The sequence below is a fragment of the Eublepharis macularius genome, chromosome 8 (genome assembly GCF_028583425.1).
Source record: "Eublepharis macularius isolate TG4126 chromosome 8, MPM_Emac_v1.0, whole genome shotgun sequence".
Classification (NCBI taxonomy): Eukaryota; Metazoa; Chordata; class Lepidosauria; order Squamata; family Eublepharidae; genus Eublepharis; species Eublepharis macularius.
Genome location: NC_072797.1, coordinates 43,483,909 through 43,743,878, shown reverse-complemented (window position 1 = coordinate 43,743,878; position 259,970 = coordinate 43,483,909). Strand labels below are relative to the sequence as shown.

Sequence of the window (259,970 nt, the reverse complement as noted above, 5' to 3'; positions counted from 1 at the left end):
ATTGTAATAACCACTTAACTTTTGAGCCGCAGTATAGATGTATTTTTAGGCAAGGTTCTCTGATGGCTTTAAAATTTAGAGAAGCTGTCAGAAGGGTACCTGAGAGCGCCCCCCCCCCCCCGCCACACACAGACGCTGGTGAGAGGCAAGGGGCCTCTTTGCTTTGGCATTACAGAGCAAAAGTAGGAGCAACGTTATTGGTATATTCTTTCATTGTGATTTGGTCTGGCTTTGTTAGTGCTCGAACCTCTTGAGAATACTTTTTAGATAGATCAATTATTTCATAATTGTGTCCTTTGAAGCGTTTCTCATTGCAATTTTAACTGTGTTCTTGTCCGGTGCTGTTCCGACTTCACATAGAGTGATCTGGGGTGGCAGTTTCAATCAGTTTTTACATCTTGACCCAAAAAATATGCTCACCACTTTCAAGTAGTCCTTCTGGTGTGACATCAAGGGATGTTTCCAAGTCATTGGGGTTTTCTCCAGACATGCAGTCAAAGTCTCCTAAACATTGTTCATTTGGAAAAATCAGTAACAATGTCAAAAAATTTTGAAACATGACATATTAGAATGGAATCCTAACCATAAGTAATCATTTCATCTTCACAATGTGTGGGCAGGTGGAAGCATGGCGTAAAACACACTTAACAGTTCATTATATATGGGCACCAGTCCAATAACGGTAATAAACCAAAGCTATGAGATTACCGTGCTGAATCAGGAATAAGGGAAATCCGCCAAATCCAAATTTTGGTGCTCTAAAAAGTGCTATGAATCCAGACAATTCCACCCCACATTAAGCTATGGGATTAGCAAGTGTGCCACTGAGAGGACGATTAACTTCCCCCTTCCACAATTTGAATTTTTTTTTGCCAAGCGGTGAAACGTGGCAACAATGGTCAGAGTTAAAACAATGAGCGGTACGGTTTTCCCCATCGTCACATATGCATCAAACAGAGAATTGACCTGTGTGCGGTCACGCACAATAATTAAAATGTTCTTGCGCTGGACTTTCAGGGGACCAAAATGTCCATCTCAGGTTTTAATCAGCCATGGCTGTTTAGCCCATGCATGCGGACATGAACAAACAATGAATCTGCCTCAAACGGAATGGGAACATCAGTCCATTGGCCTTGCCAGCCTCCCGGTAATAGCTGGAGATCTGCCAGAATTACAACTGATCTCCAGGCAGCCTAAATCAGTTCCCCTGGAGAAAATGGCTGCTTTGAAGTGTGAACTCCATGGAATTATACCCCAGATTTCCCTCCCATCCACAAACCCCACCATCTTCAGACTCCTCCACCAAAATCTCCAGGGATTTCCCAACCTGGACCTGGCAACCCTGCAGTCCATCAGGGTCGGTTTGGTCTCCCCAGGTAGGCAGCACCCCTCCAGGGTCTCAAGTGGGGTTGCCAGCTCTGGGCTGGGAAATTCGTGGAGATCTTAGAGTGGAGCCCGGGGAGGGAGAGATATAATGCAAGAGTCCACCCTCCTGTGAAGCCATTTTCTCTGTAGTCTGGACATCTGTTGTAATTCCAGGGGATCTCCAGGCCCCAACTGGAGGTTGGCCACCCCAGGCTCAGGTAGTGATTTTTCCTTGCATCACCAGAGTATTTTTCTCATTAGATGCTTGAGAATGAAGCTGGGAACTTAGGCATGCAAAGCAGGTGCTCTAGTACTAACCCACAGTCCATCCCCATGCTCTATGCTCTCACAAGATTGTGCCATATTGAGGGCCAGCTGGCAACCCACCCCTTCAAGAAGTAACAAGCATGCCAAAAATCAACTTGAGTATTGCACTTGACTGGAGCAAGATCACAAGGGGAGACAAACACCCTCAACTCCTGCCTGTAAGCCTCCCAGAGGCATCCGGCTGTCCCGCACCCCCAACCCCCCGGTGTGCAAGAAGCAGGGGTAATGCGCCCTTGGCATGATCCAGCAAGGCATTTCTTGCCCTGGCAAAAAGCATTATCCTTGGAACGCCTCCAAACCCTTTTCATCACAATAAAGACCTCTTGGTATACTCAGCAAATACGGCAATTGAATGAATGCAACGGCAGGGATCCAGCTGCACGCTTTGGGGCAGCGTGCACTTAGCAGACACCGGGACCCTGGGATATGTTGCAAGCTACTTTCATAACCCCTTTTTTCCCATTGAAGTAATCATGTCAGGATACAATATGGATTTTAATGTGCATGGCTGGATTTTAAACAGTAGTCATAACAACCCTCCCATGTTCTCTAACTGCTGCACTTACCGTCATGAGCAGGTGAAGACATCCTGATGTCAGTGGGATTGATGGTTTCCAACTCGTGTGAAAATAGCTCCTCTGATGACTCTATGAGCACCAAGGGTGCTGGGCTCACTTGACCCATTACCTGAAGAACCATGCTTCTGGCTAAACGTTTGGGATTCACACTTGCATCCCCTCTGAGAATGCTCTCTAGCTCCCTGTAGTAGGGGCAGGTGATGGGAGCATTTCCGGACCGGCTGTTATGTGCCACCACCTTCTTGTATTCGAGGCGCATGGTCTTCGTCTTGGATCTGCATTCAAGAGCCGATCGTCTGTGGCCCCTCGTTGCCATCTGTTCAGATATTCTCTCGAAATAGTCCAAGTTGCGATGTGTGTTCCTTAGGGCCACCTGGATTTTTTCCTCGCCCCAAAAGTGCAGAAGATCGATGATTTCCCGATGCCTCCACGAGATTCCTCATTTCACATGACTCATCCCACTGTGAGACATTTTTTTCGTGTCCGCGATAGACAAAGGACTGATTTTCGAGCTATACACTTCCCGCCTCACCAGAGCTGAAGTTCAAGCAGAATGGGTTGCATGAGGCGTCACCGCTGTAGGCACGCCCAATGTGAAAGCGAAAACTCCTGGCATGTTTCCATTTTTTTTAAAAAGGGAGGGGGGGATGGGGAATTTGCGCGCCAAAAACAACGTTCCAGGTTGTAACTTGAGCGACTGCCACATATATTTATATCGGTTAAAGAATAAGGGGTGGTCAAAAAGGGCACAGACATGGATACTTCATATTAGTTTTTTTAAATTCGCCAACGCTAAAGTGCTTTAATGGACCAAATGCCAGCTTGTTTGTAAATGCCTGCTCGGCGTTTTGCAATGCAAACATTGCAGCGACGTGATAATGCGCTATAACGCGATATCGATATAAGTTTGGTTTATTTAAAAAAAAATTATGGCGTTGCAAGCGGTTCTTAATCGCTCGGGAACACTCACACGGACACGGATTAAAACTACATTCAGAGTATGATTCCGTTAATAATTGGGAACTGAGCAAACGGAATAGAGATGGAATAAGGCGAGGAATGAGCGGGAGGTAGCGCTAATTTAGCGCGAAAATTGTGCCCGTGTGACGACGGCCCCAGTAATGTTCTTTATGAAAATAATGTGAGCTTCAGGAGGCTACAGTTTTTCCGAGTACATGTGACAGAGTTGTTGCTGTGCTTTTTAAAAAGTGGACTAAGAAGCCAAAACAGTCCTCCCGTCTCACATGCTCTCACCTGATAAAGGGTCTCACCACACGAAACAAAATACACTCGAATTACATTCAAATGCCCAGATACCCATGTAATTCGAGTGTATTTTGTCTCATGGTAAGACCCAAAGTCACAGATCTCACTAAAGGAGGTGGCAGTGTTCTCTCACTGGCTGCGCCACACCCAGCCTTACAGGACTAAGCTAGCTGCCACTGTGTCTGTGGCCCTCTCTGTAGGTCATACCCAGGACAGAGGGCAAAGCCCATCCTCCCCTTTGCCAAGCCAGCTGCTGCCATGCCCACACTGCATAAGACTGCACTGTTGGTCTTGCAGCCCAGGTGTGGTGGGGCCAGTGAGAAGAAACGGATGCACCTTCAGCTGGCTTCACCCTCCATCAGGGGTGGCTGTAGTGATCGCCCTCCCTCAGGGACATTTTAGCCTCCCTTGTTTTGTCTTACGAAGTACTGGGCTTCAGCACCACACATTACCATTTTCTTTCAGTGTGCCATTCCTAATCCTCCACCAGTCCCGAATAAGAGGTCGAGGGGGAGGGGTGGCAATCCTTGCCCGAGAGTCTTTCTCTTTGAGGCCGCTCCCCGCCCCTGAGATCTCTGGCATTGAATGTGTAGGCCTGGTGCGGGTGCTGAGGAGAGTTTGGCGATCTGTCTGGTGTACCGACCGCCTAGCGCACCAGCAGATGACCTGTCGCATCTGCTAGAGGTGATAGCAGGGTGGGCCTTGAAGTACTCCAGACTGATGGTGCTGGGGGACTTCAACATCCATGTCGACGATGCCTCCTCTGTGCAGGCTGTGGACCTGGTATCTTCCATGGCAGCACTGGGACTCTCCCGATTTGTGTCGACCCCTACACATCAAGCAGGCCACACACTAGATTTGATCTTTGGGATGGGGTTAAATGTGGATCTGGAAGGGGCTCCGTCCATAGGATAATTTTCCTAGCTCCATCACCAGTGTTTCTCAGGATGGGACGCAGGTTAGAAGGGCACCGAGCCATTCCATATCTCCGTGCCCTTCTCCACTGAGACCAGCTCCCACCATCATACCTCCCACGTTCCCAGAGGACTGGGATCCCTGACCCCATGCCAGCCCTCCTCCCTATGTCCACCATCATCCAACTTAACTCTCCATTCTCCACAACAACAACAAGTGAGCACAACAAGACGCAGTTTGAAAATTACTGCCTTTCATTCACTTCATGTCTTGGGTCTCTCTCCTCAAATAATACATGCTCATTAAAAGATTTAGGTTCCATATACACCATCAAATAACATTGGTGGAATCATGATTGTAGGTATTGCTGTTAACATAACATGCAGAATTTTTTGTAGCTAAAGGAGCATTGTATAGACAGCTTTTATGGAGACATGTCTGGACTAACAAACAGATATGGAGGCTCGCTCACTCTTTCCTTAACAGAATTAGGACAGAATCATTCTGCAGGTTATCAAAACTCTCCTATTACATCTATGACAATACATAGTTTGGTTGGTGTCAGTATGTGTCGGACAAGTGAGGGAAATCCACTGAGCCTTACACACAATTACATTATAAAAGGTTTCTACTAAATTGGAATGTTTGATTGTGCTAGTGCCCTCTCCCTGTTGTGACTGAACTGTCTTTTGTGAGGTGAAGATGACTTTTGTAACTTGCTTCCCCCCGCCCCAAATTATGCATGTAGCAACTGTTGACAATGTAGCAGCACTAAGTTACTGTAGTAGCAGGACATCTGGATCACAAGGGTGGATTGGCCACTGGGAGAAATTCCAGTGGGTTGGGTGGGGCCTCTCCTGAGCCCCACCCAGCTAGAGGTAGAGGACAATGAGATCAGGCAGACTGAAGACTGAATCATGGAACCTTCCTCATTCTTTAAGGAAAACAATACCTAGCTTCACAATAACCCCTTCTGCATGGGCCAATTTCAGCGGTTCAGTTCCCATACCGCAGTGTTTTTTTCATGACCATCTGCACCTGATTTGCTGCCATGAGTAGTCACTCTGGCTACTGTGCAGCTTTTCCACAGCTTTCCTGGGAGCGCTTATACCCCAATTTTTCTTTTAAAAAAATCTGTTTTCCAGTCAGCTGTTTTCCCATGCACACTCTTTATTCTTTCTTTTAATCTTCCAACCTCTTCTGCCCCTCCTCCCACTTCATTGTGACTGGCTACTGTTGTGTATCCAGCCACTCCCTTCCCCTCCTTTCTATTCCTCCCCTTTCCCATTTCCTCTCCCACTCTTTTTATTTTTTAATCCAGCGTAGGATTTATGCACTTGATGGGCTGAGAGGGAGAAATCCAGGAAATAGATTGATCCAGCATTCCAGCGATGCATCAATTCATTGCATGTGTAAAAAAAAAAAGGAACAAAGGAAAGGGCTGGTGCTATTCCATCGCCAATCACAGCATCAGTGATGAAAACGCCAGCACTCATTGATCTCGACGTATTTTGACACAGTACAGACTAAAAAGAATGGCACCTCACTGACCAAATATGAGAGGTGCAAAAGGGCCCAGACAAGCTGATTCCATGCTTAATTTCTGGGATAGTGAGGACGAAGTTATGTCCCCAGTACAGAAGGGGCTAATGTCATCCCCTAAATCAGGCAAAGTGAGATGGTGAAAGTGAACAGAGCTATCTTTCAGTTGGCTTTGCACACATGGTTCCCAGTGAAGGAACTCTCTGTATGCTATTGAGTTCTGGAAGCTCCTGGAATAATGTAGACAGGAAATTTTTGTACATGGGATTTGTAAACAGAAGCCTGCTTCTGTACACACATTACAATCTATAATAGCAAAGGCATTGGCTGATCAGACTTCCAAATAATTTTTATGCTGCTGAATTTTATAAAAATGTGCCTTCGTGACAGTTAAAAAGATTAGTATCACACATATATATTTAGTGTGGAGTTTTAAAGCCGTTAGGTTAATGTTATGCTATATTCTTCAAACATTTCTGGATGTTGTGGATGTGACCTTGTTATGACCCCTTCTTTCTCTAGGGTAGATTTGCCTTTAATCTTTCCCTTACACCCTCTGGGTAGATTGCTGCGACCAGGAATATTATATTCCAAGATATTTTATTTAAGTTTTCCTTTTTGTAACGTGCCTAAGCGTCAGGCCCCTTTGTGTTTCTATGTGGCCCTGAGGATAGGAATGGGATATAGCAATGACAGCTACGCTGGGATATAACAAAACAAAATAAACTTTTATTTTTTTAAGAAGCGTATCGGTTTCATAAAAGTAGTTCTCGGTTCTTAAAATTACTTCATTTAAACTCATTCACACAGATCTCTTCTAAGGCTTCACACACAGTTAGCCTCTTTCTCTGACTCAATATTTCTCACAGACGTGCTTAAAGTTACACAGGCAGCACACAGCTTGCCTGCTTTCCTCTGACTGTTCTTTTCTTTCTCTCTCTCACAAACTGCATTCACTCCACCCACACTCTCAGTCACCAACCAATCATATCACTCACTCATCCCTCTCTTTCACCCCCACTCTTCACCTATCTCACACCAAGCATTTAAAGATACATGCACGCATTTACTTGAAATCATTACAGACCTTTTTAAAGTTAGGAGCAAAATTGTCATCCTGTTGCCACCAATCACATGTGTAATCTGTCTGAGAACTTGTCAAAGATATTATTTTTCTGATCTTGAGCATACTGGACAATGGTGCAGGAGGAGCTTTTATTGACTTTCAGTTTAATTTTTAATAATAAGTTTTAATTCTAAAATCCAGAACAATCAGGTTATTTCTACTGAGCTATATTTTCTGAACATTGAAAATATCAAGAATAAAGATGAAACATTGCAATAATGTGTAGTACATTATTTACTGTTTAATTTACTTAGTCCCCCTTTCTCACTGAGACCCAAAGTGATGGATTACTCAATGTAAGTCAGTTCAGTTATAGGACTAGGAATTACAGCAGTCTTGAAGCATAGGATATTTGACTCTGTTAAACATGCAGAAAATGGTAATTACATGAGCATAAAAACAGGTCAATGAAAATAGAATACTGTGTACAGTGATAATACTTATATACTATACATAGTGGTACTATACAGAGCCACAGCCTTCAGTCTATAAGACCTGAGCCACAGCTATTAATGACAGACTTTTGGGAGGGTATTCATTCATAGCATTGCCATAAGATGGAAGCAACTTGATAACATATAACACACAAGTGATATAGTTCACATTCTCCCCCCCCCTTTTTTTTTTAATAAGAGTGCCTTGTTTGTTTTTTACATAGTTTGCGGAATAACAGAAGCATGGAAGCCTTCCTGACCACCTCACATTGGCTGTTCCACAAGGTAGAGGCCACAACAGAGAATGCATGTGTACAGACTGTTGTTGATGTTGCTTATTTGTAGTGTGGTGTAATATTTAGAAGTCCAGTTCATGTTTAATTATACCTATTTCAGGGTATCAACTGCAATATGAAACAAGTTATCTACTGTGTTAAGGACCACACAGAGATTCAGACATTTTGTCTTGTGGGAATGAACCCCTGAATTCAGCAGCATTTTTATTACTATCATGAACAGGAAACATTATCTATGGGAAACTCATCTGAAATTTTGCCTTTTTCTTCTGATGAAGAAAAACTCAAAACAGGATATAATACTATATTCCTGTTGGTTGGTCTCTGTTGTATTATCTGTTGTGCAATGGGATGTAAACAGCATATTTTATACCACCATATATGTAAATATACTTGTGTGAAAAATATGTGTCACTTGCAGCTTGTTCAGTTTGGTGTTAGTAATTTCCTTGTATATATGTAATATGTTTTGAATCAGTGCAATGATGAGCATTTTGTAATTTGTGTAAACATTCACTGTGTTCCTTGTTTTTTTATATCAGCATATTGATAACATCCAGTTTCAAAAACATGAATGATTTATCCTAAGAGTTTTACATACATATTGAGTAGCATGAGGGATAGGATTGCATCCTTAGGAACCCCACAGTACAAATCCAACACTGATGACAACTGGTCTCTGACAACTTTTGAGTGTGGTCTGTAAGGAATAATTTAAGCCAATTCAAAGCACACCCACCGATATCTACTTCTGCCTCTAAACATTTCAACAAAATGGCAACAATTTTAGAGATAACCAGGGCTTATTTTGAGGGGGAACGTGCAGGAACGCAGTTCCGGCAGTTTCCCAAAGAGGTCACATGTCAGGTGGCCCTGCCCACCTGACTCTTGGCCATTTTGGGCCCATTTCGTCCTGGATTGGGGCTGAAATGGCCCAGATCAGGCCTCTGATGGGTGGTGGATCACTCTCCTGTTCAGCAGCGGCCCAATCCTGACCATTTTGGGCCCCTTTTCGGCCATTTTCAGCCCCCCTTTTTGCCATTTTGGGCCCAATTTTGGTCCTGAATGGCCAGGATTGGGTCCAAAACAGCCAGGATAGGTGATGTCAGGGGGTGTGGCATATGCAAATCAGCTATGCTAATGAAACATTTTTGGTGGTGTCAAGGTGTGGCATATGCTAATGAGTTATGCTAATGGGTTATGCTAATGAGTTCCTCCAGCTCTTTCTACGAAATGACCCCTGGAGATAACAATCCCAACCATCCCAATTATTTAAAATATCCTGACTTCTGCTGAATCCTAAATTCAAGCCTTGTTAGTTGTTTTGATTTTCCAATTTTTTTTTTTACTGATAAAAATCACATAATTGAGTTCTGGCTTTAACATAGCTCATACTGAAGAAATGTAGTTTCAGGTGGCTAGTTGGCCTTTAAGGTGTTACTGGATCCGAATTTTGCTTTTCTACCACAGACCAACATAGCTACTCACTCCTTAAAAAACCAGACTCAAAGGGGTACCATCAGAGACCAGTTGTCATCAGTGGAGGATTTGTCCTGTGGGGTTCCTCAGAGTGCAATCCTATCCCCGATGTTACTCCATCGCTATGTAAAACCCTTATCAGAAAACACAGGTAATTTACTTTATTACTTTAGCAGTGAATCAGTAAAGCTGGATAACAATTTTGGTAAATAATTACAACAAAAATCCCATGAAATCCATTTTCATTGAAATGTATAGGCATAGATTCAGGTGAGGCTGACAAAAATCGGGGGGGATCTCTACCTCTCAGCTCCAGTGTGTCTTTCTAAAGGCTTCCAACTGAGCTTCTCTTCTCTTTGCTGGACAAAGCATTAATCTGTACATCTTTTTACTGTAATCTTTCCCTTGATCCTACTTTTTAAGATATTCAAAGAATTTAGTCTATGGATTAGTTTACCTAGCAAACAGATGCCAAGTAATTACCATAGTCACTGTCTTGTTTTCGGCTTTGGTTTATATAAGAAATACAAAACAATGAATTTCAGTGCAATGTACCATCAGGGAAAAATACGGGCATATAGTTTTCAGATCTGAAACTACAGTAGGTGAAGAAGAAGGCTTGAATAACAGCAGCCCAGATTTATCATCACCCTCCCATATTATTTTAATTAGGAAAGTACTAAGAACATAACATTAAATTAACAGGAGTCAGGGGGCAGTAATAATACAGACTGGATACTTTACATCTCAGTGTAAGGTTCAATAAGTATCTGCTAATGATTTGCTGCCTTTTTGGAATAGGTTTCTCTAATGTAAATATATGTGCAAAAATAAATTCCGAACAAAAACTGACAAGATCAGAATTGATAAAGACTCCCTGTGACATCAAAACTTACAGTTACTGCCTCACTATTCATTATTTTTGGCTGTTCTGTAATGATTAAACTTGAACCATTGTCATTTTATGATATTATCAGTTCAACAAAAATGTTTTTGAATGCTTTTGTTATATTAATGTAATAGAATAAACTAATTTATTGCAGATTATATTAATATAGGTACATTAATGTATCTTAGCTTTAATTCTGCCATTTGTGAATAGAGAATATTTGTATGTATACTATCAAATTTCCAGTCCAGTTTATAATTGCTACAACTGATCAAAGAGGTTGTCCCACTAGCACCATTATCCTAAAAATATACATAGCAATACAATGACAAGTACCAGTTGAGTCAGAGCAGGAAGGTAATTAGGTCAGGTTTATCTAATTATGTTGTAAGTTAATTATATTTACATTCTGTCAAATATTAGGAAATTAGGTTTGCTGATTAAATTGGTTTAGTAGTAGACAAAGTGTCTTATGAATGTTATGTAGAATATGAAGCTAGTTATAGCAAGTTAGAACACTCAATTTACTGGGAATTTCCCTCATCTCTTAAGAAGGTAAAAGTTTTCCCCCAATTCTGGGCACATGGAACAAATTCATAGTTGAAGGCAGCCCAGAAATATCTCTTGTCATTTCTGTTGAAGGTAGATTATACCAGTTAGGGACTTGGTGGGGGGAGGGGAAATAAAATTAGGAAATTTCCCCCCACCACCCAAATTTTCCTCTCCAGGGGTTTGAACTGGCCAATTCTGCCCTCTCTCGCCCCTTTTGAACTAACTAGACAGTTCAAGGGCAATGGGAATGCTTAATGGTCATCAGATTGTGTTTTAATTTTTTTAGGAGAGATTTCCCCCCCAGTTTTCAAGCCAATATTTCCCCTCAAGTACGCAGAAACTGCAATCTTGTCTGCAGGTGCATTAGTTTTGTTGGCTTTGTGATAAGTATTTGATGAGCATGAAGTTTGCATTTAGATTGAACAAATTGCAGACTGGTGGAAATCATGAGATAATGATGCATAAATGACTTGGAAAATGCCAGCTGCCCCCCCCCCAAGACTCCAGTCTCCCCTTCCAGCAGAAGATGAGCTTTAATGGGCTTGAACAATTTAATTTCCCCACCTGTCTCTTCCCCTCCACCCTTTAAATGATTCTCATTCTGTGCCTTGTGGAACATGCTCAGCCAATATTCGGGTTTGGGGGGTTAATTTACAAAGTAATGCTTCTTGTACATTGTACATGCTGATTAATATCCTGAAAATATAGTTACTTGAATGGTTTAATTCTGCTGGCATGAATCAATTTACTCTTAAGTAAAGTAATAACAATGGAGAAAATTAGCCATCTGAATATCAAAACAAGTGACATTTTTAGTTGAATGCAGGGGTTCATTCTTTCAATACCTGACAATAATAAGTTTTGAATGTAGTTAAGTAATGGAAAATGAGCATGTTTGAGGTTCTGACACTCATTATAGGTGCCTATAAGCACTTAAAATTATGAAAGGTCAAAAACCATGAGAAAATTGATTTCTGAGGGTATAAGAAGTTACGATTTTGAATACAAGATTTTTAAAAAACATTTGTAATAAAATTGATCTACAGTTGTAAGTGGAATAAATAAGAATATTGCGTGATGACAACTGCTGAAGATGAAATCACCCCCCAAAAAGGCACCCATGCGTTGGCTCTGCCTAGGGACAGTATTTGAAACAATTGTGTTTGGAAAATTGAAATGCATTTTTGGCTGATTAAAATGCTTTCTTTGAGAACAAAACTAAGCTTGCTCTTTTTACCGCTGGTCTGTGCTATCGTGTGTGGAAGGTCCTACTATTCAAAAGCAAAGTAAAAAAAACTCACTAGGTATTTTCACTGGACTTTTAATTACACTGGAGCAAAAATTCAACATAGTTTTAAGACATTATTTTAGTATGTTGCAAGTTGTTGCTGATACAACATAAGCATTTATTTATTTCATGGACTGGTCCTATGCTGTTTTGCACAAAAAAGGGAGCCAGCATGGTGTAGTGGTTAGATCAGCCTAGTGTTGTGAGCTAGTCCAGTAGTGTGGTTAAAGTCTGTTCCAAAGTCAGTGCCAAGTCAAGAGTTGTCTATGGTCCAGTCCGAGGGCAGTCCAAATAGCAAAGTCAGAAGGTCCAAAGGTCAGTTACCAGCAAGTTCAAGGGCTCGACACAGGCAGAGTCAGGGCACTGTCCAAAGGTTTGATGAAGTGGTTATAGCACTAACAGGATTCTGACCTGTTACTTGCACACCCTGACGACTGGTTTTATAGCCCTGTGTTTGAAGGGCCTTGTTAGCAGCCAGCTGCTTGGGCACGATCTCGCAACTATTTGCCACTTTCATCAGCAAGCAGTTGGTGTTGGGTTAGGAGACGTGAACTGTGTTGTCTCTCCTGTAGCTCCACCCGTCTTCTCTGTCTGCAGCACTCAAAGGGTGTGAGTGATCCTGGCAGTTTGGAAGAAATTGGCTAAGCTTCACCTTTTGTCTCAGAACCTGGCGTTGGCTCTGCCCCAGCTGCTGGTTGTGAACTCTGAGCAGCTGGCAGCTCCTCTTCTTCTGAGTCCTGGCTGGCTACACAGGGCTGCTCTTCTCCTGTCCTCGATATCACTGAGCCCAGACTGATCCATGACACTTAGGATCTGGGAGACCTGGGTTTGAATCCTTGTTCTCCCACGGAAGCTTTCTGGTAATCTTGGCCCAGTCACACACACACACTCAGTCTAGCCTACCTCACTGGGTTGTCATGATGAGGATAAAATGGAGGAGAGGGAAATTTTGTAAGCCACATTTGGTCCCCATTGGGGAGAAAGGTATGGTATAAATGAAGATGGATGGATGGAATGGGAAGGAGGAGGTAGTATTCAGAAATGTTTGTATTCTAATATCTCAGCAAAATTAAGCGGTAGTTCTACCACTTGTGGTACTGACTTGAGGTTTATAACCTGGGGCAGCAAGTACCTTTCCTTGGCTTCCAACATTTGCCGATCTTTAATTGTATTTAGCTACTCATAAGCTTGAGTTACTTGTTTTTCATCAACTCTCTGAGATCCTTGGAAGAAGGGAACCAAAAATATGCTTTCAAGGTAAATATTTTAGTAAAGAATGCCTAGGAAATTATTAGGTCACCCAACAGATGAGAATGATTAAGGAAAAGCCTGAAGTGCAGGTAAAAAGTTTCAAGACAATGGTGCAACTCTTAGAGTCGCTGAATAGATCCACGTATAATTATAAGGATGCATCATACTCTTTAATTACTTGTTTTTGAACATTGAACCATGGATATGTTGATGTGCCTGATGAAATAATTAATTTGTTCTTTATGAGAATATTCAGCACTACATAAATATTTACTATATAAATATTTGCTGTTAACAAGTTGTGAAGAAGTAAGGGTGTTAATGTGAATGCATATAAGTGACTTTATATACATATCAGATTGGTCATAGATCCAGAGGAGTTAGCCATGTTAGTCTGTAGTAGGAAAATCAAAAAGAGTCCAGTAGCACCTTTAAGACTAACCAATTTTATTGTAGCATAAGCTTTCGAGAATCACAGTTCTCTTCGTCAGATGCATGGAGGGCCAAAAGAAACTGGTCAGATATAGAGGAGGAGAGGGGAGGGTGGAGTAGATGCAAACAACTCCTTCTGATATGGAGATGCAAACAGCTCCTTCTGATATGGAGATCAGTTTGCTTCTGTAAAGGTTCAGAGGAGTTAGCCATGTTAGTCTGTAGTAGCAAAATCAAAAAGAGTCCGGTAGCACCTCCAAGACCAACCAATTCCACTGCAGCACAAGCCTTTGAGAATCACAGCTCTCCCCGCCAGATGTTTCTGATGAAGAGAACTGTGATCCCTGAAAGCCCACGCCAGGTGCCACTGGACTCCTCTTGATCTTGCTTCTGTAAAGGAAATCAGTTACCTGTGATAATGAGAGAACGATTCATAGTCCCTATTCAGTCCCAGCTTGACACAGTCAAACTTACATATGAATTCCAATTCAGCAGCTTCCCGGTGGATTTTGTTTTTGAAAGGTTTCTGTTGAACTACAGTGACCTTTAAGTCTTTGATGGAATGTCCTGGTAGATTGAAGTGTTCTCCCACTGGTTTCTGGACGTTGCCATTTCTAATGTCAGATTTGTGTCCATTTATTCTTTTGCGTAGAGGTTGGCTGGTTTGTCCAATGTACAGAGCAGAAGGACATTGTTGGCACATGAGGGCATATATCACATTGGAGGAAGAGCAGCTGTAAGAGCCAGAGACAGTGTAGTTGATGCCATTGGGTCCTGTAATTGTATTCCCTGGGTAGATATAAGGGCAGAGCTGGCATCTGGGTCTGTTGCAGGGCCTGGTACCTGTGCTGGTGACTCTGCTAGCCAATTCATGATTGTAAGTGAGAAGTTGTTTAAGATTGGGGGGGCTGTCTGTAGGCAAGGAAAAGTCCTCCACCCAGGGCTTCTGAGAGAGAGGTATCATTTTCCAGGATGGGTTGTAGCTCACTGATGATACGTTGGATGGGTTTGAGCTGGGAACTATAGGTGACAACCAGTGGTGTTCTGTTGTTAGTTCCTTTAGGTTTGTCCTGGAGCAGACTTCTTTCTGGGTACTAGTCTGGCCCTGTTGATTTGTTTCCTCACTTCATTTGGTGGGTACTGTAGCCCCAAAAATGCTTGTTGTAAATCTCTTAAGTGGGAGTCTCGATCAAGAGCATTGGAGCAGATACGGTTGTAATGTAAGGCTTGGCTGTAGACAATAGACCGGGTCGTATGTTTAGGGTGGTAGCTGGAGGAATATAGATATGAGTATCGGTCTGTGGGTTTCCGGTATAAGGTGGTATTTATCCGTCTATTATGTAGTTGTACAGTGGTGTCCAGGAAGTGTACCTGTTGTGTAGAGTGGTCCAGGCTCAGGTTGATAGTAGGGTGAAAGTTGCTGAAGTCCTGATCAAATCTCTCAAGGGCTTCCTTCCCATGGGTCCAAATGATGAAGATGTCATTCAGGAATCTTAAGTATAGTAGTGGTTCCAGTGGATGGGAGCTGAGGAAGCGTTGCTCCAAGTCCGCCATGAATATGTTAGCATATTGTGGTGCCATGTGTGTGCCCATGGCTGTGCCATTAACCTGTAGATATAAGCTGTCACCAAATTCGAAGTAATTATGAGTGAGTACGAAGTGACAAAGTTCAGTGGCGAGGTGTGCTGTGGTTTTGTCTGGGATAATATTCCTTATGGCTTGCAGTCCATCTGCATGTGGGATATTGGTGTACAAAGCCTCCACATCCATGGTTGCTAGGATGGTGTCATCTGGTAGGTTGTCAATGGACTGTATTTTCCTGAGGACGTCAGTGGTGTCCCGTAAATAGCTGAGTGTGCTGGTGGCATAGGGTCTGAGGATAGAGTCCATGTATCCTGAGACACCTACTGTGATAGTGCCTCTTCCTGAAACAATGGGGCGTCCCGGGTTACCTGGTTTATGGATTTTGGGTAGTAGGTAGAATCTTCCTGGTCGTGGTTCCTGGGATGCGTCCGTATGGATGCATTCTTGTATGTCCACGCAAAAGAATAAATGGACACAAATCTGACATTAGAAATGGCAACGTCCAGAAACCAGTGAGAGAACACTTCAATCTACCAGGACATTCCATCAAAGACTTAAAGGTCACTATAGTTCAACAGAAACCTTTCAAAAACAAAATCCACCGGGAAGCTGCTGAATTGGAATTCATATGTAAATTTGACTGTGTCAAGCTGGGACTGAATAGGGACTATGAATGGTTCTCTCATTATCACAGGTAACTGATTTCCTTTACAGAAGCAAGATCAAGAGGAGTCCAGTGGCACCTGGCGTGGGCTTTCAGGGATCACAGTTCTCTTTGTCAGAAACATCTGGCGGGGAGAGCTGTGATTCTCAAAGGCTTGTGCTGCAGTGGAATTGGTTGGTCTTGGAGGTGTAGTTGATGCCATTGGGTCCTGTAATTGTATTCCTTGGACTTTTCCTTGCCTACAGACAGCCCCCCAATCTTAAACAACTTCTCACTTACAATCATGAATTGGCTAGCAGAGTCACCAGCACAGGTACCAGGCCCTGCAACAGACCCAGATGCCAGCTCTGCCCTTATATCTACCCAGGGAATACAATTACAGGACCCAATGGCATCAACTACACTGTCTCTGGCTCTTACAGCTGCTCTTCCTCCAATGTGATATATGCCCTCATGTGCCAACAATGTCCTTCTGCTCTGTACATTGGACAAACCAGCCAACCTCTACGCAAAAGAATAAATGGACACAAATCTGACATTAGAAATGGCAACGTCCAGAAACCAGTGGGAGAACACTTCAATCTACCAGGACATTCCATCAAAGACTTAAAGGTCACTGTAGTTCAACAGAAACCTTTCAAAAACAAAATCCACCGGGAAGCTGCTGAATTGGAATTCATATGTAAGTTTGACTGTGTCAAGCTGGGACTGAATAGGGACTATGAATCGTTCTCTCATTATCACAGGTAACTGATTTCCTTTACAGAAGCAAGATCAAGAGGAGTCCAGTGGCACCTGGCATGGGCTTTCAGGGATCACAGTTCTCTTCATCAGAAGCATCTGGCGGGGAGAGCTGTGATTCTCAAAGGCTTGTGCTGCAGTGGAATTGGTTGGTCTTGCAGGTGCTACTGGACTCTTTTTGATTTTGCTACTACAGACTAACATGGCTAACTCCTCTGAACCTTTACAGAAGCAAACTGATCTCCATATCAGAAGGAGCTGTTTGCATCTCCATATCAGAAGGAGTTGTTTGCATCTACTCCACCCTCCCCTCTCCTCCTCTATATCTGACCAGTTTCTTTTGGCCCTCCATGCATCTGACGAAGAGAACTGTGATTCTCGAAAGCTTATGCTACAATAAAATTGGTTAGTCTTAAAGGTGCTACTGGACTCTTTTTGATATCAGATTGGGGGCAAGATATTGCTTTTATCTGAACAGAAAACATGCCAATATCTTACCATGGTATCTTACCAAGGTTACACCATTAGAAACCAGATTTTTGTCTAAGAGTAACAGGATTGAGCAAGATGTAGATGTTGCAGAGTTGGTGGAATCACCTATAAGGCACTAGATATATGTGCATTATTTATGGTTATCTTAGAGTGTTTATGGATATGGTGGTAACACTCTAGACCACAGCAATCACTTGAAGAAGTTGAAGCATAAATTTAATGTCTAACACTAATATGGAAACACTTCCTCACCACCACTGAAGGACAACTAGGTGTGATGAGTAGGGAAAATGAAAGGAACTGACTAGAAGAAAGAACAGAGGAAAACGTGTGATAGATGTTTAATCTCTCTTCACCATGTCAACAATTTAGCCTTTATCCCTCATCTTTGATTTCTCTAAATATATTGTACATGATAAAATTCCTGAATAAAACAGTAAAAAAAACTTACCTGTAAAAACTTTGACCAAAAAAAACACACCCACAACTGTCTTTAAGCAATAGCAGGGATCTGCTGCAGGCAATCACACGTATCATTCCTGTAGTATAATTGGGCATTTCTTCTACCTAGAATGCAACTTCATAAAAGTATCTGGATATCTTCCATTCAAACAAATCCTTTTTTAGTGTCTTAGTGAGCGAAATGCAGTGAGTGGCCGTAGCTGATACAGTCTGAAGGTAATAAGATATCAGTGCCTTCAGTCTGACTCAGAATGGAGTTTTGTTAACAAAAAGGGCCTACAATTAGTTATCTGCCTCAAATGCTGGGGAAGGAGCAGTCTCAGCATAGCTGCCTTCCTTTACCTTTCTTGACCTTATTGGGCTGTACTTATCCGGTTTATTTCAGTGAACAGAGCTAAGACGCTAGTGCAGTAATAGCCTTACATAGAGGAAATGTCAGCCATGACAATTCCTGTATGGACTTACTCAAGGCCAAGAAAAAAGAGGAAGGTGGATGGTTTTCACAATTCATAAAGATGCTACAGATATTTGTAAAGAACATCAGGAGCTGTCCGCTCTTATATCTAAAAGATAAGGATTATTAGTTCTAGGTGAATATGGGCTTAGACTGGAGTAACTCTGCTTAGGATTGCACTTTGTTAAAAATATTGTGAACCTATAGAGTCTTAGGTACGTTCCAATCTTTCTACAATAGTTTGAGCAGTGACTGAAAGTTCTGTCATGGTAAGTATGATTCTAAATAAGTAGCTAGTCTTAAGGAAATAGACTGCCAAACATGAGCATTGTAAATGTCTCATCTCATATAATACAATTCTTTTACTATGGGTAACATCTAAAATCTATTTTGCAAGGTACTTAAGTATTACATACATTTACTTGGGGTAAACCATGTTTACCTCTGTGCAACTTCCAGGTTACCTTTAGGATGTAGTGATTTGCCTTATAGATTTGACACGTAGGCCACTGTCGCAATGGCTTGTCAACATTCACCCCAAGGGCGATGAAAGTAGAGTTTGTTCCAGTTTGCCAGCGATGGCTCAAACGTCTGCTCTGTCCTATCTCTAAAAGACCTGAGTTTATGATCTGGGGAAAGTTGCATTTGTTTAGAGGGAAAATTTGAACACCTCCCCACACCTTCTGATTGGCACAAGGTCAAATTATGATTTACCCTCCTTCCCAGAACATTCTTGACATTGAGGATGGAAAGGAGAGAGTGGAGCAGCAGCAACTGCACATTTTTGCCAATTCCATGAGGACTGTCTGACCTGCCTCTATGCAGAGGAATAATCACCAGATAAGTCTTTTTATTTCTGTATAACTCAACCCCACTTTCCCCTATTTCTCTTTTGAATCCTTTAAAATAGGATCCTTTTAAATAGGATCTTTGAGAGAAACATGCTTCCCTGTCCCTATCCAATATGCCATCTGCTCCATTCACTTACCAAGGTCTCTTAAACAAGAAAAAAGTGCCTTGCCTCACAGCGAAGGGGAAGCTGTCACATTCTCTTCCGAAGCAGGAAAGGGATGCCTGCTTGTCATACACACATGCACACTCACAAACGTAACTTATCCAACACATCTGAAACAGCACAGTTGTGTCACATAAAAAATACTCCAGGTTGCAGCAGAAACTACTGAAGTGAAGCTGGATCCAAGCTTGCTGTGTAGTGTGTATGAAGGCCCATTACCTTTACACATGCACAATGGGATCCAAACTCTGCATTCCATTACCTCTCCTATGTGCTGAACAGATGAGATGACGGGAAACATAGAAATGTAGAGCTGGAGGCCAAGGGTCATCTAGTCCAACCTCTTGTACAGTGTAAGAAATTCACTGCTATCCCACACCTATCAATGTAAGTAATGGCATTTTCACAGATGTTCTCCTCTGGAAGGAGTAACTCATGAGTTCTGCTAGAATTAAAACCTCTTATGGTTCTGGTTAGAAGAGAAACTCTTAAATTAGTTGGAGAGAAGGAAGAATCAGAGTTACGGTACAATTTGTTTGCAGAGTATCCAAAGTAAAGCACCAACTTTTTTGGCAGCTCCTGTGCAACTGACAACAAGCAAACAACAGTTTATATTTTGCAGAGAGATGACAGAGAAAACATAATTTGCTTAACCCCTCCCCTTCAAAAAAAAAAGCTGCTGTTAAAGAAAAAAATGGTACTCTGACAGGCAAGGGATCTTTGGGCATAGGACTGTATAGTCACAAAATCATGTTCAAATGAGGATCTTTACCATTTAAGACAGTAGAGAAAATCCTGCCAGATGTGTAACAACTGCCAAATGAACCTGGCAAGGTAAGAGCAGGGTGAGGAACTGTTCTGGTTTGCTCTGTGCCTTTAATAGTAGTGTGAGCTGAAGTATTCTGCAGGTGAAGCTTTTCTCAGCAAAAGCTTTTTCCAGTAAAAATCCCGGTTGCTGTTAAAAAACTGGAGACCTGTACCTCAGTTACTCATGTTATTTAAACATGAATAATTTAATGTAAACAATCAGGTAAATATAAATTGCATCCAATACTAAATTATGCCAAGAATGTTGTCTCAGTATTGTCAAAAACAGCATTGCAGCTTACTGGGAAAGAAGAATGCTCTCATCTCTGAATGTAGCTTTGTTTTTCAGTGCTCAGAATGAGGTAACCGTAGTCTAAACAAGAGTGCTGGCTCCTTCCCCAACATACTACTATTCAAATTATATGCTTTCATCTTGAAATTTTACTTGGCTGCACATAAACCGAATAGTCCTGTTAAACAGAATAGATATTTTATAATGGATGCAGTACTGTATCACCGCTGTTCGTACACTTTTTTAAAAAAATCCACCATATTTGAATGTGCTCTGTATACCTTTGAGCTGCTCTTGTTAACTAGGTAAGTGCCCAGTTTCTTTTTAATTCACTTTTATTACATTCTGAACATAATGTTAAGACACAAAGGAGACTAAATACATGAAAGGCAAGGAGGGCTCTATTGTGATGTTTCTTCACATTAAAATGTCTTTGATAATGTTCAAGAATGTAATGTCTGTAAGAAATGTTTTAAAAACTTCTAACATTAATTTATTCTCACAGCTTTTAGTAAGCAGTCCTAAGCAGGTCTACTCAGAATCCTACTTGAATCTATTCAGTGAAAAATGACCTTGGGATTGGACTGTCAGACCCCTTGTAGCTGGTTTTAGCTGTTCTGCTTGTTGTTTTGAGGCTGTGGATTTAGAGGCTCTTTTTATGTTGTGTGTAAGGTCTTGTTTGTTTTACATTTTCTATTTTTACTCAAGGTTTTGGTTTTAGTGTGGTGCTATAAGTCAACTCATGAATATATTTATATAGTAGTGGCATGCAAATTTATAAATAAACTAAAACTTTTGTTTTAATTACTGCCTTTCATTTCCTACTTCATCACTATGCAACAATGCATGTATATCAATTAAAATATTCTGGATTATTTGCAAATTGCACGTATTAATTCAATACAATACAATCCATTTTACTTGATATTGGTTCTTATGGTAATTTTGCTAGAAACTGGATATTCTACAGATGTTAACAGTTGGGGTATGTCACTGTGTGGCAATATAAAAGAGACAAGTTGTCGGTGATATCTTGATGTAATAAATGCTGTTTGGGTTTTTGGGGTGAGGGGAGCATTAGTTTACTCCACTCTGTCCAAACTCTTAGAAATAACTGGCTCACTGTTAATTCCATGTTCACAGAAGAACTTTGATACTTATTGTTCTCTAAATAATAATAATAATAACAACAACAACAACATTCAATTTATATACTGCCCTGCAGGATGACTTAACACCCAATCAGAGCTGTTTACAAAGTATGTTATTATTATCCTCACAACAAAACACCCTGTGAGGTGGGTGGAGCTGAGAGCCAAGCTACAAGTGACAAATGACAAATGACACTTGCCTAGCAAGTGAACAGACTCACGTGTATTCCTCCCTGTTCACTTGCCATTCACTTGCTCTACACTTGATCAAGTGGAGAGTAAGTGAATGGCAAGTGAACAGGGCGGAATACATGTGAGTCTGTTCACTTGCTAGGCAAGTGTCATTTGTTACTTGTAGCTTGGCTCTGAGAGACCTAGAGGCTGTGACTGACCCAAGGTCACCCAGCTGGCTTCAAGTGGAGGAGTGGGGAATCAAACCCGGTTCTCCATATTAGAGTCCCATGCTCTTAACCACTACACCAAAATGCAGACTATTCAATCTATAGATTATATAGGAGCACTTTAACTGATAATTGCACGTATTAACTGATAATTATATCTAAGCACTTCCTTTCCTTCTTTCCTTGGTCCCATTAATAATTATATTGCTCTTCATTATAAAACTGTCAGGTTCATCACATCAGTGCAGGAGTGTTCCATTCACACTCTTAGCACATACTATCATGTGGGAAGTGACCTAGAAAAAGCAGGTTCTGTTGGTCCAGAAGAATTATATACTAAAATCAGTCTGCTTTGATTCTATACTGCTCTTTGTCAACTTTGTGGGACAGCGACACAGGTAAGTAATTTAGTAGGCTATATCCTACCACTCTGTTCAGTTAAATATGGAAACATCCTCTGGTAGCTCTTCTGCAACAGGAAGGCTGCTTAATGGAGCAAAGTGGTAGGATACAACCCAGTATTTCCACTCACCTTTGGCAAATGGGCATTGAGTAGGGATGCCAGGCAGGTGGGCAGCATTTTAGGAACATAGCAAGGGTTGGAAGTAATGTAACATGATGTCATGCCTGGCTAGGGTTGCTACAAGTTGAGAAATTCCTGGAGATTTGAGGATGGAGACTGGAGGTGACAAGGTTTGGAGTGGAGAGGAAGCTCAGTGGGGTATAATGCCATGGAGTTCAATCTCTTCGGCAGCCATTTTGTAAAGGGGAACTTGTCTCTTTAAGATCAGTTATAATTCTAGGAGATCTCCAGGCCCCACCTGCAAGTTGGAAATGATACACCTGGCTGAGAAAACCCAGATATGACATCATAACATTGGGCAGCACTCTGGCCACCCTTGAACACTCCATAGTAAATATCATGGAGATTTTGGAGCCAGATGCAGGCTTAACTGGTCAGAGACCAAACCTTGTTGATGGCAGATCAGGCAGGTGAATCCTGGTGGGTTTTGTCGAATCAGACCAGGGGACAGATCCTAGTGGTGTAACAGTGAAGGTCAATGATTCATTCAACAGAATACTTTATTATAAATTGGCAGATAGAATAACTGATGATGATTAGCACTCCTAGATGCCAAGGCTTAGGCTGAGGTCAGTCAGGAGTGATGGAAGACCCTCTGTATGTGCTCTGAGAAGCTCTCTTCTCTGTTAGTACTTTGTGTTGAGGAGGTAAGTGGTGGAGAGGTTTAGAAGGGAGTTGTTGGTTCATTAACTCTCTTTGTTGGTTCATTAACATTTTATGTTATGAACACTTATTATATTAATTTAAAATGTTAATTGTTAATTGTTTAAAATGTTAATTTTTAACAATGTAAATATGCGTTTTTATATTCATGAACCTGACCTTATCCAAGAAACTGAAAGTTATAGTGAAAGTAATTTTTAAAAACTGAGTAGGAAAAAAAGTCCCCTTTTCTAGCGTGTCAGTTTGGTGTAGTGGTTAAGACAAGAGTAGCTGGACTCTAATCTGAAGAACTGGGTTTGATGTCTCACTTCTCCACTTGAAGTCAGCTAGGTGACCTTGGGTCAGTCACAGCTTCTTGGAGCTCTCACCCCACCCACCTCACAGGGTGATTGTTTGAGATTAATAATAACACACTTTGTAAACTGCTCTGAGTAGGTGTTAAGTTTTCCTGGAGGGTGGTATATAAGTGAATGTCTTATTATTTTCTCTTCTTCTACATTAATTCTTGAAGAACATCTGATTTTTCCAGAAGGGTCACCATCTCAATCTGCAAAAATCCAGTATCATTCAGAGACTCGCAAAAGTTATTCCAGTTTTCCTAAATCCGATCTATTTACAGTCGGATGCCTCTTTTCAATCAGATGCATAAAGTTTCTGTCTCAAAAGTGCCACTGGGCTCCTTTTTTATCTATCATCATTTTTTTCAGTCTGCATTGAACAAGTGAAGCACAGCCGGAGAAGAACTCTTCTGCAGCTTCCTGCATGCAGGTCCTTGTTGCTTTAAGCGAACTCTCTCCCTGTTTGTTCCCTCTGGGCGAGTTTCAAGTGAGCGGGTCTCACACCCAAGCACGGGGCTGGCGGAAGGCGCCTTGCCAATGGAGGGGCGCACTTTGCGCCTCCTACTGCGCACATTCCAAGCCGGCGCTCTCGTCCGCTCACTCCAGGCCGGGTCAGGCTGCATGTAAAGTCACCTCTCCCACCCCCTCCCTTTCCCCAGGTATGCAAGGCAGTGCGTATGCCCTGTGCCTGGGTGTGGCGTGTACGCCTGCTTGCTGGAGGAGGAGAAGAAAGAGATGCGATTCTTTAACAGCGATGAGAGAGGCTGAGCAGGTTGGGTGAAAACTTTCGGACCAGCTCCAAGGTAAATTTCTTTGGGAATGGGAATTCACGGGCTTGCTTCTCCCTGCAACCTCCAAACCCAAGCCAGCTGAATGAGGTTTGACCAGTTTTTAATGCCAGTATGATGATTTTATCTTGATTTATTAAAAGAAGTTCTTCAGTACTGGTGGTCTTATGGATTTTAATATGATTTGTCTACTGCTCAGTCCACTTCAGATGGAGCCTGTTCTCTATTAAGTGCTTAGGTTTTTCTCATCCTCACGAGTTTTCCTTTACCACTTTCAGAACTGGTTTTCGTTTCCTCTGGGCTATGCACTGTGAAAGTGTTTGGGAACAAAGCTCTGCTCCCTGGGTACTGATCTCAGAGGGCTTTAGCATCAGGTGGATAATTAGTATTCTTTAGTACTCAAAGATTTTACCAAAAAGCATCACCTATCTGTAAAAAGTGTGCTGCCATTGTGTAACTTAATTCAACGTTTCTTTAGCAAGTGCACATTCCAGGATCACTTACACAAGAAAGCAATTGCTTAAGGTGCATTAGTCAATAGGGAGCAACTGCTTTTATTTACAGTCTCTAGACTGGATTAAAATATGCGGCTTCCTCCTTCTCTGCTCCAGGCAGTAGTGGTAGTAGTCCCCTCCTTGTCCTTGGTGGTCATAATTCTCCTTATCTCTTTGCTGTCTCCGGTTTTTTAAAAAATAGCTCAACAGGCCCTATAGGCCCTATAGGGCTTTCTGAACTCTTGTGAGATTGCTTTCCCTCCCACGTGTTTCGCCACCATTTTACTTGCCCTAGCAACAGGTATCTAGAAATGGTAGCCAAATTCTCAAGAGACAAAAGTATGGTGCTGCACCCCAAACATATGCTGCCTGAGGTGATTGCTGCAGATATCTTTGTTTTTTGAGCCAACGCTGGATCCAATCAGCTGTGAGGAAAAAAAACACCCTTTTTTGATATCTGTAATTTGGACAGTTGGTACATTTGATCTGTCTTTAAGTCACTGTTTTTTTTTTTTTGGTTCTTAAGGTTTCTGTGTTAAGGGTCCTAACTAAGCAGTCAATGTTGAAAACTGTTTGAGAGCTTATTGGTTCTATCTGATTGCTGAGTACAACAGAGCAGAACTTCTAGTGAGTTGAAGGACTCTTGTGGGTACATCATCAAGTGCCACATATTGTAAATAATGTAGTAGAAAGCTATAGTTTGTCATCCAGGCCAAGAAAGATTGAAATTGGAAAAGGGGATCCTAAAGGCATAGTTTCCTTAAACCATTATTTAAATACACTTGCTATAGAACTAAATAATACTACAAGAAAGTCTGGCCTGCTTGAATAGATTGAAACCACAACTACTTGCAATGTATGATCCAACTGTAGATTTTTTCCCTTCTCTGATTGTTCCTTTTAATCTTTTTATTGCAAGACTATGGCAAACATGTTTCAATTCATAGTATGGGTATTGTTCAAGAGGTTATTTCTCACCGTGTATTCATTTGCAGCAAGATATTAAAAGGGCAACTTTGTTTGGAATACAGGGCAGTGATTAGTTTGAATATTTTTGTCAGGGCTTGTCGCCACCGCCGCTGGGCGGAGCCCCAGCTGGGCCAGCCCTGACGTCAGAGGGGTGCCAGGGATGCTGCAGGACCCTACTCTGTGGAAGGAGGGGTGGTATACATCACCTTGACTCCCTCTCAATCCACTCGCTGGCCTGCTCAACCTGGTCTGCTTACCCTCTGCGTCCTCCATCATCTCCTTCTCCCAGAACTCCAAGCCTCCACTCTCACACTGCTCTGTTCTCACTCCAAACCATCTCTCCTTACTCACACTCACCACCTCAGAGCTCTTCCCAGCCACCTTATTCATTTCATTTCCCCGCCCCGCCCTCCTTCTAGGCTTGTTCCCTCTCCTGACTTGGCCCAGCTGTGCCTTCCCTCAGGTGTTTCCCTCCTACCACTAATCCCTTCTTGGCTTCCTTGCCTTACTGGCAGGGTGGGGTTGAATGTGAGCCATCCCCAGCTGGGGTCTCCTTGGCCTTGCTCATGAGGAACTGCCCCAGCCGGCTGCTGTGCAGCTGAGCCTTCTTGGCCTTGCTCGCGAGGAATTGCCCTGGCCAGCTTCTGGGCTGCCTGCTTCTTGATGCTGGACGGGGCTACCCATCTCCTCCCCCAGAATGCCTGTGGCAGCTCCACCTGGAGGGTCTTGGCTCCTAGCAACTCCTGAGCCAGGCTACTGTTCTCTTGCCAGGGCATGGCTCTGGGCTGTAGTGGCTGCTTCTCCTCTTTGGCTGGTAAGGGCTCTGTTTGGGCTGTTGCTGGGTTCCTATTCCCCCTGTCTTGGCCCTTTTCCTCTAGCCTGTTTAGCCCCCTCTCTTCCCCCTGGAGGGTGGGACTAGCTGGCCTCTCCCTGCTCCCCCCAGCCTTCTGAGGCTTTGGCCTTTCGCCCCTTCCCCCTGGAGTAGGCAGGTTCTGGCTCTGTTTGCCAGTCAGAACGGTTGAACTGCTGTCTCCTGGCCGCCCCCCACCGCTGCCTGCCAGCAAGTCCGGGGGCTGGGCTGCTGACCCTGGACAATTTTAACAGTGCATAATAGACAGTCAAAGCTTAAGATCTTGATGCCAGCACATTGTTGGGACTGCTAGTTGGTATCCTATACTTTTTCTGCAGAGAGAGACTGTGCAGAGAGCATAGCAGGTGTATTGGAGCTCATAGTAACCTCACTGCAAGCCACCAATCATTGAGTGGCATGCTGCTGTGCTGACACCCCCATGACAAGCAGATGAATAAGGCCAACTGGTGCATGCTGATGTGGCTGTGTCCCTTTGACACTGGGTCACTGCCACCTATAGGCAGAACCAGTAAACTGCACTGTACTGGCTAGAGTGTTGGACTGGGATCCAGAACAGCTTTAAATCTCTATTTTGCCATGGAATCTTGGCAATATTACAATAGTTTCTGGAAAACAACTGGTCATCCTGTTACCTTTAACAAGTCCAAATTTCTTAGCATAAGGAGTATGAGGATTCCTTTGGGTTGGTCCTTCTGAAGGCCTAAGATAGGTTTACAACACACAAAATTTAGGGACTGTTTGTGAATGTGCAGTCATATTTTTGAGTTCATACCTATATAAAGGCTACAATTATACATTTTTTTATAAACCTGGACATTTAGGGATTCTAGTAGTATTTAGAGAACATGAGTAAATCCTGCAAGTTAATGATGTGCTCCAAAAATGCATATACAGATCTGCTTGTCTCCATTAGAATGAGCAGCTCATAGGAGAAATGTATGCTTCATGTCATTGCTTCTGCTGCCATATCTTGAAAAGCCTGTATTAGGTTGAAGGAGTATAAGACCAACTTGATTTTAATCGTTTGAAAAGCAAACTTATGATGGAAATCTGCAGAGTGGGAATTTTGGTACATTGTAAATATTTAATCTAGTCAGTGCTCTATAAATTACAAAAAAAAAAGAGGTGATCTTCCATCTTCAGCATCTATGATGATCGAAGGCTCTGCAGTCAAATGTCTTGTGTTGGGCGAAGAGTTTTAAGTTGTACTTTTAACTCTAGAAATGTACAGTTAGTCTTTAAATATTATTTCCATTGGGTATACTAAATATGTCTTATTAGATCAGAGGTTCACTGACACCTTAAAGACTAACACAATGTATTCTAACATCTGTTTTTGTTGCATTTGTTGTTGATGCATCTGAGGAAGTGAGCAGCGACTCACAAAGTCTCTTCTGGAATAAATTTTGTTAGTTTTGAAGGTGCCACTGGACTGCTGATTTATTTTGCTGTAGCAAACTAACGTGGCTTCGTTTATTGAATTAATGTCTTATTCAATTATATTTTTCATTATAGACACAAAGTCTTTCAACTTAACGGTCCACCATGTCATCCAGACCTTTTGAAAGTCCGCCACCTTATCGACCAGACGAATTGTAAATATCTACCTTTCTATTTTTCTTACCAGTTCAAACTATTGCAGATAAGTTGTGTACACTGTTAAGAGATATGGATTCATGTAGGTTTCAATGCCAGTAGAATAAACTGAAGCAGTGTCACTGCTGTTATTGTGCTGGATAGCATGGTCCTCAGACTGTGCATTCTTAAATGTGGAATTCTTTACTGGTTGTAAAGAAGCAGGCATCTTCTGGATCTTCAAACACAAGGTATTCATGGTGGGTTGGATCCAAAAGTTGTTACTTTAACAATGGAACTATCCTCCACAGCATGGAACCTTCCTTTAATAGAATGCACCTTTTCTGACAGAGAGTGGCTTCTTGTACTAGGAGAAGGCTACACAGTTAATGGATTGGAACCTTTGGAGCCAAACCTCTATTTGAGGTTGAAGGCATAGTGGTGCACAGGACTCTGCTCCACTGTTAAACATTCTTGAAGGATAGCTTATTCACTCTTCTTCCCTGCCCACTGCCTTCTCTGGCAAGGTATGCTTTGCATTGCTTCCCCCCGCCCCATGGTCCATTCCACCTGGAACAGCTCAAGGGTGCCTTCTTTGATACTCCAAGATCTCTGTAAAATTCTGAAAAGCATGAGGAAAGCTGCTAATCTTATTGGCATCTTAAAACTATTTTCTCAAGGATGTCCCTGTCTGCTGAAGGAATATTCTTAGGGCAGGAACTAAAGTTTCTGTTCTCTGATAATGGTGGAGTCTGCCCTCCTGGCATAAGTAGTGTGTTCTGTATATCCAGGAACACTCCACTGTCAGCAGAATGGAAACTTCAGATCCGTCCCAGTGCATGTTTGCCATTACCTGTGTTATTTCTTTAAAGACTCTTTGCATTACCTTTTTAAAATGCAATACCCTAACAAACAAATTGGCTTTTTAGAACTTCTGGGATGATTGCAATTTAGTGCCACACAGGGAGGCATATGAAAAAATATGCATGTACTTACCAAGGTACAGTTGTGTACCTTTTAAAAGCTTTAGAAGTAGTGAGTAGGAAGTCTCTCTCTCTACACCATGTGGTCAAAGGGAAAAGTTACCATTATTTCTTGTTCTAGAGATATGTTGATGTGTCATCTGCCTACATAAAGAGAGACATTTCTCCTTTTTCTGTTTCTTTCTAAGTGCATTCATACCCAGCCTTTTAGTCAGATAGCTTCCGAAAGCATTTTACAGTCCAAATTAAGTCAAACAGGAGTCTATTATCAGCTTAAAGACTAACAAAATTTATTCCATCATAGATGTTTTCTTTATGTTATTATATTTGTAAGGGATGTTTACTATGTCAGCTGTATCTCTGTATCTTCCTATTGTTTCTGCTTATCTTACTTTTGCTTCAGGTTTTAGGTCTGCCTACGTAACAGCACTTGGGAGTGTCTCATTCGGAATGAACTGGTTATTCTTTCTCAAGACTGTATCTTAAATTGGTCTTCTTTTTGTAACATCTCTCTCCCCCACCCATTCCGTTGTGTATATAAATCAGTTCACTTCCTGCGTATAATGAAGTGAGCTCTGACTTGCAAATGTTTATGCAGGAGTAATTTTGTTAGCCTTTAAAATGCCATTAGACTCCTGTCTTATTCTGCTGCTACAGTATAACATGGTTACTTATCTGGATTTCCTTCAAGCAAATGTTGTGTACACTGACTATAACTTTGGGTTCTATCAGAAGCAAGGAAGCTTTGGGGTCACTAGGATGACTGAAGTACTCACAGCAAGCTTCCTGTTGACCAAGCTGATTTTTATGTTCCCTGCTTTATGTTGATGTCTTCCCCCCACTGCCCATGTGCTTTATAATGTGTAGCTAAAGCACTGTCAAGTCACAGCCAACTTACGGCGACCCCATAGAGTTTTCAAGACAAGAGACAAATAGAGGTGCTTTGCCATTGCTTGCCTTTATGTAGCAACTCTGGACTTGCTTGGTGGTCCCCCATCCACATACCCTGCTTAGCTTTCAAGATTGTACAAGCTATCCTAGTGAGTGCATACTGTAAATTTTGTATTTTGTAGCAAATTACATAAAAATATAAAATCTCAAACATCATTTTTGAAAGATACTGTTATTTCATGATATTCTCTGTAAGAGGCAAATAACTGTTCATAGCTGATGGCAATGTTTTTGTCTTTGTAGCAAACCTTCACACTGTGCGCCAAATAATAATACATATGGTGGTGAATTCCATTCTCAGCCCATGTTCTCCCAGCCAGCATATTCCTACTATCCAGAAGAAGTTCAACACTTCTACAAATGGACATCTCCACCAGGAATAATCAAGATCATGTCAATTCTTATAACAGTAATGTGTGTTGGTGTCTTTGCATGTGTTGCCTCCACACTACCTTGGGACCTAGACGTGTATGGAAGTGCTCTGGGGACTGGTATGGGATACCCTAACTATGGTGGATCTGGTTTTGGAGATGGCTATGGTTATGGCTATGGCTATGGAAGTTATGGCTATGGCAGTGGTTATGGCAGTGCTTATGGCCTTGGAGGGAATTATATCGAACCACGTGCTGCAAAGGGTTTTATACTTGCAATGGCAGCTTTCTGCTTTATTGCTGGACTGGTGGTTTTCGTAACAAGTGTTGCCAAGAATAGCATGGCCAGGACAACAAAGTATTATCTCATAATCATCATAGGAAGTGTTCTCTTGATGTTCTTGACGTTCATTGCTACGATAGTATATGTACTGGCAGTCAACCCAACGGCACAGGCTTCAGGATCGGTGTTCTACAATCAAATTTATACTCTGTGCAGCCAATATTATGCTCCTACAAATGCTGCGATCTTTGTGAATCAATATTTGTATCACTATTGTGTAGTGGAACCTCAGGAGGTATGTATACACTTAATGTGATTCCTGAAGCATTCCCAAATGTAAAACCTCTAGTTGTATTCGAACCCTGGTCTGGCTTCTGTCAGATAACTATGCCAGAACAGCTAAAACTAGTAATAGAACAGAATTATTTGGCTGACTTGTACCAGTCACTGTTTGGTAGCGTTTTGTAAGCTTTTACAACAATGCAGTTATTCTCGCCTTTATGGTGGGGGGAAATGGGGGACGTGGGCAGATCTTAAATTTCACTTTCATGAATTATGCTTGAGAGCAAATTACTACAGTTTATCTCTAGACATAAATGAATTTAAATTATAAAGTGGAAACTCATATTTAAAGAGAACAGACTGCTGTGTGGACCTAGGAATCTTACCTGGATCCCTTTCCCAGTCAGAAATCTTCATCTCTTGCCTGTCTCCTCAGCATTCTGGTTAAGATTCTGAAATGCATTGCTGTGAAGTGGCTGGACTCTCAGTACTTCTAGCTGTTATATTAGGGCTTGGTTCAATAGGTTTGCTGACTGACTGTAAGCTTAGGATTCCAAACTGGTTTACTTTTTATTCAGGTACATAACTGTGCCACCTGAAGCAAAGGTGACACCTTTCTAAGTCCGTTGTCTTAAAAGGCTGTAACTCTGCTCAAGATTCCACTGCAAATTGCTTAAGAACTCATGCATATTTTTGGGGGGGGGGGCAGGGAAGGGGGGAATCTGCCAAAGAGAAAGAGATGAAAATGCCCCCTTTAGTGGTTCTTCTTTTTTATGATATGCAACATAGGTCTGAAAGTTGATGAAATACTGACCCTCTTTGTAGAACTTTATTTCAAAAGTAAAAGGACAGGAGCTAAGCGAGCAAGTGAACAGATTAAACACTCCTCCCCTTATTTACAGAGGTGTTGACTTTCCCTGAGATATTTGCAGGTTATTTCTTGTGTTGTTGTGAGGAACTTCTTTCTGAGTACAAGGAGCTCAGCTGTGTTTTTGAATGGTGCATAGGTGTACAAATTGTGGCTTTTGCCAGTAAAACAAATGTAAGTTGCCTTAGGGTGTCTTATTTTAAATACTTGAGTTCAGTTAATGGCTAATTGACACTGGAAGTTACATATGGCCCTTTAATTACTGAGAGAACACCTCACTCTCAGCCTTTAATGTGTTATCTCCCTCTGCCTTGTTAAAACTTGGATTTCTTGAAATTCAAATTGACAAGCTTTGGGATGTCTTGAGGAAATTGTCTATGTTGAAGAAATTTCTACCTGCACTAAAGTGCTGCTTGATTCCTATAGCACTTTGAGTATAAATACTTTACAAATTCAAGAGACTAAAACAGGAGTCCAGTGGCCCCTTAATCTTTTCAACAATTCTGTGAAGGATTATTATTAGTGAGAACTGCATATAGGAGACAGTTGCCAAAGTTCCTGCAGCTGAAGTAAGGTCTCAATTCTGATCCATTCACTGGCTCTTGTGCTTTTAGCTTGAGCAGTATAGGCCTGTCTAAGAATATTTTTTGTGTGTCTAGTGAATTTAAAATGGAATAAAACTTTTTGTTCCTTTCCTAGGCTATCGCTATTGTCTTAGGGTTCCTGATTGTCATAGCTTTTATCATAATAATATTCTTTGCGGTAAAGACACGCAATAAGATGAATCGCTATGGTAAAATAAATATTCTGTGGGATAACACAAAAGATTATGAAGAAGCTCCCAATGTAGAAGAATGGGTGAGTTAACATTTGTTTTTTTGAAATCATCTTACATTATGGTGTATTAAATCATAGTCTCTAAACAACTGAATTGATTATTCTGCAGTGATGTTGCACAAGTATAGTAGTCAATCCACTTCCTTAGAACTATATGTTGATGTAGCAATTGTTGGGATAATTTATGCTATGAGGCCAGGGCAGGTGCATTTTTCCAGCCTATATTGTGCCGTGCTTGTGCTAAGTAGATTATAGTTGAGTGGCATTAAGCAAAATTTCAGTTTGCACTCAGAACAAGCATGCAAGATCAGTTGTTTGCTATGAGCATAGTAGATTCTGGGCAGAGAGAGAGAGAGAGCCATAGGCAGTAGTTGAGTTAATTGTCTCTGGGTTTATGTTGCTGTCTATGCCTTTTGGGAACTTATTTTTAGTTTCTGCATCTCAGTCTTAAACATTCTCTCCTTGAGGTAACTGTGCTAATGTAAACATGAGCATCTACAAACCTTTTCCTCAAGTTTAAAAAGCTGCCCACCTTATTTAGCCTGAAGATGGTTATTTAACTAGTTAACTTCAAGATCTGAGTATGTTTTTGTGATGTGTTGTGTTGTTGTGTTTTTAACTGTGTGTATAGTATTCAGTGTACACTTTTTAAAAAATGATGGTGAATAAACTATCTCAGTGGCTCTTTGTTTGGTTATGCCTAAGTGGCTATCTTCAAGTATGTAGCTGGTATAGAAACTTGTTTAACTTCTGATACCTAAGTGGGCTTTGGGTGAAGAAATGAATTTTTTTAATACTTTGGGAGATATTTTTGTAGTTTACATTAGGAAGGGTTTGTAATTTTCTGTGTGATCAGTGTTTTCAGCATTATATCTTAGAATAGTTTCAAATATACCCAGCAAACTCACAGCAGCCTATGAAGCCTATGAAGCCTTTTGCTTTAGGAAGCGCCCACAGTCTTTTCAACTTTTGGCAAGTAGTTTTTAAACCAAAGTTACACAAGGTAGTATACACAGGAGGTTCAGGAGTTCCAGAATTCACTTCTCCCTTCAAGATTTGCTGAGGCAGTACACTGATGTCAACATATTCACTTGTGCTCATGACCATTTCATATATGAGCTAACTTAAAGTTGTCCACCGAATAGGAGTCTGCAGCCATTTGTTGCCCCTGACAAGTGTACCTCTATGATATTCTGCAGCTTTAATGGTTTTAGGTGTGTTTGTGTGTGTGTGTGTGGGGGGGGGGGAATAGTTGTGAATTTCCTGTGTTGTGCATTTCCTGAGTTGTTCATGGGGCTGGACTAGATGACGCTTGGGATCTGTGTTTCTAGGTTTCTGTGTTTCCAGGTCTGTGTTTCTAGGTTTCTGTTTTGAACTAGCAATTTCCAGCTGTGAATATTCTGGCTCTTCTTTTTTAAAGGAGAGTTTGTATGTAGTTTCAAAATACCCATAGAACAAGAGGATGACTTGCTACAGTTTTTATGGTTGCATGTTCAACAAAACAGCCCATGAACAATGTTTTCTATCATAATTATGTGTTCTTAATTGTTGCTGTATGCCAGCCCTCCAAGAATCCTACCCCCAAGCGAAGTTTAAATTTTATAGATGTTTATTTTATTCTGTAGTCACAAATACCCTGCCTTTCTCCTCAGTGCAGATTAGGGATGCCATTCCCCCACTGGGGCTGGGGGATTCCCCTGCCCCCCCTGCCCCTGCTTACCTGGCCAGAGGAGGGGGGGAGTGTGCCTTCCGTACATGCTCCCCTGCAGCACTGCAAACACCTGTGCACGGCTGCTGCCCGGATCGGGCCCATTTTGGCCTGGATTAGGGCTGCTGCAGAGTGTGGGAGCATTCCTGCCCTCCACAGTGGCCCAAAATGTGCCTGTTTCGGCCCAAATCGGGCTAATTTGGGGCCCGTTTTGGTGCAGATCGGGCCTGTTTTGAGCTGCTGCAGAGTGCGGGAGCACTTCACAGCGGCCTGAAATGTGCCCATTTTTGCCCGGATTGGGCCTGTTTCAGGCCACTGCAGAGCGCAGGAGCACTCCTGCACTCTGCAGCAGCTCAAAACGGGCCCAATCTGTACCAAAACAGGCCCAAAATAGCCCGATATGGGCTGAAATGGGTGCAATTTGGGCCCCTGTGGAGTGTGGGCACACACCCATGGGCTGCATGATGACATCACTTCCAGGAAGTGACATCATCACACTTGCAGGGCATGGGCGCGCACCCCCCACCAAAACAGGTAAGTGCCAGGCCCCAATCCCCCCCCCCCCAACCTAGGAGGTTGAGGGAGCCTGGCAACCCTAGTGCAGATCCAAAGTGGATTACATCATTCTGGTGTCCTCCACTTTATCCTCACAACAACTTTGTGAGGTAAGTTAGGCTGAGTTGTAGACAACTGCCCAGGGTCACCCAGCAAAGCTTCCATGGCAGGGTGTGGATTCGAACCTGTGTTCCAAGAGCCTAGCCAAACACTCTCACCACTTCAGAAACACACAGAGTAAAGTCATGCAAGTCCCTGCAATAGGGGAAATTCTTCTGCTTTTCTAGCTTAAATGATTTGTAGAACACAAGTTTTAGTGTATTCAGGAAAATCACAGCTGTCAGTGTTTAAAGTGAGTGAGAATGAGGGAAAGAAGCATGAGGAAGAAGGGGGTATGGTAAGGCTCACAAGAATATAGTGTCTGGGAACACAAGCTGATACAAAATGTAGTTGACTAATTGGAATCTGCGACAATTATAGCAAAGCAGTTCACTCTGCTGCAAAAATTAAGACTAAAGTTGCATCCCCAAATAATGTCCACTTTGGGGACTGTACAGTTGCATCCCAATTGTTCCCGGCACTCTTTCAATATCTATCACTGACACAGCACTTTCCAAATATCTGGTAAAAATGGGAGGTGTACGTAATTCTCTCATTCAAAATTTTTGTATTCGTATTCTTCATTGGGTCCTAGAAGAATGGGCAGGCATCTTCCCTTGGCACTATAGTCCAGTCAAAATAGCCAGCTAATGGGCAATGTTACATCATGGCACCTAACTTAGGAGGTTTTAAAAACACATATTAATAGACAATCCTAGTTGCTGGTGAGAGCAACGACAGGGATATAGAGGCTGAAGCTTCCCCCTATTTGTGGGTTTTCTGAGACATCTGTTTGTCCATTGTGGGGATGTTGGATTTGATGGACCTTTGGCCTGATCCTGCAGGGCTGCTCTTATAGTCTTGAGTAATATTGCTTCCTTGTGTCCCAATCTCCCCTTTGTTATGGGTCACGGATGGGGCTGTATATGTTTTGTCAGCTGTACTGTAGATGATTTGAGGAATCCTGATGTGTTCTTACTCCGTCTTTAGAATGGTATAATTAATTACCATTATATAGCTGGAGAGTGGAGGGAATGCTGCTATGTGGGACATTACTGCTCCGAGTATAAAATGGAATTATTTGAGTTAGAGTTCTAACAATGAAATGATTTCTTGGAGTGTCAGCTTCTGTTGCTGTGTCCTGGGAACCTACATTGACAAGTTGCACAAAGGCTGTGGAGAGATGTAGGCTATCAGAAACTCTATATCTAATCACTGGAGACCTTTAAGAATAGTGCCACATGGCGTAAACAGCGACAGAATTTCATTTTTTTAACCCTTCTCCTTCTCCCCCTTGGAAGATACTTCTGCAAATACTCATGTAAAGCTTGAAAAACCAGTTGTGCTTTTTCTTTTTTCCTGTCTGAACATCTTTTTAAGGTGAAGACACACAGGTATGTATTCAAAACTAGAACTCATAACACTGAAGATCAGGAGCCCTCTGTGTATAAAATGGTTCTTTGTTATGGTAATTACATCACTTTTGTATTCTTGATATTGATCTTGATCTATTTATGTCTTGTTTACAAACTACATCATGCTGTAAGTATGCTTTTGAGTTTTTGAGGAGGAGGGATTCATACTGACAAGTTACTGCTGCTAGTTGGGAAGGCTTTGCCCAATATCTTAGCTTTGAGTAGGTGTCCCTGTCCATATTGAACTTGTAGACTCTTTTGGAATTTTGAGAGAAGGTAGTGAGTGTTACCATAACATGGCTTCATGGGGATGCAGGCCAGTCTCAAAATGGCTGCCTTCACTGGTGCATTTCCTTTGTAAATCATTACACATTGCAGCAAACAATGCCTTCCTTATTTTCCTTCTCCCAAACTGGGGCCAAACACTCCACGCCACAGAGATTATCTCATAAAAATCATCTGTGTGGACTCCAGGAAACACATTACCCATGGGTGCCACATTCAAGAACACTTCAGCTTCAGTTGACTGCCAGAGGAACGTCCATACTAGGGCTGTCTCTCTGGACTCTTGAGCTGCAGTTGTCTGTCTATTACTTTCTAGGCAGGGATTAGACTGTGGCAATGGTTTGACTGACAGCTGTGTCTCATTTGAGTTTTGTTTCTGTTGCACTCATCATCTTCCCTTGCTTGTAAATTGTTAATCTTTGTGCCAGACATACACGCAGCTGTTAGGGCAGTCATTCTTTGCTGGACATTATTGTTGAAGATGTCTTGGAAACAACAGCCTACAGAGAATGCTTTCATCCTCTCCTGTTACCTAATTGCCTGTGGACCCAGTTCAAAGCTCTAAAAACTTGGGCCAGCCTTTACATGTATGCTTCTAGATATACAGAATGAAGAAGCTCATCTTTGTTTCCCAATTGTCAACAGCAGATAGTGTAGAGATTAGGCTGTTTGTGTGGCCGTGCCTTCTCTGTGGTGCGTGCTTCCCAGAGTGATCTCTCTGATTTCTTGTTGAAAAACAAAATATGGTGAAAACATGACCATTTTTTAGGGCATTTGTGTTGACTGATTTGGCTTGTGTTTGAGCTTTCTTAAGCTTTTAATTGGCTGATGTTGTGACGACTTTGTTGTTGGACCACAGAGTTTGTTTTTATTTCAGTAGCTTAATGTTGTTGAGGTTGTTTTTAATTGTGCTTAATGGTGTATGCTGTTTTACGGCAGCAATTAAATGCCAGAATGAAATAAATTGTATTTTCTTCTCTGTGCCTGTTGTGGGGGGTGGGGGGAGAAGCCTGAGAGAACTGATAAATACAAGTTACTGCAATATGGCTTTTATTGTATGTGTCTGTGTGGCATATCTTTTGGCTATGACTTTACATGAAGAGCTCTGAGATGACTGCCTATTCTCAAGTCTCTTCACATGGGAGAAGCCTGAGAAGCACCAGTATGGTACAGGGGCTAAAGTGTAGGACTCTGGTTCAGATCACTCATTGAAGAACTTTGGGCTGGCCTTTCTGTTTAGCCTAACCTTATGTGTTAGTTATGAGAGTAAAATAGAAAGGAGAACTATATATACTGTCTTAAGGATCATGGAAGAAAGAAAAGATAAAAATAGACTAAATAAATAAAATAATCGCCATGCAAAAACAGTAAGGAAACAGTTGCATGAATGTGACTTTGCCTCAAGTTTATACAAAGCTAGGGCTTATTTTGGTGTGGGCTTGCCATCCCCCCGCTGATGGCGGGAGATCCCTTGCCCCAACCCCTGCCTCTGCTCACCTGGCCAGCAAGGGGGAGAAGCATGGAGGGGGGGCATGTTTGTGAAGTGCATGTGTGCTTCCTCTTCGCCCTGGAAAATATTTTCTGGTGTGGCATGGAAGCAATTTTTGGGAGCAATTTTTAGTGAACTGTCTCTTAATGCAACCTGTAGCTTCCACATTGCATCAGAAAATGACATCATTTTCTGGCACAACAGGTCTGCACAGAAGCAGTAAGTACCAACTGCCCCCAACCCCCTCCCCCAGGTTAGGCCTCTGCGGTACCAGGCAACTCTGAAATGGTGGTATCCTGTTCTGTTCTACACATTTTAATGTAGTTTTGCACATTTTCCAGGTGAAAAATGTAAATGCAGAGCCTTCATCACCCATGCCAGTAAATGACTACCCTGACAGAGTTGCTAGTTCTATGGCTTACTCAACTTCTGATATTCCTGCGCATCGTGGCTATCCTGAAAATAACTACAGGTCTACTCCGTAAGTAAACTCTTCCTGTTTTTTCCTCTTGGTATGGATCTATCAGAAGACTAGTAATTTTTTATATTATAGATTGTTTTGTGCTGTAAATCAGTCTGAGGATTGTTAATGAAAACAGAGCAGAATTAAAATATTATATATTGTTGAGTGACTGGGAGTAGACTTTGGGATTATACTGTCCTTCCTTTTCAGATGGGGACAGCAGGGCACTAACCTCCTGTGCATGTGCGTAGAACATGCATGATCTCCCACACTCCCCCTTCGCAGAGGGATCCTGGTGCACGTTAAAACATGTGAGAGAAAACCCCTTTGGAGATGGTTTTTAACCAGCTTGTTTTCAGTATGCACGCTTGCACTGTGATTCCTTCTTTTGTCTCATTGGAAAATGAGCATGACAGAGGAGGGACAGCGACTCTTCCCTTCTCCATCGCACACATTTTCCAATGCAAGGAAGGAAAGAATCGCCGTGTGTGTGTGTGCGCGCTAAAGCCAAGCTGGGTTAAAATTGCCTCCAAAGGGGTGGTTTTCTCTCACCTCCATTTCCATGTGCACTAGGATTGCTCTGCAAAGGGGATCATGGGAGCACATGCTTCTCTCCAACCTTGTGCCCTGCCCCACCAGCAAAGTGAACAGGGCCAGGGGGCTGCAGGTGGGGGTAGGAGTACGGCAAGTTTGTTTTCAGACCATGCATTTGTTTTCAGATCACTTACAATGGTGTTTCTTACATCTTTTCATTTAATTTGGGCCAGTGTTTTAGACTGCCCTAGTTCACTCTATGACTTAGTACAGGCAAGAACAAAGAAAAGGGAAGTTATTAGTGAAGCTCCACAAAGGAAAATAATCTGATTTACTAAACTGTGCTCCTGTTTAAAACTGTGCTGCCTCCTTTTTCTGATGCCTATCATCAGGGCTCATTTGGAGGGGGAACGTGCTGGAACGGCGTTCTTGTAGATCTGAAAAAAGGTCAGGTGGGCCCCTCAGGCCCTGCCCACGTGATTCCTTTTTCTCCCCGCTGCCTCCTCTCCAAAGGAGGGTAAGCTGCTTTAAATTCCTTCTGCTTTATTTTCGTGAGTGAGTGAGTGAGTGCAAGCTGGGCTACTGGGGCTTCCGTGTCACATCAGGAATGACTTCATTAATGGTGCAACGCGAACTGGAGCATGTATGCATGAGGTGAGCACCCAATGGTGCACCCCCCTCCCCAAGATCTCTAGTCCCCTGCTTGGAGCCCTGGGGGACCTGTCACCCCCTAGAGTGCACAGTTCTGCCACCTGTTTCCAATTGTTTAACGACACTGGTGTTGTGTCTGCACTGGCTGTGGAGTGAGCGGAATAATTAGGATTTTTTAAAATCCAGCGTTTCCATAATAAATCTCATAAGTGGTTGGTTTCTTGATACAGAATTCATTTATCTTCCTCAAGGAAATGTGGGGTATTGTTTTTATTCTGAATGCTAAAGTGAACTTTCTATGGAGTGCAAATGTGTTCAAATTGTATAAAACATATAATAGCCTTACTGTCTTAAGCAGAGTTATACCCTTCTAAGCCTATTGACTTCTGTAGACTTAAGCTTTAAAACATCTTATTTCATCTTTAAGAAACAGCTTTTTAAAACTTAAGGTCATGTTCATTTTCTGAGTTTGGAGTGTGTTTGTGTTTTTGAAAGAGTGTCAGAATGAGAGTTAAAATCAGCTTAGATGCATTAGAAGGTAATGGGGTTGGAAACACACTAAATTTTCCATGCAAAGAAAGAACAATTTCTGCCAATTCCCCTTTCCTGCTGCAAGCCCCCCACCATGTTGTTCAAGTCCCCTATCCCCAGGAGCATGGCTTTGCGGAGATCAGCAGGTGGCAGTGGGACAGGACAGACAGGAAAATTCTGTGCTGTTGGTGGAAAACTTGTTCTGGATCTGACCCACAATACGCTTCAGATATGCATTTCAGGTTTCTGCCTTTGTGACAGTTGTCTAGCTTTATTTAGAAAGCTGGTTTACTATTCTTGGTTTTCCAGTGTCTTACTGGTTCATCAGGTTTTCCTTGAGTGTGATATCTTTCATTGTGCCCTACAGCTATATGGCTTGTGTTCAATAGGAGTTTTTCCTGTGTCTGTTTGGCTAGTAGAGGTGATAATCTGCAAGTATGTGGCTCTTACGTTTTGCCTACGGTCCTTTGTTACAGCTATTTTCTATACAAATCTAGAATGTGTTATAGTTTACCTGTTCTATGCTTTTAAGGCACATTATATAAAGATGTGCTGTAGTGAGGGGTTATCAACTACATACTTTGAGAGAGAGAGTAATATGCATCCCCTCCTGGTTACAAAATTTCAGTTTCTCAAGAATAATTAGGGCTTTTTTGCAGGTAAGATTTATGTGTTCGTAACACATTTTCTAGGTCCCTGTATTGAATGAAAAAACTAGAATATATATTCAGTTGAAAAATGGCTGTACCACATTAACAGAACTCCAGATTTTTGTAGTGACAACCAATATGTGCAGTCCTTTGAGTGTCTGATCAGAGAGTGTGGAACTAGGAAGATCTGGGGTCATCCAAGAAGCTTAATGGATGATATTGGGCCAGAAACTCTGGCTCAGTTTGCTCTAGCTAGGCAGTTCTGTAGCCAAGGAATGAGCAATGCTGGCATCAGGAAACAAGTCATGGTGTCTGCATTTGTATGTCACATACAACTATAGTTAACCACAGTTTAACTTGAAACCATGGGCCAACTTCAAACTATTTCAGATAACAGCTTGATGGACCTTGCTTGTTAGAATAGCCTAACAATAGTTAGTGTTTACTTGCTGGTTTCATTTTATATCTTAACTGAGCTTTTGTATCAGTCTAACCTCCCTCATAGGGTTTTGAGAGTAAAATGAACATTGTATGCTGCCTTGGAAGCAGAGTGGGATAAAAATATGACAACTGAAAATACGCTCTTATGAAAGGACCTTCAATCACCTGGGAGTAGATCTGACTTCAGAAAGATTTAACACTCTAGTCTTCTTGTTGAAACAAATCTTGCAAGTTAAAGATCATATTCAAAAGCAACTTCTTGAACTGTCCGTGGGTATGCTGGGTGGGGTGAGGAATTGAAGTGCAAATGGTGCCATACAACTTGTCCTGTGGACATTATTCCTAACCAATGCATGCAGGCATTTGTATGTCTTTCACGTAGCTTCATGTTGGGTAACCAGGCCAAGTTTCCTGATAAAGCCTGTAATTCTACATGAAAGCTCCTTCTCTGTTTACCAATATTAATGAAGGATAAGTGTATTGGTAACTTGGGTTGGATCCTATTATCCAGCAATAGAAACGCTTTCCTCTAAGGTGTCTTCCGCTCTTGTAAGTAGATGAGACAACTCCTTGCACAGAAAGAAAGTGGAATGGAGTCATAGGATCCAATCCTTTGTGTAATTGGGGCTTACAGATTTGTGTTGCAACTGTTCCTAAACCTTGGATAGCTGTATTTTAGACCTGTACTATTACGTGACCCCACACATTAAGTATTATAAATTTGTAGATGTAGAGGCAACCTGGCATCTGGGTTTCCTCCACTGCCAGTTTTCTGTTCAAGTATTTCTAGTATGCAAATACTTCCTGATCCTTATTTAATTCATCTTTGCAACAGTTCATAAAACTAGATCACCTTCATTTCCATTTTATTAGGAGGAAATCAAAATTGAGTAACTTCAAAATAATCATTTGACTAACTGATTGGAATTCCAAAATGTGAGTTTTGAGTCTGTCTAGTATTGCCTGCCATTGTATATTCTTCTGGGCTACCATTGCTTCAGTTTGTCAGATCCCACAGAGAAATTGCTGTGTGTTGATGCCTTTCTGAATGTGTAAGGGATACAAAATCCTTTCCTTTGGTCTTGTATTCTTCAGAGAAGGAACTCCACACCAACAAATTAAGAACCTTTATTTTCTCTTTTAATAAATGTTTTATGTACTGGTGATGGCTTGACATGAAACTAGAAACTGTTATTCTGATTTTGTAATAGGATGCCTGATCCCTTAATAAAACAGTCTCAGTATGCCAATACCAGCAATTACAATGGGTCAGCTAAGGATCCAGCACAAAAAAGACAAGCAGGAAGACAAAAAAGAATCAACACTGACAACTATGATGCTGATTATACCACTGGAGGGGAATCTTGTGATGAACTGGAAGAAGACTGGGACAGGTATGGCCATCTTCATAAAGCGGGGCATTGACACACTGATAATGTGCAATCTGGCTTATAAAATCAGGCCCTGGTTCTGCCTGCGGGTTGCCACTATGTGTAGCAGAAGTCTGTGAGAGGAAAGCATAAAAAGAGACCAGTAAGTATAGGCGTTGGGATCCAGGCCCCTACTAGCCTCATGCTTAGTTTCTCATTTAAAAGAGACTTGATCCAGAATGGCTTCCTATCCTGCTTGTTAACTGAAACCTAGTGCTGTGGTGATTAAAGGGGAAACACAGTTACAACTACTGAGCCAAAGTTATGTCTTTTTTTCATATAGGTTAGTATATGCAAATATAAACCAATTGATGGGACTGTGAATGCATTGCTAAGTCTATATCTGTTTTCTCTAATGTTACTTGCGTGAAAAAAATGCTCACAACAAGAAATCAAAACGCTGTGGATTGCACCCTACGACAGCATTCTGCAAAATGGTGGCTCTTTCCTCCAGCACAAGAAGCAAAATGGAATGGTAACCTCTAGCCCTAGAGAACTATAAAACAGATTTTTAAAAATCTAAAATAACATTCAATAGCATAATAAAATCAATCCTGAAACTGGTAATAAAATTTTAAAATACAGTAGACATAAAAGATGAAGAAGTAGTACTTGTTAGTTTCAGTTTATTATTATTATGATCCAGGATCAGAATTTAAGTTAGTAGTATACAATAACATAGTAGAGATACATTAATTACATATCTAGCATATCTAGGAATTGAATACAACAATATCCTTAAACATAAAAGGTGAGCCATATTCCCGACAACTCACCTCTTATCCTGGCGCAGGCACACTAAGGACCCTGTGGTGTGCCTGCGCAAGGAGAGTTGTTGGTGGCAGGCCTCTGAGGGGTTATGGAGCCAGCAGGGAAGGGCAACCATGCTGTGTTTTCCTGTCACCTCTACGGCCCCTCAGAGGCCTGCCCGCAGAGCAGGCAGGGAGGCGCAGTGCAGGGGAGCCCCCCACAGCCTTCCTGCCACCTCCGCAGCAGCTGTAGGACCATGGAGCCAGCAGGGACTGAGGTGCAGCATGGGGAGCCCTCCCCCCTACTCCATCTTCCCACCGCCTCTGTGAGGGCAACAGGGCCTTGGCCTTGCTGCTAGAGCCCATTGTATTTATTTTTACAACAGGCTCTGTTGCTAGTATTTAAATAAATAAAATTGTTACTTGTCATAAAATCAGCAGTCAGTAATAGAATCTACAGAATGAAGCAGCTTTGACGCTTGGAAGTTCATATCCTGAACATCTTATTGGTCTCAAATGTGCCACTGGACTCAGATCCCACTGTTCATTTTATATAAGCTGACTGAGAAACTCAGCTGTGTGTTAGAGATCTGTGACAGCTTGTTGCAATCAGTCAACATAGATGAAATTTGTATTGCTTACTAAACAAACTCTGGCAGTCCCTGCTCAGATGATTTACGAAAAGCAATAGCCTATGAAATGGAAAACGTATTTGTGGTTTTGGATAGCTACGTTCGTATACGAAAAGTACTAATTTTAACCTCTAGAAATGGCAATCTTCCTAAAGGAAAAGCCTAGCATTCTCAATATTTCTTTGTGGTGTCATAAATATATGTGCATAACTATACAGAGTAGTTACTCAATATAGAAACTGCAACAATCATGCACACCCATAATTAGATTGCTGAGCTGGCTTTCCAGTATCTTCTTATTCACTTATCTGAAACAATATCACCTGTACTAGTATTTCAAATATGTAACCACAGTAAGAAAGAACAGTGTGCCTGAGATACAATTGCAGACCATTTGATCAAATCAGATTATGTATAATATAAGAATCACTTAAAAAGCATACAGTGGTGCTGTATGCTAAGACAAAGTACAGTCTGAGAATAGAGCAGCACAGTATGTTGTTGAGACCATTTTGGGTGCTAACAGTATTCCCAGAGTTAAAAATACTCTGGCCATATTTTTTCATATTTTTGTATGTTTTGAGTTTGATCCAATGACCTTCTTCTATTAAGAAAGGGAATTTCTTTATGTTTTAAATGGAAAAAATGGCTGCACAAAAGTTGCAGTCACATTTCTTTACAGAAGACTCCTGTGGCTAGAGACTATGTGGTGTAGTGGTTGGACTAGGATCTGGGAGACACAGATTCAAATCCCCACTCTGCCACAAAGTGACTTTGGGCCAGTCATACATCCTCAGCCTAAGCTATCTCACAGGGTTGTTGTGAGAATAAAATGGAGGAGGGAATGATGTAAACTGCTTTGGGTCCCCTCTGGGGAGAAAAGTGGGATATAAATGAAATAAATAAATACTAGACATTGGAAAGTTTTGGTGGCAGAGGCTTGCATCTAAATTTTATACCTAAACAATGGCACAAACTGAGTGATGAATTTACCTACCAATTGAATTATATATTGTTTCTCTGTAAATCAGCAAAGTTCTGTCATTGTTTCCTTTATACAAAAATGATATTTTATATTACTCTTTATCCAGGGAATATCCAGCTGTATCATCAGACCATCAAAGACAAACATACAAACGAGACTTTGATGCAGGGCTGCAAGAATACAAACGCTCGCAAGCAGAGCTAGACGAGATCAGTAAAGAACTCTCTTGCCTTGATAAAGCATTGGATGACTACAGAGAAGACAGTGAGGAATATAAGGTAATTCTGTTGATTTCCTCTGGAACTATGAGGAATCTTGAATTCACAGGAAAAAATTGTGCTACTTACTGACCGTTGGTATGGCTGTGTTGTAGTATTAAATTCTGGTTTTAAAAAGCTAAGACTATGATTAAGACTATCACCTATTTTTAAAACCAGGCTTCTCCTGGCAAAAAAGATTAATTTCTGTAACTGAAAGTAAATGGCTACTTATTTTTCAGCTTTGCCTAACTGATTACTTAGCAAGTGAAAATCTATGAATCCATAATTAATTATAATGAATCCATTAAGGGCTGTGTACCCATCATTCCAATCTGATATGAAGAAAGGAGGAGCACACTTTTTCATCCAGAAAGTCCTTGGTACAATCTGTAGTGTCTCCACTTAAAAAAATTCTTAGCAGCAGAGAGAGGAAGACCTCTGGTTTGGACATCTGCTCATACACCGAAAAATAAATATCATTGGACAGACCAACATTCTGACTTGGGGTAGGATGACTGCTTGATATATTGAGAAGACTTGCTCTATGCAAATGTAAAATGAATTGCTGTAGGATGGAAAATTATGATGATTGATGTGATCCTTTTTGTCTATGCTTCTGTCCAAAAGTTTAAAATAAGGACTGAGGATCAGGAGCCTCATGATACTTTTTATTGTTGCCACTGAAGACAACAACAAGAAAAAAAGCATCTCAACTGCACTGATTTGTAAAATCTTCTCTTAGGCTATGTACTTGTGAGAAGTTCTATATTAATGAGGAAAGGATGCTGCACTTTGATATGACAAACCTGCAGTTATGAAGGAAGTGACATCATTGATGATGGAATTTCGTAATCTAGTGCAGTCAATAAGAAGGTTGAGTGGGAGTTAATGTAGAAAGTTAACAATGTAGAAAGTATTTGTTGCTGTTGTTGACCTCTGTTGAAGAAGCTGTAGGTGTCTAACTCCAAATATCAGTCCTCTTTCTTACCACGTATGATTGAGTCATTGTATATATCTGGGAATGGCCTCTCCAAATTTTATGCTGGTAATATAGCGGGTAGGGGATTTTCCCTACAGATCCCTGTAGCTGGGTTCTGCTTGTAGAGGGATACTCTGCCCATGTCAGCAGTCAGGTACAGAATCTGGCAGTTACTCCAGCTCTGCTGTTTAATTTTAACCAAATCACCCCTTCTTCTTGTCTCCAGACCTGGCAGTGGCTTTTTATAAAGTCTTCATAATTTAGCCTCACTTTGTGGAAAATCGCTTAGGAAGCTGTACCTTTAAATTTTCTGTTTTAACGGTTATCAGACCCAATGAAGGTATAGATCCCCAATGTAAATTGCTTCAGAGGGAAATGGAATGGATTTATACAATGAATTCACTTATGCCAAATGACTTGAACAGCAGCATTGAGTATTCTTGTTTCCTATGATTCTGTATGGTATACTTTATATGCCTGTTCTTTCCCTTTAATGAAATTGAATGCAAGTGTATAAAAGTTGATGATGTAAAATGTTTGGTATGGCAAATGTCCATCGAGAGCTACATGAACTGGAAATTGTTTTAGTGATTTATGTAAGTACATGGGGCAAGATTCTTTAATGGTACATTGATTCTTTGACAGTACATTAATTTTTTATGGTTGTTTTTAATATGTGTAATTTTTTTTAGTGATTGTTGTGGTCAAAATGAGCTTTTGAGAAAGTGTTTATCATGAAACAGGGTTATAATGCTGGCACACGCCCGTCAAGCTCCACCCCTTTGTGAATCTCAAATACAGCCATATTCGCGTTTTGAGCAAAAGCTTTATTGACTTTTCATACATCTTGGTCAGAAGGTGTACTTGCCAGCCTTCCTGTAGATACTCGACAACAGAAACACTCTTCTACATCTGCAAAAAGAAATATAAAGAAAATACAAGATTAAAAACTGTTTCAGGATTGTAAACTTACCTCACTTGACCTTTACCAGTGGTGTGATAGATTGTTGGACCTCTTCTGAATATATTTATTGTATGTAGTATGTACTGATTGTATTTATTGAATTATTGTGATCATTTGTATTATTGAGCACTTCTTGCACTTTATATAAAAATTGTAAAGATGTATATTTTGTAGTCCCTCTGATAGGCAGTGCCTTTCCCTTTTCGTCAAAATAGATTTTGGCAAGCGTGTGTTTGTCTAATATGAACCTTTTTTCCTGTCAGACTGCTGCTGAAGAATACAACAGATTGAAGGACATAAAAGCAGTAAGTTTGCTTAATGCTTGCTTGAAATGTAAATTTGACCAGGTATTTCCTCTGTGCCAGTAGTATGCCAACCTATAGTTTCCACTTTTTAGAAATACAACAGTTACTTATTTCAGTATCCCACCATTACATTATAGTCTTGACTTCCCAACATTTTAAAAACTTCTATTCTTTATCAGGTGATAATAACCCTTCTATAGGCATACACAATATGATTGGCCTAGGGCAGTTATGATTTTATAATTGCCCTAGGCATTTTGAGATAATCCCTAGACAGGAGATTTGTAGACCAATGTCTAACAACATTTACCTCAAGTACACCTTGACTCGTTCATTCAGAAAGAATGGACTGTGTCTAACTAAGATGCTAATGCCTTTTGGGATGTCTTGGAGTCCTTCCGTTGGAATGTACTTCACTCTTTTGGGCAGAATTAGTCGAATACCAGTTTAGTGGCACATGTAATTCCCTAAGTATTTAAGGCCAGTATTAGAGGACTAATAGGGTGCATTAGTGGTTAGAGTATTAATACTAGATGTGGGAAATGGCATCAAGTTTCTGTTTAACTGCCGAGCCTAATGGGTTGCTGTCCTTGGATGGGTGAGAATATAACAAGTAAAACTAACGAAGTCTCTGATCTTGGATATTCTGCAGGCACAGCAAGGGTCAGGAAAATGTCTCTCCCCCTACTTATCCTTTAGTATAGCAAATGTCAGTGACTCCAGAATGTTATATGTATAGTCAGGGCTTTTTTTCAGGGGGAATGCGGGGGAATGGAGTTCCAGAACCTCTTGAAAATGGTCACATGGCTGGTGGCCCCACCCCCTGATCTCCAGACAGAGGGGAGTTTAGATTGACCTCCGCGCCGCTGGAGCGGTGCAGAGGGCAATCTAAACTCCCCTCTGTCTGGCGATCAGGGGGCAGGGACACCAGCCATGTGACCGTTTTCTCTGAGGGCAACCCACTGAGTTCCACCACCTCTTTTCCCAGGAAAAAAAGCCCTGTGTATAGTACAAATTCTGCTCTTAATGCCTACAGAGATTGTGCTATGGCAGGGCTGTGTAATGTGACAGCGAATAATCTAACAGGTCCATCCACAATATGCCACTAATGACATACTTACTTTCCTCATCAGTTTCATCCCATCAATGTCTTTTCAAGTCATTACATTTTTTAAAGGCCTGAGAAAGAATAATGTTACTTTTGAAATTTCACTTTTTCTCCCATTATATTTGAGATCTGAAAGCTTGTTTGCATTGGCACATTTGGTAATTGATAGGCAGGCAGGGTAGCCTCTGTATAATATTTAGTCTGCATTCGGTAACTTTACTGCTGACACTGCATCACACTCACCGAAATAGTCCATGTGTGCGGCAGGCTCTGCGTTGGTGTATTTCTGCGTTGGTGTATTTCACCACAGCAGTCTCCAATAGTAAAGGCACAAATGGCTTTTACAACTGCTTTGAGGTTTGTTTCTTTAACAGTGGAAACTTCTATGGCAAGGGTAGCAAAGCTCGGGCCGTGTGGGTTACTTGTGCTTCTTTGGCATAAATGCTGATATGGATCCCTTTGACTAATACTTAACCTAGCATTCCCAATACTGAAGATGATTTCTTCCCCCTCCGTAGTAACTCTGCATTGCATTTTTTTTTCTATAGTCAGCAGACTATAAGAACCGAAAGGAGCACTGCAAGATGCTGAAGAGTAAGCTGTCACATATCAAAAGAATGGTCACTGACTATGATAGTCGAAAGTCATAACAAGAGGAAGGAAAAGAATGTTTGTTTTAGTATGTACATTTTCATAAAGCTGGGATGCAGTTGCTTTGAATCACAATTAATGGAAAAGAGCCTTTGTTTCTTTTCTTTTTTTTTACTTTTCAACTGCACACATTTGTGCCATGTTAATATGAAGCCTGAACTCTGTGGCATTGCATATATGAGGTATTTTGTACTTTTCACAGAGTCAAGGAATTTTGTTCTGAACATCTTTACTTCATGTTGGCCCGCAATATAATGGACATCTTTTTGAATTGTTTACTTTCCTTTTCTGTCATGACTTGTTCTCCATATCCCTTGACGTGTTGCAATGTGCCTTTGAAAAGCAGTTGAGAGAGACTGTACATTGTCTTCCAATTCTTTTTTTACTACGTGTGTGTGTGTGTGTGTTGTTGCATTGTATCTTTCCAAATGCCATTTACACTGAGGGCTTGGTGCTTTTTCTGAAATGGTAATTTTACATCTTGCTCAAGTTTTGAAAATATAACCCCTTTTTTTTTGAAACCAGGACATCTGTGAATGTCAAAGTAATAAGAATTATATTTTTGAATGGCATAAAGGTGATTTAAATTCTGCCAGTGTTGCTCATCCAGTAGTATATTACAATACTTGCTATGTGAAACTGTAAATATGTTTACTCTTTTTAAAGAAAATCTCAATTTGTATTTTTAGATTACATTTTTGTTGTACAGATGTAGTTCTCTTCTGATTAATCCCATTTTATGACCTGAGTGTCTTTTATGTGGATTGCTCTTGATGTTCTTGTGAGTTGTTATATTTGAATTATGCAAATGATCAAATACTAAACAAAGTCTAGAATACTCTTAAACAGGTTTGTCATGGCCCAAGAAGAATAGAAAACAAAGTAGATAAGGGCGTTCTTTAGAATAATGTTGATGTTTCCTTTAAATATAATGGTAGTTATTGAAAGCATAATGTCAAGAAAAAGAAAATGGACAGTAAAATTGGTGCTCAGACCAGTAAAATTGGTGCCTTTAGAGTTGCTAGGGTTAACCTAACCAGTTCATCATTATTGTAGTAGCCACCAGTGCTGGTAGCCTGGGACTTCCTTCCTTTCACTGATGTGATACAATAATGCTATCTTAATGCTAATGAACAAGCTTTATGCCCCCAGAGTGCTAGGAAGGCAGCAGCTCTTGATGTTAAGTGGATCTGCTGATGGTTCCACAGAGACTTTCCCAAGTAAAGGAGTGGACAATGCAATGCACCCAAATTCTACCATGTTATTCATGGAGGTGGGAACAATCTATTCTTGCCCAATTAAACAAAAGTTTTAAAATATAGAAATTTGGGTATTAGGAGAGTTTTAAATTGCCTATTTCTTAGTTAGCCTTATCCTGGTTGAAATATTATTGAAGAGCTGGTTACCAAGGCTTACTGTTTCTGAAATGTCTCAGCAGTCTCTTTTGATGAGCTAACCCTCATGTTGGACTACTTTAAAGGGAACTTGGACAAATTTGTAGAGGATAGCCTAATAGTTATTAGCTGTACCAGCTAAATAGAACATCCAAGTTCAGAGGAAGTGTGCTTCTGAATATCAATTGCTGGGGGGGAGGGATAGGGGAGGTTTTTTTTGTTAACGCACTGAAAGTGTTTGACCACTGATTGAAACAGGATGCTAGACAAGATGCATCATTAGTCTGATCCAATGGCCTGGTCTTTTCAATTTTTTATGTAAGCAGCAGTAGCCCTCCATTATTTCTGCTTCCAGCTCACATGGCATCCTGCTTAACAGCCCAGGAAATGGGCAGAAACTGAGCAGTAGCTCTCATAAATAAGAGTTTAAAGAGTGTTACATTGTTGTGGGAGAAGATGATCATCTCACATCCCAAGTGGACTTAGCTAATTACAGCATGTCAAAATGGGAAGTCATACTGGCCACATTTTCTATTTGTACAAAGAAGTACACAGATAAAGGGTGGGATGTGAATAAATGGGTCTAAAACGTGTTTGTTCAAGTTCAGTAAAGACTTACGCTTCTGTTAGTTATCCCTTGAAAGCAACCCATAATAAAAACGTAGGCGGTATGTTTATTTATACATACATACTGCATTTAACCTAACAGAAGAGAGCCTGGATGTAAACCTCCCCCCAAAGTTATACACAATTGTGTGTAACTTACATGCAAATTTAAAATGATCCACTCACCATTTTTATGACAATAATCCTTCCCTCCACCCCCTAAAAAAACACCTTTTTCAAGTAAACAGGTACAAATATGTCTTGATGAATGTCAGCAATGAAGACTTGTATGGTAGTGTAGCGAAGTTACCTTCACCATAATATTCATTCAAACATTAACAGAAAATTTTCTAGTGCAATTGGTACAGCAACTGCAGCCACAACAATGATGTATGCAAGTTCGAGCAGGAATTGTTGATTATTTATAGCGCAGGTTGTAGATCTACAGATTCTTTGCTTGTCTAAAAGTGTAATACAGCTGTAAAGCAATCTGAACCAGCAGCAATTCCCAGTGATGACAAATCCCTAGAGCTTGGCTCTTCAGGTCTTGTTTAAAGATATTTTCCACTGGCGAACAAAATTATTTCTCAAGAACATTATGCCGGTTGGCAAGGTTCTGGCAATTTGTCAAAACACTTTTCTGATCATATGTATCTACCATCTTTGCTTAAGGACAACTTTTTATTTTTCAATCGTGTATTAAGAACAAGTAAACATTGGGTTTGTCCTACATCCATGGGAGAAGTATTTTTTTAATAAACACAACAGCAATGCAAACATAGCCCTCACCCAGTTTCAAACTGAGTCAAGAGAAAACACTAATGGGTGTGAGCCATGAATGTACTCAGAGATTTCATGAATGTTGATTAACAAGCACCAGACACTGCTGCTGCTTAATAAACTACTGACTCAATAGGTGTTTCTGGGAGGAATATGGTGTTTGAAGGGCAGCATGATATCCTGAACTATGTAAACAAACAGAGTGTAAAACTCATCTTTAATTGCATGCCTTTGTAGGATGTGATAGCATACCATAACTGCAAATGTACTTGTTGCATATGTGCTGGGAAATGTGAAGGTAATCATGACATATTCATCATCCAGTACAATTTTGTTAAAATGGTGTGACCTAAATGGTAACAAGTGTATAATATGTAGTGAGGATTGCTTAATGTGTAATAAAAATTAAGCCATTATGGAATGATGGATTTGTAATCAGTATAGTTGTACTTCATTTCCATGGATTCTGTGCAGGCCTTGTGGAAGTTAATGGAAGTGGTACAGCAGCAGTTAGTTCTCTAAATATGTGGTTTCCAGATCACTTTCTTATGGGATCCCTCGGCATTTTGAATGTTGAGAGGAGGTGGTGCAGGGTTGTCAGATCCAGGCTGGGAAATTCCTGGAGATTTTGGGGGTGGAGCCTGGGGAGGGTAGAATTTGAAGAGGTGAGGACCTCAGTAGGGTATAATGCCATAGAGTTCACCTTCTAAGCAGCCATTTTCTCCAGGGGGCTGACCTTGGTTGCCTGGAGATCAATTGTACTCCAGCCACCACATGGAGGTTGGCAACTCTACCCAAATGGCTTCTACCATTTGGGTAGAATTGCCAACAAATGCAATACTTCCCTCCTCACTTTGCAAAAGAATTTCAGAAGGAAATAAAAAGAAATGAAGGAAAGCCAGAGAGAGGGATAAGGAGAAATAAGAGAGGAAGGAAAGCCCAAGGGAGTAGAGAGAGATTGGAGAGTAAAACAAAATGGAGAGAGCCAGTCCTCTTGATTTTCCACTGGCGGCTGCTGCTGCTTTTGCAGCGATGGAAAACCCTTTCCTTTGAACGAGGGCAGCCAATAATAAGCTGTGCCTTACAATGGCCCTTCTCATTTTCTGAAAAGCTTGGTGGGTGCCACATAGGGTTGCCAGTCCCTTGCTGGGGGTAGGGGATCCCCTGCTCCCACCTTCCATCCCCCACCCCCGCTTACCTGGTTGGCAGGGGGCACCTCCCAGGGCTTGCACCCGGGTGGCAGGGCACGTTCTGTAGTGGCCTGATTAGGCTGATTTGGCTCCCTTTGGAACACAGGAGCACTCCCAGGGTGGCACGTCGCCTGTGCAATGATGTCACTTCCCAGAAGTGACGACATCACACAGGCTGGGAGTGCACGCAAGGGTCATCAAAAGGTAGGTGTTGGGCCTCCCACCTCCCACCTGGGGGGTAGGGGGACCTGGCAACCCAAGCGCCACAGCACCCATGAGTGCCACCTCGGGGAACCCTGGAATATTGCATCTGATGTCATTAGGATAAAGAGCTTGAAGTTGGCAGGTTTCTAAACTGCATTTTATACTGAAGCACCACAGCATTTTATTATTGTGGCACTAAATGAGGCAACATTCGTCATTTATGTGAATCAAAGATACAATGTAATACTTTGACTGTTTACGGCATCCAGAGTCTAAAACCTTAGCTAAGAGAAAACTTCTTCTACATACCTATATTAGCTTGACATAAAGGTTGAATACAGTTCATTTACCACTACGTGGCAATGTACTCACCATGATGAGCATTTAACCACTTGGTAAACTGTTCATCTGTAATATCATGCCAACTGATAAAGCGCAAATTACTACATTTCTGCATTTGCACAGAAATCCAGATGACACTGGTGAGTAAACAAAACACTCCCCAACATTTAGAAGGACATGAGATGACTGTCTTAACAACAACAAAAATGTAGAGGTAGTTAATGGCTTGTATCCACAGGAATACTTGGTAGAGTCCACATGTTGTTGGAAATCCAGTGAGTGAATGATCATAACTGTACAATATCCATTGATAAGTGAATTCAGTTCTTGTGTGAGATACTTCTGTTCATGCAAGTGGGGAACGTACCTGAATTCTGCTGATCACTCACCCACACCCACCTGCAACATTTCATGTAACATCTCACTATTCCAGAGATTTTTGGCCCTTGGGAGTTGCTTCAGTAGTCACTGGGAAAGAAGACAGGAAAGCCCATTGTGTGAATGGAAGTTTATGTATCTTTCTCAGGGTCCATTTCCATCTACAGAACTATTCTGCCAAGGTATAGAAATGGAGATTTATCTGTTACTATATGTTTTGCCACAGCTGAACAGCATTATTCCCCTCTGCAGTTTCTCTCTCTTTCACACAATGTTATACCACTACAATAAACCTGACAAAACAGGTCCTTCAGCATTATTGTTACTCTCTTTTGTCATAAACTAGAGTAAAACTAGATGGTTAACCTGTAACTGTCAGTCAATAACCCTTTATGGAGCAATATTTTTTCTTGAGTACAGCATTTAGATTTGGTTTCTTTATATAGGATAAAGGCAGTTTGGCTTACAAGTAGCAAAAATGCTATTTCTTCCTGTGCTTAGTTTGGTGTATCCTGGCAGCTATGCAAACAAAAATTATTAGCATTTCCTGCATGGGCTTAGTAACTTGTAGCAAATTGACAGCTTGTAATAAAGGAGAATAAAGCAGAGGGGTTAGAATCCCTCCCCCCCCCAATCTGACTCATCACACGATGAGTCAGAAATTGCGCTAGAAAGATACTATACTTCCAGAAGTTTAGCGAATGTTTACCACAACGCCGGGACACGCCGGGATGTGTGGATTTGCCCCAGGATTTACTAATCCATTGGAAAGGGAATTTATATTTCAAATATTGTATAGTGGGAGAACTAAGGTAAATTGGGAAAATTTCAGACTTCTTCTGATTAATCTTAAACCCTGATATAGTACCATACTCAATTCTGAACAGCTTCCAAAGATGTTTCAGGCGAAATCATACACACAACCATATCATCTGCATATAGCACAATTTTATGCTCTTCCCCAATCCTTATTCCTTTAATACCTGCAGATTGGCAGATTGCTTCCGCCAAAGTTCTACTGCCAAAGTGAACAGTACTGGGGAAAGGGGGCATCCTTGATGGGTGCCTCGATAAGTGCTAAAAAATAGGAGAAAGGAACCCATCCATCTTTATTTGTGCTGTAGTGTTTGTATACAGGGTATTCATTGTTCTAATCAAGTTTTGACCACCTCCAATATATTCTAAGAGTGTCATAAAATATTGTTTTTCCACAGAACACAATGCTTTTTCCATATTTATGCTGAAAATGATTGAGCATATATTTGCCCTTTTACAGTAATCAATAATATTGAGCATTCTCCTAGTATTATCTGCTAGGTGCCTAGATGGTATAAAGCCAGTTTGGTCAGGGTTAACATATTTATGTATAATTCATTTTAATCGTGATGCAAGCACTGCCGTAAATTATCTTGTAATCATTATTTAAAAGGGCAATGGGTCTAAAAGAGGCGAGGTCTGTTGTATCTTTCCTGTCTTTGGGGATAGGTATTATAGAAGACAGAGTCCATGTTTTTGGCATTTCACCTCTAAACAACGAATGGTTACATGTGTTCGCAAGGGGAATTAGGAGTGCTGGCAAAAAGACCTTATAAAACTCATTAGGAAAGCCACCTACCCTTGGCACTGACTTATTCTTTAAAGAAATTACTACTACTTGAATTTCTTGAGCCGTTACCAATTGATCTAAGGAGGAGGCATCTTCCTCAGAAAACTGAGGAATAAGATGGTTAGAGCTGAAAAATTGGTAGATGGTTTGTAAATTAGGATGATTAGAGGAGTACAGTTTAGAATAAAAGGACACCATAATTTGCATTATATCTTTGGGGGAAGTCTTCAACCAACCTGCTGAATCCCTTAATCCATAAATAGTTTGAGATTTCTCCCCCCCCGCCCCCCCCCCCGTACTCTCCATTTAAGCAATTTCAAAGGGAACATTTCAAGTTGTTTGTTGAACAGCGTGGTGCAGCAAGAAATCCATTGTTCTTCCTCATCTGGATTCTGCTTTGAAAGTCATACTCATTTATATATGGACACATTTTAATATCTTCACCTGACTTACCACAGTTAAAAGGCTTGAGAGAAGCAAATTTTGGATTTCTGCTACCACAAGCCCATTAAAGAGAAAAAGGAGACCAGGTCCTGGCTTCAATATGTTCTCAGCCTGTTTATTGGGTAATTAAATAGCTCATTACAAAGGTACCCAACAAGTTATCATGTACTCTTCTGCAAAGGAAACTGTAACTGTACAAAAGCATCTGATTGCATAGTGTGATTGTCAAGAATTAATGAGGAACAAAAAATCCCACTTGTCCAGAAGGGTCTGCAGGACAGATTTAAATTGAGAAAACAATCAATGAGAGGGGGTGGAATGTTGGGCCAATGAGAGTTGGTGTCTCTTGGAAAAAGTGAGACAGAGAAGGATTTTGGGGCAGCAGAGATATTGCTGGCTTTTCCAAACCAATTCTTTTTCATTGAAACATTCCCTGTTTAACCCCAGTATAATGAGTTTAAAAATCATTCAGTAGAGTGTTCATTCTTGCAAATAAAGTCTGGATGTCTTAAAGTTGTTGGCTGAGGGAAAATATCACACATACACACAGGCCTCAAATGCTCTGGTCATGTTAAATAGGCCATGTACTTAACCTAATGGTGGCAACATATACATGGGAAAATAAACTGTAAGCACTCTTTCCCCAATAGCTATGAGTAGTAGCTGTGAGTGAGCAGAAGTAAACAGAGGGAACGGGCTGCCTGTCTGGTGGAGCCTTTGAGAGATTAAAGAGAGGACCCTGTGTATATTTGGGTCAGGGCTTTCTGCCTGATAATAGACAGGTAGACAGGTAGCGTATGGTGGCTGCCCTTTACTGCCAGGGAAGCCCCCAGACCTGTAAAGGGAAATTTATGTTAGGTTGCTTTCTGCAAACTAAGCAAGACTGAATTATCCAGGAGGGCTTTCTATTCAGGTTATAAGATTGTGTCATAAGAAATAGCTCAAAGAGATGCCTTGGTAAGGGATGGGGGCTCTAGACAAGGCTACTGGGTACTGTCTCCTGATGTAGATACACGCCTACTTGGTAGTAGCAGATGATCACCAGGTAGCTTACTTCTTCCTGCTGTTTGACAGGTAAAAGAGCAAACTGCTGGGAGTTTGCCTTTCAGCAGCAGGCACCTGGTAACTGTAGCTACAGTGCATCTAAATTCTTGCTAGTAAATCTTAATTCCTATGGGCAAAGAGACTAGTTCTCTACAGAGATCCTCTTTGAGTCTCAGAAAGGTGGACTCTAAACAAACTTGCCAGTATTCAGAATGTGGACATGTTTAAAGCATTGTGGTCAAACTCTTTCTCTGCTGAGGAATGTGTGTGTGTGCTCGTGCACATGCACACGTGAGCCATCACATCGCAATTGACTCATGGCTACCCCAGCAAGGGGCTTTCAAGACAAGTAAGATGCAGAAGTAGTTTGCCATTGTTTTTCTGTGCAGTCATCCTTGGTGGTTGCCTATTGAAGTACCAACCTTTCTTAGCTTCCCAGATCTGATGACACTGGACTACACCATGCTGTCTTCCCTCTTCTGTTAAGGAGACAAATTAATAATTTAGGATTTTCCTTGTTAGTATTCGGTGGCAGTGGCCACATGATGGTGGAATAAAATTCTGACACTAGAGTAGCCCTGGTATCTAATTAAAGAGCTGCTGTAACATAGTGGTTAAGTGGTCGGGTTGTGAATTAGCAAGCTCCTGGTTCGAATCCCACTACGGTTATCAGTTCAGCAGGTGGCCTTGGGTAAGCCACTCCTCTAAGCCCCAGCTGTATTGTGGGGATAATAATAATACTCACTTGTTCACAGCTGTGTAAGGCACTAATCTATCTAGAAGAGTGGGTAATAACAATAACAACAAAACAAAACGGAGGAATGTCCTTCCTTCCAATTAGAGATTTGTGCAATTCCGGTTACACCCAGCAGAGGGAAGTGGCAGTCAAAATATTACAGTATGATTAAGTTTAGGACCAGAAGAATGTGCCATTGAGTCCCAAACGGCTCATGGTGACCCATGACCCTGGCTGGTCCGGACAAGTGATGAGTAGAGGTGGTTTGCCATTGCCTTCATCCGCGTCTTCCTCGATGGTCTCCCATCGCAGCACAACCCTACTTAGCTCCCAAGGCTTGGGCCAAGCTGAGTTGTTCAGGCCACTTTAGGACCAAGAGCACCAAGCAGGAGACAAAGAAACCTCCTTCTAGGAATCTCCAGGGCTATTAGGGACAAGTAGATTGGATAGTGGCAGGAATATGGGAAGGAAGATTTTAGGGGTCTACCTTTCCGTGGGTCCAGCAACACTTCTAGAAGTGGCCCTTTTCTATCAAAGGGTTGTTGTCAGGATAAAATATGGGGGACCGGGTTGTCTACACCTCCCTGAGCTCCATGGAAAATGAGTGGGATAAAATTTATAAAGAAATAAATCCAGAGTAGTTAGCTGTGTTAGTCTGTAGTAGCAAAATCAAAAAGAGTCCAGTAGCACCTTTAAGACTAACCAATTTTATTGTAGCATAAGCTTTCGAGAATCACAGTTCTCTTCGTCAGATGCATCTGACGAAGAGAACTGTGATTCTCGAAAGCTTATGCTACAATAAAATTGATTAGTCTTAAAGGTGCTTCTGGACTCTTTTTGATAAAGAAATAAAAGAATTATTTTTTTCCTTTGCAGAATGGACAGCAATCTAAACCCGTTTGTTTGATTTAGACGGGAATAACAATGGGATTGTGCTGTAACACCGGAGATAAAGGTAACCGACAGGATCAAAAGTAGCGAGTAAATCTTGTGCGTACCAGACAATGCCATGTTCAAGCTTTGCAGCGGCGATTTTTGCCGCGTTTGCGCTATACTTTTTCAGGTTTTCTCCCGAATTTCAGACGAGGTATGGAACCAAACGCGGCAAAATTCGCCCGTACAAAAAAGGCCTGCTATTGCTGAACGTCAGCACGGTGTTTTTAATGCGGCTTTCCCCCAACCCCTTTCTTAGTGGAACGCTTCTTTTCGTGCTCGCGCCACTGTCGGAGGGTTTAAAGCGAACACCTCACCATAGAGAAAACCCTCCTAGCGGGAATCTGAAGCGTCTCCGCGATCTTGCTGAGCTCTATGGGAGTCCTTGCCGGGTTTCTTTCATCTTGCCCACCTCACTGTCGCGGAAAGACAAGAGGGGGCGACAAGATTCCCCCACCGCTCCGAGACGCCGCGCCCAGTTCCCGAGGCAGTTGACAGGCAGGAGTTGCTCTGAGGGTAAAAGGATTTCCTGCCTGCGAGCTCCTGTTCGTGGGACAGAGAACCTTCCCATTGCCTGACGTAGTCCTTTTCTTTAACTTGCAATTTTAGCTAAAGTAGTGTTGTGAGCTAGTAGGAGTTCGGTTTCTTCAAGAATTTTATCTGTAGACCCTCATCAAGCCGGTTTGTAATTTTCAGCTCTTGAACCGCGCCACAGCTACCCCCCAACCCCCAGCAATCTATTAATTTATTTTTATGACATTTTTAAAAAAGTTTTGTGGGCGATATATAATGTTTTACAAGTGCTCAGTATACATACATGTTGCTTGTTAATTGACTTATACTGCAGGAAAAGGCTTGTCAAAAACACAGCTTTCTAACTTGCTGGGTTCAGAGGGAAATGAGGCCAGTGATTTTTTTTTCTTTGAAAATCTTTGTACCCCGAAATTCTATCATTAATTTTCCAAAACTGGCACTGCAGATCTATATATTAGTTAGTGTTGCAGGAGGGGAATTAACTAGTATCCTCAAGTGATGGGACATGAGTTTATAAGATAGGCTTTAGCTGCCTCAGCACCCACCCCCTTTTTCACCTTCTGTAACTCTCCTGCACTACTAGTGCAGCAGGATGACCTCTTCATTTCTACAAGATTCCAATAGACCAGCACCTGCCAGGTATTGTTACAGTACAGTCCTCAGCAGAATTACAGCCTTATGGCCATTGAAGGTTTGAAGGCTGTCACTGTTCAGGATTGTGCCGTCACAGATATTCTGCATTGGTTATAGAAGGGAATAGCTTCTTTGCAGGGTCCAGTGAGACCTAATTTAAACATGATGTAGTAAGGCAAAACATCCCACCAATGCAATTTTGTATTTGCACAGCCATATGTTGTTTAAACTGTGCTGCTAATCAAGGAAAAAAACACTGTGCATTCTTGACTAGTGCACAACTCATATCCAGGCTAACCAAGTTTTTTCTAGGCAATGGAAATCCTGTGCAATGTAAATGCAAAGCCTTGTGTTGCCTTGCTGCATCATATTCAAACCAGACTACAGATATAGCCACTCAAAGGATCAAGCCTCAAGTTAGTGTGTTTGTTTTAGCTAATTATTTAAGTGTTGTTGTAAACTAAGCACAATTCTTACATTATGTCAGTGTCATAACCAGGAAGGTCTGTGCACAAAGACATGGATGACGAACCAGAACGAACCAAACGGTGGGAAGGTGGCTATGAAAGAACATGGTATGTTTGCCTTTACAACGTTCATTAAAATTGTTTTAAGTACTGCAGTCTGTGTATTGTGTGTGGTATATGTACATAATGCCACTGCATTTGCTTATAGGGAAGTACTTAAAGAAGATGAGTCTGGATCACTGAAGGCTACTATAGAAGATATTCTCTTTAAGGCCAAGAGGAAACGGTAGGCATTAAACCACATAATAGTCTTCTAAACAATTGAATGCGAGACAGGATATTCTGAAGTAAGCTGCATCCTAATGTAATTCTGCAAGGAATGGCCGAAAAGTTCTTTGTGTTCCAAAAATATGCTACTTAGACTGAAAATATTTTAGCCATCCCTTGTATGAAATTATAGCCAATCAAATGACTGCAGTAAGTCTGTGTCATTCATATATATAATATTACTTTAAAACTATAAAATGTAGTGATAGTAGTATGTAAGGTACTATGCAAAAAAAAATCTCAGTGAGATTTGAATATGTCTTGAGAAAAAGTATATGCCATAAATACATAGCATGGATATATATTTGTGTATGTCATTAAAGCTGGAGAAATGTAAATGTGCCATTTGTGAATTACTGTATTGATATGATAAATGATGTAAATGCGTGCCTCACACCTTAGTTTAAACTTGTTTTTATTCATTTATTAAAATGTTTATATTCTTTTCTGGAGTTTCAAGCTGGCTTATGTTTCTTAACTGAATGCATCACAATTTTAAACTGGCAGAATAAAACACCCAAGAAGCTCCTTCCCATACAATATACCTGCAATTTATACCCTGTAAAAAGCCATGGCAAATAAAATGGCCTCAGAACACCTCTTAAGCTTCCTGGGAGCTCCAGTGGAAAAGGCACAGGCTCTGGTTAGATCTGCAGTGCCAGTTTTGGGTGGTAGCCTGAGCATCATAGTTGAAGCATGGGATATATGGTAGGAGAGTGTCCTTTAGATATGTGGGTTCTAGGCAGTGAAGTGCTTTAAAGCTGTTAGCCAGAAACTTGAATTGGACACTGGCAGCCATTGTAGCTGTTTTATGATAGGCAAAATATGTTCCAGTCAGTTAGCCCCTGACAGTAATTGAGCTTCCATGTTCTGAATCAGCTAAAATTTCTAGATTGTCTTCAGTGGTAGCCCAACATAGAATACATTGTAATAGTCCAACCATGAGGTTGCAAAAGCATGGGTACATTGAATGGAAAGGTTTTTTGGTACCATGAATTAATTTAATTCTTACTCATCTGTTTCTGTCTTGATCAGAAATTAGTTTACCTCCCAAATTTTGGCTATGTGTTTCTATGTTAAATTTCCTTGTGGTTAATTTCTGAAGCTGATGTTAGCTTTGCAAATTGCAATGAAGTTGATGTTAGCTTTGCAAATTCAGTAATCACTAATTATGAACATAATTATTTCTTCTCCCAGAATCTTTGAACATCATGGACAAGTTCGACTTGGGATGGTAAGACTGCTTTCCCCAATTTGTTCTAAATTTTATGTAGCTGCCTTTAAACCTGCTTGCCCTGGGATGGTATAAGAGATGAAATAAGGCTGGTTCAGATGATATTAAGGACAATGATCAGACACCTTTTTTCCCCCCTGGGTTGCAGATGGTTATAAAAAGACTCAGCTACACCATCACTCAATACATTTCTTAGTTTTTGAGACAATATTTTCTTTGGACTATTATTTTTGTGTATAAAGGTATCATCTCTAAATCCATAAAATGATTTTGTTTTTTATATATATATAGATGCGCCATCTGTATATAGTGGTTGATGGATCAAGAACGATGGAAGACCAAGATTTAAAGCCAAACAGGCTAACTTGCACCTTAAAGGTATTTATGTTTTCAAAATGTATTCATCTTTCTTCACAATAGTTCTAAATCAGTACCAGTGGTAGGCAGACCACTGATATTTGAGTGATGCAGCTCAAGTTTTGAATCCCTGCTCAACCATGAAGTTTACTTTTAATTAAACACGGGGACTGGGATGTAATTTGGCAATTAAGCTTAAATTGCGTAATAACACTTGCTTATTAAAGTCAAAATTCTGTTTACATCCTATAAATCAATCACTTGCTTCAATCAATCTTACATTTTCCTAACATTTCCAGTGTGTGTGTATGTGTGCACGTGCATGCGCACGTGCTATCATGTCGCCTCTGACCTATGGTGACCCTATGAATGAATGACCTCCGAAATCATCCTATCGTTAACAGACTTGCTCAGATCTTGCAAACTGGAGTACGTGGCTTCTTTGATTGAGTCAAGCCATCTCGTTTTAGGTCTTCCTTTTTTCCTACTGCCTTCTGTTTTTCTTAGCATTATTGACTGTTCCAGAGAATCTTGTCTTCTCATAATGTGACCAACATTTCCTATATGTGCTTTTTAAATAGTAATGATTGAGCTTTAAAAACATATGTATGTTTTTGAAAGAATAGATGTAAAAATGGTTGTGAAGGTATTAATAAAGCTGTGTATCATAAAATAACTTCAGTACTCATTGTTCTAATTTAACACTTATATTTCTGTAGCTCTTGGAATATTTTGTTGAAGAATACTTTGACCAAAATCCTATTAGTCAGGTAGGTACACAAAGCTCCCAGAATCTGTTGGTTCTGGCTATAACCCATTTTTTCCTGAAAATGCTTCTTGTTTTTATATAAAATGACAAACAAAAACAAATGAAGCTGCCTAGTACTAGGACAGATCTAACAACAGCTCTTCCAGGTTTTCAGATAAAGGACTTTCCTTCTGCCTTAGTTCCTGCGAATTGAAATTGGGTTCATCTGCATGCAAAGCAAGAGCCCTTCTGGTGCATAATGGCCACTCTCTGAAACAGATTAAAATATGCAATCAAAGAACAAGCATCAGTGTAGTAGTGACTTGGAAGGAGATTATAAAGACAGAATTCAAGCAGATGTACTCTGTGGTAAGAAAATACCAGGGTCATCTCTGCAACTGGTATATACTATGCAATCTGCATATATATGCAAACCTTGTATAACTTACGTTGCTTCTGATGTCTCCAGGGAAGGGCAAAAGCTGTTGTGAAGTTTTTAATTGTTGGAATTCCTACTTTCCCCCACTTCTTGGACTTTTGATTTTGCCTGACATCCCTTTCTTCCAAGCCTGTCTTTGGAGCCATAAGAGAGATGAACTTGTCTTTTTACAAAATAAAAGCAGAGTCTTGAGTCCCTTGTGCTTGCAACATAAAACGAAATACTTCTGTAGCATGGTTATGGAAATATAACTACTAAATATTTTAAACATTTTCTTAGAAACTTCATATTTTTTACTCCATCTTGTGCCTAGCTGTAGCAGTTGGGGAAACATAGCTCTCATGAAAATGTTTGGTGAGCAGTGCCATCAGGCCGCTATACAGCTCTACTGCACCTGAGGTTAATATAATTTATTATCTGTTTTGCTGGTGCAGTCTTGGTTTATGTCTATGGGGTTAGCCATCTGCTCTTAAGAAGTCATGCTAGAGGCCATTGGTGGTATGAACTACTTTCTCCACCTTGCAACCCTGCTCATGCCAGGCTGGAGGGTAAGGCTACTTCCACACCAGCTGTTTGCTTATGGAATGGACATCATTCAGGTTTTTTGGAGAGACCAAATGATGCCGTTGCTCATCTATTACATTCTAGTGTTTTCCTTTTCAGCCTAACCTTCCCCACAGGGTTGTTGAGAGGATAAAATGGGGGGAGATGTACACCAGGCCTTGATAAAATTTTCATTGGCTCTAGGAACCAGCCCAAAAATTTAGGATCCAAATTAGTTTTTCAATCTTCAGGGTTTTGTATTTAATGAACAAATTTTCTAATAAGCACCAGCACTAAAACTAACCCTAACCTTTTCACACAATTTTATTAAACAATGACAAAAGATTTGTAATATATAAATGAATAAGAGGGTGATTCTTTACATATAAACAACAATAAGAACTTCATGCACATTTATTTTTTATGCCCCCCCCTCAATCTGATGCAAGATTTAGATTGGATCCAACCAGACTTTTTGCTCAATCTTAGTCAATTCTCTTTTACGGTTCCCATTTCATACGGCTTTTGTCCTTGCAGGGTCCTGTGAACTCCAACATGGCCTTTTGGGTAGGCAAAGGGAATCACTTCAACTCTCTTTCACCAGTGGAAAAGCTGGTTGGATCGAATAAAAGGAATCTCCCTCTGCGTGCTTTCAAACCAGTGATTCATTGATCCTATGCTGGACTTAATTTTTTTAAAAACAAGAAGGGGAGGTGGAAGGATGGAAAGAAGGGGAGGGGGAGTGGCTGAATAGACAAGAGTAGCCAGTCACAATGCAGGGGGCTGGTAGGGGGCAGGAGGGGGGGGAGAGGGTAGAACACCAGAAAAACAGAATACAGAAGATGCACAGGGAAACAGCCCATCACAAAGCCTTTTAAAAAAAAAAGTCGGGGTATAAGCGCTTCCAGGAAAGCTGCAGAAAAGCCGGAGTGACTACTTATGGCAGCAAATTGGGTCAGATGGTCATGAAAAAAATGCTGCAGTATGGGAATTGAACTGGTGAAATTGGCTAGTGCAGAAGGGGTTCTTATTATGCTATTAACTGCAGGCCTCTTTATTGCAGGTTGGCATTATTGTAACAAAGGGTAAAAGGGCTGAAAAACTGACGGAGCTGTCAGGTATGATAACTGCATTTCTTTCACACTGAGCAAAGATTAAGAACACCTCTTTCTGTGTGGACCATCATATACTTTTACCTTTTCCATCATTCTTTTGGTCTATGAATTTGCTCCTAAATGCACTTTTAAAACACAATTAACAATACATCAGTGACTTCTGGTTGTTTTGTGGATAATTAGAGTATGATCAGCATTTTTAGAAACAATTTTGTCCATAACTTTGTCTATCTTCGTTTGAATACGAACAAACTTGAGCTCTAGAAACATACTCTTTGTGGTCTATTTAAAAATGAACTGGAGGAAAACCTGTAGCTACTCATGGTATTTTTGAATGAAGCTATAGTTTGTCAAGAAAAGGCTGTGATCAACTCCAAGGACCCAGAATTCAATTTATAATACACGAAGTTAGCACAGAAGAAAATGGCAAATGATGGTGTTTTATTTACCAAATATAGGTGAAGGTATGTAAAACTATACAAATGTGGTAAAGGAGAACATCTGATTGGCTGGGGCAAAGGAGTGAGTGTGAAGGAAATTGATTTTTTGTGCTATTACTTGGTGTCTTAATCGTGTGTCTGCAGAAGAATGAATTAAATGATTTCTGAAATGGTTAAGACTTCATTGTTTGGTGGGAGGATAGGACAGAAGGAGAATTAAGTGGTGTGTGGGGTCATTTGGGTAAAGAACTGCAAGGAATGGATAGAGATGGAGTTTTTCCCTTATGTTAATTTTGTATATTCTAAGTCCAATTCTGAGCCCTTGAATTTGGATTGGAAACTTCTCTGTTGCTTTCCCTTTCTGTCACTGTTTTTGCATAAAACTAAAAATGTAATTTAGCCACTCTCAGTGTAATCCTAAATAGAGTTATTCCTTTCTAAGTCATTGAAGTTAGTGGGCTTAGAAGGAGATAACTATATTTAGTATTACACTGCTAAATATAGGCATTGGATAGGTTGTAAAAGTGAAATAACCATTTATGCATATGTATAATTTTTTGTGTTCCAGTAATATTTAATGTATCACCTTCTTATTTATCTTTGCCAAGATGTTTCTTTCTCCCTAAAAAAATATTCAAAAGGGTAACTGGCTTCGCCATAAAGCTAAAACCAACATATTGCTTACAGCAAACCATATTTGATGTCAGCCTGTTTTCATTTCAGAGTTTTTTGGATTAATTTATAGGGAATATATAATTTTTTCTTATAGGGAATCCAAGAAAACACACAGCTGCTCTGAAGAAAGCTGTAGACATGTCCTGTCTTGGAGAGCCATCGTTATATAATGCCCTAAATCTTGCCACACAGACGTTAAAGTGAGTATCTCTAGGCTACTTCAGCTTTGTACGAAAACAGAAATAGATGTTAACTCTACAATCATGCTATCGCTGATGTAGATGAAGAGTGTTATACTGAGCAGCAATATTTCATTTTAAAATGCCACATGTAAATGTTCCTGCAGGGTTGTTACTTTTGGGGTCTAACTGCATTTTCCCATCCTGTTCTCCTTTCAGGAGGTCAGAGTAGCTTACGATGTTTTCCATTCCTCAATATGTCCTCAGAACAACATTGCAGTGTAGGTTAGGCAGTAAGAGAGTAGCTGGCATTATGACTGAGTGGACTGGTGACCTGAACTCCCTTACCACAACACTATGTTGGATGTCAGGACTAGAGATGGGCACAATCCGCATTACGATCGGAAAAAACCCATGATAATGGCGATCGCGATCCGGCGGATCGTGATTGGCCACGGCCAACGATCCAGCTCTCAGGAGAGACCTGGATCAGGGCATTCGGGCTCGGATCGGGGATCCAGACACTCAGGCGCCAGCAATCTATTCCCCTGACAACGGAGCCAGGGGAATGCCTGAGTTCTGTCTGCCCTCCTTCTGTCGCCCTGGAAACCCAAATGGAAGCCCAGCTTTCCTTGATCAGCAGGGCTTCCTTCCAACCATGGAGCAGCAAAGCAGTCACAAGTTGGGAGAAGACACCCAGGGGAGGGAGGGGGAAGGGGGTGTTCTGTAGCCATGGGCACTCCAATCTCATCCCTGCAAACCCTGATAGGCAGCTCTGACGGCCAAACACAGACCTCCTGTGTTGCTGAATGGGACCTGAGGGGAGGCGGCTCATCTCCGCCTCCCCGTGCCCGCCAGGCCCGGCGGCCGCTGTCATCACCCACCTTCCCACATAATACCAGCGTGCCCTGCTTTGGCCTCCACGATCCATGATGCACGGCTTGGGAACGGGAGATGATCGGTGCAGGTCGTTAATTTGGGATCATCGTTGGCGCTGATCCACAATCCGCTGGATCGTTAAAATTTTTTGGATCATGCCCATCTCTAGTCAGGACTGTCCCACTAGGGTGTTTTTACCCACTAGATGTTTTTACCCTTCTGCTTTTGGCATTCCTTTCCTAGTGGAAATCTTCTCTAGCCATGGTTTCAAATGAGTAGCCATGTTGGTCTGTAATAGAAGAGCAAGATTCAGGAGACATACATGCACACCTTTCTCCTCTGGTTGTTTTTTAATGCTAAGAAAATATGAAGAACGCTAATCACGTATCTTCCATGTAATACGTCCCTTCGGCCGTTCTAGATTGATTTGTATCAAGCTGCAGAAATATTCTAGCAACTAATGTGTGCTGTACATATTTGGAAGAATGTGTAAGGTAGCATCCTTATGTTCTAAGATCATTTGTTTCCTCTTTTTTTGGTGTCTTCTGCCTTGGATCACTTGTAAACTATAATTTCAGCTTTTCTGAAGTTAAATAATATTGGGCTGCTAAAAGTGTCACAAAATGAGCACAGGCAGTTCCATGCTTTGTGCGTAGTCTCCTTTGTGTGCATCAGAATCCTGGAGAGTTTAAGTTTGCTGCCTTTTGCATAAGCAGGAATTAACCTTCATCTTGTCACTTTTTGTTAATTTAAAACCAGCAAGCCTCTGCCTTGGATTTGACTGTTCGGCGCCTGTTTTCATAACAAGTGTACATAAATGCTTTCTTACACTCCGCAGGCACATGCCAGGACATACAAGCAGAGAAGTTTTGGTAATATTCAGCAGTCTAACAACATGTGATCCATCTAATATATATGATCTAATTAAGGTACAGAAGTTAAAATATTTTGATCATCTAATAATTTTAAATGAATGTAAAGCTTTTCTTGACGAGATAAATAGAAAGACCTGCTTGGTTGGGGTGAATATTTGCTACAGAAGGGTTAGAAAGCTTTGCATGTTTTACAGCTCTTTAATCTCTTTAATCCCTGTGGCGCAGAGTGGTAAGCAGCAGTACTGCAGCTCAAGCTCTGCTTGCGACCTGAGTTCAATCCTGGCGGAAGCCGGGTTCAAGTAGCCAGCTCAAGGTTGACTCAGCCTTCCATCCTTCCGAGGTCGGTAAAATGAGTACCCAGTTTCCTGGGGGTAAAGTGTAGATGACTGGGGAAGGCAATGGCAAACCACCCCGTAAAAAGTCTGCCAAGAAAACATCGTGATGCGATGTTCCCCCCCATGGGTCAGTAATGACTTGGTGCTTGCACAGGGGACTACCTTTACCTTTTTAATCTCTCAGTGTATGTTTTCTTTCTTTCCTTTTATAGTGTTTAAAGGCAGTTAAAATCAGAGTGTCTGTCATAGGCCTTTCTGCTGAAGTTCGAGTTTGCACTGTACTTGCTCGGGAAACTGGTGGTATGTACGTGTATAATTATAAGAAAAGGAGGGATCAAGAGAACCACAAGCAAAACTCCTCAGTGGAAGAGCTTGCTTGTCTTTTTCTTTCACTGTTGCCCCCTCCCTCTCCAAAGGGCTCAGTCGTTTTCAGAAATGATACGGGGGGTGGGGGGGTGGGCGTGATGCAGGAGGTTGCAGCGGGAGTGAATGGGAAGTGCCTTCTGTTCTTGCAAGGCTGTTTCTGGATCCAGCTCAATAAATCTGCACATAAGCAAATGGGGCGATGATCATATGTAGGTTCTGGATTCCAGTGTTTACTGATGTTCTGTTTCTTGTTTCCCCGTGACTTCTAAATTTCTGATTGGAAGCCATATTGTAAAGCAGCTTAATTGTTTAATGATTTATGTCAGGTAATTGGTATGCTATTTAATTTGTTCTACTTGAAATGAAATCTAAACTTGGGGACATTGTTTTTAATTGTCTATGCAGTAAAAGTTAAACTTTCCTTATAGCCAGAATATTTAGACAATGGAAAACGGCGGTAGGGAACAGATGGTAACGTATCTTTATAAAATAAAATGAAGAAAAGAAACTGCCTAAATTGTTAAAATCAAAGGAAGTAATATATATTTTACACAAATAGTTCTGTTGAGGATCATCCAAATTATTCTTTACTTCAAAATCAAAAGCCTCTTCCTTTGCATGTTAACAAGAATTGCAATTGGTATATTACATATTGTAAATTGGCCTAGAAAACAAGTTTGCAGGTTACTGGCTAACGAACAATTTCATTAGCTCGTTTTCCCAAACATTACTAAATTAATAATTTATAACTTAAAAGAGGGGGGAAATCCACTTGGTTTTGTCAGATTTCCTAATTAGTCGCCTGAAGACAAGTGTGTGACTGTGTAAAAGGCTGCTTTCACTACACTTCTCAGCAGACCAAAACTTTCTATTCTTCCTTGTGTGGCAGGAACCTATCATGTAATTTTAGACGAAAGTCATTATAAGGAGCTCCTGATGCAGCATGTCAGTCCACCACCAGCATGTTCAAGTTCTGAAAGCTCCCTTATTCGAATGGGTAAGAAATGTATTTTCTTTTCTTTTTTCTTTTTTTTTTTTTTTACAATTCAAAACAGATTTATTGATTAAGGTTGGCTATGGGCATAGCAGGGATACAGTACAAAGGGAAACAACATTTGCTTATAACAAGTAGTTTGTACTGTTAAAGGGCTATGAGATCAGATTAATTTTCCTTTATAGTTATCAATGATTACCTGACTATTTTTAAACTGTATGACTGCAAATGTAATTTGAGTGTATGCAGAGTTTTACTACTGGGACAAGTTCCTTCCTGAGGCATATCAAAACTTCAAAACAGTTCGGATGATGTATTTTATTTTCCAAATATTTTGCATTTAAATGTTCCTGACAACATGGAGCAATCTAATCATGTGTCATGTGACAGACTTAAAAGAAAACAAAGCTGGAGGATTTTGCTTGTGGTTTGCGGTTGAAAGTAATTTGATATAATTGGTCTGTTATTACTATGCGTACTGAATATATCACAATTGACTTGCAGCACAGTTATTTAGAGCATTTGATTAAGATATTTACTGCAGATCACCTAGGATTACAATTTATATGTAACATGTATCCAATCTTCTTCATCTACATCAGTGATAGCCACTTAATGGTTCAGGAGTCAAATGCGGCTCTTTGATAGCCCACTTCTGACTGCATTCCCCTATGTCATACACAAGTTCCCAGAAGGATAAAAATGGGGTGATAGATGATCATTTGTAGGGATTAGTTTCCAGTATTTGCAGATGTCGTGTTTCTCATTTCCCTGTGACTTCTAAATTTTTTATTGCAAGCCATATTGCAAAGCAACTTAATTGTTTAATAACTTGTACCTTGATCGTTTGTACCTTGAAACACTCTCTGTTGGAGGGACTGGAGGGTGATTAAGTTGTAAATTTCCCTGAGCTGCAGGCCTTGTGCCACAGATGGAAGTAAAAAGCCCATCCTCTTTGGTGACTTCCCTCTCCTTCATTACAGCCCCTGCTCTCTGATCTCAGCACCCAGGCCATTGTCAGGAGGAGAGAAACCAGGCTGTAAAGAAAAAGAGTCCAGTAGCACCTTTAAGACTAACCAATTTTATTGTAGTATAAGCTTTCGAGAATCACAGTTCTCTTCGTCAGATGCATGGAGGGCCAAAAGAAACTGGTCAGATATAGAGGAGGAGAGGGGAGGGTGGGGTAGATGCAAACATCTCCTTCTGATATGGAGATCAGTTTGCTTCTGTATGTGGGATATTGGTGTATATCACAGTATATCACAGTAGGAGTCTCAGGATACATGGACTCTATCCTCAGGCCCTATGCCACCAGCTCACCCAGCTATTTACGGGACACCACTGACTTCCTCAGGAAAATACAGTCCATTGATAACCTACCAGATGACACCATCCTAGCAACCATGGATGTGGAGGCTTTATACACCAATATCCCACGTGCAGATGAACTGCAAGCCATAAGGAATATTATCCCGGACAAAACCACAGCACGCCTCGCCACTGAACTTTGTCACTTCGTACTCACTCACAATTACTTCGAATTTGGTGACAGCTTATATCTACAGGTTAATGGCACAGCCATGGGCACGCATGGCACCACAATACGCTAACATATTCATGGTGGACTTGGAGCAATGCTTCCTCAGCTCCCATCCACTGGAACCACTACTATACTTAAGATTCCTGGATGACATCTTCATCATTTGGATGGGAAGGAAGCCCTTGAGAGATTTCATCAGGACTTCAGCAACTTTCACCCTACTATCAACCTGAGCCTGGACCACTCTACACAACAGGTACACTTCCTGGACACCACTGTACAACTACATAATGGACGGATAAATACCACCTTATACCGGAAACCAACAGACCGATACTCATATCTACATGCCTCCAGCTACCACCCTAAACATACCACTCGGTCTATTGTCTACAGCCAAGCCTTACGTTACAACCGTATCTGCTCCAATGCTCTTGATCGAGACTCCCACTTAAGAGATTTACAACAAGCATTTTTGGGGCTACAGTACCCACCAAATGAAGTGAGGAAACAAATCAACAGGGCCAGACTAGTACCCAGAAACAGCCTGCTCCAGGACAAACCTAAAGGAACTAACAACAGAACACCACTGGTTGTCACCTATAGTTCCCAGCTCAAACCCATCCAACGTATCATCAGTGAGCTACAACCCATCCTGGAAAATGATACCTCTCTCTCAGAAGCCCTGGGTGGAAGACCTTTCCTTGCCTACAGACAGCCCCCCAACCTTAAACGACTTCTCACTCACAACCATGTATCGGCCAGCAGAGTCACCAGCACAGGTACCAGGCCCTGCAACAGACCCAGATGCCAGCTCTGCCCCTATATCTACCCAGGGAATACAATTACAGGACCCAATGGCATCAACTACACTGTCTCTGGCTCTTACAGCTGCTCATCCTCCAATCTGATATATGCCCTCATGTGCCAACAATGTCCTTCTGCTCTGTACATTGGACAAACCAGCCAACCTCTACGCAAAAGAATAAATGGACACAAATCTGACATTAGAAATGGAAACGTCCAAAAACCAGTGGGAGAACACTTCAATCTACCAGGACATTCCACCAAAGACTTAAAGGTCACTGTAGTTCAACAGAAACCTTTCAAAAACAAAATCCACCGGGAAGCTGCTGAATTGGAATTCATATGTAAGTTTGACTGTGTCAAGCTGTGACTGAATAGGGACTATGAATGGTTATCTCATTATCACAGGTAACTGATTTCCTTTACAGAGGCGGGGTCAGGGGGAGTCCAGTCGTACCTGGCGTGCGCTTTCGAGGATCACAGTTCTCTTTGTCAGATGCATCTGGCGGGGAGAGCTGTGGTTCTCGAAGGCTTGTGCTGCAGTGGAATTGGTTGGTCTTGGAGGTGCTGCTGGACTCTTTTTGATTTTGCTACTACAGACTAACATGGCTAACTCCTCTGAACCTTTACAGAAGCAAACTGATCTCCATATCAGAAGGAGCTGTTTGCATCTGCATATCAGAAGGAGATGTTTGCATCTACCCCACCCTCCCCTCTCCTCCTCTATATCTGACCAGTTTCTTTTGGCCCTCCATGCATCTTACGAAGAGAACTGTGATTTTCGAAAGCTTATGCTACAATAAAATTGGTTAGTCTTAAACTTGCTACTGGACTCTTTTTGATTTTGCTACTACAGACTAACACGGCTAACTCCTCTGGATCTCTGGCTGTAAAGAAGAGAATATAAAACCACTACCATCCTGCCAGCCCCCTGGGGTGGGTGGGGGGGGACCAGCTAGAGTGATGTAGTGATGGTTTTACTTTCTTTTGTAAGCAGCCAACATGCCCTCCTCTGGGTGCCTTGACAGTCTCACTCGCTTGCCTGTCCTGCTGTGCCTTATGCTGAGGAGAGAGCAGGAAGGCAGAGAGGGAAGCCGGCCACTCACTCCAGATCCCCAGGGTTCAGCATGGGTGGGGAGACGATGCTACGTGGCGAAGGAACTTTGATCATTTAAAGTTGTTATCATTATATATTTAATATTAACAGTTATATATTTGTACTTTTGGTGAGGGCATACAGTAGTCATGTGGCTCTTTGGGTTGATGGTAATACATATAAGCTAATTTTGGTCAATCTTAAGTCTGCTTTGATGTAATATAACTGCAATACATTTAAAACAAATAGGGCTCAGTTTCTGAAGATGCACTCCAGACCTTGGGTCGACTGTCATCAAGGAGTGAGCCAGAGAAGAGGCGTAAAAGCAGTGTGTATAAAAGCAGGGGGAGTACCAGTTGGCAGCTGGCTCTGCCCGTCCTCAGAAGAAAGATGCTGGATGGGTCAGAGAGCTCACTGGCCACAACAGAAACGACACCCTGAGACTTCTTCCATCACCATGAAACAGGCTTTCATGTTTTCCTTTCCCATTTGAATTAAGGACATATTTTCTGTTATACAAAGTGAGGAATAGCTTAGCCCAGAGTGCATGTTATCTATTGGGTTGGATCCTGTGGTAATTTCCATGGATGGAAAAAGTTTCCATCCTCACAACAGATTCTGTCACCTATCTTGTCCTGCTGTAGGCCAAAATCCTCTTGAATTGCTGATCCTGGGGTACAGGGGACCCATAGGAGCAGCATGAGGGATGAGTTGAAGGTCTGCAGTGAAGGAAGAGAGTTGAAAAAACATCCCCCTTTCCCTTCCATTAGTGGAAATCTGTTGCATCCAACTCAATAAAGAAAAGACTGTTGAATTACAAAGCACTAATGTATTGTTTACAGTTTTCTGAAAAGTTAAAGGATGTCAGTTATCATCTTGGTTCCTAGGATATTTCACTCCATGTTGCAGTATGTGAATGCAGACACAGAGGCACTGGGGAAAACCAGGCTTTGTAATAATTTGGTTTCTTTTCTTCTTCCTTAGGCTTTCCTCAGCACACTATTGCATCGCTTAGTGATCATGATGCAAAACCATCATTTAGCATGGCGTGAGTAAAATGTGTCCGTGGTAGATGGTACCTGAGCCATATTCACAAAAATACATGAGAGCATGTGTGTGCAGCCTAGTGTGTGTGCAGCCTAGGGTTGCCATTCCCCTGGTGGGGGTGGAGGCAGGGGCGGTGCCAGAGTTTCTGGTGCCCATGGCTGGGCACACGCGCACACCATGCTGCGTGATGACATCACGTGTGACGTTATCACACAGGGTGCGCTGTGAGCTGGCCCCATTGCTGCGGCGGGAGGCTGGGATGGCGCACGGCCCCTCCCATCTCTCCCACTCGGTTGCCCTGCGCTGCCCCAGACACCTGCTGCGCCCGGCCCGCGGCTGCTGCGCCCGGCTGGGGGCTTGTGCTGGCAGCGGCGGCAGCGTGGGGCAGGAGGGCTGGGAGGCTGCAGCAGCTGCAGCTTCTCATTCCTCCTGCTCAGCCCCCAGCGCCTCCTCCGGCGCCCCCTCCAGCTCCCCAGTGCTCACAGCAACCGCCTACCTGGCCTCAATGGGCGTGCCAGCCCTGGGTGGGGGATCCCGCCCACTGCCCCCCACCACTCACCTTTCCAGCAGAGGGGAAAGACCTCCAGGGCATGCTCCCAGAATGGTGCAATGACATCACTCCTGGGAGTGATGTTATCACACCGCACCAGTAGCACTCACATGCAAAGCATGCATGCGCTCCCAGGCGTGTGATGATGTCACTTCCTGGAAGTGACATCATCGCACAGGCCTAGGAGCGTATGTGCACTTGAAGAGGAAAAGGAAGGTAAATGCCGGTTTTGCCTCCCTCTTGCCAGGAGGGTAAGGGGACCTGGCAACCCTATGCACATCTTCCTTTGAAGTCTCTGGTTTAGCTGCTGTAGGAGTGGAAGAAGTGAGTTGATACTTGTTTAGCAGAACAGCTGTTTGTCTCTTCAGATGCAGTGGTGGAAACTTCTGTTTGTGCAGGCATTATCCCCCCACATGCCTACATTTTTGGTTGTTTGTTGCCTTGAATACTGCCTAAGTACTGCTCTTTCAAAATCATAAATCTGCAAATTATGTTTTAGAACTCAAGTGACTTTCCTTCTCATGTTGCTTCTCCAAGGCCCTGTGTTGCAATAGCAAACAGCTATGCATTCAGTACAGGTGCTGCCTAAGGACACCTGATGATATACCTCAGGTGACAGTTTTTGAGGGGCAGAACTCACCCTCCATCTAAGAGATGAAGGGAGAGAAGCAGCATCTGCTCCAAGTCCTCTTTAAAATCAGTTCAGCAATCTGTTTATAGTGCTTCTTAAACACTTGCAAATTTCTTTCCTTGTTCTAGAGTATGGCCATAATTCTGGTTGCCTAAGCAACTGGAATATTCACCAGGGTTGCCTCAGCCACCAGAATGATGGCCAAACCTTTATTTATTCAATCTCTTTAAAAATATCGATATCCCACTTTTCTTCCAATCAAAGGGACTCAAAGAGGCTTACATCATTAAAACTAGCTAAAATCTCATTCTTGCTAACCTGAATACAGGAACCGATAATAATCCTTAGTGGGATGATAGGAGCTGCCTTGTGGGCAGATAGGAGTGGAAATGGTTCTGCAGAAATAAACGTCCTAGATTGTGAAGGGCTTTAAAGATTAACACAAGCATCTTCAATTGAACACAGAAAAAATTGACACCCATTGTAGTGATTTTAACTGTCAGCAATCTAGCAGCCACATTCTGCAGCAATTGTAGCTTTCTTGTTACCTTCAAGGGCAGCCCCATGTAGAGCATTTTACCGTAGCCCAGTCTTGAGGTTACTGAACCATGGATCTTGCAAAAGGAAAGAATCTTATGAGTTCTCAGTGCCCTTTAAGGCATATGTAGCTCACTGGACTGATTTTAATGAAGCCTGGAGAAATGATAGGAGCGTTATCTGCTTGGGTGGAGGCAATGGTAGAAATGGAGGAGAGGTTGAGTGGCAGCAAAATGTATTGAACCAGTGCTGCATGCACTTGCTGTTCTGTACATGCTAAACATTTCTGTTTCACATTTTTTAGAAAACTGTGTTGTTCTTTATAGGCACCTGGAAAACAGTAGTGAACCAGGTCTTACTCTGGGAGGGTATTTCTGCCCCCAGTGCAGAGCCAAATACTGTGAGCTTCCTGTGGAATGCAAAGTTTGTGGTGAGTAAGAGTGTATTTAATTTACTCACTAACAGAAATACTTTTTAGAGTAGGAGCAGAAAAACAGGCCACGGAACTTGAGACTTTCAAGATTAGTGTATATGTGGGGAAAATATAAGTGAAATAAGGAACTGACATTGTGGGTATGATGCGAGCTTTCTTACATATTCAAAGATCTGTAGTTGATTGGGAATGGTCAGTACAGGTGAAAAACAGGGATCTGTCCATGTGATAGAGTATGTTACTTGTAATGCTACATGAGATTCAGCTCATTAGATGTCTTATGACTGGTCAGCTGTTGAAAAATTTCGCTGTGTAGTTGGTCAGATTTATTATGCTAAAAGTGGACAGTTTTTCATGCTGCAGTTTAAATTTACCAGGACAAAGTGACATCTCAGTTACTCTGCGGGGTACCTATTGGATCACCAGATATAATCAAAATATAGAGAAAATAAATACTTGCTTTCTCATTTTCAGTCTCCCTAAAGTTGCAGTTAAAGCAGTAATGAGTCTCAATCTGATTGGCAGCCATTAGTGTGGTATCTGCTACATATTTTTGGCTGACTATTCTCAAGACCCACTCTCGAGTTATGCCTCTTTAATGACCGAGGATGTATTTAAGAGTAAATGGAGGAAAGTAATAACCAATTAAATATATTGTTTGGGGTTCTCTGTTCCTGTGATTTAGAAAAGACTTGGGTACGAGTTAAACAAAGAACTGGCAGTATAATATATCTGTTTCCAAACTGGTTCAACAAATCTACAAAATAGAGCTAGGAACACACAAGGCTGATCTTTCTGCATCTAAGTGCCCCACTGAACTTGATGGCCTTAGGTTGCTAGGCAATAACAACTATATTTCTGAGCCTTCCAAGCCTTGGTTTCTGTAAAGCAAAGCCATGGTGGGGAGCAGGGAAGCAGGGAGGCCAAAATCGCTCTGAAAAAGTCCCGTCTCCGTCTCCATTGTGTCTCTGAAAGAGGAGAACTAGCTAGGGAATCAGGCCCAGTGGCAATGACTAGAGACTCACTACCCACACCACTTGGTATGACTCAGCCCCAGCGGCGGCCACTATGCAATTGGGCCAGATGTTTCCTGGAGAGAGGCTGCCAGGGGAAGAGAAGGAAGGAAATCTGAGGACAAGATAGATTGGCTGGTAGGTAGGAAAAAGAGAAGAAAGAGGTAAAACAGGAGAGGTTGTGGGGGCTGCTAGGGAAGAGAAAGAGGAAATAGTGGCGCAGGAGATGCAGGGGAAACTAAGATGTCCCTGCAAGGCCTTGGACGTCGCCATCTTGTAGATCATCAGATTATGTACTGTGGCACATACGTTCTTCTCCTGTAACTCTAAATCTAAATCTCTTGCCTATTTCAGAAAACTGCAGATTCTCGAAAGTGTTTCTGAGCCCCAAGTAGTGGAGAGCTTTTACATGACCATACTGCAGCATTTTATTATTTTACTATTTAACAATTTTTGTCCCTTTGGTGCTGAGAACTTAGACTGTAGCCCGTATGCTGTTCTTGATAGAGTTAGAGAGAAAATTATTTCCACTTTCTAAGCTGTTTTGCCAGGTCACATGGTGGAAGATGTGAATATCTTGCTGGGGATAATGTTGTTACTGCTAGAGTGGCCATGTTTATAAAAGAAGCCATAAGAAAATAATAAAAGCCTAGCTGAATCAAAACACTGTTCCATTCAGTCCAGCATCTTGTTTAATGCTGCAGCCAGCCAGTTGCCCTGGAAGATGAACGAACAGGGCGTTAGACACAGAGGCCTTCCCTTGATGTTACTCCCTAGCACTGGTATTCAGAGGTTTATTGCCTACTGTTAGGGAAGTTCCCATTAGTCACCATTTGAATGGATCCTGGAAGGAAAGTTGTGTTTGTCTAAATAATAGAAATGAATAACTAATTGTATTGCAGAACTGAATGCAGTCAGTTTTGAATACCTTTTATGGAGGACAGAGTTTTGAAGTGTTAGTTAGAGAGATTAATATGTAATCACTGTCTTCTTTTTTTTAAGTATCTTCATTTTTTAAAGTATCTTCATTATAATTTCCAGTTAACTTCTTCTTCTTCTTTTTTTTAGGTCTTACACTCGTATCTGCACCTCATCTCGCTCGATCTTACCATCATCTGTTCCCTTTGGATGCCTTTCAGGAAGTCCCAGTGGAACAGTATAACGGAGAACGGTACGCAATTTGTGCAAGTAATGTAAATTACAGCCCCCACCCCCCTCCAAAGTTGTAATTTCCTGAACGGATTAGTCCATCAGATCTGGGAAGTTAAGCAGAGTTTACCCTGGGTAGTACTTGGATGGAAGAGAAACAAAGAAGTTCAGGGTCTATGCAGAGGCAGGCAATGGCAGACCACCCCGGTTCATCTCCTGCCTTGAAAACCCTATGGACTAGTTGCCATAAGGTGGCTGGATCTTGATGGCACTTCACACACACAAGCTGTAATTCAGTAAATTGGTAGTTCCACTTAGTTTAATATTTCCAGCATGTAACTCGTTAACTGCTTGATCTGCATACTCAAGCAGGTTTTCTGGAGAGGCGGCATAGAAATTTTCTAAATAAATACTGACCATAATAACTTTGTCAACACATGACAGATAAGAGCAAACTTTTTTTGTCTCGACAGCTGCAAACACTAAATCATAAAACTGCTTTTGAAAATCTTGTGAAGAATATCAAACATTATCTCAAAATTGCTTTTAACAATCAAAATGGTTTGATACTTATTTTTGCTTCGGCAGAGATCGCAAGAAAGCACACGTGTACTGTTGTATCTTATGGACTGCTATAGTTTTCTGGTGGTCCTGTTAGGTTCATATACACATGTTGCTACTTGGAAAAGATGGGAAACTGTCATTTTATTTAAAACTAGCTTAAAAGTGTGGTATTTTTTGAAATAACAGCTTTTAAGTACCCACTACAATGAGCAAATTGGAGTCTGCTGTGATAAATCGGGTCCTTTGTAGAGAGACATGACTGAGACCATGCCTTCTGACCATAATCTGAGTAAGCAGTATCTGGAATGCTTATAGATCAAAGATTTTGATCCTTTATGTTTAGAGGGTACGTTCAGATGTCACAATAAATGTTTATAAACCATGGACTGATGAACCCCAAATAGTTGTGCAGTTCATATGCTACAACTAAAATCACCACTAGCTATATGTTTTAGTTTGCAATTGTAGTTTAGTGCCTGCCAACAAACCAGGGTTTATCATTCTTTTTGGCTGGCACTGAACTAAGATTGCGAACTAGAGCATATAGCTAGTGGTGTTTGTTGTAGCATTTGAATACACAACCAGCAGTTCACTGAGTACCACTGCCACTTGTAGCAGCCTGACCACAGAGTTTACAGTATACAAAGGAAGTTTTCCTTACAGGGAGGTACAGCTGTGCACCGAGAAAACTCATTACAATTTCTGATCCCGGCTAGGTGTCTGTGTGTGATTTTTACCATGATTGCTTATTACCAGGTAGGATATTACTGGTTCAGGAGTCAAATTGGTGTGCTTTTTCTTTGGAACCATTATTTTCAATGGAGAATCTATTTAAGGATCTGAAGCAGCTGTTTATAAAGTTAATGGCAAATTTGCACGGAACACAGTCTGCCCTCTAATCTAAAGACCTTCTTAGTTTCAAGCAAATTGAACAAAGGGATTGATTTTACAGACCCCTGAAATAGGTCCCTCTCTGTGCAGCCACACTTTTCTCTCTACAGATTCCTAAAATGGTGACAGCCTAGCAGGAGAGCTCTGGACACATATTGGCATTTTAAAAAACAACAACCAAACACCTGTCTCCTTTCATTCCATTTTCCTACTCTTACAGTAGCTAACAATAAAAATGTTTACTTTTCTTCTGAAAACTCTCCATTTGCTGTGCTTCCCTGTTGTGGTCTGTTTGTTCACCAGAGTAAGGAAGGAGATTGGCAGCTTTTCCATTATTCTCTGTGGGGAACTTTGGGGAAGCTGGAAGGCTGTTTTTCAGTCAACCAAATGACACCAAAAATGCAAGGGTGCAACTACTGTCTGATCTCTAAAGCCCACTAAAGACTACCCAAGTTTCAAGCAAATTGTACCACCTGTTCCAATTATGTGGCCTCTGGTTCCTCTAGGTTTTCTACTTTCAGAGGGAAATTCCTGCAAAGGAGGAGGGACGGAGAAGGCAGCTTTCTGCAGCTTGGGATTGGCAGGGAGTGCTCTCTGCCAATTTTTTTTTTTTTTGAGGTGGGGGTTTCATAATTCCCAAGCATCTTGGATTTGTGTTACCATTCCAGAAAATCAAACTAAAGATTTGAAACAGCAGTTTCCATGTATATCTTCCGCTTGGGAATTTCATTACGCACACCCAGACTGGGAGGCAGGAAAGAAGGCAGTAAGCAGACATGCCAGGTTCAGAAACAAAGTAGGATTTGTTATTTATATCCAATAAATAACCAGAATTTGAGTTCAGTGGCACGTTAGAGACCAACAAGATTTTCATGTTATGAGTTTTTGAGAAGGGTATTTATTTTATTTATTTTTTATTTGATTTGATTTATATTCTGCCCTCCCCACAGATGGGCTGAGGGCGGCTAACAACATTTAAAAAATACATTAAACATCACAAAACCATACAATCAATAATAATTTTTTAAAAAATCATTAAAATAGTCCAGGAGCAGGCTATTTAAACAAATATTGGGAGTCCGTATATGGGCATAGAAGATGGCTGAGGGCAGCCCCAGAAAAAGTGGTGGTCTTAGATGGAAGAAGGAGGACACCTGCTGGCACTCAGCCAAAGGCCCGGCAGAACATCTTCGTTTTACAGGCCCTGAAGAACTGTAACAGGTCCCACAGGGCCGGGATCTCCAGTGGGAAAGCATTCCACCAGGTCGGGGCCAGGGCAGAAAAAGCCCTGTTCCTGGTTGAGGCCAGACGGATGTCCTTTGGGCCGGGGACCACCAGGAGTTGCTTGTCTGCAGAGCACAACACCCTGCAGGGGACGTAATGGAAGAGGTGGTCCCGCAGGTATGCAGGTCCCAGTCTGTGAAGGGCTTTAAACACCAAGGTGAACACCTTGAACCGGATCCAGAACTTCACTGGGAGTCAGTGCAGCTGGCACAGCACAGGATGAATGTGCGCTCAGATTGGCGTTCCAGTAAGGACGCGTGCCACTGCATTCTGGACCAGCTGTAACTTCCGGGTCAGGCCCAAGGGTAGCCCAGCATAGAGTGAGTTGCAGTAGTCTAGCCTGGAGGTGACCATTGCATGGATTACTGTGGCCAGGTCCCGAGGCGAAAGAAAGAGTGCCAGTTGCCTGGCCTGTTGAAGATGAAAAAAGGCAGACCTGGCCCTCCATTTAAAGTGTGGCATCCAAGGTCACACCCAGGCTCCTCACTGTCAGCGAAGATTTCAATTGTACCCCGTCGAGGGCTGTGAGCCGGGTCCCCAGCTCGATCGCCCCACGACCCAGACACAGAACCTCCGTCTTCAGGGGATTCAATTTCAGGCGACTGATGTAACTATACCGTCACAGCCTCAAGACCCTTTGCCAAGGAATCCAGAGCGAGATCAGACTGGCCGTCCATCAGCAGATAGAGCTGAGTGTCATCCACATACTGGTGAAAACCCATCCCAAAGCTGCAGGCTAACCGGGTGAGGGGGCATATATAGATGTTAAATAGTATCGGGGAAAGAATCACCCGCTGAGGGACGCCACATACCAAAGAATGGCGAGCATATCCGAAGAACGGAATTTTGACTTTTTAAAATCTTACTGGTCTCTAAGGTGCCACTGGATTCAAATCCTGCTGTTCTATTGCAGACCAAAATGGCTACCTGCCTGAAACTAACCAGAATTTGTTGCACAAACAATGGTTTAAATACAGTATGTTTAAACACATGATAACTAAATGCAACCAGGGCATATAATTAGAAAGATCCCAGTTATTACCAATACAAAATAATACTTTAAAAAAAATTACTGCAAAGAGCCGGTTACTATGAATGGATTCCCAAAGAGTCAGATTCCTAGACATTTCTTCATGCTACTCCTCTTCAAAGGTGTCACTTGGCAAACTTGCTCCTTGTTTCTAGTATTTGAGAAGCCAGTTATGACTATCCAGTATCTTTCAACTGGAGTACCAACTGCTGTATAGATACTTAAACGTGCTTTAGTTGCCATAAACATGCCGTATGTATTTACTAGTCTTCCTAAAACAATTCCATAAACATTTTATCTTATATAGCTGTTGTCAAGGTTGTCAAGGAGAAATCAAAGATCAACATGTAAGTATTGAATACACAGCATACAAGTTGCATTGTATTTGTTTTCAATTAAAGCAGATAATATTGAGGAAACCTCTCTTTTGAAGAACATGCCAGTGGCCTGATTTATCTGTCAGTTTCTTAATGAAGCATCATTTGAGCTTGTCACTTTAGTCCAACAAGATTTCCAGAGTATAAGCAAAATAAGATAGAAGAGAGGAGAACTATGTAAGCCATCTTGGGTCCCCATTGGGCAGAAAGGGGGGGGGTATAAATCAAATAAATAAATTTGAGAGTCAAGCTCTCTTATGTAACAGCAGTATGCAAGTACGCAAATTGATGAACTGGCTGAAAGGAATATGATGAACAAAAAAAGTACCTCAGTTTTTCATCAGCTTTCAAAATTTAATGTCTTTTCATCTGCTTTTAAAATTAAATGTATAATGACACTTGGGCCTCGTTCACTCAAAGGTTTCAGTATGCTTAAGATAGCTCCACAACAGATAAAGAGTTGAAATTTGGTGCCGGCGTAAACACACACACTCTACTGACTAAGAGAGTGTGAACGTGGGACAATTTACGCCCAGTGATTCATACATACAGTGTGTTAGCTCAAAAGCTATCTTCCACTAGCAGAAGAGTTTTGTCAATTCTCGCCTCCTGCTGGAGTCCAGCCTCCTAGGAGCAGCATTTTGGTGGACTGCAGTAGAAAAGGGTAGGTGGAGAAGATCCACTCTGCCAGCAGAGTTCTGCCCTGAGTCTTTTGGATCCAACGCCATGTAGAATTTACCTGGTAATAGCAGCTGGACTTTCAGCTGAGAGTTCAGCCAACCTAGTCATGTAACAGAATGCGGGTTTCTGGGAGTTCTCCAATACTCTAATAAGGTAATAGAAGGAAGAGGGAATGCAGTGATAGCCAGGAGCATGTTTATGCTTGCATAATAGGAGCAATATTTAATGTACATGTACACACACTTTTTAAAAACTTGAGTTTGTCACATACTCTTTACTGCATGATCTTGTTTTCTATATAGTTATCAAATACTGCTTGATGCCAACCGCTACATACTACAGAGCTGCTAAATCAAATAATACTATGACGGCATCAAAGGCAAAGAAGAGAATCAGTGTTTAAAGTTCCTCAGTATAACTTAGTATTGTTCTGTGCTGGGATATAACACTTTTATATTTTAAATCTTTTCTCTCAGGTCTACATTTGTAATGTCTGCCGGAGCGTGTTTTGTGTGGAATGTGACCTTTTTACTCACGATACTCTGCACTGCTGTCCTGGTTGTATTCACAAGCATCCGGTTCCTCCTTGTCTATGATACCACCCATTGAGAGACTGTACTTGTTACATTCCTGTGCAAAGAGTCCACTTTATCTGCTCAGACAATGTCTTTGGCAACGTACGTTTAAACAGGAGGAAGAGCAGCTTGTGTAAATTAGTATTTTATTTTCACACCAACTCTGTAATATACATTCGCACACATTTATTTGATATTTGTAACATGTTTTTTAAAAGTATTTAATTTTCTTTGGGATTATTCTGAATAATGTGCCAAGTTTGTATTTCTGAAAATGATAAAATGGGAATCTGTACTAAAATCATGCCTTCTGTTTTCATGTTTGTTTTTAAAGATATTTCTTCAACAAGGCAAGGAGAGACTACAGTCCTTTGGTTTAAGTAAATCTATTGAAAATAGGGTGCAATTCCTCTTCTCAGCTCCTCTGGAGCTTTTATGGTGGAACAGTTCCTTATTCCCACTCTGCCTGCACTGAATGATGTCAGGTAGCCAAGAGACACACCCTCTTAGAAAACTGTTACGCTGTGTTGTATGTTTCACTGTTCACAGACTTAAAGCAGAATTTTTTAGGAAAAGTTGACTCAACTGCTCTTCATCTTCAGGCAAGAGATGGAAGTGCAGTCCATAATGCACATGATCAGCCTATTGTCCATAAGGCTGCAAGTTCTGTAAAGGATAATTTTATTAAACAGAAACACACCTATGTGATCTGAATTGGCAGACACAAGGAACACAGAGTTAAAATGCATTCTGTGACTAATTTTAATACTACACTGCATCCTTGAATAAGGAAGTAAGGCACCTTCCATTTATTTATGTATTTACATCATTTATACACCACAGGGTTGTTGTAAGGATAAAATGGAGAAGGAGGATGTAAACTGCTTTGGTCCCTGTTAGAGAGAACTCTAATGGGGACCAAAGCAGTTTACATCATTCTCCTCCATTTTATCCTTACAACAACCCTGTAAGTATATATGTGACTGGCTCAAGATCACCCAGTGAGCTTCCGTGGCAGAGTGGAGATTTGAACCTGGGTCTTCCAGAACTTAGTCCAATACTCTAACCACTGTGCAACACTGGCTGTCACTGGTTCAGATAATATCTGGAGACAGGACTGCTTTCTGCTCATCAGCTGTATCGCTTAAGAGTAAAACAGAGTGATGTGCACATACCTGCTTGCACAAATAGAGACATATATCAGCATATCTATTTCTCAGCATGGCCCCATCTGTATATACTTAAATTCAGAGATTGGGTCCATGAACAAACAAGACAGATCTTTTTACGAACCTGATAAAATAATAACCACTTATATACTACTCTTCTAGACAGATTAGTGCCCCACTCAGAGCAGTGAACAAAGTCAGTATTATTAGTACCTCCACAATACAACTAGGGAGCTGGGCTGAGAGGAGTGGCTTACCCAAGGCTATCTGCTGAGCTCATGTAGTAGTAGGATTCAAACCAACAGAGCGCTGATTTGCAGCCCAGCTGCTTAACCACTATGCTACAGCAGCTCTCAAAGCCCCAGGTTTGCATGAAAATCTGAAATCTAAAAATACTTATAATAATAATGCACTGTAGGTGTTAACCCCCACTAAAATGATAGAAACAGCACCAGTAGCTTTAAGAAATGGATACTGTTTCAGTGGCCATGGCTAGGCAACCACAACAATATTGCCAGCCTTCAAGCATCAGTTTCTGTCAGTAAAAGGCAGGGGGAAGGGACTTGGCCCTTTCCAAACTTGTTTTAATCTTTGAGGGAGGAGTCAGTGGGAACAGACCTGGAGGCAACCACTGAGTAATGATACAGTGTGACTTGCATGACCAGGCATGGCTGCTTGCTACTACTTAATAGCAGACATTCTCCCCAAAACTGTGGTGTAGTGGCTAGAGCCTCAGATTAGGATCAGGTTAAAATCCCCACTCTGCCATGCACGCTCTCTGGGTGACCTTGGCCTGGGGACGGACAGACGGATGGACACACGAGAAGCCTAACTTAATTGATACTTAGTTTGAAAAGTAACAAATCATAAATACTGCTGTGCTTCTAGGCCATCCTAGTATGACAAAACTATTTGTTTTGTTCCAAATTTCCAATGGTTGGAAAATATTTTTGCAGCAGTTAAGTTCATTCTTGATCACAGAAATATGCCTGATGGAAACATTTTCTGTCCCTTCCCCAAAACAGTAATTAACGTATGATATTTACACCAAAATCTTGAGGCTTTGAACCACCACAGAAGTTCAAAAATTGATATAATTTAGAGCAGATTATATAGAGCCCCGTGGTGCAGAGTGGTAAGATGCAGTACTGCAGCCCGAGCTCTGCTCACGACCTGAGTTCGATCCCAGCAGAAGCTGGGTTCAGGTAGCCGGCTCAAGGTTGACTCAGCCTTCCATCCTTCCGAAGTCAGTAAAATGAGAACGCAGTTTCCTAGGGGTAAAGTGTAGATGACTGGAGAAGGCAATGGCAAACCACCTCCTAAAAAGTCTGCTAAGAAAACGTTGTGGTGCGACGTCCCCCCATGGGTCAGTAATGACTCGGTGCTTGCACAGGGGACTACCTTTACCTTACCTACCAAGACACAAAGATACCTGCCTTATAAAGCCTATTAAATCCTTAGATAATATCAGGTTTTCTTAAATCATGTACTGCCTATCACAGGAATTTCCCAGAAAAAGCAATGCATTAATTTCCTCACAACGTTTGATGGCTAGTGTGGACTTTGCACAACATGCACTGAAAAGAAGTATGCTTGCGTCATGTAGATGCATACAGTATATGGCTTTGTAACAGGGAGAGGTTCAGTTTTTCTTATTTCCTGCTTCCTGTAAATAAGGAAGTTCTTTCTTAAGATGTTTGCTGAGGAAGTGGACAGACCATTATTTCATTCAAAGAGATCTTGCTTTGATGGGAAGCAGTTACCGGATTAAGAATCTTGCAACAGGTAAACCTAATTCCTGCAGTAACTCATATAGAATTATATTTAGTTTTGAGCATTGTAATTAGTATGCTCCTAGTCAATAGCATGGATTCTCAGTGATCAACAAAATTCTCAGCAACAAAAATAATTGTGGGCTAACCAGTCTGAGATCTATTCCATTTTAACAGCTGGTTACCTATATTACAAAAGTCTGACTTCTCATATTTATGCTGAACTGAGGGTACAGTAAAAACTATGCAGACAAATCTACTGAATCTAAAATGCCTTCTCTTCAAATGTTTTTGGGGTCTTTCCTAGACATTGTTTCTTATCTGCGTGCCTCAATATGCTTCAAGCTGCCAAAGCCATATTATCAGCATGCTCATCTGTTCCCACCCTCTTAACTGATCCTTTGGGAGTCTTGAAGCCATTGCTTATTTTCCTGCTTATTGATCTAGTGAACAAAGATCTCACAGATTAATGACAAGAAAAGTCTTGCTGCACTATAGAATCTTACGCTACAATACATTTCTCTTTGAGGTGCCACAGAGATTCTTTTTTATTTGCTGCAACAGGCATCAGAGAGCTGCCTCACTGCAATTTTCATTCATTTTAATTTGAGGATATGGATTCGGGACTAATTCAGAATAAGGGAAAATGCACTGTAATCTTGATTATTGACATATTCTCAGCCTAACCTGCCTCATAAAGCTGTAACGAGAATGCAAGGAAGAGAGGAGATTGATGTAAGTTTCTCTGAGACTTCACTGTGGAGAAAGGCAGAATATAAATGAAGACAATAACTAATAAATATAGCTGAAGATGAGGGGTAGATAAAAGGTGGATGGGAAGAAGAGAAGGAAGCAAGAAAAGGAGAGGATAAGGGGGCTATTGCAAGGAGGAAAAGAGGAGATACAAGAGCAAGTGAGGCCCTCTGTCAATCCTTGCAGGTTCCTCACTGGGTCTTGGTCTGCTGATAGCCACTGGGCAACTGGAATAGAGTATGTCTGGGGAGAGGTTGCCTGGGAAAAGAAGAAGGGAAAGGTGAAGCCAGGAGAGCAGATAAAGGTTGGTGGGTTGGAAGAAGAGAAGGAAACAAAAGGATAGAAGCTATGGGTCTTTCAGGGAAAGGAAAGAGGAAATCTTAAGAGAGCAGGAATGAGATGTCCCTCATATGTTCTTGCTGGTGCATTTATATTACTGAGGAAGTTCTTCTCGAAGACAGAGAATAGGGTACAGAGCACTAACATAGCAATAAGGAGCCTATGTAGATAGACTGCTGGACCAAGGAACATCTAGGTTAAGATCTATGCTTGGATGTAAAGCTTGTTGGACAACCATGGGGCACTTACTGTCCAACTAACTGTTACGAGTATAAAATGAGTTAATCTCATATATACTGTCTTGAACTTCATGAAGGAAATCTGGGACAGATATACACAGTGGCCTGGAAAACAAATTGAAACTAAACCCAGACAATATGGGAGCGATATTTGTTGGAAAAACACTGATCATGAAGGACATTGTACTTCCGACGTTTAATGGGGTCAGTTGACCCTGGCTGACTTAGTTAAGTGCATAGTGGTTATACTAGATGCAGCACTGCTGTTAGAGAAGCAAGTAAATGCAGCTGTAAAAGGGCCTTCACAACTCAAGACTAGCCTGGAAGATGGCCCTCTACTTTGATACAGCCAATCTGGCCACTTTTGTTCACGGCACAGTACCATGAAGACAGTAGTCTAGTAGACAGTAGTCTACTAGACAGTAGTCTAGTAATGCACTCTACATAGGTCTCCCCTCAAAGTCAATGTGGAGACTTCAGTTGGTGCAGAATACTGCAGCTCGTTTACTCTCAGGAGCTAGACAGAGCATGCATATCACTCCCATTCTGAAGTCAATCCACTGACTTTCCATCAGTTACTGGCTCAATTCAAGGTCATGACTATCACATTCAAAGCCCTCATGGCTTCAGACCCTCATATCTGTACAACCACCTCTCCCCCTATGTTGCACCATGGGTGGCTTCGCTCCTCATCTGGTCAGGGATTTACTGCAGATACCACCCTAAAGTTGGGCAAAATCAACAGCTGCCTGCACACATACTTTCTCTGTGGTAGCCCCCACCTTATGGAATGGCCTGCCTAAGGTGGTCAGGAAACTCCCCCCTCTTCTGCCTTTCCCCAAATGATGCAAAACTGAATTATTCCAGAGGGCTTTCTACCCAGATTACAGGACTGTGTCATAAATAGCTCATAGAGATGCCTTGGTAGGGACAGGGACTAAATGCTACACTATTAGGTACTGTCTGCTGATGTAGATATGCACCTTCTAGTGAGTTTTCATGCTGCTAAACATGCCATGGAAATTAGTTCTGTTTTGTTTCAGATAGATTTCAACTCTGTTCTCAACTTTATGCTTATTTAAAAATGTTCTGCTACCATTTCCTATTGCATTTGTTTCCCTGAACCTCCTAATGGTTTTTCATCATTGTACTTTGCTCAGTGTCCTAACTGTTGATTATATTGTACTCACACTGTTATGACCTGCCTTTGATCTCAGTGAGAAAGGTAGTCTACAAACAAACAAACAAACAAACAAACAAACAAACAAACAAACAAACAAACAAACAAACAAACAAACAAACAAACAAACAAACAAACAAACAAACAAACAAACAAACAAACAAACATTCCCTTGATTGGTTGGTTGGTTGATTAATGTTGACGTACCCACTTTTCAACCAGATTGGTTCCCAAAACAGCTTTCAAAAGCAGCTGCCAAGTCATACCTGTCACTTTGCATGCACAGTTCCATTGTTTTTTCCCCATACATAATAAAGGAAACTCGACCAAATACAGCAGCGTTAGTTGGTAGATGCGATGGATGTTAGTCCTCTACTCTAATCCATCCTTTCAGCTTCTGGTGGCTTCAGTAGTTGGGACCTATGATAACTTTGCCCAGTTATAAGAGCTTACCCTCTGGAAGTGTGCCCCAACAAAAATATTCTGGGCTGCACATACTCAAAAGAAAGAACAGATGTTATAATAAGTAATACATATTAACAGTATATGCAAGGTATATGCAGTATATGCAAGTGTTAATTTGCTATTTATCATCATGTTGCTCTGTTTTCCGTTTTGAACAGAATGGCTACCCAGGAGGCTGCTGCAGAAGATCCAAAAGACAGTAACATTTTTGAGCTGGATACTTCTTACTTAGAAGCTCACCACCCTAATGTGAATTTTGATTTTCGCAAGCTGGCAGAAGAAATGGAAGAGGAATATCGGCCAATCCGTGAACAATTAAGAAGGGGGTTTAGGTTTAATTCTGCCATGAGAAATGAAGCTCAGCGGCTGAAAACTTTCCTGTCGCAGCCTGGTAACTCTCGATCAGCATGGGCCCCATCAGAGATGGCAGCAGCTGGCTTCTACCATACTGGTGTTAAGACAGCAATACAGTGTTTCTGCTGTGGGTTAGTTGTATTGTCGAGAAGTATCACAAAAACCCCTTATGCCATACATAGAAAATATCAGCCAGATTGTGAATTCATTTTAGGAAAAGAGGTTGGCAGTATCTCCAGTTATGAGGTCCGTGTTCAGAATCCAGCTAAGAGCGCTACAGAAATAAAAAAGGATTACAAAAGTGTAGAGGTGAGACTGGAGTCCTTTGCTTGCTGGCCATCCTATGCCCAAGACGTGCAGCCTGCTCTGCTAGCTAATGCTGGATTTTTCTTCACAGGTAAACTATAGATTTTTTTTTCTATAGATTTTTTTTTCTGGTTTCTGGAAGAACTGCTTCTGGTAAAGTCCATCCTCATACCATTTAGCGTGGGAGAATTATATTTTAAAAAGTTAATTTGTATATACTGTGGTACATTATATATTACATAAATCTGATTATCTTCTCCATCCTGTCCATCTAGAAAAGGCTCATTGTGATGCCTGAAAGAAAAAATGCAAAGGGCACCACCCAACAAAATTAACAACAATGTTAATAATTGGTAATTTGCTACTATTTAATAGTACTGCAAAACAAAATGGGGAAAGTGGCTATCCTTACCCATCCTAAGGGTAGGTTAAGAGCTATTTTTGTGCTGGTACACACTGGGATGGTATACTGGCACCTTTTTGGCTGGTACCAATCAGGGAGTTTGGGGCTGTAATCCAGAGGTTGGTGGCAAAGGCAGCAAGAAGGTCAGAGGTCTACATGTGCCTACAGCAGCCAATCTAGTATCCTATTGCACCCAAGCCCACTGACAGCTGGGGATATGACTGGATGCAACAGCGGGTAAGTACTGGCAACTTTTAAAAATGAACAAACAAGCAAACACACTAGGTAGGTCCTGTGTACCTCTGAACTATGAAAATAATTCTGAGATAAACCTGAAAGCAAGCTGTGGTTTCCATTCTCCTTCTAGTTTCTCCAAACTTGCTTTTACGTCCCCATCTAACCTCCCACCAATGAGTGTCCAAAAAGTATAAACTGAATATTAATTCCAACTAGGGCTTTTTTTCAGCTGGAATGCAGTGGAACAGAGTTCCGGAACCTCTTGCCCCAGGTGCAAAATTGTTGTTTGGCACTGTGAAGAGATCCAGCATAAGTGGCTGCGCAGGGAGGGGAGGCTGGATCATTGTGAGGAACGGGTCTCCCCAACAGATACGAGGGACTTGCCTCGGCTGCCCTGGGGAGGGAATAGAGGCAGGGCTGGAGAAATTTTGCACCCCTCAGAATTTTGTGCTGAGGGCAAGAGTTTACAACTATTGTGATAAATATGATCCTACTGGGTAGTTCCTATGTCATTTAATACCACACACACACACAGACACACAAGGTAGAGGGTTCTGTCTCACGGTTGATGTAAGTCCAAAGTGCATGAAAATAATATTATTTCAAAGAAACCCATGTGTTTCTCCTTCGTTTCCCTCTTGAGAGTTCCACCACCTCTTTTCCCAGAAAAAAAGCTCTGATTCCAACTATTTGAAATATTTTGGCTGCATTTGCACAACTGCAAAAATCAAGTGAAGAAGAGAAACACTACAAAATTTGCAGTTGTGCCTTTTTTTGTTCGATTTGAATACATCATCAGGTATATAACTGAAAATAGCAGTTATATGAATGTTAATTTAAAAATCTCTCTTTGAGCCTCTCCACAAAGGGATTGTCCTTACATCACTGCCCATATTTTGTCTATCTGTTGAAGACATAGCAGGGTTGGTTAATGTTACAAATTCTCCAGATGTTAGTCTCTTGCCATGAAAACCTCACTAGGGGTGTTTTCACACTCGGTCTTTACAGCGCGTTCATTACCTGTTTCACATTCCATGTTTGTCTGCCTTTTACACTTCCAAGCTAGTCATGTGATGCAGCTCTGAGCTATGTTAGGTTTTTCCCACGGATGACGTCACGCATGACGTTATCACGGGAGCGCGCACCCCACCGCCGGCCCGATCGCTGCGGCAGGTGGCTCTGATGGCGCGCGGGTAGCACAGCTGGCACAGCCCGTCAAACTCCTCCTGCAGGCGAAGCAAAGGGCAAGGGCAGCTGACGGCCTCCTGGCCCCCCCAACACACACACACACACCCTTTACCTGCCCCGCGGTGTCGCAGAGCTGCAGCCTCAGCGGGGCTCCGTCCACCTCCACCACGGCTGGAAAAAAGAGAGACAGAGTTGGAAGGGGGCGGCGCGGGGCGGGAGGGATAGCAGAGCTCTGTGGCGTGCGCTCCCGCCCCCCCCCCCCCGCGCCTCCTCTGGTGCTCCCTCCGGCACCCCGCGCCTGAGGCCACCGCCTACCTGGCCTCAATGGGCGCGCCGGCCCTGCGTGTGCAAATGGCTTGCCTCTCTCAACCCCCTTCTTCCTTCCCTATCGTAAATTGATTTGCCAGAGCAGATTTAACCACACCTACCCTCATCAGCTCCCCTAATGCTTATTTCGGCTTTTTCCCCTAAAGGATGTTTGATGGCAGTGCACGGTGTGGTGCAGCATCCTCCATCTGGCCTGGCCTGGCCCGAGGGGGGGAAAGACAGGCACAGAGCGCGAGAGAGGCAGGAAACTCCATGGGTCTGTCCATCCTACATTCCCGAGGAACTGGGGCTTGGAGAGGCGGGCACCCACAGAGGGGGTGTGGTAGGCTCCGGCTATGCACTGCACATGGCACCGATGAGCAGAGCTGGGGTGGACAGCAGCAAGTGGCAGCTCAGCCGTGCCCATTGCTCACCTCATCCACTTCCTTACCGAGCGAGCAGAGCTGGGGTAGGCTCCTCTCTCTCCCCCCCTCCCGCTCCCCATCTGATTTTTTTTTACTGTTTTTGAAGTGAAGAAACGTTGCTGCGAGTGGCAGCTCAGCCGTGCCCATTGCTCACCTTGTCTGCTTCCTTATCGGGCGAGCAAAGCTGGGGCAGGCTCTTCCCCCCTCCCCTCTCAGCTCCCCATCTGAATTTCTTCTTTTCAGTATTTCTGAAGGGCAGCATCCTTGCAGCATTTTTAAAAAATTAATTTAATACCAAATAATAACAAAATCAACAGCTATAAATTTCGTACAAGGTAGACCACCCACAAGCCACTCCAAATACAATCCAAATACAAATAGACAATCTAAATACAATCAAAATAATCAACCGTCTACAGAAAAAAACCCAGCATTTTTAATTGATATACAAAATACATTAAGCACTTTAAAACAGAATTGTGGGCATTTAACAGTCCCCTGTGATAAGTGGTTGAGCGAGACACAAAGCAAGCAGAACAGCGGCTTCATGGAGAAGGGCGCTTTCCCCACCACAAACCAAGATTATTTTCTTACAAGCATGCAGTTCAGACCAGGCTAAATGGAGTGGCTCCCCCCTGCCACACACCCATTTCAGTCCTGTAGCCTTCCCTGAACTTGCTTTCTTTTCTGATTGCAGAGAACAGTAAAAAAAAAGCGGGTGGGGGGGGAGGAAGTCAGAGGTCATTCCGTGAATCGAGTTGGCAGTGGGGGTGAAAGCATGGGTTGGTGTTCACTGTAGCTGCTCTTGTGCTGTCTCCCTTGCAAGTAAAAATGCTCAAGCTGTAACCATTTCACAACAAAACTTGGCACTACTTTCAACTATTTGGGTTCGAAATGGAAGCACAGAGAGGGGGCAGGATTTCTTAGTGTTACCACGCATGCTCAAAAAGTGACGTGTATTCAGTAGCCTACAAACCTCGCAGAAGAACAAGTGCCTGATCTGGAGTATAAAATTCAGCAAAGAACGTGAGACCAAATTGGGAGGGCAGAGTGTAAAAAAGGGCAGTGCAAAGCCGCTGCCAGGCCGATAGGGGCAAAAGCTCAAATCCATCAGTTTTAACCTTGAATGTGAAAGGGGCCTCGGGGTCACCATAAGTCAACTCTGACATGAAGTATCTTTCCACCATCAATATGTTTAAGTAATTGCCTTAATTTACATACATTTGGGTGCACAGAATAGATTTTATTGTGCAAACAGGTTTCAGGAGTATTTCAAGCATGTGCTATTTCTTACATGTAGGTATAAAGGACACAGTTCAATGCTTTGCCTGCAATGGATGCTTGGGAAATTGGAAAGATGAGGATGATCCTTGGAAAGAGCACGCAAAGTGGTTTCCTGAGTGAGTGTTTGTTTATTTAGATATGTATACCCTGCTTTTCTCTGCAGTAGAGACCCAAAGCAGCTTACAACATCGTTCTACCCTCTTCCATCTTATCCTCACAACGTAACGATGAGCACACGGGCACCTAGCAAGCTTCCATAGCAGAGTGAAGATTCCCGTGGGTCTCCCAGATCCTAGACTGATGTTGTCATCGCTAAATAACGCTTACAGGATAATCCTATTGTCACAACCCGAATGTGGTTAAACATAAGCACAATTAAGAGATGCAGTAATAACAACAAAAATGAAAGCTTGGAATGCAGAAGATCATAGCAACAGATCATTATAATGTTATTGCTGTATAACACATTAACAATCACTGATGTTTTAAAAAGCCAGAAAATGCCATTCAATGATACGGAAAGGGGGATGCAGGGGAAATGGTGGTTGATGGATATTTTGTTAGCAAGAGACTGTCTCTTGCTACTGAATGCTCTGAGTGGATGCTCCTGTGTGGATGCTCCATTAGCAAGAGAATGTCTCTACCCTTCCAGTGGTGGTGATAAGAGAAGTGGAGAATTTTTTGCCAGGCAAAAATATAATTATTTATAAACGTCTGAAATATTATATTATTTATTATTTTATAGGTGTGAGTTCCTTCAAAAGGAGAAGTCCAGAGATGAAATTAAAGCATATATTCGAAATTACTGTGGATTTGTTGGCATTACGGTATTTTTCTATTGTCTTTATTTTATTGAACTGTTAGCATGTGTATATATCATTGCTAGATTTTCCAAACTTGCTCGGTTACTCATTAATCCTGAAAATGCTTCCAACTGAATCCCTAGATGTAAAATTAAAGGCATTTGATTTTGTATGATTGGAGGCAGCTGTTCAGGAATCTCATTGCTGCCTCTACAATCTGAATTCAGAGCAGGTGCTTAAGATTCTGACCAAGCTTTTATTCTAGAATGAGAAATCTTCAAAATGTGTGAATAAAATAATCAAAGAATTATCCATAAGATGGATAAAACTATCTTACTGGAATACAACATGTCCACGTGAATCATCTTAAAGAAGACTTTGACTAATTTATGAAATTGTACAGAGGTACTAGAGAGAAGGTTAGTCACTTTGCATACATGAATTGCACCGTTTGTATCCGCTACTTAGAACTGTATGTTCAGTATAGAGCTGAGTGCCTTTTGCTTCCCATTCTGTGCACAGAAATAGTGCAAGACAGTTAAATATTATGCATAAAAATGTTCTTTATTCTACTTGTACTTTTAATTCCACTGAAATATTGGCCATTGAAGGGAGAATACATCTGTCCAGGCAAAAATTACATAGCAACATCTCAGCTTTCATTATTGGGTGAAGGTGTAATTACTGGGAGAGATTTCAAACAGGTGCTGAAATCTAACCCACAAACTCTAGTTCCTCACCAGCCTGTTGTGATAGTGTTTGCCCTGTTTGCAACCTGCATTATCTGGCATAAATTTGTGTAACTGTTCAAGCTTGTGAATGGATATCTGAATCAGGTCTGTTCAGGACAACCGCTGCATCTGCTGTCTTAATCTGACACACACAAAGGGGTTGCCAAATGGGATGGCTGCATATGTAGTTAGCAGGAGGAAATACATTTACAGAGGCATCAATAGAAACCTGTACTAAGTTTAATTTTATGTCTTGATTAGGGAAAGTGTTTCTCAATATCCTTTGGGAATACATTGCCTCCTGACACAGGTATGTAGTGGAAATACAATTCAAGATGTAAAATGTGATTAAATTATTCTTATATGAGAAATAAGAGTCACCTCAGCTCCCATTTTCCTACAGTAGCTTCAGACACTCCCTGTAAAAGCTCTTCTGGAAGTCAGAGTCCCACTAAAGCAGCATTTATGTGACTTGAGAGGCATTACCCATAAGGTTCTCTCATGTTTGCTGAACTTCTTTGTGTGTATGCACAATTCTTTTTGGAACATGTCATAATTACTAATTGTTTTGTTGGCAATAGACAGATGATTTTCAGCACTGATTTGAAAAGTTAAACATTCTGCCTTTCAGGAGTGTGGCCTGTTCCAGGATGAAGTCAAATACAAAGTTCAACGCAAATTAAAATTATGTTCTCATATAACTTGATTCTATGCAGAGTTAGGTATGGATAAGCATATGCAGCCCCCAAAGACCTCCCAACAATCAGTGTTGTGGGTTGGGGAAATCTCATTAACAAAAGGCCATTGAGGGGGGTCTTCCACGAAGAAGGGAAATAGTGCAAAATCACTCCTACCCTTTCTACTAGAGATGGAGCCAGAATTGTGGAGCAAGCTGTCCACTAGTGATTTTACCTAAGCCCTCCTCTTCACTATTGCCCCCCCCTTCCCAGCACTGGATGTTGTCCATGCGGTTGCCTTGGTGGATACTTGGAAAAGGGATAGTGAAGAAAGATCTGCCTCCACAAAGACTTTCTGCTCACACTTCAATAATCCAACCCAATGGATTAGGTCTTCTCATAGTCTTTTAGCAGTGAATAAATAGTTATATAACGTAGAAGTTGTGTAATTGGGCTGTTAAACAACCTTTATTAATTGAATACTGGAATTCAAAATTTCTGAATAATGTACAGTCTTACATACTATTTTGATATAAATGAAGTGAATTTAAGCATCCTTCTTGAAAAGTTAGTTCAGTTGAAATGGTGCCAAAGTGGGTGGCAGAGATAAAAGGACATGTGAGTTATACTTTAAACTTTTACCCTCTCAAAATGTAACAGAAACAATCCCATGTCCCCTTTTAACATTGGAAGATAGAGATTAGTTTTCAATAACTCAGGCCCTTCTAACCTGCTGCGATGTTTTTGCTTGTAAAAGGAGACTCAGAACCTATTTTAAACATCTATGAGGATGAAGATGTGCGGCTAGACTCTTTTAAAACTTGGCCACAAGAAGCACAAGTTGATGCCACTTCTCTGGCTAAAGCAGGATTTTTCTACACAGGTCAGTCTCTTACCACTTTTAGGATTCTAGTTCTTCCTATATCCATGGATTTTAATGAGTTTTAAGCATGTTTGTGACTGATTGCCCAGTCTTCAAGTGACTTCCTCATCTGCTTCAATGGTTGGATCAGCTCTGAGTATACAACTTGCTGTGCATCCCAAACTGTCTCTTTGAATTGAACTCAGTTGAGAAGTGCTTGTGGACAGGGAATCTCTGTGAAGGTCTGCATCTGAAGTCTTGCAACATGTTGCAACACCTGAACAAATTTGGTCTCATAATCTTTTAGCAGTGAATAAATAGTTATATAACATAGAAGTTGTGTAATATTAAAAAATTCCAGTATTTTTATATCTGTCAGTCAAAGATTTATTTATTTATATGCATTTGCTTATGACAGAGATCTATAAATATTAGGTGTCCTTGTCCAGCATGTAAGAAACGATCTGCTTTCAATTGGTCTTATCTGTACAAACGGTCAATCCCTGGCATAAAACCAGTACTGTGTACTGTCTGTTGCAGTAACTTTGCTCCTACTAGATAGTTCTGCAGTGTATAATATGTCATGTCAACTTCCTTATGTTTTGTTTTCAAATTTCTGCAATCCTTACCCTATTGTATTGTTTATTGAATGTTCTAGTTGTTGATTGTATTGACCTGCACTGTATAATCTACCTTGAGTCCCAGTGAGAAAGGCAGACTATAAATAAATAAATAAATAAATCCCACCCACGAGAGTTTTGACCCCAAATCCAGAGAGCTTGCAGAATGGGGGAGAGATCTTATATGCATCACGCATATTACGCATTAATACACATTAATATGCATTAGTCTCTAGGGTTTCCTCTGCCAACTCCACGGGCATGAGGGATTTGATCTGCCCCCAGATGTTTCTTTCCACATTAAAGTTATCCTTGAGGGATCAGACTTCCTGTCTTGTATTATTTTGCATTATATAGTGATGCACTTCAATGATGTTAAAAGTTTTTCCTGTCTTATTGCTATAGTTTGCCATATATATCAACAGGCAGTCAGGAAGTTAACAAAATAACATTACTGTCCCTAAACAATGGAGGAGGTTTTCCTTCATTGTCTACAATCCCTCTCTAGCCTTTAAAAAGAGATACCCTCTAGCAAATTTGGAGCAAATTTTAATTTACACAGAAGGCTAGTGAGAGAGAGTTGGTTGGTGAGTTACCTGCTCTGAACTGTGTTTATACAGTTGATCAGGACTTTTTTTCTGGGAAAAGAGGTGGTGGAACTCAGTGGGTTGCCCTTGGAGAAACTGGTCACATGGCTGGTGGCCCCGCCCCCTGATCTCCAGACAGAGGGGAGTTTAGATTGCCCTCCGTGCCACGAGCGGCATGGAAGGCAATCTAAACTCCCCTCTGTCTGGAGATCAGGGGGCGGGGCCACCAGCCATGTGACCAGTTTCAAGAGGTGCTGGAACTCCGTTCCCCTGTGTTCCCCCTGAAAAAAAGCCCTGCAGTTGATCATTTATTACAAAGACTATGGTTCCTTCTTCACAACAATTCTTTTGCTTGTCTGTGAGCTAGTGTTGTATAGTATTTAAAGTGTCAGACTTCAAGGCCTGGGTTCAAAAGCCTATGCTGCTAGGAAACTCACTGGGTGACCTGTGATTATAAGGGGAAATACACATTATGAATTACCTGGGAATACTCAAGACGAGCAGGATTTTATGTATAGTCCTCAATTCACATACAGGCTGTTTTTGCTCAGCACATGTGAATGCTGCTTTCACTGGAGTTCCCTTTGTGAATTTGCATCTGCAAATGATTCTGGAGGGCCAAACACCAATTCAGCTCTATTTTCACTGCAAGAACAAGTACCGCTTTGCATCTCTTTAATGTGTGAGAAAGTGTCAAGATGTGAATTTCAATTAATGGATATGGGGGAAACTGGGATACTTTTAGCAGTTGAGGAGGAACTGATATTGAATGTATAAATGTATTCACACGCAGTAAATTGAAGTGTGACTGTGCAAGCGAGGATGAAATTAGGTTCACTTGAGTGTCCCTAGGTACTTAGTAATATCTATTTCCACCCTGTCTGAAAGAGTTCTTATGAGGGGTTAAAAGAGTACACTACCCTGAGGGCCAGAAGGACAGGAAACCCATTAAAAAACAAACTTTCTCTACAATAGTTGGAAACAAAAATATAGCTTTGGTGCCACATATTTAATATAGCGTGATTATACATTACAGTCCTACCATTAAAATCCTGCTGTGCTGTTATGTTCAAATCTTAAAGCAAGATGCTAAAATTGTATAAGCAGCAATAAACCCATTGCGGCAAGAGGATCCAACTATTTCTCCCAGCGACAACTAACTGATTGAAATAAATTTGTTTCCTGGCCAATTTCAGGCTGCTTGTCTCTATGGTAATTTCAAATAGTCCTAGTTTTTTTTAATAAGGGATCTGTCAGTCACCTTATTTTGCTATTGCACTCCAGCAGAACTGAAGTTTACAAACAAAAGGCCAAAAGGATTACAAGCTCATGCATCTTACCCTTACCCTACCTTCTGCTTCTCCCAAGAGATCAACAGCTTCCTAATACCAAGCTGTCTCCTGCCTACCTCCCCCCTTCCCCAAGACTGATATGAGTGTTGTAGGATTTGTTTTTCATTTCTGGAGGCAGATACTGAGTAAATGAGGGAAATAATATGCAGACAGGGTTCTGTTATGTCTGTAGCCATAGCCAGCAGGGCCTCACTGCTAGGAATAAGTGGAAATCAGTCAGGCTTCTCCCTCTTCTCCACTGCTGTTGCTGATCCTTTTATTCCACGCCCCCCCCCCTCCAGTTGTATCATTACTCCTGGTGATGAGCAAACGTTTGCAACAAATTGTAACATTGCTTGGAGTGATAGTGTTCCCACCCCCTTAAGATTGTAGGGCATTGGCAAAAACGGAAAACTTTTGACCACAAAAGGAAGACAAATCCACACACCCTTGGCACATCCTGGTGTTGCACAAAATGTTTGCTAAACACCTGGAAGTATAGTGTCTTTCTAGTGCGATTCAGAAATCACGCTAGAAAGACGCTATACTTCTGGGCATTTAGCGAACATTTAGCGCAATCCCGGGACGCACCAAGGGCGTGTGGATTTGCCCAAGGATGGACCTCAGCAGGATATATTGCTATACAGTCCACCCTGCAGAGCAATCATCTTCTCCAGGGGAAGTGAACTCTGTAATGTGGAAGCCAGTTATTATTCCAGGAGATCTACTGGCCCCACCTGGAAGCTGGCAACCTTAATTACATCCTAGTTAGAAAATACAATTACACAATGAGAATAACTATTATGCTATCGATTTCATCTTATTTATTTATATATATATATATATATTAATTTATAATATTTATATTTATTTATATTGTTTATATACAATATAAACCCTTCAAGTATCGTCAAGGTTGCTTCTGCATAGCATCATGCAGTGTAATTAAAAAGACCCAATTTAGCAGCCTAGAATGATAAAGACAACATTTTAACAAAAGCATTCTTTTCTTGCAGGGATGAAGGATGCCGTCCAGTGCTTTGCCTGTGCTGGACGTCTGGCGGAATGGGAGGCGGCTGATGACCCTTGGAAAGAGCATGCCAAACATTTTCCTGAGTAATAAGTTGCTGCTGGCACAGATAACAAAATTATAGTCCCGTCTCAGGGATGGTTGCTCTTGTCACTCCCCTCCCTAAAAGCCTCAATACTCTGAGTGCTGGCGACAAGGATCACCTACTGAACAGTCAGTAGAAGGGGACAGTGGCTGGGGCTCCTTTCCCTTCTTTTCGTACAAAATCACTGGCACCATTCGGTATTTGGTAGCCTGTGTGCAGTGAAAGATAGTACTTCTGGATAGATCCCCTTCCTTCCTTCCTTCCTTCCTTCCTTGGGCACTGGTGGCAAGGTAGATCTAAACAGAACCTTGTTTTTTCTTATGTATCTAATGTGCTAGATGAATATCTTAATATCAGTCAACAGTCATAAAGTTACATGGTGGCTACAAAATAATTAGTCTGTGCTTTCATTGGTTGGGATCCAGCCCAGTCTAGCCTCTTCTCAACAGATCTTGGAAGGTAAGCAGGATCTGCTCTGGTTAGTGCTTAAATGGGAGAATACCAAGGGAGTCTAGGGTTGCTGCACAAAGACAACCAACTCTGAAGGTCTCTTGCCTCGAAAACCCTACGCGGTTGCCATAAATTGGCTGCAATTTCATGGCAACCCCCTCTCCCAAGCTTAAAAATAGTACTTGTTATTGTTAAAAAGTTGTAGCAAGCTAAAAATTACTTGTGAAAGAAATTATCAAGTTCATATAGATAAGGTACTTTTTGTAATATTATTGCCAGTATCACAATGACTGGAACAAATTTTTCTGTAAAAATGATCTTTTCTAGTTATTGTTCTTTGCCTTAAAGAAAAATGTGACATCTTGACGGAGGCTATTTGAAGCAGATTATCAAGGGGGTTAAGTATTGCCTGGCCCGGGCCAATCGGATAAATCCTAACATTTTCTCAGGCAGTAGCAGGGAAACTACTGTAGGAATCTCAGAGGTCTGAGGGCACAGACATTTGATCAAGTACAATCAAAAAGAGTCCAGTAGCACCTTTAAGACTAACCAATTTTATTGTAGCATAAGCTTTCGAGAATCAAGTTCTCTTCGTCAGATGCATAGTACAGAAACTGGTCAAATATAGAAGAGGAGGGGAGGAGAGAGAAGATGCAGTTAGGGGGGAAAAGGGAGGGTGCAACCAAAACATTCCTTTGCTAGTAAATGATCCTCTGGATCATTTGATCAAGTGTGTGCAGGAGGAGCTGACACTGATAAGAATCCTGCCCACAACTCTTAAATAGTGAAATTGGATCCCACAGAAATTGGGAGGCTGTAAGCCTGGTATAACAAGTCACAAGCCAGCTCGCCTCTCTAATCTCGTGGATTCCTGCCACAGTTTCACTATTTTCAGTGTCATGTACTCAACCACTGCCTCCAGGTACTGATTCAAGGCAAAAACATGCTCTTTAGTAAATGAAACCTAGAACTGAGTATCACCAACATTCCCTGCTCCAAAACTTCAGAAATCTCCTCCTGTGGCTTCATATAAATTATATACAGGGCATGTAACAATTCATAGGTTTCTCCTAGAGTTATCCTCTGGGTCTGATGGAAAACAGGAAAGAAACAAACTGAGTGCCACCTTCCTGAGACCGGAGAATGTGACAGAATTTCATGCTTCAGAATCTCACCGTGTATGTGGCATGTCACAACCAATTAACAAAGTGCCCTAACATTATTTTTTTGCTCCTGATTGACATATTTTCTCTTCTGGAATTTATTATAGTTGTAAGCAATCAGACCCAGGCAGGTGCAGATCAGCAGAGCAGCCCTTGAAGCAATCAGAATCATTCTGTGACCAGGTAAAGGAAAGCTACAGTCTCTTATGCGAGTTTTCTCATAAGGTAAAATTACCTTGCCTTCACTGGGGAAGTAAATATCAATGGATATCACTTTCCAAATTCTGCATTCTAAATTCTGTGGACATTTTGGAAATGGTAGAAGTGTGACTGTTGCCTTTGAATAGAATGTGGAATTGTGAGTGACAATGTATTTCTGTGGGTGGCTCAGAAGTTTACATCATATCTACAGGACTATCTTTCTCCCTGAGTTCCACCATGGCAGCTTCGCTCATCCAAACAGGGCCATCTGCAGGTGCAACTTTTGCACATGGGCAAAATCAATAGCTTGCCCATACATTTGCATTCTCTGTGGTGGCCCCTCCCTATGGAATGGCGTACCTGAGAGGTCAGGAAAGCTCCCCACTTTCTACAAACTGCGCCAAACTGAATTATTCAGTAGGACTATCTTATGCAGCAATAGGGATATGATATAAGGAAATGGTTCAGAGAGATGCATTGGTACAGGGATAGGGACTGTAGACTATACTACTGGGTACTGTCTGTTACTGCAAGTATGATCCTACTATGTAGTTTCTGCATTGTTTAATGTTAGACTTAGAACTGTTACGCACTGTTTCAGCATTTCTTTAAGTCTGTGTTGGATTTCTGCAGGTTTTAAATCTTTGCAAATTTACATTTATACACACTATTACATTGTTTATTGAAATGACTTTAAAATTAACTGTACTGAGTCACACTGTGTAATCCACCTTGAGTCTCAGTGAGAAAGAAAATAATGTTAATAAAATTTTTAAAAATACATGGCAACTGATTCTAATTTATTTGCATTTTTTTTTAGCAAATTCATTGCAACAACAATTTGGAAAGGACAGCATCCCTCAATTCCTCAATGACTAGTAAGTGTCATACAAAATGTCATATGCTGTTAACATTTTTTTTCAAAATCAGAGATAAGTGATTTGTTTGGTTTTACATTTGACTAATGGCTTGATACTCTGACTTGGATGGCCCAGGCTATCCCAATCTCATCAGCTCTCAGAAGCTAAGCAGGTTTGGTCTGGGTTAGTACTTAGAAGAGAGACTTCCAAAGAAATCCAGGGGCACGGTGCAGAGGCAGGCAGTGGCAAATCACCTCTGTATGACTCTTGCCTTGAAAACCCTCTGGAGTTGCCATAAATTGGTTTTGACTTGATAGCACTTTGTCCGGGGGCAAGCACCCCAAGCACCCCGGACTTGCCACAGACCCCCTACCTGAGGACTGATGGCTCCCCGGCTGTGGGCACAGAGGAGGCAGCTCCAGCAGGCAGAGAATGAGGGGGAAAGGAGCCAGCCGGGGCAGCTGGCCAGGCATGCGCCACCCAGCCAAGGACAAGAAGCACACACGTCTACCTGGGATGCTGACACCAGGCCAGAGGAGCCAGAAGCACCCACTCACGCCACACATGGAACCAGCAGTGACATCCACCCCTGGGAGCAGGCCAGAACCCAGGAGGCCAGGACAGCACCCCGGGAACAGAGACAGAGGTGTCCTGCCAGCTCCATCCAGCAGGAGAGGATAGGAGAACAGGGAGGAACGAGAGGAGGGACACCTGAGGGCATCCCAGCTGGGCCACATCTGGCCCCACCCTGCAAGAAAGAATAGAAGAGCAGGGAGAGACTAGGATGAGAGAGGGAACACCTGAAGGCATCCCCAGCTGGAGGGCATCACAGAGGAGCTGCCCAGGGCTGGGAGGCTGCCCAGGGATAGGAGGGGGGAAAAAACTACAAAACCCACCAGAATTATAATTTTTAGTTTTAATTTATAAAAGTGCCAAAGTGCAATGCAAAAATGCAGTATCAGTGAAATAACTTAATAAATACATAAATAGGTGTTCAAAATACAAAAAGTGTGTCCATACATTATATACAAAATACAATAAATACAATCAACAATTCACAGTCCGAAATATAGGAGTAAAGTGCAAAGTTCTAGTGAGGTGGAAAGGCGCTGCTTGGTGGAGAGCCAACCGAGTGTCTTCTCATGAAGATTCACGTCCCAAAATAAACCCGTTATGGTGCCGACGGGGTTTAGCAAGCAATATTTCTATTTAACCCGTTTCGTGAGGCAAACTCACTTCATCATCAGGCATGAAGCAATTAGGACTGACTATGAAATTCTCAACAGTTCTATGCTCTGCTCTCCCACCGCTCCAAAGTTGGTCTGCGGACTATGTGAAGACGCTCGGTTGTCATGAGTGTCATGAGAAGACACTCGGTTGGCTCTCCACCAAGCAGCGCCTTTCCACCTCGCTAGAACTTTGCACTTTACTCCTATATTTCGGACTGTGAATTGTTGATTGCATTTATTGTATTTTGTATATAATGTATGGATGCACTTTTTGTATTTTAAACACCTATTTATGTATTTATTAAGTTATTTCACTGATATTGCATTTTTGCATTGCACTTTGGCACTTTTATAAATTAAAACTAAAAATTATAATTCTGGTGGGTTTTGTAGTTGTGACCTTTGGTCCACCGGATTTGCCCCCCTCTTTTGGTAGCTTGCAGGGATAGGAGGGAGCCTGGGAGGAAGGGAAGTGGGAAGAAGCCCTATAAAAGCAGACTCAGTAGAGAGGTTGTGGTGGGTTGTGTAGGAGTGGAGATGGAGAGGAGGAGAGTGGTGAAGAAGTGGAGAGTTTAGGAGAGAGTGTGAGCGGAGAGGAGGAGAGAAGGCTGAGGCTTAGAGGCACGGAGCTGAGGCTGTGTAGGATTTGGCAGGTAGAGCAGTCCCACGAGTGGTTGAGAGGGAGCGAGGGTGATGTATACCAGCATCCTCCCACAGAGCAGGAACCTGTGCCATCCCTGACCATGCCCAGGAGCCAAAGCTCAAATGCACTGGTGCCTGGCATAGCTGTGCCCATGCAAAAGCCTGGCACACTTTACATACACATCTTTAATCTGTAGTGTCTGGAGAATCACTCTCTGGACCATCATGGGCTGTTTTCACATCAAGTGTTTTCCACTTTTCAGTTTCCTATCCCCCGCCCCCCCCCCCCGCCCCATGTTTCCACATGATGTTGTTCTCTGTTCATCCCAGACCGTTAAAAGCTCGATCCCCCCTGCAAAAAAAATCTGTTTTATTTTAAGCCTGTTTCTGGACAGGCTTAAGGTGTTTCTGGACAGGATGCTAGCACCGCAAGCAGTTCCTTGTGTCTGAAGGGGAAACACTGCCGTGGAAGGACTTTAGTGAGAAAACTGGGTGTTAGAGGAAACAATGGTTTGGTCTAGGAGGGCTCTTCTTATGGTGTTGGACTGAGGAGCGGAATTGATCTCTGAGAAGGGACTAATTTATCAGAGACCAAATTAGTACCTGTGTGCTGCTTGTAGGCCTTCCAGTGGTACCTGAGTGACCACAGTGTGCAACAGGAGAACAATGTGAACAATTTGTCTGGTCCAGTTCAGCTGTTACGTTCTTATGAATAGTCCGCTGTACATTTCACATTTTCTTATAGTTTTTATTTATTGATTTATTTCATTTATACCCAACCATTTCCCCCAAAGTGGCTAACATCATTCTCCTCTCCTTTATCCCCACAACAACCCTGTGAGGTAGGTTTGGCTGAGAATGTGTGACTGGCCCAAGGTCACCCAGCAAACTTCTATGGCAGAGAGAGGATTCGAGCCTGGTTCTTTCAGACCCTAGTCTGACAGTGTAACTACTAAACCACGCTGGCTTTCAGTTACTTTACATATTTTCTTTTTTCACTACAGGCAACATAGATCTGAAAGCTGTGGCAGCTTATTAACCTTTGTATCTGTGGTGGAAAAGACACATCCAGTCATTAAAAAATCCATGCTTTTCTGAAACTGCCTTAAGACGTAGATGGGGCAGGGGCAATGACAAGCAAACCCTATTCCAACATGGGATACCATTAAATATGTGGAGATTCTGAAGCAGGCAGCTAAAAGAAGTTTGTTGTTATGAATAAAAAGTAGCATCACACTGGAATGAACTGAGGAAGTCTACAGTGCAAACCAGTGTAAGAGACTTGCATAAGAGCCAGTGTAATACAATGGTCAGTAGTACTCGTGAGACCTGAGCTTAGACCCCCACTCTCCTCTGAAGCTTCCTAGGTGACTTTGAGCCAGTCATTGACTCTCAGTTTAACCTGGATCATAGGGTTGCAATGAGAATAAAATGGAGGAAAGAAGATACATGTAAAGCACGCTGAGCCCTTGGAAGGAAGATGAACATAATAAAAACAGACAGACATCTCACTTCATTTTTTTCTGTTTATACAGATGTGGCCTATGAGGAATCTGAATGGCTTCAAAAACAGCTCTCAAAGGCATACAGTGATGTTAATTTCAGGAAAATGTTTTCATTTGGGGATACTACCCACTTTGCTATTGATCTGAAGACACTTTATGGAGACCTAGCCATTGTCTCCAAGAACATCCATAACCTGCCACTGCAGCAGCTTATATTGCCTGAAGTCCTTGAAAGCTTTCAGTCCGTCACAGTAATAGAAGGGGAAGCGGGGAGTGGGAAAACTGCGCTGCTGCGGAAGATCGCTCTCCTCTGGGCATCTGGATGCTGTCCTATCCTCAGCCGATTCAAGTTTGTTTTTTATCTCTCCTTGAACTCTAGAGGAAGGGATGAGAAACTAGCTGACATGATTTGCAATCACCTTGTGGGGCTTGAAGGGGCACTAACAGGAGATTCCCTGAAGAACCTATGCCAGCCTTTGACAAATCAGGTCCTCTTCCTCTTGGACGATTATGACGAAATGAATACAGTCCCCTCTGAAATTGAAGATCTGATTCAAAAGAACCACTTGAACAAACACTGCTTAGTTATTGCAGTTCGTACTAACAGGATTGGCAGTATCCGCCTGCATGCACACTTGATCTTCAGTATCGGAGAGTTCCCACTAACTAGCACCATCTACCTGTTAAGAAAACTCTTTTCACATAACATCCGTCTTGTAGAAGAGTTTTTCATTCAGATGATGCAAGAAGAAACTATACAATCTATTTTCAAGACTCCTCTTTTTGTTGTGGCTCTTGGTGCATATTGGACTCAATATCCTGTTAGCGATATGTTCACAGACATGATTATTTTAAAAGCCTACTTGCTGTATATTTCATTGAAATATCCACAAGAGCGCGAGTGTATGAAAGCCATGGTGTCCTTCTGTGGTGAACTTGCCTTACGAGGTCTCTTTAAGTCCTGCTTTGATTTCAGTGAAGAAGACCTTTTTGAAGTGGGAGTTAATGGAGACAAAGCTCTCTGGTTTGGCCTACTAAGCAAGTTCACTGCTCAAAGGCTCCGTCCACTCTATAAATTCTTCCACCTTTCCTTCCAAGAGTTTCTTGCAGGGCTAAGGCTGAGTGAGCTCCTGAGTTCAGACGTGCAGGAAAATGTGGAGAAAGGACAGCAGTACTTACAGCAAATCAACACGTTTGTGAAAATCAGCGGGCGATACAAGTATATTTTGGTGTATGCTTGCAGCAAGCCTTCTGGTGCAGTGCCAAAAATAATTTCCCACTTACTGAATTTACTCAGTTGCGAGGAGTCACTTGAAAGTCGATCTGAAAATGATGTTTATCTACAGCAAACTCCAAAACTTCAACTAATGCAACTGGAGCTTCTTTTAATTACCTTGAGATTACTCCCAGACTGGCGTCATTCAAAAACTACTGAAATTGTACTGAAACTTGCCACTGAACTTGCCTACCAGAGCAATATGGTTCCTGTATGCGCTCCCATGCTTTTAAAATTTCTTTCTGGGAAAGAATTTTCTTTAGGTTGGTTTGGTTCAAAGGGTGGATTCCTTAGTTGCTTCTTTCAAGACTATCCAGAGAGTTTGTTCTTACCTAGCAGATTTGTTGTCTCTTTTACTGGCAAAAGGGAACTAGCTGATCTGTCTCTAGCTGAAAGTTGTTATTCTAAATTGGGGGTTCCAGTTGTTGACGAGGAATATGCTCCTGCTTTTAAACTTTTCAGTGATGTTACAAAGCAGATCAAGGAGGATGAAGATGTTGCCAATAGTTTTAAGTCACTCATCCCCAGGTATCTTCCAGACTCCTTAGTCAAGCCTTTTGTTCATTTGAAAGATCATGAGAAAGTCCCATCTTTGAAATTTGAAGCCAGCAATGTAGAATCATTAAACGCTCATGACCTTCACAATTTAGTGATACTCTTCTCAGGTTTTAAATGTATTGAACTTAGGCTGCAGAATTGCCAGGGTCTGATGAAAACTATCCAGCCAGCTATTGAACAGAACCTGGGATCCTTTAAAGTTTGCAGCTTACACCATAACTTGAGTGTCATAGAAGAAAACCTGCTTCTTACAATGTCTTCCCTTGAGAGTCTTGAAATTAAAAAGATCACATCAGCACCAGGTATAGTAATGTGGTTTTTAAATTGCATTTACTTCTCTGTATATTGTCTTCCTATTTGTCTTTTGGGAAAATTACAATTTTGGATAGATTATTTAATCATGCATTGTTTCCTTTGTAAAAAAAATGGTATCTACTTTATCTGAAAAACTTAACCCATTCTAAGTTCTGTATAGTTTTTTTTTAATTGGAGCAGGTAATTCTGTTCAATTTGAAAGTTTGACACAGAATTTTAAGGCTTTTGCAGTGAAATCCTAAACTGAGTTACGCCTGTCTAAGCCCAGTGAAATAAATGGGTTTAGACTGGATTAATTCTGTTTAGGATTTCACTGCTGAAGTCTTTAATGTAGACTGTTTCCCCCTGCCATACATTATAAACCTATACATTGTTTAGAACATTTTAAACACTTTAATTAATAGTCAGTTCTGGGAACTACATATTATTTCAGGTATCTCTTCTCTGTTTAGAGAAATAAGTTGGCTTGTGGTAATGTTTATGCTCCATGTGTATTCAATGTCTATTACTTTTGGCTTACATTCTGATTTACACAGTTTTAAATTTAAAGAGCTTAAAAATCCTCAACAGCTAATAGAAATGTGTTTATAACAAAGAATCAATCATGGAAATATAAGGATTCCTTCATTTACATACTGGATCATAGACAGTAGAAGTAATTCATAATTTACCTTTGTATATTTCAGAAACTGTCTTTGCAAATTTGGACAAATTTATTTTCTTGAAGGAACTATCAGTGGATCTTTCTGATTGTCAGAACATATTTGATATAATTCCAGAAGGCTTCAAAAATCTGCATAGCATTGAGAAATTGCTACTCTACAATGTTAAATTTCAAAGTGGTTCTGCCAGATTAGGTAAAATGTATACGTATACCTTTTCAGCATCCCAATCCAGAGAAATCTAAATGCTTATCTTTGTGTTTAAACCTCACTTGCTTGAATGGTATTTAAGAATGCTTAATAGTCTTAAGATCACAACCATAGCTAAAGTTAGACCTGTTGAATTCAATAGTCATGATTTTCTATTTTTTTTAAAAAGAAACAATCTTACTATAATTCAATTCCAGCAAAACTAATTATAAATTTACTTGATCAAGGCACTTGTTCCTTTTGAAATTTGATGCCAGTCCTCCCCTCAGGCTACTTTTTACCTTTTTGGAATCTTGAATGAACAAAGCCCACTTTCTTTTACTAAGAACTAGAATTGATCCTTGATATGTCCCTGTGTGTTCAAGAAAATTATTCTTACTGTAGGTTTCATTCCAGTCCTTTAATGAAGTTTAATTCGGTAAGAAAGTGTACTGAATTATCTTTAATATTTGGTAGACAAAGCTATCATCATGTATAGTCCATTCACTTTGAGTTTACACAGCTTGTAATCTTCAATCTCTGTGCAAGAGAAGTAAGATGCTCTGTCTCTGTGTCAGCAGAGACAGATCATCTTATATCTCTTGAGATACGGGGGTCACTTAATTGTTACATGGTCTTCTCATATATTTCCTGTTACCACCACTCCTAACAAAGAATATGTAATTTTACAGAAATTCTAAAACTAAGTTCCTCATACAATCTGAAAATAAAGCAAATCTTGAAAATACACATGCTTGCAAATATGATTCAATTAATGTATTTGGAGTGTAAAATTGGATATTGAAGATATGTATTAGCAGGCTCACATAACATGGATATTTTCTTTTCCTCATTTGAAGTAAATCTACAGGTGGCATCAGTAATTGTAATATATTTTTACACATTGCAATACTTTTTTCCTTCTGCAGTTGAATTTATGTGGAACTCCCCAAACCTCTCTGTTTTTCATCTGCAACATTCAGACTTTTCTGAGTTTGGGGCTCTCATGGATGCCATTTCTCCTTGCAAAACGCTAACAGAAATAAGATTAACTGGATTGTCTTTTGGAGATAAAGACCTGTTTTCTCTTGGTAAGAAAGGTTTATTGAACTGATGTAAAAATGACACTAGATTATATTATTTATTGTTTGGTGGTGGGAAGTGCCAAGTCATTGCTGATTCATAGCAACTCCTGCTGGAGTTTTCAAGGCAACATACTCAGAGAGGTGGTTTGCCATTGCCTGCTTCTGCAATCTTGGTCTTTGAAGATCTCTGATCCAGTGACTAACCAAGGATGACCCTGCATAGCTTCCAAGATCTGATGAGATCAAGCTTGCCTGGGCTATCCAGGATAGGGTTATTTATTGTTTACCACATGTAAAATTAATACTTGATTAATTGTGGATTTAGCAACATCAAGCTTTTATTCTGACTCAAAACACCTCTAGCTTTCTGCATCGTTTTTTTCCCTACTTATGGTGCATTGTACTTGCAGTGTTAGAAGTATGAGATATGGAGAGTTCCTCCTTGCCGCAGGGTTTCACATCAGGCGAGCTTCCTTTTTTTTTACAAACAACATATGACATACAACACAAGTTAAAAAAGCCTCCAGCCTCTTACATTTAATGCTCTGTATCAGCTACATAAGCACACATTTGAAATACCTGGAGTTGCACTGGCACCCCAAAACTATGTTCACCTAGCATGTATGTTGCAGTTTCATTTTGCAGTGCAAAAATCACAGAGACCAGAGTAATCATCCAGTTTCAAAAGCTTCCTTGTGAAACCACCTGGATGGTTGTTGTGGGTTTTCCGGGCTGTATTGCCGTGGTCTTGGCATTGTAGTTCCTGACGTTTCGCCAGCAGCTGTGGCTGGCATCTTCACAGCTGCTGGCGAAACGTCAGGAACTACAATGCCAAGACCACGGCAATACAGCCCGGAAAACCCACAACAACCATCGTTCTCCGGCCGTGAAAGCCTTCGACAATACATTAAACCACCTGGAGTTTATAAAAATAGATGAAGTATAAATTTAAAAAAAACATTAAAAACTGAGCTATAAAACCCGCAGAAATTAATTGTAAAGATAATAATAAAGCTTCACTGTATCGAAGTTTTCAGCATTTTAAAGTCATCAAGAAATGTGTGTTTTGTCTTTGCTGTAGCTGCTGCCTTGCCAAATTTTGCTGCACTGAAGGTCCTGGATCTTGCAAGGCTAGAGTTCACTGATGAGGAAGCTTGTACAGCCTTCGGTATAGTTTACCATTTCTTTCCTTAGAAACATGAATAATATGTGTCTCTTGAGCCATGAATTCCAGTCTGCTTTGTTACCTGTGTGGACATGTACTCTAGACATGCAGAAGTCTGAATGTGGCCCATTTTGAACCACATTGATCTACAATGAAATAATATATGCATAAGGAAGAAAACTCTCCTTCTACCATCTCTACTTCGAAGAGGTTTGATTCAACATTTGGTTTAAGAAACATGCCTAGTGTGCACAATGGCTGTAAGGGGTCTTTGACAAAGTGAATAGGTGCCTCTGAAAGCTTGGAGGGAAGTTTGTAGAGTGAAAACAGAAATAGAGTGAAACAGAGTGAAAACAGAAAGCTTCTGTAGCCACACAATTGTGTCATGTTAAGACAGCCAGAAGTGCACACACCACAGGGACTTAAGTTTGGGGAAAATACCTTGCCTCTAGCTATAGGACAGGCTGCAGAGCCCGAAAACAAAAGATTATCCCGTGCCCCCAGGCTTGGAAAGAGGGAAGAGAACAAGGAGAAAACTGAAGTGTATCCCCTGTGTGGTTGAAGGGGAAGACTGGGTAGTTCAGGGTCCTGGGTAAAATTGTGGTAAGGTAGAAGAGGTTGTGGTTTGGGAGGGCAATTCAAATATTCTATATTAGATCATAGTAAGAAAAAAAATCTAAGACTGAAAAACCTTTCTTTGAGAGATGTTAATGCAAAAGGAGCTTTTGTAGGTAAAAGAATACTGATTAATCACTGAGAGGCCTTGTGTGACCTATGGACAGGAGCTGCAAGGCTGCATGCCCTCTGACCAGCCCAACCAGACGTAAGCATAGCTGGGCTGGAAGTGACGCGGCATTGCTAGCAGGATAGGGGCACAGTCCCAGCCCACGGCTGGCAGGAACTTGGGGGGTGAAGATACAGGGGAATGCTGGCATTGTGTACGCATTATACCACCACTTGTGGGAAAAAACAGGCGTGATGTCATGCCTCCTTAGGAATTGCCAGAAACTCTATGGAATCTGGATTGGTCTGAATTATAAATTATCTACTAACAGTTAACGTCCTCTCCTTTGCAGCGTTAGCATTAGGTTGCCTTGTGACGTTGGAGGAACTGGTTCTGCCTATTGGAGAAGGAGTAAGTCATGTGGCCAAAGCGATTGTCCAGCAGTGCATTCATATTCCAAATCTACAAAAACTGGAGTTTAATCAGTCTTTAAGTGATGAAGGCCTATTAGAAATAGGTGAGAGGTTTTTTTAAAAAAAATCCTAAGAAAAATACCTTGCCTAGTTAATTCTACCTTGAGTTTATGAGCTGTCTATAATTCATCTGCTGGTTCTGTCATGTTCTGTTAATAATCTTTTGCAGTTCGGAGCAAGTTGTATACGTAACAATTAAAGGATATCCCTTAAATGTATTAAGGAATCTTTAGGTGACTAGTTCAGCTGACCCAATACCCTGCACACACAAACAGCTTCCCACTTGCTGAATGCTATTGTGCTAGTCAATTTACAGGTGACTCGAGTTTGTATACATCAGCACTCCCTGGTCATGAAGTTCGTAACATGAACATATGCAGCCACGTTACAAGCTCCTCCTGTGTGCTGGTGGAATACTCAAGGACTTTTAATCAGAAGATGAATGGGAATTTTGTGTCTCCCAAACTCACACATACCCTTTTCTTCTTGTGGCCATAGTGTGGAGGTAAAAGCTGTACCAGCCCTCCCCCCGCCGCCCCCGCCATGTCTGCTTCTGCCTCCCATGGAATAACTATTGCTTCTGTTGAGAAACTTACATGCAGGCATGTAAGTAGTATGATTTTGCAAGCACAAATAAAACCAGCTCCATGGGGAAGTGAAAATGGTGAGGGCAAGAGGAATGCTAGATCTATTTCTACCCATGCAGCATGGTTGCAGAGAAAAGGGCTTGCAAGAGTCTGGGAGGCACAAAACTTCTGTTGAATATCTTTGTGTTATCCACCAACGAACATAAAGACTTGGTTAACAATTGAAATGGCCCTCAGTGAGGTAGAGCAGAAATTAGAGTTAACGAGTATCAACTGAAATGGGTTTCTTATGAAAATAACCTTGAGTTCTCAATTGTTAATTATTTTTTTTAAAAAGCTTAACTGCAATATACACTTGACTAATTTGAATATTATACAAAGGAATGTAGAAATATTCATTATTATTTTAAACTATTCATTTGAAATATTATATTTCTAGCAAATGTAGCAGTTCATGGAGGCTTCCAAAAGCTTGAATTTCTGCTGCTCCTGGCAAATCATACCACCACAGAGTCTGCTTGGAGAACCTTCTTCCAAATATTACCTGATATGCCAAAGTTACAGAAGGTGGACTTCTCTCGCATTTTCACACATCCCATCAAATGTGAAGCAGCAACAGTGAGGTCTTTTGTTCAAAGCGTCTCAAGGCAGCCCAGCCTCACGACCATAAGCATGATAGGATGGTTGTTTGATGAGGAAGACATAAAAATGTTTGATGTCATGAAAGAACACCACCCCCAGTCAAAAAGCTTAAACTTAACTTGGAAATTTATGCTGCCATTTTCACCAATTGTACAGGAGTAGAAAATAGGAAATGTGTAAACCTGGATAATAATATGTTTTACAAAAACAACCAAATATTTGATAGGCTTGTAAATTAAACCAGCATTTATAAATGACAGGAAAAATAAACAAGGAAACCTTGGAAATGAAATTCCAAGGTCCAAAGGTTTATTATGGTCACAAGACCAGCCAAGTAAAGTACAGATAAAAAGAGCAGTTTTTAAATACTTAAAATGGGTAAATACATAAAAGATAAAATCATATATATGTATATATATCTAACAGTAAAACTTCCCAGCAATTGACATTTTCCTTCGTCAAGTGATTCCGCTTTCTGAGTGCTATCACATAGAATTTTGCAACTGCGTAAGATACAGTTCTCTGGCTATCCTCTAAAAGATATACCCGAAGGGTTTCAGGACTAAAATCCATATACTACTCTAATGGTTTAAATCTATAGAGTAGTGGGATAATTAATTGTATCCTTTCTTCTTGACAGAATTCGCAGTGCAAAAGTATGTGTGTGGTATTTTCAACCACTTCATTTGAACAGGGACAACACTGCTGCTGCAAAGGCAGACGGGAGAATCTCCCATACAAAACTGCAGAGGGGGATGCATCAAATCGTGCTCTAGAGAAGACCCATCTACACCTTTTGTTTGTAATGTCCAAAAGATATGGGGATATGGTGTAACTCAGTCTTTTTTAAAAGCTCTTATAGCTTAGAGGAAGGATTGCCTCATCATTTTGGGACTCTGTATTAATCAATCTTTGGATGATTACAGCTTTTGCTTTGTTGAGTCCCATATCAAACAGGGCTACCGGGTCAAAGCCAATCAATTTAATTTTATCAGCTATCTTTGAGCACCATGTAGGATAAGGGTCAGAAGTTAACAACAAGGGAATTATACCCTTTGGCTCAAGATGAAATTCAACAAAGAGTGTCCATGAGAAAAATGAAGAGCCTATTTCGGGCACCCCCTTTGTTCTTTCCTGTTCCACATGCATGGAACATGATCAAAGGTTTCCAAGTTTGGGAAGCCTTTAGATCAAGCTCCAATTCACTGTGATGCAGGAGTATGGACAAATTGTAGGTTCAGGTGGGTAGCCAAAGCAAATCTCAAGTATAGGAGGCCTGTTAACCGGTTGAGCTGTAGTTGTTCTAAGTCAGCAGACTGTCTTTTTCTCAGAAAGTCTGTAGTCTCAGAAAGTCTCGCACACTGATGGCATAGGTTCTGAGAATGGAATCCATAGATCCAGACCTCCCAACTGTGATGGTGCCTATAGCCGAGACAATGGGATGTCGTAGGTGGCCAGGCTTGTGTATTTTGGGCAGAAAACAGGAAGAGCTTGGTCGAGGTTCCTATGGACTTGGGTTGCATTTTAACACATCAGATCAAATGCTAAGGAGCAACAGTGAGGTCTTTTGTTCAGTGCATCTCCAGGCTGCCCAGCCTCAAGACCATTAGCATGATAGGATGGCTGTTTGATGAGGACAACCTAAAAATGTTTGATATTATAAAAGAACAACACCCCAGGCATGAAGATGTCTAATATGGAAATGGGTATTGCCATTTTCATCTATTATAAAAGAACAGAAAGGAGAAAACGGTTGTGTAGAACAAAGGGGGAATTTGTGGAAATTTCCAATTTGGTCTGGCTCCAACCCCACATTACAGTAAACAATGTCCTGTTACATCAAAATCTAGGGTAGATTCCTCAGTGTGAAACCGCTACCACTACTACTGCTGAAGAAAACTCGCTTTTAGTAAGTTAATTTGTTGACAGAAAATTCAGTTTTAAGATGAATGATAAGTTACATAGATTGCTGCATGTTTTCTACTTCAATATGATATGATTGCTCCACAGAAGTAATGGAAGCACTCACCCTTCCATAATGAACCAAGGCAACTGCCATGATGGTGTTGATCACACCACTGAGCAAAACCTTGTTTATACTTTTAAGCAGTCAGGATTAAGCTAAATCAAAAAGCTCATGTTGATTCCATTATATCTTTCCAATATCTAAACTGTAAAAGAAACAAATGTTTTATAAACTAACAATACTGAAGTAAAATTTGAAAAAAAAGTTTATTGATGAGTATTTTTAAAACAAGTTCAGTAACATCACTGATAAGCAATTGATCTCTCTTCACTTGAACAGAGTTGTTCTAGCCTCATTCTTTGGACCACCGGGTAATCAATCACAAACACTGATAAAATCACTGACTGATATCACTGACAATACATGCACAATGATGTGAACTTGTCAAAAATATCTTTCTGGATGCGTATACGGATCATGGATCAATTCCAACCAGGATCCTAAAAATGATGAAGAAATAAATTATACTTTCTGTGGAGTCTTGAAGCTAACAGTAAATGGTTACATTCCATACAATTAGTTTCCCGCTGCTTTAGATAGGATAGACAGCAAATTGTCACTGCCAAGCTCAGAGGTGATTTTGTCATCATAGAGGATTGTCTTAAATCAGTGCAAGACTGGAACAGATGGACAGGAAGATGAATTAGTCTACAACCCTAGAAGTGGGACAATAGATGATAAAAGCAGTCTTGCTAGCAAAGTATCATTTGTGCGAAATGTATAAGTGATGCTTCTGAGTGTTATACAGCCAGCGATCTTCGTATCAGTGAACACTCTATCCTTGCTGAAGAACGTACATGTGGGACATCCCTCTCCATGGGAGAGATTTTTTACACCTAGTTTTTTAAAAAAGAACATACAGGTATGTTAAATCATTTTAAGTACATATGCCAGTGCTTATTAAATTCATACTCTGTCCAAGATGACCTATTTGTATCAGAAATAGGTGAAAATGATATTGAAAGCATAAAAGGCACTTCCTAGCATGTTACTTTTTAAAAACCTCTTGCAGCATCCTGAACTTATTTAGTTATGTTACTTTATTATCCTGGAGGCAATTGCTTGTCAATCTATGGAACTGATTTCATGGTGAAAATTCAGTCACATTGTTATTGCTCATTACAGAGAATAGTGACTTATTTAACGGTGAAAAAAATTCATCTTCAGTTCTAAGCCCACAAAGCAGCAAAAAATCAAACCTCGCCCACACTGTTTGCACAGCACATTTTCCATGGACTGCCAAGAAAGCATCATGCAAGATGGTTCTTCCCACTCCTCCCCTTGCATCCACAAGAAAAACTACGTCAATAGCCCATTACTTGTGCCAGCTTGTCCTCTACTAAAACAAAACCAATACTTACAAAAGCTACTTAGAGTTGGCATGTCTCCCCGATGTCGTTTCCATTCGGCCCTGTTTTAAGCCCTGTGCAATACAGGATATAGAATTGTTTGTATCTGACGAACAATTTGTATTATAGGCCAATGTATTATCAACAGGGAACAGAAATGACAGTAAAGTCTGATTATCTATACAGGGATCCCCGACATTTTTGAGCTTGTGAGCACCTTTGACTTCTGAGACAAGGTGGTTAGCACAACCACAAAGTGGCTGCCACAGGAGGCAGAGCCAACCACAAAAGAAACTCAAGTGCAGAGGAGAAGGGTAATTTGAAAAAATACACTGGGGAAAAAGGAGTGAGAGAGAATAAAACTTTAAAAACATACATACTTTCTAAAAGCACTTGGTGAGCACCAGGAAAAGTGCCAGCAGGCACCACAGCACCCTTAAATACCCCTGATCTATGCGTTCTTAAATCAGTGAGTAGGTTTTTGGTTAAGAGATTAATCATCGGGGGCTCCCTCTTGTAAGAGAACACTGGATCCAGGGTGGTTCCATGTTTTATGAAGGTTTAAACATGACCCCCAGCACTTCTACCAAAAGCAGGAGTGCCATGAGGGGAGTGACAGCACAGCTGTTTGTGATACTGGCCTGTCACAGAATACCCTTAGATCTCCACTACCAAAATGCATGAGTGTATGGCCACCTTGAGCAACGTGGAAAATTGGGATGTAAAAGTACAACTGCCTCTCCTCTCTCAAACTTCCCTGTGCATAAAGTAGCAGGAACTGAGTAGCTGACTATTGGAAACCTCAAGACTAAGATCCAATTTTAAAGATGTTCATTATTTTAAATATTCGCTAATGCAAATGTTCCCTCCAAAAAAGTCCAGACCAATGAAATATATCCCTAGTATCATGTTGGTTTTGCACACAGCACTTTTGGAGTTGTGTGTAGAGCTAAGAGCAGGTTGCAAAGGTTTTTCCGGTCACAAGCACTAGAGGTATCAGATGGGAAGAGGGTGGAGAAAAGTGTCCCTCAAAATGGGCAATCGAGCGTAGATGACTTTTCCACTGACACCCCCTGCCCTGCCAAGCAAGTGCGGGACTCGTCAGACTAGTTAGCGACAGTTTAAGTGACAATCAGGAGGCCACGACACGATAAAATGGAGTTTTGGTCAGCTAAGAGTCTCAATGTTACATCTTAGCAGTGCAACATTATTTATTTCTCCTATAACCAAAAACACTGGAAGAGAGGAGCGTGAGATCAAAGTTTCTTCCAGGTTGTGTGTTTGTGAAATAGGTCTGTAATAAAAAAAAACATGTATGGTCACAGACAGATTCATTCAACGGTATCTCAGTGGGTTAGAGTGTTAGGTTTTGTTTAGTCAAGGCAATATTGATTTAGTTTAAAACTTTTGTTTTAATTTTAAACTAATAAGAAAACGGTAGAACCCTTTTGATGGCACTTATTCTGTGGTTATTGTTTTGCTGACAGAAAATGCAGACACATATGAAGATGGATCTAACCCAAATGTAACTCTGCTAGGATTTGGAGCTTTGTTTTACATTTAAACTACACGTCACACTGTTCCACGGGTTGTCCAGGTTCCCAAGTTGATGAGTGACAGATGTAGCCCCCTGTTAGAAATGTCCCTGGTGTGAGAATTCTAAGATGACTTAAAGCGCTGGATTAAGGTATATCTAGGGCACTAAAGGAATGACACTTCATTTACAGACTAGATCTAAATGACCATCCCAACTGGCAGTTTTGGAAGCAATCTGTTTATCATAATGAAGAGGTGGTTATAGCTCATACTATTGCATTTTATGCCCTGACCTGAATGGCTTTGTCCTACTTGTTCTGTGCAAAATGGTTCCCCTATTCTTTCTGTGTAAAAGGCTTGTTTCAATGTTAATGAACACTCTACTCTTAGCTAGACACATATCTATCAGCCAAGGACATAACCATATTTAGGTAAAATAATATAGAGATATTACATGCAGTTTTGAAAAGCCCTCTTTCCAGTAACAGATAGTACCAAGGAAGGTGATAGCAAAGGCACAGAAAAGACTGCCCCTAATAATCCTGAGATATACCAATTGTATAGGAGAATTCTAGGAGAAAGAACCACCTCAGGAACTGATCACCCCTGCAGGACTTGGTAGGACAGCAACAGGTAAAAGTTTTAGCTGCAGCTTCTGCTCATTCACAGAATTTCCCAAAATCACTATCTCTGACAGTAGCCCTCCCAGCGGAGAGAAACTGCTGTCAGTCATCACAGAATTTGTAGCTTCTAATTGATGACACATCTGTAAAGATTTGATTTTAAATTTGTCTTTTTATTAATTAAGTTAATTAGCAGTACAAAAAGCTATTCTATGCAAGCTGTGTTAGTAACTTAAGTGGTTGAATAGGTATGCTGTATTTCAGGAAGGGGAAAAAAAAGACTTCTCTCTTACCAGATAGTAGCCAGTATGATAACCACTCATATACCATGCTATTAACATACTTCCCAATGCTTCATCATCTTCAGAAGAGTCTGGACTCAAAGGAGGTGGTGGTGGTATCAACTAAGAAAGAAGAGAGTTTGAGCTCATTTGGCTAGTTTCTTTCTTTAAATAGTTTCAAAAAACAGAAAAATTCTGAAATAAATACATCTTCCAGAATTACACTCTGCAAGCTGGTACAGTTCCTTTTAGTTGTTTAAAACCATTATGTCAAAGCAACAACTTTCAGAGCTAAAATCCTGAGACTGGACCAGTCCACCTGTGGAGATGAACTTAAATGGCTTCCAAGAAGAAACTGCCTCCTAAACTTCTTGTTGAGTGTTCACCTTGCAGGTACCTATGGAGAAGTTTGGAAGTAGAGATCCAAAGTTGACTCTCAGGTGCTATCAAGCTGAGTTTGTCTATTTGTTCTCCATCCCATCACCCAAGGTTCTCTATTCCAGCAAATCTGGAACACAAGGAAAAGCTTGGGTGGGGAGAACAGGAGAGATTGGTTTCTTTACCCTTCTGCCCCAAACTCTCATCTTGGGCTGCTGAGAAAAGGAGCAGACCACTCTCATTTTCTGTGGCCCAACCAGTTTCAGATGGTGGTGGGAGTGATAGGGAAGAAGCAGATCGCTCCATCCCCTGTCCCAGTTATTATCTTGGGCTGAAATGAACAGAAGATAATCACTCCTATTCTCTGCAGCCCACACACATCAGTTTTAGGAGGAAATTAAGGCTCCCATTGTTTTTTCCTCTCCACCCCAAACTGACAAACTGCAGCAGGGAAAAGGGGACACCCCCCACAGCCTTGCTGAGATGCAGCAAACTATACTATTCAAGCTGTGACATCAGAACTTGACTTATAGCTGATCCTTGCAATCAACGGAACAGGCTGCAAACAGCATCAATCAACTCGCAGCTTGACAGCCACTGATTAATAGAATGTGAGCCAAACCTAATGTCTTAGTATTCCTATTCTAGACTGCAGCTAGCTAATCATATCCATGGAATGTACCTCCCATATGTAGAAAATTAGCATGCCCATGATAAGCTAGACTAGAACTTTTACCTCTGCCTTGCTAGCTTTCTATAATAATGAATTTTTATATGCAGGGTCAATCAGGTATGCAAATACCTTCTTGCAGTCTGAAGCAGTGCAGGCCAAAAACAGGTTAGACATGCTGGCTTGGACCCAAATCCACCTCCCTCCACCTGCTGCAGCCCCAAAGCCCCCCTCCTCGGTACCGCTGCTCCCTCAGGAAGAGTACAAGAGAACAGTTGGAAGTCTGCAGTGGAATGGGGAAATCAGCAATAATTATTCCATTTCTATCTGAGGAAATCCTCCAAGGTATCCAACCCCTTGTCTACTGTTAGAAAGAAGTAGATAGAAGAAAATGCCTTTTATTGCCATACTTTTAACATGTTACTCACCGGTGGTCCTGATGGAAAGGGGGGAGGCCAGCCAGATAAGAAAGATGGAGGTCCAGTGAGCTTTGACCCAATCTACATTCAGGTTGATTAACATGCAACAAAAGAAGGGCTTGATTATATTCATGTTTATAAAACTAAGCAAGCTAACACACTGCATCTCCAGTAGAGGATTATGTCAAAGGATTTAAACATTTCATAGGATCATTCCAGAACCTGAATAAATATTGATTTCCAAAAGACATCAGGTTCTATGTTTAGCTTTTCAAAAATACATTCATTTTACATAAAACACAGGCATGTAGAACTGAGTAAGGTTTTCATCTCTCTACCTCAGTAAAATCCATTATTTCTAAAGCTGTAGCCCTTATCCTGGTAGTACAAGGCCATACATCAAGCCTTTGTAAGAAGTTACTAAAACAACTGATTACTGCCATGTAGTAAACAGATGGCTTTCCCTTACCCTTCCCAATCCCGGTGGTGGTGGTGGTGGTGGTGGCAAAGGTGGTAAGGGGAAGGGAGAATTCCATTGTGTTGACTTTGTACGATTGTGTTTATTTCCAGGTGACTGGAAGGATAGGTCACTTTCATCAGTTGAATACTGAGTCTCATTTGTGTTCTAAAAAGGTAATTTAAATTAGAAATTCAGCATAGATATTTTCAAGCTACACTTACAAGGTACAAATAAGAAATAATAATCAAGAAATATACTCTGGCCTTCCTGCATTCTGATTTTGTGACTTCACAGAATACTGCTTTTAAATGCAGCCACCAAAGGATTGCAATTAGCACCATAAGGACTGCCTTTCCATATATGAACCTGTGTGCGTATTTATACCCTCACAACAAACTCACAGCAAACTCTTCTGGCAGTGAACTCCATTTGCCAAGTATATGTTTCTCTGGCAAGATCTCATGCCTTTTCTCTGTTGCGGCTCTGGCAATATGGAATGGACTTCAAGAGGCATGGAAGGTATCCTCAGTGGCAGCCTTCCAGAGAAGGAATAAAGTGCTCCTCTTGGGTTGAGTTTTCTCAGATTGTTTATATTCATAATTTTGCCTGAAAGCAGGGGAACTTAATGGCTGTTTAAGGTGATGTTTTAAATCCTTTTTAAACTGATTGTTTCATTTTGTAGGGATTGCTAGTACTTGCAAGCTGCCTCAAGTGTAGGATAAGGCAACAGTATTAATTTTTTAAAACAAATAAAGGACAAAACCAAATTCAGCTCCCACTTACAGTGAAATCCTAAACAAAGTAACTCCAGTCTAAGCCCATTGATTTCAATGGGCTTAGACTGGAGTAACTCTTCTTAGGATTTCACTGTCAGGCAGGTACAGCTACACACATACTTAAACTGCATATTGTCCACCTCTGCTATTAATATACAGTAATTTTTAGTCTTACCTTCTCTGATCAGGGACTCAAAGCAGATGGAACAGCCTACCTGAAGAGGTCAGGAAAACTCCCACTCCTGGCTTTCTTCAAACTATGCAAAACTGAATTATTCAACAGGGCTTTTTACTCGGATAGGAAAGCTACACTGCAAAGAAGCAGTCTCAACAAGATACATCAGTAAAGGGATAGAGACTATAGACTTTACTATTACTGTCTGTTGCTATAAATATGATACTACTGGGTAGTTTCTATGTTGTTTAATATGTCAGGCTTAGAATTGCTTATGCTCTGTTTCAGCATTTCTTAAACTATTGGATTTCTGCTGGTTTTAAATCTTTGCAAATTTGCATTTATATCCCCTATTACATTGTTCATTGAAATGTCTTTGGAATTGACTGCACTAACTCACACTGTGTAATCTCCCTTGAGTCACAGTGAGAAAGGTAGACTATAAATAAGGTAAATAAATGTAATATCCTACTATATAAAAGGCAAGCCATACTGGCGACAACTCACTTTTTATCCCTCTGCAGGTGCACTCCCAGCCCTCCAGAAGCCTGGGAAGGACCGCTGCGGCAGCAGTGGCCTGGCCCTCTGGAGGCCTGGGAAGGCCCGTTGCGGTGGGCCTTCCTACTAGTACAATATATAAAAGTACTCATTTGAAACAGAATGAGAGTTGGCCAGCCAGTTATTGCTGCCCCAAGCAACAATCCAATCCTCATTTAAAGGCCCGCCTCAATAACTCAGCCTTGCATGATTTGTAGATTCTGCGCTGTCACCTCCCATTGTCACTACCACCAGGTAGGCCATTCCACAATGTAAGTGCTGCCACCAAAAAAGCTTGTGCACATAGCAAGGCTGATTTAACAAGCCTGTACAAGGGAACAGAGAGCAAACTGGTTGGATGAACACAACTGTCACAGACTGTTCATTCTGCAAGAGCTGTTAAAGTAAGAAGTTTCTCCCATTTCAGTAAAATGGGGATTTTATACTGGCTCTCACCTCCCCGGCACTTCTTTCCTCATTTGTTCCCTCAGCATCTATTGGTGGCAGCAGATCAGACAGATGTTGCTCTTCCCTATTTCCATATCCAGTATAAAGAACTACACACGTCCCTTTCTTCCAGTTAATTGAGGTAATAGTTGCTTGGTACACATTACCATCTTCAGACCAAACTGCACTGCATGCATCATTAACTCTCCACTGCATTGAAAGAAAAAAATTACACATGTAATGTTCTGAAACTAGTTGGCCTCCAATATTAACAAAACTTCTTTTATGCAAAAAGATTTTTTCTTCAAATAGACTGTGTCAGAAATAAGAATTCTGAACTAAGTAACAGAGTCTTGCTTAGAACAGAAACAACAAGTAAAGCAAAGGAACAACCTGCCAGAAGGTAGAACACAATATTAATATATGCTGGAACATATATTATTTATTTTTTCTGTTTTATTTTTATATATTATTTTCTTATATGAAAAGTGCAAAGTGCTGAAAGTGCAATCAAAGAACAATAAATATCATAAATACGATAAATACAAATTATTACAAAGGTCCTTATCAACAATAAATACACTACTTAGAACTACAACTGGATGCAATAATCCTATAAAGTACAATTTTTAAAATCCAACCGGTGAAGACACAATCCAAAGGAACTTATAAAGGTAAGTCACTATTTCCAAATCTTTGTTCACTGTTTTTTCTTCTTTTGCATGTAAATGGATATTGCTCAGACCACTAGGAAAACTTCCCAGGGATTCTCCAAGATGAGAAAATCTCATGAAAAATTCATAGCTGCAGATGGGCGGAACCTAACGGGCATTGCCAGCGTCTACTTTCTGTTTCGTGATCAAACTTTATCAAAGGCTCACAAATAACAGAACATCCAAACTTTCAACCAGCCAGTCCCATGTCACCAAGTTGGTGTGGTATGGAAAGAGGCTCCAGGACTCCTTTTGCCCAGCACTGTTCTTTCTGGATAAAAGGCCACTTTCAAGATTATGCAGTGCACTGGTCTTCTCTGTGTAAAAGGCACTCTTCAGTATAAAGGCCACTTGGCCCTTTCAGCCAAAGTGCATACATTTTATCAGGCTTTGAAGCCAAAAGACATGTCTATGTAAAATAATATAAGGTACAAGGGACATTGCATGCATAATTTTGACAAGACCCCGTCCTACCAGCACCAGGAATGTCAGGGAGAGGAGACAGCAAAGTCATAGTGAACTTAACCCAAATCTTGAGCTATGTAGGTGACCAGGAACATTCTGAGAGAGAAGGCCCTTGTTAGGAAAGCCCAGAGAGAATGGAGCTATCCACCATATGGATAATTCACACCAATAGTCGGTTAGGAGATGGGTAGCTGAAATTAGGGATATAAATTCTGGAACACAGCCCAGGAGAGGTAGGAGGGTGAAGAAATTGATAACGGTTCATCTCTGACTGCAATGCTAGCTGACATAGGTAAGATAGCTATACTGCGTTCAGTGTTGGTATGAAAGAACCCTGAAGTATAATCTCAGGGGGTGCATGGACTCTTTAAAGGTGCTGAATGAACTACGAATGTATTGTGTCATTAGCCACTGTTTTGTCTATGTGTAACCTCTGCACTGATTACTCAATAAATCCTGTCAGCACTTAAAACTTCTGTGGGTGCAGGCAGGCAGCCTGTTCAGCAAGAGAGGATAAGATTCCATTACCTAGGAACAGACCATGGGACTTGATCAACCTGGCAGAACTAGTAAGAGGCCTGAGTGACCTTTACTTGAAGAATATAAATTCTCCAATGCTGGGAGTCTTTGACAGCCGCTGGTTTTCCTAGCTAACAACTATTTGTGAGGTATACTATTTATGCTGTTTGTGGTATATTGTATTTATATTCTTTATATATATTAACATAAGAAATCTGCTTCCTTTGTAAGTCAAGACATGCTAGTTTTAAGAGCTCTCTGTTTAATGTCATGCTATTAAGTGACCTGTCATTTTTAAAATTTTTAAATCTGTTTAGAACTTTAATATTGTTCACTCTGATCTGACACAATTCTTCAAGTGTACCACCTGAAAACTGAATTAAATGTAGTTCCCTCTCCAGCAGCTCTGACAAATACATCATTTTGGTTAAAAAGGTAACATTCCCATTTCAAAAAAATGAAAAATGGAACAATATGGATGAGCTAACAGATAATCAAGACAGTGACATAACACAGGGCTTCTCAAAAACCAGGCTTTGCATTTCCTGTAAGATTTCAGATACAACATAACTGGAAAGAGAAATGAATGAAGATTTGGGTTCTTCTTTCCAAGTTTTGTATTTGGGAACAACTCCAACTTGGATAAACCGGGTCTTGCTTTCAGAATAAAAAAGAGAAATTGAGCTTTAAAATATATCACGATTCTGTGTTTTGTCTCAATTCCCCCCCCCCTCCAATGACCTGTTTCTGTGATGAAGCATTACTTTTCTTTCTACTCTTGTTCTTTTTGTTATTTTTTCTTTTTGTTCCAGCATTTTGCTCAGTTTTATCCAAAGGCTCTGAACAGTCACCATTCTTCAAAGCATTCTGTTAGAGAAAGTTAAAAAAGTGAATTATTTTTCAGTGGTTTGTTCCTTGAACCCATGTCACAGCAACCATTCAGTAAAGAAGTCGTATCATACCCAAGAGCATATGAAGGAAGGAATGGTTCACATTCGAAGTACTACTAGAAGATATTACTCCAGGTTAGTCAATGTCTTTGAGGTTCATAGTTAAGCTACACTGCTCGCATTCTTTGCTGTTTAGCCTTTTGAAGCAGACTAGAACAATACTTTTTAAAAAGCTGTTGTAGTGTTTTGTTCAAAGCTGCAAAGGCAAGCAGCAGTCCTTATGAACTTCTGAAAGTTTTGGCATGCAATTCTCAGGCATAGCTTTAGCAACCCTCCTCATCAGCTAACAGTGCAATCCTAAACAGAGTTACATTGATTTCAATGGGCTCAGACCAGTGTAACTCTTAGGATTGCTCTGTAAACGACAGACTGAGAAAAGCATCTTGATGTCCACTTACTGAAAAAGCTGCATGTCTTTCGGCTACTTCCCTATATTTATGAATGCATGCAAAGAAAAACATCACAAACAAACCTCGCTTTAATAATCCAGAATGTGAACTATGTGACAACAAAATTGTCATGTTTGAACTCTTGTCAGTTATAACATATTCTGTTAAAAATCTGAGTTAGCAATAGATAATTGAAGTCTTCATAAGCAATATACTTTAATCACATGCAAAATGCTGGTAATCTTCTCTGCATTGCATTTTGCGCACAGATAATGCACTAGAAAAGGATTCTCCAACCATGTGCAATCTCTACACCACCTCAGAAACTCAGATTAAACAGAATGGTCTGTATCCTATTACTGCCAGCGATCTTTACCAGGTTCTCATTTCCCTGTGGCCCCTTTTGACTTCCCAAAAGATCTGAAGGTTCACGAGCAACATAGATGAGGAATGATGGTAGTTGTGGGTTTTCCGGGCTGTATTGCCGTGGTCTTGGCATTGTAGTTCCTGACGTTTCGCCAGCAGCTGTGGCTGGCATCTTCAGAGGTGTAGCACCAAAAGACAGAGATCTCTCAGTGTCACTACACTGCTACACCTCTGAAGATGCCAGCCACAGCTGCTGGCGAAATGTCAGGAACTACAATGCCAAGACCACGGCAATACAGCCTGGAAAACCCACAACTACCGTCGTTCTCTGGCCGTGAAAGCCTTCGACAATACATAGATGAGGAACTCAGGGAATGAAGTAAGGACAGAAAAAAAACTTACTTTCATCCTCTTCTGCCAGCAAAACTTCAGCTCGATTGAATATCATTATATTGATATAATGTTTATGTTTTTGAATTCCCAACTTGCATTAAAAAAACCTTTAGCCCCTTTTCTTGCAGAGATATGCCTTTCCCTTTATATCTCCACAACAAAAGAGGGCAGGGACTTTTTTAAAAAAGTAAACTGTGAATTCAAACTACCTGATACACAGATTGTTAGAATAATATAACAATATTCAACTGCTGATAAAAACAAAATAGCCCCCAATGGCTGAGGGTGGGGGAGGAATAACTGCTGCAAGAACAGGGAGAGGGAAAATGGCTGCCATGAAGGTGGAACCAGGAAAGTCCATACTTTCCCACCTACACAGCAACCCTTCCAGGCTTTGCTGTGATCCTTCCCAAAACTTCATAGCAAAAGTAGGTTTGGGAAAGATCAGAGAAAAGCCAAGGGGAAACCTATGAGATTAATGAACATATCCTGATGTTATGGAGAAGCTGCAGGAAAAAAACCCACTTCCCAACAGCATTGATCCTAGGGCAAATAACCCATGTGGAAACAGCCCAGAAAACGCTGCATCTGTGATTTTTTTTTTTTGGCCTGTTATTCACATTATAACAGTGTTAGCCCTATCCCACCTTCCCTCCTTGAAATACATTCCAGAAGCAAGCTTAAACCTCTGGCAGATCCCATTTTGCACGGAGAACACCAAGATGTGCTTTACCTTAAAAGATGCAACAGCTTTGTCATATGCCTTTATAAGGGCAGTATCATCCCATATATCGGAATCATCACTCTGCAGAGAGATAACATCATAGAGAAGATTGTCCCACTTTTAAGATGTTTATTTAAAAAACTTCGAAAGGTATATCCAAATAACTGAAACAATATAGGAGCTCTCTTCACTTCTTCAATACACCGATAGCTCGTTAAGACACGTAACGTTATACAACGGTCTTGGTTCCAATCCCCCCCCCCTTCCCAATTTCCTTTTTCTGAACATTTAAGGACAGGGAAGAACCCTCGACAGCGATCTTCACGAAGGCAGAGGAAAGCCCCGCGGGCGGGCCTCACAAGCAGTCCTCCATACCTGCCCGGCCCCGCGCCTGAACAGCACCGCCTCATCCTCGCTTCGAGCAGCCATGAGGTTTTCCGGGCCCAATCTGCAGAGCAAGAAGGCGCTCACAATCACCAGGCCGCCAGCGTTGCCGCCGCCGCCATGGATACCTCATCAGCCAAGGCCTGGAGGGGAGGAGCTATCTCAGCACAGGCTTGTTCGCGCCGCTGGAGCAGAGACCGACTTACTGGCCACTACTGGCGAGGAGGCCTCGCTCGGCTTCTTCCTGGTCGCTTTACCGCCGCGTTGCCTTTTAGGCAGCCCCACAGCCTCTCACAGCGAAGCGCGCCACGTCAGGCATCTCCTTCAGAAGCTTCCCCTCCTTGGCGATCACCTCTACTCTGATGGCATCGATTTTAGATGACAGCTTTTACTCAGTATTTTTTTAGCCTTGCGACAGGGCTAGTTCTTGCGTGGGTGTGCACAGGCTTCCTAAGCGGGCATTGCCACAAGCGGCGCCTCAGCCTTTAAGACACCAGTCGCTTCTCTTTCGCGGAGCCTTTTAAAATGGAATTTTGAGAGGGGGGGGGGGGAGAGAGAGAAGCAACGTGCTGGGGATGCGTGTGTGCCCCACTCGTTACAGACATAGGTTTAACTCCAAAACTGGATCTAACTATGTATACTTTAACGCACAATATAAATCCATATGAACTATTTTACAATGTATGATAATAGCGCAATCGCTTGAATTGTCTTCTGTGCATGTAGGAAACAAAGTTAAAAATCATTCCATAAAGAATTATTTACTTTCTTCATCCTGAAATCATACTCTAGGGATTTTCCACCTTTACATTTTTTCGAATTAAACGAATATTGTGATTTACTAAAAAGGCTGCACGCATTACAGAGCAGCATTGGTGGATGAATGGCACTATACACGAAGCCCCATCTGCGTTTAGGACTGTGGTGTTTTCCGCTTTTGTAGCCTCGCAATAACATTATAAGGCAGATTAGTTATGCACTGTGTTAAGTAATTCATTTGCAAGGAAGAAATAAGCGTCGGCAGCACGCACAGAATGTTGAGGCTAAGGGATTAGTTCTTCCTCTTCTAGTCTCCAACTGTCAGAAAACACTCATGCAGAGGGCAGAGCTTACTAGTGGTGAAGTTGGGACATGGTCCTCCTACTCGGGGTACCGGACCGCCTCTTTCCCTATGGCCCCCTTCAGCAGCTTCGCTCATCTGAACCGAGTCTCCTGCAGGCGCTGCCCTGCACATAGATGAAATCAACAGCTGCCCCTACACGTGCATTCTCTGTGATCGCCTCTGCCCAATGGAACGGCCTGCCTGAGGAAATCAGCCCCCCCTCTCCTGGCTTTCTGCAAACGATACAAAACCGAATTATTCAAAAGGGCCTTTTACAGAGAGAGGAGGGCTGTATTATAGGGAGAGGATCTCAAAGCGATGCTTCGCTAACAAGTTAGGAGCCATAGACTTCACCACTATGCTGCTGTAAGTACTATCTGTTGTTTTAAGTATGTGCGCCTATATGCTACCTACTGCTTTATGACCCTACTGGGTAGTTGTATGTTGTCTAATGGAGCCCTAGAATTGCCTATATACTGTTTCAGCATTTCTTCAGCTCTGCGTTGGATTTTTGCTAATGTTTATTTCCTTGACGTTGACTGTACCAATCTCACATTATGTAATCCACCTTGAGTCTCAGCGAGAAAGGCAGACTACAAATGACATAATAAGAATAATAAATAGCCTAAGGAAACACTTCAGGCAGCTCAGCAACAGGAATAAGCAGACTGTAGGAGGGTGTTGGGGCCGGTTTTTCCTGGATAGACTTACCCTGTGTAGTGAGTGCTTATGCTTCCTATTTGATTAAGCCAACACACTGACTAAACAGGAAATCTGAACAGCAGACACGTCTTCACGACCACCATTATCAATGCATCTAATTCTCAACCCAGCCAAAGCTGAGGACACTTAAATCCAGAGATTGGCACTGTGAAGCGACAAAGCAGATCTTTCCACAAACCTGGAAAATGCCTCAAGTTTGCAGAAAAATCTCAAGTCATTAAAAATCAGCATTGGGGATATGAAACCTCCCCTAAACTATGAAAGGAGCACCTGAAGCTTTAAGAAATGTTCTTGGCAGTCATTGCTGGGCGACCACAAGAGTTTTGTTAGAATTCCAGGCTTGCTTTATGTCAAAAAAAGGGGAAGGGAGGAGGCAGAACTCTTTCTAAGGCTGTTTTGGCCTTCGAGAGAAAAATCATTGGGGCCAGGTGTGGCAGCAACTAGTAAAAGGGGAAGCTGAAGACATGGAGGCAGATAAATATCAGTTGAGTGATAGTGGGATAGAGGGAAAGAAGCAGGAAAGAGGGTGAGACTATGGGAGCTTTCAGGAAAGGGAAAGAGTGGGCGAGGGGAAAATAGGATACCAGCGTCTTTGCAGATCCTTGGCTTGTACAAGACTAAAAACAGACTACTACATGGGACAACCATAGGACAATGGCCCTTCCAGTTACTATGTTAACAAAGGCATTTATTTGCTGTAACATGGCCACCTTCCTGGAATCATTCACCAAAAATTACAGGAGTTTCAGTGACTATAGAAGGCAAGCTGCTTAGCCCAGCAGTTCTTTAATAGCTGAATTAAGGTCTTGAGACGCATCTTCAGAAGTTGAGATTCCAGACAATGAATAACAAGCCTCATTTATCTGTGATTTCTCTGTTGCATCATTTTTAAACTGAGTCTTTTTTCTTCTTCAGTGTATACTCCCACTCCTCTGTAATCCTGAAGTACTTAGACTTGTCCTAGAGCAGTATTTGGTCCAGTAGCACCTTAAAAACAAACTAGATTTCCAGAGTATGAGCTTTTGAGAGGGAGCTTTGACTCTTGAAAGCTCATTCCCTGGCAATCTAGTTGGACTTTAAGTTCTATGGAACCTGAATCTTGCTGTTCTACTACAGACCACATGGTCTGAAGTGTCCACATTAAACTAGACTTGTTTTATTTCCTTATATTTCCACTGATTCATTTTATACTTCAAAATTCACTGATAGAAAAGTTTTTCTACCATATTTGTAATCTGTCTTGAGTACTGGTGATAAAGGCAGACTATAAATAACCCCCCTCCCCAAGATGCACAATTCCTGATAATGTTCAACAGACGTCCTTAATAGCTGTTCAGAGAAATGCTCAAGCATGAACTTGGCTGTCTTGATTATTTTTGCGCCCGTAATTGGCAGGGGCTTTTTAATAAGCCCCACCCTTGTTCACATAAATCCCTGTTAAAACAGGCAATCCCTTTGCGCACTCTCTACAGCAGGCCAGTAAATAACAGAGCTCCACAGAGAAGGATAGGGTTTCTTCTCTAGGAGCAACCACTGATTGGCTTAGCATCAGCTGGAACAGAAGAGCACCTAAATATGTAAAGGGGCATGATCACAGGAAAGATGATAAAGCTTTGAATAACTTTGAAGAGACCCCCCCTTTAAGTTAATGAGAGAAAAAGGAAAACTCATAAGCTTCAGATAGAGAGGAATGGGCTAAAAATGGTGATGTGCAGCTGTTCTGTTCTAAAACTGAAGTATCCTTATAGTGCTGTTGATAAACTGGTGCCAGATTATTATGCAGCTTGTACTTAAGAACCTAGTTGTTTCCAATAGTAAACCAGTATATTATAAGCCCACCGTAAGTCTCCAGCTCATGTATTACCTCTTTTGAAATCAAACCCTATGCCTACCTTTTCAGAAGTAGATAATAGCAGAGCCTACCTCCCGTATTGCATAAGATCACACCCTTAGGGTGCCTACTAGGTTTTGACTTTTCACATAGCTGGGGCTTACTTTGCCCATATTTGCCAGATATTTTAACATACAAGGTATTTAGTGACATCTAGCCAGCACCTACTTCCAGCATGCGCCACTTATTATGCTTGTGGCAAAGAGAGCTGTAAGGGACTGATTTAGGGAAGGTTCTTTCCATACAGCTTAATTAATGGAACTGTATGCTAGGGTCACTGCCGCTCTGTTGATCCACAGCTATTCTCAGGGACTAGTATTCAATTGTAAAAGACATTCTCCTGCTTCCAAGAGGGGAGACATATCTGAATGTATCCACAAGGCTGACAAGCAGTCTCCATAGATAACACATGCAGCAACTTCAATCTACAGATAGAAAGGTGGTGCACAGAAGTAGACAAATATGAACAGGAGTGGACAGAAGACAGGGCCTCTCCTCAGCATGGAGGAGTCTGTCTCCAACACCACAGCTGCTCAGGACACGAGTAATCCCTGAAGGCTGCCTCTTTCTTGAGTGAAACAGGTCTTCAGATTCACAAGCCCAAGCAACTGGCTCTAAGCCTTCACTACTTGGGACAGGAAATTAAAGGACAGCGTAAGACGCTGTCGTGGAAGAGGAAGCAGCTGTTCCAGAGGTTGTTGGTGACAAAATAAAGTATAAGAGCAGCAGATACTCGAAACTGCCCAACAGCCACTTAGATCAGGTTTCTTACACTAAGAAGACACCTCCCAGCTATTTACCCTTACCAGTACTCCAATTTATGTGATTCTCTTTGAATACAGGACACTGCATGGGTGCATCTGTTGCTACCTACATGCTTTAACAATAAAAGCTGTGGAAAAAGAAAAAGAAACAGAAACAAACCGACAAAACAATGAAGAGGTTGGATCATCACCCACTCCTTCCAATGAGAGGTCAAAAATAGTCTGGATTTCACAGAATGATGAATTGTGTGGAGAGAAGATTACTTTCCATCACTTGAGTTCAGGATTACAAGGAACTGCTCCACAAGATTACAACTATACTATTGCAATAACAGGAAATATAGTCCAACTGAAATTTAGCTGAAGAACAAATCATCCCTGAAATGACAATGTTTATATTTTACTTTACAAATTACTGGAACTAACAGAATAAATTCTACATTTTAATACTCTTATTAAATTATTTAAACTGCATTCTTTCTACAGAATAGCAACCGCTATTCATAAACGTTTTGCTTTGAATGCTCTTGCCTGAAGGATCTTACAGTTGAGTACATTAAGTACGCTATAGCAGAACCGAATGTCTTTAATCAATTTGGTATCCTGTAACATACGCTCTTTGAACTACAGAACCCAGTAACAGTTTATCTTAACCTGCTTCACTCCCACATCTGCAAATACACTTCACAGAACTCTATTGTTTGGGACGAACAGAAAGGAACAAAGAATAACCATTTTTAATTCCATGCCAACAGACCTTCTGCCTCAGTAGTTAGGCACAAAAACAGAACAAGTAGTTCTACCTGAACTCAATTCAAAGGGGGGGGGGGGTGTACTAAAATTACAGAATTAAGAAACCTATTAAAGGATGCCATTCCTACAATCAACTAGCCTTAGTCAAAAGATAAAAGTTTAGATTTTCATTCATATCAGATTTTAATTGAAGTTTTTATACAATATGTTTAAGGAACCTTGTTCAGTGGTAACCAAAGAATGAGGAGTATTCAGGCTGCACACAATAGGGCTTTAAAACTGGTTGTGCTGATCCAAGAACTGTAGATTGTACCAAAATGTCAGCAACAATCAAAGCCCATTGCAGCTGTTTTGAGCACCCATTTCAAACTACACAGTACTTCATGCAACATTTTTATTGTAAAAATAATTTAGATTAACTTTACAGCTGACCTTTACAAATTGGAAAGCAAGTGCAGAGAACTGGGCTTTTAAAGTATGCTACCTTTGAATGTTAAAGGTCCCCAGTTTACCTGCATATTTGATAACTAGTACAGTTACACAAGCCATTTACTGAGCCAACATTGTAACAATGAAAACTGCAGTCAAGCTATTGCTACCGTTACTAATAGACATGCAAAGGGAATTGAGAGTCCAATTTTATTGGAACAGATCCTAGTAATTCAATTAAAGCCAAGTCAGCTGCAGCTGCACTATACTAACCAAAAATTCTAAAATAAATGCATACTGGACAAGTGAGCAAAGAGAAGATAAACATTAACCATTTAATGGGTGGCTACTTTTAGAAATATGTCTTTTTTAGGCCCTGTATTTCAAGATGCACTGCAGCATATTTGGGTCCTTTTGTAGCCAATAAACTATTTTGCTCCTCCCTGAAGAGACTTCTTCTCATCAGCTGCTTTCTGCTTTTGCTGCATGATTTCAGAATCTCTGTAAAAGAAAAGATCATGAGTGAATTTCTGTATATTTTTTATTTCTAACTTCTCCAGTGGAATCAATAGGCTAGAAATCTCAGGTTTTAAAGCCCAGTTTTTCCCTGAATCCAAACCTCCTTCCCTACTACTCAACAGTACCAAATCTATCAGATTGTAATTAGACAAATCTTGGACAATTTCTGTGTTTCCATTTTAAGCCCCCCCCCTACCCAATTCTGTTCAGTTTAGAGTCAAAGATTAGATCACAACCATTCAGTGTTGTTCTTGATTGTTACGCGTTAAGAGTGCAATCCTTGATTTCAATGGGCTTAGACTGGAGTAACTCTGTTTAGGACTGCACTGTAAGAGTCCGAACTCTGTGTTCCTTACCTCTGTTTCCTCTGAGAAGCAGACAAAGCATCCTCTTTTCTTTTTCCTTTGTTCTGTTCTTGAGTTTTCTTCATGTTCTTCTGGCGAGCAAGTTCACGCTGGTTCCCACCTAAAAGCGAACAATGGAAGGGTTATGTGCCAAGAACCTTACTTACAAGTACTTTAACATTATATTAGGGTCAAGGCTGCCCTATTCACTAGCTTCAGGACAGCAGGAGCTGCAGCCAATATCTGCATCTTCCCTAGAGAGACTTTTCAATTCATCAAAGGGAGAAAGGAATATTCCTGGGAACGAAGAGTCAGTCTGTTTTATGGCTTGATCCACAACTGCTTCTGGCATCTCACTTCCTTCCCTAGATCCCCAAACATAACTCATCACCCCACTGATAAAGACCCAAGAAACAGTGGTACCAGAACAGCTTAGGAACGCATAAGCACAGGACCCATGACACTTACGTCAGGGTGAGGGGAGATTCCATCCCTTTCCCACCCCTCCTTGTTCCTTCATCAAACTGGCTCATCAGCAAATGACTGCACACTGGTGCGTTTGCAGTCAGTAGGATGGAACTACATTATCTGCTCTTGTACAGAAACTCTTCTCCATTTGGGGCTTTTCTGGTACTGCCTCCTTTTTGGATTTTTCTGTAAATTGGGCATTCCCCAGGCTTACAGAAAGATCTCTCTTCTGAATACATGGCCACTGTATGTGTCACTGGATATAACAATGTCCTGATGATCCCTCTCTCCTTTGGTTATGAGACCCCCCCCCCCATTTTAACCTTGCTACTTGCAGTCCTTTTCCTTCATATACTCCCTCCTATAACCTAATGCTCCAGCTAGTGAATGTTAACTGCTGCAACACAGTTCAATTTATATCTCCATCTTCCACACACCTTTTCATCACTACTATATTCTGTGCACACCCACTGTACACTCTGAAACCCCTTCATGGTTCATCAAAATGATGCCTTCCATAAGACACACAAGTTTATAAATTCGTTAACAAAATATGTAATTGAACGCAGGTGGCCAGTCTATGCATTACACACACATTTTGCGAACAGAACTGCTCTGCTTCCTTCACTTGAATTCCTAAAATGCATCTTAATGCCAGTAATTCCCAATACTGAGAAATTCCAGCCACATATTTCCATTGCTCCAATAAAGTTTGAAACCAGAGCAATGACACATTGACTCTTAGATGTCACACAAAGCCAAGATATAAATAATTAACCTATGGGTTGTGTGATCAACTAAACACAATCATTCCATTAACTATGACTACCTAAGTATATAAAATCAGGATGTAAAACCATGGGCTGATTAGCTAGAATTAACTCTCAACTATGATTTTTGTGTGTGACCAGGTTTGTTTCAAGCCATTATGCTCACTGCTGTGCAGACCAGGATACCAATTTGGTCTATATGAGTGAAAGCAATCCAGAATTTTAATGACTGTGAGCCAAATCCTGGTTTCCTAAACTAACCATAGTTAAAATAAATCAAGCTGTTGTCTGAATTTAGCCACTGCCTCATGACTCACTTTACTTTCTTAAATTAATCTACAATCCACTTCAATATGGAAAAGGATTGGATCCACTGGATCCATTTCTGCAGAAGTAATTTCTGCCTATGGAGTGAAACTTTCTCCCCTGTCCCATGCCATCTGAAATACTATTCCTGGGGGACAAGGGACAGGAGCAACATTTCAGGCCTACAGTGGGACAGGGGAGAAAACTGCAGAATTGTTCCCTTCACAGAAATATTCCAGCAGAACCAATCCAAAGATTTTTGCTTCATAGAGAAAAATGCATTAGCCCACATTGATTCAATCAGTATTTCAGTCTAACCAGGTTATGTGACCAAGTTTGTGTGTACTCAGAATATCACTTAAAGAGAAAATGCTTGCCAAATAAATGCATTAAGACATCTTTTTGCCAGGCCTGCAAGACGGAGTTATTCCACCAGGCATATGGACAGTGCTAGGCAGAGCCCCCCTGGCCAGTTGATGATGGATTGGGCCCTCCCCACCACCAATACCCCCATTTAAAAATCTTTTACTGCAAAGATGCTCTGACAATTTAAATCTGGTCAGTAGAATTTTATGCTGCTATGTTGATGTTTATATATGTATTTTAATCTGTGTACATTTGGATGCTTTTAAGATTGTTAATTTATAATAACTGTTTTTTATATATTTTAATCTCTGTGTGTTTGTAATCCACCCTGAGCCTGCTGGAAATGTGGGGAAGACGGAATAAAAGTTGGGAATAAATAATTATACCTCATAAGCTCCAAACTGTTGTTTGCTCTGCAGCAACCATAGTCAGCACAAACTACTTAAAAAGGGTTAATAAAACAGCATCCATGTCCATACATTTTATTCATAGTTCCACACCTGATCTCAACTAGGAATCAACTTCAGTTACTTTAAAGTAGCTCCAGCTGATCTTTATATTAAACTGTCTTTCAAATAAGCCTGCAAAGATCACACTGCTGTCATCTACCTAGCATCTCAACAGAGCTAGTTACCAGTAGGATTTGTTAGAGAAGCAAACCAAGCTCTCCTATTTAAGCAGTCATATTGAACAACTTTTATTTCAGCTCAAATTACTGACAAGCAAAGCGATCCCCAAACCATTTCTAACTAGCACAGTCCAATCTTCAGCATAACGTGTGGAATGAAAATCCCATTTTCCCATGATCTACTCCAGTAGGTGTCAGAGACCCATTCACAATCCCTTATGCCACCAAAGTGCCCCATTGCCTTTGCTACGTTCACACAAAAAGTTCTTCTAAGAAGAGCCTACAGTACGATTCAAGTTCAATGGCACCTTAAAGGCCATAATATTCCCAGTGTATAAGTTTTCCAGTCTCAACACTCCCTTCATTGGCATTTGAAGGATGGAGCTTTGACTCTCATAAACTTATACTCTGGAAATCATGTTAACCTTTAAAGTGCCACTGGTCTCAAATCCTGCTGCTCTACTGCAGACCAACAGGGCTATCTACCCGAGAAATGCTAGCTTCGATAACAGCCCTTTTCAAGACTGGCTGGAACACAGACCTAGCAAAGGATATGACACAGCAGGACGAAGTGACACCAGCACCAAGGGCTTCCCAATGCCCTAGCCGGTATCGCAAAGAGATACGACAACAGAAGAAACCTAGGAGCTTCGCCTCTTTCACAGGGCCACCCTTTCACGCTTAGAGCCTGCGCGGATCGACTGGGAGGCAAGCCCCCTTTCAGAGCTACAATGGGCCTAGGTCACAGCCTCACCGACCACACGGCACGCCCCCCCCCCCCCCCGCGTACATGTTCCTTCCAAGAAGCGCCGAGGCGCGCCTATCCCGCACAGAGGAGCCTATTGTCTACTTTCGGCCCTCGCTCGGTAAGCGGCCCCTCCGCTAGGCAAGATTCAGCTTCTACCTCTACAATCGCCGCCCACTGAAGAGGCGGCGCGCACGACAGGGAGCAGCGGTGGCGGCGCCTCCCTCTGGCCGACAGCCACTGCCGGGCCTGACTGCTCCGAGCCGCGGCGGCGCTACTACCAACTGACCGACGACGGCTGCGAGCTTCAGCGGACCCAGGAAGGTGGGGAGGTCGACGAGCCGCGCGTCGAATACTCACGGGCCATGGCGAAACAATAACCCCAGCGGTAGCGGCAGCTGCAACCGTTACGCGCAAGCCACAGCAACTCTCCACCAAGAGCTCCAACTGCCAGAACCTTCTGCTTGCCCCGCCCGCCGTAGCGCGCATTATGTACGGGACCGTCTCTGTGACGTCATGACGCTCGGCGTTGCCTCCCAGGTTCCACCCGTCATGACGTCGGAGAGCTCTGGGCATGGTTCTGTTATCGTTCTTCATAGCAGACGGGGAGGTTCGTCGAGTTAAATCACTTGAGGCTGAAACATAAAAAACTATTACTGCAATGAAAACATTTTATTGTAGCTTCGGCTTTCTTGAGCCACTAGTCACTGATCTGTGGGCGAGGGATCTCGCCCACAAAAGGTGATGTGCAATCCTATGCAGAATTATTCCAGTGTAAGTCCATTGAAGACAATGAGTTTAGACTAGAGTAACTCTACATAGGATTGCACTGTAAGCGTCTTAAAACTCCACCCCCTTCCCGAATTTGTTATGCTGCCACATAATAAAACTGCACACGTGTCTACCGAGGAAACCCGCATACAACGAGGCTATATTTCTGACGTTGCCACGATGGCCTTTATTTATCATTCGAAGGCACAGCTGGTTTACTCAAGCTTATGTAAAAATAAACCCCACGGAGTTTAATGAAATTTACTTTATAGCAAAGTGTCAATCCATCGAGTCTATGTATTCTTACTTGGAAGAGAAATCGGACTTTTCATTCGAGAAATTCTTTTGGAACCAAGTTTGTCTATTTAACAGTTTTATAAAAAGTTAAACCACAATATAGATATCGACACATTTCCATTTTTGGTGTTTCCAGAATTTGGAGAACACAACTCAGATTCAACTTTTCAACAAAACAACAACAAAGCCATATACACACATCACATAAATCTTTACACCACCTCCTTAGTCCTATATCATGCAGCATAAAACCAGTAGTCTAACATACAGTTTCACATAACCACCAATCCGTTGTCCTGAAGGGCGAAACAAGGCATAGAGGCCTAGGCCTTTCCCCAGCTGCTGCCTTCCAGCATTAACATGCTTAGCATGCACCTGTCTTTATATATGGTAAGGCTTTCACATGGTATATAAACAGAAGACTAGAGGCACCTTACATATAGCATAAACTTCCATGGACTAGAACCCACTTTTTTAATGTAAGAGACATAAAAAAATAAACAGGCGGGCCAGAGGATCATGAATTAAAGGTGACATGTAAATGTGTACATTAAAATCTAATCAATAATAATGTACAGCTCTAATAAGTGGTGGTGGAGAGTGCTCTCAAGTCATAGCTGACTTATAGCGACCCCTGGTGGAGTTTTCATAGCAAGAGAGTAACAGGCAGTTTGCCATTGCCTGCCTCTGCAACCTTAATCTTCCTTAGAGGTTTCCCATCCAATTACTAACCAAGGCCGACCCTATTTAGCTTCTGAGAACTGACGAGATCAGGCTCACTTGGGCTATCCAGGTCTGAGAAGCCAGAAGACATGGGGAGTCCAAAACTATATGAGCAAAACTAGTGATCAGTCTCTGTATTTCTCTTCATCAGTTTTTCATTTTACGTAATTACAGTTACCCCTGTACTTCCTGCATTTCATAGCCTAGCGGAGCCCTATGCAAATCTACTCAGAAGCCAAACCCACAGAATTAAATCGGATTTATTCTCGAACAAAGTTGGTAAACTTGCTGCCTTCATTTTCTGCTGAAATAAGTAGGATTTCTGCATATACTTGATTTTAAGGACGGCGAGGCAAGGCTGTCAAGCACGAAGACCCCTTTACTTCCATGGGATATACAGAAAAAAGGGCGCACCTTCCCTTCAGAGTTCAGGGCACACTCAACCATAATACCTTCTTCCGCATGGCTGGCGAGCAGGGGACGTCGTGATCACGTGGGCCAGAACTCTCGCCACTGTTTTGTCGCGGAGTGATGACGGAAGAGGCGCTGTCTCGCCGCGGCTGACAGGCCCCAGAGGAAGGGCGGGGAATGGGGCTTGGGCCGTCGACATGAGGCGGCCTCGCCGGCCGGAGGAAAAAGGGGACGGTGGGCTTTAGCACGGCTCGGTGCCTCTCCCTGCGCCGCCATGTTCCGCCGCGCTCGGTTCTGCGTGAAGCCCAACGTGAGGCCGAGCGCGGCGAGTCGAGGTAGCAACGGCGGGGGAAACAGCTCAGGAGTCTCGACAGCGGCCCCGGAGGTTCAGCATGCCCCGGAAACCACCGCTGGCTCCTCTGAGGCGAGCTCGGATTCCCAGCTGGAAGCTGCCAAGGACCCCCTGCAAGGCTGTATCAGTGGCGGTGGCAGCAGGTGAGCTCGGCTTGTGGCTCTCGTCGCCGTTTATTTTCCTTCTCCGGTTTCAGATGGGAAGCGGAAAAGTCACGAGACGCGCTCTGCCTCTGTCGCCCTTGCGTTGACTTGCACGTTTCGTGGATTTACGTCGTTCTCCTTTCCACTGGGGGTTCCAGCGGTGAAGAATCAACAATATAAGTACACGCTCAAACTCTTGCAAGCAAGTGATCCCTATCCTAAGAGGCGACAAAGTTATCAAAGGATGTAGAAATGCATGCACGGACCAGTGCTGTGCTTGCTAACGCTCATAGGGATGCAAGAGGAGAGCTCTGCTGATCAGACCAAAGTCCAGCACCCCTTTTCTCACAGCGATTAACAAGATGTCTCTAATAGGCGTCCCCTTGCTGTTGTCCCTTGCAACTGGTGTTCATTGCGTCTGAAATAGAGATTTCATCAAGCCATAATGACCAATAGCTATTGATAAACTTGTTCTCCATGAATTTGTTTAGTTCTCTTTTAATCCATTTAACCTAGTGGTCATCTTTGTATTTTGTGGTAGAACTTAATTATGTACTGAATGTGTGTCTGACCCCAAGATCTCCTAGTTGATCACTGCCAGTTCAGGCTTCATCACTGTATATGGAAAGTTAAAAAGCTTTGCTGAGGTGTGCATTGTTTTAACACTTATTGGCTATTTTGTTGCTCATGTATTCATATATATATATATTCATATATAAATGTGCATTCATTTACCTGGAATACTGTGTGCAGTTCTGGAGGCCTCACTTCAAAAAGGATGTGGACAACATTGAGAGGGTGCAGAAGAGAGTGATGGGAACGATCAGGGGTCTGGATACTGAGCCCTATGAGGAAAGGCTGAGGGCCTTTATTTTGGATCTCTTTGTATTTTTGGAGGTTATTTTGGATCTCTTTGTAGTCTGATTAGGTTCAAAAATCTGAGTTACCATTCTTGAATAATTTGCTGTCATCTACAAAACCTTCAAGTTCATTGTTCACCCCACATTTCACATAATTTAGGAACAAGTTAAATAGCAATGGCCTCAGTACATCTTTAGGCACATCACTATTTGTTTCCTTTCATTGTGACAATTAGTTGGAACTCACCTTTGCATTCTAGTGTTCAACTATCTTCCTATCCCTTGACTACTCAGTTTAATTTGGAACCTTTGGTGAAAGACTTTGTTAGAAGCGTTTTGGAAGTTCAGGTATGTAATCATGTGAGGAAACAAATTTTTAAAAAAATTGTTAGAGGACTTGCCCAGCCCTAGGGTACATGTCTTTGTGACCCTGGGTCACCATGCAGATTAAAATTTACCGATGTATTGTCGAAGGCTTTCACGGCTGGAGAACGATGGTTGTTGTGGGTTTTCCGGGCTGTATTGCCGTGGTCTTGGCATTGTAGTTCCTGACGTTTTGCCAGCAGCTGTGGCTGGCATCTTCAGAGGTGTAGCACCAAAAGACAGAGATCTCTCAGTGTCACAGTGTGGAAAAGATGTTGGCAGGTCATTTGTATCTACTCAGGAGGGGTGGGGTTGAGCTGAGTCATCCTGTAAGAGTTTCCCAGGGTGTGGAATGCTAATGGCGGGAGGCTTCACTGTATCCTGAGGAGGTTCTTTTGCATATGGATTGGTGCTTGATGTGCTAATCTTCTCCCGCAGGGCTATTGTCGGGTGTAGAATGTTTTGTTAGCCTGGTGTTTTTCAGAACTGGAAACCATGCTCTGTTCATTCTTAAGGTTTCTTCTTTCCTGTTGAAGTTTTGCTTATGCTTGTGAATTTCAATGGCTTCCCTGTGCAGTCTGACAAAGTAGTTGGAAGTGTTGTCCAGTATTTTGGTGTCCTGGAATAAGATACTGTGCCCTGTTTGTGTTAGGCTATGTTCAGCCACTGCTGATTTTGCAGGTTGTCCAAGTCTGCAGTGTCTTTCATGTTCTTTTATTCTTGTCTGGATGCTACGCTTTGTGGTCCCGATGTACACTTGTCCACAGCTGCAGGGTATACGGTATACTCCTGCAGAGGTGAGGGGGTCTCTACTGTCTTTTGCTGATCGTAGCATCTGTTGTATTTTTTGGGTGGGTCTGAATACTGCTTGAAGGTTATGCTTTTTCATAAGCTTTCCCATCTGATCAGTAATTCCTTTGATATATGGCAAAAACACTTTTCCTGTAGGAGACTGTTTTTCCTTTGTTGTTTGATTCATCCTGGGTTTGATTGCTCTTCGGATTTCATTTCTGGAGTAGCCATTTGCCTGGAGTGCGTGGTTTAGATGATTAATTTCCTCATTGAGAAAGTGCGGCTCACGTATCCGTCTTGCACGATCCCCTAATGTTTTCATTATGCCTCTTTTCTGTCGGGGGTGGTGATTGGAGTTTTTGTGTAAGTACCGATCAGTGTGAGTTGGTTTCCTGTAGACCCTGTGACCTAACTGAAAGTTTGCTTTGCGGATGACCAAGGTATCCAGGAATGGGAGTTTTCCCTCGATTTCTTTCTCCATTGTGAATTGTATGTTCAGGTGGATGTTGTTGAGATGATTCAAAAACCCCATCAATTCTTCCTCCCCATGGCTCCAAATGATAAATGTATCATCCACAAACCGAAACCATACACTAGGTTTGTGGGGATTGAGTTTCAGAGAACTGATTTTGTTGATGAAATCTGCTGAATCTTTGATGTAAGACGAGGTTTTCCCGATGTGGTCCTGCAGGAGATCGGCCAGATGTCTAGCTAATTCATATGTTGGTGAACCAATGGCACTCACAATGGGTCGGAGTGGGACTGAATCCTTATGTATTTTAGGGAGTCCATATAGTCTAGGTGGCTGTGCTTCTGTCTTGCATAGTTTTCTGTGTGTGTCGGGATGTAGTGAGGAATTCTTGATCAGCGCATTTGTTAGCCTGGTGATTTTGCAGGCAGTAGAGACCCCCTCACCTCTGCAGGAGTATACCGTATACCCTGCAGCTGTGGACAAGTGTACATCGGGACCACAAAGCGTAGCATCCAGACAAGAATAAAAGAACATGAAAGACACTGCAGACTTGGACAACCTGCAAAATCAGCAGTGACTGAACATAGCCTAACACAAACAGGGCACAGTATCTTATTCCAGGACACCAAAATACTGGACAACACTTCCAACTACTTTGTCAGACTGCACAGGGAAGCCATTGAAATTCACAAGCATAAGCAAAACTTCAACAGGAAAGAAGAAACCTTAAGAATGAACAGAGCATGGTTTCCAGTTCTGAAAAACACCAGGCTAACAAAACATTCTACACCCGACAATAGCCCTGCGGGAGAAGATTAGCACATCAAGCACCAATCCATATGCAAAAGAACCTCCTCAGGATACAGTGAAGCCTCCCGCCATTAGCATTCCACACCCTGGGAAACTCTTACAGGATGACTCAGCTCAACCCCACCCCTCCTGAGTAGATACAAATGACCTGCCAACATCTTTTCCACACTGTGACACTGAGAGATCTCTGTCTTTTGGTGCTACACCTCTGAAGATGCCAGCCACAGCTGCTGGCGAAACGTCAGGAACTACAATGCCAAGACCACGGCAATACAGCCCGGAAAACCCACAACAACCAAAATTTACCGACATCAACAATTTCTCTTGAACGGGTTTGGACCATCTGTAAGAGTAAAACAGAGCTTGGTCATATTATAAAAATCATTTAAACTAGTTATATTATTGAAGTTATGCATGTGGCCTTTGAGAGACCACTTTGCAATAAAATATTTTTTTAAATTAAAAGTAATGGAATGGAGTGGCACATGGGGAGGGAACCAGTTTATGGAAGCTTGAATATTATCATGATAATGCTGGAGGTGTACTAATGAAAGTCTAATCTGGCTATAACCTGGCATCTGAAGGGCTTGATTAATGTTGAGTGCTTATTTCCTTTAGTTGACATGTCATAAATTTGTGTTGTGTTGTTTGGGCTTATCATTGTCCACCTAATTGTGCTGGTAGGCATGTTATCTGCAATCAGATTTCTGTTACTGCATTATGCAGATTAGAGTTTGTCATAGTATGCAGTGGCTTTTAGGATATGGATCACTAGCTTGCAATTTTTTGAGGGACTGAACACTAAATGATTTCTTGGCAACTTTGAATTTGTAGTCTAGTTTTTATTGATAGGGTGGGAAATGGAAAAGGTAAATGCTACATAGTTGCTTGCACGTACAGTTCAGGGCATTTCTATATTCTTTCAAACAACTGATATGTTATCACTTACATTTGAGAATAAATGTGTTGTCCTTGAAAATATGTAGGTGTAAACATTTTAATTGACTTCTCTAGAACTACGGAAGATACTTGTCAAGCAACAGTTGCAGGTGAATATTTTGTTAGGAGAGAAAGTGAAGGACTAGTGTGTAGCTGCAAGTGAAGAGATGGCTGCCTCTTTAGAAGTCTGTTTAATGTTTATTATTTTATTAGGGGTTGTTGTCATCAGTAATCATGTGAAAGTAATGGTGATGTTTGTCCTTGTGTGTCTTCTTATCTTCACCAAAGTATATAACATACTGGAAATCATTTGGAAAGATTTCCAGGGAATCAGACTCTTCCATAGCATAAAATATTGAGAAAGGTCTGAAATGCATTTTGTATTTGAAAAGGCATCTGGAAAAGGCACTCCACTTAGCAGAATACATTTTAAAAAAACCAGGCTGTCAACCTTGTACTTGATAGATGTAACTTGATAGGTGTATGGAAGGTTGTGCCAAATACCCAAGTAATAGTAGCAGTGTCCAAAGAAGTCCTATGGCTAATTGACAAAATAAAAATTAATAAATAACTGTATTTGGGTGGTATACACCCAAGAGTTCTTAATAAAATTTGTTGTTTCCCATTAACATCATCAGTCTTTGTGCCAAAAGATGGGAAAATAGCAAACAAGATAACATTTTTTTTTTAAAACGAATCCAGGAGAAACCCAGGAATTTATAGACTGGTTAGCTTAACATCTGCTCTGGGTAAATTGGTAGAAAGTATTACTGAAGAAAGAATTCTTAAACATAATGAGTCTTGCTGAAGAAAAATCAATATGGTTTCTTTGAATGGAAACCTTGCCTCATCAACCTGTTAGAAATCTTTTGTTAAGATGCCTCACCAAACGGGTCTGAGTAAACTTAATAGTCATCTATATGAGAATATGTCCTTTCAGAGACTAGTAACTTGTTTGAAAAGGGAAGGAGAGGATGAGAATAAATAGTTTTTGCCGTAGAAAAAAAGAGAAGGTTATGTTTTCCCAGGATCTGTGATGGGACTGGTGCTCTTTAATTAATTCATAAATTATCTGGATCAGGGAATGAACAGGAAAGGACTGAAATTTGTGGATGATGCCAAACTGTTAGAATACAAAAGAATTGTGGAGAGTTTCCAAAAGGACCCTGATGAGATGATTGAATAGACAATTTAAATAAATGGAAAATGAAATTAGAGACGTAAAATTTCCAGAAATTTCGAATCCACAGAAACCCCACCCCCTCCCCGGTGTTTCTTTTATTTTTTTGGGGGGGGCAGAAAATTTTGGAAATGGAAATATACAATATGTATTTGTTAAACAAACCTAAACTTCTTTTATTGATTTAACAATGTTAAACTTCATAACATTGAAAACATTGAACTCTTTAATATAGATATCATTACAGATGTTATAGCATATTGATTGTTGCCAAAATTAATTACATATAAAGAAGATCCTGAAAGAGTTGTGTGTATATATATACAGTATACATAGGGTTTATCATTAATGATGTAGATTATCTTCCATAAAAATTTTCATGCTGTACATTTCAGTAAAACATTGATTTCACTTAATCCAATTCTCCCAATATTCCAATTTTTCCATTGGAAAAATTGAAAAAGACATCAGGCTTTTTGTTGCTATACATTGGAATGAGTGAGATGCTTTTTAAGAAAAAGATTTTCTCATGCAAAAAGATAAAATGTTTAATAGTTCCCCTCTACCCATGCTCCTCCCAAATTACCCAGCAGGGTTGGATGCATGTCTTATGAAGTAAAGGCCAAAGCTGCTGGGATTTTAAATTTAGGAAAACAATGACTGAGCAGACATGGCAGAGGTCTACACAGTTAATACATGGTGTAGAGGAAGTAGATAGAAACTTTCTTTCCTGTCATAAATACTAGATCTCAGGGTAACTCTGTGTAAATGATTGGTATAGATTCAAGTCAGACAAAAGTTGGTGTATTTAGAAGGGAAATAGAAGCATTAATGGATGATGTGTCTGTTGTTGAAAATTAACTATGATGGCTCAATAGGAGGCTTCTTGGTTCAGAGGCAGAATACTGCTGATTGTCAGCAGTGAGGCATTTGTCAGCATTTGTTATAGTTATTATGAGTAAGCTATTGTTAGCTGCATTGATTGTAGGCTTTCCTGGGGCATCTATTGGAGGCAGGGTGCTGGACTTAATGAACTGTTTGTCTGATCCAGTATGGCTATTCCTGTGTTCACCAATTATCTCTAGAATCGTTTTGCAGTGCATTATATAAAGTGCTTGATACTAAAGGTTTGCTTTATAGACTTTTTTTTTAAAGGCTGAATTTTATATGAGGAACTGCAACAGGAAGCACGAAACTCTTAGGTATTTAGAAGGTGTAAAACTGAGCCATCCAAACTATGCCATATGCTGGAGTTCCATAATTGAAATGCCATATGTTTTGGTTGGCCCTAAAAATAGATGCCGGGACTCCTGATAGGAATCAGACCTGTGGCCTTGAGGAAGGCAATCATCTTCAGCTACTATTTTTCTGATAAAAAATCCTCCTTGGTAGGAAAAAAAGATAGATACCCATATTGTGCCTGTCTTTCCCCCATAGGAAACCTAAAATAGCTGTGGAGAACACTTTTGTGGGGAGAAACAGGACAGGGGCAGACTTAGTGCTGCAGTCACAATCATTATTAGCCCCTTCCCTCTTTTGGTTGCTTTTTAGGACAAATTGCACATCTAGAGTTCCATTCACAAAACGTTAATGTCACATATAGTTTGTGAGATGTGCAAGACTGGATCTTATGTGAGAGGGGTAGCAGTTCCATTTGTTATAGTTATTATGAGTAAGCTCTTTCACAAGCTTGCATCATTAGCATATACTATAGTAGTGGATGATGTATATTAAATCACTAATAGTAAAAACAGGGTTCAGAACTCTGTATATAAATTTGCATTCAACCAGATGTGAAGCCTCAACTTATTTTTGGGGATGATTTTGGTGCCTAAATAAAATGATCTTTTTTCAAAAATGAATTCCCTGATATGCTTTGTTTTGGGGCATTCATTTAATTTGCTGATCATAAATATAGTCTGTCTTTTTACAACAGGTTTATTTCATGACATGTATTTTATCACTCTGAATTTTCCAGAGATGAAAAAACCAGTAATCCAAGAGGTGATGGAGATTTTAGTAAACGCACAGACACCTCTTTACAGAGAAGAAAACGAATATCCACAATGCCCAATCTTGCTAAGCCAAGAGTTGCTCCTACATCTACGCCGTGTGTTATCAGTTCCGTGTCAAAATGTTCTCAAAAGCAGGCACCTCATTCTCCTCCTCCTCCCAGTAACTCTCCTGTTCAGAAGGAATCATCTTCATGTGAGAAGATCAATATTGAAAAATCTCTCATATTGCCTGAAAAGAAAACACCTCTTCCCCAAATACCACAATTTTCTCCGTTTAAAAAACTTATTAAAGAGACCAGTATGTCTGTGACATCTCATAAAAGTGATGAAGTCCAGCAGAACAGCATGTCCTCACCCCTCAAAGAGAGACCCACACAGGAAATACTGATTCAGGAAGAAATACAACAGCAAAAACCTGCTGCATCAAAGGAGAAAAATATACGCTCTGATCATGAAAAAATAATCAAAGCTAAGAAGCTGAGGCAGATGCTCAAGGAAGAATTAAGGAAAGAAAAGGTATAATTAATAATGTATTTCTGTAATGTTGTGAGGAAGCTGATGATGGGTCTTTTATAGTGTAGTGTGGCTCATGACACACTAATCCCATTCACCTACTAACATGCCTACTCTGTTGCCGTGGCTGGAATGATCCAAGTCCGATCCAAGTCCGTGTAGCCTGGTACTGAAGGCTCAATATGTAGTGCTGTAATACAGTGAAAACTATATTCATTTAGCACACATGAGGCCCCATGTTCAATGTGGGACAAGCATCTCCCAGAGGACAGTGATTAGCAGAAGTGGTGTGATATAGACTCACTCAGCAACCTGTGATTCCCTCAAACTCTATCCCTCCCCTTTGTTTTGGCTAGCATTCCATAGCCACGAGTGCCCTTTTTTGAGTGGCTGATGCTCATTGTCTCAGTAGGCTACATTATCTCTCTCCTCCCAACTTTACTTCAAGTAGGGTTAGCTGCCTTGCTGTTTAACTTTGCACCTCTGTCTCTGCACCCGCTGAGGGGATGCTTACAAAAAGTCAAGAAACAACAATAAGTAAGACAGCAGCTATTTAAGCGACTAGGGTTAGGGAAGCAGTATGAGGTGGCAGGATGGGGAGGACAATGAGAGGGGAAACAGAAGTAGCGTAGTTCTCTTCCAGTTTCCATGGCTCTACCACCTCCTTGCATGTTAGCACTCTCCTTACTGAAACAACGTTCACCAGTAGAGCATTCCCAGCCAGCAGGATTGAATCTGGTGTGATTATAGAGTGGGAAACATTCTGTTTTGTCAGAAATTGCTTCATAACTTTTAAAATTGCCATCAGTTGTTTAAAACAAATCTATAACAAAATATAAATAAATATTGGTTGTGTTTAGCAACAACGGAAATACAAATATCCAGTAATTGAAAAAACTGTGCCAGAAGACCGTTCAAAAATGATTATGAGAGACTTCATATATTATCTACCAGAAAACAATCCCATGAAGTAAGTATACATTTTTAATTTCAAAAGTAAATTGCTTTAATTAACTTACTAATTACATTAATATTCTGCCTTTCCTCCAAAGATATTAAGATGGTATACATGGCCACTTCAGTTTTTTTTAATCCCAAACAGCTCTGTAGGCTGAGTAAGCAATTGGCTTAAATAACTTAGTAAGTGTTGTGGCTGTCTGGGGATTTGGACTCAGGTCTCCTAGTCTAAGTACAGCACTCTGACCACTGTGCTATAGTACCAGTGATAGTAGTTGAAAAAATGTAGATAGAACATTAAACACGTGCGTGCACACAAAATAAAAGTTGTGGCTTGAACCCTAAGCACTGCAAGCAGATTCATGCTGTCCTTTCACCCAGGAGCACAGTGTAGGGTACATAGTTCTTTCCTCCCCGTTTTAGCTTCACAAAAATCTTCTGAGGTTGGTTGAGCTGAGAGAAAATAATTGTCCGAAGGTCATCCAGTGAATACCAGGGTGAGCAGGGATTTTGAACTGGATCTCCCCAGTCCTGAGATCAATTCTTTAACCACTGCCCCACACTTGCTCTGTTTTATTTCCAAGTTTATAGAAATGTTAGTATATCTAATCTTTTTACAGTTGTCTTAAATTGTGTTGGTGTTTGCAGATTTATAGAACAAACTTTACTAAGAATCCCTCCCCTAATCTGTGGACTGTCCCTCTGAGGTTACAGTTTATGCTCTGGTCATCTGTGCCTGATATCAGGGAATTTGAAATAATTGGATTTCTAGCCTTTGCCTGAGCTCATGAACCATTCATTCATAGTTGACTTAATCCATCTACCAGTGAACTAATCTTAATTACTTAATTAAGTAATTCAAACTTAATTTGAATATTTCAGGGAAACTGTTTTGTAGAAAGGGTTATAACTCACGCAAGTAGAGTAGACATTTTGTTATCAAACTGAGATAAAATGTTTGAAGGTTATTTTGAATACATGATTAATAAAAATGCTTAATATTGAATAGGTCTTCATTGGTGGAAGAGAAGAGATTGGAAAAGACTTCGGCCCAAGCAAAAGAGTAATCTTTATATTTTCTGTGGCAATGGAATTGGTTGCATGTCTATTTATTTACGTGTGTGTGTGTAATTCTAGTCTCTATTATTTTCTTTAGAATATGTATTGTGTAAGGTTTTGTGGCTGTTAATTGCCACAAAACATAGCATAACTTTGCTAGGTCTTATTTAGATGAAGTGCTGGCCAGCAATTAGATTAATTAAAGAGCCTGGAACAAGATACATATTCAGGTGATCTAAACTCTCCTTCTCTTTCTCTATTTTTTACTAAAATATTTATAAGCTGTCTTTCTCACAAAAACCCAAAGTGATATACAGTTAAAAATGCTATAAAGCACACAAAGCAATGACACGTAAAATTACAAAAGCAAACATACATTGACCAGCAACTCAGCTATCAAAAGCTCTTCTTCCATCTTTTTCTTTTCATATGCAGATTTCCTCACCACCTCCCCTTTGGTTATTGCTTATTTAACTGTAACCATGGCTAACTTCTGTGGTTAATGGCAGCAGGAAGAATTTGTGTGCAACATAAAGAGTGGCTAGGAGGGGTAGAGCAGAGAGCCTCTGATCTCATGGTCTGATCAATTAGCCACCATTAATAGTTGGCTGTTGTCACCTGTAAAGGGGATTTTGCTGATTTTTGCATTCTTTCAGCCATGAGTTAATAGAGTTTAAAAATCATTTCAGATAATGTTACTGGGTAGCTCCTTAAGAAGAACATGTATGGTAAGACTGTAGAGTGGTCTACACAAGCAGGAAAATGGTTAAAATGGACTGTACCATTTCAGATTTCGGTTAAGGGATTATGTTTTCCAAAGTTTCCTCCATACGAATAACTCCTTGTAAGTGGAAAAACTTACTGGGCACATTGTAAAAGGCTAGGATATAACTTTTCTTTCTGGTGTGCTAATTCTTAGCTTGAGGGTTAGTTTTTACATGCGGGAGAATCTAGCATTTGATGACACTCCCTCAGACTCTGAAGTGGGTCAGCTCATTCTTTCAATTCTTTCTGCTGCATGTGCAGTCTATGCTTGATAGAGGGAGCCTTAGAGAAGAAAATGTGTTTAGAAAAGAAAAGAGGTATCGGGAAATTTATGTAAACACTTCCATGAAGAATTACTTTCAAAAATTTCAGACCTGAAGAAAAAATTGTTACTGATCACGAAGATGAAAATGAGGAAGCCGAGGAAGAAGAGGAAGAAGAAGATGATGGCCCCCTTCTAGTTCCTCGAGTAAAGGTGGCAGAAGATGGCTCAATTATTCTAGATGAAGAAAGGTTAGTTTTCCTTTCAGTAGTTACTGAACATTAATTCATTATTGTCACCATGGAAAATAGAAGGTTTTGTTGTTCATTGAAACACTTTTAAAGCCTTAATTTCTGCATGTAATCTTGGTATCAGCACTGTTAAAAAATCATTTGTGTATTTGCTGTATCATTATTTCTTTGTCTTCTGTATGTCCTGATTTAGTTTAACTGTAGAAGTTTTAAGGACTAAAGGGCAATGTGTGGTGGAAGAAAATGACCCCATCTTTGAGCGTGGTTCTACAACAACTTATTCAAGTTTCAGGAAAAGCTATTATACCAAGCCATGGTCAGAAAAAGGTAGGTGCAATTTTAACACTGTGAGTGTAGAAGTACAGTGACTTCTTCTTTAGATTTGCCTTTTGAAGAACTAGAGTTGCCAGATGCTGGCTTAGTTTAAGGGAGACTCAGCCAAACAAAGTCAGGATAGTGTGGCAGGCGAATTCATTGCATCTGGTTCTTATTTTTACCCTGTAACCGAATCACTCAAAGTGAAAACATACATTATTCACTGTATGGTACGTGTAGCATAATGTAGTTGTAGGTGGCAGCATTATTTTTGGGAAGTATTTGATGTACTTACATAACGCAACCCCCCATCTATTTATACTGTTGTAGATGTACAAAGTTAACTAAGACTCCATTACAGCCACATACAATCAAATTATAGATTAACTATATGGTGTTAATATCTGAATGAGTTTCAACTATCATAATCAGCAGTTTTTTCCAACCACTTTGAATAATGGAATGTTATCAGTTGGATTTGAAAGTTGTTCTATTCTTTTTAAAATATGCAAGATAATGAGATAAACATTCTTATGAAATACAGTGTTTTATAATTAATGTATCATGTTTTGATAGTTTAATATATAAATCTATTGATCCTAGTATTCAAATTAAAGTATTAACTTCTATGTTCATTTTTGAAATTGTTGAATTTTTTTTTACACAGAAACTGAGATGTTCTTCTTAGCCATAAGCATGGTAGGGACTGACTTTTCAATGATTAGTCAGCTTTTTCCTCACAGAGCAAGAACAGAAATTAAGGTAAACATTTTAAAATTATAAATCACCAAAGGCATTTTCTCCTGCATTAGGAATCTCTAATATTTTATGCTATTCTATTAAATACATGACACAGATAATTTGAATTAAACATAGGCTATGTAGAGCTTATGTTGCAAAATTTCAGACCTGTTGGCCAAATCCATCCACAACTACCTTTTAAAAGGCCTCCTTCTTTTCTATTTTCTTATGAGTTGCCTTCCAGCCTGCTTTTGGTCAGACGTCTGCCTCATCTGCACAGACCATGTTAGCCAATGGTGTCTTTTTAAAGGAAGTCATGAGGACTTGTCCCAAGGACAAGGGCCTGTATGTTGTTTTTCTCTAGACACATTTACTTGATCTTTGCCTAAGCAATGAAAGAGTTTTCTCTCTGCTACTCAAGAAAGTGTAGAAATGGAAATTGGAATGTGTCACCATCTCCATTCTTTTCCCATTTCCAACAATAGATTCTTCCTTTTCATTTGTTTATAATTACTAAAACATTTTGTGCTCTACCTTTCTCCTTCAAGTGTCCTAAGCTGTCCCTTAAACTGCAGTAAACAGCCAAGCAGGATGCTGCCTTTAGAGTGGGAGGAATACTTATATTTGCAATAGTTTACTAGTTTTGAGCCATATCTGTCCTGTGAGCATGTATCAGAACTGTAACCCAAATAGGAGATCTCCTTAATTGGTTGGGGGAATTAGCATTAAGGAGGCGTGAGAGGGGGTAATTCGGAATCTCCACCAATGTTTATGGGGATTATGCCTTAGAGAACTCTCAAATAAATCAAGCAGATGTTCAACCAGAAAAAAAGAGAAATAAAAGGCAAATGTACAGAAAACCACACATAGCGCACATGCAAGGTTAACTAAGAAAATCAGGGAGGAAAGAAGGAGAAAGCAATTTAGGAGGGTTGATAATTACCAGATTTGAAGATCGAGAGCCATGAAGACAGGAGCAAAACAACTAGCATTTTACAGAGAAGAGGAGAAGAAGAGGCCCAAATAGATTTGGGGTGTGTGTGAACGGATCCAGAACACACAGCACATGGCCGGGGAGCCCAGTTTTAGGGTGAAATGCTCCCTGGAGCAAGCTGATATCTTTGCCTCCAAAACAATGACTTTATGGCTGTCTCCGGAGGTGGACAAAAGTTGAGAGAGGTTTGATAAGTTTATCTAGAGGGGACTTTTAAGTGTACAAAGGTGCTTGATGACCTGATAAGCACCAGTTGGGATAGCTACCAGGTTTGTTGGTCCAGGGTAAAGATTTTGAGTGAAGCGTTTGTTTAACTCTCTGGAGTGTAAGGCTTGTTTATCATCCACATAGGGCAGCTGTTTGTTAGATACAGTGACTTTATTTTGAATAAAAATAGATAAACCAATTCAGTATTGAGTTTTAAAATACGCTTGTAAGAAGTTTTAAGAGAAAGATGTTCTGTAACTTAGACTAAAATAAAATTTCATTTTCTTATTGAAAATTTGTAACAATGCACAACTTTCGATTTTCAGAATAAATTTAAACGGGAAGAAAAGGCCAATGGATGGAGAATAGATAAAGCATTCAGTAAGCATTGATCAATTTTATCCATTGTCCTAATTATTATCCTGCGGTTCTGCTTGCATTTTAGGGCCGAACCAGACGTGGCCATCATTTAAAAATGCTGTGAGGGCCCAATCCTGATTGAGTCCACAGTATCATGCTCTTGTTCCTCCCCTTTTAAAGTGCAAAAACAGCTGTGTGTGTGTGTGTTGGGGGGGGGTGGGACTTGATAAAGGCACAGGGAATGGGGGAAATGATGGCCTCAGTCCCTGCTGTGTAGGCCCATTCAAGACTTAAAAATGACAGTGTAATTCTCATGCTGGCCATGAGGACACTATCAAATCTAGTCTGGCTTTTAGGTCACTAATTGATTGTGGCATGAACTTTAATTTGCAAGAGTGTGTGGTATTAAAAAAAACTGTATAATTATTATTTGGACGATTTGTTTTTATATTACCTAAATATTCACATTGTTTTCTTGTTGGACAGAAGAAAAAAGGCCATTTGATTTTGATGTATTTGCAAAACTGCTTGAGAAAATCCTGGAAAATGAGAGAAGGAAAAATGCAAAATGTCAGCATGAAAAAGAAAAAACAGCTAATGAGAAAAAAGTCCCCAAGTCTCAGAAAAAGCAAAAAGGTATTTCTGAAAAATACAAAGAACTATTGCTAAGTAATAAATACAGCTCTTGATTATGAAATTTCCCACCCTTTGAGATCTGATGGCAGCTTTGTTAGTGTTCCTTCTCTATGGATTTTTAGTGAGCCTAAACTATTTTGCAAGGCAGTTGCTCTGCACTTCTGGAATTCTGTTCTGAAGGAGACTTGCTTAATACCTTTTTTAAGGGTAGAACATTTTTTTTTAATCTTCCAGGCATTTAGCAAGTTGAATGTTTAATTGCTGACGTTAGAATACTATTGATTTCTATGAGATTTTGGCTGCTTTGATAGTTTAATTGTTACGTTACAGTTTTTATTATACTTTTAATTTAACACCTTGATGATTTTTTAATTGAAATGTAGTATATAAATTCTTGAGCAAGGTAATCGAACCTGTGGTGACTGGGCAACTTCAGGGACTCCTGAATAAAGTAGCCAGTTTAGATCCATTCCAGTCTGGTTTCAGGCCTGGTTATGGGACTGAAATGGCCTTGGTCATCCTGGTGGATGATCTGTGCCAAGAGATAGAAAGGGGGTAATAAAACCCTGATAATTCTCCTGGACCTCTCAGTGGCTTTTGATCATAATATTCTTATGGACAGACTTTTATTGTTGGGAATGGAAGGCACTGTTCTGCAGTAGTTTTGGTCTTATTTCAATGGTAGGCTTCAGAATGTGGTGCTCGGGGACTACTGCTCGGCCCCTTAGTCTCTGGCCTGTGGTGTTTCACAAAGTTCCATTTTGTCCCCCATGCTTTTTAACATCTATGTGAAACTGCTGAGAAATATCATCTGGAAATTTGGGCTGACTTCCCACCAATATGTAGATGACACTCCACTCTCTCTCACACCTTCCAGCTGATCCCAAAGAAGCTCTGTATGGTTGGGGCAGGCATATCATAAGGACTGCCTCCTCCTATATGAACCTACCTGATCACTCTGATCAACGTCAGAAGCCCTGCTTTGGATGCCCCTACCATCTGAGGCTACATGGGCGGCAACCGAAGAAAGGGCCTTCTTTGGTGCTGAAATTTGGAACTCCCTTCCCAGGGAGATTAGTCTGTCTCCTGAATAGTTATTTTGGGCCAACATGTGAAGACTTCTTGTTTTGTTTGGCATTCCTTCACAAACACTTATTATCTCTCCTCCCTGTTTGTGTGCCTATATGCTTTATTTAATTGTTTTAAATATTTTATCTATTTGTATTTTAAGCGCTTTTCTAAGATTTCAAAGTATTCTCACTCCCTTGGGGACCCTGAGTTGGTGAAAAGGCAGTATAGAAATGTTTCAAATATACAAATAAGTACTTTACATAATATGGATGGAAATACCCTGCTCTCTGCAGGGTGGCTGGGTCAGGTGTTCTCTGGAGTAAGGCTGCAGGCTTGGCTGGGTAGACTTGGGTGTGTTGATTGGAGCTGAAGGCAGGGAGCTTGGAGCTCACAGCTTGTGACTAATGGACCAGTTGATCCAGAAGGCAGCCTTCTCAAGCCTCAGCCTAACTAGGCTGGATGTTGATCAGGCTCAGCTGGGAGGCATTGAAGTTCTTGAGGCTGTGCTGTGCTCTCACCAGGATCCTACAAAGAATTACTACTCTTAGCACTCAGCCTAGGATCTGCAGGGAGCTTGTGTATAGCCAGTCTGGCACTTTGCCTCCTTTGTGCTACCTCAGCCTGGGTCTTCCATCACTACTGTTCCCGTGGTGTGGGAGAGGGTCCTGGGGGGGCTACATGCCTGAGTTTGAGCCTTGCCTCAAGGCCTAGCAGCTAACTCCTGGGCTAGTGGCACAGTTTCTCTTGCATGCTCTAGTAGGCCTCTTCTGCTGCTAGCTCATACTCAGTAGGGGCCTCTGTAGTGCTGGGTCCTGTCTAGTTCTGCTGGTCCTCCTCAGCCACCAACATGGGCGCCTCCCATGAGGACTCTGAGTTGGAGTCATTGAGATGGTTGGAGGGGGTTGTGACAGAAAATCAAGGAATTTTGCATGCAGTCAGTGCTGGAGTAGTTTCGGAGTTGAGGAGCATACTGGCATACCAGGCATTTTGAGACTTTAATATGGAGAAAGAAGAATCCTATGTCTTAATAAGAAATTGTGAAGATTATTTTTAATTTACTTATTGAGAACTATCTGGATGCAGGTATATTTATGTTATATATTTTGATAGCCAAAGTTACCAATGGGCAACCCAGCCTTGGACAGGATGATCAGAATGCCAGAATTTCTGATGCAGAAATGGACTGTGGGACTGCAGAAAAGGAGAATGAGGAGTCCCTTAGCATCTTGGAACAGGTGGAAGGGCAGACAGTAGCTGAATCTGTGGGGACGAAAAAGAAAAGAAAAAAGAAAAAGAGGGACACTGAACAGGAAGCAGAGAACATTTCTGAAGGAAAAAACATTCTTTCAGAATCTGTGGAAAGTAAGACTCTAAGTCACATTAAATTCTGTGTTGTTTCACTGTTATGATATATTTTGATATTTCTGATTTTTTAAATTGACTGAACAGTATGTGGTATAAGTTAAATTGCAAATAGAGCATGAAGAATCACTGTTGCCATTGCACTGAAACTTGTTTGTGTGTTTATTTACTTTATAGCACTCCTTTCTTACAGAGTTGAATGGTGGATTACACAATGTAGAGCAGTGTAGTCAAATAGCATGAGATGTCCCATAAACAATGCTATAGGTCTAGGATTAAAAAATTTAGAAGTTTTTACTTCTAGGATTACAAAAATTAGAAGTGAAGAAGGGAACTTTGACTCTTGGAAAAAGTAGAAGTAATGCAATTAAAAAATCAGAGATATGTCAAACACTGCAGAAAATGGAATTACAAATCCTGCCCCTCACTGCCTCCCCATGACAATGGCAAGAACTAACTGGTTTTCATCACTAATAGACTGGTAATTCCCCATCACAATGCCTAACTTAACTATAGCTCCCCCTTTTATTCCTGTAAGTGAAGAGCACTCAATGTTTTTAGTTAAAGATAGTCTAATTCATGAGGAACTTAGTTTTCTTAAGCATTTCAGAAACTCAAAACATCGCCTAGTTTCTTTTGGGTTTCTATTATATCATTGCCACACAAGATAAATCTATATAGAAGAATTCTACTGAATTATTTTAAATGTAATTTTGTGTTTCATGTATCTTACTAGTTACTTTTGGTACATATTGCCGTAATAAAAGCATTTTTCTAAGAATACTGCAAGAAGTAATGAAAAATCCAGCTTACAATGAAATGTTTTAACCAACCATATATTGGCTGGCAGTTGGACGAATATTGATTGGTTTTCTTCCTCCTTCCCTTTAGCTTGCAGTATTATAAAATGAAACAAACTAAGAGATTTGCTCAAAGCATTGTCTTTTTCAAGAAATCTATTCCATAAAATTGGGTGGCTTAAACAGGCATTTGAACATCACTGATCACTTTGGACAGTTATGTCTTCATGTTGTTGTGATAGACCAGTTGAATTAATGTCTTTGTGAGATATGTAATGCTTGACCATTTGTTGTTAGGAAAAAGTTTATCATCTAATGTAGAGAATGATGGCATTGATGCAACTGGTGAACTAGAGATCTCTGGTGGTCAAATACTTGAAGAAACTCTTCTCCCAGTGGAAGAAGATCCACAGTGCTGCATACAGCTAAATGAAGGGACAGAAGAAGAAGACAGTCTGATGTCATCCAGGTACTAAGTTTTATATTGAAGCTTAATATAAGTTTTATATAGTCCTGTATAGAGCATTCCTAACCTTACAGTTTTCTTTGCTGCAACTACTTATTTTGCAATATGGTATAATCTCCATTACATTTGTGTCTTAAACTCATAAAGTGACTACATGATTAACACACTGTAATCCTAAACAGAATTACACACTTCTGAACCTATGGGTTGCAAGGGTGTAACTTTGCTTAGGACTGCTTAGTTAGCTCTGAATTCAGTTCTTGCTGGACTGCACTCCAACATGTTAGTGATGCTTTCCTTTGCATTTTCACTACTTAAAAAGGAAAGGAAGAACTGGAACATTTAAAACAGCTTGTTTTCACTTTAGGACTGCCAAAGCTTTAAGATGTGGGAATGAAACTCATAGGTAATCAACGAATAATTATGCATGTTGTGGTCCCAAGTAGAGAGCTGGTGATGATTCTTCTGCTGAAAGTGTTGAGCTTTAAATTTTGGTGTGAATCCCTGATCAAACATTGATTTTTCTGGGCAGCGCTAAGGAAATCTTACACCATCAGTATCTGTTTTTTCTGAAAAAAGAGAATAGAGACAAATCTCTTGCAATTGTTGTGATGGCAAATAAGGAGAGATTATAAAGTAATGTATGTTTAATTTCTCCATGTTATACTGAACTTGTTGCTCCTGTGTCTATTTGTGAGACAGCAAAATGGGGCCACCATAGAAAAGGCTCAAAAACGTTTCAGTCATGCAGAAGAATGTTATTGTAACATAAAAAGGCACACACATCCATTTCCCTCCTGATAGCTGAGCATGCCTCTGGAAGCTATGGGATATAAAGGGCAGTTTTATGTTAGTTGAAAGGACTAGGAAAGAAATTGGGATGTGTAATCTCCCCCCCCCCTCAAAAAACCCCCCAGGTGATCCAGATCTGGTTTTTAAAGATACCAAAATATTTGGTATCCCTGAAATCCAGGTAAGTTTCTTTGATCTGTGTAACAGAATCTCAGATTTATCCAGTCATTATTTCCTATGGGGAAAAGTGTCTGGGGAGGGGTGGAGCTAGGGCATTTTAAAAAGAAAATTCTGCCAAATTTGCAGGAAGCCTACTCCTGATTGTCCAGTAAAGACTTCCCAAATTTAAGATGTTTGGACCCCTGGGTCAGATTCTATGGGCCCCTGAACATGCTGTCCCCAGCCACTGTCTGTTATTTCCTATGGGGGAAACATTTCCAAGGCAAAGGGAAACCTTGAGAAAAGGCAAATCCTGACCAAAAGCCAGGCCAGTGCAAGTCTTAGTCGGTTGGAAGCAAAACCAACAAAGCCAAACCAAATTAAAGTGGAGCAAGGGAACCAATATCAAACCTGAGAATCCCAATGCCAAAGAGAATTCCAATGAAGCAAGGGGTGGGGGACAAGTCATGGGATTTAAAAGGTTGCCAGCTGTGGTGGATTGAAGGGGTCTTTTGGAGTCTGGGTGAGAGTGAAGAACCGGAATGGGATGGGAATCCTCTCTGCCTGCTGCCTCCTCCCTTGCCCTGCCAACCCTGCCCCACTCTTCTGCTGCAGTACGGAGCTTGGCTTGGCTCCTTACATCCTGCTGCCCTCTTGCTCGCTGCTTGTAGCAGCTGCCTTCTACAGCTGAATAATTTGGCCCAACAGAGACTGCCGACCTGGATAGGATCCAGATTGGCATAAATCTAGATATTTTTGCTGGTTCACATACCTGGATTGCAGACCCCCTAACTGGGAGGAGAGGGAAAAATTGGCCTTACTGAGCCTCTAACAGCTTTTGGTAAACTGGAGAGGAAGATTAGAGTCTGGAAATCCATCGACTCTGTTTTTCTGCCTTCATGCCAGCCTAGATGTTGTGAACTAGGGGTGTGCACTTTGGATTTCCAGTTCGGAAAAAAAACCCTGAACTGGGCTGGATTTGTAACGTTTCGGTATTTCTGAATCAGGGTCAGTACGATGGCGCTGATTTGGAAATACCGAATCAAAGCTACCCGAAGCAATTTGGATTGCTTTGGGAAGCTTCGGGGCCTTTTTAAAGGGCGCCCGCCCGCCCTCCCACCACCACCACACTTAACTGGTGGCAATGGAAGCAGCAGATGTCGAAGTGGCGGCGGAGGCAGCGGAGGCACCAGCTGCAGCCTTCCCTGCTGCACCGCTGGCTACCATGGAGGCTGAAGCGGCGGCGCAAGTAGTGCAGGCGCCGGCGTTTGCTACCGCCTTGCCGACCGCCGCGGACGCCGAAGCGGCAGTGTGGGCGGTGCAGGTGCCCGCATTTACTGCTGCTCTGCTGGCCTCTGCGGAGGTCGAAGCGGCGGTGCGGGTGGCAGAGCTGCCGGCTGCAGCCTTCCCTGCTGGCTGCAGCAGCGGCAGAGGCGCCTGCTCTGGCCTTCGTAAAAGGTAAGTGGGGTTTGGGTTGGGAGAAGGGGGGCTCAGGGGAGAGGTGGGGATCACTTCAGTATGCTCCGAATCATTAAGAAGCATACCAAACCGATTCTGATAACCCGAACACTAAGCTGCTTGCTGCTTCGGGTTTTAGGTTATTCCGAATCATTTTCCCTGCTGCACTCCCCTACTGTGAACTTTTAAAAGCAGTAACCACTTTGAAGATAAAAGAGCAGGGGAATTAATTTTGGTTGAAGAGAGCTTCCTCTGATCAACAGAGGATCAGAGGAAGCTGATCTTCTGTCCTTTCAACCACCTTTAGTGGTTAAGAGGACAGAGCACAGTATTCTGAGCTAACAGGGTGAAATTAGGGTCAAACAGAGTCTATAGTGAAGTAGGTATTTCCTTTCCCACTCTTCCATACATTGTGGGGATGAAAAAGTAAAAAATAATCCCCTGCAACTTTATATTGCTCAAATCCACAACTAGCTAAGCAACTTCCTGCTTCCATATCCCCCAAACTTTAGCAAACTTATGCTATAGCTGTGTATTGCTGAAGTTCAGAACTAGGTGGCCAGGAAACAATTCATGTAAACAATATTGTGATACAGTGCTTTTGGGGCAGATAGGCAGAGTTTCCTAATAGTTTATTCCTTCCTAACCTCATAGACCTGCAGTTTATTTTTTATGCATGCTAGTATGCATCTTCTGAGCACAAAGACGACAAGGGAAGAAATCTTATTCACAGTGTAGCTCCTACTGTGTAGCTTTGGGTAGATCAACTTGCAGAGCTATGTGAAAGAGAAAATGCGATGCTGTAATCCTGTATTAGCCCATGAAATAAAATAGGAATATAATACAATATCACCTGTTTTCATGTTTCCAGTATTCAAGATGGTGTTGAAGATGAGTCAGAGCTAAAAGTTTCAGAAGCTACTTCTGAGCATCTTGCCGGGCGGCTTTCAGAGTATTCAATTTCTTCAAGCTCAGATAAAGAAAGATTTGAAAGGACCCACCCAGAAACGGTAACAATGTTTGTGCACATTTCTAGCATATTGATTCTCCTTATTCCTGCAAGATATTGCATAATGCTTTAAGATGTGTTGAAGATTTGCATCCTGATCTAGTAAGAGCAAACGAGTACAAGCTTCTGCAAATGGATTGCCCTTGCTTTTGCACACAAAACAAGGTTGTGAGGGGGAGGCACTGTTCTTCTGCCATACATACATACCACCAAACAGGGGTCATTTCATAGAAAACGAACTGCAGGAACTCATTAGCATAACTCATTAGCATAACTTATTAGCATATGCCACACCTCTTGCCATCACCGGAAGTGTGTCATTGGCATAACTGATTTGCATATGCCACACCCCCAACATCACTGGGGAGAGGCTTTATCTCCTTCCAGAGTGCCCTTTTTCTCCCTCCAGAGGAATACAGATACCTATTCCTAGGGCCCTTCTGGAAGATAACAATCAACAGATAACAACCAACAGATATAAGTAAAAATCAAAAGATGACAATCAAAAAATAACCTCAGAGGAAAAAAGTCACTACACAGCGTAGTACACACTAAAGAACAACCCTGACCTTGCAGTGGCAAAGATCAAACTGAGGGAGAGGTCCCTTAAGTGGGTTTAGACTGCAGTAACTCTGCTTAAAATTGCACTGTAAGTCACTTAACTATACAATCTAAGTGGCCACCTTGTGCACTTGCTAGGCCAGCACAGAGCTTTCTAACACAGTTAAGGCCTCAACTGCATCTCCTGGGCAACTCAAGAAGGAAAACGGCACGCTAGGCAGATAACTGAAGCAGTAGAGCTGAGCCTCAGATGAAATGAATTTGAGATCTGTGGATATTTGTATTCTTGATCTGTGCATTGATTTTTTTCTCTCTTTATGCCACCCCCACACACTCACTCTTTCCCTCTCTCCCTCCAGTCCACATACTCTTTCTCTCTCTCTCTCTCTTTCTACCCCCCCCCACTCACTCACTCTCTCCCTCCAGTCCACACAAACACACTTTCTCTCTCTCTCTCTGTCCCACCCCCTCTCTCCCTCCAGTCCACACACACATACGCTATTTCTCTCTCTCTCTCTCTCTCTCTCTCTCCCACCCCCCACTCACTCACCCTCTCTCTCCCTTCAGTCCATACAGACTTTCTTTCCCCCCCCCCACTCACTCTCTCTTTCTCCCCCACCTCTCCCACACTCTCTCTCTAAGGTTTGCAAGGAAGAAGAGACCGGGCACTACTTGCGAAGGCTGTGGCAGCCAGCCCTGAGCTGGGACAAGCTGCGGGCATCGCTTGCCACCAGCCCTGAGCTGCGACAAGCGGCAGGCGTCGCTTGCGAGGGCTGATGCTGCGCAGCCTTCTAAGGCCGTGGCCGCCAGCCCTGAGCTGGGACAAGTGGTGGGCGCAAGGAAAAGGCTGTGCCGCCACCTTGACCAGCCTACAGGCTGGGAAGATGGGCCGCGCAGGGCCCCCCCTCCTGCATGGCCACCCTCCCCGCATGGCCACACCCACCCCAGGTTCCTACCAGGGAATCCAGGAGATGGTGATGGGGTGGTGGTGGTGGTGCTGCCACCGCCTGCTGCTAAAGACACTGGCAGCGGGGAGGAAAAGGAGTCACGTGGGTGGGGCTCAAACCCATGTGATCTCTTTTCAGATCTACCCGAACACCGTTCTGGCACATTCCCACCCAAAATGAGCCCTGCCACCAAATAGCTGATGTTATCTTTTCTATAACAACCTGTTTAGTTGAAGACTAGTTTTGAGAACCTCTTCCCTGCCACGTTCTAACAATTTAGTATTGTGGAAGACCATCTCAGCAGGTAGCATAAATTTGCAGCCTAGGCTGATGGCGCGGAGGATGGGAAGCGCTGGCGACAAACTGAGACCACACACTGGCTGGGTGAAAATAGGCCACAACTTTATTGCGAACAGCAGGTAAGGAGCGAAGGCAGTCATATGGATCGGATCCCCAAGCATCGGCTGGCCCGCCTGCCAGCCGATGAACCCTCCCCCCTCAGGCCCCAGCTGAGGGGGGGCACCCAAGGAGCGGCATTAAGGGGGAGATCATCTGGGTGTACACCCCTGCATGATTCCCCTGTCGCCTGGTGGTGAGTCCGCCTGGCAGCCCCCGAGCTGGGCATGCACCTCCGTGACTCACCCCCAAGATTCCTTATGGGAATCCCCTTACAGGAACCAGGGCGGAGGCCCTGATTCCCCCAAAAGAGATCCGATCCAATGACCAACCGCCAAAAGTTGTGACAAAGAAGAACACCATACAAGCAATGAAAGAAAGGGAGCGGTGGGTGGGATTCGCCGCCCGAGCCGAGTGATCTGAGGCCGGGCCGGGCCCTAAATAAATACCCAGCCGGCGGACCAGAGGGAAGACTGCCTCCCCGAGGTCCGCCGGCTGGCCCGGCCCCGCCCCCCCCGGCCGGCTGATTGGCCGGCCGGAATTCAAATTCTATTGGATGCTGGCTGCCCGGCAGAGACCGAGTCAGCCAGCATACCGGCCGCCGCGCCTGCCCTGCCCCCGCGCCTCCCGGCAGCAAACCAGGCTCCCGGTAAGTTGGGCGCCCGCGCTTGCAGCCTAGGCTGATGGCGCGGAGGATGGGAAGCGCTGGCGACAAACTGAGACCACACACTGGCTGGGTGAAAATAGGCCACAACTTTATTGCGAACAGCAGGTAAGGAGCGAAGGCAGTCATATGGATCGGATCCCCAAGCATCGGCTGGCCCGCCTGCCAGCCGATGAACCCTCCCCCCTCAGGCCCCAGCTGAGGGGGGGCACCCAAGGAGCGGCATTAAGGGGGAGATCATCTGGGTGTACACCCCTGCATGATTCCCCTGTCGCCTGGTGGTGAGTCCGCCTGGCAGCCCCCGAGCTGGGCATGCACCTCCGTGACTCACCCCCAAGATTCCTTATGGGAATCCCCTTACAGGAACCAGGGCGGAGGCCCTGATTCCCCCAAAAGAGATCCGATCCAATGACCAACCGCCACCAGAGCCCCCCCGGGGGCTCCCGCCAAAGCTCCTACCGCCGCAACCACTCCAGCAGACCATCCCTGAGGTCCTGCAGCCAAATGTCATGCCCCCAGCTGGACAGGTGCACCCCGTCTGGGCGGAACAATGCCTCCATGCGGAATGATATGTCTGAGTGCCGGATGAGCAGGCCCCCGGCAGCGGAGATGTAATGTCCCATGGCGCGGGCCACCCTTTGCCGGATTCCGTCCACCTTCTCGGGGTGGCGCGCAAAACGCCAGCAGTGCCTCTGGAGCAAGTCCGACCACAGGAAGGAAGTCCGAGGGAACAGCCCCCTTAGATAGTCCAGGTCACTGCACATCGCCCGTTTCAGCTCCGGAGCCTCCCGCCTGCCCAGGTCGTTTTCTCCCAGCTGGATGATCAAGGCGTCGGGTGGGCTCTCCCGGCGGGCCTGCCGCAACAAGGTGGGAACCAGCGCCTCCCACCGCATGCCCCGGGAGCCAATCCAGCGAATCTCGATGCGATCGCCCAACCCGAGGTGTCTTCCCCATCCTGAAGACGCCGCGTACTTTCCGGCCCAATGCACGATACTGTGGCCACAAATCCAAACAATCCTCCGGCACCCTGAAACATGAAGCATAAACAGACTCAATGAGCCAGAGCCCGGGCAGGGCGGATGTAAGTGCGGAAGGCCCGGGACCGCCAGCGGCCGAGCCGCTGGATGGCAGACGCGGGGAGCCCGAGGCCTGCCGCCACTGTGGCTGCGCCAATGCGGAAGGAATGGGATGCGAAGCTCGCTGACGGGAACCCAGCTGCCTGTAGGCATGCCCGCAGCAGGGCCGCGAACTGGTAGCGTGTAAACGGGGCGCCGCCCCTGTGCACCAGGAAGGGGCCGGGGAGGGGAGGCCGGACTGCTAGGTAAGACTGGACGGCCCTGACTGGACAGATAGCCTGCTCCCGAGAGGCCCGCAGGCTGACAGAGATCCCCCGGCCCCGTTGGTCGGTTTTTGATTGCCGGACCGAGATGGTGACCCTGCGCCTGGAAAGAACCACGTCCCCCGCTCCCAGGGCCCTGCCAGAGGCATCCTGGCGGGACCCTGCCACCAGTTCGCTGACCCTAAAGGCCCCGAAAAAGGCCAGGGTGAAGGCCACGTGTACAAGCCGTTCCTCGTACGAAGACCAGCAGATGTCTGGGAGCGCCTGCAAGATCGCCCGCAGGATGGGCAGGGTGATGGGCCTGCGCTGGTCAGGTGCCCGCGGGGAGACCCTGCCCCACCCCTCTATGGCCCTGCGAGCCTGGAAACCGTCACATGGATCGGGGAATCCTTCTGCCTTGCAGACGAAAGAGATTCCCGACAACTCGCGCCGCATAGTTCCTGGAGCGAAGCCAGATCCTCGCAGGTGGGCCAGGTAACGCAGCACCGTGGTCTTGGATGGCGGCCAGGGGTCCCGGTCTCCTTCCTTTCCGATGAAGGTGAGGAAGCGCGCCACTGCCTTGGCATAAGCCCGCAGAGTAGAGGGAGCCACTGAGCTGAGAATTCCCTGCGTCACTGTGTCTCGCCAATCCGCCACAGGTTCACCGGGAATGGGTCGGGAGTGCGTGCCGCTTGAGGGGCCAGCGAGAAGAACTTCTCCATCTGGAAGCGAGACAGCGCATCTGCCATGCTGTTATCCAAACCTGCTACGTGCCGGGCTGAAAATGAGATGTTAGCGGAAAGACAGCATAGAACAAAATGCCGGATGAGCCGCAGGACCCGCTCAGAGCGAGAGGACTGCTTGTTAATCACCCGGACAGACGCCTGGTTGTCGCACCAGAAGAGGACCCGTTTGTCCCTGAACTCCTCCCGCCAGATTGTAACAGCGACCAAGATGGGAAACAGCTCCAGGAAGGTGAGGTCCCTGAGGATCCCGGAGCTGGCCCAGGATGAGGGCCATCGCTGGGCGCACCACCTCCCTTTGAAGAAGACCCCAAACCCCAGGCTGCCCGCTGCATCCGACTGCACCTGCAAGTCGGAGCCTGGGGAGAGGGCACATTGCCACAGCGAGACCCCATTGTAATTGGAGAGGAACTCCCCCCAGACTCTGAGATCCTCCTTTATCCCCTTAGTGAGCTGAATGTGATGGTGCGGTGCCGATGCCCCTCTGCACGCCCTGGCCAGGCGAGCGCAGAAGGCCCGGCCCGGGGAAACCACTCGGCAGGCAAAGTTGAGATGCCCCATGATGGACTGGAGGTCCCTTAAGGTGCACTTCTCCCGAGGGAGAGTGGACTCAATGATGGCCCGCAGCCGAGCTAACTTGTCCTGGGGGAGGCGGGAAAGGCCTGCCTCGGAGTCGAGTTCAATCCCCAGGTAAGTGAGACGGGAGGTGGGGCCCTCCGTCTTTTCCGGCGCGAGTGGGACCCCCAGCTCCTCAGCCAAGTCCTGGAAGATCCTGAGCCGAATAGCACAAGTGTGACCACCAGGGGGCGCCATGATCAGGAAATCATCGAGGTAATGAGTAATGTGGGGGGAACCCATGCGATCCTTGGCGGCCCACTCCAGGAAGGTGCTGAATGCCTCAAAGGCGGCACAGGCAACGGAGCACCCCATGGGCATGGCCCTGTCCACGTACCATTGATCCCTGAACTTGAAACCCAGGAGGCAAAAGTCCTGAGGGTGAACTGGAAGTAGCCTGAAGGCGGATTGAACATCACACTTGGCCAGGAGGGCCCCCCGCCCGCAGGACTGGACGAGGCGGACCGCTTGGTCAAAGGAGGCATATCTAACTGAGCACAGCTCCTGGGGGATGCAATCATTGACTGAAGAACCACGCGGGTATGACAGGTGATGTATGAGTCTGAACTCTCCAGGGGCCTTCTTGGGGACGACCCCCAGAGGAGAAACCCTGAGGTTAGGTAACGGGGGGGAAGAGAAGGGGCCAGACACCCGACCAGCCCCCACCTCCTTGGCAATTTTGGCAGCGACCACCTCGGGCAACTCCTTTGCAGACTTAAGGTTGCCCGAGGAAGTGGCCACACGGGGGCCCGTGAAAGGAATACGGAAGCCTTTGGAGAAGCCTTCCATCAGGAAGGCAGCCGCCAGCCTGTTAGGGTATTGTTCCAGGAGGGGGCGGAGGGCCTGCAGGCGGATAGGTGTGTGAGCCAACCCTAACTCCGCGCAGCCAGGGCTACTTGCTGCTGCTGCTGGGCTGGTGACCGGCGGTGGAACTCGACCCCCCATCCCTATGGGCACCGCCATTGGAGGACCGGCCCCCCCGAAAGGGCGCCGTGGCCTGGGAACCTCGAGGGCATGCCTGCCGGGAGTGTGGGGCCCCACAAGACTCGCAACTGTGCTCATAGCGGCACTTGTGCCGCTGGCACTTGCCCTGGTTGAATTCCCAGCAAAGGCCGCGAGGCCTGTCCCGCCGGCTGAACCAGCGTCCCCCCCGGGCAGTCTCGGCCCGCCCTTTCATTTGTGGGCCCACCAGCCAGAGCCAGAGCTTCTGGCTGATGAGGTCCCACCTGGCCCTGGGGTTCTGAGAAGCCCTCTTCCGGAAGGCCTCATCGTAGTCCATAGCTGCCGCGTCCCCGGCCAGGGCCCGGGCCCGTAGGACGTTGCTCAAATGGTTGGACAAATGCCACCCCCGTTGCGGATACGCTATCTGCACCACCCCCATGTAGACAGTGAACCCCTCCATCCAGTTACTAAAGGTTCGTTCAGCTGTCTCCTTTTTTGGCACCTTTTTTTCCCGTTTGTTGGACGGGGGGCACCTCCCGTCCTCAGCCTCCGGCCTGAGGAGGGAGAAAACGTCTACGTAGAACCCGTTAAGGATTCTCCCCCGGGCCTTGCGAGATAGGTGAATCCCCGGGGGATCCTCTTCGTCCGTGAAGGACCTAGAGGAAGGGGGAGGTGTTTTGTCGTCCTCTGCTCCCCAAACCTCCCGGGAGTCCCCAGCGCCAGCTGCCCCCCTGCGCCGCAACGCCCAGCCTGGGAGCCCGGGGATGGCGGCCCCTGCATCCCAGTAGCCTGGCCCGCCACACTCATCTTCCAATGAGGACTCACCTGTGGATCCCTCGCTGTCTGAATCCTTCTGGCGCCGGCGGCTTCGGCTCGTCTTCCTGGGGGCCTTCCTTCTTTTGGTGGAGGGGCGCCGCCTGCGGCTGGAGCTCCTGGAACTGGAGCTTGATGACCTCTCACCTTGACGCCCTCTGGCAGGGCTGCTTCTCCTTCTCTTGCTGCGCCCGCTTGAGGGGACCTCGACAGGCCCTGGGGGATGTGCGGCTCCCCCAGGCCTGGAGTTCCCCAGGCTCTCCACCCTGGCTGAGAGCAACTCCAATGTGCGGCTGATACTCTGGAGGGAGGAGGCTGTGCTATCCTCAGCTGCCCTCCCTCCGTGCTCTGTGCCTTTCCTCTTGGGGGGAAGCCTGGGGCGGGCCTCCCTCGCCTGCCCCCTACCCCCTCTGGATACCGCGGTGTGGGGGAGCTCCGTGGAGGGGGAGGAACCCTTTGGGGGTGCCCGCTGCCGGCCTCTCCCGGTGTCGGGCTTCCTCCCCTGGCCCCCGGCCGTCTTCTTGGGTTTCCCGCCCCCGGGGCCCTTCTTGCCCTTGCTACCGGCGGCCCCCCTGGGGCTGGCCCTGGGGGGCAGTGGTGGGGACTTCCCCCCTCCCCGGGACTTCTTCCCCGGCCCTCCAGCCTGTCTGGATGGAGCCATGCCCCGGCCTGCAGTGCCTTCCGTTGGGGGAGGTTCCGCCGCTCCTTTGCCCTGGCTAACAGAGGGGCAGGGAGCAACAGGAGGCTGTCGAATGGCTGTGCGAGTCGCAGCCCACGGCCTTCCCTTCCTCGTCGGTTGTCTTCACCGCGGTGGGGCCTGGGCTCAGCTCTGCCCCGAGCCCCAACCACGGCGCTCCCACCTGCCCTGTGCTAACAGGAGGGGCAGGGAGCCTGGCCTGCGAGGCTGCAGGCCAGATGCTGACGAAGAGGAGAGCCAAGGGGCCCGAGAGCCGGGCGGCAGTTGAGCCGGGCGTCGAAAGGGGAGGCTCAGCTAAACCTCCCCAGCCCCAGCCTCCGTGCTGCCGGTCCCACGCTGCTCGCTTCCTCTCTCCGCCGTCTCGCTGCCGCTCGTCTCTCCTCGCTGCTCCTCTCTCTGTCGCCGCCCGAGCCGAGTGATCTGAGGCCGGGCCGGGCCCTAAATAAATACCCAGCCGGCGGACCAGAGGGAAGACTGCCTCCCCGAGGTCCGCCGGCTGGCCCGGCCCCGCCCCCCCGGCCGGCTGATTGGCCGGCCGGAATTCAAATTCTATTGGATGCTGGCTGCCCGGCAGAGACCGAGTCAGCCAGCATACCGGCCGCCGCGCCTGCCCTGCCCCCGCGCCTCCCGGCAGCAAACCAGGCTCCCGGTAAGTCGGGCGCCCACGCTTCTGAGTTAGTGTAATGTTTTTAAAGAAAAAGAGGCAGATTGGTGTACTGGTTGGGTCTGGACTTAGATTAGGATTTAACCCCACAGTCTGCCTTGAGGGCTACTGAGTGACTTTGGGCTAATCAGTGTCTCTCAGCCTAACATACCTTGTGGTGTTTTTGTAGAGATAAAATGCATTTAGGGAGGGGGAAAGGACCATGTATTTTGCTTTCAGTTCCTTAAGGCGAAAAACTGAAGAAATAAGTTATTAGAACTAAAACAGATGCAAAAGGCATATTATCAATTGCTTAGAATGTACAAGGGGTTGAACTTTGAAATGGTTTTTTTTGGAACAAATTATTAATCCAGGCAATACATGATTCCTCTGTCTTGCTTTTCTCAAAAGATAGGAAGAATAATGAATGGGTGTATTCCATAGTATCTTAAACAAGGCTCTCAAAAGGAATTGTTTACTTTGAACTTTAAGACTTGTTTCTTTCAATTTATTAAGCAGTGGTTAAGAGGTTGGGTTGCAAATCAGCACTCTGCTGGTTCAAATCCCACTACTGCCCTGAGCTCAGGAGGTGGCTTTGGGAAAGCCACTCCTATCAGCCCCAGCTCTCCAGCTGTATTGTGGGAATAGTAATAACATTGACTTTCTTCACTGTTCTGAGTGGAGCACTGATCTGTCTCAAAGTGCGGTTTAGAAGTGCAGTTATTATTATTATAAATTTATCAGATGTTTGTGAATCATGTATTTCCCCCTCTTTTTGTTGGAGCAGTTGGCTTTCTGTTGCTGTGTCATAAGAATAGCCGTGAAAGAAGTCAGGAGCTTTAGATAATATTGATGAGTTTCGTTTCCTTACAGAATGCAGTAGTTGAGTTAGATAAGCTGGATGAAGATCACACTGTGCTACCAGGTCACAATGATAAAACTGAATCAGCGTGAGTAGAATAGTTCTTCATTTATGTAACCAAATGCACTAAATATTAAGACCAAGGAAGCATCTACACGCTGATGGGTACTGTGCTATTGTTGCTCTGTAGCAATAATTTGTGCCTAGGTTTTCTTGTTCACACAGAAAAATCCAAGTGCAGTATTCAACAGTGTTTGGATCCTTTGAACCTTAGGTAAGACCCAAAGGTTCTATTCTGCTAGTGGCACAGCCTTTCTTTAAATCATGGAAGAGCAGTATTTGCCTCAGAGGAAAGTGCTACCATTAGTGGAACTGAACTGTTGGATTCTGCCCCCTGAAACTAGTTCTGTAACCTCAGAAAAGGTCTTCTTTAGCCTGTTCTCTCCCTTATGCTGCCTGGTAAGCTGTGATATGGCATTGGGAAAGGGTCAGGCAAAGTAAAAAATTCCAGTGGACTAGTGCAAGCCTTTTTTGTGAACTTAAAGCAGCTTATGGCTATATTTTCAAAACCTATTTTTATATGCAAAATTGATAATTGTGTTTATACATACTTAAATCAAACTATATACATAAAGAATACTAAGTTAAAAGCCTTCACACCTATCATGTTTATTCTGAGCATTGTTCTTTTATTATTGCCTTTAAAAATTATAATGACCAATCTCTAAAGTTTTGTACTGTTCTTGTTCGAGCAATGAGATTTCTTTTCTTCAAGGAAGTCTGATTGTTCTTTTTTGTGACTGCCTTCTTGAAGGATTTCCAGGTTCTTCCTTGAACTTCATTTGCTCTTTCTTTGTACATTAGGTTTTCAAACTTGCTAACACTTTCCTAGTTTACAGTTGTTTAGTATTGCAAGTCTTTGCAGCCTTCATTTCATTCAGACATCACGGCAAACTATTTTATAAACACTAGTTTGAGCAAGTTCCCATTACTCATTGTGATGCCTGAATGCAGGCAGCCTAACAAATCATTGTTTTCTTTTCTACTTGGTAAATTCTCAGTGATTAATACTTTGAACCAACATAGCAAATTACTGCCCTTTGATTTCAGCTGGCCAGAGATAGCAGTACAGGAAAGATATCCTCCCTGATGGGAGGCAAGAGAGGAGCCAAGAAATAGACAACCCTAGCTATATGCACAAACTGAGATCTGTTTCTTGGGTCTGGTAGGCTGATCAAAGTTTGTTGTATAAATGCAGTTTAAACAAGCAGTAGGGTTTTTTTGATGTACGAATGTATCTCTGTAATGCCGGAGACTGGAGAATGACTTTATCTTAATTGCCGTCTTCTCAGAACTCCTAGCTATACAAGGTGTTATGTTGGACATTAGTAAAACTGGGTATTGAAGTAGGTATCATAAGCTCTTGAAGGAAGCTATGTGGGAAATGTTCAGCACTAACCCATTTACTTTTCTTCAGAGATGTATATTTGATTGGATTGATAGCAGGCATTTTCTTCTGAGTGTTGAGAAGTGAGTGGGGGCTTTGTCTCCTCCTTGTCTGAGGGATATGATATTACACTAAATTTTTACACATCTTCAAAGAGCCCTCTTTTGAGTATGAGTCACTTCTGCCCATCTTTAACAAAGCTCCTAAAGTTGCAGATTTAAGTGCCTTCAAGCAACTGTGCTCTTCTTATTACATACCAAATGCGTTCACTAATGACCCCAGGTGACCTACTTAGGGATAGGTTGGGAAGCTCATGAACATCAGCCAGAAAGGAACTTCCTTCCTGCTACAGGTTTAATTAGCTATGTATGTTAACTGAAGTTCATCCGAAGCATTAATAATTGAGATTTCACTGAGTAGAAAAGGAAACAGTGGTATGTGAACTGATGAAATTAATAAAAGTATGGGAAGTACGATAAAAGTGTGATTCCCCTCTTCAAGAAATCTGCTTCCATATTTGCTTGTTTATGGCTCTTCCTTAGAAATATGAGATGGTTATATCTGCTTTTGGTCAGTGAACTTTTTAACATAGTCTGGGGGAGTCTTTTAGAACATTAGTTGTAATTTAATCTTTACAAGAGATCTCCTATTGTGGAGGACAATGATATGAGTAGACTGCTGAGATCAGAAAAATCAATGTATTTTGGGCTATGATTTTAATGGAATGGGCATGTTTTTGCTGAATGCATTTGATTGTGAAGACTAGACGTTTCATTGTGTTGGGGAGACAATATAAACACATCTAATTTATTTTCAGAGAAACTGAGAGAGCAGCTACTGAAAAGTTCACCATAAAAGGATCGCTGCAGAGCCTTAAACCAAACTTAACAGGAACCTCAGAAAAGTGTGAGCTTCCAGTTAATAATGCATTAGAGGACCAGCTTGCTCCTTCAGAACCTGTGGATGATGTAGAAAAGGTATAATGAAAGGCTTTTAAAGTGTCTGTTTTACATTGCCTCAAACCCTTTAATTTTATTGCCTTCTAGAACGCATTGATTTCAGTGATTAATTTTGCCTTTCAGAGCGCTCGAGAAATTGTTTGCATCATTGTAGACACTCTTATTAAAAAATTCTTCATGTGTCTTTCAATTAGGCTATTGTGGAAGATAAGACAGCTAAAGTAACTGGTTCTACCACAGAGGAGTTGGCAGAAAGATCAAACGATGATGTGGGCAGGGAATCCCAGTAAGTATATTGAAAATGGATTTTTCCTCATAACTGCCATTGTTTGACACACCACTACCTGGTATATGAAGTTACGCTGAAGGAAGCTGCTTCTGCAGGCACCTAAATAAGGTAGTCGCCAAATCAGACATTGCAGGAAACAATTATTAGTCTTTGCTTGGATAGGGAATGAAAGAAGTGGTGGTATTGTAATTTTTCAGAGAAAGACTTGCTTCATTCCCCAAGGCCTGTTAGCCATTGGAATTGATTGGGCAAAATCTCTCGTCAAGTAGAGAGTGACAGACATTGAAAGACAAATGGACCTACTCAGAGCACCAGGTTTCATCTCCTTCGCTAATGTCAGATATATCGCTGCTTCTGCAGCTTATCTTTTTTTTCTTGACTCCAAAAATTCCTGAAGGGCATTTACCTTAGCTAGAAGCTTGACTTTGCCATCTGCTGTTTTGGAAGGAAAGTTCAAAGCAACTCCTTACTCTCTCAGGCTTTGCTCCTGTCATTTAAGAGAAATTGATTCAATGGAGCATATTTTTTTCACTTGTCCACACCATAGGAGAATTCAATTAGAAACGGTTAGTCCACTAATAGAAAGGTTCCCTGGTAGATTGAACAAAATTAAACTTGACTGTCTCTTGTCTGGCAGGAATCATCAGACAACACACCAGGTAGCGAGATCTTGTGCCCAGGTCTATAAGTACCATAAATTGCATATGGCAGTCTGAACGTGCACTAACTCTGTAAATAATTAACTTATGGCATGTTTTACTTCTACTTTTGTATATCTATTTATTGCCTCCTTTTATATTTAATTCCATTTGAACTTTTAAACCGTTTTAATGTCCTGCTTATGCTGGTCGCAGACTGTAATCAGTAAACTTGGAACCTAGACTTGCTTCATAGGGAACCAAAGATTTTTTTTGATAAAAGAAAGGTAGGCATAAGCTCTAATCTTTTCAGAAACTGAGTGATAAGAAATTATTCTATCTAGTGAAAATGGCAGATATTTAATTTTAAAAAAATGAGACTGTTCAATAATTGCTGTTTTAGGAGTCATACATCTTAAAACGCTGTAGAACTTAAGAGTTTTTACTTCTTCCTGTTTCTTAGTTTATCATCTTTCCCCTCCCAAATCTCTTCTTATTTTTCCCATTCTAAATGGCAAATATTGTACGTTACTTGAAATACATATTTTGTTACAGACAGTTGGGATTTTAAAGTGTGAGTGTAAAATGGTTCTTTGTTTAGAGAAACTCAGAAAGCTCCTGAAGAAAAGATGGAAACAAGAGGCCGTCGACAGAGGCCTAAACCTAATATAAAAGCAGTTTGCAGAAAAGAAGCTCCTGTCCAAGGCAAATCAGAGTACCAAATGCTTTGTCTAGAGCCAGACAGAACAGCACAAAAGGTATTTAGTATTTATCTTTCTATATCTCACTTTTCTCTCCAGCGAGCGGCCCCATAACAGCTTACATTGTTCTCCCCTCCTCCATTTTATGTTCACAACCACCCTGTGAGGTGGATTAGGCTGAGAGAGAATGACTACCTCAAAGTCACCCAGTGAGCTTACATGGCAGAATGGGGATTCAAACATGAGTCTCTCAGATCCTGTCTTTATCATTTATTTTCCTGTATGAAGCAATTTACTAATTTGTATACAAGGTATTAAAAATTAATTTCTGTTGTAGCTTCCAAGCAGTTTGAAATCTATACGCAGTATATTTTGGGGATCTTCTCACTAATGTTCTTAAGAGATGTTGTCTCTTGTGTTATGTCCAGAATTTGTTCCTAAGATACTTGCAGTGTATGTGTCCTTCAGAAATGTAAATGTGCTTAGGCTTGCTTTGCAGAATTCTGCCTTCAGAGTGCAGATGTTCAGAGTTTTGAAATTATTGGTATGTATTGCAGATTCTAGGAAGAAAAGTCAATTTGGGGCAGAATGTGGGACATGTATGAGGAGGTTGCAGTGTACTATAGTAGTATCCCTGAAACCCCTTCCTTTTTGGTTTATCGGCTTTCACCAAGAGAGAAGAACTGCGGTTCTCAAAAGCTTATGCTACAATAAAGTTGGTTAGTCTTAAAGGTGCTACTGGACTCTTTACTATTTGACTTTCATCAGACGTTGTCTACATGTTTCCAAGCTTCAGAGCAGTTATAAATAGGGGTGAACCGTTCGATTCAGAATTCAGATTAAAATACTGAATTTGGTTGATTTGGTAAAATCTAGGTATTCTGAATCAAAAATCAAGTATCTTGAATTTTTACTGAATTTTCGGGAAAAAATGTGGTAAAATTTGGCCATTGTTTGTTTTGGGAAAATTACTCTGGGAGATACCTGACGGGCTGGAGGGTCATTTTTCAACCAAACTTCACCAAATTTGGGGGGAATCCACTCCTGACTGTTCTCTAAAGACCCCTCAAGTTTCATGAAAATTGGCCATCGGGAGCCAGTTTTATGGGTATCCAATAGAAGCAAACTAAAGCACAGGTGCTGGGTTCAGCCAGTTGGGAGTTACCACAGAACAGAACCAAGCAGTACCTAATCACAAACATAAGACATTCCCTTGCTTCAGTTAACTTATTTTAGCAGGGGGGGGCACACCCCTAGTTATAAGGTCAAAGGAAATATTCTTAGAATGCAAAATAAATTCCATAGCAGATTCTAGGCCCATGTAATGAACATTCGTATGCACTGGATATGCATAGCTTTGTCTGCAATGTACCTATATTTTTGATCACTGTGAAATTGCATCTGATTAATGTAATTGAAAAATTTTATCCTAGTTTATAACTTTGGTAGTTAATTCCTGTGTTTGTAAATTACGGTTGATAGTCATGGTTTGTTTTGCAGTGGAAAGGTACAGCGGTATACGTTTATTTCTGCTTAATTCTCAGAACATTGATCAGGAGGATTCGATTGATGCCTCCGCAGAGGAGACAACAGAAAAAGACTTCCAGGTTTTAGCTGCTGAATCTTTGTAAGTATGGCAAAAATCAAGGAAATGTGCTGACATCTGTTTTGTATGTTGTTGAAAATATGGTTGGATTGAGCTCTCTTCATGCACAAAAACCTTCTGTTTGTACAAGAAAGATCATACTTTCTAAGGGTTATTCCTCCCCTGCTGTTTCCCTGATCCCATTGCAGGAGCAGCTTTTCAGAGGATGAAGGAAGGGGAAGATGAGAAAGATTTTTCATCTTGCGCTTCTCTGGACCCCATACAATGTGAACAGGAAAGATTCTTGGTCTTGCAGAACATAGTAACTGCAAAATAGTTCAGTGGAGGAAGGTGGCAAGAAAGGATTGAATGATATTCCTGGTGTTTATCCGTCCCTTTCTCCAAGTGGTTTAGGGCAGCTTATGTTGTTCATTCTTCCTGGTTTTAGCTTCACAACAATCCTGCAAGGTAGATTAGGCTGAGAGAGGCTGACCAGATCAAGGTCATTCAGCAAGCTTTATGGGAGGGTAGGGATTTGAACTCATGTTTTCCAGATCCCATTGTGGCAATCAAGCCACTATATTACACTGTCTTTAGAAATTTTGTGTGTGTAAATGTTATTCACTTGGGATGAAATAAATTTTGAGCAAACAATACACTGTTTTATTTCTTTTGCATGTGTAAGGTTTCAGATCCCATAGATAATTATTTAATATTATATCTTTTTGCCTTTCTCCCTGCCAACGAATTAAAGAATTACAGACGTGCTGTAGAATTCAGACATGCGATCTAATGAAGAAAAATTAATAAGGAACCAAATTAAAACAGGCTTGCTTCCAAATCTATAAACAAATTATTTAACCCTACCACCATGAATATTTTTAAAAAGTTCAAATAATGCAAATGATAGGACTTACACAATTTAAACTGGTAAGATCAAAACATAGGAATTGACCCCCACTGTGGCAAAAACATTCTTTGTTGTTTGTAGTAGATGTTTGAAATAGGTTCCAGACCTAAGAAAGCTTTCCTGAGAATAAGCTCCATTGAATAAAATGAGACCTACTTTCAAGTAGACTTTACCACTGTTGTCTTCACCACTTAATGTTTAAAGCATATTATGGAATGAACTAATTTTGCATTGTTTAACACACACCTAATTCTTAAGAATAGCACATGATTTTAAAAATTAGTTATTCTTTCAGGACTTGTGAAAAATCCACTTTACAAAAAAACAGCAAACAGACTGTCCTAAGACCCACTCCATTAGCAAGAGGACGAGTGAAGAAACTAAAACCAAATTTAGGACCAGTTGGTAAAAGGCAGGCAGCACCACCAAGGAACTTGGGCGCAAGAGAAGAAAAGGCAACAGAAGCAGCTGTGGAAACCAAGACGACTCTAACCCAACATGAGTGCAGTGGGAGTGACCTTCTAACTATTCATACCTCTGTAAGTATACTGAGATGTAACTTTTCTCCTAATGGTGAACCAGCACAAGGGGTCTTGTGCCAGTAGGAAAGCCCCTTATGCTGAAGGGAAACATTACTATTAGTGAAAAAGTTCCATAGGATCTAATACACTGACCATAAAACTTTCTTGGTGTGCTTTGCACATTGGATCAATAACAGTACAATCCTAGGCTGTGTAAGTCTGCTCAGGATTGTGCAATTAGGCCTCTAAATAGCAAGTTTCATATGTGCTATTGTGCTCATAAATGCACGCTTCACATCAGACTACCCAGAGCTTTAGCCACTGCTTGTGAACAGGTAGTGTGAGTGCTCAGACGATAAGAAATGGTTAATGGCTGTGGAAGCCATGTATATAGTTTTAACAATGGTAGTGAAAGGTATTTCATTCTGTCGTAATCAGTTGTGTGCATGTCTGTACATGTGGCTAGTATAGCAATGTGGTATCTTAAAGACTCGGAACAACTTCTACAGAAGTTCCCATATCACCTTCTCTTCATTCACGTGGACAGTAGACACAGATTAGGACTTGAATTCAGTACCTTGGAAAATTGAGATTCTGCTGAACTCTGGGCATGCACTTGTCGCTCTCCTTCTGCCATAGCAAATAAAACTTTAAAAAAAAACAGATATGCCCTTTATGAAAGCTTATGTATGTGGAGCAGAATTGTAGCCTAAATTTCAGAATAATCTAAGAGTGCAGCATTGTTTTAAATATGATGTAAGCAAAAAATATTATCTGCTTATACTGGACTTCATAGAGAACTTAAAATTGGCTGATTTATTTCCAGGCAGGATCTAAAATCATTTGAACTATACATTTTATATGTTATATATTTGAACTATACATTTTGTATGTTAGCTAATTATGATTAGCTACGTTAACATGGTTAAGCTGCAAGCTTTTAAATTTCATGGAATTTTTTTTTTATGCATGGAAGAATCCATTACATTCTGAAAGCTTTGCATTCTTTTCCTAACAGCACAGTTTGGTCCACTAAACTACTTTGGAGCCTATATAACTACTGTACCAGTAGAGCTGGAGTTGCTTTCATGTTTGTATGTTCCCAATTGTCCTTGGATTTTTTTGTTTGTAAAAATCTGTAGCCTTAATGTATATTAAATAACTTTGTACCATCAGCCAAGTAACACTAGTCTGTCTTCAAGTCATATCCCTTAGAAACTCTTAAATCTTAACAGTTTTAGAGAAATGCAATCTGTTTCCTAGGAGGCAACTAGTTATGAAGCTGACATGCCACATTCGGAGGCATTAGAAAACAAAGCAGCTGCTACTCCTGATAAAGTGGATTTAATACACTCAATCCAGCCTTCTGTAAAGAAGCCATTAGAATGTGCAAGTTTTGAACTAAAAAAGACATCTCTGAGTGACAGTGTGGAGGATATGTCAGAACATGTTAGTGGGTAAGTTTATTCTCTTTAAAGATAGAGAAAAGAAGTATGAAGGCCAACTCTTGGCAGAATACAATGAATACTGTTTGTGTGGTATGGTCTTTAGTGTGTGAACTCATCACTCATTTTAGCCATGTGCTCTGATTCCTTAAGCTTCAAAAACAGGATTTCTCTTGCTCTTACAAACCAAGTTACGTCGTTACCATCCAGACATGACTATTGGGGGTGGAAGTATTGTGGATGAGAGAACGACTAAGGTTCCTAGCATGCATTTTAATCATAATATGCTTAACCTGCAAAAGTGGGACCTATGAAGTTGCCTTATTTTGACTTAAACCATTGGTCCATCTGGTGTAGTAATGTTGCCTCTAACTGACACTGCCTTTCCAGAAGTTTAGCTGTGCTACCTCAGATCTTTTTTAGGAGAGGCTGGAAATTGAATCTGATGATACTGCAATCCAATGTGTTGGCTCTACCACTAAGCTTCAGCCTATCTTAAAGATTTTTTCATGACATATGTTGTTGATGTGACTCCCTCTTCTCTCTGCAAATGCCTTTGCTAATTTTTCTACCTTCTAACCAAATGGAAAGAGATGACTGAAATCCTACAGAAAAGATAATTGGGAATTGCTAGAGAAAAAAATTCTACAGTATCTTTTGTCTGTGTGACCATCACTGGAATTCCTCTTTGAAAGTTTGTACAACGTGGATAGGCCTATCTTGCATGGCTGCTTTGGTGCCTCTTTGAGATATGTTTGTCATTTCTAGTTACAGAACAAACAATTTGTTTCTTGTTCACTTGGGCTGTTGTATTGTTTAGCGATGCCTTTTGGAAAGTGTCATATGTTGACTTTTACCATGCTGCAGAGAGTTTGAAAATGAAAAGAGAATCTTGCATTCCTTCTAGGCTATATAGTAGGCATTGAAGTTTTGTTGATTTTTTTTGGTCTACCAGAGATTCCAGTCATGAGGAAACACAAAAAGAAACGACTACTGAAATAAAACATTGGTTGGAGAGTTTCTGTCACACTCTAGAGGAGAATTTAGGAGAGTCAGCTGAGAGAAAGGAAGCTTTAGGACCAGAAAACGAAACGCATGAGAAAAAACACTTGACTGGAGGTGCAGAGAAGAAAACAGTACATCTCAGTAGTGAATGTGGCAAGCTGTCTGGTCTAGATGTAAGGCTTTCATTTTAAAGCTGCTACTTTTTTGTGGGCAATTGATGTTGTTCTTGAGTTTGTAAATAAGTAGTTGCTGGTGAAAATAAATCCACTGATTTGTAGAATTTACATTTGGTTAAGATTTTTAACATAATTTTAGTATTCAGCTTTTGCATTTGAACCTTATGGCATTTTCTGACTTGGCAGTCAGCGCATGCTGCTTTCTACAATAGGTAACTTGCTGGCTTTGAACCATAGTGTAGAAATCTGTGCAACTAATTCCATGCAATGAGCCCAGTGGCTTTATTTTACTTTTTTACAAAAGCAGCTCATAGCATTACTTAGGAAATTGTTTTTTAATCGCTGTCATGAAGGGTTAGTGTGCAAAAGTAATTGTGAAGAAGGGGGAAAGGAAAATGATGCTAGACATTGCCAGTCCCCTAACTATGCCTAAAGAAGCTCTCTAGATTGTAGTTTTTAAGACAGAAAGCAATTTAGTTAAACAAAGAATCAGTAGCATATTATATGGCTATGCTTGCAGTATTTTTTTTACAAAATTAAAAGAAACCTAAGACTCTTGAAAATGTCAGAGGCTAGTAAAATGCTTTGGTTCATTGGCATTTAGGGTGTTTTTTTGGAATTAGGTGTTTTTTAAGGGTTTTTTTTGGCATTTAGGTTTTTTTAAAAAAAAAATTAGTATCTTTCTTAGTACCAGTTTCAATAAACCTGGCATTTTTCTACTAAGTTATCTGTGTGATTTTTACTGTGCACTGTGGATTCTACTTCAAGCATTCTAATTAATATATTCTAGGAAGGAGCAAAATGTGGATTCTTGCCATCCTTACATTTGTCAGAGGAACATTCTACAGATGCTCAAGAGGCAGTTGAAATGCAGGCAACAGTTCCATCTCCCCAAAACATATCAGCTTTAGACAGTAGTGACCCAAATGAGGTTTCAGTGTCCAGAGATATTCAGGAAAAGTCTTCACTTGGGTAAGGATATGTTGACTGTTGAGTGGGAACTACTTACAAAAGAACCCAGAGAACAGTAGCCCCACACTGCACCTCTACTGGGTTGTGGGGGGGATTTCACTCCTCCCTCCCACAGTGCGGTGCATTGTGGGCCTCCAACTTGTGATTGTTAAATATGAAAGCAAGTGAATGTCATATAATTTAATTTAGAATGAATTAAAAAATATAATTCATGTAAAACTCTTGTTAGATAATTGAGGAGCCTTTATCAATATTTTTATACACATTAGCTTTTGATTTCAAAAAGTCCTTTTTCTGTTTATAGATAACTAATAAATTTGTAGCTCACTTGTCATATGTAGATTCTGTAATGATGTATCAGAAGTGGAGAACTCTCATATATGCTACTCACTGTTTCTTCAGCGAACGGAGCACACAAGAAGGAGGCAAGCAAAGTGCTATCCAACCGGTGCCTCTTCTCCGAGGCAGACTCCAGAGACCCAAACCTAATGTAGGAAGAGCAGTGGGAAGGAAAGGAATACAAGCTGCAGAGAAAAATGAAGCAACAGCACTCTTGGGAACTGAGAAGTCAGAACTACAAAAATCTGAACCTTATGGAACTTCCTCTGTGGCAGTAAGTCCTTGTATGGTTTTTTGAACTCTTCAGTAACAAAGACATTTTGAATTCAAAATACACAATGTAGGCAAACTCTGTCTTGGCATTCTCTGCTGTTCTAGGTGTTTTATAGCTGCAGTGTGCAGCAGTTTCTAGTTTAACTCGTCCTTCCTTCTCCAAGGCAATTTCTTTATTCTGAGTAAGTTTTGTAAATTAATGCTTTCAGCATTATATGCAACCTAATATTTAGTTCTGTTTGATTAACTTTATTGACTTTGAAGGAATCCAGAAGCTTCTTGTGGAGCTTTTTATCTAGGGGATTTACATGTTGCCACTCTAGGGATCTATTCAAGGCAGCATACATGTAAAAACAATGCCATAAGGCCATAAAAACAGTGGTCTGTATTTTCCTAAGCGGAGGAAGTCTGAAGCCTTCCTCCACTGAGCTGCTTGAATTGGAGGGAGGTGTCAGACTTCGTTGAGCATAGTAGGAGGATACAGGCTAGTAGTAGCAATCAGTGGGTATAAGTGGGTATAAAAACAGCATAAAACAACTGTTGAGCAGCCTATAAAAGAGACCGCAGACAGTTCCTTTCTGAGGGACTGTATTTGTCTTTGATAAGAAAAAATAAACACTGTAGTGGTGGCTAAATTTCTTTTTCAGACGTGTCACTTTAAGGCAGCCCTAATAGCTCCTTTTGCATTTCTAAATGGGTTTGGTCCTGTGACAGACCCTCCCCTCTGTGAGGTACATTTTCCCACCAAAATTCAGTTTCCCTGCTTTGACTGAGCGGCCCCAAGTAGCATGTTAATATTTGTGATTTTGAAAGTCCATTTGTACCACCCTAACACACAGATACAATTTTGGCTTTTTAGCCCAGCCAAGGAATTTGATGAAGAAAATCAGGAGTCCTCTTCTTTTTTGTTGGAAATGGCACTAGAGACTGTATAACATTAAAAAAGAAGTAACTTTATTTAACAGGCAGGGATTGACTAAGAGTCATTAGGAGATGGAAATGCAGAGGTAAAATTTTGTTGGTATTACAGAATACACTTCTTGTAACTGACAAAATAGTATCCTTGAAGCTTATTTTCATATATTCTTGGTTCTTAACAGTGATAGATGTTTTACTTACTAATTTAGTTACAGCAACAATGTTTCTTCAGAAAGTTTCTTATGATAGTTCAGGTTTCCTGGAGTTAGTCTAAAACCATTTTCCCTTCACAACTGCGCCGAATTCTCCTCAGAGCCACTCCGCCCCCCTCTAGAAACTGGGCAAGAAGTAATCTTCTCAGAAGAGATAACCCTTCTTATTTTGGCTTGAAAAGGAGTTTCAACCCACTACCCAATCACACTCACCAAAGCACACTCCCAGTTCTTTGGTGTCTGTGTAAAGCGTACTTCAGCTTATGCTGATACTTGGACTTTGAACTGTTAGAATTCTTTCTCAGAACAACAATACTACAGTTAAGGCAAAGGAGTCTTCTCTCTTCACTCTAAAGGTGAACTTGTCTGACTTTTTTTGACAGACTCACTGACTCTAAAATCCTGTCAGAAACCAACTGACTGCCTTCAAACTGGTTCTAACTGACCAGTCAGAGAAGAGGGAGCAGCCTGTCACTCAAACTCTTCATTCTAGGGAATAGTTAACTCTTCCCCTCCCAACTCTGTTTTTGGTGCACTTTGGAAACTTCTGTTAAGTGCAGTCCGTCACAGGTCCCAAAACATTATTTTATTTACAGTAGGGTACTCTCACGTTTTGCACTGGAGTTTCATGTGATAAAAGTGAAACTAGATCCCAAGAGGCCTTTCTACTTACATAACTTCTGCTGGTACAAATATAACAACTTTACAACCTACTGATTATGGCATGGCATGAACATTATTGTAAGCATTTATACTACTGTGTTGGTGGCTGCTTACCTTTCCACTGTCAGTTCTTTGGATCCAACACAATGTTTACATCAGATTACTAAAAGCACCTTTTGATTACAGTGACTGGTCCTGTAAGAATAGGCTTGCATCCCCTGTTTTTGGAGAAGTGCAGTGTCTGCATATAATATAGTGAATACTGTTTCCAACACAATCCTGAGCAGGTCTACTGAGGCTCCTACTTGGGTCCATTTGGTGGGCTTACCCCTAGGAAAGAGTGAGGATTGTACTACTAGTATATTTAGTTTTCAGGATGAAAGCTGTTTACCTGCCTTGCAGAACTGAATTCTGATACGCATCTGTCTTGTTCAAATTCTTTTGAAGAAAGTTGCCAAATAAATGCAGAAATTCAGTGGAATTTTTAAGTGGAATTTCATAACAAAATGTGTTTCTACTATTGCCCAATAACAAGTTTTAGCTGTTTTTTAAATAAGTGTCAAAATTTAGGTTATTGTTGCTAAAACAATCTTTCAGATTTTTAACATTCGTATTGCTTAATATTTCCAGCTTCAGTTAATGCTTGACAATAATGTCTTATCTGCTGAAATGTCAGAGGACGGGCTGTTGGACTGTGAGAAAATGGCTCAGGAAGATTCTCAAGTACCTGGTACCTCTCAGAATGTTTCAAATCGTTGTGCCATGTGAGTTCTTAAACATTGTCTTTACTGTTTCATCCCTTCCTTTGTTCTGCATGCAAGTAAATGAAGTGTGCATCCAAATAAATACAGGTTTCAAGAAGATAGTTTTGGGTGGTTAGCAGTGTTGGTCTGCACTTGAAGAGCATGATTTCAATTCAGTAGCACCATAAAGACCAACAAGATTTCCAGGGTATAAGCTTTAGAGGGTTAGAACTCCTGCGTCAGATCTGACGAAGGGAGCTTTGACTTTCAAAAGGTTATAGTCCGTTAACCTTGTTGGTCTTTAAGGTGCTACTGGACTCGAAGGTTTTATGAAGGTAAAAATGTCTTAGGAATCCTCCATGTTAAGTGTGTGGTTCTTCCCAGTTAGAGTTTGGAACTAAAGTACTTTCCTTTTCAGTTAAGGATAAAATTCAAGGGCCGCTGAAAGTGATCAGAGGATGGAATCTGTCCCCATCACCAACATTAGCGGATTTGAAAGCTAATTTGTACTGGGGGAGTTTAAATCTCTCTGAAATCTTAATCTTAGAGCTGCTTTAAACATTGTAGCTTCCACGTGGAGGTTGAAAAATGTGCTTTGGCGTGTTTGCACTCCACAAGGAAGGTTTAATGTCTGGAAGCCTCTTTGTCACTACTATAGTGGTGTTGCACGTTATTAGGGCGTTACATGTGATAAGGGTCTTTCAGATGTAATGCTAGTGTGAGGGTCTACCATGTGGAAGTGCTTTTCAGTGACTCAGTCTGATACTGGGCTGGAGGAAACCATTCTCTCATCCTGTGTGACAGAGAGATTATAGTGTGTATGAGGAAAGAAAAGTAAAGGAGGTGTTTCTGCCCCATATTAGTGGCTCTGATTAAAACTGAGCTATGAAGGAGGAAGGGCAACAGAGAGCTGTTCTCTGCATACGTTTCTGCTGCTGTGATAAGGGAGGCATTCCACGCAGTTAGGCATCTGGCCTTTAGCCAAGAGTGGTAGGTGGATTCGTTTGACACTGGAATCTGGTTCAACCTGTCACTGTTTCATACAGTAGTGTTCTTTTCAAGAATCCAAATGGGTTTGCTTGAGTCTCCTTTGCTACCACAGAACAAGGGTAGCTTCTGGCCAGCACTAGATTTGTTCTCAGCTTCAGGTTGGCTGTTGCTGGTACCTGGCAGTGAACTGTGCTGTTTTCGAGAAATATAGCCGCGTTGGCTTAGGAAGGAGCAAGCAGTGTTTCCTTCTATGGAAAGCTTTTCTGCCTTGTTCTGTGAAATATATTCCTTGTTTAAAGCTTTCCCGTAACTAGAGAGAGAGTATATAAATTGATATTTCCTAGAAACATGGTCAGCAGTACGCAATTATTTATTTGTTAAAATCTCATTGCATCTAGCAGTCTACCTTTGCTGTTACCATTCTTTGTATCATGCAAGTGTGTGTGTCATTTGGAAGAGAGTTCAAGTTCCTTGAATAAAAATTTCAAACTAATGAAAACGAATGTGCCTTTTTTTGGCCTAAGTCTACATTATGAAATACATTGGGCCCTTCATAAAGGTATGTAAGTGGCTGTTTAAACAGTTACTTTTTGTCATAAGAATAATTCATTCTTTCTATATAAACCATAGGGAAAAAAACCTTCCCCAAGAGGATAAACTGTGCACTATCAAACCAGCTCAGTTAATGAGAGGGCGGTTCCAGAGAGCCAGACCCAATTTGGGGAGGTTGAATGGCAAGAGGAGAGAGCCCCTGTTTGAAAATATTAGTGAGCCAATCGAAGGAGAAAATGAAAAAACAGAGATAGAGTCTCTCAAGAAAAGTGATCTTTATCCATCATCAAAGGTTAGCTACTTGCTCATTTTTATTTGTTTTATGAATTAGTGCTGACAGATATTGCTTAAATGTTTCGTTATGGATGTTCCTGACTTTTTAGAACACGGCGGTGTTGGTGGGGTGGCTGGCAATGGGGCGCCACAGAAATTTTGTTGAAGCTTCATTACAGCTCTTTCAGTCACGCCAGTCTCTGTACAAATGTACATGTAATAAAGCGTTTGTGTGCTTGCATGTATAAGATATGTGTATAAATATAACACAATATGTACAGCTTATTTTTGATGAGTACAAAAGACATTTCATAAATCTTAAAACTTGTATCATGCTTAAATTATCAAACATTGTAAGTTGGATTTTATTAGGATCAACAAAAATGTCATTTAAAAGTTCCAGAATGTTAAGGTGTGTGTGGGTGTGGGGGGTGTGGGTGTGTGTGTAGACATGTCAGAGCATAGTGGAAATGCCAAAAGCTGCAACTGTTAGAGTTGTGAAGTGGAGCACTGGATACGTTGCAAAAATAACTGGATTAATTGCTATTGGGTGCAAAACATATTTTCAGTTTGCACCAAAGAATACTGGGAGAAAGACAGGGAAAATACCTTTCTCCTTTTGTGAATATAAAAGCCCATAGTTAATCAAATAATATCCTAGAGCTAGAAATTAACAAGCTGTTGCAGTAGGTAAAAAGTTAATAGTTTGTCTTTAAAAAAATGTTTTTTAAAAAAGTCACCAACTGTCATTTATCTGTCAAGGAGAAGTATGCTTCAACTGCAAACACATAAATAGAACTTTATCTATGAAGGTTGCCTTATACCCACTATGGAATATTACCCAATTTGGCTTCCATTGACTCAGTAGCTAGAGAGGGGAACTGGAGAAAATTGCAAACCCACCCACTTATTTGCTAACAGAAGTGCCTTTCATTCACGGACCGAGTCCTAAATCTAGAGGTTTTCCTGCGTAGTTTTTATCTTTTGTGCATTAAAATCATTGAGATATTTTTAAAAAACAGAAATAATACATTTGTTTTGACTCACAGTTTTTATGGGTGAGAAGCCACTATGTCAGTGTGCCTGATAACAAACTTGTCTTGATTCTAATCATCTAGGATGATGATGGTGTCCATACTTCCTTGAGTGATTTGGAGAAACCAGTGAATCCATCAGAATCCAGTGAAACCATTGTGCCAGAAAGATGTACTGATCAGAAAAAAAATTATTCTTCTGAAAAGTCAGAAAGTTGTGAATTTTTAAAAGACCAAGTAAAAATGTGTTTGTCTAAAGATTTTGAGAAAAAGCAAATAGATAGTCTTGCAAGGTAAATAATTTTAAGCAAGTTAATTGTCCTACTAATGTCATCTTTGTCTGTGAATCAAAGAGAGCCAAAATTATCATGAAATCCCCCATACAGCTGAAAATAACTGCCTGAAAAAAGACTAATTTCTTCTGTCAAATTTGTTTTTCTCTACCTTGGTTATGCTTAAGCCTTAATTCATTCATTTTTTTTCTTTAATGTAATTCAGGCAACTAAAGGTATATTTGTAGAAATGTGTTTCAGGGCTACTGGTAAACTGGTACGATCTCAGTTTGTTTTTGTCTTGTTTTGGGGTTAGTGATGTTTCTGCCCTTCAAGACGTAAGTCCATCAAAAAGTGTAAAGCCTAGTCAGCTTGTGAGGGATCCTCTTCAAAGGCCAAAGCTAAACCTAGCCAAAGCAGCTAGAAAGAAAGAAGTTTCTTCAGAAGGAGAGAGAAGTACAGAAGCTGGAAAAGTATCTTTATTATTGGTAGGTATTGATCATTTATCCTAAATTATCAGTTGATTAGGGAGTGTGTCACTTGAACTAGTGTTTTGAACTAGACTCTGTCATCATACCATCTGCAGCAGATTATGAACAAACAGCCTAAAAGCACTTATTTTTGAAATAATGCATGGAGACTATTTTTTTAGTCTTGTATTTTTCTTTTTTTCTTTTTCTATCCTTTTGCTAGGTTTATATTTTTGCTTAAAAATTCTTAATAACATTTATTTGAAAAAAAAGAAATAATGCATCGAGACTCTGATCGGAATCTGCACCAAAAATTAATAATCCAGGGAATCCAGATCGGGGATTCAGGGATCTCCCACCCCCCGCAAACCCCCCCCCTAAGATCCCCAAAATCTGGGCAAGATTCTCTTGTTCACTTTTGATAGATCAGAGAAATCAGGTTAATTTGATCATTATTACCTATGGGAAACACTATCTGGGGTGGGACTTGGGGAGTCATTTTTCAGGCAAACATCACATTTTCAGGGAACCTATTCCTGACCGTCCTCTAAACACCTTGAGCTTCAGGAAGATTGGACCCCAAGGGTCCAATTTTATGGGCCCCTGAATAAGGTATCCTCAGCCACACTATTGTTTCCTGTGGGGGAAAAAAGTTAAATTTCCATTGAAGAAGGTGCAAGGCTGCCATGGCCAAGGCACACTCCCAAAGGCAAGCTCCACACAAAGAAAGCCTTACAGAACCAAACTGAAACTCTGTCGGTCCCTAAAAGCAAAAATTTATTTTTTTTGTAACAACATCTATCACTAGCTGTTACAACCCTCTTTCTTTTTCAGTTAGATTTTTTCTTTTTCAGTTAGATTTTTCCTTTAACTCTCTTCTTACACTCTCTGGGTAGATGGTTGCCACCAGGAATTATATTCCAAGATAGTTAATTTAAATTTCCCCTTTAATAACATGCCCAAGCGTCAGACTCCTTCGTGGGACTATGTGGCCCTGAGGATAGGAATGGGATGCATAAGAATAACATATTCTCTGGGATTAAAAAAACAACAAAATAAACTTTTATTTTTACAAGAAGCATATCGGTTTCATACTATTTCTTCAGCTTGATGGTTTCAAAGATAGTTATCAGTTCTTAATGTTCTCTACATAGGCTTAGTCACACAGATATATATAAACTTTCTCTCTCAGGTGCACACACAGTTTGCCTGCTTCAGATAGATCAATCTCTCACTCAAATATACATAGACTTTCTTAGGTGCACATACAGTTTGCCTGCTTCAAATGAATGAATATTTACTCTCACAGACACACACAGTTCAGGCTTCCATACAGGTTGTCTAACTCAATTAGAATACCCTCAGGCTACCACACAAGTTGCCTGTCTAAACTAGAATCAATATTTCTATCAGAAATGCATAGACACCCTCAGGCTGCACACAGCTTGCCTGCTTTGCCCAGACTGAATGTGCTCTCTTCTCAGTAGCTAAAACACAGCACTTCACTCTGCCTACACTCTCAGTCATCAACCAATCACTCACCCTCTTTTTCACCCCCACTCTTCATCTTTTGATCTTTCCTTGTTCTACCATTCCACAGTGCCCTTTGGTTTTGTCAGAGTGAGGCAGCAGCAGCCTCCAAGACTAGACCACACGAAAAGGAGGCTGCTCTGAGGCAAGCCTGCTTTTTTAACTCCTTGCAGGGCAATTTGAAAAAAAGTTGTCAGCAAAAATCTAGCTTTTTCTCCCAAATCCAGATCGCATACCCCCTAGACCCTGATGCTAATCCTGTTTAAGATGTAGAAGCTTTGTTTGGGCAGAAGGTCTGTTTATTTGATGGCACTTAAGCCTCTGTAGTATCCCCTCTCTCTTTCTTTTTTTTTTGTTCTTAATTAAGGGCCGTTTAATTTGAGAGCCAGTTTGGTGTAGTGGTTAAGAGCGTGGGACTCTAATCTGGCGAGCCAGGTTTGATTCCCCACTCCTCCACTTGAAGCCAGCTGGGTAACCTTGGGTGACCTTGGTGGAGCTCTCTCAGCCCCATCCACCTCTCAGGGTGTTTTGTTGTGGGGATAATAATAACATACTTTGTAATGGGTTGGTGTTAAGTCATCCTGAGGGGTGGTATATAAATCGAATGTTATTATTATTATCATCTCTCCCTCATTCTTTTCCCATCTGGATGTTTTATGTCTTTGATTTTCCATATGTCTCATCTACCTATTACAGATAGGCACTTAGGTCTGATGTTCACCAACTATCATAATATGCCTCAGTTGCTGTTGTAGTTATGTACAGAAATGACATTCTGTTCTACATATTGGCCTGAGTGTATGTTTGGCACACCTTTTATAAGGCTGGTTGGGAAGGAGTGATAGGTAAGTCTCAAATTGTTGGCTTAAAAGGGACGCTGAAAAGTTAATTTGGCAAGTTTTTGGTGTTTTTTCCAGCATGATTTTGGAGAACAGAGGGAAACTACATCATCTACTGAATCCTGTAGACAAAAGAATTGGGCAGACAACATTAAACAGGAGGATTCCAAAAGATGCAAACACTCTGAAATACATGAATCTTTAGAACGGCCCCTGATATGTGAAAATCAAATAAGAAAAGAAGTCTCTAACTCTTTGTCTGTACAGGAGGGAGCATCTGAAACACTGAAAAGGTAACATCTCAACATTTTAAAAACCTGTGCTAGTATCTTAAATTCAGGGCCTTAATACAAAGACAGATTTCAGCATTTTGTCTTCCTAATGTGGGAGATCTAGCACCCTACACCCTGATATCTTGTCCCTTGGACTTTTTTTTCTCCCGTATAATTCTACTTTACCAAAACAATGTTGGTTTTTACCCAGAAAACAGCCAGAAAGGACACTGAAACAGACAAGACGCATTTGTGACTCGAGGACAACATATTCTGCTTCTGAATGTGATACTGATCATAGTGAAAAGGGAAGACGCCTCCAAAAGGTTAAACCGAACGTCAGCAGAGGCAGACGCTTAAAACGAGCCCTTGGCAAGAAACCCAGAAAGGAATATGCAAGTTCAAAGGTTAATTTGGTGACCCTTAGGGCCTCTTCTCAGGAAGAAGATGATGATGATGATGATGTGGATGACTTTGAGCCAGACCATGAAGCTGAATGTTTTTCACCAGAGGAAGTAAACAAAGCTCCAGTGTTTGTTCCTAAAGGGCTCCGGTCTCTAAATTCAGTTTCTGTTCAGATTGAAGAAACTATGGAAGAGGTATGCTTGGAATATCTGCGAAGAGATGACTGTAGGTATAGTGAGGTGTATGCCATCTGGGTGTATGTGTTTGCCAGGTCATAGTTACAAACAGCTGTTTGGAGTCTTGCAAGCTTTTTTTAGCACCTGAACAAGAAACTTCGAGTGTGAAAGAACAGAGAAGAGCTGTGTTTTCTATTGGTTGACAAGTCACTGTCATGAGAAAGCTGGTCTAGATATAAAATGAATTGATTTTTTTTTGCGATTAATTATCTTCATTGGTTACAGTCTCACTCCGTGTCCCATTCTTCATTGTGCGCCATAATGTTGGCAGCCTGGTGACTTGCTCATAAGGGTCCTTTTCCAGTAGTTTGCCTGATGTGACCACACAGGCACATTTAAGCATTGGCCATTGAAACTGCAGTTCTGAAACACAAATATTCCCAATTGCCTCGGTTTCAGGTTGGAACTGCTATCCTTAGCATGCTTACTAGCAAGAAATATGCTTAGGATTGAGTTGTATATTGAGAATTGCAAAATATTTGGCTTTCAAAATACAATGAAGCATTACTTTAGGAATAAAACTAATTTAGATGCACATAATGTAATTATAATACATATGAGAATCTGTTAGATGGCTTTTGACAAGGGGGAGATGGTTGGTAGTGTGTATAGTGTTTTTAGCATTACTTAATTGAAAAATTGTTCTTTTCTCTTCTGGCCCCCCCAGCTCGAGATATATGAGAACATCCCAGAGGAGGTATGTGTTGCTACTGCTGAATGTCTGTCCCATGAACAGAATATAGGTGTTGAGTCTGTAATACATGGGGATAAAGATTTGCTCTTCTCACAGTTAGTAAGTATTTCTCTCGTTTGTGTCCTATTTGATTATAATTTAACTTTTTCTCTATTTCAAAATGCAAGCTTGCCTGGTACACAGCAAATATTAGAAGTATGAACTTTGTTTTTAGATTTAAGCTTCTTGACCCAGCAACTTGCCCACCATTCTGTATGCACCAGAAGGGACCAAGTGACTTCTTAATTACAATGTTGCTTCAGTGTCATTTCAATTCCTACCAGTTACATAAACAACGTTTCTAAAAAGCAAGTGGAAAGAAGGGGATATTATGCTTTGTGGTAGTGAGAGAGGGAAGCTGGTGTCAGGTGCATTAATGTTATCATGTTCCAGTAGGCTTTCATAGAGAGTCTATGCATGATGAGGGAGTGAGATTGTATCTGCCTATATGCTGTATGTCACCTTGGAATAGGCATCGACAAAGTCATTGTTTTCTGAATTTATCGGGATCTTACTGGAAGACTGAATCTAAAATGGAGTTATAATCACTTCCTGGGTCAAGAGCTGTCTCCTTAAAACAGAGGAGTGCACATCGCATTCATTCAGATAATCTGTGGGCAGATTAATCTTTCTTAGAATGGCAGGTGGCACTGCCAGTTACCTGGCTGTGTTTTTAAGAAATTGAAATTTCAGTTTCATAACAAAAACATCCCAAAAATATTCCCTTCAGGTCTCGCACTAGAAACAATTTGTGAAATTGCAGAAGTGCTGTACGAATGTAACTAGTATAGAAGATTCAGGTACAGAAGCACTTTCAAATAGATTTGATTCTTGAAAACTCATAATCTAGAAATCCAGTCTGTCTTTATGGTGCTACTGGACACGAATCTTGCTCTTCCAGTACAGACCAACACAGCTACCCACCTGAAACTAGAATAGAAAAATTATGTAGAGAAACGATTTCTTATTTTACCCTAGTTTTATGAATTGCAGTTGGTTTTTTATGCTTGTCAGTGTGTCTGCTTTACTTTCAAGTTTGATTACTGGTTTGTTTTTGACTGTGACTTTAAAAAAAATTGAATAGCATAATGCTTTGATATTTTTAAAACAGATTTCAGCTTGTCAGTGGCTAAATTTGAATTACTGTCCATCAAGAGGGGAAATCTTAGAGTGCTTGAACACAGGCTTGTTAGAGCAGTGAGAAAAATTTAATAGACTTTGGGGATCAAATAATATTTTTCCTTAAGTAAGTGCCCCCTAATTCTTTTTTACTTTGTGTTCTCCTACTTGTTTTAGTGTTGGGCCCTATTTTAAAGTAGAATCAACCCCTTATTGTTTATGGAGACTTTTAAAAATTGCCAGAAGTTCTAAGCTACAACCCAATTGGATAGTAAATTATTTTATAATAAAACCCATTAATACCAATCTTTTCTTGTCTCCTGCAAGGCGATTATACAAGAAAAGGCAGAAAAGGAAAAAGGTAAATGTCTGAGTCTAATCTAGTAAGTTACAACTGAACATCTGACTCTGTCCATGAGTCATGTCTTGTTAATTCTATTTTAAGTAAATGTTGTTTTTAAAAAGAGAACCTTGAGGGCATCATTGAATAAAATAAATAACAGCGGATAAAAAGATGTTTAATTATTTAAACATTAAAAATTCTAATATTTAGGATGATCTCTGAAGTTCGTTTTTCAGAATTAGCAAAAGCAAACTTGTGTATTAGGAATCACCTGGGCTTCGAAAGGTGCTTGACTTTTTTTTTGCTTTTGTTGTTTTGTAAACATCTATGTTTTCAGGACTGAATGATGGCAGCACTGAAGCAGCCATGACTCTACTTGCTATGAGAGACCCAGCATTCCAGCTGAACATCTGTAGCCAAGGTATGATGTCTGTCATTGGGCCATAACTCTATTCTTGGTACTTTTAAACCATTACTGATCATTGTAACAAGCGACTATATCTATTTTGTAACTTTCTGCAAATCTGGAATCTCTTTCCCTTCCTTCCTTTCTTGACTGTTGCTATTACTAGGGGTATGCAGTCTGGGCATGGGAACTGGAGAAAAAAGATGAATATATTCCGATCTTGCTAAATCGTGCTTCCCTAGTTCCCCTGGATGAACTCCAGATGGTATCTGGACACCCAGACTCTCAGGGCAGGATTATCCAGGTGTAGGCAACTTCCACAGGCAGCTGCAGCAGCGACAAGAGCACAGCGACATGAATGGAGCCAAGCTCTGTACTGCTGCAGGAGAGCAGCGTGAGATTGGTAGGGCAGGGGAGGGAGGCAGCAGGCAGAGTGGACTCCCATCCCATTCTGCTCCCCCTCCCCGCAGAATTTAAAAGCCACTCTCCATAGGACACAATGGAGAGTGGTTGGGGGCAACCTGTTCAGAGATCTAATCTTCCAGAAATCTAGAGGGTCTTTAGGGTACAGTCAGGAGGAGACATGGGCACGAATGGAAAAAAAACCCCAACACTCTGTTCGTCATTCAGTGCCATCCATGAACAACGAACATGGACTGTTCCTGGACATGTTCGTTGTTCGTGGGGGCCAGAACCCCCCCAACCCCCACTTAGCCCCCCTCTCCTCAAGTGAACTTACCTGGCCCTTTAAAGATCCCTTTAAACTATCAGCTGGCAGGCGGTAGGGGGGATTCCCCCCTTCCCCTGCCAACTGATAGTTTAAGGGGCCCGCCACATGCAAGGAGCAGGGCCCTTTAAACATGCCACAAACTGACCTTCCCAATGTCCAATACCCACCAAATTTTCATGGGACATAGTTCTCACTGTCCTCTGAAGATCCCCCAAGTTTCAGAGAGATTGCACCCCAGGAAAGGCATGATCCACGGGTCTCCCTGTTGGTTGTCATTTTCTCTTCACAGTGGCAAAAACGGGACTCTCTGCTGGAAGTACTTTGAAGGGTTAAAGCCAGAAGGAAAGCCAGAAGGAGTTCAGACAGAGTTCAGTCCCTCCCTCCCTCCGGTTGCCAAGGGGATTGATTGCAGCAGCCGTTTGCTGATTGGGGCCTCACAAACAGCTTGCTCATGAACAGCAGATTGGGCTGTTTGTGGGTTTTTTCTGTTCGTAATGCTGTTCATGCCCATGTCTAGTCAGGAGTAGGTTCCTAGCAATTTTTGTGGAGTTAGCTTTAAAAATGCCTTCCCAGCGCCCTGGATATTTTTCCCCATATGGAATAAATCTGGTTAAATCTGAAATTCTCTAACCCAGATTAGAGAATCTGACCCGGATTTCAGGGATCCTGGATTCCCCTCCTGAGAGAGAGAGAAAAAGAGAGAGCTCTTTTGAAATGAAAGAGGGACAAGTACTCTTAAAGACAAACCCTTATTCTATTCCAAAACATCCTCTAAAGGATGACTAAATAAGATTTTAACAACTTGTTTTGTTTGTTTTAACTTGTTTTAACAACTTGTATTGTTTTGTGGAATAGATAAATAGTTGGGAACCTTTCTTCCCAGCACAATAGCTCAGGACAGCCTGCTCAGTTCAGAGCCTCACCAATCTAGTATTATAGTGCAATTGCACAGAAAAGTAAAACAGTTATAGGACTAAGTGTGTAGGAAGATGTTTATCTGGTCTCAAACCTGATTGTTACAGTATTAGCAGAAGATTATTTTTACCTCTCTCTTCCTATGCTGTGGGGGGAGGGTTCCCATACCTCATATCCGCTATGAAAGTATTAGCAAGTTACTGGGCAGGCCATTTTCTTCTCTCCCCCTCCCCCATTTTTAATGGTCTGCTGCCCTCAACCTCCTGATCAGATCTTTGAGGGCCTTGTTTCTTTTTTCTTAAATTTACAAAATAATTTTTGCATATCTTGGTAGTTGCTGAGTACTGAAAACCAAATGTTTTATTCCAACTTCTTCCTTTTTTCTTTTTGCAAAAAAGAAAATATGCAGAAATGTCCTGATCAAGATGACCAGACTGTTGCTGAGAGCTTTCTGAATAAGCATGCTGAGGAGCAAAGTGTATTGAATAGTAATGCGTTGCTTTCTGCCCCTTCAAAATCAAAACATGAACTGGTTTCTTTCAACAATGCAAGCAAAACTTCTCCAGGGGATCACAGTACTGGACAATCAGGTTCGGAAGGCTACTTAACTGTAGCCAGTAATGTGATACTGCCTGGTCCTTCAAAAAGTGAAGCAGTTTCATCACACAATATGAACAAAGATGCTGTTGTGGATCACAGTGTACCTGATTTGAAGGAATGCTTGCAGGAAGCCAGTAAGGTCTGGAGGTTTGTATTACTGTCTGACAGATAACTTGCATTGCAGACATTAGAAAGGAATCCTACTGCCATATTATAAACAAGTGCTTAGGAGATGCCGCAGTATGCTATTATTGTACAATTTAATTTCTTCCATTCTTTCCTCATCCTCATTATGTTATTTTCATCCCTTCTGTCTAAATATAGGCAAGTATACAATAACAGTACTGTGCTTTGCATCCTGAAGCTTTAAGGATTGTAGGACTTGCTCATGCATTGAAATGAGATCCAGGAAAAATGAATAATCATAAACTGAAGTGGCCTGTAAGATGCGTATAGTTCAGAGTGGACAAGGCTGAAACACTTAACTTGTTATAGCTTATGCCCCATGTTGGTAGCCATATTTTTAGTTGATAAAGATGAACCTACCAGATAATAATCGTAAGGTCTTATCATGAATTTGTACTACATTTGGATGATTTTTACGAGTTTTTGTCTGAGGAGCATTATTTCATTATGTTTTCTGTCTGTCTGCAGTGATGGTTCTTCATCGAAAGGAAATAAAATATCCCGACCAGCAAGATGCAGATTTCCTAAGCCTAAACCAAATCTTGGCAGAAGTCTAGGGATAAACAGAAGTGCTTCTCAAAAAAGTATGAGTGTAGATGTGGAGCAATCTGATCTAATCCAGAATGGTAGGTTTTCAGTCTTAAAATGAAATTCAGAAGAATTCAAGAGCTTTATTTTGGCTTTCTAGTTTGAAAATATATTCAGCGGGCAATTATTTGTATTTACACTTTTTGAAAATAGTTGCGGTAAGAATGTTTTAAAACAATCCTTTTATCCCTTGGGATAAATTTGAATCTGCAATGTGATGTGTCTGTTTCCAAATGGCATACTGTAGCGCTTCTGTTTGTCTCATACCATACCACATGGTAAATGTAGCTAATTTCTGTTGAATTCTTTGAAGTAAATGGGCATTTTAAAGAAAAATTGGGAAAGACCTCTCTTTACCCTACCAAGTTCCCTATTCTTCCCAACCTGCTCCAACCAATACTTTCCTTTTCCCTTTCCCACTCCAGTTTGGGCCAGAATATTGTAATCTTTCAGAATACAAGTGCTATAATTGTTAGGCATGTTTTAATGTAAACAGTTGTGATTTCCTTGATTCTCAGTATAGAGTTTGAATTTTTGTGCGCTTTTTAAAAATTAAAATTTAAGCACACAATATTTCCAACCCTAGCTGTAGAAATATATTCAACAAATCTGTGCAGTCTCTTGAAAAATTCATTTTGATATTGTTGCCTACAATTACTTGGTTAATGCAGTTGGAGCATTCTATGGAAGTATGGACTTAATCATTTACTGGGATGATAGAAGATGCTTACTAGGCAGTGTAGTACTACTTCCGTGTATCAACTATGCATGAAAATGAAAGCATTGTATATTATTGCCAATTAGAGGAAAATTAGCTATTTTGGAGTAAATAATGTGGGATATGTTAAAAATCAGTTTCCATGAGCATATACAGTGTTTCCCGTGGCGCAAAGTGGTAAGCTGCAGTACTGCAGCCCAAGCTCTGCTCATGAGTCATTACCTGAGTTCGATCCTGGCGGAAGCTGGGTTCAGGTAGCTGGCTCAAGGTTGACTCAGCCTTCCATCCTTCCGAGGTCAGTAAAATGAAGTTTACCCCCAGTTTTCTCCTGGGGGTAAAGTGTAGATGACTGGGGAAGGCAATGACAAACCACCCCGTAAAAAGTCTACCAAGAAAATGTCTTGATGCGACATCCCCCCCATGGGTCAGTAATGACTCAGTGCTTGCACAGGGGACTACTTTTACCTGTTCAGTGCTGTTGCTACTTCCACATAGTTGACACATTGAAGTGGTGAATTGTTGGTAGTAAAAATGTATTACAAATGATGTTGACTGATGCTTCTAAAATGACAGAGGAGAATGTGGCACAATCAACTGCAAAAAATCAGAAAGTTGAACAGGAACAGAATCTTATACCACCTGAGAGAAGCTCTGCAGACAAGCCTGATTTTCAGCTGGGAAGATCTAGCCATGCCATACAGAAAAACAACACTGAATGGTACACACATAACTTCTGTATTAAACATTAATACTTATTAATACATTAGTATTCCTTACAGGAATACATTGGTATTCCTTTGAGATCATTTGTTTGGATTGCAGTTCATAAAATGGGCGTATGTGTGATGGATTTCACCAAAATTAATGGGCAATTGGAAGCTGGTCACGTACCTGCTTTGAGTACATGATTTACAGCATGCCTACTTAGTTGTAAGTCTCATTGAGTTCAATGAGGCTTATTCCCTTATTTGTCTTTGAGACAAATACTTGGAGTATATCTTTTTTTTAAAAAGACGCATTTTATTTCTACTAACTTTTTAAAGCTAGTTTTTAAAAATCCTTTGATATAAAATCACCATAATCCTTAGATATTCTTTTGTCAACTCTGTAATTTATAAAATTAAGTATGTTAATCTTTCAAAAGGGAGAACTTGGTAAAAGAGGCTTTGCAAGTCACATCAGTGTTAACAGCTCCAGAACCTTCTCCGAGAACAGAAACTCAGCCTTCTGAACTGCCAGATGACTCCAGCCCGAAAATAAATGTTCAGCTCCATGAAAAAGATTCTGGTCCTTTTGAACTCCATTTATCAACAGAAGTAACACAAGTAAGAATTCTGGTTGGTTGTTTACATACCTGCAATACACGCTTTATATAGATTGGGCGCCACACAATTAATGGGTTTTTTTTGTTGCATGAGAGGGGGCTGGGTGAGGACTAAGGGTGCATGTGGCCAAGTTGGATGATCTTCCCCTAGATGGCACCAGTAGAGATGTAAAATATTCTGAAAATTTTGAAGCCACAGGGAGTGGGGAACATGTTTTTCAGGGCTTTTTCTTTGAGGGAGGAGATTTTGGGCAATGTTGCTTGTATTCTCCATGAAAGACACCTCCCCATTTCACTTTTTTTTTTTTTAAAGGGAGTGTTGGCAGCTTCTGGAATTGTTGGTTAAGACAAACTAGACGTACGTTTAAACATTGCTGTGAATTTGGACATCTGATGAAATTTTCCTTTTTTGTTACCATCTGCATTGAAAATGCATGTCAGACTATCCTTCTGGCAATCAATTAGACTAACTTTTTTGCGAGTCTCTAATCAACAAAAGCCCCATAAGAGAAATGTCATGTGTGAAGTAGCCCTAGGCGCCATGATTTTTTTGATAAACACTCCAGTAATTGGAAGTTGAAGAAATGAATGTTCTTTGAACTACTGAGCAATCTTTTCTATGAGTCATCTCCAGTAAAGATTGTACTAGAGGCTAAAGCTTGTTGTTCTCAAAATGTTATAGGCTAAATAAGGCACATTCTAGATAAAACCCAAGACTTCTTTCCAGGATAATGTTACATAAATGTTACCTTTTAGAGAAGCTTTCTCTTGGGTTGTAACTTTTACTCGTTCTTACCCTTTAATGTTTATCTGGGGAGCAGAGGTATTGGGGGAAGCAGTGTTTTATTTATATTCTGAGAGCTCAGTGCCTGGTTAAAATATGCAGTTTGTTAAAAGTAATTACTACAAATATTTCATTGTTTTATCATCTCCTTTGTATTCCCTGGGTGCTAGAGGTATTTGGCACGCATGGTATTTTCATTGTGACATTTTTATTACTAGACTGAAGAAAACAAGCATTCTGGTAGTTCAGCAGACACAGAAATGACTACAGGTACATTTTTTTGTTTTATTATCCAAAATTGCTGCTTTTGGAACTGGCTTTACATTAAAAAGTGTCATTCTTTATGTGAAAGCTTTATAAAAAATAGAAACAAATATGGATCTATATGAAAAAGAATGTCTGGAGTATCATTAAAGTGTCTCAGATACATAGTGAGTTTACTAGGAAATGTTGCAGTAGTATTAATTCTTCTGGTGATGATTGAAGAGTCCTGCCTTTTTGAAGCAGTTTTAGTTCTGATGAATAACAACTGTGGCCAGTAAAGAAGTATCTTGGCCACCCACAAAAGAGTGCCTGTCCAATGTCAGGGCCTATCAGAGGTCAATACTGGAAAATTTCCTTTATGTAAAATTGCAATGTGTATTGGTCCAAATTCGCAGATGGGGCAAAACACATGGGGCAGGAAGAGAAGATTTGTCAGTGAATGGAATCCAAGATGGCAACTTGCATTCTCAATATACATATATGACACTTTTTCAAAACAGTCTGTATTAGAGTGCCTCTATCACTCTTCTGTCCAAATAAAGCAGTGATATTAAAAACTTTTAAGAATCTCTTGAAGTGGTTTTTTTTCCCTTTTAAACTGCAGTTATGGTCATGTCCATTTATCTAGCTGAGCAAGGATCAATCCTACCCTTTTTACTTGAAGTCTTTTCTGCTTGTGAAAATGAGACACATTTGTGAATTGTGCTTTGGAACAGAACTTATTTATTTAGACATGTATATGCCACTTATATTTACTGGGGACCAAAGCAGCTTACAAAAAACCTTAAAAACATAATTTAAACAAAAATACAAAACACAAATGTCTGGGTTGGTGCCAGATCCTCTGGGCAGCTGACTCCTAGCCCAGGCTGTGAGGAATGGACCAAAGTGCGTTTGGGTCTTAAACCTCTGACCACAGCCATGCTTTAAGTACCTGCAAACAGGAAGGGAAGCCTAAACATAGCTTTGATGTTGTGCAGCTGGCAGAGATGTCCCCAAACTAACCCTTCCTTGCTAGTTGCAGTTTATAATTTGCGTTAAGCTTTTAAATTGTTGGTGCCTTTTATATCTTCGGTAGCGAGTGCAAGTGTCAAAGAATGCCAAGAAGAAGAAGCAGAACAGACATTCATTTTAACATTGGTGGAAATACCAGTTGATTCAGAGGATTGCAGTGGTGCATCAGCTTCTCTACAACAGGCTTCTGAGGAGCTGCTTCCAGCTCCAGTATTGCTTACATCGGATAACATGGAATTGACAAGAGATGAGAGGTAGATATAAAGCTTCATCACAGCTATTTCTTTTGAATCAGACTTCTTAATTTGGGGGATAAGTTGGGGAATTCGTGCAAGGGTTTGAGTCTTGCTCTGATCTCATTGCCGATCAATTCTGGAGGTCAAAGTAACGTGCAAAGAGGGAAGACAGTGTGCTTCTAAGCTTGCTTCAGAATTTTCCTATGCATACACTTTATTTATTTAGAAAATGTATATGCTGCTTTTTCAGAGTTCTGCTCAAGGTGGCTCACAAAATTTTTAAAAAGCAAAAAAAACCGACCAAAGCAATATAATAAAACGTAAACAATAAAATAGCAATATTAAAATCATAGAACCACACATCTTCCCTAAATGTGACATCTTAGTTACATTCCCATTCATTCAAAGTCAAGGCTGTATTTGTACCCCCCCAAAAGGTCTAAGAGATAATGTGCTAGAGGAACTTTTGACTTGCGGAAATTTTAAGGGTACTCAGTCCATATGGCTAGCTGAAGGAAGATCTTTTTCCTCACTATTTGTTGCTAGACAAACTTACAGGCAGACCATATTAAAGAGGACTGTATATAGTTAGGTTACAGCACTTTGTAACCTTTTCCTTGAAGTAAAAAATAGCATCTCGTGAGATCAAGTCAAGGAAAAACTTTTGATTATATTCGTATTCTTAGAGATGTGCCCTTACCAGTTAATTGGAGTGAAGTCCCATTGACCTCAGTTGAACTTTTTCTGACCAATAGTGTCAAGTATTGCAGCCTTAAATCTCCTTAAAATGTCTCTGTTAATGTGACTTTAACCCTTCATTAAGCTGTAAATATAAGTAATTTCACAATTTAACATGACAATATTATACAGCACTGAATCTGTAAAAGCTGCATCTGAAGAAAATACAGGTTCCTTGGATGACATTACTGAAAGAGGAGAACTTCAGACTACCTCAGCAGAGAAATCAGTTGACTGTGGTTCAGCCTCTTTGAAAGATCGAAAGAGACACGCTCGAGATCTTGAAGCAAGTGGCAATCCTCTGAAGAAGAAAAGAACTTTTACCTTGAAATGCTCAAATAAGGTCAGAGATGGATTTAGGAAATCATAAATTTTAGGCATCGGATCCACTGTAGCTTGAGTGAGGATAAGCTGGGTGACAGCATGACAAAAGTGCAGGAAAGCACCTCTGATTTGTTGGAATGCTGTTTATTAATGGCAGAAACTGATGCAGGCCTATTTCAAAACTGCCCTGCAAGCTGATGAACTCTTGAGTCGATGTGCATCATAGCTGCTGTTGAAGATGATGCTTGTTAGGTATTCACAGTGTCCAAATGGTTGTACAGTGCTACAGCCACTGTGATGTGTGTGGTAGGGAATTTTATTTCAATTTTTAAAAAAAAATAAATAGGTAGTTTGTGCCACATATTTGGGAATTTTGAAAAGGATCACTATAGAGATGAGATTTTATTTTTGTTTATTCATTTTGGGGTTTTCAAAATGTACCGGATTTGATAGGGGGGTGGGGTGCGAACATTTCAGGCTATTTCAGCATGTTTACTGTTTGCTTGTCATCTTAACTCTTATCTTTGGGCCCAAACTGTAAAAGAAACATGAAACGGAATCTTATGATTTCTGGTGACATTCCACTAAAGGATGAAGCTATCCGCCACAAAGCCAGAAGTTTTTATAAACTGCATCCTGTAATTTGACATGCTGAACATATTGTCATGAAGTGATTTTAGGGGCTTTTTGGTACATACTTGTAAAAACAAAATGATGTATTTTTCATTTTTTCTGTATACAGGAGATCTCTCTTAAATCCAGCTCCTTAGCAAGGAAAAATGCTGGTAGGTAACAGTTTTACTTGTTTAAATATATAAACACATGAGAATTTTTGGTAGATATCTGTATGGGCCAAAATCGAACTATAGAACTGCTAGATCTCTCACAAGGGGTTTGTACTAATCTAGCAGATTTCTGGGCTTTTTTTTTTAACAGCAAACTTCCCTGTGCCATGTCTCAAACTGCTTTTGCAACTCCCTGAGTTTCAAAAGTAGATAGTGGGCTGCTATGGGGAACTACTATTTAAAGAGCAAAACTTGAGCTCACTGAATTGGTCTCACAGCTTTTTTGATCTTGCATGTGGATTGTTGCTGTGATATCTGACAAGGTGAGCTTTGGCTCACAAAAGCTTGTACACTGGACAATTTTGTTGGTCTTTAAAATGCTACTTGACTTGAATTTCATTTTACTATGGTAAGATGTTCTTATGGGGAAAGGAGTGAAATGGTTTATCTTGTTGTAGATAGACCAAGTAGTAGACAACAGACTGTCCATTTCTACTGGCAATTCATGTTTTCCTGTTTTAACAGGAAAAAACTCGGAAAAATTGAATGTTTCAAAGAAGCAAAACTCAACTACCTCGAGATCAGTACCTGAACCTACAGAGCCACACATGGAAGAAAAAGAGACACCTCAGTCTTCTCAACCGCTTTGTGCAACACCCAGTACAGATAAGCAGGTGTCAACACTTTATTCAGGAAAAGCAGAAACCAGTGAAGAACAAAGGAGCTTTGCTAACATTTACCAACCTGTACAGTCAGGACAAATTGGAAGCATAGCATTCCTTCCAAAAATACCATCATCCAGGTATCTTACAGCTCTTTTTAGCCTAGTAGGCCCTGCCTCTCAGCTTGTATTTACCATTGTAGTAAAGACAGATCTCCCGTTTAAGACTGGTGCTCCTACGTGAAGTGTGGCAGAACAGCATCACTAACTCATGAGCATTGCCCCTTTTTGTCCTGTGGGGTGTCTGGGGTTAACCAGTGGTAGTCCAAGCCTCTTTCTGAAACATACCATGCACTTGGTACCCTCCCCAACCCTCAGAGGGGCTGTTGCTCCTTCTCGTACCTGCTGCCACCACTAGGCTTTTGTGGTAATTGCCCAAAGTGGGGGCCAAGACTCCCTGCTCCCCTGTGTAGGCTTGCTGCTCTGAGGCCCTTCCTCAGCACCCCAGCACCTGGTTACCGCAGGGACTGCTTGTGGCCCTTGTGGCACTAGGGAATCAGCAAATTGCCAACCATCCCCTTCCTGCCCATTTTGAGAGAGCATAGTTGAGCTGTGGAAGTACAGAGGACAGTTACCAGCATTTAAGAATTAAAAAAAAATTATAAAAAATGAGGGGAAAAAATCTTCACACTTTTAAGCAAAGTAACCGATCTGGACAAGGGATTCCCATAAAATGTGTAAAAAAGCAATTTTTCTGTCCTTCCCTCTCTACATGCCTTAATTAGATATTCTGTTAAGGCAGGCTCTCTAAATTAGAATGTTCCAGCTTATTAGGAAATGCCCAGACCTTTCAGTCATGGTTCAGGCCTGCAGTCTCCAAATGGCCAATGGCCACCACCTGCAAGGAGACAGGTCTCAGCTCCTTTGGCTTCCAGATGGAATCAGCCCTCCTTTCTTGGCCAAGAGATTTTATCATCTACTTTTGCCTGCCCACTGAGCAGGTCAGAGAAGCTTTTGCTGAAACCACAGGAAGAACCCTAATTGATATTTTAGACATCCAAATCTGTTTTCCCCCACCCTATCTAAAAGATTCCACCTTTCTATTTTTAGTAGAAAATGGAATCTTCATAACTGAAAGTCCCAGACTGGGGGTAGCTTAGAAAGCATTTGGCTTCCCCTTCCCCCTCCTTGCCTGTTCTCAGTTAAGGGACACTTTAAACTGGGGGTGAAGGTTTTGATACAGTCCAAACCTACAGTAAAAAGCACTGCTCCACAACGGTTGTATGTTTCTGGAAAGGATCGTGTCGCAGTTTTGGAACTGGCTGTAAAGAGAGAATGATGATTCAAAGTTCCAATGACGAAAGCATTTGGAAGGGACACTGGTGCCTGACATACAGAAAATGTGAATCTCAGGAATTTTACATATTCTTATTTCAGACTTGGTATTCTCTTTCCAGCATATTGATGAGTTGTGGCTTGAGTAACTTTAACCCACTGTCTACAATTGGATTAGAATCATGATTTCAGTGGTACAGCATAGCTAGTGGCAGCCTGCTATATCTCCTCACTACTTTGATCAAGAAAATTTCCTGTGAGATAAAACAGTTAAGAGATGTTGCTTTCACTGCTTTCGCTTCTTCTAGAATACTTATCTAAGCAATTTGTAAGTCCAGTTTTGTTGCTGAAGTTATTGGCTCGGTTCATTCGTAATGTAAAATCATGGCTTTAGCTATGGTTAGACTAGCCCAATCTCGTCAGATCTTGGAAGCTAAGTAGGGTTGGCGCAGGTTAGTACTTTAATGGGAGACTACCAAGGATTGCTTTGCAGAGGCAGGGAATGCCAAACCATCTCTGTTAGACTTTTGCCTTGGTCCTGCCTTCATCAGTTCTGTTCTCCAGCCCTGAACCACTTGGGGGATTTTTTGTTTTTTAAAAAACAATATATTGCTGTAGCGTTATTGTGAATTACCAGTTTAAGCCCACAGTGGGAAATGGCATCCAGAAGAGATTAGGACAGGGAAAATATGGGGAAACCTGCCATGTGGAAGCCTTGTTGCCACTATACTGAATTGGCAGTCATAGTGGCAGTGAGAGAACCTGGGGGCCTGTAGTATCGTAAGATAGCCAGTGCTCCACTGGTGTTGTCTTTCTCCCTTAGGGACACAAGGAAGGAGTTTGTGTCTTTAACAGAGCAGAGGTAAGAAAGCAATCTGGCGCATGGCAGACTTGAAGTTAATGGTTGGGAGAGGCTTGATGCCTCTCCCAAGAAAGAGCCATCTGAAGGCTACAGTGACTTGGACAGCTCTATCGGTGAAATGGGGCTGGAGCATTGGTGGAGGAACACCAGGATTAAGCCGGGATATGTGTGTTTGGACAACACAGAAACATAGTTATCTGATTGTGTTTAATAAACCAGCTTGAGATCCTAGTCTGAGATACCCTGTTACCCATAGTTAGTGTGGTGACATGGGTTTGGCTAGTCAGTTAATGATGGTTAGTTAATTAAACTTTGTTATGTCGGAACCAGCTCATTGACTAACTCTTTTGGGGTATATCTAAAAAGCTTGGAAAGGATCAAAAAGGCACACATCTGAACCTTGTGTATGTGCATGGATGTACAAGTCCTGCACTGATTCCCATCTAGTATTGTGCCCTAAAACAAGACTGTACCAGGACTATAATTAATTCAGCTTGATTTTTTAAAAAATGCTATATTAAAGACTGTTTCCATGGTTCTAGTTAAGTGCTGCTGTGCTAAGTTGATAGGATAAGCTTTGCCAGCACACCTGAAAAAAGTACTGGCACCTTTCTCTTCTGTTTTGCTTCCTTGGGATTTGGAACATTATATTGTCCTTTGACTTGGCAATGCATATAAAGTTGTCATATCATTTATGCTAAGAGAAAATGTCTCTAGTGTTAGATTTTACTCAGTTGGTGGAACCTCCGTATTCTGGAATTTCTTTAAGTTAGTCTTGCAAGTTGTGCATTCTCATTTGTTAGCATTCGTGCATTAATGTACAGTGTGTGCGCAAATATAGCCTCATTCATTCATTAATTCATTCTACTTTATTCCAGTCTTCCCTGTCCTCTTCTGTCATTGAAATGATCTGCAGGAGAAAAGACAAGAAGTCCAGTATAAGTGATATGACCTGCTATTCTTAAAGTAAATAATTAGCTGGGCCCATATTCCATAGCAGAATATTAACCCAGTCTTCAGAGAAATCTGTGTAGTGGTAAAAATAATTTAGCTCAAATTGTCAGCTTCAGGCGGTCGTTAATATAAAATATTTTTATTATTACCCTGACTTGATACAAATCATCTTGAAACTTTTGTGTTAATGTTGTTTGTTCTGAATAGGCCGTACCAAAGATCTTTGGGATTTTTACCTTTAGTCTGCAAAAAGATTAATACTGAAGAAGTAACTATTAAAGAGAACGAACAGAGTTCAAAGAAGCCTCATACAGATGTTTCCAAAAGCACCCCTGAATGTCCAAATTTGTACTCAAGGAACATCAAGGATGATATTCAAGGGAATAGTTCCTTTCCATCAACTGTCTCAGCATCCTCCAAATGTGAGAATGTCAGCTCTTCTACTGTTCAGGTATGCATAATCTCTAAAGGGCACATCTGTTATGCAACATATGGGATGGCACTCTTGGGGTGCTTGGACCATAATTACGTTTTATAGTTAAAATTAGGATTGTAAGATTTTGAGATGGGTTCTGCTGTGTTAAGCTTTTGATACATTGTTTAACTTGCTTATCAAAGAAAAGGTGATTAGTTCTCTATAGTCTTCTTGGACATTTGGCTTCTTGATTCTACCAGAGTTACTAATTAATATGCAGTGTATTACAGTATTAATATGCGATGAAATATGCTTGTGATGCCCAGGGTTTCAGTGATATACAGAGGTTATCAGATAAAAAAAAGAGAAAATCCAGAATAGTTCTCAGTGTAAAATGTTGCCCTGTAGAAGTGTCTATAATCGTGCAATTCAAAGGCATGGACACAGTTATATGATGCTTAGAATTTTTGAGATACCTGAATAGCTTCTGATTAGTAACACTTTTTAGTTTAACCAATTTTATTGTAGCATAAGCTTTCGAGAATCACAGTTCTCTTCGTCAGATGCATGGAGGGCCAACAGAAACTGGTCAAATATAGAGGAGGAGAGGGGAGGGGGTGAGGAGAGGGGAGATGCAAACAACTCTTTTGATATGGAGATGCAAACAGCTCCTTTTGATGTGGGGATCAGTTTGCTTCTGTAAAGATTCAAAGGAGTTTGCCGTGTTAGTCTGTAGTAGCAAAATCAAAAAGATCAAAAATGATACCTCTCTCTCAGAAGCCCTGGGTGGAAGACCTTTCCTTGCCTACAGACAGCCCCCCAACCTTAAACAACTTCTCACTTACAATCATGAATCGGCTAGCAGAGTCACCAGCACAGGTACCAGGCCCTGCAACAGACCCAGATGCCAGCTCTGCCCCTATATCTATCCAGGGAATACAATTACAGGACCCAATGGCATCAACTACACTGTCTCTGGCTCTTACAGCTGCTCATCCTCCAATCTGATATATGCCCTCATGTGCCAACAATGTCCTTCTGCTCTGTACATTGGACAAACCAGCCAACCTCTACGCAAAAGAATAAATGGACACAAATCTGACATTAGAAATGGCAACGTCCAGAAACCAGTGGGAGAACACTTCAATCTACCAGGACATTCCATCAAAGACTTAAAGGTCGCTGTAGTTCAACAGAAACCTTTCAAAAACAAAATCCAACGGGAAGCTGCTGAATTGGAATTCATATGTAAATTTGACTCTGTCAAGCTGGGACTGAATAGGGACTATGAATGGTAATCTCATTATCACAGGTAACTGAGTTCCTTTACATAGGTGGGGTCGGGGAGAGTCCAGTGGCACCTGGCGTGGGCTTTCGGGGACCACAGTTCTCTTTGTCAGATGCATCTGGCGGGGAGGGCTGTGGTTCTCGAGGGCTTGTGCTGCAGTGGAATTGGTTGGTCTTGGAGGTGCTGCTGGACTCTTTTTGATTTTGCTACTACAGACTAACACGGCAAACTCCTTTGAACCTTTACACAAGCAAACTGATCCCCACATCAAAAGGAGCTGTTTGCATCTCCATATCAAAGGAGTTGTTTACATCCCTCCTCTCCTCCTCCCCTCCACTCTCCTCCTCTATATTTGACCAGTTTCTTTCTGCCCTCCATGCATCAGACGAAGAGAACTGTGATTCTCGAAAGCTTATGCTACAATAAAATTGGTTAGTCTTAAAGGTGCTACTGGACTCTCTCCTCCTCCCCTCCCCTCTCCTCCTCTATATTTGACCAGTTTCTTTCTGCCCTCCATGCATCTGACGAAGAGAACTGTGGTTCTCGAAAGCTTATGCTACAATAAAATTGGTTAGTCTTAAAGGTGCTACTGGACTCTTTTTGATTTCGCTACTACAGACTAACACGGCTAACTCCTCTGGATCTATGACTTTTTAGTTTAAGTGGCAGGACGAGGGGAGTCATATGCCTAAAATATTTTAGATGGTTGCTACAAAATTCCGAAAATATTTAGGATGGCTTTGTATCAAAAATCACACCATGAAACAGATTTAGTTAGATGTGCATAATTACAGGTGTGCATCTAGGTGCACTTGCTGTTTTCTGAAGCAAACAAGATGTGAAAACAAGGTGAAGTCCTGTGGCTTCTTAAAGTTTAACCTGATTTTACTCCAGCACAAGCTTTTGTGGGCTCAGAGCACTTCTTCAGATGCTATGAGTGGATGTGCATCTGTAGAAGTGGGCTGTAATCCATGAAAGCTTATGCTGGAATAAAATTTGGATGGTCTTTGAGATGCTACAAAATTCCTATTTGTTTTTGCTGCAACAGAGAACACACTGTGGAGTTCAAATCAGGGTATGCGTTTGTTCAGCATATGCATAAAAAGATTTCAGACCTGTGAACATAATCTGTTACTTTTTGTTGTAGGTTTCCTCTGAGCTATATGAGAATAAAAGTTCTTCTAAGGAGCAGGAAAAAGATGAAGAACCAACTAGGATCTCAGAATATTTCTTTAATGATATTTTTATGGAGGTAGAGGATTCAGAATAATTCAGAAATTTCAGAGATGTTTTGGACTCCAGGAACGCATCATATATAATGCGTTGGGTCAGTCACAAGTTCTCAGCCCTAGCACACAGTAAATGACATATAAAGCATTGTTGAAGCTCAATTGGTCTCAAATTGTGTTTTGAACACTTTGGAAAATGAATCAATTGAGATGAAAAGTGCACATAATCAGAACATCTGTGTGCATCAAATGCATAGTTACTAGCTTACATGGCTGTGCTAAAGAAATGTAATGGAGATGATCTGTCTGAACTCCTTCATGTAATACTGATGCTGTGGGGCTGGTTGTAAATTATCTATACTTCTTTTTGTGAAGTAAACCTTTAAAGGGGGGGGGATGTATGTGGAATCATATTATCTCTGTAAATAAGTACGTTCTGAACATTTCAGTGTAATAAGTACATAAAATATTTTTATTGTAAGCTTATTTTTATAACCACTACACATGTGAATTGGCACAAAAACTATTAAGTTTAGTTCATTTTAAATGTACAGAGAGATAAATGTGAAACTTTTATTTATTTAATTTGAATGTACCAAAAGATAACTCTCCCAAGTTAATTGTCTTTCCTGGAGATAAAAGTGAAATTTAGTATTATTCTAAACACTAAATTCTAAGTCCAAAAGCTCAGCAAGTTGACAGTGTGTTGTGATATTCTTTAAAAACTATGCATATAATATCTCTTACCCAGAGAAGTTTGAAGCTAAAATCAGGAGTGAAAGATTAAGATCAGCCGCTAAAGAATAAAAAGATCATACCATAATTGATTTGTAAAACTACTAGGATTGCAGGTTTTTTCCTTGTTCGTAATCTGTTTAGATGTTGTTGTACTATCTCTATTTTACAGCCCCAATTAGTTAATGCTTTTGCCAGAAAATGAATCCTCAGCTTGTCTTTGGATTCTATCTAAATCAGTCACACGGTGAAATCTGAAGTTTTATAAGAGAATTTTTTTCGTCTTCAACTAATGATTTGATTCTAAATTCTAGTTCTCCTGATATTAGTGACTGGAGGTATAATTTTTTTCATCAACAAATGTTTATTAATGTATGCATTTTCAGTAAGTAGCTTTCTTCTTGCAACTGTTACTCAGTTATGTAATTAACAGTGCAATTCTAAACAAAGTTACGCCAGTCAAAGACCATTGATTTCAGTGGACCTAGACTGGAGTAACTCTGCTTAGGATTGCACAGTTATATAATCAAGGAGCGACTTCTGTTTTCTAGGTTTCTGCATGTATAATCTTAAAACAAAATTAGTGGTATCTACTAAATTAGATATTCAGATAATTTCTGTAGACTCATCACGTACATCACAGGCAGAGTGCTACAAACAGTAGCAAATCATTACCAGACGAGCAAATCCATATTGACTGACTGATTTGAGAACTGATTTTTGCTTTACATTTTGTAATATCAGAAGAAGTTCCAAACAGAGCAAAAATAGCCCATAACGACTCTTAAACTCGTAAAAAAAACAATGAAAGAAAAGCATTTTTCAGTGGTAAAAATTATGGGGGGAGTCACTTCCAGGATGGAGAAATGTATTTCGTGCTTTTAATGTATCAAGAAACTGTTGAATAATGTACTAAGAGAGTCTACTGAAATCATAACAAATTCTGGAGCAATTTAAACTACAATGCTAAACATATGCATTTTTCACAAATCCTGTGAGAAAATAAGCTTTGGTATAAGGTGCCTTATCTTTCCTTACTCAATGGAAAGAACAAGAAATCCTGTTAATATTTACTGTAAAACTATGTTATCTTTGGGATAATTAATTTCAATAAAGAGGGTAATGTAAGTTTCTTTCTGGTAAATTAATGGCAGAAGGAAACTGAGCAGTATCCTTGGCTAAGGCACAGTGCATTTCATTTCTGTTCAAACATGCTGAGAGATTGCTTTCTTGAAGTCTGACAGTCATTTTTTTCAGCTTTGTAATGTTTGTGTGTAATCTTTCTGTTTCAAAGAAAGCAGCCATGTTATATATGTAAACTATGTGAATAAATAATTTTATAGCACTTGCCTTTTTCTTTAGCAGCGTAACATTATCAGATCCCTACAGCTGATAATAATTAATATTGCTTCAGTAACAATGTGTTGTTTTGCCACACTTTGCCTTCTGTGGAATTAGTGAAACTTCATTTTCTGTTTTTCTGAGTTTAGCAACGTTGCTGGCCAGCTAAGTGCTCAGCAGCAGGTTCTGCAGGGGAAGGACAGATGAAACACCTCCCTTCTCTGGATATCATGCTGGCTCTGATCTGGATAGTAGCTGCAGGTGCCTGCTCTGAGCCTAGTGCTGAGAAGACAGCAAGGCAGAGATGGAAGTAAAGGGCACTTGGGCTTCCCAGTGCGGGAGCCTGCTTGGGTAGGGCCATGAGCATTCCTAAGGGCCAAACTAGATGTGCAGAGGCTTCAGAGCACAAGACCCATACCTCAAGGGTAGGCTCACAGTTTACCCATTCACTAGTCCCTCTTGTAGCAGCTGTTTCAAAGTGGAACTAACCTGACAACTATAGGCCTCAGTGGAAAATGGCCTTGCCCACCTTCCTGAAACAAGGGTGGTTGCCACATTTGGAAATAATGATCAGAAAAGCCACAAGTGACTTCTGAGCCACTATCGCTGCTCCAAAGCACCAGCCTTACTGGGATTACCCCTATCTTGTATGGATTCATCTTCAAGTTATTCTGCCTTAGCTGCTTGACCACGGCTTCAGAGTATGGGTTCAGAGCCAAAATGGAATCCATGCTACATAAACATACTGATAGTCCTGGTGGAACAAGACATAAATATATGGCTAGCCATTGAAGCAAAGGATTGTTCTTTCAGTTTTTTGAGTCTATTATGCTACTTTTATCCCAATCACTTTCAGTGCAATGTTACTACATGAATTGCAATACTGCAAAATGTTGGATCTGGGCAGCATTCTCCATTTAAAAAATCATTCCAGTCTTTTATTGGAAAACAGACTGATAGTGATAATGGTTGTGGGCCACTGGAAGACCAGATCAACAATCGACTTGAGTGAATGTGTGTGTGAGAGAGAATGAAAGGCTTTACATTGCACATTTTCCATTTGCTTTTAGACTTAACTGTATTGGAGGTTAATTAGGGGTTTGAAAGAAACAACCCAATAATTTATAGAAAAGTCATAATACGTATGAAGGTGCACTAAGTTATCTGTATGGGATACAATAATATAGTTATGCTGAAAGTTTTTTAGTTCCATTAAGTCCCATGGGATTTAAGAGCAGCCCCCCACCACCTCTGCGGGGGGGGGGCTGCTCAGATTTAAATTATTTGGAGATTGAAGTCTTTAGTTCTAGCAAACGTTTAGCTTGCTATTCCATGTATCTCAGATATGCAGCGGATGAGCTGTGCAGCTGTGTGGGGTTAGCACAGTTTTTGAGGGCCTAGTAGATTTTCTGTACTTGAAGTCTGCATTAAGTGGTCAGGCAAAAAGGTAATGTTTTAATAGTAAAATTTGGGTCCAGTAGCACCTTAAAGATCAATTAGATTTCCAGGGTATGGGCTTTTGACAGTGTTCAAGGGCATACTTGCAAATAATCTAGTTAATAGATTCTAGGCATGTAGGAAAATGGATACCAACTGGCCTGTATGCTCAACTCTGTTCTAACCAGAGGTGAATGCTAAGAAAATGTTATTAGTTGACATATTTATCCATTCCTGTGCACCTTCATTTCTACTACTGGGTAGTGAATTTGAGTAACAAACTGTGTAACACAAAGATATTTGGGGAACTGAATCTAGTAGCCTTGCTAGATAGCCTGGATAGCCCAGGCTAGCCCCAAATCATCAGATCTTTGGGGAAATGTGGTATATAACTTTGAAACAAAACCAAATAAACCTTAATAAATCTTGTTGTGCCAAAGTGTCTTCTTTAAAAGAATCCGTCGGGGAGTGGAGGAAGCGCCGTTGGTGTCCCATTTCTCGGCTATGAAACACCGGGAGAATGACTTTGTATACACAGTTTTACATGTGAGCCGATTTAAAGAAGACACTTTGGCACAACAAGATTTATTAAGGCAAGAGGCATGGTGGATTTATAAACTACATACAGAGGAGCCATATGGATTGAATATTACTTGTGATCTGACGTCTTACCTGTGAGGACTATCATGGGACTCTGTTCCTTTAAATAATTTCAAGAGACATGTGAACACAATTAAGTAATGACTTTTTAAGGAGTAGATAGGATTTGATACTCTGCATACGCCAGTGAGCGAGCCGTGAGATAGAAGCATTATTTGAATCATCGTATGTGAGTATGCATTTGCAGAACCAATGTATGAAGGACTACTGCATGTTAGTTTCATTTATATTGATTTGTACCTTTTATATATCTTTCACAGTTGTAACTGCTCTGAAGAAGGGGATACCGGAAACCGGACCTCTTGCTGGCTGACCCGTTCAGTTACAATTTAGAATATGTTGATTCTGTTCAAAGTGTGTTGAAATACTGCTTGGAGCAACATGTATGTGCCTTGTATATACTGAAACCTGTACCCATTTATGCGGAGGCTTTTTTCAGCCCTATTTAAAGTGATTGTGTTTCTGCAAAAAACATTGGGGTTTGGCTTGAAAACCTTTTCCCCTCCCCATGTTAATTTCTTTTGAAATACGACACATGCCCTAATACGGCTGTTCTATTTGAATTGGTTGGATTATATTTACGATTCAATGTTGTATGAGTAAATTGTGTAATTTTGTATACAAGAGTATTGAATATTCTTTTGAGTTGTATTAGTTAGTTGGTGACGGTCATATTTGTTGTTTTCCATTCCTTCCTTGACAGGCACATGCTGGAGTTATGAGTAATTTAATAGGTAATATTTGCCAGTTCACTGGGGTTCTGTGCTGAGAAACTATCGGCCTGATGAATTCTTCAAAAAGGACAGTTTTTAGAATCATTGGCACAACTGGGTGGTTTTATTAAAACGGTTAGACATGATTTACCAACGACTATTATAAAATAACACTATCTACCAATATCCCTCTGTATATTAGATACAGTGGGGTCGGCCCGTTCTCAAAACACACTTGCGGAGCTGGCGGCCCTTGCGCCAATCAAAACACAAGCAGCACCGTGCTCGGTCAAATGTGCGGACCATCAAATCCAGCCTCTCGTTTCAGCTTGCCCGGCGACCAACCCGCTGCCCTGGAGCACTAGCAGCCTGTTCAGGGTACCGGAGAATGAAAAATCCTCCAGTTCCAGGAAGGCAACAGATGTTTTCCCAAGCGGGAGGGACTCGGGGCGGAGGAAAAGGGGCCGATTTCAGCCTCAGCCCCCCCCCCCCCTTCCCGGCTGCGTCTTGACTGGTTCTGAAGGGGAAGACGGAAGCGCCGCTGAAGGAAAAGGCCGCACGCCGCTTGGGCCTAATTCCTTTTCCCCATTGGCTGCAACGGGGGGAGTGGCGGAGCGGCGGCTTCCAGGCCCGGGAAGGTGTTTGCTGCGGTGGCTCCGCGCCGCGATGTTGCCGGGCCTCAAGTGCCGCCTCTGCTTGCTCTTTCGGTGCCCGGGGTCGGCTGCGGCGGCTCTGGTTCGCGCTTACCATGGGGACAGGGTGGCCACTGTGGGCGCTCAGCCCGACGCCACCTCCTCGCTTTATCAGGTAGGCCGAGGAGGCAGGGCTGTGCTGCCCGCTGGCGAGCAGAGATGGGCCTTTGGGGGAGCAGAAGAGGGCGCTCCGTCCACCCACCCTGCCAGGTTTTCTGGAGCGTTTGGGGTGAGCCGCCCGGCTCCTGCGCGGCTTTCTCGGCCCGGTGGACAGAGGGGGCTCGGTTTCCGTCTCTGTAACGCTTTCCTGTGCTTTCATATCTACGGTGGTTTGTGGTGCAATCCAAAGCAGTTCTAGCCAAAGATGTTCTATCGAATTCAGCATGGATTACTCCCTGCTAAGTGTGTTTAGAATTGCAGCCTTACTTGCGTAGAAGCTGGCTGATCACGCATTAAACTCATAATTCCTGTGCCTTTTTTGGAAAATTCAGGACAGACAGAAATTCAGCAGGTGAAGCTTTTCCCCCCTGCGCGAAGTTGCACCACGGATGAGAGCTTCCTTGGTTGAATGGCTGCTATTACCCACAGAGTAGTGATTGCGGATTATTAAGGGTTTATTTTAAATCCTTACCTTCTTTTTGCTCTCTTGTACGGGGCAAGTTACTTCTCACTCAGTTTATTTTGTCAGAGTACCATAAATTGTCCTGAGAATATGCTTTAGATCAGCAGTTCCCAGCCACTCGTAGAACTCGAGTAAGTTTAGTGGGATGCAGAGTTTTCATAAGAATGACTAAGAATGCACTCTTGCTCAGTCCCCTTGAACACCTGCTGCTCTACTTGCCATAAATTATCCATACAGTTTGGTGTAGTGGTTAAGAGCAGCGGGGCTCTAATCTGGAGAACCTGGTTTGATTCCCCGCTCCTCCACTTGAAGCCAGCTGGGTGACCTTGGGTCAGTCACAGCTTCTAGGAGGTCTCTCAGCCCCATCCACCTCATAGGGTGTTTCTGGAAGGTTACTTTTTGGCTCTGTAACATTTATGCTACCAGGTCCCACATGTCTTACTATCTCCATGATACCACTGTTCTTAAATAAAGTAAATAAAAATAAATCAGAGACATAAATATTCATAAGTGTTTATTACAGGGACACATGGAAGAGTTCAGAGCATGTGCTGTGAGGCTTGTGATACAGTGTGGTGCTTTGGAAAGTTTCTAGGAAGTTTTGTAGTAGTCGATCTTTTTGTAATAATTCCAATGGAGTTAGCCATGTTAGTCTGTAGTAGCAAAATCTAAAAGAGTCCAGTAGCACCTTTAAGACTAACCAACTTTACTGTGGCATAAGCTTTCGAGAATCACAGTTCTCTTCGTCAGATGCGAGTATAGATGCATTTGACGAAGAGAACTGTGATTCTCAGAAGCTTATGCCACAGTAAAGTTGGTTAGTCTTAAAGGTGCTACTGGACTCTTTTAGATTTTGTAATAATTGTCTCTCTTCTTTGTTACTTTTAATCAATTGTTGCTATAAATCTTTGTTCATTAATAATCAGCAACGGCATTTCCTAGGGCCAAATCCAGCCATCTAGTGAACCATTTAGTGCACGCATACACACACATATGGCTTAGCCACACATGTGGCTTAGCCTGTGGCAGTGGGAATTGATGAGAAAGCTATTTTGTAGCATAGGGAGAAGGCCTGATCCAACATTCTCCACTCTCTCCTCAAATGGGTCTTCCTGTGAAACAAGTTGCTGGACAGTGCTTTACAGGCTCACATTGTGTGAGGGGGGGAGAATTGATTGAGAAGAAGCTTCAAGCTTGGATGTCAATATTGATAGGTGTATTCAGCTATACTCTACAAATAAAGTACATTTGATATGACAATCAAGGAGCAAGATGGCCATCTTTGACAGTGGTTACACAGACTGCTATTATTATGAAGGGCACAAAGTGTACACAGTATTTTAGCATCAACAAAATGTGAGGTCCTTTTCATGCTCCCCCCTTGTACTCCCCCCTCACACCAAATACAATATGATGAAATACTGTGCAAACTCAAAAAGGCGCAAGGCAAATGATGAGTATTGCCCTTCATGACCTACATTCTTTGTCCTGTTCTGCAAATTTAATAAGATAGGGTGGAAGGTTCCAAAGCAGGATACAGAAACGCAGTTTGATAAGATAGGAAGTGTATGTTATTTTATGAAATTTAAGGGAATAGCCAAGATTACATGCAGAAATTAATCTGCAGATTTCAGTTTCCCCCCCTGTGTGTTAATAATTACAATTTGCTCTTGAGTTTCTGCTTCCCTGGTTCCCTTATTACATCAAATTAAAAAAAATCTATTAGATTCTCATAATGTGTTTCCTAATTTGTGTCTTTATAACATCAAGATAATCTTTGCTTTAGTGATCTGGTTGTCATTAGAAATGTAGGTGGCAATCTAAAGTAACATCCTTCTAGTTCCATGTATTCCAGGGGAGCTAGTGTGTTTTACATAGCAGCATCCAAAGCCATGTCCTGATCTTGTCAGATCTCAGAAGCTAAGCAGGATTGGCCTTAGTTAGTAATTGGATGGGAGACTTCCAGCAAAGACCAGAGTTGCAGAGGCAGGCAATGGCAAACCACTGCTGTTACTCTCTTGCCATGAAAACCCCACCAGGAGTTGCCGTGAATTGGCTATGACTTGAGGGCAGGACTTCATTCATTTCATCCAAACCAATATAGGCAACCACTTTGGAAACTGGAGAAACTTTAGTATTTGTCAAGAGACTGATGGAGAACAAACTGTTGATGAATCCAGATAAGACAGAGGTGATGCTGGCTGAAGGGCCACAGCTTTGGAGGAGATTATGCTTTTTACCTTCTTTTTTATCATAAAATAAGGTGTCACTTTATTGGAACAAACATACAAACATAAATATGCATTGAGGCACTTCATAACAAAGTTGGCTACCTAGTTACACACGTCCAATCTAACCATGTGGATCCATGTTCCAGTAACCTCAAGCTTAGATCACTGTGATGTGTTCTTCATGCGGCTGCCCTTGAAAGCGATCCAGAAGCGGCTGCTTGTGCAAAATACAGGACCTTGTTATCTGAGGCTGATTCCAGGTTCAGTTCACAGTGGTGATACTTGCCTTTAAAGCCCTTTAAAGCCCTTGGGGCCCAGAGAATTCAAGGAGCATTTCTTCTTGCATCACGACGTTTTCTTGGCAGACTTTTTATGGGGTGGTTTGCCATTGCCTTCTCCAGTCATCTACACTTTACTCCCAGGAGGAAACTGGGTACTCATTTTACCAACCTTGGAAGGATGGAAGGCTGAGTCAGCCTTGAGTTGGCTACCTGAACCTGGCTTCTGCCAGGATCGAACTCAGGACGTGAGCAGAGCTTGGGCTGCAGTATTGCAGCTTACCACTCTGCGCCATGGGGCTCTTTATCTGTACCTAGTTTGGAGGAATATGTTTTGGAGAAGGCATATAAATGTGGTTGTTAACTGCTTCTTTTTTCTTTATTCATTATATATATCACTCGTTAAATGTTTTTCTAGGGCACAAAGCTATATAATAAATTAAAGTTGAATCATTCTCCTACTTACTTTCATTCTCCTACCAGGAAAATTATGAACGGATGAAAGCGCTAGTGTCAGAACTCCAACAGCAAGCAGAAAAAATCCGACTGGGTACGTCCTATATTTTCTTATTATATCACCATATACAGCAGTTTGATTGGATTTCCTTCCAGCATTGTGGCAAAGTCGCAGTTTTTGAAGAAGTAAATGAGAAAAGCTATAGTAAATACAATTTGATTTGAGTCCAGTGGCACCTTAGAGACCAACAAGGGTTTCAAGTATAAGTTTTCAAGAGTCAGCGCTCCCTTCTTCAGACACAAGTTTCTTCATAAGCTCTGACTCTTGAAAGCTTACACCCTGAAAATCTTGTTGGTCCCTGAGGTGTCACTGGGCTCAAATCCTGCTGTTCTACTGCAGACCAACATATCTACACATTAAAACTAAGTATAATTTAACATTTTTTTTGTGTCAGTGGCTGCTAAGCTCTGTAGAAAACACAGAAGTGTTTCAACCCTTGCCCAAAGGGCTTGCATACCTGGGCTGCATTCACACAGTAAGGATTCTGTTTTGCTGTGAATCCAGAGGCATGCACTTTAGCAGGGCAGCTACTGGAAAGGAACTTTTTGAACACTTCCTTTGTCCGCTGCCTTTTCTCCTTCCTTTCCCCACCTCCCACTGCACCAGAAAGGGGGTGGGGGAAATAATCATAATTGGTATAGTGTTATAGCACTATAGCAATTACCATGTTTTAAAAAATAGCTCTCAAAAAGCCCTCCAAAATCGGAGATGCCTACCTGGATTTGTCTTACTCTAATAACTGAACTTTCTAAGGTTCTCCTGTATCCATGGTGGTTTATAGGAAGGTGGGTCTTAATGTAAAGAAAAGTCTCTTAAGAGATAGAAAAATATCTATGTTATTAGGCACGTTGCTGATAACAATGAAAAGGAATTCTGTCTGTGTGGTGGTGGTAAAATACAGCTGGAGAAGTGAATTCCACATCAAAGTCTTAACAGCTTTAGACCTGAGCCAGCTGAGTAAATTCCACATCCCTCATAGTAGAATGAATCCCCGTGGGACCCATTTTGCCACAGAGTGAGTACCCTAAAACACACAGACATGATAACCCAAACATCTGGAGATGCACCCGCAGTGAGGAACTGGATTTTCTGTCGCTTCACTTGCAAATCCTGCCAGGTCTTCAGTTATAATCTATAATAATGAATGACAGTAAATCCATAATAATAAATGACAATAGGATTCAGATTAAAGATTTTTAAAAATAAATATTTTCTGCATAACTTTTATGAAAATGGGGATTTTTTTTAATTCAGCAAGTTGTATATGGAGACTTATCAAGGCCTTTCAATGACAGGTGGTGGAGAGAAAGCACGGAGCCTTCACACGTCAAGAGGAAAATTGTTACCTAGAGAGAGAATTGACAGACTTATAGATCCTGGGTGAGTGTTTTCCTCTTCAGGATTAGTATTTTAACACACAAGATGTAGAAGTTAGTACAGTTTTTTGTTTTCTTGCTTTTAAATATAATAGTCAATAATACTTCAAATTATAAAAATATCTGTTGTTTGGAATGAAGAATGGAATTAAGACTGTCACAAAAATACTTTGTGTTTTGTATAATCAGGTTATTAAATGACAAACTTTTAAAAGTTGTTCACCTAGGGGGAAATGACACCATTCTTATTTAGTCAGTAATCTGAGTGCCATACTTGCTGACCCAAACTTACTTTTTAAACAAACATCACAGTTATCAGTGATATCAGTAAAAATTGGAAAAAGTGGAGGACGGGTAGAGAACAAAGCTTCTTCAAGTGAGACCTCAAAAATTCCCTCCACTCCCTCTGAATGGAAATAAAACCAAGTCAGAGGAAAGCATCGGAGAAGTTTAATAATAACAGCCAAGTTTAATAATAGAATCATAGAATTGTAGAGCTGGAAGGAGTCTTACAGACTATCTAATCCAACCCCCTGCCCACTGCAGGAACGGCCAAAAGCATCTCTGACAAGTATTCATCCAGCCACTCCTTGAAAACTGCCAATGAAGGGGAACCCACCACACCCCTAGGCAGCTGATGCCTAATATCCAGCCGGTACCTTCTCTTCCGTAGTTTAAACCCATTGTTTTGAATACTGTCCTCTGTTGCCAACAGGAACAGTTCCCTCCCCTCCCCTTAATGACAACCTTTTAAATACTTGCAGAGAGCAATCATGGCTGCCCTCAACCTCCTCTTCTCCAAACTGAACATTCCCAAGCCCCTCAGTCTTTCCTCATAGGGCTTGGACTCATCCTGGTTGCTTTCCTCTGTACCTCTTCCAGTTTGTCCACATCCTTTGAGGACTCCAGAACTGCACACAGTTCTCCAGGTGGGGTCTGGCCAACATGATATATAGTGGGACAATGACATCCTGTGATTTGGATGTTATGCCTTTGTTGATACAACTCAAGATTGCATTTGCCATTTTTGCTGCTGCATCACACTGACTCCTCATATTTAGCTTCCCATCTACCCATATCCCAAGATCTTGTTCACACACGCTGCTACCCAGGAGTGTATCCCTCATCCAGTATGCATGCATTGCATTTTTGTTACCCAGGTGGAGAACCTGGCACTTATCAATGTTAAATTGCATTTTATTGAAGTCTGCCCACTTTTCCAGTGTGTTCAGATCTTGTGGTATTCTATCCCAATCTTCAAGGATGTTCGCTACTCCTCCCTGTTTGGTGTCATCTGCAAATTTAATGAGTAATCTCTTCACACCCTCATCCAGATCATTTATGAAAATATTGCAAAGCACTGGGTTCAAACCAAGCCTTATAGCACTCCACTGGACACCTCCCTCCAATCAGACATGATGCCATTGACAACTACTCTTTGGGTGCGGTTATCTAGCCAGTTCCCTATCCACCTGCACTGGGCAGGGGGTTGGACTAGATGGTCTGTATGGCCCCTTCCAACTCTATGATTCTATGATTCTAGAGTCCAATCCACAGCCTTCCAGGTTATCCATCAGAACCAGTTAGACTTGGCAATGGTAAGTGATATTGATACCAGCAAGTCATCAGATACTACAAAATATGAGAATCTTTTATGAACTCTTTTTGACCCAGGCAACGGCAATCAAAGAATCCTTAAAGAATACTGCAGCAGTGGCTAAATTTGCAATAGAATTAGCATTGCTGTTGCAGGAAATAAGAGAGCAATGAAAGAAAGAAATAACACAACACTTTGAAAGCCAGTCCCAAATAAACAGTTTATAGTTTTGGGGGGTCCCAGAGAAGGCAAAAGAATCTGATCTTGTGCCGTTTCACTCATGGTGGCCAATTGAGCCTAGACACTGACAGGATGTCTGACCTGGCAACAGAAAGAGCTTACAGAGCGGGTCCATTAATAGAACAATTTACTAGTCATCTGAGAGATCTTATAGCCAGCTTCCTCCATCACAAGAAGAAAGAATGAGAAGCAAGGGAAACAGGATTGCCTCCTATTCCAAGATGTTTAAGTACTCATTTCCCAGGATGTTTTAGCAGATGTGTTGTCCAGGAGACAGCTGTTTAATCCTATCTCGCATCTGACGAAGAGAACTGTGATTCTCGAAAGCTTATGCTACAGTAAAGTTGGTTAGTCTTAAAGATGCTACTGGACTCTTTGATTTTGCTACTACAGACTAACACAGCTAACTCCTCTGGATCTCTTTAATCCTGTAACATAATATCTGTGTTCACCTAACATTCAGTACAGGTGGAGATTCCTGTTGAAACTTCTGGTGAGTTATAAAGGAATTTTATTTCTGGAAATATTAGTGATTAATGTACCTGCTGAAACAAATAGAGTAATAGAAATTGAAAATAAAAATAGCATACAGGAAATGTGATCTTCATGGAAAAAACTTCAAGAAGTCTAAAACTTAGCAGTTAACTCTTCACGTTATGGAGATTCTTATGACTACATCATATGGGAAATGAGTTCCTGTTACAAAAATATTTTTCTTAAAAAATACATCTAAGATTAAGGAATTTTTACTATTTAAAGAAGCAAGGGAAACAGGATTGTTACATCATAGTCTTTGTCAAGTTCTAGGGCTCTTATTAATAAATTATGTGGGAAATGAGTTCCTCTTGAAATAAAATTTTCTTATCACATGGCAAACAAGGTCTTAATGGAATATAATTTCCCCAAGAGATGCAGTCATCTCGTAAGAATCATATCTGCACACCATCAAACAAAGCTCTTCTAACCATATTACATGGGAAGTTAGATTCTGATGGAATAACAATTCTTTTAGGAGATATAATTAAGACCAAGAAACCAAAACCAGCCTATTTATAATAAGTAGTTCAAAGAGTATTTTTGTTAAAACCTTCAATGAGATCATCTTTAGACTTTCTGGAGCCTTTATTTTTTTGTCAATATATGACAGTATTTGATTTCTTCAGGAAATCTGTCTTCAGAAAAATTCCTTTCCACTCTTGAAATCCAGATTGTTTTCTCAGCAATTTGCTGCTGCAGATAATCAGGGGAAATAGTGATCCTCCTCTCATACATCTCGACAAGTAAAAGATACTTAAGATAGATGAAAAGGGTAGACGAATATTTCTAATGAATATTTCTAAAGAGTTGCTGGAGGTATGCCAAACAAAATAAAACAGTCTTAACCTGCTGATGGAAGACAGTGTTAATAAGCCAGTGGTATTTAACACCTCTCAGATTGCATTGTATTTGACCAAAGGTTTGCTGGAGAAGATATGGGTAAGAATCTTATGCCCTGGGGACATGGGGTGCTTTCCAATTGTTCTGAACTTGTAAATAAACTCAAGTTCAGAACAATGGAACTCCTGGGGCTCAATAGAGACATAGGATCCTTATCTCACTTCAGATGTGAGTTTCTGCACTAATCAAGCTGCATTGTACCTTCACATCCTGATTCCATTCTTTGCTTCACGCCACCCACCTCCTGACTGGGATATAAGGCTCCTCCCTGTATCTATAGAAGGGAGCTTTGACTCTCGAAAGCTTATACATTAAATATCTTGTTGGTTTCTAACAGGGTTTTAACTTTATGTTTTCAGTGTTTGTTTGAAACATGATATGCTCTAATAATGTTGTTTATATTTATTGCTTAGTATGTTTGTAATTTTATTACAAAACCATAATAAAAATGGTATTTTAAAAGTTGTCTGTCTAGGGCATTGATTAGTGTCAGCAGATTTCCTGGGAATAATTTTCTTGAGATTTTTATCATTTCTTAGGTCTCCATTCCTAGAGTTCTCCCAGTTTGCAGGTTTCCAGCTGTATGGCAGTGAAGAGGTCCCTGCAGGAGGCATTATTACAGGCATTGGACGTGTGTCTGGGTAAGAAGCGCTACTGGTAGTCTCCTGTCTCTTAAATCCATTTCTAACTTCTTTATATTTTGAAAGTGTTAAACTCACAAGAAAGGTTTCTAATAGTGAATAAAACCAAAAATGATGTCAGCATTAAAAACTCAACAATATCATGAACAAATGAATGGGCAGTAATAGGATGCAACAACAACAAAAGGTTTGATGGCTGTACTTTTTATACTGACTGGGTACTGGCTGGCAAAGAATGCTGTTGCCAGTCAAACAAATGATGTGTGGCATGCTAGTTTGGTGACTGCAAGGAAGTTGAAATAGTGATAACTTCTAGCTTGGTAAAGGGAGGCATAGACATGGGCTCATTTTTCCATCAGCAGAATGGAACTTTCCTGCCTCCCTGCTTCCATTGTCCTTGATGAAATGCTGCTCCTGGAGATAGAAGACCTGAAGAAGAGTGTGAAAGAATCTGCAGTGGAAAGGGGAAATTGGTTGAAATTGCAGATTGAGTGCCGTTCCAACTCATTTGCTGCAGAATTTAGTATTTCTGATAATTCGCATTGCAACCTTAGGGTAGTCTTGAATTCCTATACTTACAGTAACGGGGTGCAGAGGTGTCCAAATGTGCTCTGTGTGTTCTCAATGAGCTCTATGTGTATAGAGGATTATAATAACCCTTTTCTTTCAAATTGAGAATTGACAGCCATCATTTTTGAAATTACTTTGTAGAACTGTTCTAGAAGAGTACTTGGGTGCAATAGGTGGTGTAGAGTATTTAGCTATAATTAATGGTTGGGTGATATCTTTGGTTATGTTAGCTAACATTCTTCCTGATGGGCTACTCAGGTTTTTTACTATGATTTCTTGGACTTTAAACATTTTTAATTTGGTATTTTTAGTGATTTTATAAAATGGAAAGGTTGGATGTAAATAATTGAATAAAAACAACAGTAAAATAAACTGTGAATTATTTATTTCTCTTCTCATGTTTTTAATTCAGAGTGGAGTGTCTGATTATTGCCAATGATGCAACTGTCAAAGGTGGAACATATTATCCTATCACAGTGAAGAAACATCTACGTGCCCAAGAAATTGCAATGCAAAATAATCTCCCTTGTCTATATCTTGGTGAGTTTCATTGCAACTGTTATTAATTGTTGATGGACCAATAGTGGGAGTTTATTTTTAAGGGGATGGTGTCATGACACACCTGTCTTGACCTGTGAATGCTTTGGATTTAGAACCATGATGCTTTTTATATAGTACATGTGGCTTTTCCTTTCTTAAAAATAGGGTGAATTGAAGGTGCAGTTGATGGATTTTTGTACATGTTTACTACCACATCATAATGCAGATCAGGATAGTGGGGGAGGAGCAGGTCTTTTTTTTGAGCTGGAATGCCCTGGAACGGCATTCCGGCACCTCTATAAAATACCCACGTGACCAGAGGGTTCCCCCAGCAGTGGCCCATTCCGGGCCATTTTGGGGGCCTGGATCGGGGCCAAAACAGCCCAGATCAGAGCCAAAATGACCAGTATCGGGCTGCTGAGGAAGGGTTCCCCTGCCCGGCAGCAGCCTGTTCCAGGCTGTTTTGACCCCTATCTGAGATATTTTGGAGCCGTTTTGGCCATTTGGGGACAATTTAGGGCCTGAAATGTGCCAGACTGGGGCCAAAACAGTCAAGATTTGGCTTCTTCCCCGCCTGGCATCGGCCAGTTCCAGGCTGTTTGGGCCTCGATCTGGGCTGTTTGGGCCATTTGAGGCCCATTTGAGGCCCAAATCGGCCAGGTTTGGGCATGAAACGGCCAGGATAGGGCCTCTGTCGGGCAGAGGAACACTCCCCCACTCGGCAGTGACCAGATCCTGGCCATTTTAGGCCCCTTTAGGCCATTTTGGTCCCAGTTTGGGCCCCAAATGGCCAAGATCGGGCCCGAAACGGCCAGGATCAGATCTGAAATGACCCAGATTGGGCCTCTGCCGGGGTGGGGGAGTGTTCCCCCACCTGGCAGAGGGCTGATCCTGGCCATTTTAGGACCAATCCTGGCTGTTTCGGACCATATTTGGGCCCTGAATAGCCAGGATCAGGCCCTAAACGGCCATATTTGGGGCACTGCTAGGCAGGGGAGTGCTCTGCTGTGTGACAGCTGCCCATTCCAGGCTGATTTGGGCCATTTTGGGCTTGTTTTGGCACAATTTGGGCCCAAAACGGCCTATATCAGGCCGTAAATGGCCAAGTTCTCTCAGTCCTAAATATGACATATAGCTCAATTCTTCCACTATCCTTTCCTGATAAGTAATTATTACATAATTATATAATTTTTAATCTTTACTTTACCAGTTGATTCTGGAGGTGCAAATTTACCTCGCCAAGCAGAAGTGTTTCCTGATCGTGATCATTTTGGTAGAATTTTCTACAACCAAGCAGTCATGTCCGCAAAAAGAATTCCACAGGTAACTTTGCTTACAAACAAGCTGGCTAAATATTGTGTTGTATTTTTTTTTTTTTTTTGCTAATAGTCCTCTTCATTTGATGTGTGATGTTGTATTGGTATATTCCAAAGTGAACTGCTAGGCGGGAGTTCCTGATTTCCTGGTTCCTTGAGCCTTCCCTTAAGCTACTGCTTGTGGCTGCTTCCATTTCCAGCTTTTGTGCATCCAGTCTTTGACTAGCATGAGTGATCCAAGGACCCATCTAATGTTTTATGGCTCTCTTCCCTTTCCCTGTGCTCTTTCATCAAATCCTGAAAACATAGTTTTCAACATCTTCAATAAATTAAAATGCAAAGGATTCCTTACAAACAGTTAATAGGAAAGGTTAGATATAGATTTGAAATTATATGGGTACTAGCCAATAAATGCTGTGCACAGATGGCTTCTGTTGCCAACAGACAGAAACACTTTTCCCTGAGCTTGAGTCCTGGAAAGAAATAGGTATGTCTAATCACAATTTAGTAAGTAGTGTTAAAGTGTGTCTCAATGACTTCTTTTTTTAGATTGTCCAATGCAGAATCTAATAGAAAACAGTGTTCTCTGTCCACCCATGCAACAGTGAATTATATAATTCTGTGGGTAAATAATTAATGTTCCATTCTATTGATATTCAATAATGAAACATTTTGTAGGGAGAAGTAGTATGGTGGTGTTTATCAAACTGAGATAAGACTTTTGTGCTTTCAAACATCTTGTTGGTGTGAGCATTTACCAATGGGGTTTTGTACCATGTCTCCAGAAGACTTAATGGGCATAATGCAGCCCTGTTCAGTTAATGGTGAAGCCTGGCTGACCCTCTAATTTATAAAATGCATTTGCTTTTAATAAATAGCTATTGAAATTGCAGGGTTGGGAGGTGACATTGTTTTCTTTCTCTTCACTGCTAGCTGAAGCTTTTTGCATATAATAGTAACGCTAGTAAAAATGTCATGCTTTGTTCTTCCCATTTCATGGCTTGAGTGCTTCAGCTAGGATACTGTTTATATTTTATAGTACACGTCTTATACTAATGACTACCTCTTGAAAGAAGGTGTTTGAGAAGACCTCTCTATTAATGCCATCTTGCAATTACAGCACATTTCTGTTTGTGATAAAAAAACCCACCCTTGTTCTACATGTGGAAACAAATGTGCATTTTGTGTCTTGGCTGTCACATTTTGTGTCTTGGATCTATTCCAGTGAAGTGTGTAAAGAAATAATTTTCCACTTACAGTTTGGTGCTTACAACTTTATCAATGCTTATCACCTATTTAGAACATAATGAATGAGTTATGTGGCCCATCAACTGTTGCAGTTGATGATATTAATAATTAGTTTAGTAGTTGAATGTAGTCTATTGCTATGCGAAGGAAGCATTTTCTTCACTTGCTCTCCCCAATGAGTTGAGGGCACTGGGCAGTTGTCCTTATGTAGGGGGCTTTCCAGTCCAAATCCCTCCCCTCCTACGTGGGCCGTCTTTCCTTAATCAGCCTGTGCACTCAACAAGTGACTTGTTGAGACAGAGGAGGACTACCTCCCTCTCCCCCAAATTGCAGTAGTCTGTAGATAAGATAATTAAAATCCAAACCTTTGTCCTAGCAGTAGAAGCAGAAAGTGAAGCATGGGTTCGGCCAGTACTAAAAAGAAACACTGGTAAGATTTAACACTGAAGTCAATAGGATTTTAAAAGTGAGTGGAGAATAACTATGCAGAGGTGGTCAGAGGAATGGACAAATATAAGGGAAACAGGGAAAGAATGGGTGTGGGTTTCTTCATGCCACTGATCCATCTAGGTAGAGATTGCTTTCATATAGTAAGAACATAAGAAGAGTCCTGCTGGATCAGACCAGCGGCCCATCACATCCAGCATCCTGTCTCACACAGTGGCCAACCAGTTACTTTGGAGGGCCAACAGCAGGGCATGGAGGCTGAGGCCTCCCCCCGATGTGGCCTCTGAATGTGGAGGTTCCCTTTACTCACCATGGGTAGTGGCCATTGATGGGCTTATCCTCTGTGAAACTAACCCCCTTTTAAAGGTGTCTGCGCCTGCCTGTGGTCATCACTTCATCCTCTGGCAGTGAATTCCACGTCTTACTCACTCGCTGTGTAAAGCAGTATTTCATTTTGTCTGTCCTTAATCTACTGCTCATCAACTTCATTGGATGCCCTCAAATTCTAGTTTTTTGGGAGAGGGAGAAAATGTTTCTCTGTCTACTCTGTTTACTTTGTGTGTAATTTTATAAACCTTTATCAACAGTAAACTATCAAGTACAGAAAGGGCATTAAAAATTCAAAGTAGATACTAGGAGGAACATGTTTGTATTTAAAAGAGGCACTAAGAACACATCCAAAAAAGCAAGAAGGAAGAAAACAGAATTTTCACCTAAAGCTCTCTACTAAATGAAATGGCCAAAAATATAATGGTGGAGCCAGTCAAGAAACAGAGCATTGAAAGCCATGTCTCAAAAATAAATGGTGATCAGAACAAGAATTTATTATCAGTCTTGATAATATTAGGAGACTGTTGGAAACTTTTGCAAGAGTATGGAAAGGACTGAAAAATGGAAAAATTCAAGATGTCAAGAGGAATGTGAAAAAGTGAAATATAGCGATCTAGTGAATAAAATAGTGAAAAAGTGAATAATGACAAAGTGATCTTCTAGACCTAAGATGGGTAAAATGAATGAGAAGAGGGGAAAGAATAAAAGGGAGAGGTAGAAAGGAACAGATTAATAATGTTAGCAAGAGTGTGTAAAATAGATGACAAGAACTGGAGATGAATAAAGCCAATAGGAAAGTTGCAACAACAAGGTGCGAGAAGTCTAAGAAAAAGTACAGAAATTAAGAGAAAAACAAAGAAGAGGATAAAAGTGTGAAGATGTAAGTGGAAATGAATTGGAGTATCCTGCTTGTGTGTGTGTGTGTGTGTGTGTGTTTAATGAATACACATGATCTTATTACACTTCTCCTGCTGTCCAGGAGATTGTGCCAGCTTGAAAAACAAGGAGGCAGAAGAGAAGTGTGCAGTCATGATTCCTGCCTTGCTACTCTTCCTGAGGTTCTGTTGGGGGCAAAAGGACTATTGAAGTTGTACCACGGAGAGGTGCTGCTGCATCCTTGTGTTATTTCCAGGTTTTAGGGTAACTCTGGTAGCACCTGGTATCTCTACACTAGCATCAGTGAGTACATTTTAAAGAGCTGAAATAAGGGTGAAATACGTCTGCTGAACACCTTACAGGAGATTCAGGTATAATGCATTATATGTGAATGAGTCTTGCGCTCACATGCTTCTTCCTCATCCTTTCTCCCCTCTGGAATCAGTGACCTCCAGTGTAGCATAAATCATAGTGTGCCATAATGTGTATTCTGAAATAGTGAGCTATGGTTCTCCTTAAATCAGTACTGCAAGCCATAGATGGATTGTGGCTTGCAGTCCTGGTTTAGAGGCGAAGTGCAAAGTGAAGTTTGCCAGTTTGGATATGTCAGGAAGCCATGTTTTGCGCCGAAGAAGTAGTAACTAATAGAGTCACAGTTTGTGATGAGAGGAGTGAAGAGGAAGCTGGCGGGATACATAATGCCAAAGCATGGTCAACTGACCCTCCATTTAGATATGAGAGATAAGGAAGAAGCGGTTGTTATATGTTGAGTTGCAAAATTGAAATTAAATGAGTACATTTATGTCCATCGAACCCTTCTATTCTTTTCCTTACAATTTCTGTTTATTATATCAGATAGCCGTGGTTATGGGTTCATGCACAGCAGGAGGAGCCTATGTGCCTGCAATGGCAGATGAAAGTATAATAGTTGGCAAGCAAGGAACAATTTTCTTGGGAGGACCACCTCTGGTGAGTGCGTGATTTTGAACATCCTGTGGAATCTTTACCGGTTTTGTTGCTACTAAAAATTCTATTACAGACTTTTTATAGGAGCTTGATAATGATCAGTGATAAAATACATTGACTGTACATAGGAAAGCATGTTAAACCTTTGTGAAAATTATACTTACTAAAAAAAAATTATCATGGAAAGTAAATGTATAAAAATGGATGTGCCTGGTACATTACATTGTTTACCTGTGTCATTAAGCGGCTAAGTGTTTACATGCAATGCTGAAAATCCATCTTTAGCTCACTGAGATCCAGTTTCAGCTTGTTTAAATGGTGCTGCAAATCATGCAGTGTAGCTACACGGTTCTTAGCATGCTATTGCAATAGAAGGGCTGTGGCTCTCTAGCATGCAATGTAAGTTGGGGTAGCTGCTTTGAGTGGGTTGCAGTGTCACTTTAATGAGTTAGTGACCCTGGTGCAGAGTTGCACTGAGATACTCTTTTGTGTTGCCAGCATCGTATTTCAATCAGGCCATAAAGTAGATACACTGTTCTTAGATAAAGAGGTTCTATTGGATAACTTTATCAGGTAATATATTTTAAAAGTTAGCATACAAAGCAAGCAAAACCATTGACTATAACGTTTAGTATTTAATGGACTCTTAGATAATAGAATGACTTGCTTGCTCCTTTAAGCTTTTCTTATTTTTTCTTCAGCAGATGCAGTCTCTTACCTTTTTTTTTAAATTGTATCTTATTGTTCAGTAAACTGAAATGGCCTCTTAATTCCTAGATTGGTGTTGTGTTGTATTGTGTCATTACATGAATGGTTAGATTCAGTATTTTGTTGTATCATTGGATGCCATCAAAACTATGAAATGAAGGTTTTATTTGGTACATTAGATCAGTATTTTCTTGAGCGTCAGATTTGATTCTTATTGCATCTGTTGCATCATGCTGTGGATGCTGGACTTCTGTACGCTAAAGTGGAATGACAACAGTAAAATACACAATGTGAGCTTTAAAACCTTAAAGTTTGAGGTTTGTTAGCTAAAGAAAGGCCACATTTGAAAATGTTTAAAGCAGCATGGTACATGTGCTCTTTAAGTCTTCAGTTGTTTCTACGGATCCCTGAGCAGTAAGTAGGATCTCTTTATTCAGGGCTCTTTTTCTGGGAAAAGAGGTGGTTGAACTCATGGGTTGCCCTCAGAGAAAATGGTCACATGGCAGGTGGCCCCGCCCCCTGATCTCCAGACAGAGGGGGGAGAGCAATCTAAACTCCCCTCTGTCTGGAGATCAGTGGGCGGGGCCACCAGCCATGTGATCATTTTCAAGAGGTTCTGGAACTCCATTCCACCGCGTTCCAGCTGAAAAAAAGCCCTGTCTTTATTAAAGAAAAGAACCAATACTGAATTGTTTTGCAGACTGTCTTTGCTGAGCTCAGTGGTGAATTTTATATTGGATTTTCTTGTTATAAATGAAAAAGGAAAAATTATGTCAAATTAATTTGAAACTCAGTATGGTAGCAATTGGGCTTCACAAGATTATGCATCTTGGGGCAGAAATAGATGTGGTGAAGATCAGTGATCTTTGTCAATCTGTAAACAGAGGAGACATCAACTGACTAATTTTATGGGGATGAGGGTTAGAGCCCCACACTGACTGGCAATGCACGTCCATAATCTCAGGGCAGGTATTTTCTAGTTTTGCTACCTGAAATGCCTTAGCCAGAAATACAGTTTGTAGCCAGTATCTTGATGGTAGAGAGTGCCCTCAAGTCACAGTTGACTTATGGTGACCTTTGGTGCGGTTTTCATGGCAAAAGACTAACAGAAGTGATTTTGCCATTGCTTGCCTCAATGACCCTGGTCTTCGTCAGAGGTCTCCCATCCAGTAACTAACCAAGGCTGAACCTGCTTAGCTTCTGAGATTTGATGAGATCAGGCTCACCTGGGCTATCCAGGTCAGTGTGGCCGGAATATACACAATGTACTCTACAAATTCAGTAGAGGATAGAATCAGGTCAGATGCAGACCACAGATCTATGTCCATCTGTAAAAAGCGAATTGTACATATGTATAGTCCTGATTTGAGAGGCAATTTACATCCTACTCAGCTTTATTAATTGAAACCATGTTCACTATGCTTTTGTCAGAATTTAAACAGGAGAAAAGATGTGTCCTTTAAAAACAGTCTTTTCCATTTACCCCATGCTAATAACAGAACAGGTTGTCCAGGTTTGATTAACAAAACCAAGTAGAGGAGTAAATTCTCTCTCCTTTCCCTACAGGGCCATGATTCATATCTGGCAGTGCTATGCGCCTTTTCTCTCTTTAAAATATTAGGTTAGTCCCCTACCAATAATACAGTTGTGCACTTAATAGTAATTCTTGTTTCATGTCAATAAGCAAGAAACATGAAGTACAAACACCTGCAGCTGTTGAGAAATGCTTGACTGAATTTGATAGTCGCTACTCAGATTTCTTTTACACACCAAGTTGTCTTGCAGCAGAAAAAATTGCAAATGCTTAGATTGCAAGAATAACGATTTTAGTACACATAGTGTTTTCCTGTGTCAGTGACGGTTTTATGGTACAAAGTAATCAGCAAAAGCAGGCAAAGAAAATCAATAGCAACCTTGGATGACGAAACAGTGCCATTTAGTACTAATTAATTTGTTATCTAATTTTCTCTTGGAATTTTAGGCACTAATTGTATCACATTAGAAAAAGTACGTGTCGCATCTTTTTCAAAATCAAGGATTTTTATGCAGGTAGACTTTGATACTGCTGGCTGGAATAGTAATATAGCATAATATCAGGCAGCTACTTTTTAATATCAGTTATTACTAAAATTATGCTTTGTGAAAATTGTTAAACATGTCATCATTAAGGATTTTTTAACTGGGCAACTCTACTATTTCATCTGGTATATGAAAGTCTCTCTCTGTGTATGCTGCTCTGAAGATGGCATAGATAACCACCTAACACGTGCTGACCCAAAATATGCCCCACTGAAATAATTCAAGGGAAGCTTTAAAATAATGCTAGGCAAATCAGGGTTCTGTAGAAAGATTGTTCAATGGATTCTTCTTCTCCTGTATGATCATATTTTCTCTGTTTCCAGAATGCCTAGTCTACAAATTTTTCATGAAATAAGCTGATGTGTTATTTTAATTGCTTTCTTCCTCTGTGTTAGAGGGTCTGAGGGATCTGTGGGGTAACCTCTAGTGATACCTGTGCTCTCATAGCTATGTCTCAGTCACCTGTATTCTCGTAGCTGTGTCTCCCCCCCCATCCAAATCAGTATCCCCAGTTGCCTGCCTGTTATCTAACAGAATGTTTCACCGTCATTTTTTACTCAAAATTCCAAGACCAAGCTTCTCATCTTTCTTCTGAAGCATCCCTCTCCTTTTCTGTTATCCATATCCATTGATAGCATCACCATTCATATTGTTAATATGATTATCTTTAATTCCTCCCTTTCCTTTGCCCCCCCATTAGTCAGCCCATCACTAAGTCATGTTGCTTCTTACATAAAATACTGCAAAAATGTAGCCTGCCCTCTCCTCTCCTGAGGCAAATACTCTGACTAATGCTGTAGTCATCTCTCACCTTATCTTCTGCATGCCTCTGTTCTATTGGCATGCTGTGGCACTCATATCTGTATCCAGAACTGAAATTGAAATGATTCACATCTCTCACACTAAAGGATACCATTCTGGCTTTGTGTATTCTGCGGGCGCGAACTCCTTTTTGGAAGGCTTTCTGGGTATTCGGCCCATGAGGATCGGATCTGCTTTGGGCTTCCATAATTCCACTCTTGAGGGACTCGAACTGAAGTGGTGTCTGGTTTTTATTCCTGCGTTTAGAAAAATGCCCTTTTTCTGCTGTGGGCTTTCTGGGGAAAGATGATGTCAGCAGTTTCATCAATGCGGGTTTTGTTTGTTTGTTTCCATGTTCATGGGTTACAACGTTGTAACATTGGGCAATTAGAGGAGGTTGTGGTTAACCTCTACCTCACCCTGTTTGTGCTCCAAATTTTAAAAGATCTGTTTGTTTATTGGCTGAGGCTTTCTGGAGGAAAAGTTTAAAATATTGAGCAGGATTCTGCATGCAGAACTCGGAGGATACATTGAAGCTGTATGGGGCCAGAACCGATGAAAATTTCCCGTGCAGAAAAGGCCACTCTGACTTACGCTGTAGTAGTCAACTCTCACCTTGTCTGCTGCAAGCCTTCATTCTTTGTTGGCTTTCTGTTGGCACACGGTGGTGCTCACTCCTGTATCCAGAACTGAAGTAGAAATGATTCACATCTCTTACGCTAAAAGACACCATTCTTGAAATCCCTGTGCTGGCTGTGTGTCTTTTTCTGGCACAAACTTCTGATCCCTGCTTTTAAACCCCTTCAAGACTTTCCCCTTCCTTGTTCACTTTCTCATATTTCTGTATCGCCCTGAATGTGACTCACCTTGCAGCTCCACCAACCACAGCTCTCTGAAAGGCTTCACACCCTTAAGGTGAAGTTGTTTTTCCTCTTGTTACCCTTAATTATACCTGGAGCTATCTTCACGAGTGCCTGCATGGGATGCTGCTTCTTTCCATTCAAATCCTTCTTTAGAACACACCTTTTTCATGAACTTTTTGGCACCTGAATACTTAATGTCTACTGAAATGCAGCCCAAGTAAATATAAACGAATGCATATTTTTCTCATTTTTATTGTCACGTCTGTCTTCCTTCCCTTTCTCTGATATCTCCCTTATGTCAAATTTTAGATTGTAAGCTCCTTGGGGCAATCATCTGTCTTTTTGTTGTTGTTCTGTAAAGAACCCTGTACATAATAATACTTAATAAAAACAATAATAGCAATAGTTGTTATTAGTCTGTAATAGTGCATGCCACTTCACAGAATCCCAATATAGACTTTGCATCTCCGAATCTCTTATGCATGGTTAAGGGACTAGGACACTTTTCGTTTAATTCTTGGCGTAGTGTTACGTCTGCACTAAAGCGAATACTACCAGAGTTTTACCAACTTCAGACTCTGTGTGTTAAAGTTCACCATGATCAGGGGTTATGTGGATTTGTGAGATAATCAGCCTTGAGAATCATAAATAGCAAATTCTGAAGAGCCAAGATCAAATACGAAATTTTACAGTTTGCCAATTTGTTGTTTGTAATTTTTTTTTAAAAATGTGAAGGATGGCTAAAGGTCCAACTCCATCTTCTGCTGTTCTGAAATTTTGCTTTTATCTTCAGGTTAAAGCAGCCACAGGGGAAGAAGTATCAGCAGAGGATCTTGGAGGTGCTGATCTTCATTGCAGGTATAATAAAATTCACACATCATTTAAGTTGTGTAGGTTCCAAATGTTGCTAGAGTTAGTGTGGTCCCTTAGTGGTGGAATCTGCTGCTGCTGCTGTCAATGGCTATCATACTGCTATTGCTGTAAGTATGATCCCTGCTGGGTATTTCCTATTTTGTTTAATATCTTAGTCTTAGAATTGCTTATTTCTATTACAACATTTCTTCAGATCTGTATTGGATTTCTGCTGGCTTTAAATCTTTGCAAATATGCATGTATATATCCATTACATGTTTGTTGAAATGTCTTTGATATTGACTGTACTAACTCACACTGAGTTAGTACAGTCTTGAGTTTCAGTGAGAAAAACAGACAAAACTTAAATAAAATAGGTTTCTCTGTTATCAAAGTTAAAATATTCTTCAGGGGCCATTTTTTTCTTCAGTAAGACCTAATATGTTTCAGGTTGACCTAGTACTAGTACTCTGGTAATATTTCCTAACTCAGTAGAAGATAGAAATGTCTGCTTGTTAATACACTATTGTCCTGTATTTAATCTGTGCAGAAAATCGGGAGTCACTGATCACTATGCTTTGAATGATGATCATGCACTTCATTTAGCTAGAAAGGTGGTAAGAAGTTTGAATTACCAGAAGAAAGTAGATGTAAGTATAGTTTTTAACTTCCACACACACTAAGTACTTTAACATAAAGTCATTTTCTTTTACTGTGAGATTGTTTTAGGAGGTCCGTACAGATTGCAGTGCTATGAAAAATTCCCTACATAAAGTTTCAAGCTGCTGTATGACTCAGCACAGATATATACATTGAATCTCTTAAACCATGTCCAAAAGATTGGAAGTGAACTTTGGTTCTTGCATGCCCTCCTCTCAGCAATGTGAATTCCTTCTTTCCTTTGTCAAAATTAACTGTGGTATAGTTTTATGTCTTCATCAGTCATAACCAGGATTAGAGATGGGCCCGAACTGGAAAAACCCTGAACCATGCAGTTCGTGGTTTGTCAAATTTCACGAACTTTCACGAACCTGCCCCTGGTTCGCGAACCGGTTCATTTGGTTTGTGAAAACATCACATCTAGGTCAGAAAATCATCACTTCCGGGCCAGCAGAAGGCAACTTCTGGGACAGCATAAGGTCTGTAGGAAGGCCATCCCCTGTTGCCTAGGAAACTGATTGACTGGCACCAGGCTGTCTGCAGTCACAAACCAAAAAACGAACCAGCCCAAAGTTCATGGCGGTTCGTCAGAAATGGGATCTGACGAACCGTGGTTCGCGAACCACGAATTGGCCTAGTTCATGCTTAATTTTGGTTTTTATTTCGGTTCATGCCCATCTCTAACCAGGATTAGCTGTTCATCAGTGTTTGAAACTAGAATCTTGTTCATGAAAACTGTTCATGTTAACACTGTCACTGACTGGATTAAACATCATGGCCTACTTCGACTGACAGGTAATTTTGTGTTTTGGTGTCAGGATAGTGCACACCATTCTTTTAACCCCCCCCCCTCATTTTCACTCATATTTCCACTCTCCTCTTTCCAGTTCGAACATTACACATAAATTTGCACCAGGGTTAAAGTAAAACCAGCAGTGTTCCAAATCTCACTTTGAGTATCCTGATTATATGCTTTCAAAATAAATTCAAGGCTCTGTGGTCACAAAATAATGCTTAAACTGGGTACACATCGTGGTAACAGCAGAGTGCATATAGTCCCATGACCTCTTCTTGCTCTTTTATCCTGATTTTAGTTACGTGTCTTAACTGAACCACAGAGCTTCTTTGGCAATGCATTAACAACATAACATAGCTATGGCTGTACAGGACTGTGAAGTAAAGAGAATAAAGAATGTTCTAAAAATCCTGCGCAAGTTTAAATAAGTTGTGATTCAGTTGCAGAAGTTTGAGCCCGTTCTCTTGTGATTGTTTTCTTAGTGTTTTGAATTAATTGCAGGTGACAATAGAACCTTCCGAAGAACCTTTGTTTCCTGCTGATGAACTCTATGGAATAGTTGGAGAACAGCTTAAAAGAAATTTTGATGTCCGAGAGGTATACATCTAAAATACAGTTTCAAAGCCACATGTGCGTGTTAAGGGCCCTTTGCACACAAGCAGAGGCTCAAGAACTATCTTCAACAGATGTTCACAGGTTGTACTTCTTTTCCAGGCAGTTAAGTTCAAACCTACTTATCAAACAGCCCTTTCTTGAATGTTCCTGCTAACTTTTCTCTAATCTCCTGATTGTTTATTAAATCTTTCTGTTGAGGGTAACTGTTGTTGACAGTCACAAGAGTCCTGTGGCTGGATGAAGATTTCAGCTTCAAGTTTTTAAAACTAAACTGAGCATTGGCATTGAGCAAACTTAACATGCTGATCCAAACAACTTTTAGTTGAACAACTTTTAGATGTTCAATGGTTTTAATGTTTGGGCCAATCCATTATTAATAAATTAAAAGTGGGGAACCTGCTAGATCAGAGGAGGCACCACATTTTCCTCTGTATTTCCTCTTTTCCTTCCTGTTAGCCCCTATAGCCTCTCCTCGTTTCCTGCTTCCTTTTCTCCTTCCCACACACCAGCCAACCTTCATCTGACCCCCTGTGTTTATCATTCCCTCCTTCCCTTCCCTTGCCAGCCTCTCCCTGGAAAAATTCTAGTTGCAGTGCGTGTAGAGTTGTCAACTGTAGGTTGGGAAATTCCCACAGATTTTGAGGGTAGAGCCTGAGAATGACCAGCTTTGAGGAAGGGAGGGAACTCAGTGGGGGATAATGCCAAAGAGTCTATCTACCCTCCAAAATAGCCATTTTTTCTCCAGGGGAAGTGATGTCTATAGCCTGGAGATAACTAAATTTGTACCTGGAGGTTGAGTGCCCTAGTTGGGTGGTGCCAGATGCTGGAATGGAACGGGCCTGGTTGCATTGTGCTGGCTGGGCTGGACTGTGCCCAGTTGCATGGTGATGGCCAGACCTCAGTTGCATAGTAGGAAACCTGCAAGGACTTACGGGGGACATCTCATTTTCCCATGTAACCCCCTCCCCACACAGTTTCCTCTTTCTTACCTCCTGCCAGCCCCCATTTCCTAAACTTCTCTCCCTCTCTCCTTCCCACAAACAAACCTGCCTATTTACCTGCTCCCCCATCTTTAGCTATATTTATTCTTTATTTACTTAATTTATACTCCACCTCCACAATGGCAGTCCAAAGCAGCCACCATCATTCTTTGCTCCATTTTATCCTCACAACCACCCTGGGAGGGAGGTTAGGCTTGAGGGTGTGTCGCTGGCCCAAGGTCACCCAGGTAGCATCCATGGCAGAGTTGGGATTCAAACCTGGGTCTCTCAGATCCTAGTCTGAAAATCTAATTACCACGTCATAATGGCTTTTGTGGGGTGGCTGCTGTTGGACAATAGCAAGAGGCCAATAATTACAACTCATTGATCGGGCTTGCCTGGGAGTCTGATTACTATGCTTCTAATTCCTTTTCTTAAGCGAAGATGTTCTTAAAAGCATCTTGAGTTGTAGTAAAGAGTAAAGTACTAATAATGGGTGTCTTTTTTGTTTTTCCTACTGAAGGTCATTGCTAGAATTGTAGATGGAAGTAAATTTGATGAATTTAAGGCCTTATACGGGGATACCTTAATCACAGGTATTATTTTAATGTAAATTATGTATTATGTAAATTATGTATTATCATACAGTTATGTATTATCACTATAGTTTGGTGTAGTGATTAAGAGTGTGGGACTCTAATCTGGAGAGCCGGGTTTGATTCCCCACTGCTCCACTTGAAGCCAGCTTGGTGACCTTGGGCTAGTCACGGCTCTTTGAAGCTCTCTCAGCCCCTCCCACCTCACAGGGTGTTTTGTTGTAGGGATAATAATGACATACTTTGTAAACTGCTCTGAGTGGGCATTAAGTTGTCCTGAAGGGCGGTATATAAATCAAATGTTGTTATTATTATTATTATCAGTGAGTTTTTGTTTTTAAAAAAGGTGCCGGTACTCACATGTAAGGTTGTACCGGTTTCTACCAATTCCCCCCCATGGACTTGGGAGACCCTAAAAATGGTGCTGGTACTTAGTACCAGTAAGTATTACCACCACCACACACACAAAAATATCCCTCTGTGTATTATAAAACTTTCCTCCACCTTTATAGCTGTATTTGTTTTGTATGCTGAATTTGTCTGTGTAATCTATTAAAACATTTTAAAATAATTTCTTGGAAACAAGCATTTTTTAAAAAAGATTGTAGCTGCAATACTCTGACAATTTGTACATACAATAATGGAATGTTTTAGGTTTGGTGGCCTCCGAGTTGTAACTATGAAATGAACGTGCAGTTTCCTCTTGGTACTTTTCATTTTCTTCAGGATTTGCTAGGATATTTGGTTACCCTATAGGAATAATTGGAAACAATGGTGTTCTCTTCTCAGAATCGGCAAAGAAGGCAAGTATAACTCAGAAAATTACTAAAGCCCTGATCTGTTTGTTGCTAAGAACAAAAACAAACTAATAGACTGAAAGCCAGAGGGGATAATTAACTTTTTCATAATAACTGATGATAAAAAATAACATAAGCTTGGATCTGGAGAACTCAGGGAACAGATCTTGCCAGCTTTCCCTTCTTGCTAAAGCCCCCTACCCTTGCATTCCAAGATTGAAAGGGCTTTTTAAAATCCTTGCTCTAAAGCTTGGCAGTCTGGACAGTTGAGCCTACATAACAGGAAAAAATGCTACATAACAGGAAAAAATCTCTAGATCCATAACTTTTTACAGTTTAGATGTTGCCTGTCCATCGACAAGGCAAACACACTTTTTTGAAATGTTATTTTGAAAGGGCTTCTCTAGTTCAGCCTTTCTGAAACAATTCCTCCACTTGATCTGCTTCCTATTATCAGTAAGCTTGTTGTGCTATTTCTAGCATTCAGAACAGCAGCAAACTGTTACCACAGTTACTACCACCTTCCATTTATCACATCTGCGTGTGTTAGAACTGACTTTGAAGCTAATGCAGCAATTATCAAGGAGCGAGTAACTGCTTTATAGATCAGCTTTGTATCAGATAAGAGACCCTAATTAGGAAAAGGTATTTTAAAGAAATCTTCCTGTCGCTGCTTTGAGGAGAAATCATTAGAGGATTATTACAGTTAGGAAAAATAACAAACTTCATGTGTTGGATCAGTTACAAAGGAGAAAATTGGGCAAGTGCAGTTTTGAGCATATATGCTTGTTTTTTAATTAGGAAAAATGATATTATATATAAAAGACAGCAGTTTGCTAAACATAGGCTTGGAAGCACTCATTAGTTTTAACAATAGGAATGTGAAAGAGCTGTTTGACTGCTATCTGTCAATAGGTCAATTGCCAGTCTTCTATTAATTTCATAGGGGACCCACTTCATTCAGCTTTGTTGCCAGAGGAATATTCCCATTGTGTTCTTACAAAACATCACAGGTGAGTTGATACGTTACTATGATTTATGTAGCTGAATTTTCAAGGAAAATGTATTATTTGAAGCTGCAGACTCATAATTCACTGGTGAGACAGTATGCAGTAGTAAAAATCAATTACCATCCATACAACAAACTCTATTTGTTCTGGGCATTAAGCAACTAATTTATAAATTGCCATAAAAACTGCCCTGCACAGTGGTTGAATAACAAAAAGAACAACCCCTTTTCCTTAATTTTCCAACATAATAAGGCAAGACCATGATTGTGTTGCTCTTATAATTCATTAGGTTTCATGGTTGGTAAAGATTATGAAGCTGGAGGAATAGCAAAAGATGGTGCCAAGATGGTAACTGCTGTGGCATGTGCCAGTGTACCAAAGATAACAGTAATTATTGGTGGTTCCTATGGTGCTGGAAATTACGGAATGTGTGGAAGAGCATATAGGTAAGCATGTGTCCCACGAGAAGCGGTAATTTTAATTATTTTAGATAAATTGGTAATATCCCAGAATTCCATCACCATCAGGAGGAGACTGTGGCATTTATTTTTAAATAGTACTGGAAGATGATAAACTCGGGGTGACCGTAAGGCCCTGCAGCTACTTATATTAGTTCTTTAGGTGGATCCAAATACGTGAAAGCCATACCACTCCCGATGTGTGATTACATAATTGTTGCGGTATCATGGAACAAAAGATGGAATGCCTTTCTCTGTCTAGAGAATCTCTGATTCTGAGAGCAACTTGGAGATTTGTATTACAAATCCAAGTATCCCTGGGTAATGGCGCTGGAAAGCCTTTCTGCGACTTTCAGATAGCAAGAATGGTCGTGCATGGTAGAGCATGCCCTGTAACTGCAGGAAGTTGTTTGCTAGTAGCAGAGTCTTTTATTCTGTGTTAGCTGCTGTTCTCTCTCTTCAGTCCAAGATTTCTTTTTATGTGGCCAAATGCTCGCATCTCAGTGATGGGAGGAGAGCAAGCAGCAACCGTTTTGGCTACAATAGCCAAGGACCGAAAATCAAGAGAAGGGAAGCAGGTAAGCATTTACAACAGTTAGCCTTTGATAAGAAGATTGAATTGAATGCTCATAACTTGGTACCATTGCTCCCTGTGATTTCTTGGTATGACCAAGTCTTCAGCATATTATGGCAAACTGTACTAATTCAAGGACATTGAAAGTGGACTGTAAGTAGAAACAGGTGCTTTTGATTATGTGCAGTAGTGTATTTTTGCCTGAGTCATAGTTAAAGGAGATACATTTTTCCATTCCTCCTCATTCCATAGGCTCAGAAGCCAGCTTGGATGTGCTAATTTGACAAAGGATGCAAACACATACTTATACCTCGGAGAAGGGAAACAGGAGATTTACTTTAATGTGCTATGCTAGTTTTATGAGTCCATGCTCCACTAACTAATTGCAGTCTGGTTTGCAAAGCACTTCTGAGTTAGTGTTAAGTGCTGCTCAGAATTGGAGTCCTGATTGGCTGGAATGGTTTGGGCACTTCACTGTATTCCTGTCTGCTTAGCCTAGTACATGTCTCTACTTATAATCTTTGGACTAATATCTAAATACTTCACTGTATTCCTGTCTGCTTAACCTAGTACATGTCTCTACTTACAATCTTTGAACTAATATCTAAATTGCAGTGCTGCTTCAGCAGTGATTAAAGTGAATGCATGCAGTCGAGTATGAAGTACCGGTTCCAGGTTTTAGGCTATCATGGTGTTAGGAGCTTTAAAAGTTTCAGAGTTTTTGCTTGAATTTTTGTCTCTGACATTTTCTGTACTGAGTTTGACACAGGCCCATACTGTAGGCCAGTCTTTGTTGTAGCATTTTCTGTGCTCTGTCTACGTTGTCATCTGGTTAGTGGTGCAGGTAAATATGGGATCCATGGCATTTAACCTGGAATCCCTCTCTGAGGGCTACATGCAACCTGTAGCTGCTTCATGGTGAAAGGCACTCTGTACTAATACTATAAGTTATTATTATTTATTACTTATTTCAGGTCTGGGATTAAATCTTGGGCAGCACATTTTTCTGAGATTTAGGCAAGTCATAGCTCTATTTTTGTTCTGGTTTGTAATTATAGTATAGTTTCAAGAGTTTTTTTATCCTAAAGGGAGAACTGTGCAAGATTTACTCATGAGTAGTCTAGAGATATTACTGTACCATTTGATTTTTGTAGTTGCAAAGCAAGGACTGACTATTTGATTGTTGTAGTTGCAAAGCAAGGGCTGAGGTGTGTTCTATTCCTCTTGAAAGAGTAGGCTTGCAACTTGAAGATACTCTTAGATCCTCTATGCTTAAAGATGGAGGAGATGAAATGTGTAGATTACCCAGGAGGCATCTGGCAGATACAAGCATTTTATCAACTAAATGTCTAGCAAATTAGTCACAGCTGGCTGTAGAATGTTCTGATGTTTCAGATAGAAAATCACTCTTACAGTTCTGGACAGCTTCCTTGGATGTTTTATGTGGATTCGATATTGGTAGACAAGTATTCATGTTTGACTGCAGTCATTACCCAGGAATGGTCAAGAACATGTTCTCTGGTTTGTGTTCTGTTTATCATGACTTTCCCTCTAATACTAGTTGCTTGCCTACTTGCTTCCTAGTTCCAAGCTCCACAGTAAACCAAGGAGCCAACTGGCCTTTACAGAAAAGTAGAGAGCATCTGGGAGTGAATATGGCCACTGTCTAGATCATACCTTAATTCTACAGCTCAGTTAAGGCTTTGACCAAGGTGACTGGGAGTATGGAAAGGAGTATGGAAACATTTTATCAATGCTGACTGGAGTCCACAAGTATTTATGCAGGAAGAATTCCATTGGCAAAGAAAAATTTCTTAACAAAAAGATTTAATAAATAGTCAATCCTAGTAAAATTACTTCAATATATTAAATACTGTTCATATAACAGTGGAATGGATTATAGCTTTAGTTTTTTCCCCAACATTGAAGCTATAGAGATGAATATTTTAATGTAATTAAAGTATTAGTTGTCATTTTAGTGGAGACCCCAGTGTAAAATGTGTAATGTGGTCAGAATGCATAGTGATGTGCAGCATCTTGCTAATAATTGTTGGAACTTAAATATTTTATGACTAAAATTATTCACTTAATTTTCTGCAGTTAACTGAAGAAGAGGAAAAAGCCCTGAAAGAGCCAATCATCAGAAGATTTGAAGAGGAAGGAAACCCTTACTATTCTAGTGCACGGTATTACAAAAATAAATACTGACAATGTTCCCCTATATTAATACACATAGTAATTATTTTGTGTAGCAATAGTGGTGAAACGTTTTACAAGGAATGGCTGAGTTGGCTCTATGTCACAGTGTGGGAGGCAAAGCTATGTTTAACTTTCTCATTCAGATCAACCAGTTCTTATCTGTACTGGATGTATTGTGTAACCGTTTGCATAACGCTGTTCAGGTGCAAGTGTTGTTCAGCTATGAAATCGCTTTCTGAGGTTGATTATTACCCACAATGAGGAACTGAGATCCAATGAAACAAGATTGTTCAGCATAACAAAATTTGAGGAGAATATTGAGTTTGGATATCTGGGAACCAAGGCTAGTACTCTGTCTTCTGAACCATATTGACTTTTTGCAGGCTATTGGAGATAGATTGGATATATAAAACACCATGAGAGAAGCAATCTTCTCTCTTAATTAATGTTAGTAGAGCACGGAACAACTTTATGATGTAATTTACGTTTTTACTGGGTCACAGTAAATCCACATTTTACGTTAACAGCTGGTTTGTAATGATTGTTTGAAAAAAACATTCAGACAACCATGTAGAATGAAAATAATGTTAGAGCTTCCTTTTTCGGTAATGCTACTCATACATTTGAAGAGCAATTTACCATTGCTGATAGATTTTACTTAAATTTGAATTCCTACTTGTAAATACGATCTGTATAATTTATTAGCAGGTGTTAATAAGTGTAAGTTTAAATGCAGAAACATGTTTACTTTTCCTGTCCATATGCCAACACCAAATAATTATGCTTAGCTAGAGAAATCTGTCTTTTTCAGGGAGTGTTGCCGTAGCATTTATGAATTGCTTTTGATTTGTTGTGTATCTTGCTAGTAGCCTATCTTGTATTCTTTACAACTAGTTGAAAAGAGATGGTCCTGAATGAAGATGGGCTTTACAAGTGGCATAAATTACGAGTGTGTCATTAGACTTGGGAGAAGCCATGCACAATTAGATCAGCTGAGGATCTAGCTGTGTTTCTGTTGCAAAATGTCATCTGCCTCCCTCAGGCAGAAGAAACAGATGATTGTATGTATTGTCATCTTTTATTAGTGGATTTACTTAGGAATTTTTTTTTCAACAAACTAATTACATTAAAAATGTCATCAAGCAGTCTGTTTAAATAAAAATTTTAATTTGTGGATGAAATTTTTTTTTTGTTCATCCTGTTATTTTTTGACATAAACACAGAGAGGGTCTTTCAACAATGTTTTTCATTGAGCTAGAGGACTGAAAATATAATTTTTACCGTGGATTATCTGCACAGTTTTGATAAACGAAACAGCATTTTTCTTTCCACAACTGACCAAATACATTTGGAGCAATGGGTTTCTTATCATTTGCAAAGAGGTTGTTTTAAAATGTGTATCTGTAATTAGATACTCCCTGTAATTTGGGGGATAGAATAACAATTAATAAAGCGTCATCACTTTTTTTCTTACTCCTAAGCGTAAGAACATTTTAAACACTTTTGGCCTATTTATCCATTTGACTCTTGACCTAGCTGAAGATAGTGATTTAGAAATTAATATCGCTCCTTTCAATATGATTCCACATGTTTCCAGAGGATGAAATTCTGTGGCTTGTTTCAAACATAAAGCCAAACCATGAGAAAGATCCAAATCTAATAGCGCCTTAAGACCAACTGAATTTCCAAGGTATGAGCTTTTGAGAGTCAAAGCTCCCTTCAGATATGAGGAGTGGAAAAAGGAAGGAGTCTTTATAATCCAAGCAGAGGGTGGGAGAGGTAAATTAGTGTGTCAGGAGGCTAACTATAATTGATATTGTAATTAGCTTGTTAGAGCAGGAGTGCAAAGTGCAAAAAATTAGCATCTGTATTGCGATAAAAATCCTGTCCTGATTCATGGGGGGGGGGGGGGATCCATTGTTCCAAATTGGCAAATAAACTGAATTTCAGCCATCTTAGTTTGTAATGTTCCTTTGAAGTTTCTCTGTTTGAAAAATGCTACTCTTAAGTCAGCAATGGAATGTCCTGGAAGATTAAAATGTTCTCCCACTGGTTTTTGAATATTTTGATTTTTTCTGTATCAGATTTATGTCCATTCATTCTTTTGCAAAGGGACTGACTTGTTTGTCCAGTACAGAGAGTTGAAGGGAACTCTGTGAAGGAGCAAAGGGATCCTTGGGCTAATGTGTTTCTGCCTCTTTTGATAGCCCACAGTTTAATTAGTTACTTCCTGGGTTTTGGCCCATCTCAGTTTGCTGTTAACATCAAAAGCAGTAAACTTTTCCTGCAAGCCTTGATTGCAAAGAACAATTTGTTCCCAGTTACCTACAGCAGGTCGAGCTCAAACCATACTGTTGGCACGGTTTTATGTGTGAACCAAGCCTTTTGGCAGGGCTGTCTCATTCTAATGAGTCATCCCAAATGCCCTTCCCCCCATTCTCCCCTTCTGGCAGCATCCATGGCAACAGCAGCATGAGAGGAGATGCATACCTCCCATGTCCCTCTGGCAGCATCCATGGCAGGATGCAGCCAAAGAGCTTCTGCAGCCAGTCTTGGTCCTAGGCAGCAGTGGCACTAGTACAAACAGTGACAACAGGCACAAGCCACATGATGTATCATCCCATATCACACACACGCTTGGGTTGTTTGAGTGGTAAACTGCCCTACTTGTTGGCTTAGCAAGCAGAACCTTTTCCCAGGAGTAAGATAGTTGCCTTGACTTGCCAAATCAGTTACCAGCACCATAATTTCTGCTTTTCTGTATTGCCAAAATGTGTAATTTCTGTAAGATACATTAATGGGAACATTGGATTATAAATGTAGAGAAGGAGAGTACTCCTGGCAGTTTGGGGGAGTATACCAGCTTCTATGTGTGGATCCCTTGTGAGCTAGAAACAGTACATGCTAAAGGGTGTCTGTATCTTTGGGATCTTACACACAGCAGCTAGTATATGGTCAGTGCTTTTGACAGTGTTAATCATCTATTGAGTATTCTGAATTGATTGGTTCCAGTTGTCCTTCCTCCCTCTCTTTTCCAACAAGCTCGAACTAGGTGGGAGCTTGTCCATCTGTCATGATGCATCTCAAATTGTTGCAGCAGGGCCCATCCATCAAACAAAAAAGGGGGTAGACTCTAGGATGGGAAAAGTTTTGTAAATAGAAGAGGATTTATTCATTTTACATGTGAACTATACCATTTGATATACAGGATGTCAGTAGTGAGCTCTTAGTTGTATTTCCTAATCTAACTTGTATTAACTAAAAGCTTTCACATACAGCATTCTTAATTATCGAGTGTCATTAGTCAGACATCTTTTTAATGAGTTAGATTAATCTGCATTCAGGTCTCTAAAAGGAGTTTAATCAGTTTACCTTGTAACAAATGAGGTGAGTGGTGCTCTTTCCTGAGCCATTTGCTTCTTTTCCTTGCGGAGGTCCTGTTATGAATTTTTTACAAGCAGAGATGTGATTCACGATCTCGCCATGAGGTTTGATAGGTTGGTTAATAATTAATCCTCTGTCCCATTCCAGAAGACAGTTTTCACTAAACAAAGAAAGTCATTTTTATTTTACAGTGGAAAACCTCTCAGATTGTCAATAAAATCTCTGTTTGCCCAACCAAAAAAAGAAAAGGATTCTAAAGGAAAGATTTGTATCATAGCGTAAAACTCGTATAAGGCTTACTTTCAAAGGTAATTGGAAAGAGCCAGAGACATTTTCTGTACATACACAGTCGTGGTTCATACTGTTATTTAATTTTGATATCTTGCTTAAACTGTTGAAAATGCGAAAATATCTAGGGAGAGAAAAAGGGTTGTATTCAGTGATTCCTTTTCGCTAGGTTAAACCATGTCATCCTGTTGAGATGTGTGAGGGCAGAAGTTTGATTTGGTTTCAATTGTTCCTTTGGGGCTGAATTGAGAGTTGTTGTCAGGGACCAGTTGTCCTTGGTGTGGGACCTACCCTGCAGGATTCCCCATGGTGTTCAATCTCTATGTCAGTCCTTTAGGAGAAATTATTTGACTTTGGAATCAGTTGTCATCAATATACGGATGACACCCACCTCTACATTTCATTATCCAAGTCACCTTGTGATGCTGTATAGATTCTGAATCAATGCCTGTCTGCTTTAATTGGCTATGGTTAAACAAGGTGAAACTGAGTCCAGGCAAGATGGAGCTAATGTTATGAGATGGCCAAGTTCCTGAAGAAAATGGTGCTTCCCACTTTTGATGGAGTTCAGCTGATACTTGTTGACTCAGTTAGGCGCCTATGAGTGATACTGGACGCAACTTTATTGCTGGAAAAGCAAGCTAGTGCAACTGCAAAAAAAGAGGCCATTCTGTCAACCAGGAGAGTGCATCTAGGGAATTTTCATGGTGGTTTCGTATCCGAAGCAGTTGAGTGAAAAGTTTAATGTGATTGGGTAGTTTCCGATGGAATGATGCTAGGTCAGAATCAACATTTGTTAGATTTTTCCATTCTCAAGATTTTCGTGGCCATTCTTTTCAATGGCGAAAGGAAGAGGGACCAATTGGAGGCTCTGGGACAGTTGTTTTTACCCTTAACAGCTTTTCGTTAGTTTGTTTGGATTTTAATTGGATTGTCATTATGTTGCTGTTCCAGTTAAGGTTTTGTAAGCCACCCTGAGCCACAAGGAAAAGGTGGGATATAAATATTTTAATAAATAAATATTACAGGGATATTGCGGAGGGAGGTTAATAATTGACACTGATGTTCTTGCAGATTCTATATAAAGAAATTTCCACATGCATCTTTCCCTCCTTCCCTTTAATTGTCTCTTTCTAACTTCTCTCAACATTCCAAGAGTGATGAGCAGGTCTTAAAGGCTTCCTTATCAGAACAAGTATTTTCAGGCAAGAACAGGCTTGCGGTTGACTAAAAAGGTACTGCTGACTTCTGTCTAGTAATGCCCTCTCTGTGTTGTCAAATTTATTCACAGCTGCCTGGTGTACAGCAAGGCACAGAGTGGTCAAACATTGGTTTTGCAAGCCAGGGACACTTCAGATATTACAGGGGGAAAACCCCATCTCTGCATATGTACTACAAGTCAGCCACATCTTTGCTCTTTGAAAGGCATCTTTGTGTGAAACCTTGCAGGAGCCACATGCAATTCCATTTTCCTTTATTTCTTTTGTAGTATATTTCAGCATGAGCTGCCACAGGGTCTGAAAGAAATAGATGTAGAGGAGTTGGGATACAGGCTCATGTGGCAGCAGAGGAGAGACTGCTTGGGAAATGCCTTTGTTACGTTTCTAGATAAGTTTTGTATAATCCTTTAATGTGCTTGAAAATTGTAACCTTTTTAAAAAAGTGCTGTGATTTTTGTGTGACTAGCAGGCATCGATTGGTTGGGCTGGCACTTGTTCACATATGGGACAAAGATTTATTTGTTCTGTTCTTTAGCATATTAACACTCTGGAAGAGGGCTGCACGTTTTCCATGTAATTAGATTTAAAATATAATCCTCAAACAATTGAGAACTAAAGTCTTGAATCTTTTTAGCCAGAGGAAATACTCAGTTGAAAAATCCAGTTTTGACTGTTGATTTATAGATGCGTATTCTAAGGCATGTATTTTTTCTTCAAATGACCTCCTCTCTCTATCTCACACCCTCATCATGATAATATAAATTTAACTAGGGGGTATAAACAAAGCACAGTTTATTGACTTTGCAGTTGACCACAGTATTCAGTGATATCCACACACACCAGTTACACATTTGAAGTTAAGAATGCTTAGAGGGTAGAGATACCTTTTAAAAATTGCATTAATTGCTTTAAGGGACTTTACTGTGACAGGGAATTAGCTTTCATATGTTCAAGAATATTCTTCAATAAAGCAGATTAATGAAATGATTGTTGACAGGGTATTACAAAGAAATATATCATCACTTTTAATATCTTTGGGTTTAAAGCTGAAATTATACTTTATTAATAGCAATTAGTCATGTCTTTTTTAGAATATGAATATTGTAGAAGAGTGAATAACTACAGATGTTTGCTTAACCATACAGTTGCAGGGAATGATAGTTGAAAATATTTAACTTGTTGGTCTGTGCCATGTATGTCTGAAGTCAACTCTGGATTTAGAACATAATTCTTTGTTAGTTTAATGGTCACATTTGTATGCTTGATGTGCTCGTATGTAAGTGTCTGGAATATGGCATAACCTACTCCAGAATGACATGAATTTGTTTCAACAGCAATGAATGAAGATAACACTGGTGTAAATATTTAGAATCTGAGCATCCCAGTGAATAATCCCAGATGAAACTGATACACTTTTTAGACATTTGGTCCATAATTCAACACAGAAATGAAAAAGATGGGGTTAAACATGCATAATTTTGTGTTGGAATGTGGCCGTTAAGAAAAGATTGTGGTAAATTTATTACAGTGAGTTTCAAATATAGACAAATCCATCATCTTTTATACAGTATTGTCAATTTTATGTTTAATTGCTTTTTCAGTTTAGTAGAAACATCTCTTTTTAACATTTTATGGCATCTGTGGCAATCCTGAAACCACACTAACTTCATTGAATCTACTGAGGTAGTAAGACCCTGAAAAAGGTCACATGTCTTGTGAACAGTTTCTTAGATAATATTTAAATGATCCAACCACATTTTTTTATGGGACTGGTTTCTGTAACCTTCATAGTAAATCTCTCTTCCTGCGTACTTGGGTCATGTAAATGTTACTTCAGCTGCACAGGAGCCGCTCACAAAAAAGTGGCTCCAACACAGTTGGGTTAATGCTTTTGAGCCCACAGAACATTTACACACCTGTAAGAGCTCTTGCGCAAGTGGAAACTCAAAGTCATCACAAACAGCCCTTACACAATGCAATCTTAAACAGAGTTACTCCATTCTAAGCACATTGAAGTCAGTGGGCTTAGACAGGAATAACAACAACAACATTTGATTTACTGCCCTTCAGGACAAGTTAACACCCACTCAGAGAAGTTTACAAGTATGTTATTATTATTCTCCAAAACAATCACTCTGTGAGCTGGGTGGGGCTGAGAGAGCTCTGGAAGAGCTGTGACTGACCCAAGGTCACCCAGCTTGCTTCCAAGTGGAGGAATGGGGAATCAAACCCGGTTCTCCAGATTAGAGTCCCACTGGTTTAGGATTGTGCTGAACATCATCTTGGCTGTATTGCATCTTTTGTTTCTATTTGCACAACATGTATTGTGACAGCAAATGTCACATGTCTGTGACAGCAAATCCTTCGCACTCTAACAATGACTTCCTTTGGTCCAGTCATATTGCACATCCAAATTGGACTGCAAAGACTATCAAATATTTATTTATTTAGATATTTATACCCTGATTTTCTTTCTGATGGGGACCCAAAGTGCTTATAACATTCTTGCCACCTCCTTTTGTTTTGTACACAGCAACACTGAACAGAAATGGAAAACCAATTCTTGATCTTAACAGTAGCTCTTGCACAAGAGTAAAACCTCTTCTGATATTGCAAGATGGAATCCAGTCCAACTATTAAAGTGCCCCTTTCTCATATATCAAGAGTTGTACATTTGAGTGTCATGTATAGCTAAAGTGTAACTCTTTGCCATTTGCTTTGTCTGTTGCAGGCTGTGGGATGATGGAATTATTGACCCAGCTGACACAAGACTGGTTTTGGGTCTTAGCTTAAGTGCTGCACTCAATGCACCCACTAAGAAGACTGAGTTTGGGGTGTTCAGAATGTGATTTGAAAGCCTTGGCATCTCTGGACTATTACGTTTTTTGGATTAATATATGAAATCAGAAGGACTAAAAATCTTCATATAAAATAAAAGATTTGCACAATACCATCATTCAGTTTTATTTTTGTATATTTGTTAAATGGAATCTTACAATTGAATTTGTGGATCATTGCATGATGGTGATATAACAGTCTCTCTTATATAGTAACTAGCTTTTAGTGGTAAATCAATGTCTGATTCTCAACATGGCCAAATTTATGGATACTTAACTTCTATAAAATCCTGGCAGGGAGACAGAACGGTAAACCTCATGTGCACGCTAAGCTGCAGAACAGTGCTGTGCAACTGGTCAGCATTGGGGTCCCTTTTATTACTTTCTTTTGGGATTCCAGCAACAGAATGCAGTGTGAGCATTTCTCTATTTAATTCATGTTTATTTTCTGAAGAAGGGAGCTTTGGCTCTCAAAAGCTTACACTCTGGAAATCTTGTTGGTCTCTAAGGTGCTACTGGACACAAATCCTGCTGTTCTACTGCAGATCAACACAACTACCTAACTGAAACTATATCTTTTTTGTAAAGCATTAGCAACTTTAATAAATCTATCACTTTTCCTTTATCATTTGTGTTTCATTGCTTCTGAATTCCTCAGGAATAAAGAAGTGTCTGCCCTTTGTCAGCACAGTCCCCTGCTTGGCATTTCTATTTGTCTTAAAATTCCTGGAATAATCTTGTTAAACTATTGAAATCAGACCCACAAATACCACTCTCTGGCAATTTTCAGCGACTACTTATTACCCCATGATCCAAATTTTAATCTAAATCATATAAATTATTGAGCCATTAGCTCACTCATCTTCATTAATTTAATTGTCTGCTCCATGCACATACATCTTCATATGATTAATATAATTAAAAAGAGCTACATTAAGAATTATTAGATAGATCGGAATGAAACTATAGATCTCTCTCATTGCCCCCCAGTACATATTATAATTAATCGCAGAGTAGACAGACTCTAGTAAAGATTGATTCCACTTGCTGGGAGAAATGGACATAATATTTTAGAGCAATGAGAGCTGCCGGATATTTGGCATTTTTAAATATTGTGTCACTGACTGTGCACTACTCCTGTGGGCAAATGACATAGCTAGCTAGTCGTTATGAGAATTCTAAACGAGACACTCAGACCTAATTTTAATAAGGCTAGGAAAAAGTAAGTTTTCCAAGTATTATTGTTTACCATTCAAAATAACTCAGTGGCTAAAACCCCAAGTTGAGAAATAACTGCTATTTCCATTTTACAGACAGGAAGCAGAGACTGTGTGATAGCCATTATTGAATAGGATCATATTTTTAATGCAAGGTACAAGTCCTGCTTTATGAGCTGTTCAATGGCCTGCATGAAGAGTAAACTATTTGCTTACAGAAATCATTGGTGAATAAAAGCAGGGCCACCAATTATTTATTTATCAGGAAGTTAATAGCCCATATTTCAATGAAAATATGCTCTCAAAGCAAACTACAATGAATAGTAAAAAATACCCAGCACTCCAAACGCATAATAAAACAGTATATCATCACTAATAAAACAGTCGGAAACAAAGCAACAATCAATTTCAAGTTTGTAATCCAAACTTAAATTTTAACTACCAATGGCCTATGCAAATAGGTGAGTCTTCAAGGATTTTTTTTAATTTAAACAAAATTTTATTAATAAAATGAGTCTTCAAGGATTTTTTAAAGTCAGATCTCACAATTTTCTCTAGAAATCAGGGCAACAACATAGAATGTGAGTATGTTGATAGTCACACATCTAATCTGAACAAAAATGATGAATAAATTCTTTGATGCAGATCATTGTGAAAAAGGAAGGAGATGATACTGGCCAAGACCCCCAAAGGGCTAATATGTAATTAATGTATATGTATATCACTAATTACACTAATATGTAATATATCACTAAGAGCCCTGTGGCACAGAGTGGTAAGCTGCAGTACTGCAGCCCAAGCTCTGCTCACGACCTGAGTTCAATCCTGGCAGAAACCGGGTTCAGGTAGCCGGCACAAGGTTGACTCAGCCTTCCATCCTTCCGAGGTCGGTAAAATGAGTACCCAGTTTCCTGGGGGTAAAGTGTAGATGACTGGGGAAGGCAATGGCAAACCACCCCGTAACAAAAAGTCTGCCAAGAAAACGTCAAGAAAATGGGGGGGATGCGACGTCCCCCCCATGGGTCAGTAATGACTCGGTGCTTGCACAGGGGACTACCTTTACCTTTTTTTATATCACTAATGTACATTTTCCTAAAATGTCACATTCTATATAAAATTTTCCGGTTCATAAAGCTATAAGTAAAATGGACAAATTATTTTAATTTTTAAAATTATTATTTCTTGTGACAAGAATTTTTTATCAGTCTGGTGGCACCCTGCACACACACATCTTGCTTATGGTAATAATAAATGATACAGAAATGTTATGTGGAAATAAGGCCAAGTAGCAAACAGCCATAGCAATTTTTCTGTCAAAAGTTACATTTCTTCATTCCTAAGGCCTGGGGGGAACAGGCAAAGTCTCATTTAACCATTCATAACATTATTGGTGCTTTAGTTACAGGGATAGACAGGTTGGGTCCCCCATGCCCCAGCACTAGCCATATGCTGCGGAATTACATTGTCAGCCTGCAAGCGTTTCCACAGAGAGTGGTAATTGAATCTCTTCTTGAGCAGGGAATAAATTCATCAATAATCTTGAAATGGAGATAATGAAAAAGGATGTATCTCTACAGATTTCATGCCTCTGAGAATATTACCTCCCGTTCTCTTATTAGAATGTGAAGCAAGTTATTTATTTTCTCCAAAGTGCCTTCATTATAATAAGTATAGCCTCAAGTCAAAATATGTCTCGGAATAACTCTAAATGGTACCCTTCTACAGTTCTTATTGCTCCTAAAACATGCTGGTTTAGGAATTCATGTAAATTTTATTTACAGTTTTTTGGTATGTGTGTCTGGCTGCAAAAATGTATCAATGTGAGGATATAAAGCAGAACCATTTAACCACCAAAGCTCAACAGAGTACATTTGTTTCACTCCATAAATTACTAAGCTTCAAAGGTTATATTTTCATGTGGGTATATTGCATTTTCCAAATTAATACCTGTCACCTCAGGATAGCTGGCAGATTAAAAAAATGAACAGATGAGGCTCAAAGCCTTATAAGAAGTCATTAGTCTACCCAGCTCAGTACTGTCAACTCTGATTGGCACTGGTTTTTACAAATGTTCAGGCAGAGAAAGGGCTTTCTCAGTGCCTGTTCCTGAGACACTAAGAGGAGATACCAAGAGCCACACATGTATGTGCTCTCCATTCAGAGACCTCCTTGAGGCAGCTTGCAAGGCAAAAGCTAAAATATAACAAAGTAATGATTAAGAACATGCCAATAAAATCCAGAAGCATAAAAACATAATTTGACAGCCTAAATGATCTTCGTAATAGTCCTCAGGCTTGATGCTGACTAAAAACAATTTGAAGGAACAAACAGCTAATTAAAAGCCAGGGTAAAAAAAATTGGCTCCTAAAAGAGATCAGAAGCCAGGCCTCATGGGGGATGGTATTCCAAGAAGTGCCACTACTGAAAAAGCCCTGTCTCTGTTGCCATCTTCCTCACCTCTGCAGGCACAGGTGTAGAGTACGGGGCTTGTGAAGAGGATCTTTACAAGTTGGCTGGGTAGGAGGCAGTCCTGGCCCCAAGATTTTTAGGGCCTTACAGGTAAGAACCAGCACTTTGAATTGTGCAGCCAGGACAGATACTTCAGCGCAGAGGTGATACAATCCCTGTATCTAGTTGCTGTGTTCAGCCCTTATAATCTATCAACATCACCTGAACTTCAGTTTATTTGCCATCATCCATCTCATTATCTTCTCTAGGCACCTGTCCACAAATCCACCCAATTTGACACTAAGAAGAAATAAAGCCGGGTGTCATCCATGTATGAGTTGCAACTGATTCCAAATCCCCTGACAATCTTATCCAGAGGTTGCATGTAGCTATAGATGTTGGGGGGAAGCTTTACACATCACATACATGAAATGTGTCTTTTTAATTTGTAAGCCTGAGGGATGTGAAACTCTTTGGCAGACAATTGTTTAGAAGTGGGTTATAATCATTATAAAAAAACTTTGAATTGGACCTGTCAATCCACAATCCCCCGACGCAGTTGCAAAGCACAGGCAGAATTATGCATCTTTATATCTTCAGTGTACAATTAGTTTATTGTATTGAGGTTCTTGTTTGCTAATCAAAAACATTAATAAAACCTTGGTCAAAGATGTCACTGAAAGCTATTTATTTTATATTGCTTTCCTCAGCATTCAAAGTGGTTTACAAATGAGTTTTTACATGCAATAAAACTGTAACACCAAAATAGAGAACTCTTGATTATCCATGTATGAGCAGAATATGACATTTGTTTTTTCATCAGCAGGAGCTGTTTGTATAGACTAGATAGCTGCAATTAAAAATAACTGAACCTCTCGACTGTTATAATCTATATTTTATGGCTATCAGACCTTAGGCGGTGATCTCCCATTTAGTAGGTACAGAATGCTATCTTAATGAACACTTTGCACAGAATAAGCACTGTATATTATAAATCCGTTATCACTGTTTGTGATCTATGGCGAATGATACCAGATTTTATATGGAACATTACTGATTATAATAAATGTGATGTCGTCGTCTCTTGCAGCAATCATAAGTACATCTGTTTAGAAATAAATATGTTATTCCATGGGGATTCTAGGAAGGTGTCCATTGGATTGCTGCCTCTGTCAGTAAAATTTACAATAGAAACACCTTTATTGTTTGTGCCATAACAAACTCTTTGTTCCTTAATACTTAAATGC

The 259,970-nt window shown here is 41.2% G+C and overlaps 7 protein-coding genes across 10 annotated transcripts; 5 read left to right on the top strand and 2 right to left on the bottom strand.

The window, feature by feature from the left end:
* The first annotated feature begins 24,109 nt into the window (after positions 1–24,109).
* Positions 24,110–52,737, top strand: OCLN (occludin). Its single transcript, XM_054986659.1, has 8 exons — positions 24,110–24,190; positions 30,262–30,967; positions 32,522–32,680; positions 38,552–38,691; positions 42,692–42,874; positions 45,383–45,554; positions 47,743–47,784; positions 49,441–52,737. The coding sequence occupies exons 2-8, from the start codon at positions 30,323–30,325 to the stop codon at positions 49,540–49,542; spliced, it is 1,443 nt and encodes a 480-aa protein (XP_054842634.1). The 5' UTR covers positions 24,110–24,190; positions 30,262–30,322; the 3' UTR covers positions 49,543–52,737.
* A 6,808-nt stretch (positions 52,738–59,545) lies between these two features.
* Positions 59,546–84,828, top strand: GTF2H2 (general transcription factor IIH subunit 2). 3 transcript variants are annotated; one of them, XM_054987399.1, is made up of 17 exons: positions 59,546–59,716; positions 60,855–60,942; positions 61,043–61,120; positions 62,359–62,395; positions 62,687–62,773; positions 63,472–63,522; positions 65,020–65,049; positions 65,546–65,600; positions 66,807–66,912; positions 68,609–68,699; positions 69,193–69,280; positions 70,236–70,343; positions 74,768–74,831; positions 76,875–76,978; positions 79,063–79,165; positions 83,220–83,259; positions 84,447–84,828. In XM_054987399.1, exons 2-17 carry the CDS (start codon positions 60,887–60,889, stop codon positions 84,564–84,566), a joined length of 1,218 nt encoding a protein of 405 aa, XP_054843374.1. In that variant the 5' UTR covers positions 59,546–59,716; positions 60,855–60,886; the 3' UTR covers positions 84,567–84,828. The 3 variants fall into 3 exon arrangements, with proteins under 3 accessions (XP_054843374.1, XP_054843376.1, XP_054843375.1); XM_054987400.1 differs by lacking the exon at positions 59,546–59,716 and adding an exon at positions 59,803–59,881; XM_054987401.1 differs by lacking the exon at positions 65,020–65,049.
* Positions 84,829–87,417: 2,589 nt separating this feature from the next.
* NAIP (NLR family apoptosis inhibitory protein) lies at positions 87,418–117,535 on the top strand. Its single transcript, XM_054986308.1, has 15 exons — positions 87,418–87,499; positions 90,621–91,213; positions 94,982–95,081; positions 95,711–95,792; positions 96,761–96,809; positions 97,934–98,059; positions 101,593–101,692; positions 103,412–103,487; positions 104,326–104,383; positions 107,772–109,877; positions 110,577–110,747; positions 111,671–111,832; positions 112,908–112,994; positions 114,068–114,232; positions 115,215–117,535. The coding sequence occupies exons 2-15, from the start codon at positions 90,622–90,624 to the stop codon at positions 115,577–115,579; spliced, it is 4,239 nt and encodes a 1,412-aa protein (XP_054842283.1). The 5' UTR covers positions 87,418–87,499; position 90,621; the 3' UTR covers positions 115,580–117,535.
* A 95-nt stretch (positions 117,536–117,630) lies between these two features.
* LOC129334313 (survival of motor neuron protein-like) lies at positions 117,631–130,126 on the bottom strand. Of its 2 annotated transcripts, XM_054986309.1 has the most exons (9): positions 129,989–130,126; positions 129,623–129,694; positions 127,533–127,658; positions 125,104–125,304; positions 123,169–123,324; positions 122,709–122,780; positions 121,245–121,355; positions 118,805–118,866; positions 117,631–118,279 (listed from the first exon to the last, which is right to left on the bottom strand). In XM_054986309.1, exons 1-8 carry the CDS (start codon positions 130,040–130,042, stop codon positions 118,810–118,812), a joined length of 849 nt encoding a protein of 282 aa, XP_054842284.1. In that variant the 5' UTR covers positions 130,043–130,126; the 3' UTR covers positions 117,631–118,279; positions 118,805–118,809. The 2 variants fall into 2 exon arrangements, with proteins under 2 accessions (XP_054842284.1, XP_054842285.1); XM_054986310.1 differs by lacking the exon at positions 125,104–125,304.
* Positions 130,127–135,394: 5,268 nt separating this feature from the next.
* LOC129335097 (small EDRK-rich factor 1-like) lies at positions 135,395–140,313 on the bottom strand (the record flags this gene model as incomplete). Its single annotated transcript, XM_054987560.1, has 3 exons — positions 135,395–136,160; positions 136,535–136,643; positions 140,166–140,313. Coding segments are annotated over 3 exons (330 nt in total), but the record flags the coding sequence as incomplete, so codon positions are not given.
* Positions 140,314–142,196: 1,883 nt separating this feature from the next.
* Positions 142,197–214,611, top strand: BDP1 (B double prime 1, subunit of RNA polymerase III transcription initiation factor IIIB). Its single transcript, XM_054986735.1, has 42 exons — positions 142,197–142,502; positions 149,897–150,449; positions 151,307–151,416; positions 152,413–152,466; positions 153,600–153,740; positions 153,934–154,067; positions 154,723–154,817; positions 156,324–156,378; positions 156,844–156,993; positions 159,175–159,426; positions 160,524–160,695; positions 163,973–164,111; positions 173,323–173,399; positions 175,576–175,735; positions 175,912–176,003; positions 177,246–177,402; positions 178,890–178,972; positions 180,136–180,379; positions 181,625–181,818; positions 182,762–182,984; positions 183,778–183,959; positions 184,362–184,572; positions 186,995–187,128; positions 188,728–188,941; positions 190,041–190,249; positions 190,545–190,716; positions 193,146–193,360; positions 193,551–193,938; positions 194,648–194,773; positions 196,160–196,193; positions 196,513–196,596; positions 198,625–198,973; positions 199,481–199,638; positions 200,892–201,036; positions 201,463–201,643; positions 202,645–202,696; positions 203,769–203,958; positions 204,811–205,021; positions 205,745–205,787; positions 206,313–206,589; positions 209,807–210,050; positions 212,450–214,611. The coding sequence occupies exons 1-42, from the start codon at positions 142,282–142,284 to the stop codon at positions 212,570–212,572; spliced, it is 7,248 nt and encodes a 2,415-aa protein (XP_054842710.1). The 5' UTR covers positions 142,197–142,281; the 3' UTR covers positions 212,573–214,611.
* Positions 214,612–217,869: 3,258 nt separating this feature from the next.
* On the top strand, positions 217,870–255,177 carry MCCC2 (methylcrotonyl-CoA carboxylase subunit 2). The gene is made up of 17 exons (XM_054987077.1): positions 217,870–218,224; positions 221,724–221,790; positions 223,053–223,137; positions 226,947–227,048; positions 228,031–228,158; positions 229,369–229,481; positions 233,231–233,344; positions 238,586–238,650; positions 239,195–239,294; positions 240,602–240,697; positions 242,219–242,291; positions 243,018–243,094; positions 244,035–244,101; positions 244,388–244,544; positions 245,020–245,134; positions 247,231–247,316; positions 254,953–255,177. The coding sequence occupies exons 1-17, from the start codon at positions 218,084–218,086 to the stop codon at positions 255,068–255,070; spliced, it is 1,704 nt and encodes a 567-aa protein (XP_054843052.1). The 5' UTR covers positions 217,870–218,083; the 3' UTR covers positions 255,071–255,177.
* Positions 255,178–259,970: the final 4,793 nt, after the last annotated feature.

Coding starts and splice junctions, on each gene's coding strand:
- MCCC2 (XM_054987077.1), top strand. CDS start 218,084: ATGTTGCCGGGCCTCAAGTGCCGCCTCTGCTTGCTCTTTCGGTGCCCG. Junction 218,225..221,723: donor CCACCTCCTCGCTTTATCAG/GTAGGCCGAGGA, acceptor TTCTCCTACCAG/GAAAATTATGAACGGATGAA. Junction 244,102..244,387: donor GTTCTTACAAAACATCACAG/GTGAGTTGATAC, acceptor ATAATTCATTAG/GTTTCATGGTTGGTAAAGAT.
- OCLN (XM_054986659.1), top strand. CDS start 30,323: ATGTTCTCCCAGCCAGCATATTCCTACTATCCAGAAGAAGTTCAACAC. Junction 32,681..38,551: donor CTCCCAATGTAGAAGAATGG/GTGAGTTAACAT, acceptor CACATTTTCCAG/GTGAAAAATGTAAATGCAGA. Junction 47,785..49,440: donor GATTGAAGGACATAAAAGCA/GTAAGTTTGCTT, acceptor TTTTTTCTATAG/TCAGCAGACTATAAGAACCG.
- LOC129334313 (XM_054986309.1), bottom strand. CDS start 130,042: ATGGCTGCTCGAAGCGAGGATGAGGCGGTGCTGTTCAGGCGCGGGGCC. Junction 122,781..123,168: donor CACCACCGGGATTGGGAAGG/GTAAGGGAAAGC, acceptor ACCTGAATGTAG/ATTGGGTCAAAGCTCACTGG. Junction 121,356..122,708: donor CCTTTCCATCAGGACCACCG/GTGAGTAACATG, acceptor CTTCTTTCTTAG/TTGATACCACCACCACCTCC.
- NAIP (XM_054986308.1), top strand. CDS start 90,622: ATGGCTACCCAGGAGGCTGCTGCAGAAGATCCAAAAGACAGTAACATT. Junction 104,384..107,771: donor CCTCAATTCCTCAATGACTA/GTAAGTGTCATA, acceptor CTGTTTATACAG/ATGTGGCCTATGAGGAATCT. Junction 109,878..110,576: donor AAAGATCACATCAGCACCAG/GTATAGTAATGT, acceptor TGTATATTTCAG/AAACTGTCTTTGCAAATTTG.
- BDP1 (XM_054986735.1), top strand. CDS start 142,282: ATGTTCCGCCGCGCTCGGTTCTGCGTGAAGCCCAACGTGAGGCCGAGC. Junction 182,985..183,777: donor GCAAGCTGTCTGGTCTAGAT/GTAAGGCTTTCA, acceptor AATATATTCTAG/GAAGGAGCAAAATGTGGATT. Junction 196,194..196,512: donor AAAGGCAGAAAAGGAAAAAG/GTAAATGTCTGA, acceptor CTATGTTTTCAG/GACTGAATGATGGCAGCACT.
- GTF2H2 (XM_054987399.1), top strand. CDS start 60,887: ATGGATGACGAACCAGAACGAACCAAACGGTGGGAAGGTGGCTATGAA. Junction 68,700..69,192: donor ATATATATGATCTAATTAAG/GTACAGAAGTTA, acceptor TTCCTTTTATAG/TGTTTAAAGGCAGTTAAAAT. Junction 83,260..84,446: donor GAGAAATCAAAGATCAACAT/GTAAGTATTGAA, acceptor CTTTTCTCTCAG/GTCTACATTTGTAATGTCTG.